Below are 288,358 nucleotides of genomic sequence, written 5' to 3'. Positions count from 1 at the left end.
TGTTTTGAAGTATTCCCTTCCATGAGCAGCGCAGGTTTGAGAGGTACCAGAAGGGCTCCTGTTGTCTCTGTTTCTTTAAGTGCCCTGGAGGTTTAGAGTGTATTAAGTGAATCTCACAGCATCTGAATTCCCCCCAAAGATTCAACTTGTCTTCACAAAAAAAACAATAATCTGTTTCTTTTTGGACTTTTCTGTGAACACTTTCCCCTTTTAACTTTCTTGACCTTTGACCTTGTGTTGTCTGTGGCTCAGACCATACACTTACACATTTTTATTATCAAAAACAAAGAGTTTTAAGGAGGCGTTCGCACATCCAACCATCTCGTGAAGTAGGTGCGTATAGGACCACAGTCTATCACTTCCCGCTCACTACTCTCTCTACTCTTTTTTCACCAAAACAAAATCACACAACATACTTGACAAAGGTTCAGAGAGACCGAAACTTTGTTGTTTCTTTCTAATATATTTGCAGAAACAAAAATGACCTTTATCACCACATGCACTCAAGCACCATTTAAGAATCAATCTGATTTTACATTTTAAAATGCAGAATTTAAAACACAACAGAAGATAATGAAAACACTGCGAGTCGCGGCTGACGCTGTTTGACTTTAAAAAGAATAATATGATATGGACAAGATGAAACAGAGAATGACACTTTCAAACGATAATAAAGGTAAATGTGGGGTCTTTTCTGCCCGGACATTAGTGTACCACGGGTGACTGAACAGTCTGTAAGCTTCTTTCCCACAGTGCTTCTGTCTCATGTCACCACTTAATGACTGTTCATCTGCCCGGCTCCCCATCCTTCAGCCCACACCTCTCCGACCTGAGCCCAGAGACAGATGGGTAGACATGGGGACAGACAGGCCAGGCGCCCCCCTAGCCAGCCAGGCAAACCAGTAAACCAACCAGCCAGTCAGTCAGTCAGTCATATGGTACTGGAAGAGAAGGCCGCCATCCTGTAGCCCACTGTATCCATTACACACGGGTTCCTAAAGCCCGCACCGTGGTATTAACTACCAGGGGATTCCTTAACACTCACATGGAGGCACAAACACACAGTCACACATGTGCACAGCGTACACTCACATCCTCCAAACACCCATGAAGCAGTGTAAGAAGTGACGGGGACACATCCACCTCTCATCACTTTAAAAGACGCCTGCACAGTGCACATATAGAGAGCTTCTATCAGAGGATAGACTGCAGCATGTGACATATGTTGAGGTGTTTTAATGACTGCAATGAAGTTTTCATTCAAGAATAATCTGCATTTAAAGGAGCTCTGCACTGATTTGTATCATGAAGTTCAGTTTAGGTGGCCACTCCGCTTGATAAAACAGTTTAACTACATCTTCAGAGGGAGGTTTAAGAGCTCTGACCTGGGATTTCCTCTCGCTGTAGCTTGGATCCTTAAAGATGGGCATTTACTTGGTAAAGAAAGTCCACCTCCTCCATACCAAAAGCCTCCTCCAGCGACACACCTCCAACCCCCCTCCAATCAAATTCAAATTGCACATAAATTGACACAGAATGAAGGTGATATAAAATGCTTACATGACATCCAAATAATCAGTGAGTATGTTCTTCTTCACTCTAGTCCTAAAACAGCTTTTATACCAAAGGGGAGGGACAAGCCGTCCCGTCCATGTTAACATGATGTAAACACAGCTCTGACAACAACACAGCCAACAGGACTCGAGCTTCTCACTCATTGTAGACAGTCATGACTCAGAGACACATTTACACAGGATAAACTTGATTTCTGCTGTATGTATGTGTCAAATATCGCACATTCTTCCTTTAAAGGGAGGGTTGGTCATTTTCGAATACCAGCATGATTTTGAAAGTAGCATTTCCTCAGTGCTGCGTTTACACCCACCCCCTCCACTCTGTGCTCCCTCAGAAGCCACGCCCCCTCACTTACATCCATGCATATGTATACGTGTATATGTTTTTTTCTCTCTCTTTCTTGTGGATTTTGTGAACTCCTGTATGTTGACATTGGTCGAAGTTTTTACATGCTTACACATGCTACAGAAATTACCAACCCTGCCTTTAAGTTCCACACAGAAGCTTTAATGTGTAGTTATTAGTATTCGTAAAATTAAAGATGTGCTCACTTTCAATTTAACCTTTGAATAAACTGTTGTTTTGCCTCCTAATATATGGCTGCAATGTGTCATATTCCAGATTTTAGTCCTTATATAGCTCATGCCATTTATTAATTCTTCATTAGATTACTGATATTAACGATGGCCAAATCTATGTATCCAATTTACCTACAACAACTAGGATTATGGTATGATATATGTACATTTCTAATCTGGTTAAATTTAAGAAATGAGAGTGGAGCAGGGTAGTAATAGACTTAAACAAATAAGGGAGTTAAATTGTTGTCAAAAGGTGTCATTAAGCTGTTTGTTCCAACTGCAGCTCTGCAGGGTGTTAGGTGCAACACTTCCAAAGACAAACACACCCTAAAAAAAAAAAGAGGAAATGCCTCCAACAAATGGTCCCAAAAGTGAAGTGGCCGCTATATAGCATGCCTCGTCACACATCACCTGTGAAGAAGCGGGCGAATAGTGGGGCGTTAAGAGCTGTTAAATCCAGTTGAGGGGGCTGTTAGAGGAGAGCGCCCCCCTGCTGGCTCTGCAACATAACATTTGACACCGCAGCCTGACATGAGAAACAAACTTTTGGCCGAGGCGTCTGTCCTAAACAAACTGAGAGCTCTGCTGGAAACAAGAGGAGGTAAAACCTTGATAAAAAAAAAAAACAGAAACAGAACACAAGTCAGGAGATATTTGTCATCATTATGGATCACTTTTGACAGGTGGTATTCCTGGACGTGGAAAGTATTTTGTGTTTGTGTGTTCTGGTGGGTCTGGGAGCAACTACTGCAAAATAAAAGCGGTTCAAAATTCCATATGCTGCTTGCAATTATGTTGTTTTCCTGCCCGCAAGTAATGTCTTTGTCGTCCAGGTATCTGTTTAGATTAGCCGTCCTGTCAGAGCACACGGATCAACAGATCTCTCCAGAAAACCAGCAGCCAAAAAAAATAAAAATCTGGGATTACTCAAAGTGGACGTCTTCACAAATAAGCAGAAAATATTCATCCCCTTCAAAATTCATATGGCTCATATAAATCCCAGCATGCACTTTATGAGATTAGGGTTAGAATATTTTAAATCAGGGAGAAGTCACATCCAAAAATCCTCTCAGAAACGAAGCATAACTTGAGGTTTTGGAGCTGCTCTTCTAGTCCTTCTTCACAAAAAATCAAGGGTTTTTTTTTTGTTTGTTAAATACAGCGCTGTAATGACTGATTCTGATTGGTTATTAAGTACATAGCAGTGATAGGAACCTGTATCCCATTAATGTTCAAGAGAGACTGTGTTCACTGGAGACAAACGACCACATGTTGTAGTTAACAGAAATTGCTTTATCTCATACATGGACGACTATAACGTGTTAAATCATATAAATCCACTCCTCTTTCTCTTTAGTTCTGAGCACTGTTGTCACTTTATCATGTTTTATCCTGTGCTGTCGTTTTGTGTGTAAAAAGAGGCCAACTCAAGCTGCAAACCAAATCTACCTATGGGTACAAATTAAGTTACCTTAAGCTGGATATTTATCATGTCTTACTTGTGTTAAACCTTTATTTATCCTACCTTTAAAATCTTATTCTGATGTTTTGCATGGAATTCAAACTTTATACTTCTACTAGTCTTACAGCATGAAAAATGAGTGAAAACAAGATTTTTCATTTTGCAATGCCTAGCAAAGTCTCTTAAAAGTTTGCATCAGAAATGTTGTGTTTGCAGAGTCCCTCTGCACCTTTAAGAAAAAGCTAAAGACCCAGCTCTTTCATGAATACCTACTAACTTAATGATGATGGTCTCCATATTATTGATGATGATGATGGTAATGACGATGGTTTTTGTTTGATAACGACGACTTATAAGATGGTTTCTATACTGATTAGAGCTCTCAAGAACTGCCCTCAATGTTGTGCTTTGCCTCTGGTCGTCGCTTTGGATAAAAGCGTCTGCTAAGTGAATTGTAGAATTGTATTTAAAGGATGGAAAGTAACATATTGTTAAATAATTCTCTGCAGATTTCAGGGGTCACAATACTAAAAAAAAAAAATGTTGGTAAGTGATTCTTTACAGCCCAGTTCATCTCATGAACTGCTTGACCGTAAGTAGTCCATGTATGTGTGTGTGTGTGTGTGTGTGTGTGTATGTGTGTGTGTGTGTGTGTGTGTGTGTGTGTGTGTGTGTGTGTGTGTGTGTGTGTGTGTGTGTGTGTGTGTGTGTGTGTGTGTGTGTGTGTGTGCCACACATGTTAAAGCAGAGTGACTGCTAAGAAGGTTTCCGGGAGGTTTCTATGTGTTTTTTTTCTAACTCTTTCACCCACTGACACACACATGACTTTTCTTTGGATCTCTTACACGAGTCGTGATATATCTGCACTTTCAGCGCAGCAGAGGAGCCCTGACAGATCTCGTGAGTCTGCTACCTGCAGTAAGGGGGTTCCCTATCGACCCACCTCCGAGCCCATGGATCGTGGCAGCAGCGGGGTGGAACAGCGGCGGGGCCTGTTTACTCAGCTGTGGGGGCTCCCTGGGTCCAGGGGAAAGAGAGGATGTGTTCAGGGCCTCATTAATCATGGCTGCTTCGGAAGAGATAAACAGGCCGGGCCCAGCAGGGATGCTGCAGCTCCTGCCACTGGTCGGGGGGGGGGGGGGGGGGAGGTGGACAGCGTGGAGGGAAAAAGAGGACATGTGCTGGGGGAGCGAGGAGAGGAGAAGGTGGACTCACACACCAGGGGATACACCATAACACTTGCTCTTTGGTTCCACATCTGCATGGCCGTGCAGGCTTGTAAATCTACATTCCTCGTCTGGCCGGATGCAAACAGATGCCCGATGCAAGTGCATGAACCCGAGTCCAGTTCTCGACACAGCGCTGCATTGTTGTGCATTTCTTTGTATGTACAGTAATGACTCTGGATCTCGGACCTCGAAATATACACGGAAAAAAAACAACAATTCTTTTAGTTTAATTTTATCAGAAACTAGACTTACAGTTTTGATTCACATGTAAGTGTACGCTCATTTTTCTTCAGATATACTCTTCACAGCAGAAATGGACAGGAAGAAGAATCACAGGACAGAGTACTCCTTCAGTGAACACATGTTAGATATTATTTTAATATTAACTTGAATGATGTTAACCTATCCTTTACTCACACAACATACAGACAAACTGCAACTTCCTGGTCTGATAGACGCCATATATGTCACGTCTGTCAAACAGTTATTGAATCAAAGCAAACTGTTCACATACTGTACATCAGGTGTTATTTAAAACATACAAAAAAAGGACCAAGAACTCAAATAGGGAAAAAAAGTTTTAAATCTGTCACACAAGTGAAATTGCTGCAGAACATTTATAATCTTTGTTTTGTATCCCAACAGTAATAACTGCAAGAGAGTGAGTTAGCTTACGTACATACATCATACACACACACACACACACACACAGATACATACATACAAGTCATTATTGTGAGGGTGCAAAACAACAAAACAGACATTTCATGAGCTGTGTAACGATCTATGGTTCCTTTTTTAACCATTTACAGACTCCTACCACACCCACAGCTGTGCTTTAAATCTCCTCTTTGTGTGTATAAAACTATTAAGGGTATAGACATACATATATAATATTAATTTAGTTTCTGGCCAACATATCCATCCAGATATATCATCTTACAGAAGCTGCATTATTGAATATGATGTTTACATTCATCTCAGTCTGCTTAGCACTAATAACTATGATATGCTGCAGGCCGAGCTTTTAGTCTGTTTTATTTAATGATGGAAAGTTCTGGACTCCAAAACTCTTAACCACAAATATCTGCCTTATTTGATACAAAATAAAATATTCTCCGATGTTAACTCGGCGCTGCTGGCTCCCGTTCCCAGCAGATCTCTCCTTCCCTCTCATACTTCTCACTTTCTCATTAAAAAGAAAAAGAAAAAGCTTGAGAGATTTGTATCCCACTGTAAGAAAACGACAGAGAGAAATAGTGTTTGTGTCAATCTGTCATGTGGACGAGACAGCCGGGTCACCGCGCTGTTATTCTACACCCACACACTCTGAGAGAGAGGGGAAAGAGGACCTTAATGAAACCTGCTCCAACTGGGGTCTGATCCAAATAAAAAATCCCACCATCACGACCTGCTTCTCCCTCTCCTCGGCCTGCAGACTTCCTCTCTCTTACAATCTGTGTGTCAGAGCAGGAAAGGTTTCACTCATCTCCTGCACCATATTTCACCAGTCTGCAGGAAAGAAAGAGTCTGCAAGCGGAGGACCAATCAGTTTGAACGAGCTGACAAATGTAATAAGGCAAAGGTTTATTTCAGTTCTCCCTCTAAATGGGTTTTAAGATATTGTATTTCTCTGTTTATGTAAGTCTATTTCTTAATTATAGTGTGTGTACGTGCACGTGGGTGTGTGTTTGTGCGCCGGTGTGCACGTGTCCTTGTGTTGTACACTAATTGGTCTTGATAGGCTCGGAAAAGTGACATCATTACCAGATTGTCTGGATTTCCCTGAGAGGTCAAACGGGAGGGCAGGACTGCGCGATGCGGTGAAGGAAACAGATATATTCCCTCCTCTGCTACTATCATAACTCCATCACTGAGTGTAAGTGAGTCGGACACTGCAGGGGGAGCACAAGGGGGCGCCGGCGGGGGGGGTGGGGCTGTATTTATGCATGTCAGTTGTTTTAATCTTGAACTTGCACAGGGCGGCGTGATGGAGGGCGAAAAATATTATCTTAAACATCTGAAGAGAAAACCATCGAGACGCTACGCAACGACTCAGCTTCTTCTCATGTGTTCCTGACCTGAACGTGAGGACATCATCTTGATGAGGATCGAATATTATGTGTCATATAAATGAATGAAAGCAGCTGAAAAAGCCGAGTGACAGAGAGCTGCAGAGATTTCAGGATCGTGGTGAAGGGCAGAGATTATTTTGTGGGACTTTCTCAAAGCAACAAAAATAAACTCATAATTTGAGATCCAAAGATGCATGAAAAGGACATCCAGGATAAGCTTCCTAAAGTGTTTTAGATAATAAAGAATAAACTCATAATGATTTCAGTGAGGAACTTTGGGACAGGGGAATTTTGGCGCCCCCTGTTGACGAAGTGGTGTGTCTCATGTATTTGCTATCATGTCTTGTAAATGAGTAAGTATTATTCTATAAGATAAGAAAAGAAAAAACCTTTATTGGGTACATTTAGTTGTTACATGAGCTCAAAAAAAGAAGGAGTAGAATCTGCAAAAATAGCAAAAAGTTCAAAACAAACTTATTTACAGTAATTAAGAAGAAAGATACGGGACACCTGGGATGAAACCCTCTGGAGGTGTTGTGGGCCTGTGTGTTTGGTTTGTGTTTCGTGCTCTCATTCATGTGAGATGTGTGCACACTGATGCTTTTTTTACACAACTGAAGTTCCTTAAGGATAAATAAAGTGTTTTCAATTTAATTGAATTTGAATTAAGAGAAACTGTAAGAGCTGATTTTCCCACTGGGATTTCTTTTCTTTTTTTTTGTTTGTGCTGTTATTGGAGAGACAGGACATTGAATAGAGTCAGAAATTAGGGAGTGAGAGAGAGTGAGGGATGACATGCAGGAAAGGAGAAGAGGATTTTCTGGCACAACTTCACCAAATACCAAGGAGCATGAAGATAGAAAGACTTGAAGAGGTCAACTTTATTAACAATTGTTCATAAAGTTTATGAAAGTTTATTACATACTACAAGCCACAGGCCGGATCCTAACCCGGGCCGCCCGCCTCATGGACTACAGCCTCTGCACTCAACCAACAGCGCCCCACAACCCTGGGATTATTCAAGTATTTCTGATACCTTTTCTGAATAATAAGAATCATCATCATATATAATAATTCCGTTGACAGACCTATTCAGAAAAAAAGTTCTGAATTAAGTGTAAATTATTCTCTTGGATTTTTGGTTGGTAACTAAAATAATGGATTCAAAATCACTTTTTAAATCAATTAAAGAAAATCTGAAATGAGCGAGTTGAGTTGAGGTCTTTGGCCTGATGAATATGACATGTTGCTAATAAAATAAAGAAGCTGACAAAATCACTCAGTAGATAATCTTCATGTGTAAATATGTGAAAAAACATTTTTATCTTTTAATGTTGATCACATCTTTTCATATAAAACATAATTTACAGATGCAGAGGGGAAACTAAAGATCAAATAATAATAATCATTATTATTATTTCAGGTTCAACGAGGACAAATTTAGAGATGTATCTTTCATTGGATACTAAAATCAGTTTTTAAAAACTAGACTCAAATTTCTTAATTATAAATAAAAGACACAATGTAAATGTAATTAACCTTTAGTGTAAAAAGTTTGTTAAAGTGTATTCATAAATAAATATGAGTACATGTATTCTCCATGAAACAGTCTGATGGCGGTTTAGAGACAGGACTTCTTTTAACGTCATCTTGTGTTCATGGTCTCACATACGTTCTCATTAAGAACAGGAGAGTGACTCCGGTTTGTGAATCTTTACACAGACTTCCTGAGTGTCAAAGAGTTGGCTTTAAAATTATATGAAGTACAGAATGTTTTAGGCCAAAGAACATTTCCGATCTGAAGAAAATGTTCTGAACTGTCGTCTCTCCTTCACTTGAAATAACAAACTGCAAGGAAGCTGCTTGAAGTCTTCTCTGAAGGTTTCAAATCAAGACTGGTGGTCACTGACGTGGGGCTTATTTAATTCATTATTTAGTGGAATAACTGATGAGCTGCAGGTTTTTTCTTCCTGTAATCTCTCCTATATGAAGATATTTGTTGTGGTTTTCATATGAACGTGTTTGCCTCTAGTGTAAAAAAATAAATAAGTCATGTGTAAATATCTTCGAGCCCCCAATTTGTCATAACCTGGCTCAAGGGCCATGACAGGTATGCGTTTGGACACCAGTTAACTGCAAATAATAAATGATTCATTGTAAGGAAGTAAATTAATAACATGAGAACTACAAACATGGAGCGTGTCTGTCAGTCAGGAAGTGTGGGATGTTGTGAAGCAAAATGTAACAAAGGCCGAAATGTGCAAATGATGATCGATGTGAGTCCATGTGGCATGAGAGAGAGAGAGAGAGAGAGAGAGAGAGAGAGACCCTGGGGTTGGGTTTTTAACAGCAACAGGCCCAGGTGTTCTAAATTGGACCAGACAAATCCTCTAGGAATAAGGAGACTGAAGTAATTAGTAAAAGCCTGTTTATAAAACCAAGGCAGTGACCGTCAAACTTTGAAGAAGCTCTTTGAATTGACTCGTCTTGTCTGATGTACGTCGCTTTGGAGAAAAGCGTCTGCTAAATGTTTTACAGAGTCTTTAGATTTATATTTACACCTGTGTTTCCTTCATTAAAATCAGTCCACACAGATCAATGATAAACACTGATTTAAAATCCATGATATTAAATATTCTAACATACCACTATATGTTTCTAATTGTTCTTAATATTTGATACATCCATTCCAGATTTGAATGTCGTGCACATCTGTAAACATCTGCAAACATCTGTAAACATCTGTGAACATCTGTGAACATCTGTGAACATCTGTGACAGTATCGGGCTGAAACTTGAGCTCATTGGGTAAAGAATTGTTTTTATTGTGAGTCAGAACAAGCAGCTGATTTTTGGTACAGCTAACTGAATATTCAGCGTGCTGCCTTGTTTTCAAGTGTATGAAACTTTATTGACATGTTTATTCATTGAACATTATTTTTCCAGGATTGCGTTTTCAGTGCAGGTTCTTCCCTATTTGTTTTTCTCTAAACTGTGACTCTTTTCTGCAACATTAAATACAATCAACACATTTATAATATTCATACTGATTTTTGAATTTCTTTTGACCTTTGTTTTACTGAAAATGACTCAAAGTCGTGCTGTAGTTTTACATTTTTACTTCTTCATGGTTTAAACGATTAGACTTTAGTCTTTCACTCACTCTGTGTCGCTCAAACTGGTGACTTTAAAGCTCACTTTATAAACACAACAGTAGGTCACTGGCGCCACCTTGTGGTCAGATACTACTATACACTCTGTTCTGCACATGCCTGGATGAAGACCTGGATATGAACGGCAAAGGCAGGAACCGACCTGTGTGTACCTGAAGCTTACTATATCTATCGATAATACATTTAGATTTCATTTAATCGTCTTCACACCAGCTCTCCAGAAATCCATGCCAGTGCTTCCTGCATCTTAATCTTTCCTAAGAACACCCAAATATATGTTTTAAATGTTGTATACTTTATTAATCTCTGAATGGAAATTCTGTGGACATGCATTAGTGGAGAGATGTCAGAGTCAGGCTGCTACTCAGGGAGTGCACCAGGGTGGTCTGGGGTTCAGTGCTTTGCTCAAGGGTCTGCATCGGGGCTTGAACTGGCAACCCTTGGGTTTGACTGAGCTACTGCGGCCTCACACATGTTCATGTGTGACGCCTTTGTGGTCGCTGCCTATCGGTGGTGAATATCTATAGATGGTTAATTAGTTACATATCACAATACAAACATGTATGAACATTAGTTCTGTTGTCAGGTTCATCTTTGAGGTCTCTTTCTTGTATTTTACGGTAACTTACCGTTACATGTCAGAAGTACATTTTGTACTTTTATTGATAACTGCTACAATGATATTTAATGTAAAACACAAGAGTTTAAATGTTTTTTCATTGCTGGGTGTGGATGGAGTTTTCAGTTCAGCTCAGATTTGTATTTATTGTCCCTGGAAGGGAAATTGGATTTACAAAAAAAACAACTAATAAAAAGACATAGGACAGTGCAATGCAATGCAACCTGATGGAAACAATCAAGAATGGCAGCAATATAAATCAAGTGCTCTAGTGCTGCTGGAAAGTGCAGCTAAGTAGTTTAGTCTCTTTTCTTGAGATTGAATATAAAAATGACAGAGTCGTAACTTGTTAAGTTTTTCTATTTTGCCACCAATCAGAGTGATTTAATTAAAAACTTGTACAGTGTGGTCCTGAGACGTTACAAAACATGTGACAGAAACTAAGACACAGATTAAAAAACAAACATGTTTAGAAACCGCTTCATGGATTTTATTTCCATGCACACATTCAGGACTTGCTGAAAATGCCTGCACGACCCAATTTTGGGGTCCCGACCCACCGGTTGAGAATCACTGATTTAGAGATCTAACATAAGGGCTTCAAAACCATCTCTCGGGACACCTGGGGCTCCATAAACTAAAACAACTTATTATAGAAACTTTAAGTCAGTTTTGCTGATAAAAAATAGAGCTGATGATTTCATGTCTTTCATTGTAACAGAGGTGAGGTTCCTTCTTTACTCACTGCAGAGAGAAAAGCAATTGAAACTGAAGCAGCTTGATGGAGAGCAGCATTGTTACCTCTCATAATTACACCTGTATTTATATAAATATAACATGTCCTCTCTTATTGTTGTGCAACCACATTAAATGAACACGCTAAACTCAGCGCCCTGTGGATGTGATGACTACAAATATGCTGTAGATAATGTAGTTCTTATCTGTCATTATGTTGTTCTTTATCCTATCTCTGGAGTTGTGATGCAGAAAACGATGTCTTCATTTCATGTCCTGATTTTGTCTGCAAACACAACTTAATGCACCAAACAGCCATACACTTTGTATCTGTGACTTACCGTCTACTGCAGCCTGAGTGACAGTTTAGATCCCCACCTATGAGAGTACATCCAGTGCTTTCAAAACCTCGTATTGAATCGAAACAAAAGTCTTTTATGTAGTAGTAATTGCTTTGCCATTTTGGATTTTTTTTTTTTTTTTACCCTTTATCTCTTGTAGAGCTACAAAAGGTTCGGGTGTTTCTCTGTACCAAACTTTTTTATTTTGAAGGACAAACATGGCATCAATATAAATGTTTCAAACCAGGACAGATTTTGTGCTCTTCCAGTAGTGACCTCAAGGTGGCGTCAGCTACTACACCATCCCCAAAGTTTCTCTGAACCCCTTTAAACCCCCCTCCCCCCTTCCTTTTAGGAGAACACAACTGGAAAAGTCAGAACACCACTGGGATTCTGAAAACATCATAAAACCTCCGCGTGCTCTTCATTCATAAACAGTGGTACTAAACATGACCGATGATGAGTCCAGTGGTTGCCACCGTACACCCTCCAAAATATTTACTCAAATCAAACACCAGCACCAGAGTTGTATCGCAGCCTCACACTGTGTTGCCCGGGGACATCACCATAAACCTGCTGGTCTGCTCTCAGCTCATCACCTCGGCCATCTGCTCTCACTTACATGAAGCAGGACCAGGAACACATTCAGGTAGACTGACAGAGTTTTATTCCCGTGATGGATATCTATTTGTTCCTTCGACACCTTCCAGGTATGTGACCTGGAAAAAAGACACAAAAAAACAAATAAAAAACTTGTCTACAGAATGTAATTTGTCAGTTTTATAATGAAATACAGGAAAATATGTCATTAAATCTGGCATAAAGGAACCAACATTAAATCATTTTATTTACCCACCTGTCAATCAGGTCAGCTACACCTTATTGAGAGGAACGCTTATCCTTCATGAAATCAAAACATTGATGAACATGAAAAAGAAATATGATTTTTTTTTTCATTTAATCCTTTTCTACTTCTTTTTTTTATTTCTGTAACAGTATGCTTAACCTGACTATTTATATGCTTGTAAAAATGAGGCACAAACTCGCTCTGGATGCTGCCTCTGTTATATGCATTGTGAATCTGCATTCTGTGAATATATTTCTATGTATTGTTTCCTTTTCACCACTGGGTGTTAAAAATATGAAAAGAAATGTTGCAAATATGTGTAAGTACAATGATCGGAAACGTTCATGTAATTGCAATAAAAGTATGAAAAGAAATCCAAACAGATGAGTCTTCAAGACACCGAGGAGTCAGCTGTTTGTTTTTTGTTGCCTAAAGGAGATTATGTCCAAGATCTGTTGAGTGCCGGCAAAAGTTTTCCCCCCAAATTAATATCAAAGTAACCATGAATTTTAATGCACCTTTGTTAATGAAGCTATAACCCTAACCCTAACACTAACGTAAACTGATGACTCATTGTCTTGCACCCTCTCATCAAAATATGATCTCTGCTGACTCCAAACAAAGGGTGCAAGGGTCAAACTCCAACGCCTGCTTAATGATTTCAACATGCACTTTCTGTTAAGTATTGAGGACGAAATAAGTAAAATAAAACTTTAAATAAAACCTTTTTCTTTATCTTTTTTTAGACTGCTTTTATAAAGGATGTTCAATCTGCTGTAAGGTTAATTTCTCTGGTTGAGTTTTGTCGAGCGTTCATTGTTTTCTGAATCAAGTCAATCAATCTTCTATCTTTATCACATAATCAATCCCCATGTGAAACTGGACTCCGGACCGGATCAATGGCTTTGACTGTCACAACAGGTCCTCCAGAGATCTTAAATAACAACTGCCTGAATGACCTATTTAGAATCGCTGGTGATTATGCAACGGTATGTGAAACAGAATAGCACAGGGAAAATGTTTTCAGACCCTCCCGTATCAGATGTGCTCTGTGTCATAATATGGAACTACGAGCTTCTGGGATGTAGCAAGGCTTTTTTTTTTCTCCACATACAGAAGTTATGCTAAAGTTTCCCAACACGGGTCACTTAACACATATTTGTAAAGTTATCTGATCAGCCACATGGCTTTGGTGTCTGGCCTTTTACACTGAAGAACAAGCTTTTGTTTTTCTTATTAAAGGCTTTATATGCGATCTTTTGATCCAGCAGATGTCGCCCTTGAGCTCCAGCATGAAACCAAAACAACTCGCGCTGCATTGTTGTGTTAGCATGCTAATGCTAGAAATCTTTATTATGCTCGTATCTTCACACTGCATGTAAATTTACCTGAAATGAGCGTGATCTAGAAACACAGTTAAGCAGTGAGTACAGTATGTTATTCTTCTTTTCTCTAGTCCCTCAATTAAACAAATTTTAAACACACGGGGAGGAGTCAGCCGGCCGTCCTGGCGATGTAAACAAACTGAAGATAGGACTCTGAAAACATCACAGACAGTGGGACTCAGGTGTTACACCCATTGTAGACAGTCGTTACTCAGAGTTATTTTCAGAGGATATACTTGATTTCTATTATATTTAAGTGTGAAAAATCGCATATAAAGCCTTTAAAGAACACCAATAATTGGTCAAATCACCCCAATGGAGCCAACATTGGGCAACAGGCCCGGGAAACCCTGGACAAATCCCCAGTCAAACAATGAGCCCACTTGGGCGTTGGTGGTCAAGTGGTTGGTCCATGCCACCATGAACGAAGCCTGGTGTCCTTGAAGGACAGGGCCTCACCTGACGTGATTTTTAGTCTTTGTCACCACTGACAAATGTAGGGTTGTCAATCATCACTTACCTGTGTGTTACCTCTCTTAAAAATCTCGTCATCTCCCATGAGAAAGCAGCACAAGAGACACACGATACACCTGCTCTCAGCAGAGGAGAAGGCTCTTGTATCATAAGTATTTGACAGGAATGTGTGGGAAGCATGCTCGTGAAGGGTTCAGCAAACAAAGCTGTAAACAATACAGCGAGCAGACGTATGGATTACATGGCAAGAGAGAAACTGATTTAAAAAACGGAAACAATGATTTACAAGCAATAAACTATTTATCAAGCATTTTTGGCTCAAAGTCAAATTTGTGAATCCATTTTTTTTTTTTTGCAGCTATGTGCGAGATCCCAGTGCATTCCTTCCCCAGTGTTGCCAGTAAGGTGATTACCAGAGTATCATTTCCTCTAGCTGTGGAAACCCATTTTCTGGGTCAGTGGACCCCACCAAAGGACTGATTGAGTCTTAAAAGAGGCTCCCTCAAGCATACGTTTGCTCCCCTTGTACCCGAGACAATGAGCCCAACGGCTACAAAGCAACGACGCCCTCGCAGCGTTACTGGAAAATTATGTTACATCGGAAGAAAAAAAAAACCCGCTAAAGTCGACAAGACAACCATCACATACAGCCTCAGTGTGATGTACAGTCTAAATGTTTGGATTGGATAATGTTTGGTTGTAAATAAAATCAAGAATTTAGGCTAAATAAACGTGTTTTTGATGGAAGTCTGCTAACTCAAGTTAGGTTGAAGAAAACGAGTGGTGTGGATATTACTTTAAGCATGCATATAAGGTTATTTGTATCATTTCTTGAATACAACTTTATCAGGAATAGACTGAATTATATTCATTTTTGCACACGACGTTTTTTAAAAAGTGCATATTCAAACCAGCTCCAATGCTCAAACCTTTGGTAAGTAGGCTAGGCTAACGTTAGCTTAGCTAAATCCTGTGTCTATGTGCAAATGTCTGTTGTCGTGAACAGAAATCTTAAAACCCTTTTCCACTTTTTTTCACCACCCATTATTATTGTCTTGGTAAAAAGCTTGTGTGGCATAAGAGCATGAGATTTGCACCAATTGCATGAGTTGTCCACTCAATTCAATTCAAAAAACTTTATTTGTCCCCAATTCAAAGGCACACAGAGCAGTAATTTAACAACAGTGCAGGTAGACGAAACATTTTAACCTAAATATAAAGTGTCAATTTAAATACAACTTAAAGCTTAAACTTAAGTTAAAAATACAAAATATAAAAGAGTAGATGTAAGTGGACAGTGATCGGACTAACAGATGTAAACAGATGTAAACAGAACTATGTGCAGTAAACAAGAAATAAATATACATATACAGAGCTATGTGCAAGTAGGCAAATACTAAATGATAAGTTATAAGGTGTAAGGTACTGTGTTCAATGTGTGGGAGTTTGCAGCCTTGTGATCACTAGCATACTATTAAAGTATGCTAGCTTGCTAAAAGCTGCCAGTAAGCCAAAAGGAGGTTGGATCTGATGTAAAAGTCTATTTTTTAAGATATTTTGATACAAATCTGTGCAAACAACAAATGGCAATTCCTTATAACCACAATTATTGGGATGCATCCGCTCTAAACCATGAATGTCTACAAACACATGCTTTGCCAATCCATCTGAATGATGTTCCAACATTTCCCTTGATGAATTAAATTTACCTTGAAGGAACAATCGATATCTGCATTTCTGTATGTCTTAGTAACCATTGGCACTTGGAAACAAAAGGGGGGTAATTTGACACACACACTCCAGCATGGTTAAGACTACTTCAAAACAATCGCTTGTCAAAGCTATTTACCGTCCGTTTTAGACTCAAATGCTTCTGATTCATCGGGGTCTCCTGGGTGTTCTGGTGAGTCAGGTTCCCCAATGAGCTGCTTTGTTTGAATACACTTATGTTTGCTGCTCATCTGGTCATCGTTTGGCCCTCGGATTTGCTCATGCATGGCGTCCGTGATGGAGGAGAGGAGTTGAGGAGTGGTGTTGAAGTAGAAGGGAAGAGGAGGAAGAGGAGGAGGAGGAGGAGGCGGAGGAAGAAGGGAGGGATCTGTTGCCCCCTTTGTAACGAGATTCCCAGCTAATCAGTGACTTTCCTCCCTTATCTCTGCCATCATGACACTCGGGAGGCCGAGTAACCCAGGACGAGCTGATGTCATGCTGAGATGGGTGAAACAGGGGGAGGAGAGAGATAGAGGGTGTGTGTGTGTGTGTGTGTGTGTGTGTGTGTGTGTGTGTGTGTGTGTGTGTGTGTGTGTGTGTTGTGTGTGTGTTGTACTATTTGTTTGTGGGCACAAGTGTTTTGTTTCATGTTTTTTTTGTGTGTTTTCAGGTGTAATGTGCCCCAGTTATGGTATATGTCATTAACTGCATGTGAGTTTCACACTATCTCTCTCTCAAACATGTGTGTGTGTGAGTGTGTGTTTGTGTGTGTGTGTGTGTGTGTGAGAGAGAGAGAGAGAGAGAGAGAGAGAAAATGGACAGAGGGAGACAAAAGCCGATTATGCATTATGTATGTCTTTGTAGTAAATACAAAGGGTAAGCTGACATGTCTGACATTATACATCAAACTGAGAAACAATAAAAGACCATCGTTTTGTTTTTTGCTCTCTTGTTGAGAAGAGATTATGGCTACTATTCTGATGTCTTTGTGTTAAATATTATGCAGGAGCATTTAGCTTAGCATAGTATAAACACAAGAAACACGATTCTTCATACCTGAACCTCTAAACTTTACAGATTATCAAGCTGTATTTCTTTTTAAAACTCACAGTGATGTAGTTTAAACCACTGCTGATGAAAGTCTATCAGATTTGAAATGAAATTATGTCTGTGAAGGATGCATGGTATTAAGGTTTTATTAATGTTACGTTCATGTTACATATTATTTAAATACCCACACAAGTAGTTTAGCTTTACGTTAACAGCCTCACTAATTGATGACTCATCTTGTGTTTCCCGTGTCTTGTTTCTAAAGGTAGGAGACTAAAGGTGTTTTCACAAATACCTGAAACTCCAGAAAGTGTCTTAAAATGATAAGGGTGAGTCGATATTTGAATATATTTGGGAAAATTCACCACGAGCGAGCAGACAGGGTTGACGACGTTTACATCATTCGATCATTGATCATTTTTTTACACATTTTTCAGGGGGGGGAAGTGTGAAACAGGATGAAATAAAACGCACCATAAAATGATAGATTTGATGTCTGAGTTTGACATTTGAAGGAAACATTTGGGATAATGTCAGCAGGGTGAAAAAACAAAAACGTCTTGTTAATTGTGGTTATTATATGTGATTATCTATTCGATTTAAATTTCCACAAGCTTAGGACCTCAGTGGAAGAGAAGACGGTAAAGAAGCGACAAAGAAAAAGGAAACCCTGATCACAGTCTCAGTTTTGGTTCATCATCTCTTTGGAATGGGAAGCATGACAGACAGTTGAGCTCACATCAGACCAGCAGGGAGGAATAAAAAGCAGACAGACAGGCAGGCAGGTCGATAGACAGGCGAGCAGGCAGACCAGCAGCATCTCCCTGATTGCCACAAGAGGTGTCCCTTACAGCGGCCCACTCTGCAGTCAATGGAAAAATGATCTCACTCCTTCAAACGCCGCTGACTTCATCCACTGATGTGAGGCAGAGAGAGGGGCTGACATCAGGGCCTGCTTTACCTGCAACGAGCGAACAACATAGCATGACATGGAGGAGGGAGTGGTCACTCGGTGCTGCCCGCAGTACGGGCCCAAGTTCTCTCAAAGGAATATTGTTTTTAATTATGTCATGCTGCACGGTGCTATACCCTCATAACATGAAGTGAGAGAGAGGAAAACAAGGTGCCATGTTACATTAAACTGCTCACACCCTGTTTGTACCTCTAGAACATCTACGCTAGGCACACTTCTTAAAGGGATAGTTACACTTTATGTCAAGTTGAGTTTTTTTGCTTTGGTCTTAGTTTTGGTCGATATTTTGGATAGGTAAGAAAAGCTCAAGTAAGATCTGGAAGACTCAACAAGATTGTAAGAGGCAAAAAACACAAGGAGGACTAAAGTGAGCAAACACATCTATGGCAAGTCAATCATGTCAAAATTCAACCAGGAAGTTCGTCTACAAAGTAAGATGAATGTTTGTACTGCCTATTGATGAATACATTTATGATTTGCTTCCCTTTTTTTTCAGAATAAGTTTGGTAAACATTTTTTTTTTGTTATTTCGACATCTCTGATTATTTGTGTTTTTTGCATTTTTAGAGTTTTTCTCAGCGATATGTTCTCAGACTCCTGCAAACAACGTTGAGTGAAAAAATGATTCCTCTTAAGTGTTGGAATAAGATGTAACCCTTCAGTTTGTATGAGATGATTAATGCTGTTTGGTTAATCACAGGTTTTTCCCACTTCAGTGTTCACATATCTGACGTTCGTCTCTACTTTCGGAGATGGTTTTTTATAAGTAGGACAAAACTGTTTAACTCCTCCTGAAGTGTGTTGAATTAAGAAAAGCCTGCAGTGCATACACAGAACTTGTTTATAGTTTAGACTGAGAGAGCACAGTTTAGACAGTTCTCACATTCAGACTGCTCAGAGATCTCCAACAGCGAGTCTGAGGGTTACTTACTGGTGTTTTTAGGGGGGGCTTCCTGCACCCTGTCTGTAAAATAAAAAAACTATTCATAGCTGTGTTATGTTCTTAGGTTAAAAACAAGCATGATGGGGAGAGCCTAAAGTACGAAATTTACATGAATAAAGTCATACATTTACAAGAATAAACTCGTTAAAAAAAAGAGATTAATGTACATTTATTAGATTAATCTCTTTTATATTTTTATTTAACATGGCCCTAATCCACGTTTTTATTTAACGAGTCAATCCTCATAAATCATACAAAAGTAAGGTTTGAAATTTTGGATTATTTCGAGTTCATGCCTGCTGATATGAGCGTTGATTGCAGACTTACAGAACGTAGCGTTATATCGCTTTTAGTCATTAAATCTTAGGAATATGATGCAGCAATACATCTTTAAACTAAATGTTAATGTAGAGATTTTCTCCAAAGTGAAATCCACACTTTTTAGACCAAGCAAATGTGATGGTACAAGACCTGAAATACATTTCCACACACAGTAGGTGCTTGTGTCAAGGTAACAGCCGCTCCTAAAAGTAACCCGCAATTACCATAAATGTAGTGCTAATATCAATGACAGGCATCCAGTTTCTGTCAGGGATACCATTCATTAGGGCCACACTGCAGAAACCCACTGGCATTTTCACTCCCCCAAGGACACAGCTCAGAAGCAGTGAGGACATGGTTTAAGGGCGATTATCATGAGGTATCAGTCCCACATACAGTGAACAGTACATGCACCTTCATCAAGGGCAGTGACACACATTCCTGCGCTGAGGAATGTCACAGGATGGCACCGGTGCCAGTCTCAAGATAAAGTTCCCACCGTTTGTTCACTTCAAAGAGAGCTCGGAGTTACCCCGCATTTCCTACATGAGGGGCATCAGCTGATCTCTGGAGGTGCAAAAAGTCCCCCTTTCATCTTTTACTTTGCTGTTATGATCGTTTGTGGGCAGATAAAGAAAAAGCTCTGACACAAAAATGTTTTCAGAAGATGTGTTTGTATTTTTTGGGATTATAGGAACATCCAGGACCTTTAAATTAATTGTCAATACACATGAATGAAATGTTCTTTATTGTTTCTAAGTGAATACAATTTATAAACTCGGATCTTCTGATAATCAATGGATCAAGATGTTTTATTGTGTGAAAAATATCAACAATTGTAATCATTTTTGACAGATATTCTTGGGGTCCAGAATATTATTTCTAGAGGTTTTGATGTTCTCTAAATGTACCTCCACCATCCATCCTCTCCCCCAGGTTGATTTCTTACTTAAAGACATGTCTTTACCTTGTTTCCCATTTTCTCCATGTTGTTGTTGTTGGAGGGTTAAAATGTCAGCTTGGCAGGAATTTTCAACAACAAAAAGACGCTTAAGAAAAGATTTTTTTCCTCATTAACAACAAGAAAGTAAGTTTCTCAAGGTGAGTTTTTTGGAACCCTTCACATCCCATTAAACTCTCGATCAGCCATGGTGGGACACATATGCGGTCAAGCTGAGTGACCTCATGTTATCAGGTCTCCTAGTACCGGATAAACCCACGCTAAACACAAACGCCCACTCGTTCAGGCCTTCCAAACAGACTTTGTGTGTGTGTTGTTTTGGTGGAAAGATCTGGAGGCATTGTTTACACCACAGAGTTTACAAGGATTGAGAGTCATTACAAGTAAGGAATCCAACAAAATTAGATCGGCTCCCTTGCGAAAACACCACAATGCTGGATTTCAAAACCATGAAACCCCAGCAGAAAATGGGGGAGCAGAGGACGGGGAGTAGGCTAAAATAACTTTAGCTATTAATCAGGCTTTTGTTTGATTTTCAACCACTGAGTGTCCCATTATGTTGAATTCATAAGAGACATCTTTATGGTGAGTATGCCAAACAGTCCTACCATGTAAAGACCCTGCCTTTGATTCAACAGAGGCCGTTTTGATGAAGGGGGCGGCTATGCCTTGGGGCCAGCCCCTCTGGTTTTCCCCCCCATGTATGGATGGATAAACCAGCTGCATCACTATAAATGACATAACGTGGGTTTTTTTTGTCCCCACAAATTAGCATGGAAATGAAGTGGAAAATGGGATATAAATGGAAATGTGGGTGAAGAGGAGGCTGGTGGCAACAATAGGAGGGTTTACACACAGCCAGCGCTATGTGGACAGCGAGGGAGTGAGCGAGACAGAGAGAGAGAGAGAGAGAGAGAGACATCAACAAGGCTTCTCTGTGTCTCCTCAAAGCCATCCTGCTCTCAGAACAAAACAATGTCTCCCACAACAACTTGTTGGTTTCCATGAGGTGCCCTTGGCCAGTAACAGAGAGCGGGGCTGGTTTCATGGAGTCAATGTGTGAAATACATGAATGTGAATACATGCACATTTTGCACGTGTCTAAAATGTTAAACGTTAATGACAACTCTGTTTGAATAAATAAATGGAGGTCATAGCAAGTGTTACAAAATGTGTAAAAAAAAACTACATCAAATTTGTAAGAAACATTTGTAGATTTACAAACTAATCTCTATCTACAATTCTACAATTCACTTAGCAGATGCTTTTATCCAAAGCGACGTACATCAGAGAGTAAGAACAACACAAGCAAGGATCTAGAAAAGAGGGAACAATGTCAGTAAGAGCAAACGATCAGCTTTGAGTCTGATTGGACACACAGGTGCTGACAGGAAGTGACCAGAGGCAAAGCACAACATTGAGGGCAGTTCTTGAGAGCTCTAATCAGTATAGAAACCATCTTATAAGTCGTCGTTATCAAACAAAAACCATCGTCATTACCATCATCATCATCAATAATATGGAGACCATCTTCATTAAGTTAGTAGGTATTCATGAAAGAGCTGGGTCTTTAGCTTTTTCTTAAAGGTGCTATCTTAATACCTTTATCTGAGTTGGGTATAAAGTGTGAAAATACCTCTTCGTCTTTGGTTTGCAGTGGTTAAATGTACTTGTTTTTGCAGCACCATGCAGGCCATCATTTGTCATATTTGTTGACCTAGACAAAGATTTTTAGTTCCAGCTTCCCCTTGGATTTCTAACTAGCGAACAAACAAAACCACACTTGAAAAATGGAATCCTAAAGATATAAGTGCAGAGGATTCTCAGGACCATGTTCCAATTTTTACAGTGTTCAGTCTTATTTATTAAAGAAATAAACACATTGTTGGTTTTTGTCTTTTCTTGGAACTGGTTGACAACATTTCAATTTATAGACAAAACCCGATGTTTGAACCTGTTAAACCTAATGTTAACTTAATTTGTTTTCCAATTTGAGTCCCATCATTAGTTTACCCTGAGCGACCCTTTAGGGAGCAGTGGTGAGATTAAACTTCCTTTAAAACAGGCAGAAACCTCGAGCAGAACCCGACTCATTGGTGACAGCCGTCTGCCCCGACTGCCTCGGCAACGACACAATTAACAAAAATTAACGATTCAAATGAATGATGAAAATCTGTCTTTTTTTGGATAAAAACTACATTTTTCAATCATGTTTGCTATGATCTCGTTCCACAGGTTTCAAACCATTAAAAACGTGTGTTTGGCTGAGTCTGTGTATCCGTGTGTGGGAGCGTTTAGACTCAGCTTTGTGTTTAATCTGGCAGCTCAGCTGTGCCGGTGCAGCTGCATGGCAGCTCCTTCTCTTCAGCGCTGCCGGTCAAAAAACAGCCCTATAAATGCTATTGTGCTCACCTGATTGATCTTTCACAGGCCAGACAGGCAGAGTTTGGAGGGCGATGGCGGGGAATGGTCGGTGAACAAACAAGCGGGCCAGTGTCTGTGGTTGGAGGAGGTTGGGCCGCAGGTGGCTAGGAGGCACGCTTGGGTTGGCGCACTAGCCCTCCGCAGATGCCAACAGTGACATTTCCTGACTATGGCTTTACACAAGCATGCATCCAAGCAACGGTGCGGCGTCCTGGGGGAATGAAGAACAGGCCCTGGGCGGATTTTACAGCACACACAGACGGAGGAGGAGGAGGAAGAGATGTATGGAAGCACAGAATACGCAAACACATGCATTAAACATGACACACACTCTCTCTTAAACACACTAATAAAGATCTCTTTCTGTCCCTGGGCCTCTTTCTTCACACACCTCCATTAAAGCTCTTCTGTTGCTCTGAGCAGGCTGAGATCAGCTGAGGGGAGTGAAGCCTGTCTGGGGTTGCTGAATGAACATCACTGCCAGGAATTCCACAGGGGTGGTGCACGGGGTGGGAAATCACTGATGTGTCTCTCTAGCGTTTAACGCCCAGCAGGCAGTGACAATCCTCTGAACCCCGCCTCAGGATCACAGAGCTCTGAAGGTGCAAACCAAAAAAAAAAAAACCTTTATCACCCAATCATGTCAACAGAAACTCCTGATAAATTAGCTTTGTAGTACAAATACAATTTCTTTTTTTATTGCTTTTTTTATAATCAAGTCAGTGCTGCAGCACTCCGACAGCAACATGATATGAAGAACTTTGACGCCCTAAAACAATGTGATGTTTCCAGGAAGGTTGCAAGTTCATATAATCTAGTTCAACCTTTTTAAGGAAGTGCCGTTTGCTTTTTTAAAATATCGTGCAACAAACATGTCAGGCTCTATTTTGTCTGGAGTTATTTTCAGGTGGGTATTGTTTTGCTGAGGAAATATTCTGTTTAAAAAAAGATCCGACTGGTTAGTTTTATTCTTTGCAGTAAGCAGGACACAGAGCAGCCCTGGGGGGGGGGGGGGGGGGTCCAGATTTGGCAGCATGGCGTGGTAAGGATGTGACATAAATCAGAGAATTTACGTAGCCTTGGTATTATTTTTGGTCACGCTAAAAGAGAAACTGGAAAATGTTTTTCTCCTGGCGCACACACACACACGCAAGACGGCTACAAGGGCATGAGGAAGAAGAAGAACAACAACATTTGAACACAATGAGTGTTTGCATTGGGGGGGCAGATTGGTCGATCTTCCTCAGAAGCAGGTACTACACCAGGAGTACATAGTGACCTCCAAATAAAGAGTATTTGTGTTTGTTTTTAAGGGTGCTGTTATGCCCAGCCAAGCCCCCAGGATGTGCGTCAGGCTTTGAGGCTAATTTGGCAAAGTGGCCAGACCGTTGTGTTACAACCTCTGTGTCTGTGTCGGGATGCATACTGTGCCAAAAAAAATACTTTTCCAAAAGCTGTTTTCACATATGCACACAAGACGTTTTCTAGAAAATTTCAGGCAGGCTGCCCCTGAAATATCTCACACATGTTCTTCACAGCGGGAGGCCCAAGACATGTAGGCTGAATTCGTCTAGTGTGCATTTGAACACCAATGATGTCACAGTGGAGCGTTGAAGGTCGTCCGATTTTGAAGGCGCCTTCAAATGCAGCTGAAAAAATGTGTCCTCCTTTCTGCAGCAGACGAAGAATCCAGCTGGTGCATCCTTTGTTACCCGACATATACTGAGATGTTTTTTTTTTTTGTTTTTTTTTACATTTTTTTTAATACTTTTTATTGTTATCATGTCTTATAACATACAGTACACATTTTATATTCAACATAAGGGTTAGGGTTGGTGCGGTGTCAAAAAGGTTGTGTCCCCCAGTGATGTGGAAATACTAAAAAAAATAACCCTTACAATACAGAAACATGTTTTACAGTTTGTTTAACTTGAAATCAAACTGAGGTGGCTTGGATCTGTGTTGCATAAATCCATGAATTTTTCCCTCCATCAAGGTTTTCCTCCCTTTCTCTACGATATTTAACATCTTAAGGAAGGGCAACCAAACAAGATAGTTATATAAAATGAAAGAACACAATTAAATTAAAAGAAAGAGTAGAAGAGGAAAAAGAGAAAGAAAAAAACACTCAAAAAAGCATACTGCGATTTATTGCACAGACAAGTTTCTGCCTTCATGTCAATGTGTGTAGATCCTGGTGGCGTGCCGGTTGAATGGGTATAAATATGATCACTCCCTCTCATTGTTGAGTTTTCCTGAATATTTCCTGTTGCGTTCACACATCGGCTCACCCTGACTTCTTACAGAAATGTTACCAGGAGGCCGGCAGGGATACGTCCAGGTGATTTCAGGTTGGAAAATTCAGCTTTTAACATCCACACACACACAGCTCAACCTGAACATGTGGAGGAACATTTTCAGGAGTTTATGTGTGTATATGTGAAATGATCTTTTCAAGCTCTTGTGAGGAACTTTAGGTTTGTGTCAGTTTTGGCGCCCCCTGTGGCCAAAGCAGCACTTTTCTTAAAATCTCTTAGCTGATCTTTTCCTGAACATCTGTAAGAAGTGGTTTCTATTGAAAAAGCTTATCCTCTTTTCATTCACCAGTCAAACACATCACTCAGAGTAAATGTTTTCCATGGAAGAAGTTTATGACGGCACTTATGGCGAGCTCCGTTAATTGCCTATAGATGGAAACTGACCCAGTAGCTATGTCTTCTCTCCTAAGTAATCATTTGTTTTGTTTTTTTTCTGCCACATCTATCATTTTGGAAGTCAATGGAGCATTGACTGTGTTCACTTTTTGTTTGCAATCTTTGCTCTTTGCTGCTGTAACACTGTAAATTTCCCCGTTGAGGGATAAATAAAGGATTATCTTATTATTAAGCTATAAAGATGTGTTGCAGAAAAACTGAAGATCCAAAATTAAATGTATTAGGACAGATCGTGTTCTGAAGAAGATCATCTGATATGACTGAAAGCCCCAGGAAGTCGTCTTAAAAAGACTTTGGGATGACCTTGTTTTGTAGACTCATGACTCTTTCTTCCCCCCTCCACTGATTTTGTCTCCATGCAGCTGAACTTTCGGTTGAATCTAGTCGAACATTTCTGAAGAGAAACTAACCAAGTGTCCAAGAAAAGGAAACTAAATGAAATGTTTTAGCCGTACTTCCAGTAAGTCCCTGTGCGATGTCCTTTGTTTCTATCAAAGATCTTCATTTGTTTATCGGTCACCATCGGCCTTATCACGAGCGTGGGAGGGAGAGGAGAGAGGAAGACGAAGCTCCAGAGAGGAGAGGTGTTGTCGACAAGCCTTCCAAACAACACCATCCCCCCACAGAGACGCCTCGGCCTCCTGCTCCCTCCCTCCGTCTTTAACTACGTCCACTTTTTTTTTGCTCTCACTCACAAGTCTCACCTTTCTTTATTATTTCCTCTTTTTTTTTTTTTTTTTCTCTCTTCAGAAATATTTCACTCTTAATAATCCCGAGCATCTACTACCTCTCCTTTCCCCACACATCTCCCTCCATCTAGAACAGCTGAGGCTTTAACAACATTTGGTCCATCCATCAGGGCACAGCCAGCTTTGATCAATAAGCACTCTGAGTCCACTCCACAGCACCGCACTGAACTTAAAATGTCTCCCGTCTGTCTCTGTCAGTACTTATCTCTGTGCTGACAAAGCCATATTAGACGCGGGGATGTGGACGACTGTTACAAGAGATTTCATGAAGCATATGTTGCTCTGTGTCGTATGTGCTGTGAATAAAAATACACTGTAGTGATATAGATATTTAAGATATTTAAAGGAGTTTTTTAAATCCCCTCTACTCTCATAACATGACGGTGTCAGTCAGAGTAAGTGGAGGTGTATCTCAAGCATGGCTGCCCCTTTTCGTTTTTCTTTTTTTTTCCAAGTTAAAGATGTCAAACGTAAATTAAAAACAGATGTGGTCTCTTAACACGTGCCGCAATTCAAAAGTCAACCCCCCCCCCCACCCCACCCCACCCTCTTTATATCCTGTCTGGAATCACATGTAACAGCTCTTACTTTAGATGTAACAAGACAGACAAATGGGTGAAAAACCACATGAGAGTATTTGTTTCATTCACTTGAAATGTGAGGCAACTTTTCAAATGTGTACAGTAAATTATTTTTATTGTACAGAGAGAGAGAGAAAGAGAAAGGGGTGATTCACAAGTAAATCGTGTCACTTTCAAAAGTGGAAATTTGGGGATTTCTTTGTGCTAACTTGTGCTTTTCTGTCACATGGATTATCGTCATGTGCTACTTTCTTTTTTTTTTTTTTTTTTTTTTTTTTAATTGTCAGGAGTTTTCCGATACTGTGCAGAAACAACACCATACTGTTGAGTCATGCTTCAAAATCAGGGACGGAAAAAACAAGAGAGAGGTTGTGGAAATAAAGTTCAAGGAAATCAAACCGTCAGCACAAACTCTTTTTCTTTCAGCTTACACAAAAAGGTGGAGTAACTGTGAGGAGCCCCAACGCTCATAGCTCAAGGACTTTTCCTTATCCGTGAAGGGTTATTATTAGTGTAGACATAAACAGTGTAAAGCTAGGCGTATACGCTAACAACAGCATGCTAACAAGCGAACAATATCTTATTAGTTTGTTGGTATGCTAATGTTTGCTAGTTGCTAAGTATGAGACAACTGATTTATAAAGCTAAATAAAATATGATCAAAAAACAATTTATGCCATTTCCCATTTCCTGTTTTATTTAAAGGCACAGTTTTTCATTTCTACCACTAGGGGTCAGTCAAAACCATAAACAGAGGCGTGGGATCATGAGAGCTGTTGCCTCCATTGTTAAACAACCATCACCTTCAAAAAATGCTAATCTTTATGAAGAGGCTAATGTATAAAGTTATGATCATGTTATGTTGAGACGTGCTTTTTTTTACTTTGTCATTTTGATCCAAGAGCTACTTTAATGTTGGCTTACGTAGCGAGTTAGCAGGTTAGCTTCCTCAGTGTCTGATGTTTCTGTTGTGTAAAGCACCGCTGCTTTAAGTCAAATCATGTATTTCTCTTGGATTGAACAATATCACAAACGTTTTCAAGACCTCGGCAGTGCTCAGGAAGTGCTCTGGCACCTCTCCAGCTACCAGACCAACTTCCATTTTATGGTCCACATCGGGACATGAACCAGCGACCCTCCAGTCCCCGACCCAAGTCCCTATGAACTGAGCTGCCAACCTGGGGTCCAGGCCCCCCCATAAGGGTGCCAAAGCGCTCAGTGTGGGCCAAAGAATCTAGCCTTTTTTTTACATAACAGCAAAGTTATGAAGCTTCATCATCATACGTTTCTGTACTTCCACATTGATTCCTCTGCGTTCTGAAACACGACATGTAAAGATAGAACAGGGGCTTCACAGACACACACACAGACACGCACACACACACTTCGTAAATTAATGTTAAAGGTAAGACACCACAGGGGGGTAAATATCACGCCCTGAACAGGCAACTGAATAGTCTCTCCTGTGTTTAGTTCGTCAAGATTTTTCCTATCCTAATGTTCACAGTTACTGGATAGTTTATTCAGAGGTGTGTAGATGAATGTGTGTTTGAATGAAATCAATGAAATCTATATGAACTTCTTTCAATAAGTGTATCACTTTTATTTACAATTGTATTAATTTATTATGTGTTTTATTATAAATAAAAAAAAGAGTTGTTCTATCCAGACGTGGATGTGTAAGTGTACACCGTGCTGCTGACTAATAAACATTATTTAATAATGGGCAATTTTTTTTTGTCCTTAGTCCGCAAGCTTTGAAGTCACATTTTGGTTGTCTGGGCAACAATGGGTTACAACATAATAATGTTTAGTCATGCTTACATTTCTGGACTAAAATGAGGAACAGAGAAGATGTAAGCATCAGCACTAAACAGTGACAGTGAGGTTGAAGTTCAGTTAGTTTTCCCTCCTAAATGATTACCTAAATGTGGATCCTGCTGCTCCTTTTATCAAATCTGAAGGATTATTTTCATTGTCAAAAAAAGGTAAGAGTATGTGACTCAAAAAACAAGAAAAAGAAAGAAAAACTATTTCTGAACTCACTTTCTTCTTTACCTTTTCTCTTCTAGATGTTGTCTTGATCTTAATGGTTTAAAATGTGTTTATAAATCGGCTTTAATTCAATAAAACGACTGCTTAACAACCCTCATGTTTCACTTTCTTTATAATCCTTGAGTCTGTCCTGCTCTGCTAAGCTGCTCACTGCTGGCTGTACAGACAGAGAGCATGGCTGATGCAATATTTACAGCCTGTTGTGTTCATCTAAATGTGCATCTAAACATCATTAAGCAGGAAACAACATGCACAGTATCACCTGTTATGGAGACAGAAAGCTGAGCAGACAGGGAGTCCACACTTAAAGTCAGGAAAAGTCAAATCCCATCAGAACTTATACATCTCTTTATTAAACAATCTTTGTGGCTTCAGTTTAGCTTCAATCCAAATAAATATTTCCCCATTCTGTTGGTCGTGTGTGTGTACAAAAGCTTCGAGGACTTTAGCCCTACATCCTGTGGTTTTCTGCTGCAGTGTGGACTTAAAACCACAAAATTGCAAGAATGCATATCCCTGCACTGATTTACATCAGGTTTTTTTTTTGGTGCTCAGTTTTATTGTAAAAGTCTCCTGCAGAGGTAGTGCCACTGTGTTTCCTGCTTGTCAAACAGAGAGGCAGAGACATGAAATGAGGTAAACAAGTTCTTGAGTTTGTCTGGGCACAGAAAGAAAAACATGTCAGGGACTTTCGTGCCAGGGCAGGTTTTTATGAATGGAAGTTTTTTTTCCCCCCCTCCAAACTTTCCCTCTCTCTCTTTTTTGTGAATGAAAAACAACTGGAAAATCCAGTATAAAAGCCCCGCAGCCTTGCCGGGACGTGATTGGCTCGTGTGGCGCGAGCTCCGCCCCACGGTTGCTAGGATCCCGACGACCGGGCCTGTGATTGGCTCGCGGAGGGAACCGAGACTTCATTCATAAGTCAGTGTATTCAACAGGACAAAAGAGGAGAAATTCGAGCCCTTGAAAGAGGAAATGCACCAATCACGAGCTCCGTCTGGCTCCAGCGAGAAAAAGCAAAGTCTCGCTTTTATCGCCAAAATCACGTCTGCTTGAGAAATGACAGCACAGCTGGGGCCCAAAAAGTCACCACATTTCAAATAAAACTCGCTCAAAAATCGCCATTAACCGCGTGTGTCGCTTATTTCTTTTTGAATATGTTTTTATTTTTTTGGGTTCTGTGACTGCACTCAAACGCAACATCTGTTTCCCGTCACAGTTTGAAGCGGCTGGAAAGTGGAGCCTTCATGGTGATCCGTGGGCAGACGTGGCAAAAAGCCCAAAAAAAAAAAAAACGGGCTACTAAATAACACTCATAACTCATACACTCTCCATGACCCTTATTGCGTGTTTTTTAAAACCAGAAAAACACGATTTAAAACGCAAAAAAAATCACTCCCACAGTCCCTCCAGCTGCAAAAATCTGCGTAAATGAAGTGCCTGAGGTGTTAAACTTGATTCACCTGAACTCCAAACACGACGAGACGAGCTGTCTGTCACACACACAAAAAAAAAGAGATTTGTAAAGGAGGGCAGCAGCCCGCTGGGTAATCACTCGCCATCACTTCCCCTCGGTATTTTTTTTTTTGTGAATGGAGCTCATTATGCATGCAGCCTCCACGCAGCTCCATTCACAAGCAGCGCTCCCCTCCTCTCCGTTTGCAAGGCTTGCGTGGATCGCACTCAACTCAAGCCTAAATGACCACAAACGGTTAACGGATGGATTATAAGATGGACGGATATTTGGACCAGCAAGTGCCTTACACTTTAGCAAATGTACGTATGGATGAACTGTGATTGTTTGTGACTTTAAACGCTCGTTCTTTTTTCTTTTTTTAGCTCTCTTTTTTTCAATGACTCCTCCGCTGCTGCTGCTGCTGCTGCTGCTACCGGGCTTTATCCGTCTCCGCGTCGCGTCTGCACGAGTTTTTGCCCCGAAAGCAACTGCATGTCTATGTAGTGCTGCGATAAGAAAAGTAACATTTCTCTCCAGGGTTTTTCCACGCAAAGTATTCACAGCGTTGTGAGTTCTGCATTTCCTAACGTTTAAAAACGAGGTTCACTCTGGTGCGCTGGGTGGAAGTGACAAAGTGTGCCAAATGGTCACTTTCTTCAGACGCAAAACAGCGCGTTTGTTTTTGCCTCCACAGCTGAGCAATGTGTTGTTTTCTAAGGTTGTTCACGTTCACAGAAAGCTGCAGTAGTCCCAACATTCGTATAGGTAACTAAAAGTGTTAGTAGAATTTGTCATGAATATCACTTCTGGGTTCATTTTTGCAAAGTGTTTTTTTTTCTGCTGTTTCTCTCTCTCCCCCCCCCCCCCCCCCCCCCTCCTCCACATGCCATATTAAAAATGCCATTAGCTCCTCTGACACTGATGTTCTACAAATGCCCTGTTGGGAGTCTGTTTTTCTCACTTCTCCTCTCTTTGCATGTTTGCGTTTTTTGCAGAAGTCGCATGGAAATGGGCCCCTAAATAGACTGTTGATGGCAGCGAAAAGGAAATACATGGACACAGAATTGCCCCCTCAGGAATCTGAAGGTAAAGTACAGTGGGAGATCTGCTCTCTTTTTTACATGACGAATGTTTACATCAGTGTCTATCAACCCCAGGCCATGGCATCCCCTGGGTCTCATTTTACTACATTTTAAATACAAAGGATGAAACCAGTATTAGTAAGTTGTAACTGTGGTCTGTCACTGTGCACTCATTACACTTTTCTTTTCATCTCCCTGATCAGACCTCTTCCAGGATTTAAGCCAACTCCAGGAGACATGGCTCACAGAAGGTGAGTCGTGCCTTAAGGCTGCTTTTTACTCCTCTTTGGTGGTGTTTCACGATTTAGAGCAATCATGAGGCTTCATGATGTGTCTGTCTGCAACCTTTGGTTTACAAAGAGTGGCACCTTAAATAAATCAAATACAGCTTGATATCTTCTTTAAATGTAAAGGAAGTATCCACATTTGCTGCTTTCAGTCTTTAAAAAAAAGCTGCATTTGTGACTATTTTTTTTTACATTTGTATCTGTATTTTTTATATTTTAAGGTTTCTGGGTAGAAATGTGAAAATGAAACCAAAAAATAAGACGAATCTCCTATTTTATTCAAATAATACAGATTTATATGTAGTATAGATGCTGCTTTCCATCTCCTGTACATATCAGAATATGAGAATAATTCAGTAAAAAGTGGACAAAATAGAAGATAAAAGACTATTTGTCTCTTTTATTTGGGTTTCTGGATATATTAGTGAGGAAGAATCATAAAAATGTAAACAAACACAGTTTATTATCTTCTGTTTTATTCAGCTTGTAAGAAGTTTGCACATATGCTTCTCTTCATGGAGGACAAGCAGCACATGTTTAGAACTCCAGAGAAGTCGAATGAAATGGAAGTTAATATTCTGTATTTGTATATTCTTATTTTGGGGGATTCCCGATGAATCTTTGGAAATACAACACACACAAGATCTTTTATCTTCTGTTGTCGTCCACTTTGAGGGAATTTGCACATGTGCTGCTTTTCATCTGCGAGTCAGGGTCGAAATCCTTAAAGGCTGAATTAAATATAAAAAATGTTTACTGTTTGTCTCATTTTTTAAAGTTTCTGGATAAATCAGTAAACAGGAAACCCTAAAAAAAAAAAAAAACAGTCTACAAACTTATTGTGCACATTTTCCTGATTTCAGTCGTCCCTGAAAATGTTTTTTTTTTAAATCCCAAATTCTCTGATTTGCACATCTGCTTTTAGGCTGCATCAGTTGACAGTGTGACTATAAAAGCTTTCAATGCACTTCTATTCAAATGCTTCAAAAAATGGAGAAAAGTTGACTCTCTAAGTCGAGCTAAGAGTCCCCAAAACTTTCTGATGCATCCCACGTAGTCATAAAACACACAGAAGAGAAAAAAAAGGGGGAGGCCATGGAGAGCACAGACGGGACATTATTAGCTTTGAGCATGTCCTATTTTGGCCATGTTGGCATGTAGCGTGCGTGCCAGCCTGCAGCCAATGCAAACAAACTGCTTATTTGGCCCATGTCACTCAAAGGCACATAGCGATGAAATGAGGCCCCAGTCAGAGGCAATTGTCAGCTAGTAGACTTTAATAAGTGCGATGATGATGTGAGCCCTAATAGAGTAATTATACTGTACGTCAGGCGAGTGGGGGAAACAACACTGTGTGAGTCACCAGTGTGTGTGTCTGTTTGTGTGCTGCTTTTTAAACCTGCAGCAGGACAGTGAGGGTCTGAGTGTGCGAGGCAGAGCGGGGAGAAGTGCAGCAAGAGGTGTGAACTCAGTTTGTGTCGCTCTGCTCTGATGTGCTTTAAAGGGAAATGCCACTCTTTTTTTTTTAGATTAATGTGATCAGTCCGGTGAGAAGTCAAACCCTCCAAACAGAAATGGTGTGCTTGTTGTCTCCTGTGCAGAATGATGATCTGTTTTAACCAGAATTCAGAGTTTTAAATGTGAATGTACAAGCAGGTTTTTGTCAGATAATCCAAAATATGAAAGGAAATTCATTTTCATGATGATTAATCCCTTTTTAAAACTTAAATGTCACTACCTTAGAGCATGTTTGCTGTAGGAGTTGTGATTGGTGGAAGTCTGCAGCCTTAATTTGAACAAACACAATCATGCAATATGTTGTATTGGTCATGACCTACAGTATGTGTATGACCTGATGTGTTCTCTTTATTGAATCAGTGAAGTCTTGGTCCAGGAGGCAGCTTAAAGACAAGTGAGGTGTAGGAAGTTAAAGTTGAACATTGACATCATTTAGCATAGGGTAGTAGTTGAGCTATATCGCATATCCAAATATTTTAGATCCTTTATGTCCAAAGAGTAAACAACTTTAAAAAACATTTTATTTTTTTACATATATTTCTATTACTCATATCTTGAGTAGGGCTGCTGAGTTAATCGTTAATCGGCCGTTATCAAGAAACGAGCATTTTGCAAAAGTCAGAATTTATCACGATAAGTAAGATAATTTAATTCAATACTTTCTCACTTAGCATGCGTTCATTTAACTTTTTGTTTGGAGGCCTGGGTGTAAGGATCTTTCTTTCACACTAGTTTGAAGCAGTCAGATGCTAGCTAGCAGCTACACTCGGATTAACTTGTGCCAGTTTGAATGTTTTGGATCTATTCTGGATTCAGGAGAGACGTGTTGAAATCACTAGTATAATGTCAAAAATGAAGAACAGCAGATAGCGAGAGAAAAGTGAGAGTTATAAACAATCTGAAATTTTGTTAATTTAGCGCCTTTCAGATATCATTATCACAAATTTTAGCAATGTTTGAAACTTTTTTTACCGAAAATGGATGCCACTTTGATTTATCAATAAGAGCTCATGAACCATATACACTGTCTCTGTTGCTTGTAGCTGATTAAAGTAAAAGTCTGTTAAGGATCCTCATGGCTGTATTCATTTAAAATCCCAATAATGTGGTGTTTCCATCAGACCCATGGACACTGGCTGAGCAACATAAACATGAAGACAACAAAAGTAGGTTTAAATATGAGATATTCCATCCATGATCTTTTACCACTTTTTCCAAACCGTTTGGGGTCACATGGGGGGCTGGAGCTGATCCCAGCTGTCATTGGTGGAGAGGCAGGGTACACCCTGGACTGGTTCAATATGGGATATTGAAAAGATTAAATGTATTTTTTAGAGTACAGAAGACTTTTTATCTAAAGGTCTGAATAGAAAAGATGAGGCATACATGTTCTCTGGTTAAGTGGTGGTAGTGCATAAGTGGTGCTCAGTTTTGTGAAATCATAAGAAGTTTCTCCTTCTAAGAATGGTTTAGTCACTGTTGTGTTGCGCTCGTCATGCAAAGAACACTTCAGGTCAGCAAACTGTGAGGAAGTGAGGACGTTACAATCAGAGACACGCCGTGGCTGTCTTTGTGTCTGGCTTGAGATTTAAATACAGCCCACTCCTGTTAATGTCAAACAATGCTGCCTCCACGTTAGCCTTCTCACCTTTTCTCATGCAGCGTCAAAGAGCCGGCAAGTTCACTTCACACCCTCGTCTCACTCACACACAGACACAGACACAGACACACACACACACACACACACACACACACACACACACACACACACACACACACACACACACACACACACACACACACACACAGACACAGACACAGACACAGACAAAGACGAGAGAGACAGAGCCAATAAAAGTGTTACAATAGGTGTTGCTTCAAAGTTTGCAGCCCATTTGTATTCACAAGATTGCACTGTTAAAGATACTCTTGAAGGTTCAAGTCCCCAAAATAAACCCAAAGTTTCTCACTTTCCTCTCGTATGATGAAGTCTAACATGGGTATGAGTGGTGAAAGTAAACATTAAGACAGAATGGATAGTTATTTTAAAGAGTAGTCATTGGAAAAAAAGGACATTGTTTCTTATTAATTATTTTTTAAAGCTGCTTAAACACATTTCTAACCTGTTGTAAAGTATTATTTTTATGGGTTTTTTGTGCCTTTGTTGGAGAGACAGGAAAATGGATAAAGTCAGAAATCAGGGAGAGAGAGTGTGGGGTCAGATTCAAACCTGGGCTGCCCACTTGGACGACTTTAGCCTCCATACACTAACCACTTCACTGTCAGCGCCCCATATAGAGTCTAAAATCCCATATTTGATCCTGGTTTTATTTACCATGCAGGCTGAGATATTAGCTTTAAAATGCAAAACAGCCTCCGCTCAAGTTGAAGAGATTTTTAGCTCGTGGTGCTCAAAGATTTTACCAAAATGCATTCAAAAGAATTTGTGAAAAACAAAGTTTAACTAATTCAGAATAATCATCATTTAAAGTGCAGTCCTGCCTTAAAACAAGCTTAAAACCAACCATGACCATTTATTCTGCTTGGGTGAGGGGACCCCCAATTTAAGAAGTTGCCCTTTAGTGAAAACAGGGTGTTGGTGTCCAATTTCAAATAAAAAATGTAAAAAATAAAAAATAAAAAAATAAATGAGAAATTAATAATTACTCAACTTTCTTTTATCAGTTTTCTCCAAGTTCTACTTTTATCAAAGACAAATGCTCCTCTGAAAAGGGAAGGGAGTATGAGACACTGATTCTTAAGAGAAAGCTTCTTGTTTTGATCTAAAAATATTTATTCTTGTTGATTTAAATTGGTATAAGAATCACAATTTATGTTCCTTTCAGCCCCATTGGTTTGAGTCTGCAGAGGAAATCATTGAGACAGAAAGCCCTAAATAAAAATAAAACCAAAACCAAAACCAAAAACTCCATGGCCAGACTCGACTGCAAATAAGTCAATCTCATTTGTGTAATTATGGTGAATCAAGCCTTTAAAAAGAGACATTAGTTCATGTACTTTGTTTAAAAATTGAGTGGCAGATTATTGTTGAGTCACAGGGAGAGAAGACGGTGTAAAAAAAGAAAAAGGAGGGGGGAGGAAGATGGAAGTGTACCTTCACTATCAAAGTGTTATTTAACCCTAAGTACTGGCTTGTTTTCAGCTTCCCCAGCTAAGACCTCTCCTTTCCTGTTGCATTAATTAAAGACCTGATCATGACTGATTGCAGTTGTGAGGGATTCACCGAGATTGCAAAAAAGCCGGGTAGCTGGAGGGAGTTTCTTTTTCATTTTTTTCCTGTCAAAGGAGAGCGGAAGCGAGTGAGAGACAGAAAGGGTGAAGCGCTGAATGGCAAGAGTTCAGGAGCTTGTCACATCTTGTCTCATTTTTTGGCCTTTAGGTTTATAGGACTGCGGCTGCTTAGCTCCGCCCAGGATCTCCCACTGAGAGAGAAAAAAAAAAAAAGTCATTCAAGGTGCCTGGAAGCATCGGGGAGAACATGCGTCTGTGCTCGAATAAACACACTTTCCTTCTTGTGCTGACTTGCATCTCAAAGCCCCTGACGACGTGTTCCTGGAAACAAATCATACACACACACACACACACACACACACACACACACACACACACACACACACACACACACACACACACACACACACACACACACACACACACACACACACAGGAAAGTGTACAGACACACACTTTGTTCGAGATGAAGTCTGATGCTCGACCGTATGTGTCTCTGCTCCTCTTTATGAGGTCCAGCATGTTCCCTTTTGGACATGTTGAAACTAGCAGAAATGATTGATCGTTGGGTCTTGCAGAACTAAATATCGGCTCCTGCTCTGTCTCAGACAGCAGCCATATTTCTCCGTCCCCCGAGGGCGAAAGGCAGAAAAGTTAAAAGGGCGTAATATTATTATGGTATAGTAGGCCACAGGATGGAGCATTATATAAGAAATCGATGTAATTTATCTGAACATGCTCTGAAACGCTGTCATCCGGTTTCCTCTGTACAGGAAGGAGGAGTGTGACGACAAGAAAGTAGATTTGGATGTCTTATTTCCTCTTTTTTGTCTCTCGAGCTCTCTGGAGTTTTGGTTTCTGTGTTGTGTGGCATTGATTTCAAAATAAAACGTTGGATGAAGGAAGAGAAAAGACAGCTGAGGTTGAATTTTGAGACAGAGTTAGATGGTTGGACGAGGTTACGCTGACACCCTTCTGATGTAAAGTTACATAAGAACATCTTCTTTTGGGGCCAAAATAGCCAAGTCAGGGGTGCCTGTAGTTTAGCGGTTAGTGTGCCCACCCTATGTACAGAGGCTTAAGTCCTCGAGAGGGGGCGGCTCGGTTCAAATCCGACCTGTGGCTCCTTTCCTGCATTTCTGCAAAAAACACAAAGCCAACATAATAAAGGTTGAAACTGAGAAATGTCATTGTAGTTGTGGAAATGATACGCTAATTTAAAATTTAGAAAAGGTTGGGACAGGGTCACATTTACCAACCATCACCTCCTCTTTGAACCACTCTAAGCATTTGGAAACTGAGGAGACCGGCTTCTTTTATTTTGAAAGTCGAATGTTCTTGTTGTATTTTACGTGTCATACTGCGCCAGACATTTATACCTAAGCATGTTACTAGCTTAATAAATTAACCTAAATAATTTAAGCATTTTATAACTTTAGCAGGCTCTTTTTTTTTTTTTGCATAAAATTCTCAATGGGAATTTATTTTTCCAAAAGCAATGACATAAATCTGTTCAACATTTCATATGTTGTCTCTGTGTTATTTTTAATTTAATGCAGAGTTTCAGTAATCCCATTTACAATCACATGTTTTTATTTACATGTTACACAACATCCGTACCCTTAAGGATAATAATTAATTTCTATTATTTATTGGGGAAAATTGGGAATGTTGGTCCTTTTATCCATTTTCAGTAAGTGCAAGGTGCTAAAGCCCTCACAGTATGGTACCAATTTATTTTGCAGCCCATTTGCCCCTGATTGAGTGCATGTTATTTAATGATGCCCATCAACTTTTCCCTACCAGTTGGCCCATACCATGACGTAAGTGTTAGTCCCAGGCAATGGAAACTCTTTAAAACCCAAAGAAACCTGTAGAGATGGACTTGTGCCAGATTGAAAGGTTGCTAGCTCTGGTTCTGCTTTTACTTTTAAGGGTCATTAAATCAAAAGGTATAGTGCCGACCAAATACCAATGACTGTTGGTGAATTTGACCTCCGAGCCGCTGTTGGCAGTCAAATGTTTTTGGCTTTTCCAAACTGTTTGTGTAACACGATGTCTAAAGCTCGGAAAGCACAATTGTGAATGGGTTTGGATTCCTAAAAAAAAAAGAGCTGCACAATGGTGTCTGTCTAGCTGAGCTGCACCTGGGCTTGGCAATGCTGACTCGGGTTTTTCTCTTCGATCCTAGAGGAGGTTCATTATGAGAGAGTGGCACTGAAATGGACACCAAAGCCGGTCATTATGTATCAGATCAAGATATCACGAGTGTACATATCATTGACTCTTTTCTCAAGTCATTGTAGGTTGGCTGTATATCGTCTCTGTGGGACTCTGAACCCGATATATAATGTATGTTGAGCTATGAAATGTTTCTTAAAAGGAAAAGTAGTGGGATTAAATCTGGTAGAGAACACTAATTCAAAGCAGATTGTCGCCACTTGACAAGAAGATCTACGTAAGTGTTTTAACCTTAACTTGCCCTCGTTTCACTCCCCCACATCTCCACTTCATTCATGTCTGCCTTCCTTGTTTTATTTCCGCTTGTATCTATCCATTCCTCATTTACGCAGCAGATGAAGTCCAGACTTCTTTAACAATGGAAGACAGAGTCCCTAACTCTTAAGGGCAGAGAGAAGTTCAATCTCTTCACAGCATTGACAGATTTCCACAGTTGTTTAGCCAGAATAGCCAGTTTCAGTCTGTCTTGATCCTTAAGATGGAACTAAAAGGAACTGACTAACGGCTGGTTGCACCCCTATGACTGTTGGTGTACAACTGTCTGAACATAAGAGGTCAAGAATGAAATCACGGGATGTATTGTATGTAGTATTATGTCAGACAAAAGATCGCCTGGGGAACAATGTAACGTACAACGTAACATACAACGTAATGTACAATGTTACGTACAACTTAATGTGTAATGTACAACACAACGTACAATGTAACGTACAATGTAACGTACAACGTAACGTACAACGTAATGTACAACGTAACGTGTAACATACAACGTAAAACGTAATGTACAATGTTACGTACAACGTAGCGTAAAACATAACGTGTAATGTACAACGTAACACATCGTAACGTAACACATCGTAACATAACACATCGTAACATAACACATCGTAACGTAACACATCGCAACGTAACCTATAACATAAAGTACAACATACAACTTGATGTACAACTTGACGTACGACGTGACGTAACACATCGTAACGTAACACATCGTAACGTAACACATCACAACGTAACCTACAACATAAAGTACAACATACAACGTGACGTACAACGTGACGTACAACGTGACGTACGACGTGACCTAACGTACGACGTGACCTAACGTACGACGTGACCTAACGTACGACGTGACGTAACGTACGACGTGACGTAACGTACGACGTGACGTGACGTAACACGACGTGACGTAACACGACATGACGTAACACGACATGACTTAACACGACATGACGTAACACGACGTGACGTAACACGACGTGACGTAACACGACGTGACGTAACACGACGTGACGTAACACGACGTGACGTAACACGACGTGACGTAACACGACGTGACGTAACACGACGTGACGTAACACGACGTGACGTAACACGACATGACTTAACACGACATGACGTAATACGACATGACGTAACACGACATGACGTAACACGACATGACGTAACACAACGCTAAGCCCAACGTAACACATTGTATCACATGACATCGTTTCGTAATCTATGACTGTAATGTATCACAGACTGTAACGGTATAATTCAGTGTGGTATCATTTTATTGAGTACAGTTTCACATCGTATATTCCATGATTTAATTTTACGGTGGAGTATCATTAAAGAACAGTACTGCATCCTATAGTATTGTATCGTATGATTTAAACTGGATTTGGATCTAAATTCTTCAGAGATCTGTAAACTGCTACAGAAACAAGCTGGCAGCTGAACATCTTTGATGCCTCTCAGGAGCTTTATGTTCTTGTGTATTGATCTCTGGGTGAACAAAGCACCGACATACTGCAAAGAAATCAGGAAGTGAAGGTCGCCTGAAAGAGGCCGAGCCTCGCTCTAATTTCAGAGAGAAGAAGGGAGGAAATGAAAGACAGAGAAAGGTCAGATTTAGTCTGAATAATAATAATACGATTTTAAAGCTGTTTTTTTCTTTTCTTTTCTTATTTCAGCTCAGGTTCCGGACAGTGATGAACAATTTGTTCCCGACTTCCACTCCGAGAACTGTGAGTACCCCACTTCCATTCACTGTATCCTTTCAATGCATGAATGTAAATGCACTGTGTGTATGTGTGTTTGTGTGCGTGTGTGTGTTTCTTTGTCTCAATGTGGTTTCCTACCAAAGGAAATCAGATTTTCTGACCATACATTGCACTGATTAGATCTTTTTCTAAATGTACATTCGATCAGGTATTCATCTACGCAGCATTCAGAGGTGTGCGTTATCATTGGCCCAAGCATGTTTCCTATTTGACGATTGGGCCTGTTCATGTAATTCCAGCTGAAGTCTGCACGTCATGAGAAAGCGAGGAAGAAACCAGCGGTTAGATTTTGTGCTGTGAGACCGCCAGGGGCTTATGTAGGGATACTCTAACCCGCTGATGTTACAGTAATCTCTTTGGCAGACAAAGCTGTGCAGAAACAGAAGGCCTAATGAGAGCCGGTCATCATGAGGTGAATTTGGGCGCAGACATTGTGTGCTGCCGTCATCCATTTGCATCCCTTTGAAAAGCTTGAATGGGTACGCCTCAGGAAACCAGTAAAAAAAATGATTCAGGGCGCAGGTACAAAGATTGGCCTTTGTGTACATCGGAAGGTGTAAAATGGAAAAAGCAAATTCCTGGGCTGCACAACTGAGCGGCTATTTGAATGCGTTTCCCTTTTCTTGTTGTGTGTCTTAACAATGGCGGTTCAGGATCTGGGTGGGTGGGGGGGGACGTGTTGCTCTACAAACACTTTTTTTTTCTGCCCCATTGAACTCGCAACGGGCTCCTCCAATCTTTTAGCCATGACTCTGAAATGGTTTTTGAACCCTAAAGAGAGCTTGAAACGCCTCCAAGAATAATCTCGAGCGCAAAGTAAAAGTGACAGCTTTCAGTTGCAGTCAAAGGCGCTTCCTTTCACTGAAGCCCCCGTGTGTGTCCTTTGTGTGTAAACATCGTGTGATTCAACCAGCTCCGCGTCACAACTGCTCGGCCGCTCGGTGACACATGCCCCCTGTGCGAGATCGTCGCTGTCTTGCCGTTCCAACAATGCGGTTGGAGGAAGCGCAGATGAACCCCGGGGCACACAGAGGTCGTGTCTACTTAACCCCACTGACCTGTCAGCCAATCAGCTGTCAGGCCTTTTGCTAACGCTTGAGCAGGGTATGATTTGCAGGGTCATGGGGGCTTCGGTTTGACGGGCAGCTCACTTATCCGCAGCAGAGACACTCCTGCTTTGACAGACAGTGTCCCCGCTGGCCTCAGTCAATAGCCGCGGAGTCCAGTAAGAGCATCTCTATTCAGCTTTGATTTATGGGAAATTGAGGCTGACAGGCGCCTATAAATATATTCATCATTGTGTCTATCAAAGGCGTACAAAGGCGTGAGTTTTCCCATGCTGAACATGAACAGAAGGCATCTGGTGTACTTTTTTAAAAAACAAGTGACTCACCTGTTTTGAAACTTTACAGCACACACAAAAAAAAAAAACACATAAAGCAAAGCTCTAATCCCAGGTGACCGGAATATAATTGAAGCTTTTATTGAAAACAGCTCCCTGGTAAAAATTAAACATTGTTGTTTACTGACTCAGGTTGTTACCTGCATGGGTGTGGTGTTGTCGGATAGAGAGAGAGAGAGAGAGAGAGAGAGAGAGAGAGAGAGAGAGAGAGAGAGGAGAGGGAGAGGAAAACAGGAAAAATAAAAAGAGTGTAACAGAGAAAGACGGGAGGCTAGAAAACAAGGGGACAAGCTGGAATGCTAGATTAGAGGAAAGAAAAGGAGGGGGCAAAAAAAAAAGGAAGGATTGTGCAATACCTGCACATCTGGTAAATCTATCTCATCTGGTCCCTCAGTTTACGGCTAACAAGCGCGCTCTGTCTGCGGGCTGCCATTGCGGGAAGGTTATGCAAACATGCAGCTTTAATGTACTCGCTGAACTTGCCCTAATAGTAATCGAGCCATTGGTGATAACATTGCACCTTTTCTTTTCTTGTTCTTCCTTTTTTTTTTTCATTGACCTTTTATGATTGGAAGAAGGATGTGATTTTTTTAATCTCGTCAAGAGAAGATGAGGATTAAAGTCGGGTGTTGACAGCACCTCAAGATTTTATCCTCGCCTGACGCTAAAGCAGTCCGACAGACTCCTTTTGTCTGTCTTTCTGCCTGCGGGGGGAAAAGAACACACGGGAGGTGTCACTCAAAATTTATGAAGCACATTTAATTAAAAATAGTTTCAACATCTTCTTTGCCTTTTTTTTTTTTTGTTTTGTGAGTTTGTCAGAAAGAAGCAGAATGTCTGAGCAGTGAGCGCTTTAGCGAGGCCCCTGCCCTGCGCTTCGAGAGCTCGTTCTTCTTTGTCCAAGTATGTTGTTTACACTTGGAGCAGCTCGAGAGATGTGACCCATTCATAAATTTTCTTCCCTGTGTGCGTAAGAGGAAGTGTGCCTCCCCCTCCCTCCCCCGCCCCCCGCTCCTTCTCTCTCTTTCAGTCCTCCGCTGCTCTCTCCTTCGCTCTTCATTCATAAAAAAGCCCTACAGTACTACAGACCCCCGCCTCTCCCTCTCTCTCCCTCTGACACCCCCTCCTCTCAGAGAGGATTCTCCAAACCCCTCCCTCCCTTCCTGTGTCTCTACAGACTAAGTCGAATTTAAAAATCTGGACTCCCCTCCCCTCCCCTTCACTCCCCTTTACCTTTTCTCTCTACCTCTCTCTTCTGCACACACAAACACACACACACATACACACACACACACACACACACACACACACACACACACACACACACACACACACACACACACTTTGAGTGTTCCAAGATGTGGACTAATCCAGCGATGTTGGAGTTGTGTGGGACGATTGTTTAGTTCTGTGCCTTACAGTAATTATATAGGAAGTTATGGCTCTATAGAACGGCGTTACAGTGCTTTCCAGAGAGTTTAGCAAAGGAGAGAAGACGAGAAAAGAGGATCAAATTAAATGTAAAAGTTTACACAAATTCTCTCAATATGGCTCCTTTTTGAAAATTAAATCTTGCTATTTTCTTCTAGATATTTACATGATATATAACTTTTTATTTCTTTGTTTTATTTGCTTTATTTGCAGCGGTTTCTCTTCTTCAAGTCTACTTCAGCATGTAGAGGCTCTGCACATTTATCTGTCATTTTATTATCTAGAACAGGACAAAACATTGTTTAATTATCCTTTCCTATAATTCCCAGGTGGTGTCTTTACATAGCTTGTTTTCTTGGGGGAAAAGAAACTAAAAGTAAAATGTATTAAGTGAATTGTTACTCAAGGCAGAGAAAAGCTGCCAGTTTTCAAAGTTTAGAGAGTAAAGGTTCATTAAAGTTTGTGTCTTTCATGCAAAAGTTGCAGAAGAGTAGAAAAAAGTTGCAGAAAAGAACCAAAGAAAAAAGGAAACGAGGAGAGACAGGAAGTCACAAAAAAAAGCAAAGGTGCAGAAACTTTGCTCTGAGAAAGTTGTCACATATGAGAGATTAGAATTTGGTCATCATTTTGAAATGTCAGGTCAGAAGTTTTACAAGAAAAAATCAAAGAAGAGGTACAAGTGACCCGGATGAACCAAAAAGCATGTGAGAAGATTGAACTTGCGTTTATTCAAATTTGTTTTTAAATGAATTACATTTCAGGTCAGGAGTTGTAGAGAAAGTCACAAAAGAAAAAAAAGGGAGGTTCCAGTAACCCAGTTGAACCAAATCCTCGCAGCAGTGCGCCTCTCTGGCTCTGTGTGTTCTGCTTTGTCATGAATTCACAGCCTTCCTCTTGTTTGGGTTGTTTTTCTCTGGATCAGAACTGGCCCAATCAGGCCCCCTTATCTGGCACATGGGACCATGGGGTGAACCCCGGCCCCTCCCTTCTCTTTCTCTTTCTCTTCTTCAACTCCCTCTCTCTCCCCCGACAGAGAAACATGCAGCTCTGTGTTCTCCACTTTCCAAAATACAGCTGCTATGCAACAAAGTGCGCAAGAAAACAGCCAGGTGCCTGCCAGATATGCATGGATACCGTCGCTCGCCCGCTCTCTCGCTCGCTCTCAGAGGGGGGGGCGGGGCTTCCTGAAAGACTGTTTGTTGCTCTGTTTTGTTTTGCTCATGGGTAAAATGCTTGATTTCTCTCTTTAAGTGAACACATGATTTCTTTTGACGGCCCCTTGTGCGCACACATAAACACACATGGCATGGTACACACACACACACACACACACACACACATACACACACACACACACACTTCAGCCATGCAGTTTTATGAATGGGCTGGTTGTGAGAGACTGGCTGAGGCAGCACATTGAGTTAAGGGGCGCAAACCTTCATTCATGACATTGGGGGGGACATAACTCAAACATTTACAACACCTAGGAGAGGTGTAGGCTTGTTTTTCTCTCATTCTTTGTCTGACTACACGTCAAGTAAGGCCTGTTTTAGTCATGCAGCTGTTGTTCGGTCGTGCAAATTTGGTTGCATTTTCCTTTTTGAGGAAATTTTGGCTTTCAAATCTTTGAATTCCCCAAAGTTTTGAGACTTCTGCTAGAATTTGGTTTTAAGGTTTGGGTTCTAAAAGAAGAATCAGCCTTAAGTTAAAGTGAGTTCACCAAGTTATTCCAGTCACCTTTAGTCCATCAGATCCACTGGAAACGGTTCGTAAAGGCTAAAACATGTGGAGTAATAGGCGTTTAACTCGCTTCCAGTGGGGAAGCAAAAAGCCGTTCTCCTGCGTGTTGATTCAGAACAGCCCTGTCAAAGCCAGGGGGGGCCGCGGGGATTTGAGCCAGGCAGCACAGCCCGAGTGTCAGCAGCATAGCTTTGTGAATGGACGGCAGTGTGTGTTTTATTACAGGAGAGCGAGGGGAGGTGTGTGTGTGTGTGTTTAGGGAAAAGAGTGAGTGTGTGTGTGTGTGTGTGTGTGTGTGTGTGTGTGTGTGTGTGTGTGATGGTCACATGTCTGCCTATGCATTACTGAGTCCGTGATGGTGAGTTTACTCCCGACAGGACAGCTCGGCTCTCTGCAGCTGGAATGTTTTCTCTGTTTCAAAGCGAGTGCAGACCAGAGAGAGAGGGGGGAACAGAGGCTGTGAAAGGGACGGGGCGAGGCCGTAAAAACAACAGTAGCATGAACTTGAAGCGACCGTTTAATAAGGACGTACTGGGGGACTGGGTAACGCGACTGCGAGAAAGTCCCAGGGAAAATCCAAGTCTAAAACATCCTGAGTCTTGTTAATATTTGCACGTACTGAAGCTGTACACAAGATGTGGATTAATGGAAATGTGGTGACTTTGGTGAAACAAAGTCAGAGGGAGAAAGAATGGTCAAAAGTGTTGTTGACAGCCTAACTTCTGGGAAATTGGTAAATGGTGCAAATCACCGCCACACCATCTTTTTCAATGATTCAAGTGGTTTTTAAATTCAATTTTATCTTTTCCCTTGTGCTATGAGGGATTTTTCGCAACATTGGGATGGGTACATTTTTGGTTTTACTTTTACATGAGTGAGCGGGGAGTAAGAGAGGGTGGCAAAAAATCTGTCTTGAGGTTTCTGCCTTGCTTTAAAGTCCTATGTTTACGTCTAAAAATCTGAACGCTTGGGAGGACTTTCCATGGAAATTAATCGCCGTTTATAAAAGCCAATAGCGTTACCCCGACCCCCCCACCATTTGATAATGTTTTCCAAAAAGTGACAAACTTGAAAGTTACCTTTAAGATAACCTTAAAACCATTTAAAAGTGAATATCAAACTTTGAGCAGCATCTGCCTCTCCCCTCAACCAAAATGTTTTTGGCTCCACAATCTTTGTGTTCAGGCCACTTTTTTGTAACTTCATAATCGAGTATTCTCCTCCAAGACAGACTCTTGTCAGGTTTACACACAGCCACTCATTTTACTTGTTATTAGTGCAACACCCCCAATGCTTTTGAGAAAAGGCAGAACATAAGCCTGCCCTGCTACCCCTTTGGAAAACAGAGAATAACTGCGCTCTCTACAGAGTCTGAGTTTTCACTCCTTTCAAAACAGCTCTGAACATTCGAGCCTTCAGATGTGGTCCGATGACACATCGTTTGAACTCGAGTGTTTCAACCCCGGCCTTGTGATCGTCTTGTGTTTCTTGCCTTCTCTGACTTTGTGGTAACAATGTCACAAATCTCCCAGATCCTGTTAGTATAGTGATTTCATAAGTGTAGCAAAAACATGAAAATCAAACTCAAGTGGCAACAAAGCAGATTTTTGCATCACTGATTTCTACTTTCACATCCCTTTTAATCCAACTCGGGCTCTTTATCGACCCACCAAATGCCAACACACGAGTGGAGGAGGTGTCTGCGGAGCGCGGCCCCGCAGTAACCTGCTGACACAGAGCGGTAGGTGTGCGAAAGCGAGCTGAGAGCCCGCGTATGACCGTATATTGATCCTCTCTGATCCGCAGGAGGAGATGGAGAGGGTTGATACATGAGTTGATAGAGATAAAGCAGAGATAAATCAGCACAGGCGGGGGAGGAGGGGGGGATGAGGGGGGGGGTCGAGATCCTGATACTGAGAGAGGGTGAAAGAATGGGGGTTGGGAGAAGATGGAGAAGGACTGAGGATGTGGCAGGTGTGCTGATAATTTCAAGGAAGGTGTCCCGACCTTTCTGTTGTTTTATCTCCTCCTGATGAATCTGATGTTGCCCTCGAAACACACATTCAGGCACGCATTGCAACAACTAGGCGAACAGATATCGAAACACTGCACACATTCAATCCCCCCCTCCACCCGCGACCCCCTGCTGAGCAGCGGGAGCTCATTATATCATTGCAGTAACAGTGTGGGGGAGGATCGATCGCCACATTAAACATTAAGAGGGGACAGCTATATTGGGGGGGCTGAGGGATCGAGAGTGAGGAGTCAATATTGTGCCAGATTAATTACATCCACCCCACGCCTGTGACGGCCCGTCCCTCTCGCTGCACATGTCCCGGGACAGGGATGTATTGTATCGGCCTCACTAAACAGCAATGGAGGGAGTGAGATTTATGGACGGTCAATGGCCATTTATATAAAAGCCGACGCGGCACAATTGAAAGTGAAGTGGACAATGGGGAAAACGGTGAGATGTCGAGATGTCGAGGCATTTAGCGATTAAAAAATTGTGATCCATTGAGGATACAAAAAACCAAGAAAATGTGACGAGTAGAGAAAACTGAGATAACCAAGTCAAACTGGCATATCAACTGGTGCAATGTTTGGATGTTAACCTGCAAGGAGGATCGGAGGCTGGGGGTACTAGCACTCCGCCACACTAGGCCAAATTACATCGTTTACCTCTGATAATTCTTAATAGATTATGCTCAATTGTGACTGTTTTCTGAGTAATTTCTTACTTCAAGAGTTGGCTGATCTCAAATCTGTGGATAGGAAATAAGTCACTAGGAACATCCCTTCCAGTGACAGTCTAAAAAGTTGCTTCAATTAGGGCCATTTTTTATATATCTCGAAGTTTGAGTAAAAAGTGTTCCTGATGATTAAAGATTTGATGACGATTACATAAAGGCATTTTAACTAATTACTGTATATCCTTGAGTGCCTGAAGACATCCCTCTCCTAAAGAATACATTAGGATTCTTTCTCTAGTACCAATGTCGAGTTCATCGAGACGATTCAATGTCCACTCAGAGAAAAAGCTGAATTCTTGTTAAGACAAGAACGTTTCCCATCCTTTCAAACACTTTGTGATCTATTTCCAGTCTACAGGAGGGAAGTGAAACTTTGATGTTTGCAAAAAAGCAAACCTTTCCCATGATGGGTGTCATTCACATCGACATCCTGTTGGCCAACCCAACATGATGAAGAACCCTCAACTGGCATTTATGAGAAGGATTACAGTTCTGTTACAGCCAATCATCTGTCTCGCTGATACAAGCGTTCTTTCCATCAATGTCGTTCGGCTTGTTTGGCAGGTATCTGACAACCATTCTTTAAATATTCAAGGAGGCTGAACCATTATCAGATGGGAGAGGACGACCTGTAAATCAGATAGAGCAGATACTAATGGACGCAACACTCCCAGCTCCCCGAGCAGACAGACAGACGGACAGATACTGAAGCTGCTCTCAGGCCAGATGAGGATGAGCCTGTCAGTTCTCTCTCTCTCTCTCTCTCTCTCTCTCTCTCTCTCTCTCTCTCTCTCTCTCTCTCTCTCTCTCTCTGTGTCTTCCTGATTGTTCAGTGACCTGAGAAGCGCACACACATGTCCAGCACATGTTTCCATGCATCAGTGGAATGACTGGATACACTGTGCAGTCAAAGCCGTCTGGATCATATTGTATCGCCCTCGCTTCCCTTTCCTTCTCTCGCCCTCTATATCACATGGTTCTGAATTTTTCCACTGAACTATAACCTATACAAAGATAAAACACAGTAAATTAACCACTGAAACTTCTTATGCCATGGAACATACAATTTAACCCTTTTTAGATCACGCCCAATAGACCCTTTTTAAAACAGTTTGAAACCGAAATACCCTTCAAACTTTGAAGTTCAGCGTCATGTGTAAATCCCAAGAATTGCCCAAAAATATTAGCAATTAGCATCCTTTCAACTGCGAAACATTTTTTATCAGGTTTGAGTTCGAGATGATTGTAAAGAATTTCTTACTATAACCACAAACAAATAATAGGAATAGCCGACGACAGCGATTCGGCTGTTTACACGGCGCGTTAGCTTTGTTTGCAGGTTATTATTGACCGCTGCGGGTGTTTGGCTTTGATTGCGGTTGGCTATTTTCCACTTTGGAGGTTCTTACGGGCCGTTAAAGATCCATTATTTGTTCAGCAACACCAGAGGCTGCTACACCTCAATGGTCTTGAGAATTTGTGTTAGCAGCAAAATTAGCCTTTAGGACTCGATTTTCTAAAAGTTCTTAGTGACTCTTAACTCATTGAGTCTCTCAAGTTTCATAACAACATTGTGGGTTTTTTTTACTATTTAAAGCCGAGGTTTCAGAGGTTTTAGGCTTTTTATTTCTCGGTGAAATTAAAAAGTTCATGCCCTCACTTTGCGGCTCAGAAAATCGGTCACTTGTGCTGTCATCTTTTTTATTTAACCTCTAAATGGTTATTGCCAATTCAAAACCAAGGCTACAGGCTTAGAAATAGCATCCACACTTGGTCTTAGAAAGCTTGACATACCACTGGGTCTAGAACTTTAAAATAACCATTAAAGTATAGGTTCTGTCCAACTCAGTGCATGTGTTGACAGTCTGATACTTTAAAATTACACTGTTGCTGTTCCCCATTATGCCTCCCTCTTACCACAATGGCGACATGTATTCAGCTGAGGAACTAATGTCATTTGCAACCCATGTGAATCAATAGTCTCCTTTTTAACCTTTAAACCCTTGTGGCATAATTGGCATTCTTGTTTTTATTGATTTGCCACCAAACAAGGGTGGAGATCCAGCAGGTGTAACTTACTGTATGGCAGCTTTCTTTGAGTGCAAAACCAACCGAGGCCTCGAGTCGCGAGAAGAACCACATGTAAAAAACATATCCATGAGACAAAAACCAGATCTTCAGAGAGATGTTTTTAAGAGTACGACTTGAATCCTATTTGTACGATTGGACCCATTAAGAGTGTATTTACATTACCGTGACATGTCCTAAGCTTTAGCGGGGAATCCAGTCACCTCATTTGACATTGGGGTTGATGTCCCATGAGTTATCGTGAGCACGTCTGTCATGTCATGTGCTGCAGACTTCCAGAGGCTTAAGACTTGGCCAAGTAACACATAAACATACAGAGTAAGACTCTCCAGATCCATGGCTGTCTCAGGGCTGGATTTCCCTACGCCAGAGCCTTTAATGGTAGGAAATACTCTGTCCAAAATAAAAGAAGATGGGAGGGGGGGAGTTTGTGGTGAGGTCTGGCCGACTGCTTAAAACAACTCATTCAAAAGTTATAACAAAAAAATTGGATTTTATAGATATTCACTGGATATGTCTCTTTAGGAGATGATTCAAAACCGTAAAGCTCTTCCTGATAACTTTTCCAATAACGAATAAAAAGCAATAATCATCAGACCGTGGATTTATTGATGTTGAGACCATATTCTGGATGCTTTTAAAAACATTTCCAACACAGTTTCAGTATGAACACTTCTCTACTTTAATGCCAATCCAAGTTAGTAAAATGTGTCTTAACTGTGAAAATGTTCCAACAAGAACAGTAATACAAAAAGTAAACCGAAACCTTCATAACACATGCACTCCTGAAAATGTTACTCACACATGCACCTCACAGCAGGAGTATTTCACCGTTGGACAGAAGGGGGGGGGGGTCTCAAGAGTCTGGACATGGCGTAAAAAGATGGCGCTAAAGTGGCAAATGAAGCAACAGAGCTGGATATTAAGACAGTTTCAGAGCTTGACTACATGCAAGATGATCCCACCGGTCACTCACTGTCATGTGAGTGACCTCCCTATACCCCGGGCACTCGCTGCCGAATTTTCCTGCATATTTGCTGCTGGTAGAAAAAAAGTCGATGTGACAAAAGTTCCTCTGCTTGTTCACACATGCAGCTTCTTTGGAAATTTTCTGATAATCCTCAGGAGTTTTGTGCATGTGTGAAAACACCTCTGTACAACAATTTTCAACAAAAATCAAGCAGCAGGCTATATGTTCAAAACTAAGAAGAATGAAGTTCATAATTATTCCTATGACTCGTCCACTTCTCAACAACTATAACCCAAATATCCACACAGTGAGCTAACCTATTCTAATTTACAATTTTAAAAAAAGCGTAAAATTCTGAACTTTCATTAAGATAAATTTAATTTCAAAACTGTATTAATGTATTACAACCATGCTTTTTAATATGCAAACCTTGTTTTCTGGATCTATAGTATCAGGGCTGGTTGTGTTTTTTTAGGAATCTCAGAGGAATCCAATAATGTTTCCTGACGTGTTCACACTACCTCCTCCGTGTGGCTCAGCTGAGGGGCCCATTGTGTAAAGTAGTGTGTGTGTATGGAGTGTGTGTGCTGGGGGTTGCCATCTCCTTCTCTTACGATTTGTTTGTGGTGGGTGTCTGTTGAATAGGACACTACCCCCCCACCCCCCCATGTAATGATCCCTCTACTTCCTAAAGCACTCAACCATGACCATCACCTTTCACCCCGCGCCCTCCCCCCTCAAAGAGCTAACATTTACATATGTAAAAGTCCATCTCCACCCTGTCTTCAGCTGAGGGTCATCTCTATACGCAGGGCTCAGAATAGGGTGTGAAAGGGCGGCGGTGAAGAATACAGCAAAATAAGGAAGGAGGAGATACGACAAGTTTGGAGTGAGGAGGAACCCTTTGACCTTATCAGTGTAGGGGGTGCTGGGAATCTGCCACGGATCACCCAACGCTGAAGGAGAAAGTGCACACATTCAACACTCACAGGCATACACACGCTTTCCTGTGCAGGCTTCTGCTCTACCTCAAAAAACGGTCTGCTTTTCCAATCCTGCATCGACTGTGTACTGTATATGTCTTTTCACTTCTAAACACCTTTCAGGTCCTTCACGCTCTGCGCTGAAGTTCACGAACCGATCACCCCCCCCCCCCCGCCCCTCGCCGTAGAGAAGACACTCTTGAAAGGGTGATGTAACATTCAACAAAGCAGTTAACAGGAGGGCCGTGTTGCCCTGAACAAAAGCAGGAAGAGAAGGGAACCTGTAGATCGTAACTCTCACTGGATCCGTTTACAAGACTGCCACCTCCGTGTAAACCAAAGCAGCAGATTTGACATCATTCAGACGGGAGGATTTACTGTAATATACCGGAGAGTTCGGAATACTTGGTGGAGAGCAGAGTTTGTTTTAGGGATCACTCTTGGAACTTGGAGATAAATTATTATCAAATTTCTGTTGTTCCCCACTCTGGCAGCCTTGCTTTTCTCCAGGCTGAACGTCGTAAAATCCTTAGTATCGATTGGGGTGAAATTTGGTACAAATATTGGTGGTCCACAGGGGATGTATTCTTATGAGTTTGGCAATTCCCTAATTTTAAAATCGTGCACCTATATCACTTAAAGATATGCAGGGAAGCATCTCAACATTCACCTGACAAATGATCTCATGAAAACTGACATACATAGTCACCAGATGAAATTGGTGACCATTTTGCTTTACTTTTGCCCCACTTAAGGGTTTATGTTTGATTCTTTTAGCAAATTACAATTAAATTTGGTTTAGTTTTTCTTGTCCCTCTTAGGATAATAACTTTGGATATCATCTGACCTTTCCCTAGAAATTCCTTTTTGCAGACTCTACTGTGCTTCATGCTAGGTGATAATTGGGGAATATTTGCACTTAACAAGCTAAACCAAGCCAATGAGCATGGTATTTATTTTATATATCTGCCTGTTCTTTACGGCATTGCAAATGTGGAAGCCTACTGACTTTAGCGCTTAGCTCAAAATGCTACTTCACCTTAGGCGCAAACACCTTACTTTTCCTGCAGTTTATCCTAACACACAAAGAAGGTTTTTTTCCTACCAAACCCCCTAAAACAGTGACTTTGTCTAAAGTACCACTTGACCAATTTGAATCTCACCTCTCAGGGATTGCATGTAGCTTACAGTTAAACTTCGACCTTGGCCCAAACAGTCTCAAACACTGTGGTTCAAACAGAGAAGTCTCCTTTTTGCTGTCCTGCGTTTGTAGTATTTTGTGCAACTTAGCAACCAACTGCAGAGCAGACAGCTTCCTGTTAACGGTGGTACAGTGGAGTGTTTCTGAAATGCTTGTTTGGAAAGGGATTACTTCATTTTAAATTGTTTAAACGGTTTTTTTTAAAACAGCCTCTGCTAGCACGACTGTAGCCTCTAAGTCTTGCCCAAATGTATTTATTCATGACAATCGAATTCAGATTTCAAGATCAAAGTCTGTGGAGTTTTGTGATTTTCTCCTTGGCTCAGTGATCAATAGCTTTTTAGATTGGCGTAGCCTTGTTTGACAAATTGTTTATCAGAGCAGCAACCATCAACTCCTAATCGGAAACGGATGCAACATATCAGATTTGCAATCGCAGGCAAATATACAAACACAAAACACTGCCTGGTGTTCATTTACCAAATTAATCTAAATTCTAGAAGGTCATACATAAATGACTGCGGCAAAGACACACACAAACCCCTCCATATGCCGTCTGACGCCGATCCCAGGCCGGACTTTTTGAAACAGAACATCCTCGTAAACCGGGAGCCACATCAAGGGCTAAATTGCTGCCAATCACATTAGTGTCTCCACTTGGCTGCACTCTGAGTGTACGCTCTCTGAGGATTGTTTGCAGTTCATGACCATGGCAGAGAAAGGGGGGAAAAGACAAACACAGTAGTATTATTGGAGCGGCGGTCATGTGCCACCCCTCTGTGTACTCGCTCGCAGACGAGCTGTCGGGAGACTCAGAGGAGGCTGGAATCCCATCGTGTCTGTCTGGGAAATCTGGGTAAATGCTCTCTAATCCTGTTTGATCTCCTCTAAAGCCAACGCTTCCTCACCTGCCTGCCTGCCATGGGAGAGTGAGCCCCGGGCCAAAAATAGGAAGGTTATGACGATGAGTGGCACGGTTTTGATTGTCGGGCTCAGTTTTGTTTTTTGGTTTTTTATATATAATCGCAATCTCAATGCAGGCGGATCCAAGAAAAGCTACTTTTTACAGCACAAATACCAGAAAAATAAACAAATTTCACAATACAAGATTCAGTGGGTGTTCATGAATGACAACCCAGTAAAGCTGTGTGAGCATAGAGACTTGCTCAATCCCATTTTGAATTCCTATTGAAGAGAATATGTGTATTTTAGAAGATACAAAAAGAGGAAGACTTAAGAAAGAAGAAGAATTTTGTTAATGCTAAAAATAGCTGAAAATGAAACCAAGAGATTAATCTTAAAAGGGTTTATTTTTTTGCTTTCTAAAGCCATTTTAGACATTTCCTAAAACAAGTTTCCTGGAAATTTCAAGAAAAATAGCTGCACTGTGAAATCTTCCTGTGTTGCACAGTGCACGGAGATCTCACTGGTGGCACACTATGGTCATGTGCTGGTCACACTAAATAAACTTCAACACCCCCCGCTTCCTTTAGTGAATTTTACCTGAATATTTCCTGCTGTGTTCTCACGTCAGCTCACCCTGACTTCATGCGGAAAATGCAGAAGGTGGCTGGCAGGAAAAAATCTGGATAAAGTCAGGGTGAAAAATTCTGCTGATGGCCCTAAAAAATTCAAGAAGTTTTCAGGAATTTTGTGTAAAGCACTACAAGATGCTGTATGCTCACATTTTCAAGGTTTATAAAACTGTCCTTATGTCGATCATTATCTTTTTGGGAATGCACCCGAACAATTCAGCATGAATAGAAACAGTTTTAAATCTGTGCTTTTTATTCAAAGACTTTTTGTACTTGGAGCTGAGTTCATCCGTCTTGATCCTGACTGTCACAGCAGATCCTCAAGGTCCTTCGTGGTTTGGTCCGCTTTATTCTTCTTCCTTCATTTTTTTTTTCACTTTCATTCTCTCGCCTCAGTAAAACAGAAGATTCCAGCTTCATTCAGTCAGACAGACATTTTTTTTACTGCTCCTTTTTTTGTGAATGGACGGCGGTATGTAATTACCTGGGCTGAGCTTTCAGTGTGGCCCGCTCCGTCAGCTCCACACCCACTGCACACACACACACACGTATGCACTTTTCAGCATATGTGCACACAGATTGCCAAGATTTCTAATACGCACACACACACACACACATGCAATCTCACACTTGTGCACACACACATAAATACAGGCCTCCCCAGCTGGAAGTGCACAGCTGCTGCTGTTTACCCTGTCGGGACCAGAAAAACATCCTGTACAGTTCTCCGGGTGAAAACCTCCCCTCACATAATAAACACAAGCCCTCGGCACAGTTTGAAGCTCCACTTTGGGTGGTTTCTGTGGCCGTCGAGGCAAAGGTCCCCTCCAGCAGTGCAACTTGATGGACAGTTTGGCGAGCTGGAGATTAAGCGGATGCCTCTGAGGGGTAAAATCAAACTGGAACATGTTGCTTAAAAAATATGAAGTTAGAAAATCAAAAATGACTCTTTTCTTCTTCCTAACTGAAAAAGCCAAAAGCAAAACTTGTGGCCAACATCTGGATACCAATAGGAAAGAATGCCAAACACAGAACTGGGGGTGTATATGCTGTTCCAACAGAGGTGTGACACTCGCTTTCATCAGTGTGCAGACATCTCTCTGGCCCGTAGACTTGTTTACCTTCAGAGCTCGACTTTGACAGAGGAAGTTTTGGCTGCTGTTGTGTCTGGAGGAGTGAAGAAAAGTGGGCGAGGACGCTTTGGGCTGCTGGAATGCAGTCGTGTGTGAGCGTGTGTGTTTCTTTTGCCGTTCTTGTTCTCGTCTAGTGGGTGTTTATACGCGTCTGTCCACTGCCCTGTGTTTTGTATAGATGACAGTCACTTAAGCATTTTGGCTGGCACATAAAAGAGATTCCTGTGCAGACAGAAGTATTTGCGTTTGGCCTCTTTCAGCCTAATGACGGTAGTATCGGGGAAGGGCTGAATGAGAAGAAGAATACACAAAAAGCTGATCTCTCTGTGTGTCCTGTGTGTCTTTACAGCGGTGGCATTTCACAGCCCGCCAGTCACCATCAAGAAGGAGCCGCAGAGCCCGGGATCCGACCCCAGCCAGTCCTGTAGCCACAAGCAGAGCTTCAGCTACCCCAGCGGAGAGCAGTGCCTTTATGCCAGGTACACCAGGTTCTTCTCAGACCCCAAACCCCTTTGAGATGTTCCACTGAACCAGAGCACCCACATTACTAATCCAAAAGAACAACATGTCTGACTTGTCTTCAGTGTTTTATAGTCTTCAATATGTTTTCTGAGATATCCATCCCCAAGATTTTGCCTCAATCCCGATATGTGAAGGTGAATGGAATATTGGTTTTGTTGCTTTAACTAAATAAAAAAATCAACCAATAAGCAAAACAAACAAACATATAGTCCTCCAGGTTTAACCTTACAAAACAGATTGTTTCCTCAGAAATGAAGACAGAGGGGCGACGGTAGCCTAGTGGTTATCGCAAGCACCCCGATGTGCAGAGCCTATAGTCCTCCAAGCGGGCGGCCCGGGTCCAAAACCGACCTGTGGCACCTTCTCAATCCGCCCGGATTTCTGACTCTTTCCACTCTCCTATCTAAATGAAATACATTTTTTTTAAAAGCAAGAAGTAAAGACAGAATATGTAAGAAATGGACGTTGCCACTTTTAGAGAAAAGTGAAGAAAGAGGTGATTCCTCTGGTGACAGAATTTTGAATAGAAGTCAATGAGAAACTGAGCCTACTTAACGCTTGATTTAAAGTAAAGTTTTTCCCAATGAGTTTCATGGTCAAGTACAGTTTAAGTGTCTACGGTACATCATGACGGTCACTTTCTAAATAACGATCCCGTTTAGAGTCAAACATATGACTCAGCAGAGTGTGATGTGATTGACAGCTTTTTGTCACAGTGTCCTCTAAACTCGGAGGGAGGCGTAGCGACTTGTATCCACCGTTTTGTCCAAATATGGTCACTCCTAGCTCCCCGAAAAAATAAAGATGGTGACCTCAGAAACAGCCAAATTCCAGGATTCAAAGTGGTAGAGTCATGACTTCTGGACGTCTATGTCCACTATGGTATCAACTTCTACTCACCAAAAATAAGGTTATTTTACAACACTTACAAACAAATCACTGCTCATCCTCTCTATGAGGAGGCAGTGACAGATCACTCACAACAAATACCATCAAAGCTATCTGCACACCTGGATATATGATCAATGTATTATTGGTATTGCATAGTGACATGGTTTTACTTATAAAGGGGGTTCATGTCACTATTTTCTCAGACCCGGGTTAGGTTCTGGTCTTTGCTCTTAGTTTTGGTTCCTAGATAAGAGCAAAGAAGAGGCTTGTCATTTCCTCTCCTCATGTCTTGCCTCTACCAGGCTTCCTTTATTTTAACATTGTTCAAATTGTATTATAGCACAGATTCATAAGCAGGATTTATTACCACTCTGGTAAAAAAAAAAAAAAAATGTCAGTAAATATGCAAAGGGTTGAGAAGAGGAAACAAAACGACTTCACCCCCCCCCCCCCCCCCCCCCCCCCCACCACATGCTATTGACCACTCAACCTCTGACCATTAGGATGTTTGTTGTATTGACTGAAAATAACTTATCAGCCCCTCCCCGGCTGACCCTGTTGTTGTTTTCATCAGTCTTCATACATGTATGCATGTCCTCTTCATGTGTTGCAGTGCCTATGAGCAGAAAAGGGCTGCAGGAGGAGCCAAGAGCTCCTGCCCGGGGACCCCCATGTCTCCCATGCAGCAGCATTACTCCCCTAAACCCGCCACGGCCGGACGGCCAGACGCCGGCTACATGAACCCCGCCGCCACCTCCCAGCCACTGCCTAGCAACAGTTACCCCGTCAACCCCAGGTGATTGACAGCTGCGTTCTCATGCAAAGACGTCCTGTGATTATCCAGGGCAGTGAGTGGTGTGTGTAAGCATGGAGAGGGACAGTACAGGCAGTAGCTAATGATAAGGATTTTACCGTACATGTGTTGTTTATATGATCACATTACCAGTTTAGTTTTTATAAAAAATTTTGAGTTTGTACAAGGAACATTTTAAAAACTGTCAAAGGTTTGGTATGACCTTTTTGTTTTATTCTAATGAAATTAATTTATGAGCTGCACTCAAACAAACAAACAAGACACAAGTATACTGGAAGTATATTAATATCACAGATAGAATGGACTATTTTATCAAAGAAGAAACTTTTTCAAAGAGGTTCTTTAAAGTAGTATTACTTCCTTTACAAACAAGCAAAAGTCCTACATAACAGAAGCTGAGGAGAGATTATTTTACCATCAATAAAATCTAATAAAAGTGTCAAGACTATCCAGTAACATGAGTGAAAATGTGGAGCCTAGACACGATGTATTTATTCTTAAAGCTGCAGATCACATATATTCAGAATGAATAGTTTGTTGTTTATGAAGGCTGTTTGTTTATTTGGATTCTGCAGGATGGTGTAATAAGCTGTTGTGTCTAACATCTCAGTTCCAGGTATCAGGGCGCCTCAGGAGAACCCATTTGCCCCCAGTTCCCTCCACCGGGGCAGGCCTTTCAGCGCATGCCATCTGCCCCTGCTGGACATGGAGGCAGTGGGTCAGGTGGAGGTGGAGGACCAGGGGGTGGAGGAGGAGGAGGAGGAGGAGGAGGTGGAGGTTATCACCGGCAGCACTCGGACCCCTGCATGCCGTACCTGCAGCAGAGCTTTAAGCAGGAGTACATGGACCCGCTGTACGAGCGGGCGGCTCACATGGCGGGACCGGGACACCGGAGCGGGCCGGGACACGGACAAGGACCTCACCCCCATCCCCACCAACACCAACACCAACACCCTCACCCCCATCCACATCCGCACTCACACCCGCTCCCACACAGGTTCCCACCAGCCCACATGATGGTGAAGCAGGAGCCGACAGACTACACCTACGAACCCGGTGAGTGGTTTAGACGATATTTAGGTTTGTCTTTTGAATGAGTTTGAAGTTCTAATTCACATGAGAGGGGGGAGTAGGGTCACTCTGGAAGCTCACCTGGTCCAACATACAAAGGCTTACACTTTGCTTTATGATAACTCCTCCCTCGCTTTACGGTACTTCCTGTTTCTTTTCAGCTTCATTAAAGGCCGTTAAAATGGTCATGGTTGGTGTAATGAGCCACTGAGAGAACAGCAGATTTTGTGTTTTATTTATTGATTATTGAGTCCATTACATGAAAGATAATATTCATCAAGGAGGCATTTCATATTCTTATGAAACTACGGCTTGGGACGTGAACTAGCAGATTTTGGTTTTGTTTTTTAAGATGTATTTTTGGGCTGTTAGTGACTTTTATTGTAGAGATCAGACAGTGGTAGAGTCTTAAATCAGGGAAAGAGAGAGAGAGGGGAATGAAATGTGGAAAAGGAGCCACAGGTAGAATTTGAAACCAGGCCATACACTTGGAGGACTAAAGCCTCAAACCGCTAGGCTACCGGCACCCCAAAGATGTTGGGGATGTTTTGACATGTGTTTGACTAGCAGATACATTTTTTTTTTGTCCGCTGAGTTAGCTGAACAAAACAACATTTTCTGTTGTCTTGAAATGTATAATCTGTTTATTTGAAGTATGGAGGGATACATAATTACCCCTGCATGTTTACTGAAGGTCTAGTACAACAAAAAAGGTCAAATCACAAGAAAATGAGTCATACAGCTAACTCTGATTTCTTTCCATGAGGTAAATTTGAGCATTTATTAGAGCGAGGTCTGAATGTGTGAATTAGAAATAGAATCTGGACAATGGTAGGATCATTGTTTAGGGTAATTTGGCTTTGAACTCTACTTCACTAAAGTCCTCTTGAAGACAAACCCTCGCCAGCGCGCTCAGCGAACTCAAGAACAAAATGTCCAAAAGGCAAACAAACTTCTTCACTGTATCTACACTCCTACTCGACTCCCTCCGTGCCTCCAAAACTCCTCCTTTCAACTCTCTGACACTTTGCAAAGCAAAGAAAAAAGTGTGGTTTTTTTTGTTGTTGCTGCAGCTACTCTCCTCCTCCCTCACCCGTCTCCCTCCCTCCCTCCCCCTGCTGCTCTCTGTGAGAGAGAGAGAGAGAGAGGCAGAGGAATTTCATTGAGAAAATGGAGGGCACTGGAAAGACTAGAGTCCCTGGTGGAGTGCTCCAGGGTTTCAGGTTGCACCAGCGGCTTCCTTTTTCTGCAGGCAGATGAACTCATAATGGAAAAATGAGCGTGGCCGCAGTAACCCGAACCTCTCACTGGCCGGGCGAGGAGAGGGTGAGGGGGGGGAGGGAATGGTGGGTGACTGGAGGGGGGGGGGGGGTTGGGGTGGGGTGGCCAGCACAGGCACTTTAAAAAACAAGCACAGAAACCAGCTCCTCTGCCTGTCAGAACACAAAACACAAGGGGGAGAAACATAAAGCTTCACATACATGTTGTCCTCGTTCACCTGCATTAAAGCTGCTACAGGAACGCTTTTAGTTGCGTCATCTACCGCTCCTATGTTTGCATGCCCTTAATTAAGAGCTGAAACCAACATACTCGACACACAATAAAAGAAAAAACAGGACATAGAACCTGATTCTTTACAAGCTATGTTTTTCAAGTCTTGCACTTGATAGAGTGAACCGTACAACCTGAAGGAAAAACATACAAAAAGTACAAAAGGATGTTTTTTCTGTGGATAACAGCAGCGAGGAGGAGGAGGAGGAGAGAGTTGCATTTGGCGGGGTTTCCTCTCAAGTGTCTCTGATATGAGTTTTGACCGGCTGCAGAAGCCGAGGGGACACAAAAGAGCAGAGTTTATCTTTATGTTGTAGACCCTTCAACAACACGCAGCACGTTTAACAAGCTACTGCAGGGACACAGATTTGATTCAGAAGAACTGATAGAGCAAAGCCTCTCATATACAACCGAGTGAGACAATGATTTAAAGAAGAGGGCATGAAGAAGATCTGCCTTAATGACTGACTTTTGGTTAGAAAAGTTAAAAAAAAAAAAATCATTTCCTGATCTTTTAGTGACAATAGTAGAGTATTTTATGGGGCTGTCATGAGATGTGGATTCTTTTGTTTAAACAGTTGTAATATTTCATGAGGACATATAAGATAATGAAGATCATGAAGGCCAGACATATAAAAAAAAACATTAAAAAAAAAAATTCTGTATATAATGATAAAAAGAAATGTTTAGCATAAAGTACAGCTTCTTTAAGTCAAAGTCTTTTTTAAGGAGATGTTCTCATGAAGTAGGAGCGTAGGACGACAAACTATCAGTTGAAAAGGAAAAAAATCCTGCACACTACTATTGCTAAGTTTCACCAATTTATCACAACAAATCACAACTAAAATATTAAATTGAAGTAACAGGAGGGTTTTTTTTTTTGCTTTTGAGAGTAAGTGGAGTAAGTTTTTTTTCTCATCGAATGACTTTGCCCAACAAACTCTTCTTAATAAACAAATTAAGCAAATAACATCTTCCTGCTCAACTGTACATATCTTTGTTTTTTATTGTTTCTATATTTAATTTGTTTTACAGTTTTTTTAATTTTGTATCTAAGTCCTGTGACTGTCGGAGTACTGCTGTTCACTCTCTACTTTTGTATCATATCTTCTTTTTTTTTGCAACAAAAACACTGAGGTAAATTCCTTGAATGTGTTCTGTTTCTGACAAAATAGAAAAATAATGAATCTCCTGTTTGAATGTTTTCTTTCCCCATGTTTGTTCTGACTGTGGGCAATTGAATCGTCTTCTTCCCAGCACTAACACTCTTCTGTATATTAGTCATTTGACTCCAGGTTGTCTTTTAAAAAAAAAAACAATTAAAAACATCCGTTTGAGCAGGAAACTTTAACCCAGCATCAATTAAAAGGAGTTATGAGTATTAAATTGATGATACATTGAATTTACTGACACAGGAAGAGAAGTTTATTGGATCATTTGTGTTCAAAGTTTCAGAATGAATGCAGCCTGCAAACAAAAAACTAATAAGGTGGAAAAGAAAGAAACACTGTTTTCAACGGTTGCTGTTTATGTTGCCGCCCATTCATGCTTTTATAATTGAGTGTAAACTCTTAAAGGTTATTGGTATGTCATGAGAAAAAAGTTAATGGAGCGCACAAAGTGTTCTGAGGTCAATAGCGTGTAAAGAAAACAACACCTGTGTTTCCTCATGTGCACAAAGTAAACAATGAAAGCCAAATGTCACGAGTATGCAAGCCTGAGAATGAAACTCTTAATGAACAAAAAAGGAATTACCAGCGCTTAATCATCGCTATTGTATCGCATGAAAGACACAAAAATGGTCATGCCACTCGGTGCACAATTTAACCCTGGCTTGCTCTCATACCTAATCTTACCCATCACTCCCTGGTGGGGAGAGAGCTGCCATTGCGGGCGGACGTATTATTTACAGTGTGATCGAGTGCTGCCGCCCTCCACAATCAGAGGGGTTTGATTTTTTTCCCCCAATGGCATCTTATCAGAGTTGCAGAGCTTCGGCTGCATTCCCCGCGAGTGAGTCACAGCCCCGGGGGCCAGAGGCAACGAGCTGCACCTTTTCAGTTTTTTTTTTTTTTTTTTTTTTTTTGTTATGCTCTCGCTCGTCTTGTTCACACAGACGGAATTAAAGCAGACAAACAAATACACAATAGTCTGCGACACGCCTGTTTTCTATGCCCTGAGAAAAAAAGATACAAAAAACATACACAAAAGGGTGAACGCAGCGGTCACAGGATGTGGAGTACAAATCTGTTAGTGACGCCCCTCCCGATTTGCAGAAGAAGTCATTATAACATAACTGTGCTTCAGAGGTGTTCCAACATGCAGAGGATTTTTGCTTGCGGGCATTTGAACCAGGGTTATACAATCTATTTTTGTGAATGCACCGACACGAGACAAGTCAGTGATGAGCCCCAGATAAAGTGCAGACACTGTATACTGTACCACTTTTCTGGTCTGCTGGAGGTGCTGTCTCATGGCCTAAAAATACCGCCCACAGACGAGAGAAGTGATATGATGAATGCACAGTTTGTCCTTGCAATGCTCGGGACAATCACACAATATATCCATATGAGACACCGCATTCTAAATGATTAGCTTAGTAAGCGGTATGTTTAGGGTTTTTTTTACTGGACCTGCCCCTGAAATCTTCTTGAGTTGCTTATTCCCATAAGTCCCCCAAAGCCTGAAGTTTTCCCTGGGGGGGGGGTTCAGGAGGAAAGATGTGATTTATAAGAGCTGCTGCAAAAATCCAAGATGGTAGACAAAGAAAGAGTCCTGACTCAGAGCCATTTTCAGACTGCTGTTTCATGCCACGATATTTACACCCATGAGACATTTTGCCTTCAATCTGAATGTCGCAGAGGCGTCATGGGGAGGGGGGACGAAGTGACCCCCCCCCCCCCCCCCCCCTCGTACCGTCTTCAGAGGTAGTAACAGAGGCGAGACAGTTTCAGCGAGGGGGGCACAGCGTCAGTGTGTGCTTTCATCCCACTACTTCAATAAATAGTTGGTTAAAGCTCCTGAGAGGAACTTTTGGGTAACGTCACTTTTGGCGCCCCCTGTGGACAAAGTGTATACTAATATTTCTCTGCTTTTTCTTTTTCTTGTCCTTGTGTTCGTAGTGTTTTATGACAAGAAAAATCGCAACGGTCTCTGTTGTAAATGTGTAACGTGCAACTCATAATGATTCTTGCTTGGAAATATCTAATAATCTCTCCGACACCTACCCCCGCTGGGATTAGTTTTAAACATTAGAAATTAACTATACAACTAATCAGTCTTCTTCCTGATGGTCTGGATTACTTTTGTAGCTAATATTGATGCATCAGTATTCATTTTAGCCTGTTTCATAACCAGACAAAAAGTCCTCACAGGAGCTTTAAAGACGCACTTTTGGCGATAAAGTTAAATTTCAAGGTGAATTGGGAAATCAGTTTTTTAGAGAACTATTTCAAGAACTGGATTGGTGTACAGTTACTGTAGCTTGAATCCAATTCTGACCTATAGCTGGTTGTGTTTCTGTTACAGATGTGCCTGGATGTCCCTCCATGTACCACCACAGCGAGGGCTACCCAAACCCCCAGCACAGCAATGAAGGTAACAAGAATCCTCCAAATCTTCTTTCCCACTTTCACTGCCAAAAATCTTTTCGAGCACCCAGTCTGTTAAAACTGTTCTTTATGTAGTAGAGATGCAAATACTGCAATTACATCTCTACTCCAGCACTTTATCTGCCCTGAGACTTTACTGGTCAGAGCTCTGTGGTCATTGGTTTAACCGGCGTAGAGTGTCCGTGTTTCTATTGGCTGAGCGGCAGTGGTTCTATGTTTCCATTGGCAGGGGCCCTCGCCTCACCCCTGCCTAAAGAATCCCTGAATAAACATAACTCCAGGGGAAAAAAGGCACTATTTCCCCTGCAAAAAAGGGAAAACAAACCTTCCATTTGCTTTCATTGTTTTATGCAACATCTTGGGTCATTCCTTTTTTCTAACCCCTCTGTTATTTGAAGCACAAGGAGGGTTTAAAATGACTGAAATTACTTTGGTGAAGGGATTTTTATACTTTTTTAAACTTCATTAAACATTATGATATACATGCTGGCTTGCAGTTTATTATTTGTACAAAAGGATTTTTGTATTTTGCTAGGATTGTATTCAAATCTCGGCACATATCCCTAATGAACAACGTAGTGGCTGTGGCTCAGTGGTAGAGTCGGTCGTCTCTCAAGTGGTCTGGGGTTCGATCCCCAGCTCCTGCAACCACATGTCCGATGTGTCCTTGGGCAAAACACTTAACCCCAAAGTTGCTCCTTCTGCTTCAGCGGCGGTGTGTGAATGTGGATGAATGGTATTAGTTATTCCTGATGGTCACTTTACTCTGCAGCCTCTACCATCAGTGCGTGAATGTGCAGGTGTGACCTGCGGTGTAAAAAGCACCTTGAGTAGTCAGAAGACGCTTTTACAATCTCAAGTTCATTTACGCTAAAGGGTCAAGGCACCGCTAAACTCTAAATACAACTCTCCATTTGTCTCGCAGGCTATCTGTTCGAAAACGACTCCCGTGTGGTTCCAGAGAAGTTCGAAGGTGAGCCACCCCACAATCCCTCCTCCTCCGCCTCCACACACACAAAAATGCAATTTCACACCACAAACCCCCTCTGGTAGAGGTGTTAGTTGTTAGACGGCGGGTATGACAGAGAAACTCTAGCCCGCAAACGTCATCTGCTCCAATCCATACAGCTGACCTCGCTCGTTGTAGTGACGTCAGGGCTGCTTGTGTAACAGGTACATGGGTCTTTATGCTCTCAGGCTTAGTTAGTGGGTTTTGTTTCTGCACACACACACGAGGTAGAGCTCCTCTGTCAAGGCGAGAGTAGTTTCCCATGGTGTCGCTGGTGTTGGTGATTGATGCTAAAGGAGATTGAGTGGAGAGCCCGAGGGTGTCAGCACTGGTTGAACCAGTGAAGTGTGCGAGCGGTAACTTAGCTGAGCTCCTCAGGTTTCCCACACTTGTGTACAACATATCCAGTAACAAGGTAAACAACCAGAACAGAACAAGAATCAGTGTCCACTTACCAGACCATGTGGCTTTAACCCAGCATCAGTAATCATGTCTTTGTTTTATTTTCTATCGCAAGAAGGCGCGCATTCCTTTTACTCCTAGATATCTAAGGACTCTTTTTGGCGCCAGAAAATGTTACTATTTCTGTCTCAACTCAACTCTGCAATTTAAGTGTTGTTAATAAGCGGTCGACGTCAGTATGCAAACATGAAACATCAAGATAAGATGACCCGACGATGCACTTGACCTACTTAATTTCAGAGACCTTCTAGCTCTTATAGTCTGATGTTCCTTGTTTGCACACGTTATATAAGAACCAGTGAGTGTGATTTAATGGTTTGATGCAGATGATTGTGTCCAACATGCATTAAATATCAAAATGTCTTTAATGACGTTACTGCAAGTTCTAATTAAAAAATAAGCATTTTGATGTTTGTGAAAATGGCACCATGACACTTCTCTTCTCGTTCCAGGGGAGGTAAAGCAGGAGGGCGGCGGCGTTTTTCGCGAGGGCACACCGTACCAGCGCCGAGGCTCTCTGCAGCTCTGGCAGTTCCTGGTGGCCCTGCTGGACGACCCGGGTAACTCTCACTTCATCGCCTGGACCGGCCGCGGCATGGAGTTCAAACTCATCGAACCCGAGGAGGTACTGCTGAACTTTAATCTTTCCTCAAGTCCAAAAAGATGCTGATTTACTTCCTTTTTTGGGAACTCTGACCCAGCAGAGGGGGTTATGGTGTTGTCTTAGAGAATGGTTTACTATTCAGGCCTTAAAGTTAAGTTAAGAAAGAACATTTGCCAGAGAAGATCCTACATTTTAAATTTGACTTCAACTAGTGCTGTGCTTGTTTGGGTGGAGCCTCAGATATCATGTTGAAACATTTCAAAATGTGGTTGTAAGTGTCCAGGATCTAGGAGAATATCTGTATTATGATTTTTCATTTGTGGTTTTCTTTTGGATCAAGCTTTGAATTACCATAACCAGGAAGAAGGAGAACCTTCGCACTCATTTTCTTGGTTTGGCAATTAATTGAGGACTATTGCTCAGAGATTAGGAGAGGAAATAGAGGGAGTGGGGAATTAACAAAATTCTGACAAGGGGGAAAATGGGGGGTTTAAGACAGAAATGGGCAAGGTTTTTATGGAAAGACATATTTTGAGCCATATTATCCAGTAGAAAAACTAGTTATGAGACTTACAGTTTAAGTGTTAAAGACCAAATTGTACATTTCGTTGATACTGTGTTACCATCTGGTATTACGTTTGACACAAAGTCCCTCGGGCTCTCTGAAATAAACGACCTGTTAACCAGTTTAAAGGAAAATCAAAGGACAGATGTACATACGTTCCTTCTTTATTATTAGAAACAGTCTACGTTCTTTAAATGTTCTGCAAGCATCATGCAGCCAAAGTGAATCTTAAGGTAATGATCAGTTAAGGTTTAGGAAGCTCTGTTTATTGCAGAAGAATGATGTTTAGAATTGTCTTGCTTGGTTAGTAGTAAAAAGTAGTGCTAGGACGAGGGCCCGACTGATATGATATTTCTGGGGCCGATACCGATATATTGGCCGATTTTCGGGATTTAAAAAAATCTGACACCGATATATTGGCCGATAACTTTCTTCGTTCTATCTTCGATCTGTAGAGAATCATAGCTATAGACACATGTAGCTCTCTGAACTCACTCAACTAGAAAATAACTTGCATCTCCGCTTGACACCCTGCATAGTAATAATGCTTGTTGTAATCCACATAGCGACCTCTGCTGGTGAAAGAGAACTGCTAGTTTAATACAATGATACTCAAATCAAAACAGACTGCTGAATAAATCTAGTAATATCGGTGCATATCTCAATAAAATGAGCCGATACCGATAGTTACTTGATATGCTAGTATCGGCTTGCTGATTTATCGGTCGGGCTCTAGTAAGGATATCTCTGACTGTAGTAAAATTATCTGATTCTGAGACATTAATTTAAAATGCTTCAGCAGTATTTTGAGTTTTACTGTATGGCCTCGTTCAGAGATAGCGGAGAAGTGTTGATAGGGATCGAGACGTTCATATAAATCTGATACGAGCAGCAACAGAGTGTTTGGGGTGCAGGGTTTAAAGGCGCTACGTAGATATAGAGCGATTAGAAGTGAGATTTGACCACTTTCTTCCCAGGTCTGTTCTCCTATCCATCGTCCATTAGTCGCCCATTCATTATTCAACACATGCAACTCTGGATTGATAAATGAAGGGCAAGCTGGCTATCAAAGAATCACCCAACACTCCCCTTTCTCGCTCACCTCCTCGCATTTCTTTAGAGACGAGACATTTTTGCAATGTTTAAGACTGAAATTTGATTGGACGCGTCAGGACGGCGTCCATTTAGGCAGATCCTGATACAGCCAGGTCTATACCGTGTTTTCCATTATCTTTTTACTGTACATTAAAAATGGATGGGGTAAAGAGTTTTACAAGAGCAATTAGGGCTGAGAGCACACTCAGAGATCAAACAGGGCTGCTGGCTTGATGGCCACTGTGGGATACAACCCGTCTCCTCCTGAGTCATGAATCTCAGCCTGGCCCCCTCCCCCCCCCAATCTTTACAGATTTTCCCCCACCATCTAACGTGTTTGTCAACAAACAAAAAAGATCATCCACTGTTGTGACATGGTTTGATTTACTTTTTGTGCCCGTGTGGGGTTGTGAAACACTAATTTCTCGATTAGAGTTAGTGGTCCCTCGTCAGCTGAGAGTTCACTTTTGGGTTGGGGGGGTGGTGAGGGGGGGTGTATTTCATGGCCTGCCTTTGACAACCAGCCATGACTCTTATTTCACTGCGAACACTGTGGGACTCTGGTTGTATTCAAGTGGTAATGGGTTACATAAAAAGGAAGTGAATCCACATGTGGGGACTCGCCCAGGTCTTGGCGTGTTTACTCTGTTTTGTTAAAGAAGCAGAGGGGACTTTGGGCTTTCCAGCGAGGACCCCTAGTGGCCGAAGTGTGGAAATGCGCACAACTGTGTCTAATTAGGATTTTGGGAATCTGAACCTTCAGGGGGGAAAAAAAATGCTGACACAAACAATTCACTGCTGTTGACGTGTCACCCGAGGAAGACTTTCTCCTCCAGATGTACAAAATCATGTAAATAACAAAAAAGACCTTAAAATGAGATTCACTGAAGCTGCCAGAAATGTAACCACAGCCATTTCCTCTCCCTCTTGTCCTCTCCTCTCAGGTCGCCCGGCTGTGGGGGATGCAGAAGAACCGTCCGGCCATGAACTACGACAAACTCAGTCGCTCTCTGCGCTATTACTACGAGAAGGGAATCATGCAGAAGGTATGGAACAGGCTCTTTTACTTAGAGATTTTATAGCCTTAAAATTGATTCTCTGTTTGTGGTGCACTCTTTGCAAACCTGTTGCATTAACTCATTAACCCCCCCACTCATATCGTTCATGGTACCACTTTACGGTTGCAGTGCAGGGATGTTTACTAACTGATGTTGAGTCTACAGCATTATTAAAATATGTATCTCATCCTGCAGGAAAAAACGTAGCGAAACTGTGTTGGAGTGGCATCGATATGAGTGAAATAAAAAACCTATTAATCCTCACAAATCGAGACAACAACTGGGTCACTGCATCCTCTCTGATTAAGTAATGAATGTCTGATGACTTATATAGAGAGGGAGGAACTGTTATTAAATCTGTTACATGAACTGATCAAAACTTTAAGAGAGCACTTAAAAACCATCTTTAAGTCGGTTTACTTTCAGTTTAAATGCATAATTTTAAATGTTTATCTTTAAAAAAAAGTTCATTAGGAACTGGACTTTAAGTATCAGATTTTACTTGACTTTAGATTTGACCTTAAAGTCAGACTTAGACGAGCTACATAGGTGTCTCTTTTAAAATCTCTTTTAAAGACTTATTCTGATCCAGAGGCGTTCTTGTAGTCTTTGTTTTATCCACTTTGATTAATTTATTTTAACTGTCTCCTTCAGTCAATCATTGTTTTGGTCGTTTCTTTTTTACGTCTTCTTGTTTTTTGCATAATTGTTGTTCTTATTCTCATGGCTTTATTGGGAGTTTATTGTTGGGTATTTTACTGTATGGTAGAGCCCATTATTATTTTTATTATCAATATTTATTGTGATTGAAGCATGAAGCAGCAGGTATTCAACTAAAACTTCTGTATAATATAAATTATATCACTTACGCTCATGTAAGAGTCTAATGTGTTTTTTTCCATCAGATAAAAAAAAAAAAACACCTGTAATATCTAAAGAAAAGCGTGAATATAATCAGTATGATCCGTCACCTTTTACTACTGTTCATTTGACTTGTTAAATGAACAACATCCTCCTTTGGGAACACGTTTACTGTATGTGGAAACAGCTGTTATCACTTTGGTGGAAATGCAGGCGTGTTTTTTAAGATAGCAGCTTCAGAGAATCCTGAACGGTACATGTGAAGAACCAGAGATAGAAAAACATGAACAGGAGAGTAAAGTCTGAAAAGTGAGCACAAATAGAAGAAACAATGATAGAGTTGAAAGTGTGACATTCCTACATGACTAAAGCCTTCCTCTCTCTCTCTCTCCCTCTCTGCAGGTGGCGGGCGAGCGCTATGTTTACAAGTTTGTGTGCGAGCCCGAGGCCCTCATCTCTCTGGCCTTCCCCGACAATCAGCGGCCCAGCCTGAAGGCCGAGTTCGAGCGCTACGTTAACGAGGAGGACACCGTGCCCCTGTCCCACCTGGACGAGGGAGTCCCCTACACCACAGAACAAGCCCCCCAAAACATGGGCCCCCAGCCCTACTCCAAAGGCTACATGTACTAAAAAGCCAGCCCCCTGCCACCCATCCTCCCTCTTTTCTCCCCACCTTCAGAGATCTTCCTGTTGTACCGACCCGTCATCATACACACCTTGAAACCCCTCCCCCCCCCCCCTCCTCCTGCACCTCTTGCACATGCCCACCCCCTCCACTTGTATATAAGGCTATGGTGTTTTTGTTTTAAATTAATCTCATTAGGGATTCTTTTTTGTTTTTGTTTTTAAGAGTTGCATTCCTCTCACATCTGAGGCCTGTTCAATCCAAGACATGACGATTGTGGTTGAAGAGATTGCTTAATAAATACCCATAATAATACGCAAACTGGAGTGCAGACTTCTTTTCTTATGAGTCACATGTGGGATTTGTCTCTTTGGTTAACCAAACCAAATCAAACACTGATCCCAACAATCACAAAACTTAACTGCTGTTCAACGGGACAGTTTGTCACTTCAAGGAACGGTTCTGCTAGCAGCTGCTTAGCAAAAAAGCTGTGAAAGGGAAAACAGCTAATGTGGCCGTTTGTACCCTTTTTTATATACGACACAAACAAGGTACAAGTGTAAATCAGCAGCTTTAAAGGTCACATATTCTTATCTTTTTCATTATGTTTAATTGAGTCTCAGAGCTCCCCAAAACATGTGTGTGAAGTTTCTTGTTCTAAATCCACAATGATCCTGTATTTGATCATGCCTATAAACCCCTCTATTTCAGCCCTGCTCAGGACAGGCTGTTTCTGTGTCTGTAACTTTAAATATGTAAATGAGCTGTGTGTGACCACGCCCCCTCCCTGGAAGGGTTTGGGTGTACTCGGTGCTTTCTCGCTCCATGTCCTATTGTTATGGTGAAAAGGCAGACTCAGAGGGTAGAACAAACACCTAGCTGTGGGAGTGTCACCCACCTGGGGGAGGGGCTACTGCCCTTTGTGATGTCATGAAGGGAAAATCTCCAAACGGCCTGTTTGAGCACACATTTTCTGTGGAGCAGGAGAAAGACGGAGAGGATGGACTTTTCTCATAATTCGGGGTTTTGTAGACAGACTAGAGACACATACTAATGTTAGAAAATCATGCTGAAGTGTATTTTAAATAATATGTGACCTTTAAATGAGTTAGGAGGATGTGAGATTTGTGTCACCCAGCTGTGTGCCTATTTTATAAATTTACGCTGAACTAAAAATATTAGAAGATGAGAGTTGAGATATATTCTTGACCCTATGGATAAAAAGCACAGAAGCACATTTGTTAAAATATTCCTTTTACCAAAACAAACTTTTGGTCCTGACATAGATGAATAATATTAAAGCAGATATCCAGGTTGCAAGCAGCAAAAAAAAAGTACAGCAAATGTTTATCAGCCGATATCAAAAACAAACGTCAAGGTTGTGATTTTAAATTCATCTGAAATCAATCAAATGTAACATATTTCATAGAAAATACAAGTAAAGCTTACAAACTTCAGGCTGACCACCTGATGATGTTAATGAACCCAAGAAGGCAAAATGAAGTTTGGAATACTGGGAAAAGTTGTTCAGTGAGATCAATAATTAAGGTCCAGAGGTTTTGATTTTCATTGACTCAATAGAAGAACCCGACGTTTTTGTTTATTTTCCAGCCATCCGCTGCCTCAGTCAGTATGCGTGTTGTTGATTTTGTCCACCTGGTGTTAGTTTAAGGCACAGCAGATCATCAGCGGCGTCTGAAGGCGCGGGAGATCCTCCAGGCGTTGGGTTCCTCGTAGCGGTTGTACAGAGGCTCCAGTTTCTGTTGCCTCTTCTGTCGGCTGAGACGCGTCGGGTCGCCGACTCTGTAGAAGGCCGGGGCGAACTCCACCAGCCAGCGAGGGTCGATGGTGGTCACCTCCCGCATGTACTCTTTGGTGGTCAGAACCAACTCATGGTACACCAGCCTGAAGGGACGGGAATACAGTTAAGGATTAAGATGACACCTATGGATTATGTTTTATTAACACTCAATCCTGAACAGAGGGAGCATTATTCATCCAACAGGAAATTCATTAGTAACTACCGTAAAAAATCTTGAATGCTTCCTTAAGATCCTGCACCTGGTTGCTAAAAGTTTTTATAGAGTCCTGACTTCACACCTGTGCCCTGTTATCAGCTTGAGGCTACACATTCTCCACCCAAAGGTTGACGCCAGGAAATGGAAAAACACTGAAAAAAGTACTCCAGGAAACAATAAAGGACCTTCTTCTTTACATCTATTCACAGATAAAACAAAGAGCTGTGGTTTTATTGGGTAATATTTTTTGAAACGATGCCACAGAAGTGAAATCTTCTTATCACAGATGAATTCTCAAACATGCTGTAACTAGTTTGCAGCTCTATAAAACAGGCAAAAGCAGTAAACGCATGAATTTAAGAAGCTGTAAATCAGTGAACATTCAGCAGTAGAGTTCATTAAATCTTTCCTAATTGACTTTTAACTAATTATTTTAGTAATCATAACTCTGATTATACAGGAAATCTATATAACGTAACAATTCCAGAGGCAGCACAGCAACAGTGGGTCCAAATAAAGTTTGTGGATATGTTAAAATATTCCCATCCTTATCACAGAGTCTACACCTCGGGTCATCCCCAGCAGTGTGAATTCAGGACTCACCACTCCGGCTGCCTGTTGAAGAGCGTGCTGGAGGGGTGGAGGTACACCACCTGCTGGTCGATCAGGGTACGGTAGCCATCGTGTGGGTGCTTCCTGGCGGCGTTCCTGAAGAAACCGCTGCAAATGGCTTTCTGGACCCGCATCGAGGATTTTCCACAACTGACCACGTCCAACTTGTGCCTGGAGAGTGTAACGAGTTGTTCAAGTTTAATGTGCTGCACTTTCAGTCAGTTAGCTTGATGCATATCATAGATTGATAACGCTTTAAATCAGGGTCAAAATATTCACCATTTCATTTACTATCTTATTAGCATGCTAATTAGTAGCATACTGGCTGCTTGTTAGTCATTATTAAGCGATTATTAGTATCTTATTGTACATATTAGCATGCTAATAATAATGGTGAATATTGTGACTTTTAAAGTGTTTTTTTCCCCTCAAAACATCAAGTTAAGATTCAATGTGATTGATGTAAAATACTGTGTGAATATTTCCTTCAATTCTGACATGAGTTGATCGAGCACATCCTCACCTGTCCATGATGCTCAGCATCTGTTTGCGGATGTCCATAGCCCTCTTCAAGGAGCGAGCCTGGATGAAGTTCTCAAAGCACCAGGGGTTGGAGAACTTGTTGTTCTTCCAGGAGTTGTAGACCGCCAGCAGTGTGAGGTGGTCTCCCTCGAGCTGGAAGAACTTTGTCTTTTTCTGATCAGCGAGGGCCTGTTTGTCCTGAAATGGAAGACATGCAATTTGTTTTTCAAAGTATTGAATCTGAAACTCATTATCTCCCAAAAATGTTTCCGCGCTGTTGCCGAAATAAGTTCTTTATTGTCAAATATCTTAAGAGAAAACTTTTTTTTTTGCCTGATCAGCAACCACAGTTAAACAATGTGCGCGTTACAGAAGCTTAATGAAGCGTTGTGACTGTTCCTGTGTGTCCTCTGTTTACCTTTGGTCTGTAAAAGATGTTCTGCACAGACAGCATGGAGACGATGGTGAGCATCTCTTCACTGCAGCCCAGATGGACGGACATGATCAGCATCTTACACAGCATGGGCTCCAGAGGAAACTCAGCCATCTGGAAGAAATGTCAACCAAAAACCAAAAAAACACAGATATATACTGCATGAATACAGAGCTTGGAAAAAACTGCTGCATCATCAGAATCATCAATGCAACTTGAAGCTTGTCCGAGCTCATTGATCTCCTTGTTGTCCTCACCCTTCTTCCGAGCCGTGTGAGTAAACCTTCATCATCCAGAGCGCCCAGAGTGTAGAGCTGCTCCATGGCCGTGATCAGAGTCTCCATGGGAGGAGCGTCCATGAAGTCGAAGGCCAGGAGGTCGTTGATGCCCATCGCCTGGTGGAGGAGAGAAAAATAACTGAGGGTAAAAATCACAGACAAATAATTGTAACGCCTGCAAGAAGATAATAATTAAAGGCAACAAAGTCATTAGTAAGGCTCAGATTGAATAGTCTCGTTACCTTCAGAGAGAGCACAGTGCTGGCCAAGTTAGTCCTCTGGATCTCGGGCACATTGGTTGTGAGCATCTCGTCTCTGTAGGCTCTCTCCGTGTAGAGTCTGTAACACTTTCCTGGACCTGTTCTGCCCGCTCGGCCTGACCTCTGCTTAGCCTGAGCCTGGAAAAACAGATCAGTGAATTTGTTCAGAAGGATTATGTAACGATGAAATGTCCGTCTCGCTCTAGCCCTTCTTTTTTTTTTTTTAGAAGTGTTATAACTAAACTCAGCCGTCATCACGTCTTTGTGCGTTCATATTGATCCCTCGATTGTGTGATATTGATGTCCCAGTCTATTTGAAGTTTGTTGAACAACAGGGAGACTTTCTGGAATGTAAGAAACGGTTAAGTATATAAAATTAAGTTAGAAAACATTCAGATTAATTCATTGAGCAGTAATCTCCCCTCTAGGATGCAGGCGATAAAACCATGCCCACTTGCTAGCAAGACGTGTTTCTCTCAACTCTTAAAAACTGCAATTTACATCCTTCAAATACCAACATCATCCAGGGCAGGTGCACTTTGGAAAAGAAGGAATAAAACTGCAGAAAGTAATGTTAAAACTAGTGGTAACTCGCAGTCGAGCTGGTGTTGAATTTTTCATGTGTTTTGTACTGAAGTTTCTACCAAACATGGCTGCATGTCAGGGAAGTAGTTTAATTCTTTTTATAAAATCAGTATCAGTGGGTGCTTTGCTTTAGTGGCACCCATCTGTTTGTCGTTTTTAAAAATATGTAAAAAAAAAAAAAAAAGAAAATCAATACATTTCTTATCAGTAGGGTTTACTTCTCGATGTTCACCTGCAATCCACAAATTGGCCACAAAACAAAAATCAACAAATTCATCTGATAGAAAAAGTTGTCCAAATGGATGACCTGTGAGATGGGAGTCACCACCAGCTGGTCGATTCCCGTCTTGGAGTTATAGACGATCTGTTTGACGAAACCAGGGTCAACCACGTAGTAGATTCCATCGATGGTCAGAGACGTCTCAGCGATGTTTGTGGCGATGATGACCTGCCGTTGAACACAAACACAAAAACACAGATTAAGAAATTAATTTAAGTTTTTACATGTGTGATTTATTCTGTGCTGAAAAGCCACCACTCGTTCAATATATTTAAAATCTAACAGAGAAGTGGGAGGATTGTTGTTGTGCATTTCTTTACCTTTCTGCTGCCGGGTGGAGCCGGGTCAAAGATCCTGGTCTGCATCTCGCTGGGCAGAGCGGAATAAACAGGCAGGATGATGAGTTCAGGGACATCAGGGCCCAGAGACTTCATCCTATCATACAGGATCTCACAGGCCGTGTCGATCTCCTCCTGACCCGTCAGAAACACCAGGACGTCACCTGGACAGAGGGCAGCAAAGTTTAGTTTGAAGCCCTGTACTCAAGATGGCATAGCAACCGTTTCTCTGACTCAACAGTACCTGGAGGCTCTGTCAGGTGGATCTGCATGACCGTGATGAGACCGGCATCCAGGTAGTCCGTCTCAGGTTCTTTGGTGTAGAGGACCTCCACCGGAAAAGTCCTCCCTGGGATGGTGAAGATGGGAGCTTCAAAGAAATACTGGGAGAACTTCACGGCGTCCAGAGTAGCTGAGGACACGATCAGCTTCATGTCTTTGCGTTTTTTTATCGTCTGAAAGAATCAGAGGGAATTATTATTACCACATGGATATATGTTATGAGCTTTATTTAACGATGATTTAAGGATGCAGATTGTGAAATACCTTTTTGAGAAGGCCAAACAGCACATCGGTGTGGATCGTCCTCTCGTGGGCCTCATCCAGCATGATGAGGGAGTACTGGCTCATGTCGGGGTCGATCAAACACTCCCTTTGCAGCATGCCGTGGGTCATGTATTTGATCACCGTCTCTGTGCAGGTGCAGTCTTCAAAACGGATGGTGTAGCCCACCTGAGAGAAAGAATTAAGGATATGTTACAGGAAACAGAAAACTCATTTGACATTTTAGGGAAAGCTCTGACTAATCAGTTCCTGTACAGATTTAGTACATCACTCACCTCTTGGCCTAGACGACAGCCGTACTCCTCAGAGACTCTCTTGGCGACCGACATGGCGGCCACACGACGAGGCTGCGTACAGCCGATCTTCCCCCTGGCGGTGTAACCGGCCTCTGCAAGGTACTGAGTGATCTGTGTGGTCTTACCGGAGCCGGTTTCTCCAACTACGATGAGGATCTGATTGTCGTTGACAGCCTGTCAGGACAAAGAGTGTGACAACAAAGCTTTAACAACAGAAACATTTAGGGTTTTCACAGTTGCAGAAATCTCCTGAAAAACTCCTGATATATTTCCAGGAGGAGCTACATGTGTGAACGCAAACAGCCGCATTTTTCTCTCAGACTTCACCCGGAGTTTCTCCTGTCAGCCTCCTAGTATTTTTTCCGCAGCAAGTCCGAGTGAGCTGATGTGAGAACACAGCAGGATATTCTCCGGAGATTTCACCTCGAGCCAATAGGAGGGGGGTAAACCCACGTCACAAGCAACATTTACTCCATGTTTCCATGCTAACAAGTACATTTCAGTAGTTTTCTCTGAATCTCTATTTTTCTCGTTATCACGGGATAATAACGCTGCTTTTTCTGTGATTCTCAAGATCTACAGAAAACAGCTGAAATGAACTCTGCAATAAATACGTTGACATCTGGAGAAAACACCCACAATGAACTCGTTCTCACAGGAAAATGGAGTTGAATAAAACATATTGCTGTGTGTCCACTTAGGGCTTCCGTACTCATTTACACTGACGACAGGAAAGTGTTTGCAGTACTGGGATGAATGGATTGTCTTCCCTGTGGTGTTTTTGCGTCAATTCCATAAATACAAAGTGCTTAAAGTTGTTTCTCCGTTGCCTGTACCTGAACGAGCTGCTCCTTAAGCTTGAAAATGGGCAGGCTCTCTCTCTGCTGCAGGATGGACATTTCTGTCTTCTTGCCGTAGGACACCTGGTTCCCTCCGAAGGCGTATTTCTTCCACGCTGGAAGATCCAGAGGCATGGCACCGATACCTCTCATGTTGGCAGCGATCTGCCTTCCTTCATCTGAACAGGAAAGGAACAAGGAGTCCCAAAAGTCAAATCCACACTCCATCTTCTCTTTAATTTAAGCAAGATGAACTGATATTTAATTTCACAACAAGCTCTTTTTGTATTTAACTGAGTCAGAGGTAGGAACCAAGGGAGGAAGGAACTTATTCAGCCTCTGCTATCCCTTAAGGCGATGGAAGAATGAGTCACAGTGGATCATGACATTATGTGTGTGTGTGTGTGTGTGTGTGTGCAAGTGTAAACTCATAGGGAAGCTGGATAACCATCTCCAGCCATGCCAGCGGAACAGAGTTACTGTGTAACAGGCCTGGTGCAGGGCGGATGGTTCAATGCTATTTCCTACATTTCAAATCTCTCCAACTGAAGATATATTCAATTTGACTTGGTTTCCGTTTGGGAGGCATGTTTGTCGATTTTTATTTGTTTTTAAAAAATGATGCTTAAAGGAGCAATATGTAACTCTGACACCTAGTGTTTAAAATGGGTACTGCAGTCCAAATTCAAAACATTGTAGAGAACTGTCTCCCCCCCTCCTCTCTAGAGTTGATGCTCACACAGGTCACCATGTGGTGGACTCTGAAGCTTCAGTGTTTATCCAGCTCTGCATGGGTCTGTAAACCTTTCTGTGTTCTAACCTCTCTCCATTTTTCAAAAGCATCTCCAATATTGATCCTAGTTTGAGCACGTTTCTGCTCGTGGAGCTTATTAGAAACATGCAGAGGCTTTTTAGGTCGGGTACAATCACTTCTATCTGAACCACTTCTCTTGATCCGCTTCCATCGCTGCAACACCTGTTGACCTGATAACTGCTCTCATATCTGACAAACCGAGGGGCGTCCAAATCAGCCGTGTGGGGTTGCCTGACAAACCGCCTACCTTCTCTGGTCAAAACAAAAACAGAGCATTCAGGAGCAGAATCTAAAGTTAGAAGGAGGACATACTGGCTGCTGCATTGTTGTCAGAGAAGCCAGCACTTCAACATAGCATGTTTCCTTAATGTCTGATCGAATAGTAAGGTCCCTTTATGATTTAATTCAAACTCACACAGTACTCTCCATCTCTAAAATGTGTTTGCCTGATTATTAAAAATGTGTAGATCGTGTCCTTACAATCAGGCATGGGGTCGATCCAGTTCTTGTGGAGACCGGTCGGGATTGAGTCCATCTCTGCTGCTCGCGCCGCCTGCTTCAGCTCTCTCCTCTCCTTAGATAAAGCGCTCTGCATCATGGCCGCCTGGGAGAGGGAGCCATCTGGATTCTAACGGACAACAAGGACAATTTAGTTTAACAGCTCAATTTTGATCTAAAAGTCACCAACAGGATTCAATTTACATGATCTGCTCGGACCGCAAACTATTTTCTGAATTCTGGATTTACATTAGTGCACCTTGACTATTTTGACTGGACTCATGTTGGTGCTCCATTTAGTCTGTCCTCTCAGAAATGGTGGTTCCTCTTCGACCAGATCAATATCCATATCTTCATCTATGGAAAGATAAATAAAGAGTTATGTTGAAGTATAACTTTGAATTTGCAGACAACTGAAAAGAACAGCCTGTTACCTTCATCATCATCTATCTTGGGAAGGATTCCCGTCTCCTCGTCAAATTCTGGGTACTCTTCTCTTGGAAGCACGTTGGCTGCAATCATCTGAACGAAGGAAATGTAGCTTTAATGAGAACTGTCAATCAAACCAGCAGTAGTGATGTAAGAACCCGTGAGGAGGAATACCTGTTTTACTTCCCACTTTTCCAGGTCAGTGATCTTGGTGAGACGTTTGCGTTCTGTTGTGTTTTCCTCTAACTCCAGCATGCTGGCTTCAACAGGGCGGTCCGGGTTCCTCATGGCCTCCTCTCCGGGTCCAGTGTCCAGGTTTCTTCTCCGGTTTGGGTTCAGGTCCTCGCCTGTCTCCTGGTCCACATCCTGATAAAAGACATCAGTGAGGAACAAATGCATGATTCCTAATCCAACACATAAATCATCCACAGTAACTACAAAACTTTTGGCCTTGGTTTGTGCATCACACTGTAAGATGTGTGCAGGTATTATGTTACTCACCTTCATGCTAAGGCTGGCTTTGGTTCCAGTAAACGAGAGCACTTTGACCTTTACTTTTTGACCTCTGCTGACCACGTCTGCCACATTTGCTATACGTCCTTCTTTGCGCAGCTCCGAGATGTGCACCAGGCCCTCCCAGCGTTTTCTAGAGACAGTGTCAGTAAAAAAAAAAAAAAACAGTACGTTAATGATCAAGATGGAAACAAAAAAACAGCAACTTCACATGCAATCTGGTGGAAAACTGTGACTTGTTAATTAAAGACGCTGAGTGGGGATTTTCAGGCACAACACCAACTAACAAGGTGCATGAAGAGTGAAAGGCTAGAAGTGGTCAGAAGTGCTGCTGGAGCTTTTTGACCACTTGTTACCTAAAGCATTTCCTGACTACTTATGTTACCATGACTGCACAAGAGGTTACATTAAAAAAAAAAAAGGTTATCAAAATGTTCTATACTTTTCAACACCACGTGTAAGGTACTGAGTGATCTGTACCTTACACAAATGATGAGATCTCATTACTTTAATGCTCCAAAGATGAAAAACTGCTGAAGCTTAAAAAACAAAATCTCAAGTTCAAATTTTAACCAAAAGTTGCTGCAAGAGAAAAAGAGAGAGAGAGAGAGAGTACTGCTTAAATTGCACTAATATGTCGGTAACATATCTGTACTGAAACGTTGCCATCGTGTTTGTGCAATTAAATCAATGGGCCGGAGTTTGCCTGCAATTTTTTGTAATTAAAAACAAAACATTTCCAAACATTGGGTGCCTAGGACTTCCATTTTTTGTTGCTGTAGTATTGAAACAGAATTCCATATCGGTGGATTTTTTTGCTAGAATCCTATTATAATTTGAAATAATATAGTGACAACCCTTATATAGAACAGAAACTGTTTTCATCATTTAAAAGCTTTTGATTGTATAAAAGGGAGAAATATTACAAACACAAATAATTAATTCCTTAAAGATTAAAATATGCTTACACTTGTATAAGTCTGTAAAGATTTATTGAAGTTGACTGACCGTAGACCCTCTAGCTGCACAAAACAGCCAAACTGCATAATACTGCTGATTTTGCCGATGTAGATGTCGCCTACAACCGGCTCCTCTGGAGGAGGTCGATCTACGAGTCTGTCACGGCATCTGTCTGAATCTTTGTCCTCCTTGTTGTTGTTGACGACGACTCTGCTTGGGCTGGGAGGATGGTCGCTCCATCGAGACACCCGTTTCCGTCTTTGTTTAGGGATTGCTTCTCCCTCACGATCTCTGGATCTGGAGCGGCTTCTCTTCCGTCCGCTTTGACCCTCCGTACCTCTGCCTCTGTCACCTTGCGACGCCCTCGCAGAGCTGAGGAGAAACAGAAGTCACATTTGTGTTGCCAATATGTAGAGGTTATTTTTTAACCCGTTTTGCCTTTATTAGATAAGACAGCTGAAGACAGTCAGGATGATGGGAGGAGAGAGAGGGGGATGACCAGCACAGGGCCGAGGAGGGATTACAAGTCTCTTTTTTATTTATATATAATTTTATTTTATTTATTTTTGCATTGTTAAGGAGAGCTTGGAACACAAAAATGTCATTGCCAGCTATGACTGCTTTGCCTGTTATGTTGTGCATTTGACTAATAAAGATAACTTGACCTTGAACTTGCAACCAGGACTATAGCCTCCGTACATGGGGTGCACGACATAACCGCTAGTCTATTCCCAGATGAGTAGTGTTTTAAAAAGATGATTCAATAAAAATGTACGACTTCCTAAAGGCAGGTCACCACTTTTTTTTTTAAATGACCTGTTATCACTGCTTGTTCCACTGAAGTTAGGCATCAGCATCTCCAGCTCCTTCATGGCTGCCGCTGCGACATGCTCGTCATCTTTATCCGGCTGGCTTGGTGGAATCTGATGGAGAGGATATATATTAAAGGGAGAACGCTCATGTACTTCTGCTCAGTCGCCTGCTGACAAAGAGGTGTATGTAACTCATACAGAGAGCAAATGAGCCTTACTATCCACACAGGATCATCTGGTTTACATAAGGCAGGATATTTCTCTATCAGCTTTCCCTTCTCTCTGTCTGGTTTGAACTCTGACTGATGAGCTGTCAATCAAAACACACACACAGACACAGAGAGATTATTAAACAGCAGAACTTTAGACATAAAAAACACACCACATGTTAAAACACAACATGCTGTGAAGGTGAGGTGTGTACCTTTACTTGTGGATGGTTGAGGCCGCATGGTGTGAATAAGTCTAAGTAAATTACCAGTAAGTGTATCCTGAGGAAATAGGAACATTGTTTTAGTGGGAAAATACAAAACAACAACAACAACAACAAACAGGGAAAATGAAAAACACTTACTGTAAAATCTGCTCCATTTTTAGACAGAACTGCTTTAAAGTCCTCAAACGTCGGGTGCTTTTCAGCAAGACTAATAATAAATTCAGCTGAAACACAAACATTAGTGGTTAGCCACTTTAGCTCATGTTGACAATAAAACCAAATAAAACTGTTCACCACATTGAAGACACAAACAGCGCTGTCATGACGCGGAACGTTACCCAAATCTTTCTCGCTTATTCCCAGATGATTCTCCAGCTCCGTGCACACTTTAGACACCAGAGATAAATATTCAAGACGTTTTATCTCGTCTGAAGCAGCCATGTCTGTTGCTTATTTAGAATTGAACTGGGAAGTCGTTCTTCTTCTTTGGTTTTGAGTCCTGACGTGTTCTGGCGCTGCTGCCCCCTAGCGGTCATACAGCAGACTACAATAATACACGTGTACATATTAACTCTTACAGTACGTGGATGCAGTTTTACGGTATTTGACTTAGGGCTGCAGGATATGGACCAAAACTCATATCTTGATATTGTTTAGCTGAATGGCGATACTCGATATATATCGATATGTATTTTTATTAACAGTGAAAACACATGGAAAAATAAACTACCTGTTTGTGAAAAGTAATATTATAAAATAAAAATGTTCCTTAAATACAATAAAAGAGAGAGAGAGGAGGAGCAGGGTTAAGAGGGACAGTCAGTCATCATCAGTGAGATGAGGAAAAGGAGACCTGGCACCTCGAGAACGTTATTTTAATGTAACATAAACTATATCCATATTAACGATATTATCTTACCCTATATCTTGTTTGAAAATATATCAATATATATATATAATAAAAACTTGATATATTTCCCAGCTCTAATTTGACATCCGTTTTAATATTCCCATTACATGCTGTTAAGGAGTAAATAAATAAGACAACAGATGTTTAATATACTATTATATTTTTGAATTGCTTCAGTCAGCAGGAAAGTTGTCAGCAGTGCTGTTTTATAGCTTCTTACTATTTTCTGCTTTAGTCCTTTCCTAATTGTTTTGTACCAAACATCAAGTCAAATTCCTCAATAACAAACTGATTCTGATCCTGAAACTTGTCAAAGTTCAGTAAATTATTATTATTTTATTAACTCCAATTATGAGTAAGTATTTAAGTATTGAAGAAAAACAATTATTCATACATAAGTCATAAAAACATAAATAAAAAGGATGCAGTTCTTTTAATTATTAGGCTACTCAAATGTGTTCATCATTTTTTTCCTGCGACTCCAGAATGCTGCTTTAAAATAAATTGATCAGTACAAACAATGCAAACAGGGGAAACCTTTTTCTACAGCATGTCGTATAACACTTAAACTCCTTTAGATTACCAATGGAACATTTTGTATGCTGGCCCCTTTCCTCTAACAGAGTAGTCTGTCATTGCTACATTTCTTCTATTACATTTAAATACAAAGGTAATATATTCTATATATAACATGTCAATGTACTGATTCAAAACAGGATCTGAACTCCTCCTCTGCTCATTAGATTTGAGTAGGGTAGAAGTTGATATGATGTTGAACATTTTTGACAAGATTTCACAGAATTGGGCTAATACTGAGAAATTCAATGCACATTTTTAACTACTTTTGTTTTGAGTTGGTATTTGCTGAGTGGACACCTTTTTTTGTCAGACTAAAGAGAATATAACCTGTTTATATATACACTAAAGGTTAATTACATTTCTGGGATGTATTTTATTTATAATACCAACATTTGAATCTAGTTTTAAAAATCGGATCTTAGTATTTTTGATGTGCCTAAATGGTATTTGTTAGTTTTATGTGTGATGTCTTGACTGTGATTGCAATTGCTGCTGTCATGGTGTCCTTTCCTGCAAAGGATTAATAAAGTACCCATCATCTATCTATCTGTATGAAGTGGCCAGTTAACTTCTTTAACAAGCCTTAAACATCGATAGATTATCAACAATTACGTATATTACATTGAAAGTCAAATCCATTATGTGCAGTTTAAAGCTGTTGTCATTTTGAAGTTGTACTCTGAAATGTCTTAGGGTCTATTATTTTAGTTTCTGTGTGGTATGGGTAACCAACATCTACAAACCAACATCTCCCAGAACAAAAACCTTCCTTTATCTTCTGCATCTTCCTTCTCCTTTAAGTTCAGATAAACCAAGCAGCTGCTTAAGAAAACTGTATTTAATAAGGACATATTTTTCATTGACAAGCTGAGCGAAGCAACAGTTTAGGATACAGAGACAAGTGAGTGAAATGCCGTCATAGTCATAGTACAAAATCTATCAAACATAAACTGTATGTGCAGATCAATCCTTACAGTCTGACAGAGGAGTATTGACTCATGAAAAGGTCCTTTTACATTTCTATCAGGTCATATTCACGTTGAGCATTAAGCTGTTCAAATTTACACAATATCAAAATAAATCCTCCACCGTTTTACAGAATCTCCTCACAGAAGATTATCCTTTAAAACAGCCGTCTTACACGACAGATGTGGACCTTTTCTTTTTGTTGCTGTATTAGTGCCATGAAAACAAAGTAGCTCTGGAGTTCTCTACACTAAAGCTGCTAAAATTCCCTCACAGACTGACGGGACGATGACGGACCTATCGGGTGGAAAATGTACAACGTGTACAAAAAAGAAAAAGAAAAAAGGAGTGAAAACAGTCTGAAGGTGAAGACACAGACATAAACCAGCAGGGTCTGATCACATTTCCCCGTGCTGTATCTGTTTATTTCATCGCTGTCAAAACACTGAAGTTCTGCATTAACAACATCAGACTCAGCGGCGTCTGAAGGCGCGAGAGATTCTCCAGGCGTTGGGCTCCTCGTAGCGGTTGTACAGAGGCTCCAGGCGCTGCTGTTTCTTCTGCTTGCTGAGGCGTGTGGGGTCGGACACTTTGAAGAAGGCGGGGGAAAACTCCACCAGCCAGCGCGGGTCGATGGTGGTCACCTCCCGCATGTACTCCTTCGTGGTCAGGACCAACTCGTGATATACGACCCTGAGGATAAGAAGCAGGACGTCACTAACTGAATTTTTAAACTCTTTTGAATACCTTAACGACAGTATTTTACCAAAGTTACAAAAATCTTAAAGACAGATGAAGTCTTACCACTCAGGTTGGCGATTAAATAGAGCGCTGGAGGGGTGGATGTAAACCACTTGCTGGTCTATAAGTGTTCTGTAGCCCTCCTGAGGATCCTTCTTGGCTGCGTTTCTGAAGAAACCACTGCAGATGGCTTTCTGGACTCTGACCGTCGCCTTCCCACAAGAAACCACATCCAGCTTATGTCTGAAGAGAAGAGAGCATGTTGGAGGTTCATGAGAAACCAGAAAGAAGTCAAAGCAATCCCAGGTTCAGTTAATGACATTTACCATGTTAGCTTTATGATTTTTACCTGTCCATGATTCCCAGCATCTGTTTGCGGATGTCCTGAGCTCTGCGCAGCGAGCGAGCCTGGATGAAGTTCTCGTAGCACCAGGGGTTGGAGAACTTGTTGTTCTTCCAGGAGTTGTACACAGCCAGCAGTGTGAGGTGGTCTCCCTCAGGCTGGTGAAACTTGGCCTTCTTCTGGTCGGCTAAGGCCTGTTTGTCCTGTAACACAAGAGGAAAATAGATCGAGGACAGATCAATGCACGGCCCTGTGTGGGAGTTTATGCTGAGAGAAACAAATGAATTTAGAAAAGTGGAGGAAAGGAAAATAGAAACTGTCTGTTCTTTTCTTCTTCACTTTTCTGCATGGAGAAAATAAAACCAGATCTCATGCCTAGAATAAACAACGAGTGGTTGAACACCACATATGTTATTTGTAGACCTTCTTATTGTTTTTTTTTTCTAGATTTACATTCAGCAAATTATCCTCTGAATTCGTTTCTATAGATTGTGACTAATGTAGTAAATCTTTTTTTTACAAAAGTATCTACACGTAAAATGTTAAAAACTGTGTCATTTCTTAAATCTGGATTTTCTAATTTGATGTAAAAACAGCCCACCTATTGAATTCTTGTATGGTATATTTGTACTCTGTTTACCGGTGATCATGTCGCAGACCCCAGGAAGAGTAGCAGGAGTCTTTTTAGACATGTGGGTGTAGTTTTGTTGGGCTTACCTTTGGCCTGTAGAAGACGTTCTGCACCGACAGCATGGAGACGATGGTGAGCATCTCTTCACTGCAGCCCAGATGGACGGACATGATCAGCATCTTACACAGCATGGGCTCCAGAGGAAACTCAGCCATCTGGAAGAAAAGGGAACAGAAAATAAAAGATACAGAATATTAGAACAATGTCAAAGAAGACGACGACATGGGCAAAAAGAAAAGAGATAAACCTCTAAATCAAAGTCTTTCTCACCCTTCTCCCGAGCCGTGTGAGTAAACCTTCATCATCCAGAGCGCCCAGAGTGTAGAGCTGCTCCATGGCCGTGATCAGAGTCTCCATGGGAGGAGCGTCCATGAAGTCAAAAGACAGGAGGTCGTTGATGCCCATCGCCTGGTGGAGGAAACATTATTGTTAAGAGAGAGATTATTAATGTATTTAGAACCACACTCTCCTGTAAAACTTCAGCTGCACGTTTGTGTAGCATGAATAATTGTCTTTAGCAGCTGTTTTCAGCGCGTTGTTTACCTTCAGAGAGAGCACAGTGCTGGCCAAGTTAGTCCTCTGGATCTCGGGCACATTGGTCGTGAGCATCTCGTCTCTGTAGGCTCTCTCTGTGTAGAGTCTGTAAGTCTTTCCTGGACCCGTTCTGCCGGCTCGACCTGCTCTCTGCTTAGCCTGAGCCTAAAATTCATAACAGATATTTTAAAAATACGGCTCAATAAGATATGAAAAATTATCTGACATTTTGACTCTTGTTGATGTTGTGTCGTACCTGTGAGATGGGAGTTACCACCAGCTGGTCAATGCCGGTCTTAGAGTTGTACACCTTCTGTTTGACAAAGCCAGGATCCACCACGTAGTAGATTCCATCGATGGTCAGAGACGTCTCTGCAATGTTGGTGGCGATGACGACCTGAGGGAAAGAAATATGAAAGGTCAACAACTGATTCAAAGGTTTAGGCAAGTACACATCAAGTCATACTTACTGACCTAACTTTATTGCCCTTAAAACACAACATGTATCTTCTATTCTATTCTTCGATAACCAGGATAACAATTCCATAATTTACTACATTGTTACCATGCAAAAGGAAGCAATTCATGACTGCTGTAATGTGCAGCTTTGCAATGCTAAATGTTAAACCTCCTCACCTTTCTGCTGCCGGGTGGAGCCGGGTCGAAGATCCTGGTCTGCATCTCGCTGGGCAGAGCGGAATAAACAGGCAGGATGATGAGTTCAGGGACATCAGGACCCAGAGACTTCATCCTCTCATACAGGATCTCACAGGCCGTGTCGATCTCCTCCTGACCCGTCAGAAACACCAGGATGTCACCTGGGAGAGACGAGAGACGAGATCGATGTTGAGATGGAGACTTGAGATGTTTGGGTCCACAGGAACATGCAACGTGCAATTTAAGATTTTAAAACCGTACCTGGAGGCTCTGTCAGATGGATCTGCATGACCGTGATGAGACTGGCATCCAGGTAGTCGGTCTCAGGTTCTTTGGTGTAGAGGACCTCCACCGGATATGTTCTTCCTGGGATGGTGAAGATGGGAGCTTCATAGAAATACTGAGAGAACTTCACGGCGTCCAGAGTAGCTGATGTGACGATTAGCTTCATGTCTGTGCGTTTCTGTACAGTCTGAGAGGAGGCAAGAACGAGAAAAGCTGAGCATGTTTGTGACAATGAGACAAAGTTTCTTTTAATTCCCCTGAGTAAGTAGAGTTCTGCTCATCTTGCTTACCTTTTTGAGCAAACCAAAGAGGACATCGGTGTGGATTGTCCTCTCGTGAGCTTCGTCCAACATGATGATGGCGTACTGGCCCAGTTCAGAGTCGATCAAACACTCCCTCAACAGCATACCGTCTGTCATGTACTTGATCACCGTCTCAGGGCTGGTGCAGTCTTCAAAACGGATCGTGTAACCCACCTAAACCAAAAAATATATATATAGTTTAGCCATGACGTGGTCAGACTTAACCATGTCAAACTAGAACATGTTCATCTAGTAAAGGATGAATCACTCACCTCTTGTCCCAGACAGCAACCGTACTCCTCAGAGACTCTCTTGGCGACCGACATGGCGGCCACACGACGAGGCTGCGTACAGCCGATCTTCCCCCTGGTGGTGTAACCGGCCTCTGCAAGGTACTGAGTGATCTGTGTGGTCTTACCGGAGCCCGTCTCTCCAATCACAATGAGGATCTGGTTGTCGTGGACAGCCTGTGAGAGATTAAAATGGAAAGCAATCATTATAAAATATTTATTTTTTGGGCTTTTTGTGCCTTTAATGGAGAGATAGGACAGAGTTGGAAATCAGGGAGCGAGAGAGTGGGGAATGACATGTGGGAAAGGAGCCACAGGTGGGATTTGAACCCGGGCCGGCCGCTTGGAGAACTACAGCCTCCATACATGGAGTACACGCACTAACCACTGCACCACCAGCGCAATCATTATAAAGTAACGATTCCAGCCTCTGCATTTAATCTCTGTTTGGATATTAGCAAAACAAGAATGCTGATAGAAGAATGACTCAAACAGCTACACTGTGAAACCTCTACTGTGTAGTTATTATATAGTAATCACTTTGTCAGCAGCATAGAAAAACTAATGACATAAACTAGGGTAATCTGGTCATTTGCATTTGGCAGATGTTCCATTCAGTGCATCTCAAAGCGTGCACATCTGCTTGTTAAAGGGGTAATCACATTTTCAGTAGAAGCCGATCAGAATCCATTATAAAGTCTCACATGAAGCATCCAGCTTCAACCTCTGAAAAGACTCCCAAAGCACAACAGACCTGAATGAGCTGCTCCTTCAGCTTGTAGATGGGCAGACTTTCCCTCTGCTCCAGGATGGAGAGCTGGGTCTTCTTTCCGTAGGACGCCTTGTTGCCTCCGAAAGCGTGCTTCTTCCACTCTGGGATGTCGTTGGGCATCATGCCAATGCCTCTCATGTTGGCTGCAATCTGCCTACCATCAGCTGCAAGACAAAGAAGAAGTGTCCTTGTAAAAAATAGGCTCTTTATAACAAAGTAATAGCTATGTCACTGCCAGATTAGCAAAGTGAGAGCAGGACGAGTCCCACTCTAAGGAACTGTCTTGTCTACCTGGAGGGGGGCATGGAGGGGATACAAGCACCCTGAAACACTGCAAGACTATTCTATCCAGAGAGATACAAACTCCAGACAAAACCAGACGAGCATCTGCAGTACTGGCACGCCTGAGGGATGCAGCCTAGTGCCATCATGCAGCAAACCTCATTTCAGATTCAGACTACGCTGTGTTTTTTTATTCAGCAAGACAAACCCTCAGTTTAATTATCATGACTTGTACTGGGATGCAATCTGAGTCCAAGACGCCAAGAAGCAAATTAAATATAATCTTAAAAAGGTGCTTATTAAAATGATCGATAATCCAAACTCAAGCATGCAAATGTAAAACTGATTGGATGAATAATACTTCAGCATCAACAGCTGTGTCTTAGAAATTACTTAATGTGCACAAATAATGGATTTCTAACCATCTGGCAGCGGGTCGACCCAGTGTTTATTGAGCCCCATGGGGATGGAGTCCATCTCCGCCTCTCGAGCCGCCTGCTTCAGCTCTCGTCTCTCCTTAGCGAGAGCGCTCTGCATCATGGCCGCCTGAGACAAGGAGCCATCTGGATTCTACGTGCGGAGGAACAACAGAGGTCAGGAGTGAGGTAAATGAGCAGTTTGTATTTGCATTCATTGAACACGTTTGTTGAATAAACCTCAAAAGTCAGAGAGATAAGCAAATTAGTTTTCCAAATGAAAAGAATCAACTGTTCTTAGTGGTTGTTCGACCATATTTTTCAACATTAACCAAAAATAATATAAATAAGTTTCAGCTCATATGTGACTGACTTGCCGTGCAGTGTCTGTGCATGAGTATGCCTCACCTTGACGATCTTCACAGGGCTCATGTCCATGCTTTGTTTGGTGTGTCCTCTCAGGAACGGAGGCTCCTCTTCAACCAGCTCGATTTCCAAATCCTCATCTGATTGACAGAGAACATGACCAATAAGCAAAGAGTCTACTCCTCATCATACTTAATATGAAAGCAGTGAAGAACACGTTACATCTCAGTTCAGTATTATGTTTTGTGTATTTGCTGTTTTTAGACTCATATTTAATTTCTTACCCTCTTCATCATCAACTTTGGGAAGGATTCCCGTCTCATCGTCAAAATCGGGAAACTCTTCTTTGGACAAAACGTTGGCAGCGATCATCTGCAGGTGGACAAACAGTATGAATATAAGCATGTAACAAAATAAAACTACAAAGGATTCACTTCAGCAATTTCCGCAACTTTCTATTAGCGCACAAATCAACGCTACCTGTACCCACCTGTTTGATCTCCCACTTCTCTGGGTCAGATATCTTGGTGAGTCTCTTGCGCTCCAGGGTGTCATCCTGTTCCAGCTCCGGGGCGTTGCCCAGGTTCATGTTGCTCGGTCGGTCGGGGTTCCTCATGGAGATCTCCTCCCCTCCGTCTGGGCCTACGTTCCTCCTCCTGTTGGGGTTCAGGTCTTCTCCTGTCTCTTGGTCCACATCCTGAGAAAGACAGAAGGAAAAATATAAGCTTGATAACAATTCAAGGGATTACAGTATCAGCTGTGAAGAGAGCACATACTGCTAAGTTTGATTGTTAAGGTTTATTTGGGTTTTTTAATGTCTTTTTTTTTTTAGAGATAGGACATTGGATAGAGTCAGAAACTGAGGAGAAAGGGAGTGAGGAACGACATGCTGGAAAGGAGCCACAGGTTGTATTTTAAATCTGTTCAAGTGGTTTTAACCCGCTCTTCTTCTTACCTTCATACTGAGGCTGGTCTTTGATCCAGTGAAGGAGAGCACCTTGATCTTCACTCTTTGGCCTTTACTGACGACATCTGCCACATTAGCCACACGACCTTCTCTACGCAGCTCGGAAATGTGAACCAGACCCTCCCATCGTTTCCTACATTCACAGGGATTGGGAATAAAAAGGACATTTCATTAGTTTGAAGTTTAATCTTCAACTTTTGCTGTTAATGGAAATTTGGTCACTGTATCCTGACCTCAACCCCTCCAGCTGAACAAAGCATCCAAACTGCATGATACTGGTGACTTTGCCGTTGTAGATGTCACCAACAGAGGGCTCTTCTGGTGGAGGGCGGTCCACATGTTTGTCCTTCCAGCGGTCAGAGTCGGCGTCTTTTTTAGGACTGGGCGAGCGCTCCGACCAGCGTGAAGATTTGTCCTTTCTTTTGCCGCGATCTCTGTCTCTGTCTCTTTCTCTGTCTCTGTGCCGTTCACGATCTCTGGAGCGAGACCTGGACCTCGACCGGGAACGAGAGCGATGCCGTCTCTTTCTGTCCCTGTCCCGATCTCTGTCACGGTCGCGGTCTCTGTGTCGGTCTCTGTCTCTGCTTCGGCTGCGACTCCGACTGTGGCGTTTGCTCTTCTCTGACCTGCAGGAGCGGTAAGAAATTGTACATGAAATGAAAACACTCAAAACGTGTATTTGCCATTGAACAAAACAAGTTGAACACAAAAATGTAACGAGTCTGAAGTTGTACCTGCTCTTGCCGTTTTTAGATTCTGTCCCGCTCACACTGGGCATAAACATCTCCAGCTCTTTCATGGCATCAGCTGCTACTTTCACATCATCTTCATCTAGTAGCTTCTGATGAGATCAAACAAAAAAAGATTTTGTAGAAAGACATCACTTTTTCTTTATAGCAACATTTCCTATGTTGTATTTAAGTCACACATACTTTTGGTGCTGGATCATTTGCTCTGCACAGTGCGGGAAACAGCTCCTTTAACTTGTCCTTTTCTGTCTTGGGCTTGTCCAGAGCCTCAGAGGCTGAAAGATGAATCAGAGTAGAAACGTATCAGAAGCCACAAATGGCATTGAACACAGAAACTAAATAAATGAAGCAGTTTAGATTCACAGTTGTGTGTGTGTCAGATGAAGAGCAGGTGTGCTAGAAACGTCACCCTGGTGAAACAATCTTTTGAAATAAGGAGTCCTGCAGGGTAAGACGCCTTCTTCGTCTTAGTGTTTTTTTTGCTCTGCACCTTTCCTATTTGGTTTGGATGTGCACGTTTTCTCGTTTGTGTGTGAACAAGAAGCAAGAAAATATTAAAGAGCTTTAGGGGAAACTGTTTTAAATTAAATGATGATTGCTTAAAATGAAGTCCACCCTAAAATGAGACAAATTGTATTAAAAAATATGGCAGAGATTATTACAGACTCTGAATATATTATTGTACAATTACTGCACAAGCATACAGGGAATGTTTACTGGAATAGCTCTGAAGTGATGTCGAGATTTACCTTTTTAGAGAGCAGCCGGTGTTTAAGTGAAATGCCCCTTGATATCTACTTAACATCAGTAGAGAAATGTTTTTGGCAGTTCGACAGTAAAATGATTTTACCTTTGCTGGTAGATGCCTTGGATGGAGGTCGCATAGTCTGAATGAGCCTGAGCAAATTACTGATGAGAGAATCCTTTAAAAAAAAAACACAAAAAAACAAGGTTTTCAGCACAGTTCACTTTTCAGTTTAGCTTCATTTACAGGTGTTATGCTGAGAATTGCATGCATTGGAAAATACTGAAGAAATCAAAATGATGCATTCATCCTTAAAGCTCCTTCACAGACACTAAAGAGGAAAACGCTGTTTGCAGCTCATATTTAACTTAGAATAGAATTACTTTATTGATCCCAAACTGGGAAACTGTGGCGTTACAGCAGCAGGTTATCAAACACACAATATGAGCAAAAAACACAATGTTATCAAATCTAAACACAATATAATATTAAATACAAAGTAAATAAGCACTAAAAATATCAAAATTAAGAATGTGAATATATACAACCAGGATTTAACTAAACATTACTAGTCTTAAATATAAAGATTAAATGTAAATGTGTAAAAACAGAGTAGTAAATGGACAGTATTGACATAAGTCAAAGTGCAGGAGTGTGTGTTATAATCATACTTGACTGATGAAGATCTTCAATCGAGTCTTAACAACAATAAGGACACTTAATGTTTATAAAGTATAATCTTCAGATAGTTATTATCCAATAAATAACATTTAAACCGTTTTAAAAGCTTTACAGCGAGGTGATTCATTTATCTGCAGGTATACAATTCTCTTCATAACACCTGTGCATTAATATCACCTGATTATTACACTTACTGTGAATTCTGCTCCATTTTTGAGCAAAAGTTCTTTAAATCCATCAAAGCTCGGTTGTTTTTCAGCAAGGTCGATGACAAACTCAGCTGAGAAGAACAGAAACGAAACATATTTATTCACCAGAAGGAATAAAAAACATGGTCAGTGAAGTAAACAGCTTAATGCTAACTCCTATTTTTTATTGTAGTTTAACAGAAAAAGGGTCAACGCGTTTATTTAAGTTATGTTGACATGTTTAAAGTAGTCCCAAAATGTAATTGAATTAACTTTATCTAATGGAAAACACGCTAAATACAGTTTGAAGAGGCTTAGCTAAGAACAGATAGTTAGCATGAGCTAGCTGGTTAGCTCGGGTTCCAGTTTAGGGGCGGAAGCTTTTTTTGCCCAAAAGTACAAACCTAAATCTTTGTCACTTATTCCCAGATGGTTGTCGAGCTCCGTGCAGACCTTGGACACCAAAGACAAATACTCAAGCTGTGAAAGCTCGTCAACTCCGACGTCTGCCATTCTCCACGAGTCTTGTTTTTGTTCAGTGAACGCAAGCGACGGCGGACATGTTGGATAGGGGCAACTTACAACGTCGAACGTCCGACTTCTACTTCCGGCTTACGTGCTCGGTCCTAGAACGTGCTTCGCTATTGGTTTACGCTAATCCGCACTTTAACAGCAAGGGGTTGCCAGCCGGTTGTTAAATAATAATAATAATAATAATAATAATAATAATAATAATAATAATAATAATAGTAATAATAATAGTAATAATAATAATAATAGTAATAATAATAATAATAATAATAATAATAATAATAATAATAATAGTAATAATAATAATAATAATAATAATAATAATAATAATAATAATAAAAATAGTAATAATAATAATAATAATAATAATAATAATAATAATAATACATTTTATTTATAAGCGCTTTTAAAAACTCAAAGATACTGTACAATAGTTAAAAACAGAAAGAACAGCACAGTAAGGACAGACTAACAGACATTGCAACATTACACACAAATCATAAAGATAACAACAATAAAGGTAAACTACAGAAAATACATCACAATCATACATTAAAAGCTTGTTTAAAGAGGTGAGTTTTGATCAGTGATTTGAAAGTAGGAGGGTCGGTGCAGTGTTGCCCCTACTTGCCACACGATGGCGCTAAAAGTCCTAACAATTGTTGTATATTATCAACCCCAGCAATGGCCCCACGTGAAGTTTTTACTGTGAAATAGCAATCTATCATTTGAGGTTTGGCAGCAGAGTTTAACAATCTGTTTCACATTAAACTGGAAATAAAATAAACCATGTATGTGGTTTATTAGTCTTACATTGTGAAATAAAGATATATAATGTAAGGCTTATATTTTTCTTCTTTTTAGGCTCCTAGTCTGTGTTTTATAAATCACATGTCACATGTAAATATTTGATTCATTTCTCAGCAGAGTTATGATTGTGTTTGACATTTCCTATTGTTGTGTTTCAAAACATTCTTTCCAAAATCATGCATAATGGTTAGTGTTTTATGAGCTGCAGCCCTACACATCCAGCTGTGGCCCTTGGGATGCATATGGGAGAGGTACATTAGGTCTAGCATTGCCTTGTTGCCTAAATAATTTGTTACACTGCATGAAGAATTTATTAACTCCTACGTGGTTGAGATATTTTGGATGGAGGAACTAGTTTTTTCTTTTTTTTTTACTTTGCTCAGATGTGACCCTTATGAACCTGAATTTTGCAGGATTTTTAACCCACCTTTAAGAGAATTTTAATCAAAAAGCTACATATGCAATGATTCTTAAGACAAAACTGTGTTTTCTAACAGTTTAGTAACTTATAGATAGGACATTTTATCCAGATCCATCGAGAGAAAACACCCAAAGAATTGTTTTTCCACCTTGAATGGGATGCACAAAACCTCAACCCCATCCAAAATGTTCCTCAATTTTTCCTGATTTATTTCTGCTTTCATTGGAGCAAATCTCTGCAGCCAGGCAACATAATATACAATGTTCAACGTGCTTTTGGCCGAAAAATTTTCTGTCAAATCATGACTTGTAGCCCAGACATAAAAAGTGTTGAGCAAAAAAACAGAAATATATATTTTCTAAACTAACCAGACAAATGAACTCTGGCTTCTATTTGCACATGAATGGCAATAAATCACTGCAGGCAATCTCAAGCACTTAAACTGAGGCTTCCAGTAAGACTCTATCTCTGTTTTTATCTCAGCCCTGTTCACAGAACGTCAGTACATACAGCGGTGATTCATAGTTTTGTACTCGCTAACAAGTTTTTCAACCATGGGAAGTAGTGCGGAGCAGTTAATCAGGCCTGCATACAGTACCACTTTGCTGTCAGAGTCATGACAGAATGTGTTATATAAAGTGTAAAGTGTTAATCTGGGAGTACAGGCTGGTATGTAGGACATGGTAGACAGGCTGCCTCCCCCTCGCCCTGGGATAACCCTGCATATACATCCCAGAACATCTCAACTCAGTGACCCAGCCTATAGACCCTCCCACACACACGCACACTCTGTCCTCTGTCTGTTTACTCTACATATTCCTCTCTGTCGCTGTCTAGCTTGCTCTTTCCTCTCAGCCCCCCCCCCCCCCCCCCCCACCACCCACCACCACCTCTAATCTCCTTATTAAATTTAATCCTCATTACCCATCTATAAACAAACCACTTTCTACAGGTTTCCTCATCAGGAACAACGCAGCACTCTGTTGATGAGTTTTTCTAAGATTCTCATGTCAAGCATCCTCTGAAGTTTTTACCATTCTCAGAGATTATGTCTGTGTATAGTCTTGATACACTTTATTCCACCGGATGAGCCTCTGTAATCTTCGGTAATTATTTTCGCCTCACTTCTCCTTTCTCACACTTCACATCAGAGCTTCTTTTAAAGGCACACGTTTTGCATTTTTAGGCCAGTAATGGATTCTCTTGCAGAAGCTCTAATATGAAGACGGGCCTCTTTCCATTAGAGCTCTTTTCCAAGTCAATGCATTTGACCCCCCCCCATGTACTGTTAAAAATATAATGTGGAATTTCTTAAGTTTTTACATTTTTTTGACTGTAACTCATAAAAGTACGTCTCAGGATAATAAACACTCCAGAAGAATGCAAACTTCCTGCAGCCAGGATTACAATAAACATACGTGTAAACGTCACACATGTCGATTGTTTATTGTTTGACTGATTGAGAGACAAGGCGTACTAAGGCGTCTCTATGGAAACACAATGTTGCCTTATATAATGGCTTACTTTGTTGGAACTGCGCTGCTCAGATTTTCTTCCATTCTAGCAATACTTATACTAACGCTATGGGCAAGCCGGCCTTGCTCACAGATCAGGTCATCCCAAAGGTTAAGGTGAAGGATCTGTGCAGGTCGGTCCCGTTCCTCCACACCAACCTGGGAACAAAATATATTTTGACCTGGCTTTGCAGGTACCTTCAACAGGATTCCCACTGACTCCTTAAGTTAAAATCCAGATAGTGGTGCTGAACCTGCACAGTGACATAAAGGCCCCCCTGCCTTCCTGAACCCCCTCATCCAGCTCTACCCCCCCCCCCCCCTCTGCTCACAACACTCTGCCAATGAAAGGTGCCTGGTCCTACTTTAACAACAGCACCCCAAGTCGCCAGCTCTTCTCTTCTTCTCTGGAGTCCCCCGCTGGTGGAATGAATGACCAAACTCCATTTGACCTGCAGAGTCCCTATTCGTGCTGCAAATGGGGGTGACGGTCGCCTAGTGGTTAGTGCGTACGCCCCGTGTACAGAGGCCATATAGTCCTCCAAGCGGGCGGCCCGGGTTTAAATCTGACCTGTTGCTTCTTTCCGGCATGTCGTTCTCCACTCTCTTGATTTCCCCATTCACTGTCCTATCTCTAAATAAAGGCATAAAAAAGCCCCCAAAACTGTGATTAAAAATAAATAAATACTGCAAATGTACGACACATAAAATAAAAATGAATCCACCTTTCCCTTTTCCACATGTTGTGATGCTTAAACTGCAAATACATTTATTTGGATAATGACTTTAAAGTCTTTATATGTGATTTTTCACTTAAATGTAGAAATCAAGAATATCCTCTGAAAATAACTCTGTGAGTCATGACTGTCTACAATGGGTGTAACACCCGACTCCCACTGTCTGTGATGTTTTCAGAGTTTTCAGAGTCCTATCTTCAGTTTGTTTACATCGCCAGGACGGCCGGCTGACTCCTCCCCTCACGTATAAAAGTTGTTTAATTGAGGGACTAGAGAAAAGAAGAATAACATACTGTACTCACTGCTTAACTGTGTTTCTAGATCACGCTCATTTCAGGTAAATTTACATGCAGTGTGAAGATACCAGCATAATAAAGATCGCTAGCATTAGCATGCTAACACAACAATGCAGCGCGACTTGTTTTGGTTTCATGCTGGAGCTCAAGGGCGACATCTGCTGGATCAAAAAATCACATATAAAGCCTTTAAAAGTCCTTAGATTTAAAGTGGGAGGGGACTATAAAATGGTTTTCAAAAAATACTTCATAATAAGGATTAAAAAAAAAGCTGAATTACTTTGTTGTTTAACCATTCATAAAGATCAGGTGCAGCCTTCAGGCTAACAAACTGCGTTTCGGATTTCCATTGTTTGATAATCAATCTATAAAAATTCCACATCAAGTCTTTATGAATTCCAGGTTCACACTGTGATGTGTGGTAACATCTGAGAGGTTTGAAAAACACACGCACGGCACGAAGAGGCCCAGCTCAAAGGATGAAAAACAACCACGGACTAAAAGGGGCCTTGCAGGATAACGTCCACATACCTGAGACCTTATGGTGTATTTGGAAGTGCACCACAAGTCCTTTTGGAATATCACTGTGTGTTAAAGCAGCATAAACATGATGTTGAAACAGGTATGGAGTTACGTGTGTGTCTTTGTTATGGAACCAAACAGGTTTGAAAAGCAAAACTTTTCCACCCTGTAATCATATAGAAACTATTTATTTTCCCTCTTTTCTTGTCCACTTGCGCACATTGCTTTGGATCCGTCCGATGTTTATAATAGCTGTTCCTTTCCTTGGCCTCCTCTGCGCGGTGTAGACTTACAGGATTACGTATGTATTTCCAATGCATATCTCTCCCGCTGCCGTCCTCACCTGACCTGATTTGAGTGCATGCAGGGAAATGTATGTGCAACAGGAAGGGGGAGGAGGGGCTGGGCTCACACTTACATAAGAGGCCTTTAATGTATACAGAACACATGGGTCATGTGCACGGCTGTCCTTGATGTTCCTGAGAGTATAGGCGGTATTTCTATGGCAAGCGGCGGTGACACGAGAGAGAGGGAGCAGACAGACGGTCGGAGATGATCCATGTAAGATTGTTTAGATGGAGAGAGTGTATAAGGAGTAAAGGAGACAAGGAGGGGGGGCATTAGTAGGCCATCCTGTCTCCCTTGGGTCCCATACTTAGTGTGCACTCCTGGTAAACACATATAATCATGTCTGCAAGGAATAGAGCACAATCACAGATGGAAATAAAGATTCTTCCTGCCACAGTACATCATGTTCTTTTCATCATTATGGTTGAGTGCATGTGTGTAGATCTGCACATGAAAAATAAAAGTCAGGAAAAGGTTGGAAGATTTTCTGCAGACAGTCTTTGAGATTTGGACCATGGACTGCAATTGACAGCACAGCTGGCCGCAATGTTCTCCCGCTGCTGAGTGGAAAATTCCTGCTATGACGGAGCATGAAGTGTGTGTATGAGAGGGAGGGCGGCAGGGTGTATGTGTGTATGACACACATGAGCGGGAGAGAGAGAGAGAGAGAGAGAGAGAGGGGGAGAGAAGGAGGGCGATCCGAGGGGGCCGGGCTATGGTCCAAACAGCGAGTGAGGGATTGGTTGGCTGAAAAGCTGCCTTTGTGAGATCACAGCCCCCACAACAGCTTCAACCCACATGGCCAACTTCATGTGAAAAGATCCCCCTTTCCTACGGCAAATTCATCAGAAGGACCCCGTGTTCCTCGTGAAGTGCAACCTTTTAAGTCGTGCACATCACCTGCTGCTCAACAAGGGACTCGATTACACACTTCTGCCGATGAGTCATGACGGACAACAGCAGCAGTCCAGAAAATAAAGATATATATATGATATAAATTATGAACATATTTTATATTGTAGAAGGAAGGAGGAAGTAGAAAGTAGGAAGGGAGGGATGGAGGAAGGAAGCAAGGAAGTAAGAAAGCAAGGAATGAAGGCAGAAAGAGGGAAAGAAAGGAGGGAAGTAGGAAGGAAATAAAGAAATATATGTGATATAAATTATGAACATATTTTATATCGTAGTCTCTTTTATTGTCTCACGTATACATTTTATTATATTTTTATTTATCAGCTTTCATGTTTTTATTTTAGTTTTTCTTATTGAATTGTGCTTTAGTGTTTTATTTTCTAATTTATTTCCACTATTTTTTTAAATTTTATTTTCCATCTTCAGTTTTAACATTTTACTCTGCTGTGTTTCCTCATTAAGAATTCATGATGGCGTTTCCTCAGTCCGTCAGTAATTGTTTTTATCTTCTTTGAATAGTTACAGTTATAATACACTTCTACTGAATCTAATTTGTCATGTTGATATTTTGTTAAATATACAGAATATTAATTTCCACCCACCTGAGCAACTGTGTCTATTACCCATGATTCCTTCAACGTGCTCTTTTAACGTATCTTTTGACCAGCAGGTGGTGATACGCTCTCAGACTGGCCGTGTCACCCTCAGGTGACCTCCTACAACCTGTCCCGTCACTCAAGACCTTTCCCCCACATCATCCTTCACAGTCTTTTTCTCTCTCCTCTTCATGGTCAGACTCCACCCTGGATCCTCTGCAAGGAACCAATAACTGAAAACTCCTGGACCATAAATCCAATTCGATATGGCACTTCTGTTTTTGCTTCTCAAGGTTTTTTGGGGGGCGAGTGGAGCAACACATTACTCCATATTTGTGCAGTATGAGTCTAAGGTTTCAAAAGGGAGCTGATGACAGGCTTTCTACATTTTGCTGAGATGCTAACCCCTAATCCAAATTGCCCCAACTTGCTGCAGAAGCATGTATCATAAACCCATGATATGATTTATAATGTCGGTGTAGCCAGCATTTTAGTACACCAGACCAGACCGGAGCTCATGGAGGGGTAATAACACACCAGGAGCAGAGATTCACTGAATTAAGCATTTTTATTTTTTTTTAGGATTAGGAATGCAAACCGATGGGAGCAGCCTCCCCATCTGTGACGACGAATCACTCTTGGTCGAAGAATTAGCAGCCGTCGACTTGTGACCAGCTGTCTCACGATGGGAAAACCTCGCAGCACTCTGAGAGACATCTGATGTGATCTGTCAATAAGTGAGACAGGATGTGCCGTCACATGTGCTGATGAACTGAGCAGTGCTGCCAGCCCAGCGCCGCTCTCTGTCCGCCCAACACGGATTTAAACACACAAACCTTGTTTACTCCTCATTTAGCCATTATCTCAGCCCACTGAGTTTACATCCTTCTGCTGCATGCAACATTGTTTTGCAATTATGAAAAAAAAAAAAAGCCAAAGGGAGCTGCAGGAATAATACTGGTGAACATAGCTGTCCTCAATCTAAGTAGGATTAAGTGCTCATGCTGGATTATGGTACACAGGGACATTTACATTCTCATCTATTATTACTGAAACCTGCGGACAGCAGAGCATGTTTGAGGGAGGTTCATGCACCGATGAAGAACTTTTTAACAATCACTTCAGAGTCACATGTTTGGATTCCAGAAATGATACACGGGCAACTTTTTTATTATCTGCCCGTGTCAGCACGTTCTTGTTCCCAAAGCTTGGTCGGGGATCCAACATGTCAGAATGTGACACTGCACCGTTTATAGACGCTGTTCTACATCTAATTGTTTTATTTAGCAATGAAGTCATGAAGTAGAAACTAAAGCGCTAAAGTCTCATGTTTAGTTCTTGTGTAAAACAAAAACATGTTTTCCTCTACAAAAGGTATTCCTCCTATAGTGTTCAGAGGCTTGTTCAGACTTTTCTGTCACAGGCACTGACTCATGCAGGGGAGGCATCAGCGGTGTATCCTCGGGCTGGCACGGAGTGACCCGGGCCAGCCTTGAAAATCCAGACTTTTTGGACTAGGGTGGCCAAAGTGGAGAACTGACCGACGCAGGTATGTAGGCACACAATCATGTCTGAACAGCATCAATTTACCATTTCGGTCTCCACTACAGACTTAAAATAAGAAGTACTCGATGTCCAAATCCACAGTTTAAAGTACCAACATAAGAAATAGGCTGCCATTGAAACGCCATAAAAGCTATAAAAGCTATAAGAAGTATGTTTCAACACAGCTCTAACAGTTACTTTGAACATAAATATCATTTTATTTTCTTATCATAATTTAGGATTTGGGGTGGCCAAACAGATTTCAGGGGGGCCATGCCGCCCCTCTGGACACACCCCTGTTTCACATACATGTCTTTACGTCAAATACATCCACTACTTTTGGAGCCCAAATCTAACAATAACTTTGAGAAGTAAAAGCGGGCGTCTTACAATGAGAGCTACATGTGAACAATTGATGCACATGAATCCACAACATAAGACAAATGTGTGAATGTTTTATTTTGAAACTTTAACTGAATGTTGCTGATTTATTTTAAAAGTCTAACCAGACATCAGAAATGTCGGCGGTGGCGCTGGTAGCCTAGTGGTTAGTGTGGGTGCCCCATGTACGGTGGCTGCAGTCCTCCAGGCAGACGACCCCAGGTTTGATTTCGACCTGCTGCTCCTTTCCCACATGTCGTTCCCCACTCTCTCTCTCTCCCCAATGTCTGACTCTATCCACTGACCTCTCTCTAAATAAAGGCAAAGGCCCCAAAACAAAATCCTTGAAAGAAGGAAATGTATTACTCTTAATTTTCTGTTTTCAAACTGGAGCTTATTACCCATATCATCACACTTTGAAGCTAAGGACCCCAAACCAAGCAGCAGCAGTATTTGAGATGTTGGGAGTGAATGAAGAACTTTGGATCAAAGAGACAATAAGGTGATAACCAGGAAACAGTTTTTTTGTGGGTTTTATTTATTAGTCCATTAATGAAAACCCTCCAGCACATGACGGAGCTGGCCGGACAACTGAGAGCCAAAAAGAGCCAGTGAGATGTCAATTTAGTCACATATTTATTACATAAATATATAGTAAAATAGACCAGCGACAATTACCATAAAAATATCTTCCTTTAAAACCCTGACCATAAACAAAGAATTTTGAAAATCACACATTGACATTTACAAACACGCTGATTGTCTGGACCTGTCATAAGCAGCCCACCACAAAAACCTGACATCACACCACCCACTGGACTCTGGCAGGGAGGAGGAGGACGAGGGGGACGGGGAGGGGGAGGTCAAAGGGCGAGGGCGTGGTGGGTAATAACGAGGAGGACAGGTCCAGGTGAGAAGGGGCTCAGTGTGATGAAGGTGTGGGTGGTGTGAGAGGAGATCACAGTAGATATTCGGAGGTTTCCTGCATGTGTGTTTTATTGAAAGACAAGTCAGAGTGTACCTTTTTTTTTTTTTTTGTAGCCCAGAGCGGCGCCTAAAGCTCGACTGTTTGTCCTTTGCATGTGTCTTATACCCCTGTGCTTCGTGGAAATGAATCCTAAATATTGTTCCTTTGCTTTTTATATACCTGTGACAGTCATCTGAGAGTTAAATAAAACTTATATATAATAAAAAAAAACAATATAATAATATTTCCAGATACTTATTGTCGTCTGGTTTTCAACCTGGGGTTTGTAGTATTACATAGTTTCCTCTGCGCTGTGACACGCAGAGTGAATAAACATTTAAATACTTTCAACTAGTATTTGTTCTACCCTGAAAATAGAAGAATATGTGGCACATCTGGATCGAGACAGAAGGAGAGAGCTCTACTCTTTGTACAGTGAATGGCCATGTGTTTCCCTGCGTACTGTGTCCTCTGTTCACTGTGGCAGTAGACCGGCCCTCCAAAGTACCTGCTGCTAACTCTGTCATACACTGCAAGCGCACTGATATATTCTTTTTTTTTAACTGCTCTGTACCATCTGGATTTGTGTTCCCTTTGGGTTCTTATGCTTTCTAGGAATCTCCCTTATGCATGTCCTGACCCAGAAACATGAAACATTAAAACAAAAACAAAAAACCTGGACATTCCAGTATTCAGCAGCTCAGAAAATATAGCGGAGGAAGAATGTTAAAAATGCAAACCTCCTGGGTTGAAAGTATCAGTTAGTGTTAGGCAGTGCAAAGTAAACATCTCCGACCAAATAAGAAGAAATCACTGATGTCTGTAAATCACTGGATGGTGGATGTTATACACAAGGCTTGAAATGTTGGCCTAGTTTGACTTTAAGTTAAAGAAATACAAATCTTTATCTGATTTTTTTCATTGCAGTACTGCCATTGGCCACTAGGACATGTTGGCAGCATGTTTAAGTGTGGACGTAGCCACCAAGTGTCAAAGACGAGGACAAACGGTGAAGAGCATAAACATGCATTCTCTCTAATCGTCAGTAGGGGGCAGACTGCTCAGGTGGCTGCATTTATAAACTTTGTACCAAAAGTGGACGAGTGAAGCGAATGTGGACGTGCCAAAGATTTGCATTCTTTTGAATTGCCAGTAAGCATCAACAGCACTGATTGCAAAAAAAGATTTACAGTCTTGTATAGAGGTCTGTGAGAAAATGACCCTCCTTCTCACTTAATTATTACCTCAGTAAAGACAATTCCAACAATTTCATGGTTTCAATTGCTAGTTTCAGGTTTCTTCCAAACAGAATGATGTATATTTTATAGATTAGTGTCTCATTCAGAGGAAAATGGACGATAAAGAAGGGTACGCTTAAAGACACGATGACGACCTCTTAGTTATGATAGGGGTGTAGCAATTTGAACCCACCCTCTTGTTCACTTCTGGTGACAAAAAGCCAAAATGACTGAGTCAAAATTACCAACTAGATGCATCACACAGCAATCCATAAAAACATGACGTCACACTGGTAATGTCCACTTCTAATTCATAGTCTGCGGTGGCATCTTGGAACCTTACAGGTGAACCCAAATATATCCATGATCAACCACTTCATGTAAAATCAATGTGACGCTGTGCTGCCAAAGATGTCCAAAACAAATAGCAATACTGTCATTTTCTTTATAAAATCAACCACTGGGGGCAGCACTGAGCTTAGAATCCACATAGTAAGTGAAGAAGAAATTCTGGGCGATCTGAAACATGGCTCATGCTGACATTCGCGACTTTTCATGGTCATGTTTTTGTTACTTTGCACTTTCCTAACACTGATGTTGTAATCTTGTCAAAAAAAAGATTTCTCGCTTGCAAAGAAGTTCAAACTGATTCTAATTTTTTATATCCTAACACGTTTTTTTTCCCCCACAAAAAGTCCAATGAGCCGCTTAGACGCTGAAATGTCCAGTTTTCAGGAAATGACATGTACAACGTTAGTCCTGGATCAGGACCGGTTACAATCTTGCTTCGATCTCTTGCACTCTGTTGTTCCCTGCTGTCTGTTTGTGGTAATAAAACCTGCCGATCGTCTTCATGGAGAGCTGACACGCTTTCAACATAACTGAGAAAACACCTCATATCCCCCGTCTTTGGCACCTTCCATCTACAAACCCTGATACTGCACGGACAGGTCGTGACCCCTGAGTGTCTGCAGAACACATCATAGATTTCCCAGCAGCCTCTGCAGTCACAGTGAAGCAGGGGGACTTCATAAGGAGTGATACAAAAGTAAGAAAAGTAGTTGTGTTAGCTGTTGTAGGGAAGGTGTTTTTTTATAGCTCATTTTGCATGGTGACTTTATTTTTGTTGTTTTGTCTGCTGGTTTGACGTCATGACGTTTTTTTTTATATTTATATATATATATATGTATATATATATATTTTTATATGTATAGAGAGTGTGTTTCCATAGTTACAAATATACTGAGCAGGCTGAACAGGTTCCTTGAGAAATCCAAGAAAATAAAAAGGAATAAAGACATCAAAACAGAGAGAAAGATTCTGAGGTTGACTTCAGCATCGGGAGAATTTGCTGAAATACATATATACTGTATACTTATGTAAAAAAAAAAAAAAAAAAAAGTTAGCAAAGAGGTGTTTTGTTTGAATTTCCAGACAGGAAACTGGCATTTCGTGTTAAATCAAGACAAAGTAAACTCCTGCACGCTGTCAATGCTCAGGTCCATTCACTCAGATGGATGGAAAGACGTCTTGACATTCACTGTTTACTTCTCTTGATTTCGCACGATGTCGATGATGCACATCCTGTTTGCTCCGAACAGGCGGCAGAGTCATTTTGAACTTCTTAAACAGGACAGTGGATTGTAGAATAGTGATTACAGACACACACACACACACACACACACACAGTTCAAAGACATTTGTACAAACAAAACCGCATCTTGAGAAAAAAAAGCCTTACATGGAAACATCGACCACCACCAACTGCTGCGTACGAGACGTACTGAAGAACTTGTTGCGTCCACCAGGTGTTTTTTTTTTTTTTTTTTTTACATTTGAAGCGAAAAACATCGATCCTGCTGTTAAAGATACCACTTTGAAGCATAGTGTTTCTGCTTTTTTTTTTTTAAAAGACATCCTATAAGCATGCTAAGCTTTTTCTGTACATGCAACACTTTTTCCCATCGTGTAGAAAAAAAAAAAGGTGGTACAGTAGAGAAGATGTTCCCAGTGGACATGTAGCCTTAAAGAGGTGGCTGTTGGTGATTTTTGCTGGTGTCATTAAAAAGTCTTGGACCTGCTACAGAGTAGAACAAATTGATCCCTTTTCTTTAAGGTCTTCTGAAAAGAGAGCCTGTCCTCTTGGTTTTGCATACAACAGTGGGCGAGAGAGCGAGAGAGAGCGAGAGAGATAGAGAGAGAGAGAGCGAGCGAGCGCTGATGGTGTGTGTTCTCTGAGGGTGTTTGACAGAACAAAGGACGTGGATCAAGAGCACAGGAGACGAGGGAAGGACGTGAGGAAAGCACCCTTTAAGGCCGTTTTTTTTTTGTTTTTTTTAATAATTTGATCAAACCTGAGCAGTTCTTTATTTTTTTCTTCAACCTGACAAACATTGCATATTTTTTTCTCCAAAGCACAAACAATCTCCTCAAACTGCAATACACCTCCTCAAAATTTTTCCGTAATCTCTGATGTATAACTCTTGATCGATAGACTTCTGATAGATGAATTCATTTTGTGTACATTCTTATCTGTCTAGGCTTTGTGATTTTCCCAACCCGCTTACAAAAATATCTCCATGACAATAAATCTCCTCGTAGATAGTCTGAGCAGCACAAAACCTTTACGAGTTCCCCGCCGCCTCACAAACCTCCTATAAGTGCTCTTAGTTTTGTCTCGGGATTTTGGTGTACTAGGCAATGGACTCACAACAGACAGTGTCCGCTCAAAGCTATTCAGAACATCTCGTGGCCAAAAAAAATAAATTGGGGGCCGCCGCCAACCAGCGTCCATCACCGTTATTTCTGCCAGTGTCTCGTCGCTCGCTCGACATTTTCATTCAGTGACAAACTTTGGTTTTCAAAGGAATGATGTGACGCTCAGCAGGGCGACGACGGTGAGTGCTGTCAGGTGGGGCCCCTCTTAGGGAGGTTTCCTAATTTGCACATTTTGAGCCAAATTTTGAAAAGGCCTCCTACTGGTCTGGGGCCCCAAGCGGTTGCCTGTTGACAAGCAGAACCTCTGGCCATCACATGAAGGAAACGGGGGAATGTCTACGTCTACGTCTATCTAGTGACACGACTCCAACACACTCCGTCCAAACAGAATGCTAACAGTCACAAGTTAAATATCAAACAGTCTTTATCTTCAACTCGTCCAAAGCAGATTGATGATGCGCCCAACAAGCAGATCCGGCGCTTTCACGTCGTTGTTAAGCTCATAAACTTCAATATTCTCAACAGATTTTTCTTGTGTTTATGTGGCTATAAAAGGGGGGTTTGGTTTGGATTTAAAATTATGTGTTGGGATAACCTTAAAAATCTCCATTGGGAGTCCTCAGCTGCTTACCATCCAGCACACTAACTCACTCTTTACCAGGGATTCAACTCCACAGCATCCATTCTCTTAAGTGCAAACCTCATAATAAAATCCTCTAGTGCCCCATGAAACACGCTGCGGAACAATACCACAAAGGAGCAGGGATACAAAAGCAATCAATAAGGCCATCATTTGGAAAAGAGAAACACAATTGCCCGGCCTCGCACTGCAGCAGCAGCAATCAGCGAGCAAAAAAAGTCTGGCTTTTTGTTTGTGGGGAATCCTTTCAGCTTCACTTTATGAAACATCACCCACTCTTGCAATTTTCATTTTCTACAACCTCACCAACCTTAGCCTGCTGAACACAAGTTACATTCTTCAGAGGGGAAAAAAAATACAAGTCTGTGACATGGACTCTGCTTGACAGACTCCCTGTCACAAACCACGGCCTGAAAAGGTGCTTTTCTGGGAGATTCAGGCAGGAGAGCGGAGCTGGTCGGTCGGATATCAGCAACACAGACAGACGTTGATAGCGGACGGCTCACATGTTTACACCAAACACTTCTCTCACATGGACATGGACGCTGACATTCACATGCACGTCGTCGTTTTATATACATGCACAGCCTTTCAGGACATCACAGAGCTTGAAGAGTAAGCGCACTGAAATAGAACAGGCCTGCGGACGGAGGAACAAAGCCAGCTTCTCTGCCCACCCCCCCCTCAAGGGTGGATGGGGGCCCGGCTTGGATGTGAGCCATGTACTACTGCCGTATATATGCACACCATTAACCAACTGGGAGAAGGAGATATTGCTGCTGGCACTTTGACCGTAGAGGCAGCAAAAATGCAAAGATGGAGACTTTTACTGAGAGAAAGAGCTGAATTTGCTGTTGTTCACTTTGGCACGTCTTTGTTAGTCAAAGTCAAAGTGTGATTTATTTCCCATCAAAGTGGACTGTTGAAATAAATAATATGCTGGCCCAAATAAACATGACTTTTTGCTATGGAAGCCCATTTCCACCAGGATGAGTCAGTCATGATGGAAATAAAAACACTCACTGAATTAGAAGACTGTAAAGAAAACCTAAATAGACTATTACAACTTATGAGTTTCTATTTCCTTTATGTTGACTAAAAAAATAATATGAAATATTTTTTCACAGTTTTTCAAAATTATGAAGACATACGTTTGTGTTTAGTTTTTGATTTTTGAAATTGTAAGATGTTAAGAATATTTTATTTTGCTTTCTTTTGTCAGAACTTTTACATAAAACGTCAGAATGTCGCCTCGAGTATCTCTTCATTTTCCTTCGGGACTAGTAATGCTGTTTCCCGTGCTGCACTCACATATTATACCATATCCCATCGTCTCTGCTTAAAGCATCTCTGAGGAACTTTTGTTTATGTCGATTTCTGGCGACCCTTATTAACAAAGCAGTAGCTCTTCTCTCCTGTCCTGAAAGTATCCTGTACACGGCACTACAACTGCACAAAAAAAGGCTTTATTTTGGCATCACTTCATCTGACACTTTCCCAGTGGAAGCAGTTTGAGGCTTTGGAAATACCAATACAGAAAAATAAAATTGTGTTGCTGATAATTTCATTATCTTTGGTGACTCAGACAATTAACTTTAACTGAAGTCTGTTTCATAACCAACTAAAAACTCCTCACAGCAGCTTAAACTCACAATGTAACTTCAGATCTCCCACCTGTTACCATTTCCTTTTTGCAATGTCTGCCTCGGTCTTATTTAAGTTAAGTTGTGATTATCCTGCTGAAAAGTTTAATTTCTTTGAGGTGTGAATGTTGGGTTGAGTTTTGAAGTCTCTCTCTTCAAGATGTTTCTCATGCTGTCTCTATGGCATCACCTGGAAGTTACTCAGCATCCTACATGACCCACATTCTCGCTAAATGTTTGCCATCCATCTGTTATTATGTCAAACTGATTGTTTGATTGGCATAAAAAATTCAAATCAACTTTGACTTCTTCTCCTGGCAGTAATGGGCTTCCATACAGAGCAGCTCCGGTCCCAATCAGACGTCACTCACAAACACACACACCAAACACAACACTCCCACCTCCACACATGCAGAGATACGTTTGTTTCAGGGTCAACACTGTAATGAGGGTATGACTGTGGGTGAGGTGGACCCAGGATCCAAATCCTTGGAACCTGGATGTCAACACCTTTTCAATCCGACACACACAGAACGGACAGAAGAAGGGACATCGTTGGTTGTGAATTGAGAAAGACAAAAATAAAAGATGAGCTAACAATGTGTTTTCATCTAAGGTTCATCATCATTTATTAGAAAATGTTCTTTTACCTGAGAGAATCCTTCAATAGCTTCCTTTACCCAGTCACAAAAAGTGGTCGGTGTTTGTGCGTGTACATGTGTGTGTGTGTGTGTGTCTGATGCTCTCACGGGTGGGCGCTTTTTGATAAGTATTCATGAGATTATTATTTCCCCACAAATGTATAAATAAAATCTGATGAGAAGAGAAATACGCCAAAAGGGTTTGTTCGCTCAATTATTGCACTTCATTAAAAAATAATTGTAAACTTTATAATTAGCCATTAAGCGTCTCCGCCTAAAGGCTGCAGGGATGTTTATTTTCTGGTTAAACTATTCTCGTAAAAACCTTAAAGAGTGGAAAAGGCGATTGGCTCGGGTGCCATTTTTTATTTTTATTCTGTTGCAGTTATTACTGCCAAAGATTCTTCCACTAATTGTGGGTTTGTTTGGGCCATTCAAAGTGCATTTTAGTTAAGTGCTAAAGTACTATGATAGTCAGCAGGTTGATGATTTATCAGTGGGGGATGTAGATACTTTAAAACCTCGCACTATGCATCGATAGTGGAGGTAATGGAGTAATAACTCGCTATTGCAATGTACATCCCGCTGATGATCAGCCACCCACAATCCTCTTGGATTTTACATTTACTTGGTCACAAAATAGAAAAAACAATTAAAGCTTCACACACCTATTTCGAAGGGGGTTCAATTTAAAAAATTTGAATTCAAGGTCTTAACGATCGACCCACCAAACGATGAGAATGTTGCATCCTGCGGACGTCCAGAGAACACAAACACATGTACACACACACCACTTTCCGAGCAGTTTACAAAAAACAGCACATTTCGTAGAATCCTTATTCTCCACAACATCCAGAGAACCCCTCCTACTTGTTCATCCCCAGACCCGGACCACAGAATGTAATTGCTGACCCGTAGGTCCAGCCAAGTCGGCTGGGCTAAAGGTCAGAGTAGTTGTGACCCTCGCCCACACACAAGGGAGCAGGGTCTTCAGGTTATGGAAAAAACCATCCGGAATTCAAGCCAGGCCGAATTTGATTTCATAAGTAAAGACTCGCTCGTAGCTGTTACAATGAGCTCGTCTTTTTGAAGGGAGCTGGAGGGAAAATTGCATAGACATCTTGCTACTTGCATGTCTTCACAAAGTCTACATTTGGCATAGAGAGGGACCAAACACAATCATAAAACCAAAAACATCACAGACAATATCCCGCCCTTGTCCAATGTGTCAACATGTGAGAATAAATCAGGATCATAACGACTATGGAGGGACGGGGAGCCCCATGAAGCCAGCCTTGAAACCCTGACTGACAGCACAAATCACTGCAGCTAGGGTTGTCTGTTGTTAACTGAAATATCTTCACTTCTAACCAGTCAGAGCTGAAAAAACAAGAACATTAAACTTTCATTATGATCTTAGACTCCATTTAAACTCCACCTCGTGTCTTGAACAGCAACAGGATCTCAAAAAAATGAGTTTAGCTATCATGCTAACCAATATTTTACTGAAACAGCTGATGGTAGTAGCAGAGCTGTTTTTTCTACCAGTAGAACCGTTCTACCTAAGCTAGCTAACCAAGAAAAGTAACTGAATTTAGGACAAAAGGTGTGACATCCAAGAATCAATTTAGAAGTACTAAAAAATGTCTAATAGCAACTAGCTTCTTGTTTATGTTCTGTGAAGAAGATATTCCCCTTGGGGACGATAGCGTCAAGGGGTTGAAAGGTGTTATTATGTCAGTTAGCTAACCAAGAAAGTGCTTCATAGTAGCGACATTTGTGGTAAAGTTAGCTGATTAGCCATTGTCACATTTTAAGACTTATAGTTTGAGTTGCTAGCGAGCTATATTAGCTTTAGCTGACTATTACCAAGCACGTGTTTTTCTTTCTCTGGTGTTTCTTAACAGCTTCTGGTACCACGCTGTTGTGCTCCTGCGGTTAGCATTTAGCAATCAGAGACCCATAATAGAGGCGTAGGGTCCATGAAAGCATCATGTGTAGAATTCTGTTGTTTGGCTGCAAGACTTTGAAAAGGGTTTACTGTAAACGGAGCCTGTTGTAAACTGGTCCAGGATTACGCCCAACTGTTTTTGAATCAAGAAAACTTTGCATGAAAGATCTTCAGGCTGGCTTCTTGGAGGCGACGGAGGAGCGCACAAATGGGGGGAAATTCATTGTTGAGTTTTCCTAACTATGTGATGTGGGTGTGTTGCAGCCACGTTAGCTGACATTCAAATAACAACTTGCTATCGTTCTATTTTTAACCCTCTCAAACCTCCCACTCAAACCCAGCAGCTCGACTCAACCTTAAGCCACTGTGGCTGCTGGCAACACTCAAATCAATAAGTTTGGAAGAACTATTCCACAGATGAAAAACACACACACACACACACAACTAAAGGTATCCATGTGTAGCGTGTCTTGAAGTTGTGAGAACATCAGGGGTACGAATCTATCTCTTTGCAAACAAGAAGAGGCACAGGGTTTTATGATTAATGTCACGGGGCACTTATGAATATGGAAACGGCATGCACATGTGAGAGAGTGCATACATACAAATGTTTGAAAACATTACACATTACGTAGCTTTTTTTCTGACAGCGGGATGGAGCGGTTAAATTTACTCTGTTGCAATAAATCTTGAGTGTTGTTTCTGTATTTACATCCTTGGTTATGGCCAAAAAAGAAAAAAACATAAAAGAAACAAAAAAATCTAAACAGAAAACATACAAAAATACATAACATAGTATTGCACCTTGCAGATGGGCAATATATATTCTCAGTTTTGTTGGTTGTTTTGTAACGTCTATGTGACACCACTATCCTTTTTCTGCTGGTGTGTGGAAGTTAGGTTGTGGGTGCCGGGCTCAGGTCCAGCCCCGTCCTGTCAGCTACATTCAATACCATAAAACACTCAGCCATTACAAAAGTCTTCATCCCTCAGTCTCTGGGCCATTCACATTTTGAGTTTACTGTCTGTAGACTTTAAGTTGGAGAAGCGCTAACATTAGCGGACGATGTCTCAGCCAAACAAATATCTCGTGTTTGACGTCGTTCTCCCAATCTTCCAAGAACCAAATCGATAAGATAGAGAGCCTCAAAGCTTGAGGGAAAAGTCCTTTTGTAACTTTTTACTGATGCGTACACACAAGCACATATTATCTTAACATATACATATTTTTTTAAATCTATATATGCATCTCTGAACTTTCACATGTGCCTGCAGAATATGACTCCTCCCAAGTTCCTTTGAGTTTTGTGTTGTGTGAGGTATGACAAGATTGTTTCTTTTTTTTTCTCTTTCTTTCTTTCTTTTTTTTTTTGTATTTTCAGTTTCTGTTGCATTATTTTTCCTGTTTAGCTTTTTTCTTTTTTCTCCAAAGTCATATTTCATAAAAAAGAAAACAAAATATAAAAAAAAGAAATTCCTGTTTTGTTGGTTTTTGTAAATTCCTCCTGATAAAAGGGGACGGACAGCTGAACAGACACACAGACAAACAGATCAGTTGGCTTATCAACACAAACTATAGATGTGAAAAAAAAGAAGTGAAATATTTTCTATGTTACACTGCACGCATGGTCAAAAAGTGACTACAGCTGTATTTTTTTTCCTTTTTTACACAGAGCAGTTTAAGCGTCAAAAAAAACAAACAGAAACAAAAAAAATAAGAAAACAATGATAAAATAAAATGAAAAAATCTCCAATCATTTTGTTTAGGAGTCTTTTTTTAAAAGTCATCTCTTTTCATTTTGTTTCATGGATTTATAATCATTTCATATATCTTTTTTTTTCTTAATCTAAATCAGACTCAGAAGGTAAAGCAGCATTATAACCCCTTCTGTCACACACACATACCCAGTCAGCTCACGGGAACAAAGGACATCAAAGTGTTTTTATTTTCTCTTTTTCAGTTCTTTTTCAAAGACGTATTGGAACTCCAAAACTGCATGTCTGGAATGTGGGATCTCTTTCTGATCCGCACCTTGCGAAAGCTGGAGGTTATCCTTTTTGGGGCGGGGAGCTGAGGGGGGGACATCTGGGGTTGTCAGCTGGCATGGGAGCAGGGGGGGGGGGGGGGGGTTGTTGTGGGAGCTGAAGAGGAGACCGTACATCCTCCTTATATCGCTGTCTCCCCTTCATCAGAGTGTTTGTAAGCATCGTCTTTACAAACGGCCACGCCACCCTCTCTCAGCCATGTCGACGATGGCGCTCGAGGGTTGGAGGCCCTCTGCTGTGTTTTTTGTATTTTCTTGTCCCATGCTTTCTTCGTCGTCTCGCGTCCTCACATTCTTGCGCACAAGTCTCTCGTTCCCATCGCTGTTGCTGCTGCTTTGCCGTTCACATTCATCCGGTGGCGCCGCTCTAAAGGAGCAAATATGGCCAGCCTTGTCTCACAAGGGAGAGGCCTGGATCCCGTTTGATGTCAATGATTTGGGGCCAAAATGGGGACAACCCACTCAAGGGTAATTAGGTATGATAGCTAGGGTGCTTAGGGAAGAGGAGAGGGGATAATGATGTTTTGGGGGGAGGGGCTCTGAATTTGAAATGTCACTCTGCTATAGGAAGGATGATGGGAAAATGGGTACTAAAGGGAGGATTTAATAAGTGCTTCACAGCCCTCCTTCCATTCCTCGCAGGGGTCTCTGCACCCCTGGTTGGGTTGGTTGAGGGTCAACTGCTGTAGGTCTAATACTGACAACGTGGGGACAGGTTGGGGACTGGGCCCACTGGGACTGCTGGCCTCTGTTCCACAGAGCAGCCACGGCTACAATTCTGTTCTGTTTTACACAGAGCAGAAGGGGGACTGACTAACAATCCAACAAGGGTTGGGGGTTAAACTTTGATTAGTTGCAGTAGTGCAAAAGCTCCCTCCAGCCTAGCTGGGTGGGGGGCCTTTAAAATGGGGTTGGGGTGCAATTTAGTCAGAGCTAGGCTCAGAGAAGGGCATTGTTATGGTTTAGAGTACGGTAGGGCAGGTGGTGGATCTCTGAAGGGGGGGGGGGGGCGATGACGCTCATGAAGGGGATTCTTCTTGGAATCACACCGGACTCCGCCATTGTGCCCCAAAGGTCATGTTCCAATCCTCCCTCCATCCAGATACACTTCAGTGAGGCTTGGCCATCTGTGACGATTACCCACGATCCCTTGCCACGCGTTCCTCTGCGCAGGTTACTCCTGAGGGCTTCAGATCACCCATCCTGTACAAGTGCCCAGTATGATCTACTGCTCGGCATTAAGTATAAAATAGATTCTCTTAGTCTCTTCTTTCTTTTGCGTTCTCTTCTCGTTGGAGTGGTAAACCCAGTTAGATTTGGCTTGGCCCCACAATAGGAATGAACAGAGTGGGCTTTTTCTGATCAAATCAACATTCTTAACTGGTCGTTTGGCTAGTACACTACGATATCTGCCACGGAGATGATTGTAATAGTGGTGAGCTTTGTTAAAGTGCATGAGACTAAAAAAGAGCTTTTTTGAGTCGCCTCTCGGAGGGGCTTCTTTTTTCGGTTTAAGAACATTCCACTTATTTGCGTCTAATGCACGATACAAGCTTATTTCCGCGAGAATATTGACCAGGATCCGATGGTCGTCATCATGAGTGTACTGTGGAAGATCGCCATGATGCAGAAGGAGACTGTCATTTCTGTGCATTCTAATTCAATGGACGTGGGCCACTACGGGGTTTTTCAGTTACTCCATGTTATCTCTCTCCCTCTCTGCTGCTTGCTTTGACGGGTGTCAGCCGGGGCTGCACAACCACGCTGTCCTTTGTCGCTTCTGTGAGTCGATTGACAGAAACAGGTAAATCCCCCCCCCACCCCAAAAAAATAAAAAATAAAAAAAAAATCTCAAAAGATGACACTTGGTCCCGCATAACAAAAAGAGATAACCCGAATGTGATGGGTACCATTCCCTGGAGCCGGTAGAAACCCTCCAGGGGGATGGCCGGCCCTCCTGTCTTCAGTGGTATTTCATTTCAACCAAGTGATAGCACTGAGGGTGTGTGTGTGTATGCAGTGAGTGTTTTCTTTTTTTTTGTCTTTCCATGACTACAAGTGTTCACCTATGCAAAAAAAGTATGCACATTTGCGTGTTAATCTACACATGCGCCAACTTGGATGGTGTATGTCTGTGTGTAGGCTGTGGGCAGCTGCCCTGTGTCCACAGAGGTGAGGTAGTGCCTGACACCACAGGGGCAGTATTGCCGCCCCAGCCTGGGGGTGTGTCCACTTTGAGGTAAATGGTAGCCTTCTTGGCATTTGCCTGCTCTCAGTGACGCCCATGGTAAAAAAAGGCAAATGTGTATGGAAGCCTGAAGGGGCCACACTGAGTGGAGTCCATGAGGAGTGGACTCTGTACAAACCCTGCAGGTTAGGGCTGTATATCGACACTGCCATGCAGTGCATACAGTAAAATGAGGCATTCACGTTACTCTGAGGTGATGTGTGTTTTCATGTTTATGTGTGTGTGTGTGTGTGTGTGTGTGTGTGAGTGAAAGAGAGATAGAGAGAGAGAGAGACAGAAAGAAAGTGTTCGTGTGTGTTTCTGTAGGCCGAGCTTTGCCGTCTAGCTGGTGGCTGCTGCTATTCAAAACCTCCTTAGAGGCTGGGTGTGGGGGATTTGCTTCTGACCCCTGGCTCTGAATCTACAATCCGCATATTAAATCTGATTTCCTCTCTTACTCTGCTCCTCACTCCTCTCTGCCTCCAACTTTCTCCCTTCCTCCTCTACACTCTTTTTCCTCTTGTTTTTTTTTTCAAAGCAGTTCCTCCTTGGAGGGAGAAGGGCTTAATTGTCATTCATAAGACAGTGTGCTGCTGGAACAAGCAGCAGGAGCAATGACAAGGCAAAGTCTGCTCACGTGTGTGTGTGTAGTGTGTGTGTGTAGTGTGTGTGTGTGTGTGTGTGTGTGTGTGTGTGTGTGTGTGTGTGTGTGTGTGTGTGTGTGTGTGCGCGCGTGCATGTCACAGGAGCCGGTCCAATGACACAAATGAAGGTAGGTATTTCATAAAACTGGAGTAGCCTTTTTTATAAATATAGCACCGGTTTTCACTGGGATCTAAGTAGAAGAAGCTGTAACGGCTCAGATTGAGTTGAGGAATATAGACAATGATGTTCTTCTGGCAGCTCAGCTTAACGACAGCCTTCACCAGAATAATGCCAAAAAAAAGCATCTGCTGAAAATTCCATGTGCAGTGTGCGCTGATTGCATGTGCCTGCATAACTGTGAGCACTAAAAATGTCCATGTTTGTTTCAATTACTGCCTTCAGAAGTAATACTGAGAGGTGCTGCCCAGCACGAGAGCTGGAACCAAGGCTTCAAAATGTGTAAATCTGTGACCGCTAAAGAGAACCAGAGGAGGGGAACGGACCCCTGCAAAGAGCGCTGCTCTGAAGAACTGAGGTGGAACTGGCTGTGATTGTGTTTGTGTGTGTGTGTGTGTGTGTGTGTGTGTGTGTGTGTGTGTGTGTGTGTGTGTGTGTGTGTGTGTGTGTGTGTGTGTGTGTGTGTGTGTGTGTGTATCTGTGTGGGTGTCTTGGCAAATGGCTACAACTTTGACTATATAAGACATCATGCTCAGACAGAAGGGCCCCCACTCGGATTTTAAAACAGGGGTAAGAAAAAGGAGGAGAAAGAGGTGGAGGGTGTTCAAAAAACAAAATCCTCTGTTAGCTTGACTCTCCTGTTGCTGGTGTGTTGTTTCTGTTATTGTTGGTTCCAGTTTTGTTTTTTTAAACCACAAACTGTAAATTGTGATGACCGGAGAAAACGCAGATTCCTGCCTCGAGGACTCTCCCTCCATCCTTCCCCTACAAAAAAACGATGGCCCTTCCCATCTCCCAAGTTTGCACCGCACTTCCTCTTCCCTTTGCCGTTGGTTGCAACCGTGTTTTCACACCTCCTGGTCCTCGAACACCTCCAGGAAGAGCGGCGGGAAGAGTTCATTGGGACACTCCACTTTCATGTGAAGGAAGCGGCTGGCGTGGCACGCCCCGATCATCCGCAGGTCCGTCACCTTCATCAGAAGCTTCGGCCAGAAGTGGGGAATGTTGTGCTTGCGGTAGTTGATGTAGTGCTCAAGCGCCAGCAGGTAGGTCTCCTGGCATTTCTCGATCTTGTCCATGGAGGTCAGGCCGGAGCGGTCTGGTGAAAGCAAGACAGAAGAGGAGGAGAGAGGGACGAAGAAATGATGAGTGACAGAAATAATGTGAGTGAAGGATCGAATGAAAGATTGAATTAGAGAGGAAAGAGGATCAACATTTTGAACGGGGAAAGAATCAGCTCAGTGAGCGCCTTCATGTGATATTATGTTTAATTTACAGCACTGGAGAATAGTCTGTGTACTGTCAAGACTGGGTTAGGGCCGAGCAGCATTTTTAAAATACCAAACAGAGTATCAAATTAACTTATCAAGCCTGTATCTTTTCAATCTCTGATAAGAAACGATTTAGCTTTCATCGTTTCTAATTATGAGCTGTAACTTCTGCTACGAATAATTCAACATGGAGATAAAAAAACTGGAGATGAAGAGATATCTAAGAACTGTTTCATGTAGGGCAGAAACACTGTTTTATTATTCATGTTTTTGGGTGAAAAAATATGACACGCTAACTCGGAAAACTAGAAACTGAGATCTGAAGAGTAAAAGAGATGTGTGACATCAGAAAGCATCACTCTGGTGGCTTAAAGACGCAGCAATCTTTTTTTTTTTAAGTTGTCAGAATATTTCTTTTTACTTCCTCTGGCATTCAGTTATTTTCATTTTTACAGTTTTACTAAAGGGGAGAAAGTTAAAGTTAGCAAACGACTGTCGTTAGCTAGCTAACTAAGAGCTAGCAAAGCCGGTTAGCTCGCTCACAGAGAGCTAAATCTTTGTTAGCAATAAAGCTACATGTTTTCTAGCTTGTTAGCTTGTTGGGGAACATAGGTTCACAGTTCATAAAGATGAAGGCACAACACAGCTAAAAAGCTAAAGTATTTGCCTCCATTTTTTTGTTTCTCTTGATGATTTGTCATCAGCTATAAACAATGCTAGTTTGTGTGTGCTAGTTCACCAGGCTAGAGGACGACAGCCTCCGCAACACCAAGCTACTAGGCTACCAACATCCCCCAGTGATCAGAATTTTTTAAATAGTGTTGTTAACAGTCCCAAAGAGCAGACAGAAAACAACTCTTTCTCAATATAAATTCATGTATTAAATGTTTAAGAGGACAAAGGAATGTTTATTTGGATTATTCAATTTTACTTCCAACTTCAAACACAAATTTGATCCTCGATTTTGTCTCACTTTTAATAACCTGGATATCATTGGATAACCTCTGTATGACCATTTTCATTTTTACTAACGGGCCAGGATTCCTCAACCCCTCTTCTCTTTTTATTTTTATCCTATTACTTCCAACTCTGAGCAGAAACGACTCGTGTCCTGAACCAGAATATGAGTTTCTATGAGTCAGAGCTTTTTAATCACATTCGGGATGAGTTTTCAGATTTCCTCCTTTAAACACTGACTGAGTTATTGGACTCTTCTCTACAGGTAATACAATCATTTGGATTCACATTAGGCTCCATATAAACTCTGTATAGCTGGAGGTAATGACTAAAAATATGGACAGTCATGTAATAATGTCTCCAAGGGTACAGAAGACTGAAAATGTAGATTTGCATTTCATTAAGCTCAAACTCTCGTCCTACCGATGTTATAAAGCACTCTCACACAGTTTTAACTTTAAGATAGGAAGCTAAGGTCATGAGTTCTTAAGTCGACAACAACCTGAGCTCATGAGCAGCACGGCCTGCAGCAGCGCCACCTCCGTGTCGTCCAGGTTGAACTGCGCCAAGCTCTTGCCGAGGTCGAAGATTGCGTCCGACACCACGCCCAGCCCGCCGTTCTTCAGCTGCTCCCGCTTCACCGCCATCTCCCCGCTCAGCGTCAGCGTCTCGCTCTCGGGGTCGTAGCGGATGGCGGCTCGAAGCGACATGATCTCCATGCAGCAGCCCTTCAGCAGGATGATCTGGTCTTCACAAGGTAGCTGGTGGAATAAAAGGATGTTGAATGTTTTGATGTTTAATGTTTAACGGAAAGCTTTTCTTATCTCAACAACAAAAGGCATACTGGAGAAAGTTATTGCATTAAAGGATTTATATGTGATTTTTTGATCCAGCAGATGTCGCCCTTGAGCACCAGCATGAAACCAAAACAACTCGCGCTGCATTGTTGTGTTAGCATGCTAATGCTAGCGATCTTTATTATGCTCGTATCGTCACACTGCATGTAAATTTACCTGAAATGAGCGTGATCTAGAAACACAGTTAAGCAGTGAGTACAGTATGTTATTCTTCTTTTCTCTAGTCCCTCAATTAAACAACTTTTATACACGAGGGGAGGAGTCAGCCGGCCGTCCTGGCGATGTAAACAAACTGAAGATAGGACTCTGAAAACTCTGAATGCATCAGAGACAGCGGGACTCGGGTGTTACACCCATTGTAGACAGTCATGACTCACAGAGTTATTTTCAGAGGATAGACTTGATTTCTATAACATTTAAGTGTGAAAAATCACATATAAAGATTATAATTATTAAAGTCGAGCCCGGCCTGCCCGCTTTGAGGACTATGGCCTCTGTAACCACTTGGCTACCAGCGCCCCTTGAACACTTTTAGATTTTTTTTATTTTGGGGCATTTCTGAGCCTTTATTGGAGAGACAGGACAGTGGATAGAGTTGGAAATCAGGGAGAAAGAGAGTAGGGAATGACATGCGGGAAAGGAGCCACAGGTCGGACAGTCAAGCTGCAGTCTACATTCACCACGGCTTCCAACAGAACTAGCACAGGAGTACGGCCAGATTGTAGATTTATTTGTGTACAGAAATCACCGAAAAAAATGCCTTCCTCTAAAAACTAAATAACAGGATTAGTAGGCCTCATTATTTCCAGGAGAGGGGATCTTCTTGTGTACTTTACGGTCCCGTATGGAGCCCAGGTGTTAGGCACGTTTATTTAGACAACACATTTCTCCAACAAGGAAATTTAAAGTGCTTCACACAAGACAGGAAACGCATCACGAGCAGTTTTAGTCATGGAGATATTCAGTGGATGATAATGGAAAGGACGAGGGGTCATGGGGATCTTTACTTCTGACCTCTTAACCACGGAAGTTCAGCTCATACTCGAGTCCAAGAGGAAGTTTGAGACATATTTTAAGTCATTCCCTCAAGGGCATTTATGAGTTATTGTGTTCATAAACATGGGACGGATGGATGGAGAGACAGATGGACAAACAACCCAGAAACATAAAGCCCACGGCCACAACAGCACTCTCATAACTCCTCCTGAGAGACAAACATTCATTCTCCTCTGTTGAAATGAAGGGGAAACAATTAGTGAAGTTAATATCATCCCAGATGATCTTTCATTCATATGTTTGGCTGTGCTTGAGATGGATGACTTGAGTAAGCTGATACTCAATCATTATGATGCGACTGGGGTAAAAACTGTATGTTTGCAGGAAATGCTTTAAATATTCTTCCTTCCCGTATCCGCTGCAGTAAGCGGCTGCCCCAGGTCACCATGTTGAAAACATAAAACACATGTTGATGCACGCTCAGCATGATCGAGACGGGAGCGCAGCAGATCCAAAATTCCCCATCAGATCGTAATTATCAGGGACAGATCATGAAATAAGAAAAACGTTCCTGGTCCTTATATATGTAACCTATCAAATAGCTTATAGAAAAGTGATCATTCAAGTTAATTCAGACATTAGTTTTATTTTATTACGTCTGTTAATTGGATTCATTGATTCCTGTTTTAATCAACTTGACTTATTCTCAGATCTTAACTCGAGTGGGAATCACGATACAACACTCTAACGGTCTGGGACCTTCTTTTTGGTTAATAGTGTGTTTGAGAACGTCGGAGACGGAACGTTAGCCATAAATCGGATTCGAACCTTGGCCGCCATCTTGGAGGACTACAGCCTCGGTACATGGAGCGAGTGCACTAACCAATGCCCCACCAGTGCCCCTTCTTCTTCTTCTTCACATATCCTGCTGTCTTCTTCTTCTATTGAACGTCTTTCCAAATAACCCTTCCTTAAGGGTCATAAGCACAACCATGAGGAGTCATGACACGATGAGCCCAATTTGAGGGAGTTAAGGGAAATCTGCTCAGAGCGCCGCTTCATTTTAAAATTAAATATCAACATTTGGCACAGAGGATTGTATCGTCTCTCTCAGGATGACGACATATTGCCATAATTATATTTTCTCCCAACTCTACTCAACAATCAACTTAACAAACGTGTGTTTTTTCTTTTGAGGAGCGGGTCAGTAAAATGATATGAGGGAGTGATTATGAGAAGTTCTGCAGGATATAAGGAGCCAGGGAGGCACAGACGTTGTGGAGAAGAAGGCACAGGAGGACGAGGAGGGGGAGATGAATAAATATATTTATTTAAGGATAAGGTTGAAGAGTGGCAGACGTTTCTTCTTTTCAAGAGATGAAAACAGATTATGACTAACACACCCTGATTTACATGCATATTAGAATCTCCGGGGTTGAAGCCCGCTTGATTAAATCTACAGACATGCCGCTGCGCTGAATTCAATCTCACCTTTTGTGTGAGCGTGTTTCACCGCTCTCGTCTGCTGAGTCGATTAATTGGCGTTCCCCCGGACTTGATTTGTCTTGTAAGATTCTTGCACGGAGGGCTCGCTTAATTTTTAGTGACTGCTTTTTGTTTCTCGTGCTTTCTTATCAGGAATTCACTGCGCTGGCATGAGCAGATCTCATTTAAGGCTAAACAGGTTCTGTGCCATCAGATTCAAAAGTTTCTTTCAGAGTATTATCCATTATGAAGTGAATCAAACCGATAACATAATACACGTGGTTGATTATCTGCTTCAGTGTGTGGAATACTAAACGCCTCTGCCCTTATCTTCTTCTCTTTACTTTCTTTAACATTAATGGATTATCCCTCAGCAGAATGAGCTTCTCATTTACATGTATTTGAATAGTAGCATCCGTCATAATAGAACAAATTATACTAAAATATGCTGATTAAAAAAGTGATGACCTCTACTTTCAGAAGTTTCTCTGATTTATGTTTCCAAATACAGAGATGAATTACAGTTACCTCACACCCCACACTCCGACGCACAGTTTTCATTCTCCTACACACACACACCAACGCACACACTCTGCAGCTGTCGCCCTAGACAATACCTCAGCTACCCTGATAATTATCCAATCACGCCCGGGCTCATTGCGAGCAGCAGGGGGAGGAAACATGATTACATGTTGCTAATTAAGGCGGGGCAGACAGGAGTGCGCCTCTGATTGTGAGCAGCGACTGGAGCTGCTTCCAGATCAGCAACGTCTACTTAGTGAGAGCTGTAGCAACATGGTAAATGATCAGCGGCACATTAACCTCTGACCTTTGTTATTACCGCCAACAAGGAGGTTGTGTTTTCTGATTGTCAGCAAGATTACTATAGAGAAAGTGCTGCAGACATTCGAAAACAGGGATCAGAGGGAGGAGTGAGGGATGATGACATATAGTTATTGATAGAAGTGAAACCTGGGGCTGCTGTTGGGCCGCCATGACAGACACGACATGTTTATCGTTTCCAAGGAAACACCTGATGTTACTTCAAAGAAAAGCTGCTGAAAGCTGAGAAGTTGTTCGTTAAAAAAACACGACTTTTACAGGATGAGATCAGCCAAATGAAAGGTACAGCTTTGTCCACAGGGGGCGCCAAAATCAACACAAAAATAAAGTTCCTCACAGTAGCTTTAATGAACAGGATATATAATGTGTTGTTATGAAACAAAAAATGATATTGCCATTCTCGAGGATACTGAAATCTTCAAACAACCTCATCATTTTATAGAAATTTTAATATCAGTGCCATAATAAAAGATTAGGAGACTTCTGTTCTGGCCCTTGAGCCAGGTTATGACAAACTAAATATGTAGACTTTGGTAACAAGCTGCTGTTTCCGTCAAAGTATTTACAGGATTGACATGATGAAAAGGTGTTTTTTCTTTTTTGAAATGAATGAGGAGTGTGTCGAATATGTTATGTTAATAAAAATAGAACAGGAGGATGGCACTTATCGCCACAATCATATCCTCACTATTTTTATAGTTATGGAAGTATATATACCTCAACAGTTGACCTTGGCAGAGGACGACGCTCTGAGTGGAAACCTTGTTTCCTAATGAACGGCAAAGATTTAAAGAACCTTTCATGTCTTAAATCTTTTTGACACTTTTTCCACAATAGATTTATCTTCCTCCACTGAGCACCGTTCAGTTGTTAAATATCACTCGTAACTTTTCAACCACATGTCCTTTTGGTCCTCCTCCAATCGAGGAAACGCCAATTCAGCTGGACACATCCAACCTCTTTAAATCACTCATTTCTTTAACACACACACACACACACACACACACACACACACACACACACACACACACACACACACACACACACACACACACACACACACACACACACACACACACACACACACACACACACACACACACACACACACACACACACACACACACACACACACACACACACACACACACACACACACACACACGAGACGCCTGGCTGTGTACGTTACACTTCTTTGTGTGCGTCGGACTCCCACACTCGCCCTCTGATCCACAGCACCATTAACCACCGCTCACCTCAGAGAACATGGGCAGTTTTTTGGCAAAGTCGACCACGCGGGTGATGGCAGGAGTGATGATCTTGGTGAACTCGCTGAAGGCCTCTAGGTCCACCTTGTCTCCGTCTGACGAGGGCTCAACCGGGGACTGGCCGATTTTGTCTGGCTGCATGGGAAGAGAGAAGAATGTGGCTGATTAGAAACCGGTCAGAACTGACATCACACCAGTTAAAAGTTATAAAAGAGGGAAAGCTTAAGTGATAAAGATGACTCAAAGATGGACCAATACCAACAACAACTGATCTTTATTATTAATATCATCTGTGGTGAGAGCGTCTAACTCTTATTCATCTGTGTTATGAGAACTAATGTTGTCCAGGAACAATTAAAAACACATCAGTGAAACACGCTGTGAAGCTGCTCTCCATCTTTCTTCATTAACATGAACACAAAGTGATGTTTATCTCAACTCAGTCCAACATACACAGTGTCCTGCTGCCATAAAAAAAAATCAAGTGTGTATTCATCCGCAGCTGAAAATAGTCCCCTACAAGTGCAACATTTAGCTTTACCTGTTTGTGAAAAACTACAATGCTCAGATAGTTGGAAGTTTAATCAGACTTAAAGGTCACATATCATGAACATACACTTTACCATGTTTCTCTAACACTAATATGTGTCTCTGGTCTGTCTTCAAAGCCCCCAATTATTAAAAGAAAGTCCATCCTCTCTGTCTTCTGCCTGCTCCACTTTTCAGAAAATGTGTGCTCAAACAGGCCGTTTGGAGATTTTCCCTTCATGACATCACAAAGGGCAGTAGCCCCTCCCCCAGGTGGGTGACACTCCCACAGCTAGGAGTTTGTTCTACCCTCTGAGTCTGCCTTCTCACCGTAAACAATAGGACATGGAGCGAGAAAGCACCGAGTACACCCAAGCCCTTCCAGAGAGGGGGCGTGGTCAGACACAGCTCATTTACATATTTAAAGGTACAGACACAGAAACAGCCTGTTCTGATCAGGGCTAAAATAGAGGGGTTTATAGGCATGATCAAATACAGGATCAGAGTGGATTTAGAACAAGACACTACACACACATGTTTTGAGGAGCTCTGAGACTTATTTACACTGAAGAAGAGGAGGAGAATATGTTGCAAACAGGGTGAGAAAGTATCAGATTAAAAAATCATGTGGCTGTTGATCTTTTTATATTAAAGTACATAAAGAGTTATGCTAGATTTACAGTTTGAAGGGAACATGAAAGTGGGTGTACCATGATTGAGTAGGAGAGTGTATTTGAGCCGGGTAGATTAAAGAACAAAGAAGAAGAAGTGAGATCTAGTGAAGAGTTCGGGGGTGTTCTCTGAATTGAACAGCACAAATGAATAGAATAAGATAATAGAAGAATCAATACAAGTGGCGTGGGGGTTTCAAATAAAGTAAAGCCGGGGAAACCACAGGCTAGAAATGCTTTTATACCCTTATTTGCTCGTTTTCTACAAAGTGCTTTCTTTCCTTGGGAGACAAATTAAAAACCAATACATCAGATAAGGAGGGCAGGCCGTGCTCTGTGAGAGGAATGGGACGTGTCAGCAGACAGATTAGCTTTACTTCCAGGAGGACTGCAGCGAGGAACTGCAGAGAGCAGGAATACATGTGTTTATGTGTTTATGTGTGGCTTGTGTGAATCCAGGATGTAACTACGAAAATAAATAAATCTAGTGTCAAGGCTAAAGTTATTCATTCAGTCTGCGCTTTGACGATAAATGGGACGAGATAGAAATGTAGGAATAATCACCTCACACCAGGAAGAATCCATCATTACCCAAGAGGGAGAGGAGTTAAGTAAATCAGTGTGAATTTAGCCAACGCTGCTGAGGAGTTATGGAAAATTCAAAATGATCATAATAATAACTTTGATGGACTGCAACTACGAGAGCCAAAACAAAGCTGGAGTTTCTCTAAAAGAGCTCTCAGGAGAGAAACGGAGGGAGCAGCTGAGGTTCAGAGCTGCTGAGTGAACGCCACAGTGTCGAGTGGAGGAGCGTGGAATCAAACCGCGAGACTAAAGCCGCCTCGGGTTCAGCTGCAGGTCAGGAGTCACAAACTGAGACACAGACGACAGCCATGGATGCCGAGTCGTTAACCCATTTCTGTCTACAGCGCGGCTTAGAGAAACACACTTTCATGCCTCGTCTACCTCCAGAAGCATCGAGCCAGAAAGATAACTTTGTTATTTTATTCGTCCAGGTTTTTAAATATCTGACATTTCTGCACCGACCTCAATGTGACAAAGAAGCTCAAAGAAGTGATAAATGTTGTTAAAAAAAAGGGCGATGTGTCTCTAAAACATGTTGAGCATACACTTCATGTTTTCGGAGGGACTATTTCTTTAAGAAGAAAAACTCCACAGTGAAGTCTGTGATTTACCCAGAATGACGACAGATGAAAAAAATAGATGATGAAGCTTTTGAAAGATAAATTGAATGGGGGTGCAGTGGTGTGTTAGTGGTCAGTGCGTGTGCCTCATGTACGGAGGCTATAGTCCTCTTAGCGGGCAGCCCAGGTTCAAATCATAGACTGTAAATATTAATGGGTGGAGCCTGAGTGATGTCAGCCATCTGTTCCTGCAGGGGGTTCCGGAGGCTAATCGGCAGCAGCCACCATGTTGGAAATCCTGTCTCAACCTAACTTTCAGTCAACCTAACGACAGGCTGAGAGCTGGAGCTGAGGCGGGTTTGACCTGTCAATCATGTCAGCTACGTGCCTGACTATGGATAACATGTATCGTTTAGAAAATCAGGATTAAACAAAATACATTTTGGGGCTTTTTATGTCTTTTTTAGTGCGACAGGACAGTGGATAGAGTCAGATATCAGAAGGAGAGAGAGAGAGAGAGAGGGGAGTGACATGCGGGAAAAGAGCGACAGGTCAGTTTCGAACCAGAACCGCCCGCTTGGAAGACTTCAGCGTCCGTACATTGGCCACGCACTAACCATTACGCTACAGGCACACCCAGGACTTTGCATGCTTTTTGTCAGAAGGGCTGAATTCTGCCCAAACTCTGCTTGATTAAGTTTAAGTGTGTACTCCATATTAAGAGAGACAATCGATGAAATGTTTACCCTCAAGTAAAAACACAACATGTTTCAAAGTTTTGCAAACTGATCTTTATGCTACAGCTGCACCTAAATGTACTTATTCTAATGAAAAGAGTTCTCCACCCTCCGTCTTATATGTAAGCAGCTCCATCTCAATACTTGAAGTGTTCCTGGAGCTCTGAACGCTCCTCCTCCTCCTCCTCCTCCGACACTGACTAATGTGGTTCATTATGCTAAGCACAGGTTGATATTTGCGTTTCTTGAACATTCTCTGGGGCGTGTTGGGGCCTGTTATGGACTCATGTAATTTCCCCTGTAATTGCTACTGTTTGTTTATGAACTACAGTAGATGGCCATGAGGGTGGCATACGAGGGAAAACACTTAGCTACAGAGCACCCGCAGTGCTGGAGATGAGTTATAGCTCTGCTGCTGCTGCTGCTGCTGCACAGGCTGGGCGGTCAGGAGGCGTAAACATTCAGGGGGATGTATGTAAAGCCCAAAACACTCTTTTCTGTCATGTGGAGCAAAAATAGGAAAGTTAGGATCTGTTCCAAAAGAAGCAGCAGACATTTGGACTTTGCCATAAAGACTCTGGGACTTGGCACCAGCTCGGCCTGAAGGAGTAAAAAAAAAAAAGGAAGAAAAACGTCTCTTCTACTGCAGTCCCATCAGTTATGTGGAGAGCTTCAACTCTTGACCTTTTATCAGATGGATTAGAGCTGGAAAGTTTGTTCCAGTGGAGCGGGAGAAAAGAGAAATGAGGTCCTAAAGTTGCTGACCCAAATGGATGCTTTCAGTCATGAGCTATGAACTCTACACTTAGTTCATGCTTTGTTGGATTATGAGACAGATTAAATTCATTGTATTATGTTTTTTTGTTTTTTTTGTCAGTCATAATGAAACTGCCTCTTGCTCCTTGGTGAGTTTATAAAGAAGTGATATCCTCTAAAGCCTGGCTCAGACTGCAGGATGATCGAGACGATTTGAGGTCCGATTCTTTCTTCCCGACAAACCGACTCGAGGCTGCTCGGAACCGATCATCTGCCCAGATTATCTTGTAGTGTGAGTTGTACAAAGACCCAATCTTAACCTCTGCTGTGTTTGATATTTAGAATTTAAAATCTTGACAATTACATCATGAAAGTGTCTGGAGGAAGTTAGCCATTTCTCCACCCAAAACCCAAAACTTTTCCTCTCTGCACAAAGCATTATAATGGCAAATTTAGCTGCTAGCTCCGTTGTTTAAGTGAGGTCACATGAGGTGGTGCGTTCCTCCATCCGGCATGATAATCTTAATGAAATCATGTAGTCTTTGATGTACCAAGATTTTCACATCTTGTAGTGTGAGCATGTTTATGGGAGGAGAATATCTGTTAGGATTCTCCTGGTGTGTGTGATGCTAACTGAATTCAGAATCAGGAAGGATTTTAAAAACTCCTGCAGCGAGATCCAGACTTTACACAAAGCAGTACAGACTGTAAAGTAATTTATCAGGAGATGTTGATCCATACTCAGAGCTCAAGGTGCTGAAATATCTGGATGTAAAACGTTCCTTTCGTGCAAACATTCAGGACACTTCATTACCAGTGAAATAAAGAAATCTGATCCTCAGTTGTTTTTTTTTGAAGCTTTGATATAAATAATCTGGTCACGATATACTCAAATACATTTCACAGTACAGTTCATGAGAAGGTGATAAGATCACTTCTTGACCGCGGCTCGACGAGTATGTAATTGAAAGATGTTTTTCAACGTCTCTGACTCTGAATGTCTGCATGCAACCCAAACCGCACTGAAGGACTGTGGGAGATTCTGTTATCAGTAAAACTGTATCCATCGTCGTTTAGAATCTGAATACCTGAGAAGAGCAGCTCAGGCCGGCCGGCAGAAATGTTTGTCTGAGACTAACAGCGAGTGAGTCGCAGACAAAGTAAATGAGTTCACAGCCTATTGAGAGGAGAAGAGCGATGTGAGCTGAAAGGCGGGCAGCGGGGTTTGTGCTTCACTCGGCCTGGAGACGAAATAAAAAGGCCCGCAGCGGGAAATGTAGACTGACCTTTATAGGACGGATGGATAGTGAGAACTAATGGACACTCACATATCATCCTTTACATATCAGAGAATTAACAACGTCACATTTTGTACTTTACGTCTGACAGAAAGAGGCTGATACTGATGAGAGTTATAGAAAGGAATATTCACACATGACTTTGACGGCAGAAGATTCAAATTTCAGATTTTAATTTATGTTAGATTTGCTCTGAGCTGCTGAGCAAAAAAGATGATGCCTGACCACAGACAGTGAGAGAGAGAGAGAGAGACAGAGAGAGAGAGACAGAGAGAGACAGAGAGAGAAAGAGAGACAGAGAAAGAGAGGAGAGAGAGAAAGAGGAGAGAAAGAGAGAGGAGAGAGAGAGAAAAAGAGAGACAGAAAGAGAGCGAGAGAGAGAAAGAGAGAGAAAGAGAGACAGAGAGAAAGAGAGACAGAGAGAGAGAGCGAGACAAAGAGAGAGAGAGAAAGAGAGAGAAAGAGGAGAGAGAGACAGAGAGAGAAAGAGAGAGATAGAAAGATAGGGAGAGAGAGACAGATAGAGAGAGAGAGAGAAAGAGAGAGAAAGAGGAGAGAGAGACAGAGAGAGAAAGAGAGAGATAGAAAGAGAGGAGAGAGAGAAAGAGGAGAGAAAGAGAGACAGAGAGAGAGAGCGAGACAGAGAGAGAAAGAGAGACAGAGAAAGAGAGGAGAGAGAGAAAGAGGAGAGAAAGAGAGACAGAGAGAGAGAGCGAGACAGAGAGAGAAAGAGAGAGATAGAAAGAGAGGAGAGAGAGAAAGAGAGAGAGAGAGTGTAACTGTATCTCAGACCTGTGTGTGAGCCTGCAGATCTCGAGACTCGAGTCGCGTTCAGCCAAGTAATAATTTGGGCAGGACACGCGAGGTTCAAATGTTGTGTTGTGTTGTGTTCAGTTCAAGAAGCTGGGAAACTGAAAATAAACCTCTAGGTGCACTAGGTCATGGTCAGCTTGCAGCTTAAATCTGATACTGACTGAATATGTATCAAGTCATAACACCAAAAATAAACCTCGAAGAGTTTCCAGGAACTTGACCGCGACCTGACTCGGCTGTCCTGCCAACATCTCAACAAGTCCTCCAGAGGGTATCAGGTGTTATCACAGCAGATATCTGATTGAATTAGGAGCATTAATAGAATACTGTAGATGTCAACATATTCATTATGTCATTTTTTAAATGAAGAAATTTAAGACGTCGTCGATTTCCTTTCTACTCAAAATGTAAATAATCAATATCAGCTGTGAATTTCTTCCAAGTGGATGATACAATATGACACGACACAGTTTGTTTTCTGTCCCAGAATCCTTCACTCATCAATGCACAGTTTGCTTCTGGTTTTTATTTTACCATGTTTTCAAGCCAGCTGCTCATTGGCTGCTCAACAGATTGAATTGAACACATTCAGGGCCGTCTGCCTCGAACCAAACAAGAGTGCAAGTCTTTCCACAGCTTACTGTAATCAGTGCATCATTCAACAAAGTCACCCTCCAGTGGGAAGTCATTTGTGAGTTCGGGGGGGGGGGGGAGGCAGCGTGAGGAGCCATGTCACCGCTGCCGTCCCCACAGGACTGAAAGGGCTCATCCCGGTCGGCTTAGCATGAAAATTTAGATATTCAGGGTTCAGCAGCTTCAGCCTCCAGAGCCCTGTTAGTGTGGTGAAGCCTGTGTGAAATAGAACTGTTTATCCTTTTAGATGAAGCCAGCTCAGGGCTGAGATACGCTTTTATTTCACTGCAACACGGTAACTATGCTAATGAGTCTCTGGATCCTGGTTTTATAGACACTTCTTTAGGTAAATAAAAATACAATTCTCTACCATTTCTTTCCTTAAACTAACCTCCTAAATGTAAGACTTGATTTACCTGCACATTAAAGAACATGACCACAATTTAGCATCTAATGTGTGTTATTTATTTATTTTTTGACAAGAGTACATTTTGAAACTTCCTCTTCTCTTCTTTGAAGCTCCACACACCTCCTCATCCACCTCATCCTCACATGTCCCTCTTCCAATCACAACCGGCCACATCCTTTCTGTTGCCTGGCAACTGGCCACCACAACACTTGCCACTCTACACCACAAGTGCTTTCAAGCCCCTTTCCAGATGAACCCCCCCCCTGTGTTTCTCACATCTAACGCCCACCTAAACCTGGCAGATCCCCCGCATTCATCCTTTTTTTTTCTTTTGGCCATTAGCTCTGGTTCAGTGTGCTGCAGGAAAACTGTTAACAAGTGCTCAAAACTTGTACATAATGTTGTGGCAGAGCACGAGGTCAGTGTGTCTGTCAGGGGGGGTGTGAGGGGGTGTGGGGGGGTGTGTGTGTGTGTGTGTGTGTGTGGGGGGGGGGGGGGTGTGTGGGGTGAGAGGATGATACCAGGCAGGGACACCCTGACAGGCCCGTCCAGGATAAATCTGAGAACGAGCTCAGCAGGAAGACAGTTTGAGAGAGACAAACTGAGTGCCAGCATCCCTGCCAACTTTCAGATGAGCGTGCACATGACGGAGGATTTGCGCTGGCTGAGATAAGGGTGGTGGGGTGGAGGCTCACTGAAAACAGACGGGGGAGAGCAGAGAGGAAACGTAAAGGGAGGCACGAGGGACAGTGAGAGAGGAAACAGAGAAATGAAGACGGGAAAGAGATTAAAGCGAAAAGAGAGAGAAAGGAGGTGTGAATGAAAACTACGACGGGAATTAGGTCTGGTTAAGAGCCCAGAAGGATTAGGATGAATCCCCCCCCCCCACCCCGCTAAAGAGAACTGAGGAATAAAGACACAGGAAGAGGGAGACGCAGAAACAGAAACAGACAGCGGGGGAGCGCGGAGCGATAAAGTCATACAGAGCGTCTTTGACAGGAAAAAGCCTCAGCTCCCCCAGATAAAATGAACCCCTATCATTTATGACATTTCAGAGTGAGTGTGAGTGTGAAAACATAATCCGAGACGTCCCGCTGTGAGGTTGTGACAGGGTTAAAAGAAGGGAAATGGAAGCACAAACACTACAGTAATTACCCCTGTGGCTGTTTGTTTGTTTGTCAAGTGTTTTTTTTAAGACTTTAAAAGGCTTCATGATACTCTGATGTTCTCAAAGTCAAGACGTCCTCGCTGCTTTATTATAGATCACTTCAAGCTCTGTGCATTTATGTCCTCCTCTGATCTCTCTTTTGTTGTTTTACCGCTTCTTTGTTGTACGTCAAGAAAAACCAAAAAGGATCTTCTTATTTTCATGTTGTTGGCCAATGTTCCCGTCACACATCATCACTTTGTTCTCATCGTGTAATAAGTGAGATCTTATCTCTGAAACACTTCAGACACAGGAGGAAACTTGGGAGATGTGAAAAATCAGACCCAAGGTAAACAAACGTTATCAAGGCAGACAAAACCTGCCAAACACCACATCACATGATGACATTTATCACTTTGTCTACTCTCTGATTTCTGCATCTAACCTTCTTTAAAGTCTTTATTTGTGATTTTTCACACTTAAATGTAGCAGAAATCAAGTATATCCTCTGAAAATAACTGTGTGAGTCATGACTGTCTACAATGGGTGTAACACCCGAGTCCCACTGTCTGTGATGCTTTCAGAGTTTTCAGAGTCCTATCTTCAGTTTGTTCACATCGCCCGGACGGCCGGCTGACTCCTCCCCTCGTGTATAAAAGTTGTTTAATTGAAGGACTAGAGAAAAGAAGAATAACATCCTGTACTCACTGCTTAACTGTGTTTCTAGATCACGCTCATTTCAGGTAAATTTACATGCAGTGTGAAGATATGAGCATAATAAAGATCGCTAGCGTTAGCATGCTAACACAACAATGCAGCACGAGTTGTTTTGGTTTCATGCTGGTGCTCAAGGGCGACATCTGCTGGATCAAAAAAATCACATATAAAGCCTTTAACTTGACCTTTCAGTATTAACTTTACATATAAACCAAATGTCATTTTGGAACAATCTGCCACTTGAATTTCCTCCAGGATTATTAAAGGAGATCTATGAAACTCACATTCACCATTATTGATGTCAGTCTGGGACACCTATTGAGTAGCGCTGCGAGATGAGCGGCTCAAAAACCTCTTTAATTATCTCATACTGGCGTTAGTAAAATCCCTCATTTCAACCTCTGCCTGAAACGGTTCATTTCAGCTGCTGTCTCTTTAAGGCCCGCCCTCCCCACATGCCCACTTTCCTCCAGCTCTGATTGCAGGCGCAGGTAAATTTGAGCAAGTTACCGGGGTGGGCATGTCCTACAGCTTTGCTCTGATAAGTCAGACGTATAACAGGCATCATCATTTTGTTACTAAAAACATTTTAGTGTATACAGTCATACAATGTTAACGCTTATATCCTTCTGAGGATCTAAACGCAGGTTTCCCCCGGTGTTCTTACCAGGAATTTGCGTTTCTGTTTCCACTGGGAGCCCTGAGCGTTGGTGTGTCGGTGGGCCTCGGTCACATGGCGGATCACCTCCCACTCCGACGTGGTGGGCTCTGGACGGTTCTGGAGAGTTTTCACTATTTCCTCCTTCTTTCGTCGCTCCCTGTTCTCCTCAATGAGCCGCCGTTTAGCAACCCGCTTTGAGTCGTCCAGGACCACTGAGAGAAGGAGGAGGAGGAGGAGGAGGAGGAGGAGGAGAAGGAAGACGATGAGAAGGAGGAGCAGGAAGAGGAGGAGGAGGAGAAAGAAAGAGGAGAGGGAGAAGGAGGAGGAGGAGGAGGAGGAGGAGGACGAAGAGAATAATGAGCCAGAGCACACTACGTCATAAGTTGCATTGATGTCATTTGTCTTTTGTGTTGGCTTGTTTTCCTGTGTGTGTGTGTGTGTGTGTGTGTGTGTAATTGTGTGGCTGCAGCACTCACAGTCCATGGCCATGCCCACTGCGATGCACTTCTTGAAGCGGCAGAGCTGACACTGGTTGCGGGTGATCTTGTCGATGATGCAGCAGCCATCGTACTTACAGGAGTAGGCCGGGTGGAGGTTCTTTTGGATGGTCCTACGGAAGAAACCCTGAAGAAAGATGAGACGGAGAAGATGGAGAGAGAGACTCATGAGTACATGAAGTGAAAGCAGACTGAAGATAAGCTTCAGGCTAACTCGTTCTTTTTAACGTTTGTTACAAGGGGACAATTATTTGACCACTGCTGCTTCTTTAGAAGGAAACTAATGCAGAGATAAAATCCTTCATTTAAAATGTGATCTACTTTTCTCTGTACCTCACTTTTTATTCTTTAATTTTACCAAGTCCGGGGCAGTCTGTGTAAATATTAACACCAAGGAATAGGTAATAAGTCATTGCTGGAAGGCAGCGGTGTAGGAGTGAGCTAAACAAACCCCGGATATGAATCTATATGCATACATGAATCCTTAAATTTCAGAGCTGTACTATGAGACTCTGGAAACAGTAAAAAAATGTTTATATGATACAAAGTGGAAAAAGTCTAATAAATCAGCTGAGTGAAAATATACAACAAACAGCTTTTCCTTCTGTCTGATCTTCTCTCAACACTGGAGAGGCGTCGCAGATAACCGTTTCATTTCCACCTGCCTTCTATGATTGACATCTGAGTCTCCGAGCAGCACACAGGCTTTTATTAATTGTTCAAGCAGAGTTGCGAAACATTTGCTGGTTTCAGCTTCTTAAATGTGAGGATGTGCCGCTTGCCTTTAGCGAAATGTCTACATCAGTTTGATTAAAGAAGAGTATTTAAGAAGTCACTTTGGGCTTTCAGACATCATAATAATCATTTTTCAGATATTTGAATGATTAAAGTCAGGCCACCTAGCGTTTTTTTCCGGGTAGAAAAGTGCTGGCTGTGCGCTCAGGACTGTCTGCATGAAGTGTTTGTGCTCTGAGAAGAAAAGCGCTGCAAGTCCATCCTGTCTCTATGACAACAGATTGTTGACAACAGCCGCTGTATGACCAACACTGCTCTGTTACTTTTAACTGAATGTTTAATATTTGAGATCGTTTTTAACCTCAGCAGAGCAAAGAGGATGTGGGTAGAAGATACGATTCGTAGGAGGCTATAATAAGGGGATTATCATACAATTTGAAAAGACCGCTCTATTGTGAGCGGTGACGTAAACAGTGCATTTCCGAAAAGTTGAACGTTTTTCAACTTGAGCATCTGGAGCGGCCGCACAAAAACGGCAGAGCGCTTTTTAAAAAACGAAGCTGGGCGCTGTGCTTTTTTCTCCAGACGGCTGCTTTCTGCTGCATATGCTCTCTACTCATTGAACTTTGACCCCATCTGTCACATAACTGTATTTATCTTTTTATTATCATGTTACTTCAGCATCTTTTGCACTATTCACCACTGCACTGTTTCTTATTTAGTCTTGTAATATTAGTCTTTGCTTATTATGTTTATTGTTGATATTTAATGTTGTACCTGTACACAAGAGAGCACACTTCATCAAAGTTCAATTCCTTGTGTGTGTGTGTGTGTGTGTGTGTGTGTGTGTGTGTGTGTGTGTGTAAGCATACCTGGCCAATAAAAGTGATTCTGATTCTGAAAACAACTGAAAAAGATGCTGGTGCTCAGAAAAAACTGCTAGGTGGACACAGGGCTTTATTGTTACTTGCAGCCCTAGAGTAAATATATTTCTGCATTTCTAGCCACTGCTCTGTGGAAACATTGTGTTATTTGAATGACACTTAGGTATTTCATTTTCGAGCCAATCAATCATAAGATCAATGCATCAACGTAAACCAGTCTGTGTGACAGTCCTGTCACTGGTGCCTCAGATATCACACGTTATTGATGAGCAAACACGAGCAGAAGAAACAAAAGCTCACCGATCATAAAAGTGTCTCACAGCGAGGGGGATAATGGATATGAGACAAGAGAGCTGACGTGTTGGACTGACAGGTTTTTACACAAACATGTCATCCATCTTTATCTGTGTGTGTGTGTGTGTGTGTGTGTATGTGATCGTGTGTGTTTGAAGTAAGCGGCTGTTTCACAGCGTGTGTGAACGGGTGTCAGAAATGTAGCTGTATGTGCAGAAGCGGCTGATCTCAGAGGCTTCCCATCAGCTTTACCTGACAGATATTATGTGTGTTATGGGGCCTGTGTGTGTGTGTGTGTGTGTGTGTGTGTGTGTGTGTGTGTGTGTGTGTGTGTGTGTGTGTGTGTACCTTGCAGCCCTCGCAGGTAATGCAGCGGTAGTGGTAACCTGTGGCCTTGTCGCCACACACCACACATGGCTCATCCTTTTCGAGGTAGCTGGGGATGTACCCTGCAGAGAGGAGGAGAAATAAGAGACAAGGTTAGACAGAATTATGGGATTTTGGTTTCACACAGGCGTCCAGGGGGGCCAACACTGATATCCCATTACTCTCACAAAGAAACAAGCTTTAGAGCGTCCTCCTCTCCTTTGAGTCACATTACCGCTCAGATCCACTCTCCCTGCATCCCTACACATTATTTGTGTTCATCACCTCTGCAGCACGCTCTGAGACTGCACCATTTCTGCTGAACAGAGGAAACATCAACAACAAGTTAAGACTTTATATACTTATTTACTTTTCACATGATACTACTATTTTATTACAAAAAGCATATCATTATTTATTATTATTATTATTATCTGAATAACATACTTAAACTAGTTAAAATAAAAAGAAATATTTATATGTTTACTCAAAAGTAGAGCCTGACCGATTAATCAGATTTTTTTTTCCCCCCAATATCGGCATCAGCCTGATAAAATCCCATATCAGTCGGGCCCTTCTCAAAAGAACAAAAGTGCTTTTAAACAGACATTTCTTATTTCAAATAGTTAATCCTTTTAATCTTTTCAGATATTTATAAAAGAGAAAGATCAAATGAAATTCACTGTGTCGTAGTCAGTCCTTGATCACAGCACAGAGCTGATGTATTTCTACAGATGCACAGAACACAAACAGAACATACATCCTTCATAAATGGGAAACATTTTAAGCCTTTTTTAAAGTTCTGTTACAGCCCGAACGATGATTATAATTTTTTATTTTTTTTTAAGCCTGTCAGTTCTGTCTTTTAGTCTCATTTTTAGTTTTACAAGAAAAATACGATAAGATACATTTTTATTGATCCCCCATTGGTGGAAATGTATTTGTTGTTACCACAGCTTAAAAAATAGTAACAGAATCAGCTATAAAAAGCAAAAAGTAACCAAAAATAAAGGAAAAACAAAGAAAAGGTGGTTGGAGCTGCCACCCACGGGGTGCCAGATGTTACGATGGGTAACCATCAAACACTCTAATACTGTAAGCTTCCAAACGGATAAATCAGAACACCCTCTGGTCTTCTTCAGATGTCCTCACTGATTGTATTTACTATCTTTGCCAAGGAGAGCCTTCCACATAACACATAATATCTGACTCTTCTGAAGTAAGACAGCATATGCATGTTTATTAGGCTTGATAGGAACAATGTCTGGGGCAGTGCTCTTCACGTCTGCTTATGGTTAAGACGACGCCTGAACATGATCTTGACATTTACATACATAAGTCGGAGTCAGTTCTCTCGGTGCAACAGCGCCTGACCCGCAGGACTACACAATCAGTACATATCTGAAAAGGTTAAACAAGTCCCAGGGAGTCTTTGACCCAAACGAGCTCTGTGGAAAAATATGTTTTTACAAAGGGGGTGCTGTTATAAGGAACTGAATGACGTGATACACATGCCTCATACACGTCAAAACGTTCACCTGATTGACAGTTGGGTGTGTCGCGAATTGAAGCAATGCACCAGCAAAGGCAGGAAAGAAAAATACTATTACTGTTTATATTATCAGAAAACCTTGATGTGAACAACGTGCCACTTACATCCCCCCCCCCCCCCCCCCCCCCAAAAAAAAGAGAGTTGGCATCATGAGTGTTTTCCGAGGAGGAAAATGTAATCAACATGTTTTTCTCCGTTCTCAAGGACACACAACAAATGAGCTCTGAATGTATACATGTTTTTTTTCCTAATAGGAAAACTCTTCTGGGCATTTTGAGGGTCTATAGCTTTCATCTTGGACAACAACAGACCAGGAAAATACCAGACGTATTAAGTAAACTCTTCCGCACCCACACTATGGGCGCTGGTCCATACCATCATTACCAATGAAACTACCTCACTCCTTTCATGAGTTTTTAAAAGCAGAATCAAAACGGCAAATTTATGCATTTGGCCTCCAAGTCAGATTATTCCTTGTGACCAGCAGGAGGTGACTAGCTGTATAAAGAAGTGTCTTTTAAGTTGTCCTCAAATTAGCATGAATGCTAATGGAAATTATCGTCCAATTTATGTTTAGAAAACACAAAAAATCGGAGTTTTCTTTAGCGTGTTGCTAATAAGAAAATGGACACATTGCGAGCACAGTCGCATTAAAATTGTTTGGTTATAGAAAATGTTTTTGATGAGTACATTTGGGTTCAAAAAGAGGAAACTGAAGTGTGCAAATCCAGGCAAAATGCATACAGGTGCAGGACTGATGTGTACTAGCTAAGAACTGTTAGAATAAAACGGACCATTGGGAGTGGAACAGTCTGCCGACCTTTTGGTTTTAAGTCTGTTTCTCTGCTAGTCAAAATTAGCATCCAAATTAGCCTCTCACTAGCTAACTAAGCTAACAAAGCTAACTAAGCTAATGTTAACTTGTAACCTCATGCTTCTATAGCTCTAAAATGTCTTCCAAAATCAGTCCCTTCTGCTTTCATCAAATCAAGTTTGTGAATTATTGAAACAGTGGACCACATGCCAACAGGTGACATCATGGTGACTGTATTAGGGTTGTCACGATTGTCCCCATTTCAATGCATTATTAGTAAAAGTCAGATAATATTGATACCTATTTTGATACCATGACAACCAAAAATATAAGTCCTCAACACCCAATGTTGGGCAATGTCTTGTTTTTAATAACCAAAGATTTGAGCAGACTCCTTTTGCACGAGTACATCAGTAACGTGATTGTGAGACGCCAAATGTTCCTGGGAAACATCAGGACATGAAGACCTGCAAAATTTGAATTGACCCCTGCTGCTCTTTGTCTCATTCTGGGCAGCTTTTGGTTCCAAAAATTATACTACCGGTTATTTATAAAACTAGATTTTACTGTTTTGAAACACGTAGTTTTGTTGGTTTCTTCTTCTATAAAGTCCCTGACTCAAGCTTAAGTAAGGCTTTTAGATTTTTTAGGAAAAAGTATTTTTCTCAGTATAAACTCCTCGACCATAATCACGTATATATATACACATAACTTAATCAATGCAGCCGCAGCATCACTGTTTAGACGTGCAATGTGATTATAATTGGATTTTAACCACAGAGATTTGATTCAATCATCGTACGTTATTATATAGGTTACATAAACTTCCCATGATCTACATTTCCCTATTTGGACTCTCTCTGTAATCTTCTGTCTCTGCCTGCAGCCTTTTTGTTCTGCTTTAAACACGAGGACAGAACAGTTTGTTCTTTTCCAAACTGCCTGCAAGACCGGCCAGGCTGAGGGAGGGAGCAAGGAGACACAGGAAATAGCAGATTTCCAGCCATTTCAGATGATCTATAGCTCCCAAACAGGGAGGGGGAGGAGATGGTACACTGCAAGTCACAAATAAACACACACACACACACACACACACACACACACACACACACACACACACACACACACACACACACACACACACACACACACACACACACACACACACACACACACACACACACACACACACACACACACACACACACACACACACACACACACACACACACACACACACACACACACACACACACACACACACACACACACACAGAGCCCTGGCACAGACTCCTCATATGTGGGTGACGTTTTGAATGACATACCGGCATATGCTTGTTTGTGTGTGTGTGTGTGTGTGTGTGTGTGTGTGTGTGTGTGTGTATATACCAAGGCCTGGTGATAGTTGTGACTGGCAGTGTCAGTCGGGCTCTGCCTTTGGCTTTGTTACAGATGTGAGGAGGAGGAGGAGGAGGAGAGGAAGGAGGAGGAGAAGAAGGTGAGGAGGAAGGGAAGGAGAGGGAGGAGAAGGAGGAGGAGGAGGTGAGGAGGGAGGAGAAGGAGGAGGAGGAGGTGAGGAGGAAGGGAAGGAGGAGGAGGAAGAGGAGGAGAGGAAGGAGGAGGTGGAGGTGGAGGAGGAGGAGAAGGAGGAGATGGATGAGGAGGAGGGGTAAGAGGAGGAGGGAGAGCAAAAAGAAGATGGTGGAAAAGAGAAGGAAAAAGAGGAGAAGAAGCGACAAGAGCACAAGTGCCAAGAGGGCACGAGTGACATTTTGACCCAATCGATTTTTTCCATGTACTTTTGAAAAGCTCTGGTGTTTTTCTATTAATGGAAAAAAAACCTCCTTTGGGATGAAAACTGAATTGATATGAAGAGAAAACAGAGAACTTAAGGGGAAATCTGGAGGAGAAAGCTCACATGTGCATTTACTAATCAGAATCAGGGGAAAAAAGAACGAAATGAATCCTGCAGAGAGGGGAAAAGGAAAACAAGGAAATAACACAGAACTAATTTGAGGTTGCAGGAGGAGAAGAGGAAGAGGCCAAAGGGAAACATAATGAGTACATGAGAGAACGATCATATAGGACAAATGTCAGCTCCATGTGTTGGCAGTGCGAGCGAGCAGCAGGATCTCTGAGCCAGGCTTCTGTCGCTGTGTTTGGAAGCTGAGCCCAAAATCAATACTGCTGCAGCTCTCTGCCTCACCCTCCCAAGACGGGGCCTGCAATACTTCCACCAACGAAAAACCCCAGGAAAGGGAAGGAGGTTTTTCTAGTGCGGCTGAGGCAGGATAAATATTTTGTCTTTGCAGGATTTTTTCCCGACATAACATCTGCCATTTGGTTTCATCAAAATGTGTAAATCAGGAAGAGAATGAAAGGGGTCTCTGAACAGGCGTTTGGATTGTTTCTCGATGGTCCCTACATGACAACAGCACAGCGAGGTGACATTTGACACTGAAAACATTGACGACATTGGGAGGCAACACACCAGTGTCGGAGATGAAGCCACAGCTGAGCCCACAGCTCCTGTGTTTACTGTTCACATCCTGACCGAGACTCAAAAGAGTTCAAATATAGTTAAATAAGAATACGGCTGAAAATGGACAAGGCCTCATTATTATACTTCTTTATGATCAATTCATTAGATTTGTTAATTATTGATTATTTAGTGTCTCAGTGTCTGAGCAATGGAGCCACAGTTATTCACTTTATACTCATCAGACACTGTTTCAGAGTTTTAAAGCAGAAACAAACATGTAGTTGTCAATGCTAATTAACAAATTAACCAACCATTCTAAGAAATGTAATATCATATTAACCGATTGTTAAAGCAGCTTAAAACGATTATCAACCACTAGGTGGCAGCAGAGCAGGCTGAAAGTAGATCATTGACATATTATTACCTTGAAACTGGCTTTAGTCAACTTGTCAGAAAGCAGTAACGTTTTTGCATTCAATTACAGAAATATCATCGGCTACCTGACAAATGTACGTCTACTATTTAATCTCTTTCAGCTCAGTTTAGAGTTTCCTACTCCTTTTGTAAAATATCTTCTAAGCTGCTATGTGCGTCTCTATGTTAACATCCTAGCTGAAAATTTGAGTCAATTAGCAGAATGTTGTTGTAAAGGTTGCAGAGGGACATTTATTTGAGCTTTTTGTTTTTTTTGGGGTTTCTTGATTGATTCAAACCTCAAGAGAAAAGTGAGACTGAAAGACAAAAAAAACAAGGTTGTGAACTCTTAAACCAAAACAATGAGCTTAAAGGTGCTAAAGTGCTCACAGAGCTGTCAGGATACTCAGCGTCAGGTGACAGTTTTTATGGGTTTGTCTCTACAAGTTAGCCTTTTCTCACTGGCTCATCATCAATCGACTTTTGATTCAAAGAACTATGGATAAGAGGAGCTTTAATATTATCTGATTCATAAATGCATTCATTATATTTATGCTTTTATATTAATTCATCAAATTGAATATGTAGCTGAAGTGTTTTAATTGGGTCTACTGAGCATTAAGTCATTCCTTTAGGACTTGATTCAAAACATAATATTATTATCTTTTACATTTAAGTCTTTGTCAGGCGTATGATTGCGTATGAATGCACTACTTTAACGACACAGTCTCCACATCTGGCTGTGTGTGTTCTTCCCACCAGGTTGAAACTCTGGATGATTTCAACACAGATGTTGAAACAGGACTCTTTGGTGTCCTGGCATCCAAAGGCGGCTTAAGAGGTCCAGACTCCCAGAGGAAAAAAACACTGACATCATTAAAGTGTGTGTGATCCGATCTCAGACATCCGTGCCCTTCATTCAGACATACTGTCAGATTTTCCCAGTTCAAATGGACGCTGGCAGGTAGGATATGCTACAAGCTCCCAGCTGTGATGCAGAGCGGCAAGGCAACACGCCGGCTAGGAGGGCGAAAACATGTGAAGAGGACTCTCTTCATAAATATATAAATACCATTCACCGTTCTGTAGACTCCAGATTTGTATGTTGCCGTTACTCCCACCCAATCTTTTTCAATATATCTCTCTCTCTCCTCTCTGTTTGTTTTTCTTGCTTCTTTCAGCTCAGGGGATTTGGAGCTGTCACTCAGACGAGGCACGGCGTCCGACAAGAAAGCAGACGGCGCAGAAGGCTTTTCGTTTATTGATGACAGACGCCGAGATGTTTTTTTTTTTTTTCCTCTTTGGAGGTGACAAATAGAAAGAGCAATGTATACAAGGCGGCGATGAATCAAGTAGCATCAGCTTCTGTGCAGTCACTCAGCCGCCTGTACTCACCGCCAAGTGACTGACAGCTACCATCTTCCTTTTCTTTAAAACACATAGAGAAATGTATCAAACACAGCGCAGCAGGACGCCGGGAGAAGCCCCTTTCAAAATGACTCGTTGGCTTTTTTTTTGCTGCTTCTTGTGAAGAGACTTTAAAATTCAGAGTTCATTCACACTTGAGGTGTAAGAGGTGGAGGTTTTGTTTCAAAGCTGCCACTTTAGAGCTGCTTCCTCTCTCTGCATCTCAACACCTCCAATCAGGTACTCACCAGTCATACTCTTCACCGAACATTGGCTGTTCTTCCTCTTCCTTTTCGGGCCATTGAGCCACCTGAGAGAGAGAGAGAGAGAAACAGAAAGAGAGGAGAAAAATCAGTAAAGGAACAAGGGAATATTCAACACGTCTGTATATACAGTAGAGCTTAATACAGATATTTAAAAAAAGCAAAATTGAAAGGCAGACAAAACACAGTGTAATCCGAACTGGATCTGCCACATCACATCTGGAATTTGTCCTGTAGTATCGTCAAACCTCAGCCAGGTGTAAAAGACAAAGAGAAGAATTTACTCAGGGTGTTTAGAGGTATAATTCCAGCAAAGCTTCCCTTGGAGGAGATGAGCCAAAAGTGATCAGACATCAGTCATCCAAACAAACACCAGGTCCTGCATCTTCCTTTTTTTTCCAGTTTTTGAAGCCCAGCACATTTTTGACTGATGGCTGTTAGCCTCTTAGTTTGCCCGAGATTTCTGATTCTGTAACTTTGCTAAATGTTGCTTTTTTCAGAAAAAGAACAAGATATCACTGTTCAGCTGAAAAATATCATGATTCATCGCCCGGGCCTACAACTGACTCATCAAATGATAGTTAAAGCCGCATGCATTGATAGATTTCCTTTCCACAGGATAGTACTAATTATAGGTGTAAATGAGCATATCCCAGAGCAACATTAGCGTTCATTTTGTTGCATGTTTTCAGCACCACATGACATCTTAAAGTCTAATGTTTACTCTCCTTGTAGCTCTGACTTTGGTCTCCACCGGCCCTCAAAGAAAAAATCTGCAAATTTGAGCTGCTAAATGCTCCTCCGTTTATTCACTTTGTTTGTTAGCAGATGAATATGTCTGTCTGCCAGTTGGCTACACAGTTGTTTTAATCAGAGCCCGCTGGAAACAACTACTGATGACAGCAGCGAGGCTTAATCAAAGCAGCTCAGTAACAGGCTGTGAAACCACAACAAGATGCAGGGAACATTTGCGGGCGACAAATGGTCGTATTTGTCAGAAAAACAGCTCCGGTCTTGAGTGTGCTCCCAAACTTAATCCAAACTGCAAGGAGGGGGGAAGAAAAACAACGTTTGTGGTGAGCACAATTAATCCCCCAAAATGAGTCCAATTATCATGGTTTACATCGGAAAGACTAACAATAACAGACGAGTCCAGAAAAAAGAAAAGCAGCAAGTGGAACATTCATGGAGCTAACACAGAGCAACACACACTCTCCACTACAGCACACCTGCAAGCGCAGCGACACATGTGAACGGCATGTGAAGGGACTTAAGTAGATGGAATAAAGAGAAAAAACTAATTTCTGAAAAGAGAGTAGTACATGAGCGAGTCAGTGAGTGCTCGCTGTCAGAGCTGGATGTGTTTAGAATCCCCAGCGTCGGGGCTCTCTGCACTCAGCTCCGCCGCAGCTCTCCGCCTACACCGGCCACCTTTCATAGCGGCTCCAGGAGAGGGAGCAGGACTCCATTAGCGGCGCGGAGTGAAACAGGGTCCCACTCTGTTTTAAGATGCAACACACGGGACTGTAGGTCACATTAGCTCTGAGGGGAAGTGCTATGGTATCATGTTCTCTATTATCAGGAGGAATGATCTCTCCTTTTGCTCGTCTTTACGACGCTCTATCTTTTTTTCTTTTTGGTTTCTGAATCAAAGGTCAGAGGGATGAAGACACTATATTATGTACAGACTATAAAAACCCTCAGAGGACAACTTGTAGTCTGTGCTGTCGGGCTATTAATTAATAATGAAAATGAAAAAAGTGTGTCCTAACTGTACGATCTATAAAAAGCATAACTGTACTGATAACACACTTTCTTTATTATAAATATAACGTTGTCTGACTTTCTGAATCAATCCCAAACTCAGGTGGTCAAAATAACCGATATTGTTTTGATACCACGTGTTTTAAAATGAAAAAAAGCTAAAAAAAGCTAAAAAAAACAACAACAACAAACATTTTTATCGTAAGACAGGAGAGGAATAAATCCATCACAAACTGCAGTAAGAGGGGATCAAAATGAAACTACAAATGAATTGAAGTTATTTGTTGTTTTAGAAAGAGAAGAAGAAAAATAGCCGATCAGTGGTGGTATTTTGTTTTTAGTTTTTTAAATATTTATTTTTGGATTTTTTATGCCTTTATTGGAGAGACAACACAGTGGATAGAGTTTATTAAATCCAAAGCCTCACAAACTGATGGAGTCCATCTTTACAAGTTCCTGAATTTCAGAGACGTCTGTTTTAAAATAGGATACCGATGTTGGGACCACAGAAACTGAGAAAAACATTTACCTTCATTATTGCGTCATTGTTTGAATAATCTGCAGAGTCATCAAAAAAAACAAAACAGTGATGTCTAAAAAGTCAGAGAGCGCTGCTTCACAAAAGGGACCAAGAGGCTGAAAGAGATTGAGATCCGTCCCTCCAGTAGAGATTGTGAACGGCCCAACTCGGACATTTTTAGAACCAAACCTCACAGAAGACTGTTATCGTTGCTTATTTATTTCATTTCAGTCCATCTAGACCCCACTTCACATCACAGACATTATATATCTACTTAAGCAACATAACAGGCAGGGACAGGACAGGAACAGTGAGAGAGAGAGAGAGAGAGAGAGAGAGAGAGAGAGAGAGAGAGAGAGAGAGAGAGAGAGAGAGAGAGAGAGAGAGAGAGAGAGAGAGAGAGAGAGAGAGAGAGTGGAGAAAGACATGCAGGAAGAAGCCACAGGTTGGACTTGAACCTGGGCCGTCCGCTTGGAAGACCAAAGCCTCCACACATGGGGCGCGTGCACCAACTACTGTGCCACCAGCGCCCTATCAGTGGGGGTCTTGATGTAAAATACTGAATCCGCCCAGTCTGACACCGAGACGAGAACCAGTAAAAATGCTTAAGATTCCAAGACTGAGACCTCCAAAAAGTGGTCTCGAGACCGGTCTTGAGACCAGGAGTGATTTCGAGTGACACAACACTACTCACTGATATCTCTACTTGTTTACTGTAGTTTTCACTTTGGGATTTGAAGTCCAGAGCTGACATGCAGGGTCGGACTCACATCTGTAAAGCTTATTGTTTTGATTCCTGACATTAAAAATAGATACTCAGCAGAGTGTTTCTGTGTGTTTATTGTTTTCATACATCAGAACACCTTTCAGTCTGTTATTAGCTCTCATGCAAAGACACTAGCTGACAAAGTGCTGAACGAGAATCTGGACTCTGAAGGCATGAAAACAATTCTGTAGAGACACATTCTGAAGAGTGTTCTCTCTTCTCATACACAACGTTTCTTATTCTGTGTCACTGCTCCTAAGTGACAGGAAACATTCCCCCCGCTTCTCTTAAAAAGGAAGCACGATTTATATTCTACACAAGCAAACGATGAGTGCCCTTTAAAGCTCGATCACATAATTGCCTATTAAGTGAGTTTGAGAGTTTCTGTAATTGAGCCTAAATGGCAAAACTTAAACTGACCTTCAGGGTTTACGTCAGCACCGTCTCGTTTCTCGGCTACAGTTTGCCCTTTTCTGAGTACATCAAACGGCTATCAGGGCAACAAATGAGGCTCTTAATAGCCTACTGACCTGAAGTTTGATTTATGATAATTGTTGTGACTGCAGCATCTAATTGGGAAAACTCATCATCCAACTATGAGGACACAATGTTCCTGTCATGATGAGGGGAAAACAGGAAGAGTCTAGAGGTTTACCTGGGAAGAGGCCACACCTCCTACATACATCCCAAAGGTTGCAGAGTTTGTATGACTCAATGTAAAGTAGGGAGGGGGGGAACTCTTTAAACAAATGATTCAGTGACTCTGCAGGCAAAGTTTGGTGTCATTACTCTCTGACAGAAAAACTATTAAAGCTGTGACAGAAGCAGAAACACAAGGTGGGGTTTTCACTTGCTGGCCACTCAGAGGTAAGTCTCTCTCTCTCTTTTTGCTGTTTGGCCTCCACGTAAATCCGTACAGCTGCTGCAGGCGACAACCATCAAACTGTCAGCGGTGTGACAGCTCACTCTTCCTGCGTGACGGCATCTTAAACACAGTCAAACTGGATGCAAACAGATGTTCACCTCTCTGTAAAACAACTACACCTCCCTGAGATCCTGCATCCCAAAAACAAGTCCTGCATCCATCCATCCTGACACATATGAGCCTTGCTTTTCCCCCTCGGCCGAATCCTGCAGCCGCCTGTTTTCAAACCCACACTTGGTCTTTTAATGGCACAACACCAGGAGAAGTAGCACAGCACTGACACACGGTAATGAAATGATAATAAAGCTCCAGCTCGAAAAACCCTCCATTAAGATCTCATCAATCCCGAAATAGCAGCAATGAAAATATTAGCGCCCTTGCAGCTAAAAAAAGAGCTTAGCGCGTGCACTCGGCGGAGCCTCAGAAGTGCTTTTCACTGCTCTCACAGCTCGGAGAGGAACGAGAGAGAGAGAGAGAGAGAGAGAGAGAAACGGTGTCAAGTGGCTCTAAGAAGTATATGACAAAACAAAAACACAATATGTTCACACAGGGCTCGCTGTGAGAGTTTAGATGAACTGCAGGGGGCGGCATCTCAAAACAAGCACTTACATCTTGTAACTTTTGAAGCAACTGCTCCAAAACAAACAGCCAAACAAACAAACAAACAAACAAAAATGGAAATTGGATTTCCAAAATAAAGGACCTGTCAGCCTGACAGGATTTCAAATTGTGCCACACACTTTGTACAATAACAAGTGTGCCTGTTCAGGGATGAAAACATGCTGCCTGATTGAATATTTTTTGATGGAATGTGAGGTTTTTTTTGCAGGTCGGGGCACGATGCCGTGTGCCGGCGCAGGAACACCACAGAGCCATTTTCAATTTCCAACTCTTAAGCTGTGATGGGATTGCAACACATCTTAAAATATGCAAAGTCCCCTCATGATGTGCCTCTCGGCAACCTGAGCCAACCCAACACAGACACGCACATACTGTACTCTCCCTACAGCACACACACACACACACACACACACACACACACACACACACACACACACACACACACACACACACACACACACACACTGTATAGAACTTGACGTTTAAGAGCCACCACTTGATTGATTCCTATCCCATACCCTGAAAGCTGTGTGGAACATGTACACATGTTGCACAACTCAGTGCACACACACACGCACACGCACACGCACACGCACACGCACACGCACACGCACACGCACACGCACACGCACACGCACACGCACACGCACACGCACACACACACACACACACACACACACACACACACACACACACAGCAGAACAAACACAGAGCAGGAGAAGCAGCAACAACTCAAGCCAAAGAGATGACAGGAAAGAGACTTACAGTGCTGACCCGATGACGCAGCGGGACTGTAAAATATGCATGGTGGAGGAGAACTTAGGAGCTGCAGATGTAGCTGACAGGCTGCTACACGGCCCTCGTGCCTCGACTCTGCCTCAGTGTCTATCTGTGTTTCTCACTCCCTGCACACGCTGATGTCTCTGCCAGAGCTGCTATCTTTAGCCCGCTGACCCACTCAGATACATTCTGCCTCTCCCTCCCCTCTGTCCTCGTCCTCCAATCTGTGGGACGTTTTCTTTTTACTCGCTCTGCTGGTAGTACCACCCAGTCTTCCCTGATTGGAGGAGGGCCAGCTTGTCTCCACCTGTGACTCTTGACAGCCGCTCTGGAATGCGTGTAACAGGTAATTGTCGGGCTGTCAGGTATTTGAGCACTCTCATGAGACGTGACTATTAAAGAAGTCAGAGCGGGGTTTTCATTAAAGCTAAAGGGAGCACGCGTGACTGCGGGAGACATACAAGAACATAGCAACGTGGTAATCAACACCAGCCGCAGAGAACTACATGTCCTTACGGATAATTGCCTTTAAGTCGGCGCAATTAAGGGATAAGTCTGTCATCATTGTGTATGTTTTTTTTCTCTGTCAACAAATCCCGTAAAAGGATCAAAACCAGCAATTTGTAAAACTATCTCTAAATACCTCTTCTGTGCTACCTAGTCTGTGGTCCCTAAATAATTCAATCCTGCTGGAGAATTTGAAAACAGTTTTATTTTACAAATAAATAAAAAAAACTCTGGGAGATGTAGTTTTTTTTTGCAAACATCATCCAAACATCAGAAAGCTTTGTGTATGGGAGTGTTTACGGCAGCATGAAGGCTGATTTGGGATTGGGTCAAAATAAACTGCAGTATTCATGTTTGTGGTAATAAAGAGAGACGTCATGCGGTGCAGCAGAGAGGCTCACTGATGTGCTTTTAATAGTTTGGACTACAATAGAGCTCTGGTACACAGGATATATAATGATATACACCAGGCTTTGAAACAGATAAGACATTTTTAGAAGTATCTATTTATTCGTTTGTTTGTTGTCAATAAGAGTTCTCGGATGTTTCTGACCACGACCTGTCAAATAGAAGTTAACTGAAATTTAAAAGTGATACAAACTGAAACAGAGAACTTCCGTCTATTGTTGTGTAACCGTGCACATAGTTTTGGTTTGATGTATGAATGTAAAAACCTTGCCAACTGTGGTTCTTTGATTTCTTCCTGGTTGGTTATGTCATTAAAGGATGGACTCATAATGAGTGGCTCATGAATTCATCTGATCCTGTGTAACAGGAAAATGTTTCATGATTTCATGATGTCAGCACCTAAAAGAAAACTCAGTCACCTCCTTTTGTATCGGGGGGGGGGGGGGGGGGGGGGGGAGGAGGGGAGGGGAGGAGTCAGCCGGCCGTTCCGGCGATGTAAACAAAGTGAAGATAGGACTCTGAAAACATCACAGACAGTGGGACTCGGGTGTTACACCCATTGTAGACAGTCATGACTCACAGAGTTATTTTCAGAGGATAGACTTGATTTATATTATATTTAAGTGTGAAAAATCGCAACGGGAACTACATTATTTTGTACCCTTAAAAAACCTTAAAAAAACCTTTAAATAGAGAAAGAAATACAGCCTTTAAATGCGTCATGATGAAAAACTGATTCCTGATATGTAGCTAGCATTGACAAATGCTGGCCTCTATGCTAACTAGCTAGCATCACTGTTAGCTCCAATCATCTGATATTTTCCCCTGAAGCAGTACTTGCTTGTGACTGACTTTATATAGGTTTTTTTTTTCTGTTTTGGAGAAGAACAAAGAAGTCAATTTTTCTCTTCTTCTGTGGCACACTGAAAATAACTTGCACCATTATTTTAAACTTAGACATGATACTTGCAAAAACTAAAAGAGGTGGACACCTATTTTGATTCAATAGCAACAAAAATACTAGTCAAAGGCCCCCAATGTTAGGCTATTTCTCGTTTTTAGTTAGCAAACAATGGAGTCTAAATTACACAAAAACATTTGCAACTTTTCCGCACCATATTTTTGGTTAAAAGAAGGACTTAAGATCTGAAAGATTTTTACAGCTTCGGTTACTTTTGATACCATCAATCTTTAAAATAACGGAGATTTTACTGTTTTAAAACATGATCCTTAAAAATGCATCAGAAGTATCAAAATTAAACATGTTTTGACAAATGTTGGGCTGATAAAAAATGCTTTGGATCGGTGCACTGACCTGAAACTGCATTTTAGGCTGTATTGAAAGCATTCCTATTTTATTTCATTTTACTCCTGACATTTTTTAAAACCTGAATGAAAAAGTAAATAAATTAAAATCTACCTGTCTGCCCGGATAACAACAGGTAAGTAAGAGAACATGTTTATTGTTATTGAGTCAGGGATGGAAGCTTTGAAGCTCCAGCTCCTCAAACAGACTGAACAACACAAAGACACTGAGAATAGTACGGAGAATTATATCCATAACAGCGTCTGAATGGGTCCCCCTGTCCTATGTTTAGAGGGCCACAGTAGCCTATTGTTGAGCATGCATGCTACAGGCCTACAGCTGGGTCCGTCCCGTCCTATACATCCAGCGCTAATGGACACTTTGTTCCCTTATGTGTCCCGCCACTGTCTAAATTACAGGCTGAGCTAGAAGGGGATATAGCATGCCACTGAGTGAAAGCAAGACCACTCCCTCTGTTTAAATACACAAGTGTACAGCAACCCACACACACAGCCAATAATAAACACGGAGCTCCATCCTCAAATATATACAGCCCAATACATCCTGTACTATGGTATACCAAAAGAGAGACTTTACACAGTCTGTGGCCACGTTTAGCCTGCGTTTAGCTGCCTTTATTTCACAAGCAGAGTGGGAATTTTGAGCGCTCTCATGAGATGATAATCAAACCACATGCATGCTGTTGGCTGAATATTTCATTAGAACAAAATCTCCATAACTGGACAAACATTGAATCATTTACAAATCGCTCTAAAGATGTAGAAAAACGAGAAGTGGATACATCTTCATCTTGGAGGACTTTGATTTATGTATTCATTATCATTCATTCATTCATTATCTGAATAAAATGTCTTTTTTTGGTGGCAATGGAAACGACAGCAATCGTTCATGACAAACAAATATATTACATTTTTGACGTTTCAATATAATTTTGATGTTATCTAAATGATACACAATCCAGCTGGGATGCCTCGCCTTTTAAATCCACACTGCCAGCTCAGCCGTGTAGAGTGTGTTCATCAAATATCTGCAGCAGAGGGATCTACATCTATCGCAGCTGATTTGCATAATTTCTAGGTGTTTGCACATCTTGTAATCCTATTGTACACATCAGCAGTTCAACCAGAACTTGATAAACAGATCATGCTGCACTGATGAACTATGACATCATGTCCCTGTTGTCTTGTTACAGAACAGGTTTACCCATAGCTGCTTTACCTGTTTGAATGACATAAAAAAACAAACACATACGAAAATAAAAGTTATTTAAAGTCTTTATATGTGATTTTTCACACTTAAATGTAGAAATCAAGTCTATCCTCTGAAAATAACTAAATAATAATCATGACTGTCTACAATGGGTGTAACACCCGAGTCCCACTGTCTGTGATGTTTTCAGAGTTTTCAGAGTCCTATCTTCAGTTTGTTTACATCGCCGGGACGGCCGGCTGACTCCTCCCCTCGAGTATAAAAGTTGTTTAATTGAGGGACTAGAGAAAAGAAGAATAACATACTGTACTCACTGCTTAACTGTGTTTCTAGATCACGCTCATTTCAGGTAAATTTACATGCAGTGTGAAGATACCAGCATAATAAAGATCACTAGCATTAGCATGCTAACACAACAATGCAGCGCGACTTGTTTTGGTTTCAAGCTGGTGCTCAAGGGCGACATCTGCTGGATCAAAAAATCGCATATAAAGTCTTTAATGTATTACTTGATAATATTAGGATGCTCACTGTCTCCTTCTTCAACAGGCTAACATACAGGGTGCTACCACCAGAATCCTGAACTCTAATTGGCTCTTTTCCTTGTCAGATGCAGGACGAATGTGTGCATCAGCTGATTGGGCAACAAGCCTCCTCTGCATTTCAGTGTGTCACATTGCCTTCTGTTTGAACTTTGAATTGTGACAGACATCTTCCTAAAAAAATTATATATTATTATAACATCTGTTTGATACATTTTAATGTAAAGAACATATGAACCGTGGAGGAGGAGATGGTATATAAATTATATTCATTGGTGTGTGTGTGTGTGTGTGCACTTCCCATTTCGGGCCACTCCTGCAGAAGACATGCATGGGCCCGTTTCGCAACCCCCCTCTCCCCAGGGTCTCAAGCACAGTAATTTATTTTAACATGAAAACTGTTTTCTATATCCACTGTCACAGCTGGTAAAAGTGCAGTAAAGGTTTCTGTTTGTTTTTTTTTTTTTTGCAGAGGAACGCTCTCTTGGAACAATAACTGTCGGAGGAAATTGACAGCGTTTCAGCCAATTACACTTGTTAGCAGAGATGTGCACTGACACACACACACACACACACACACACACACACACACACACACACACACACACACACACACACACACACACACACACACACACACACACACACACACACACACACACACACACACACACACTCCTGGGATTAAACGGCTGCTTCGTTCTCTTGCAGAGTAAAATTGCTGGTTACATTTTGTGTTTGAACACTTTCCACAGAGAATCAAAACATAAACAAAATAATGCGTTTATCGTTTGAAGGTAGCGGCTTAATCTCCCAAAACATTCAGCTATTGGATGATGGGAACGCCTATCAACAAATCGGACACAATCTAAAGTCTATCTTTAGTGCATAAGAAGGCAGATGATTGCATGACACAGTAGGTATTCATGTTGTTTTTTCCACCCTGTACATACTGTTCTATAATGTATGGACACACCCATTTACTTCATGAAGAACAAACTGTGAATTAAGCAAACAAAAGCTGACATTTAAATACCAGTATACTTATAGAAACTCTGACTCTACAGAGCTGAAGTTACAGAGCCTGATGTAGAGTTCAAATCCCAGAGGGACAAAGAATGAGTGACATTACAAGTCGTAGCAATTAAGAGTGAGCCTAACCCGGGCATGACAGGACGTCCGCGATCCCAGGGGAGGGAGGAGCTCAAGTGTGATACTTCATTGTACTGTACTCTATAGAGGATCAACACAGACACACTCAGGGGCCGAGGCAGACATTAAAGGCAGAGAAGAAGAAAAGAAAAAACATGGACGCCTGACTGTAATGTCACAGGAGGTGGAACAAACTGCTCATACATCTTACAAACGCGTGGGGATCGGAAACGGGATCAAATTGTCTCCAAGTGTGTCAAGATGCAAATGTTTTCTATTTATAGCCGACGGCTCTGTCCTGTGTTCTCTCTACACGTGTGAATGTGTGTGTTTGAAGTTTCTCCCTCTGGTTGCACAGAGGTAAGCGTGTTCTCTGACACGTTGAACGCAGCAGTTTATTATCACCCATCTCATGCTATTTACACCTCGATGAAACGGCTCATAGTTGGGAATGAGAAAGTCTGACGAGCCCTGACACCCCCCGAGTTTAACAAGAACAGAGATGCAGGAAAGGAAAAGAAACATTTTGTACAGATACTTCATCTGTCCATCTTTGCAACAACTCATTAAATCCCTTTTTTTAAACCATGGTCTGGGGGAATACTCGATTCTGATTGGCTGCAGGGTGTTCATCAATTCCAGACGATGGATAGTTCAGAACTATCACCGTATCAGCCTATATCTAAATATTTAACCATAAGAGGAAATCTTCTGAACAGCACAGGATGGTGACTGTAAAAGACAAAACATGATAAATACACTGCCAACCTGAGCTTAGAGATATTCTATCACATAAGAAGTCATCTCACATGCTATTACCGAGTCTACTAAATAGAGAAAATAGCTTTTGAGATCGATTTTTTAAAATCACCAGGCTGTTAACGTTTTAATTCTGCTGTAAAAATGTGCAATTAAAAATGGGAGCAAATGGGGATTCCTTGGTTCTTGCAGACAGCCTCCAGTGGACACTAGAGGAACTGCAGTTTCTTTCACTTTTGCATATGCTTTATTTTTCAAAACTGGAGGATGCTGGAGGTGTCACAGTTCAATTAGTTGAGCGGACTATAGAGCTCCATCTAATGAGAAGTGTTGCCATAGATCCTTTCCAATTATTAAAATGGTGACACACTTTTTTATCACAAAAGAGCCTTCAGGTTTTTAAACCTTGAGTTATTTATGGCTTGTGAAAACTTGATATTTGGGTGTAAAAAATGTATAAAAAATATGTTTTTTTATACCCTTATTCTATTATTCTTTTAAGATTTATTTTTGGGCTTTTTGTGCCTTTAATGGAGAGATAGGACAGTGGATAGAGTCGGAAACCAGGGAGAGGGAGTGGAGAGCGGGAGGGAGGCCACAGGCGGGATGCGAGCCCGGGCCGCCCTCTTGAGACGACAGCCTCAATACATGGGGCGCCTAACCATTGCGCCACCAGCGCGCCCCTCCCTTATTTTTTATTCTTTGGCAAGTCACCATGGTATGAGCAGGATATTACAAAACAAAGTCCTAGACGCTGATCGATTAATCGGCCAGCCGATAATATCAGGCGATATTAGAATGTCCAGTGACTATCGTTGTCAGCTTCTTTATCGCAGATGTTACGAGATTTATTCACTGCAGTCAAACAGCATTTCATTTGAGTATTGCTAAATTACACTAACGTTTGTCTTTCTGGCTGTCACCAGCAGAGGGCGCTTTATGGATTACAACAAGCATTATCACTCTCCATAGTGTCAAACTGTGATGAACGTACATGATCAGTTACTGTCCAGTTGAGAGAACATCTTGTCTTCATTATATTTTTTTTCAACAAGTGTTTGTTAACGGCATTAAAGGAATCAACACAATAAATGTGTGTATCCATTTCTACAGATTGAACATACATCTAAGTAAGATATCAGCATTCAATTTTTTCCCCATCCCAAATATCTATATCGCCACCAACAATTCCATATCGGTCGGGTCCTACAAAGTGCTCATAATTAGGAATAAATGGAAAGATTAGAGGCCAGAACTCCTCACAGAATCACTTATTGTGTTAGTTTATCTTCATAGCAGCAATAAGTCCGGCACCCCAGAAAGACTTAACCCACTATTTACTGACTCCTCTGATCTGGTCTCTCACTAAACTTCTGCCTCTCCGATAAAGTGCAGTGGATAAAAAAAACAGGCCTCTCGAGGCGCATCAACAACAAAGATTCCTGAATACACACAGAGAAGCAGCACACACATCCCTGTGGCACAAGCCTTCGCCATGGTTACTGCAACACAGTGCAAGCGTCCTTACATCAGCTGCAATCGCATGTTCAGAGACGTGATGCAAGCTGCAAAATACAGGATCTGTGTTTGAACTAAATCAGCGTGACACAACAAGTTGTGCATTTTAATGAGCTATACAGCAGATGTATGAGTGCATTATAAAAGTAATCAAAGAAAGCTGTCTAGTTTTAGCTTTGAAGTACCATCATGGAGAGAGCGATCCACAATTTTTAAATAATAGCAAGACTGTGTTCTTTTCTTCCCTCACATTTCCGTACAAAAGGGAGCTGACATGTGTTGAGTGCATGTCAGGTATAGGTGTTGTTTTCTCCGTCTGCATGCTGGTGGTTACCATAGCATCACTTCAAAGAGCCGGCGCTGTTCAAAACAACAGGCTGACAACATAGACAAAGGGAGGGGAGGAGATTTCATAAAAGCCACTGTCATGCCGAACACACCACTGATATCTTCTCGGCTCTGAAGCCCCGGGAGCTTAACTCTTTGTGCCTTTTTAATTATCTGCGAGGTGCAAAGCGCTGCACTCGGTACAGGTGTTGCAACACGAGCAGGGACGCACACATGAGGGATTCCTACAGCACCAACATGTCAACCGAAACGGAAAGGTCCGGTGCGAGGGGCTCCCCCGTACACGACCGCACCAACTGTCCCCCGTCCCCCGGCGGCGGAGCTGTTAATCTCCTGACAGGTGTCCATGTTAGCCGAGGAATCCATCCGGGCTCCGGCGGATTGACTTTCTCAACACGAGCTTGTAATACGGGGCATGGAGACGCAGCGGAGGGGAATCTGATGCGGCATCCTGTGCAGCCGGGCTAATCCCTCCACATGGTCATAATAACAAACTCTGATTGTTGCTATTACATTAATTTAGACTTAATAGAGACAGAACAGATTTTAGGCCGATAAAGTTCAGGAGTCAGATTCAAACATGACAGCTCCCTGTATCATCTTACCTCATATAGTGCTTTCACACTTACAGAAAACTCCTAAATAACTCTTTTATTTCCCGGAGGAGCTGTATGTGTGACAGAAACGCAAATAATTCTACACTCAGACTTCACCCAGAGTTTCTCCTGCCAGCCTCCTACTATATTTTCCGCAGCAAGTCCGAGTGAGCTGATGTGAGAACACAGCAGGATATTCTCAGGAGAATTCCCCTCAAGCCAATAGGAGGTGGGGAGTGATGTTTATATACTGTGACTGGAGTCAGTGCATTGACTGTCTGCACAAGACCGCGTATCATAGATATGAAGATAAATATTCTCTTTATAGTGCACCAGGAACAATATACCACTGTTTGCTTTAAATGCACCATTATGACCTCATGACGGAGAAAAAGATGTTATAAAAGCCGTGCTGCCAGCCTGGTCTGCGTAGCTATGTGTCTCATTTTCAATCCCGTCAGGTCGCCTGCAGCGTGTGATGCAGTGTGTGATGGTTGCGGCTGCACTCATGGTAAAGACCGGGCGTGTTCTGGTATGTTGGTCACACTGGTGTTTAAGACGCAGCGCACTTTTTAGATGAAAAAATAAAAAAGGTATTAAAAGTGCATCTTATACACCAGAATTTACTGCAAGTGATTCTGGAGAAAGGTTAACTTCTAAGGTTTGTCTAAATGTCTGATACTTCGTTAACCATGTTCTTTAAAACGATACAGTCTCAGTTAATTTAATGATCGATAGCATCAGTAAAGTATCGAAGCTACAGCCGTTCATTCATATGTTTAACCCAGAGAGTGAAAGAGAAAGAGAGCACCGTCTACACTGCAGACATCAGCAACGTTTCCGTATTTAGTGCAAAAAAAGTTTTCCTTAAGATGTAACCGAGCTTGAGGCAGAATGTTTCCTGAAGTGTTTACTTCCTCAACAACACACTCGCATGATGGATAAAAGTTAAACAAACTGAGAGCATGATTTGGATAAACAGAAGCTTCTGTGATGTTCCTGAACCTTTCACCTGTAGACACGCACCTGACACACAAACCTTCAAACATGATTAAAGCGACAGTTTTCCCAGTCAAAGAAGACTGATTTAATAATTCATCTTTTTAATTTAGCTTTACTATTATCCTACTATTTGTGCATTAGTCGACCTCAGAGCCGATAACTTCCTTTATTCAGAGGTTTCTTCCACACAGGGCCCCTCCGTCTACAAGCAGCAGTGCGAGAGGCTCCAGTCCACCAATATTATGTTTTCATTAATGAGAAGAGGGCTTTAAACAGTGCTGTGTTTGTTTGTGTTCGGGGCCCGTCTGACTGCCTCTGCTTCTCAAGATTTGCAGGAGCCAAGGGGTGGAGTGTCGGGTCAGATGTAGCTGAGGGCCTAGCTCTCTGAAAACAATTCAGACCAGAGGAAAAGAGTGGCGGGAAGGGGTGGAAAAAAACTGAGGCTGCTACCTTGTTTAGCTTGTCTGGAAAACATGGTCTTGAGACGTCAAAACACTCAGGGCCATGAGAAAGATTTAGACGATAAAATGAGGGACTGAGAAACAAAGATTCCCTTTAGGATGTCCTCAGAAAACCTGCTCCATACATAACAGCATTACACGATAACAGACGGCAATGCCTGCTTCATTCCAGGGGTTTGTTAACGCAGGACAGTACAGCAGGGAGGGGATTGAAAAGGCAGAAAGTCCTTAAGGTAAAAGGTCCGGTGTCATTTACATTTCTAACAATGACAGCCGGGTCACTCAGAATAAAAAAAGCTCCGACTCACTGTTTCTCTTCTCCCTCCGATTGGTTAGGGTCCTGCTCCTTGGGAACGTGTTCCATTCACCTTAATTCCATCCAGCAGCCAATCATGAGAGACTGAGGCAAGCCCCACCCTCGGATGCACACTTGTCATTCGCCGGGCGGGAGGGGTCAGTCAGTGGAACATGACGGGGTCCCGTCCCTGGGTTGTTTTTTTGTTGTTGTTTTTTTTTTTTAGGGAGGAGGGGGAGGGAGGGAGGGGAGGGGGGGTCCTCAGATGGAGCGGAGCAGCTTTTGAGGTTAGTGCGGCGTCACTTGAGTGTCAAACGACAGAATCTGGATGAAGCTGGAGGTCCAGTCGAGGTAAATGTGCGGGGCCCTGGGGGCCGGAGCTGCAGGTGGATGTGAGGTCTCAGGGATGCAGAGGGCGGAGTGAGATGCAATCTGGAAGAAAGAGGAAAATAAACTGTGAGATTACTCTCTGTCTCTCTAAAAGTGTCGGACAGTTTATTAAATCCAAAGCCTCACAAACTGATGGAGTCCATCTTTACAAGTTCCTGAATTTCAGAGACGTCTGTTTTAAAATAGGATACCGATGTTGGGACCACAGAAACTGAGAAAAACATTTATTTTCATTATTGCGTCATTGTTTGAATAATCTGCAGAGTCATCAAAAAAACCAAAACAGTGATGTCTAAAAAGTCAGAGAGCGCTGCTTCACACAAGGGACCAAGAGGCTGAAAGAGATTGAGATCCGTCCCTCCAGTAGAGATTGTGAACGGCCCAACTCGGACATTTTTAGAACCAAACCTCACAGAAGACTGTTATCGTTGCTTATTTATTTCATTTCAGTCCATTAGCGCTACTCCATCTAGACCCCACTTCACATCACGGACATTATATATCTACTTAAGCAACATAACAGGCAGGGACAGGACTGGAACAGTGAGAGAGAGAGAGAGAGAGAGAGAGAGAGAGAGAGAGAGAGAGAGAGAGAGAGAGAGAGAGAGAGAGAGAAAAAAACATTGTGCACTCTGGTTTCCTCTGAGTCTCACATCAAGTTCAGAGTAATCAGAACGGGGTCCCAGAGGTCAGGCGAGAAACTCCGTCACCTTCGACTGTTGCTGCTGCTGCAGCGGGAATGTTCTTAGAAAATTGTTTACCAAAAGTCACCTCTTGCGTGGGGGTTAAGTAGCTTTAAGAAGAGTAGCAACAAAATGTGTGTGTGTGTGCATGCAGACTCAGAGGGTCCTGATCCATTAGCCCCTGCCTGCCTCCTCAGTTGTCCAAGGAGGGCTTTATTCTTTCCTCCGCTAATCCCAGGCTCAATGCTTCTTTAATCCGGAACAGTGGGATACGGGGGCATGAGAATGTCCTCATAGACACGACTGATATTATTGTTGCTCTTACTGCTAATAGAGAGAGATTATCCTTTACATTCAAAACAACCTTTCTCTGCAAGCAATGGAGGATTTCATCACCTACACTCCTTATTCTGGAGTCACGTTACAGCAGAGGATTAACATCTCCAAACCTTCTCTGTGTTGCTGATGGCATCCGAGTAGAGAATGTGAATTTAAATATCTTTAAAAAGCATGTTGTGAAGATTTTAAAATAGTTGTTAAGTCTTCAGAGGGCCACTGAAACATTCACTCAATTATCGAAATGATGGTTCAACAGAGATTTGATTGACACCGGGTTTTGATCATTTGTTCTTTTTCAAGAAAACCTAAAAGGATTTAATCTGAGGATTTGCATGTTTTCTTTGTTTTATACATAAGCTGTGTATAAAAATGGACAACGTGTCTCCATGTCCTTCAGTGAAGTACAAAACTGATGCCTGACATACTGCGATAGTGTTTCATTTGAAGCTAAAACATGCGCAGGAAGAGATCTGAAAGAGACCCGGCAAAGATCCCTGAGGTGGGAACAGTTTGAAGCAGACACTCACAGTCATGGAGAGCATTTATGAATTCATGAATGAATGTGAATAAGAGTAAAAATGTGCCCACTTTAAGTACACTCTGGTGTTGTAAGGTTTATGAAGTGCAACCATGGAGCATAAAAGCTTTAAGCAGGCATATAAAGAGCAGAAGGCTTAAATTAATGAGTAGACTGAGATAAGATGAGGCTGATTCTCCTGTGGTGTGAGGTGCGGTAAGAGCGATTATACCCTCAACAATTTGCTCGGAAGACGATCGGGGCAATCATTGGGAAATTCAGAAATTGTGAAACAATAGCCAATCAGGAAGCAAGCTGAAAAAAAAGAAAAAAAACACAGCCATGGCGACGGCAGCAAACGTGAAGCATAAAGTTAAATGGAAGTAATAAATGGAGGACAGATGGAGGTTGATTTGTGGCAACAACACGAGTGTTTCTACAACGAGTCCATAAACCACCAGAATAGGAGTTTTAAAAGTTCTGAATCTGGCTGTTGATGAATGAATCTGTTAGTGAGTGGTGTGCTGAGTTAATCATCTCTTTGCACACCGCACACTAAAAGAACAAAATCTGTCGTTATTCGTCGTCATGTGGGCTCTCTTACATTTTCTAAATCATTTAAAACTTCTATTTCTGCAACTTCCCTCTTACACCCGTTAATCATGATTCTACTGAACAGAACCATGATCACAAACTTTATCTAGCTCGAACAACCCTTTCTCTCAAGTGTGCACTTTAACTCGCTCCCACATTCAGTACTCTCCAAATAGGTGAACTACTCTGACGCTACATTCTTTCTGATGATAAAAAAATCTGTGTCCGACCTGTTCGAGCAGGAACAACTCTAGTGTTCTGTAAAAAGAGGGCTGCAGTGATGATATAAAGCCCAACACTAATGGAGTGTGCTTTATCAAAGGCCCGCTCTCTATCACATCCACTGTTTCTACAAGTGGCACTATCCTCACTGCTGCTGTTTGTGTTGTAGTAGCACAAACAAGCTAGTTGTTTACCACACAGGGCACAGAGGACGGAGGAGAAGAACGAGGCTCATTGTGTGTATAGCTGCTGAAATTAATTCTAAGTATCAGCAAATGAATGAAGGAACGGCCAACCTCATTTGAAGACACGTTACTATTAGAGGAAAACATCTTTTTAGCCCCCGAGGGTTTAAATGTCCCTCTTTATTTTTGTCCCTGCAGCAGGAATAGCCTGGGCTCAGTGGTCACGAACGGCTGCAGGTAGACCAAAACTTTTAATTAAAGTCACACAGGGCATTGGACGGGACGGCTGACTCCTCCCCTTGTGTTTAAAGCTGTTTTAGTCGAGGGCTAGAGAGAAGAAGAAGAAGGACACTCACTGATTATTTGGATGTCACATGAGTGTTTTTTGATCACGACCATTCTGTGTCAATTTACATGCAATGTGAAGCTACGCGCTAACTAAAGAGCGCTAACATTAGCATGCTAACACAACAATGCAGGACACAGGTGATTGCAGCTCGAGCAAAGGACAAGTTTGTATGTCTCTTGTCCTAAATTATGGTTTGATACCGCCTATGTGTGAACGGGAGTGGAGAGGGGTTGGAGGTGTGTCGCTGGAGGATTCAATAGGACGGAGGTTCGGCCAAACAGCAGTTTGTTTTGGTTTCATGCTGGTGCTCAAGGGCGACATCTACTGGATCACATTCTTCCTAAAATGGCAAATAACCAGACTTTCAAAAAAACTTAAGAAAACATGAGAAACTCGTTTAACAAATGCTCCAGCATCAAGATTTGTCCAGATAAAGAACAAAAGAAGTCAAAGAAACATTTGTATGAAATCTCTTCGCCGCCTTGCAGGCCATGAAGTAACCGAATCAACTCCTGTGTCCTTGTATGTACTCATTCACCCTCCATCCCTCCCAGGGAAGTAATGTTTATACTTCTATCCCCTTATATTAAAGGTCAGGGCAATGGAAATACAGTACGTCAAGTGGTCTGGGGCAATAAAAGAGAACATAGAGAGCATACTTGTGCTGAGAAAAAGCAGAAGAGGATAAGGAGGGAAAGTGAGAGAGAAAGAAAAGTCTGAAAGAAACGGAGATAACGTGTGATAATATGTACAGTTCTTTGTGGGGGGGAGGGGGGGGGTGTAAGGAGGTAAAGGTGATGAAAGGTAAAAAAGAAAAAAGACACGATTTAGGGCAGTGTTGGAATGAAGACAAAATAAGCCCTGTTATCGGAGCTGAAAGATGAATAACAGGAAGAGAACAGGGCGTGTGAGGAGGCAGATTTAGGGCGTCGAGCTGCTTTTGGAGCATAAATGTACATATATAGATAAATGTCTGGGACTACACGGTATCTGGATTTATTATTATACAACCATTTATGGTCACATTAAGGAGCGATTAAACAAGTTCATCCATCCTGTGGAGCGAACCACGCTTTAAGGAAACACAACACACAAAGCAATTCTTGAAATCTGACTTGTAAACGTTGGACTTTAGCGCTTAGTGTTCTAAGCTAACCTTTGATTGGCAGACACTTCGTTCAAAGCCAGTGTTTATTTTAAGATTAGTCCTGAGACATTTTTACAATAATAGGATAAAAAAAAGTGTTTGAAAAGCAGACAGAAAAGGATGACATTGATCAAAGGACCCGGGTCTGGATTCAATGGAAGCATTGTCACGGCAGATTTTTCAACTTGTCAAAGCAGGAAAAGCACAGATGTAATAACACAAACGACGGCCGCATTCCAGTTAGCTTAGTCAGCTATGAGAATGTGTTTCTTTTGCATGCTCACTCACTGACATGGCTCACAAGGACAAATAATAGAGGAGACACATAAATGTTATTATATTCACACCTGTACTTTTCCTGCTTTGACAAGACAAAACGTCTGTACTGTACATCCAAGGACAGCCCAGCAGGCGGTCTTAAACCAGGCTACATGAACTCTTCTTTTTGGGGAACCAAACGGCATAGATTAGACTCAGCTCGGCTTCGTTCTGTACCAGGTTTTACAGACCAACACCAACTACAGGCCTTCTATTTAAAACCCTTCCATCTGACTTCAGAGAGTTTTATTGGACCTATAGCGCGCCAAACGTCAGCTTCAACCGGGTGTAACACAGCTGTGTGAACCCAAAATAAACAAATTAAGCCGTGATTTCAACATGTCCAATTTGTGAATGCATGCTGAAAGACTTACATCATGTTGCAGATTGGATTATGTTAATGGTTATGCTTTCCTCAGGACTGTTTGAAAGACTTTTGAAATGGAGATCTGATTGACCAAATCTGGGACCTCAGGCCGCCAAGAGAATCTCAATGGAGATTACTTTTTCTTTACACAGTTCAAGCTAATTTCATGCTTAAGTTGAATATATTCTAGCATTGCAATGGACACAAATTTGCATCATTGCATTTACTTTGTATGTTAATGTGCTGAACCAAAAATGAGCTTTGCTTTTGGATCTGAAACACCATGAAAGGTTTTTAAGTTTCCTTCTCGGCAGAAAACAGCAGCTGTGGTCAACAACCTAAAAAAGAGGGTACCCTGTTTGTTGGTATTAAGGTCAATCATGAACTACAACACCAATGGTTTTATCTTTCTTGAGGGAGAACGACATTCCCAAACTCTTTCCCCCATTATTCACTGTCATCTCCAAACAGCTGCCCACCTAACAACCAAATACATATCCTTTAAATACATGATTTTCAATCAGTAGAGAAAGAGGCTGCCTGGAGAAAAAGTGCAGTGCCCAGCATCTTTTCTCTGAGGGCTCTGCCTTGTTTTTGTGTGGCCGCTCCGAGCGCTCAATTTAAAATTCTTTCAACTATTCAGAAAGACACTGTTGACACCACTGGTGCACTTTTTTTTGCCGCCTACAGATCATGTGTAAACGGGAAATAAATGATCTCAAATATAAAACTTACAGCAAAAAGTAGCAGAGCCGTGTCGGTCATACAGCAGCCGATGTCAACAGACTGTTGTCATAGAAACTGTTGTCATAGAGACACCGTTATTGCCCATATTTGTCAATTAGGAGATTTTGGTGAATGCAGGCTCCAATATGCGATTCATTATCGCTTCAGATTATAGAAACTAATGACTTAAAATGAAAGTTTTTGAGATAACACAATCCAAAGTTCTCTGATTATTTTTGATATCTCCTTTGTAGAGCGTACAGACAGACACATACACATACACACACTCCTGCTCACACGGCTCTGACACATGCACCTTGATTCTTTCCCCTTCCCAAGACAACCTCCAAATTTTAATTGGGCCTACAAAAAACTGGCATTTTCCCTCCAGCGGGGTTCACCTTTAATTGCACGCTCTGAAATACAGCCTTTAAAATGCTTCAAAAGAATAACTAGTGAATGCATGTTGATGCCTGGAGAAGTTCAGAATTAATTAAACATGACCTGCGCTCTCTCTGCTCGGTTCCAGGCCAAAGAGATCGATGTCCCTGTGTTCTTTAGAAAGACAGGAGGAAAAAAGAGGCGCATGAATTGTTTAAAATAAGGCGAGGAGAGTGTGCAATGCAGAGCTACACCTGGAAGGAATCATTAAGTTCAAGGACGTTTGAGGGGTGTTTTGATAGAGAGAAATCAATTGAAGGCATTATTACAAAACACAGTGCTGTGGAAAAACATCATGGACTCCTCTACTAAAGGGTTCATTAGAGCTAAGGTTCTAAACCAGCAGAAAACGTGTAAAGAAAAGAGTACCAATAGAGGACGTGATTACACTGCTTTTGCACAGTTGCAACATTAAAACAAGTTATTGTGTTTATAAAAAATGGCCTGTTTGAAGGATGTGACACAGTTGGCATATTTGCAGCCTTGGCTGCTCACTGCATAATTGATCCAAGGTTTGGAGGAACTGCTGTGTTTGAAAAACCGCCCTGCAATAATGACTTCCCACTTCAAACCCACTTCTGGCACTATTTGGGCCAAGTACACACACGAAATAAGTCATTACCCCCCAGTACACACAAACACACATCCATCAAATAAACACATAAAAATGCATCACTATGGCCTGCACACAACTCATCAAGTTAGTGGAATCATAAATTGTGTTTTTATGATATCAGTACATTTTGAGAGGCTGCATTAGTTGACCGCAAGGTTGTTGTTCGATCCCCAGAGCAGCAGCATAAATCTGGCCGGGGAAACAGCACGGGCCCCTCCCTTATTACCACAACTGAGGTGCCCTTGATGGAGGCCCTTAAACCCCGACTGCTCGGTTGGAGCTGCTCAGCAGCCTAAAGAAAACACATCTTTACCGGGCAGCTTCTAAGTGTGAATGTTGTCACCTTACTGTCACATTGAAGTACAGTTATTGCTAGTTTCTGACTTTGTTATAGTTTTGGGTCGACATCTTAAGATGAATTACGACTGAGATACTTTGATTTGTTTGCATCTTCAGACTTACTGGGAGCGCTTAAAGACTTGCCCCAAAAACATAAACATCTTTTAAGAGTTATCACACTCAGCAGATGTGTTGTTGATGGAGTGATGACCATAAAGCCTGTAGTGTGTGGCCCCATGAAGGTATGCATTAAGAGATGTCAGATTGAGTGGGCTGCACACAGACAAGCACCTTGGGCAGTTGAAGTCTGGTGCCTTGCTCAAGGCAAAGGAACCGGTGCCTCTCCAACAGCCAGTTTAAATTTCCATACTTAGCATGAACTGGGACTTGATCATGTGACCCTCCTGTTTCCAAACAAAGTCCCGAGAGAATGAGCTATCACATTCCTCAAGTTGTTAGAAAACACAGTTTCTTGAGTATCCTGCAAGCAGACTTAGCATGGTTCTCTACAATGCTACAAGAAGACTTCAGAGGGGCCAAACAATCAACGCTCTAAGAACGGGAAGCATCAGTAACCGCCCTGCGCTCCAAATGGACGCTCCTCTCAATTAGCCAATTCCCAAAAAAGCAAGCATTTCCAATGGTTCCATACAGCCAAGCAACCAGTTGACACTGACCCAGTGTTGTCAATGCAGAGTATTCGATCGACCATCGACCTCTTTTGAATATCATGAATTCCTGTGATGTTCACACAGGAACCTTTCAAGTATCTGTACATTTAATGTCACCTGGACGTTGGGTCTCAGTCCTGTTTGGTTTTGCATGCACGCTCAATCCTGCACTTTCTCAGCTTTAGAATCAAATCATAAAAGACTTGCAAATTGATTCTGCACAGTGAAACAGTGGATTGTAACCACTTTGGAGACGTCTGGCTTTTTGGCGTTTTCTCCCTCAGCAAGATTCTGTGCAAACTCCATTCAATGTAAATGTCACAGTCGTACCAATTTGGAGAAAAAAGGAAGTCTTACGCTTTAAGTGAAGAAGCTTTTTACAACAGACTACAACTTGAGGAGGGCAGCCCAATAAATGAGACACCTCTTAATGGTACTATATGCTACTGGCATGTTCTGGCATCAAGCAGATCCCATGTCGGCTCAGAAGTGTTCAATTTTAATGAAACTTCACAAAGATGTCATTTTAAAATGTTCACCCCGTTTCATCTAATGTGCACAGCAAGAATTCCCCCCTGAAATGACCAGATAACCATTTCAAATTTAAAAAAAACAGGATCATTACAGGAAACAATTTCCCTCAAATAAATGCATAAAGGTTTAGATCACAGCGGGTTGACCTCATAGATGTCTGTGCACACATGCTCAGCTCTATGGTGAACAGAGTTCAGCCCTAAAGCCCCCAGAGGAGTACTCTTGTTAAAATTCACACCATGGCATCAGACGTGGGGTCAGTGCTCCCGACTCCCAAGGGTGGCCGAGGCAATTAGTGGTGGAGAAAAAAGGGGAGCGGGGTTGGGCCATGTTGTTGATGTTGTGCATGCGGTCTGATCACGGAAGAAACAGAGGTGGAAAAGGAGGGGGTGGGGAGTTGGAACCCCCTGAGGGATGCAGGCAGTCAAAGGCAAAGAGATCATGTTTCATGCGACGTCTCCGCTCGCTCTCTCGCCGAGCTAATTACTGTCAGGGGGATTATTTATAGGTGCTAATGGGTCACAGCAAAGTGACTAAATGCTATCTGTATGGCCAATCTTGAGAAATGTGACCTTGTGGCCTTTGAGCATGCACAACCACAGACGTCTGCGCACACCAAGAAATGTTCAAGTTTAACTCGCACGTTAACACACCTGTTTGGATTTGAGGTTTCATGCTTGTCAGGTGAAGTACAAACATGTAGAATACATCCATTTATTTATCATGGTGGGAGCAGTTACACCTGACTCAGCACACAGGAAACTGCTCAGAAAAGCCATGAGAAAGCATGGATCTCCGCTTTTAAACTGGTTGAACTTTTACCTAGTTTCACACTGACATGTTCCTCTGTGATCAGCAGCACTCAGACATCTCGTGTCTGTCAGATTTAGATGTCGAACAAGCAAACAATAGTGCCTTTAAACTTGTTCTGCTGCTCTGTAAGTAAGAGCAAGCTGCTTGTTACTATATAACTTTCTTCTTTTCAAAGAGCCCTCTAAAAACTGTGCATCTAAAGCCTTTATATAGTACACACTCTAAATCCTTTAGAGTTGTCGGACTGGAAATGGGAACACGGTGTCCTACCCTGACTTGGCTGGTAACAGTACGTTTCTTATTCTGTTTGTATGTACAGTATGTGTGTTTGGGTGTGCCTATAGATACCAGCCAAGGACACATGGGACATGCCGGTCAGACGGGGCCATATGGAAAGATACTGCTGTTTTTTTGCAAGAGTGCAAAAAGTGATCTGATCTTCTTCTGCAATAAAAGTTGCAAGTGTAGAAATAGTCTGACTCATTAGCAATGTTGCATTCAGAACTGTTTGTAAGGTAAAGTACTCGTTTTGCTTAATGGCCCATTCCAGGATAACATATTAATTAAATGACTTAAATGTTGTTTCTGTTCAATTTGGAGTTATTTTTAACAGATGGGTGTAAGGTGTCGCTACCTTCCTCCCAAGGGACCAATACAGTCTCATCTTGATGGTTAATGACACGAGGGATTTGTGCGACTACTGACTAAGGGACTTAAAGGATGTCACCCTCTGTATTCTGCATCAGAATTACTAGTTGGTTAAACTAATTATATTTATATTATTATATTATGTTCTAGCTCAATGCTGGTCAAATTTCTGTGCTCAAACTGTAGTTACCCGCCACTAGCCGGGCTCGTCATACACTGGCTGTAGATCAGGTTAATGGCTCTGCTCTCCCTGCTCTACTACCCGGATGTAAACAAGCACAGTGACTGAATAGCATCTTGTAGAAGCATTGTGTATATAATGAATGAGGGGTGTGTCATGTTAAACTGGAGAAACTATAGCCAGATTTAGCACAGATGTGTGGATGTTAAACTACAAGGAGGACCAAAGTCTGGCGGTTTTATGCTAGCATGGCTAACATTAGCCACACTCTGCAAACATTTTCCATGGTAAAGATTCCTGAGTGAAATCTTTGACTGTTTAAAGACAGCAGGATGATATTAATCAGCAAAGAGATGAGAGGTAAGACTTAGTCCACAGGGGAACTGAATGTAGCTTGTTTTTGTCACCGTAGCCTTTTTCTCTTAACTTTCAACAAAAAGTCTCTGTGCCTAATCTTTCCCTTTCAACAGTTTTCTTCCTGTTTTTTTTTTTTCTAAACCTGTTTTTACTCTTTTTCTCCGTTACATCAGCACTTATTTGGCTGTCCTCACCTCACTGTTTGGCTCTTGTTATCGTCAAAACTAATGATGATAAAGACAGAGATAAGGCTTGTAAAACAAAACCCCTGGGAAAGCTGAACCTCTGTGACCATTTGTTACTTTTGCTCTCAGATTCACGTCATGCCAAAAATGACTTGTTCTACATAAACATCAAACTATATATGGATTCCTGGACTGGCCTTACAAGGAAAGAGTCTCAGAAGTTAAGGCAAGTTTTTTTCTTCCTGGAAAAATATCAAACAAATACAAAAAGACACTAAACTAAAACCTACAAAGGGGCCACAATGCTACAAAAAGAAGCAAAGCCACTGCTGATGGATGCAAAATGACTTCAAATAAAATGACGACAACAACAGGATTTTCTCAAATTGAGTGTCTTACTCCCATGCAGGAGGGTTTGGGGGCTCTTCTGCATGTCTGTGCCTCAGGGCTCATCATTGTATAATCAATCCATCAACGATTGTGACAAAACTCCAGAGGCAGATGAAGTGTTGAAAGAAGTGGGCAAGATCAGAACCGCCTGCAGAAAGCCAGTTTGATGAATACATAAAACAAGTTGGCCTGAGTCACACACAAAAAAAAAAACAGCCTCACTGAAGGTCTTTGTTTACCTAAACAAAGTGACAGTCACACCTAGTGTTTGTTCACTTTTTCACCACCTGCCATCAAGCACAAGCACAACCTCAGTCAGGGCTCAGCTGCCTTGCTGAGTGGCATCACCGGCAGTTGTTTAAGGAGAAGGTCAGTGGTACAGGCAGAGGCAGAGCGGGCTGGAGCCTGGCACTGGGAACTGATGAGCCGTCAGAGTAATAAATCAACACATCTGCATTCTCGCAGGGCACGGCTATTGATGCTGCCAGCCTCCCCCGTCTTCCGCTCGGCATTACAGAGTCGCTCATTCTCTTCGCTTAACGGTCCCATCACAGCACGCAACATACATGTTTACAATGACATCATGAAGAGGCTCATATATATATATAACAGATGTTTTAGTGTTTGCCATGTGGGCGTGTCTTTCTGCTTTGGTTTTCTTCCTATGACGTGCATCCCTTCAGGTTGAGCTTGAACTCAAAGCTCAATAACTCTCACATCACGATTACTGTCAGTTCTTTCTTCAGCTAAAATAGAGCCTGATCGATTCATTGGCGCGCCGATAATTTGCTTTTTGAGTGACTATCGGTATCGGCTACTTATATCAGAGATATGCCCCCTAAATTACTAGATTTATTCACCAGTCAAATATAATTTAATTTGAGTTTCATTTTATTACACTAGCAGTTCTCTTTCAACATCAGAGGGCGTTACATGGAATGAAACGAGCATCATCACTCTCCAGAGTATCAAGCGTTGATGCGCGTACATGCATGTTTACTTTCCAGTTGAGTTTTCATTCAATATCTTTTCCACAAGTGTTTGATAACTGCATTTGAGGGATAAACGCAATAAATGTGTGTATATCTATATCTACCTTTACAGATTGAACAAGGAAAGATATCGGTATCTGATTTTTTTCTATTCCTCATATCGATATTGGCCCCAAAAAAAACGCATATTGGTCGGGCTCCAGCCTCAAATCAACATCAACTAAACCAACGATCAACCTGTTGATAAACATGCAAACCAAAGACACTAACCATTAACTAGTATATAGCTCTGTTGTGTCATGCTAATGCTAACTTCAAAACAGAGTGTAATCCCTCCAGCCTCAGAATGAGCTGCGCTGATTCCACCCTTTTCCGATTCAGAATGCAGAGTTGTATTTGAACATGTTTTTTGAACATGCATTTTTTTAAAACGACACCATTGGCCACTCCCTTATTACAATCTGGGACTAAACATACACTTCCACCACCGAACTATTTCCCCCCCAACACCTCCACCTCTCCTTGGCTCCACGCCATTTAATTATAAGTACAGTATGTGTTGCACAGATTCTCTACAGCAAGTAATAGCATGCAAACCTTGCAGTTTCTTCCATACTTTTCTATTTGTTGTAGAAGAAAGAAGCACAGATTACCCTAAATGTTGTTTTAAAATGCATCTGAAGTTTGCTATTTTAAAGCTCAAACTCAGACCTTTGCTGGAGAAAAGTGTGCTTCATTGATCTTTTAGGACGTATATGAGCAGGACACACTGGGTTCGAGTTAGTGAGAGAACAACCTGGTACATTCTGTGACTTGTTTGTTTGATTGTAACGACTAAAGCGTACATCTTGTCTGCAGGGGCTAAATGAGGCAATGTACACTTTAACATGAGCCACGTAGTGTGCATGGTGGGAGATAATAAATAAAACACACGTGTCTGCTTACAGGCGGCCAAGGCCAAAGATTGAAGTACATCTACAGATAATGTTAACATATTAACTTTTAATGTACCGAGCGAGCAAAAAAAAAACTGCTCTCTCTCTCTCTCTCTCTCTCCCACTTTCTCCTCTCTCTCTCCACCTTCTCTCATCCCTCCTCTTCCCACCCTCCTTTGGCAAGGACAAGCGAAGGTGCTGCCAAGAATGTGACTGCGTTTGGAAAACAAACCCAGCTCCTTTTCTTTACGTCTTCCCCCCCCACCCCTCACTTAAGGTGGGCCTGTGAATGCAGCAGGGGCTACAACTCCTCCAAAGGGCTGACGTTTAAGACGGATGATTCTATCCGTAGATCAGCGCCTTTTTGTTCGGGCTCAATGTATGTTTTTTCGACCTCAGCTAACCCTGAACTCTTTCCACTCCAAGGCCCCTTCCCACACACACACATACACACACGCTCAGCTGTTTCTCCTGTTTCATTTCCTCATCGGCCCACCTTAAGAAAAACTGCACTCTGTGTCAAACTGTTGGACTCGAAATGTATGTATGCATGTGTTTGTGTGTGTGTGTGTGTGTGTGTGTGTGTGTGTGTGTGTGTGTGTGTGTGTGTGTGTGTGTGTGTGTGTGTGTGTGTCAGTGTGCTCGCAATTGTTTTTCCCGGAGATGTCCGCTTCCCCTCAGCGGTTCATTTCCTCACAGCTAATGGAAGTTTAGCTGGTGATTGTAGCAGGACAGCTCAGGGATGACGAGAGATTTAAAGAGCTGCTGATTGCTTTGGAAGAGAAAGAAGTAAAAAAAGTTACAGTGCTTTTAGAGGAGGAGGGGTTTGTACAGTTTCACTATGTAGACAGCTACTGTCTGCGTGTGTGTGTCATTACATTATATCAACGTCTTCAGCTGCCTAATGGTAACACAAGCAGGATGTAATGGTGATCTAACTGAAGATTTAACAGGTGAGAGACGAGTTGCAAAGAATTCTAATGATGTTATTCTGCTGATTGAATCCCAGCTGGATCAGAAATGTTAAGAGCACCAGAGTCAAACATAAGACCAAGATTCATACCCCTCAGCCGGCCTCATTTAGTAATACAGGAGGGGTACAAACTTTATTCACATATTTTGGATCTTTTAATTCATGTGGGGGCAGCAGTAGGTCAGTTTGGGGACTAGGGTTGGGAGTCGGAGGGTCGCTGTTACAGACCAAGAATCTAAATCGGTCTGGTTGCTAGGCATAAGAGTAAAAATCGAGATTCTTATCTTATGAGATTTTAAATTGATTATTAACTTCCAAAAATCTATTTTTTGAGAGGGGGGGGGGGGGGGAATCAGTCACTCCCTGCTAAGTGCTAATGCTATCTCTTTAACTCAATAGAATAGAACAACAAGAAATTCAGCCAGTCTCACAGATAGTAGAGTATCCTGAAGTAATAATTAAAAAATAGACTTTGAATCCATGAATCCAGAATCGTTTTGAATCGAAAATATATTCTCAATCCAATCATGACCCCATGAATTGAACTTGAATCAAATCTTAAGACACCCAAAGATTCCCAGCACTACGGGGCAGTGCTGTGGTGCCCTCGAGCAAGTCAGCAAGCCTACTGTTCGGGCGCTTACATGTGCCGCCCCCTCACTCTGACATCTCTCCATTAGTGCATGTTTCTTGGGATCCTATCGGTGCATGCGTGTGCAACTCGTGGCCTATGTATGTGTAGCATGTAAAAAAAGAATAACGAGTGTTATAATTGAATTTCCCCCCTTGGGGATTAATAAAGGAAGTCTTCTTCTTCTTTGGAAAATTCAATTAACAAAAAAAGTTTCATTTTACTTGTTCTGAATTATTGCTTTTCTCTCTCTTGCTTTTTAAAAAATTAACACTTTGTACATTCATGAGCCAAAATGCTATTTCTTATCGATTGGTTCAACCCTTCTATCACATGATTTACGCTCCTTTAAAGACTAAAAAAGTCTGTATGCCTATTCAAGCAAAAAAAAAGAATCCACTCCTGGTTAATGTCATGTGAACAAATCGTGCACACAGGACATGTTGTCTGAAGCTGCAGGGTTAGAGGGAGCGGGCCTGCCAGATTTCACTGGGAGAAACAGGAAATGTGTGTGTATGTGTGTATGTCAGTGTGTGCAGGTGGTATAATTAGATGGGCTTGCAGAATAGGGAATTCCACTTTAAGCGTGTGGGTGTATTTTTGTATAACTCTATTAAAGTGTGTTAGTGTGTGCCTGTGTGCGATTACAACTTTAGGCAGATTGAGCTGGCATGGAGGACGGTTGCGTGCATGTTTGTGTGTGTCTTTGGGCCGTGAGCCTAACCTGCAGCAGCCTTGTCTGTGCATGTGCTTGCACACGCACACACACACGCGCGCACACAGGCTGTGGCTGCATGGGTAACTTTGTCCAACTGTGCCAGCAATCTGGGCAGTCGCTGTGCTCTGCATCGCTCCCCGTCGCCCGCCTGCCTGCTCCATCTCCCTGCAAGCTGCACCCACACAGGTGCTGTTGCCAAGCCAACGGCCTGTAGAGAGGACGGAGCAGCAGGGAAATCCCCAAAAGGCCGCAGCAAGGACAGGTTTGTGAAAAGAAACCGGAAAATATTAACATATGTTGGAGAGCAAAATAAGATGTTTATGGGACCGAACGTGAACTCGCTGTGCTCTGAAATGAAAAAAACAAATAAACACAGCTATAGTGGGAGAAGTAGCAGTCAAGAAACCTTCGCGATAAAAGGGAAGTTTGGCTTCAGCAATACAATAATATACTTATATTTATAGCATCCCATTAATCCAGCCATCCATATATACCTAATAATTCACTTTTTTTAGTCTACATCTGTAAATTTTGTAACTACTGTACATAGCACAGACTCTTGCACTTTCTGCTTATTTGCACTTCTGGTGAGATGCCAAACCTCATTTCGTTACTCTATACTTGTATATGTGTAATGACAATAAAGTTGAATCTCATCTCATCTCACAATATGTGCACATTAGGAAGCTCCCTAATGTCCTGATTCAGCATCTTTTGCTTAATTCACCTTATTATGAACATATTCTGCTGCTTTCATCTGACTTTTTATTCTTTATATTTCCTTTTATACATTTCCTTTTTGCTTATCTTTTGTCTATTTTGCACTTTACTCCGAAAAAAAAATCAATAATTACAGCAACTTACAAGCTTTTGTGATGCATCAGTACACACAAGGATCGATTTGAAATGGGGTGAAAGTTGTTTCACATAAAAACAACATTTGGAAAACCGATCCCCCCGTCTCCCACAGCGCTTGTGAAACAAGAGCAATTGTTTGCATGTGCGCGCGTGAGACGTGCACGGACCGCTGCACTCTGCTTAGCCTTGCAGTGAGTGTTGTGTGTATATGTGTGTGTAACAGAGTGTGTGTTTTATGCTCTCAAACAGGGCTGTGATCCAGGCACCAACCTCAGCTCAAATAAAACAAACCAGATTGCGTCAGGCGCATAAACGAAAAACAAAATAAAATGATAAAAATAAATATGTGTGAATTTATGGGGCTGCAGAGCAGATAAAAGTCTCAACATTTAGAATGAGTTGGTGTTTTTTAAGTGGGTAGAAAATGAAAGCATTAAGATGCAGCCCACGTCATGTCTGTGCTTCTGTTTATAAAGTCTTTTTTTAGCTAACGATTGAACACTTCAGAGGAGGAGGTCTATCAGAATGTGGCTTCAGCAGGCCTCAAGGTGAGGAAAATCAGATTATTCAACCTGCTTTTTTTTTGACGTGCAGGGACATCTATAACCCCTGGCAGGAGGAAAAAAACCAACGAGTGATTCTCTGAACTTTAAGCTGACCTTTCCCTATTGCTGTTAGCTTGTGCTCAGTATGGGGCGAACATTCTCTGCTGTCTGGATGCAGCAGGTCCGCCGCGCTCAGCAGGACGCTACACGTGCGCTGGTAGTAGAAACTGAGTGAGCTGGCTGGCCTCCCGTCGCCTCGGTATTTGATGACACCAAGCGTCAATGCTGAGGCCATTGTGACCGTGTTTGAGATCTCAGGAGCAGCATGGTAGCTGCTGGAGCGAGCGGTGTCAGGCTGCAATCAAGGTCATGGGCTTCTTCTTTGAGTTAAAGAGGACAGATGTTCAGATGTAAAGACAGGCGAGATTTCATCAGGTTGTTTACTGACGATCCAGCAGAGAGCCTGGTGTGACCCCGGGGGCTCAGTATAGAAATAGTGGGTGACTCAAACAGAGGCAGACAGAAAATATTCTGCAGCACAGATGGTCAGCAGTTTGTCCCAAATTAAACAGTTAACCTAAACCTTGAAGTTTAGCATTCATTAGCATTAGCATATATTTCTATATCATCCTAAAAGCATGAGTAGATCTGTATTATTATTATTATTATTGTAAATGATATGCAGAGAGAGCCTGAAAACAGCAACCTGAAAGCTTCTAATGTGTGTATCAAGTTCTGCATGTCCGAGTTTTGGATTATTAAACAAAAGAGGAAATCATTCCACTGTTGACAGAACAGAATGACACACATGAGCATGTTTTATGATATGTAGCTCTCAAAAGCCCCTGTATCTGTTATGAATTATAAGTTAACATGCACAGATTGTATTTTCTTACAGAAGGCACATTTCGGCTTAGAGAAAGGCTTGTCCTATTTTTTAGGTTTTCTAGTAAATATAATTGCAAATCCCTCTTTTGTGATGGAGTGTAAAAAAGCATGTTTTATTCATTGTTCCTGGTGCAGTATCTCCAGATTCATGCTAATACACAGCTCTGTGCACCAGCTTACATGTTAATTCATCTTAGTTTAAAAAAACAACGTATTCCACTGCTGCAGCATGCGATGAAGCATCAAACCCTGAGGTCATTGTTTGCTCACTGTGCACATTTTAGCATCGTGTGTTTTAGGGTAAATTTGACAATCAAGTTCAAAGCTAATTTCTTGAAAATAATAAAGAAAATCAGACTTTTCAGACAGAAACGTCTGGTGATTGAGAGTCATGCTTCTCACACACATGCACCATACAGGACCTGTGGACATGCGAGAGATGTCAGAGTGAGGCTGCTACAAAGGAAGAGCGGCACAGCTGTTGAGAGTTGAGTGCCTAACTCAGCAGTACCTGGGAAGTGACCTAAACCTCTCCAGATACCAGACCAACTTCTATACTCTGGTCCGCACCGGGACCGTCTGCTTCCCTACTTCCCAAAGTCCCTACAGACGGAGCTCTGGCCGCCCCACATAATACTAATAATTACTAGATAACAGAAAATGAAGTAGGGTAGTCACAATGCTGAATTTTTAAACGTCAATATGACAGAAGCACAAATGATATCACACCGGTTTTGATACCAGAGCAACTGAAGTACAATAGGAGTCTAATATTCTGTAATTAAAAAAAATCAAATTCCAGATATTGCCTCCACACTCACACTATCTAAAGTGTACAAAGACAGTGGAAACATGTTGGAACTGAAACATTGCCAAATACTTTGTGCAGATTTAGCCATTTCTTTTTGCTTTTTTCAAAATCTTCTGTACGTTTTGATTCTTTAGATCATTAAAACATAACTTTGTATCGTTTTAAAACACTCGGTAATAAAAAAACATCTCAGTATGGAAAACAAAGTGACCCATTCTGTACTTGTCTGCAGTCTGAGAGCCATGTTTAAGACACGTATGTGCACAATGCCACACAGTCTCTCCCCGTGTCACCTCTTCCCCCCCCCCCCCCCCCCCCCCCCCGCTCCCATTCATCTCCACTCCTCCACCACCTCTGTAATGAGCCATAAAACACATACTGTAAAGAGAACACAGACACACACACACAAAAGACCAACATGGTCATTTCTAACATGCCCCCCCCCCCTCCAGAACCCCACACCAGGGGGTGTAATGAAGTCTACAAGGCCTGGTGAGGCCCCTGAGTGCCCCGAGGCCCTAACTGCACCCTCGAGCCCCTCACTGTAATCTCCATCTCTTTTTTCCTGACTGGAGACAAGAGAATCTATGAAAGCGGAGAAAGGTGGTAAAGGAGGCGGGGCTCCAGAAGGCGGAGCCAACAGGCCGGAAGGTGATTTTATTTGGCAGAGAGTCACAACTGAGGGGTCCTGGGCCCCGATTCCCACCGGCCCTCGCTCCAGTTCCTGTGTGGTCCTGGATCTGATTAGCGCCAAAGCCTCGTCATACACAACACACACACACACACACACACACACACACACACACACACACACACACACACACACACACACACACACACACACACACACACACACACACACACACACACACACACACACACACACACACACACACACACACACACACACACACACACACACACACACACACACGAGGTACAGCTGCCCACATGTGAACTGTAACACAGGCTTGCATTTACTCCTCTCACACACACACACACACACACACACTGTACATGTGCTGTACACATGCAGGAAGAACAAAAAGTGCAAACACCCCCCTCCCCCTCCCCCTCCCTGTTCAGATTCACTGGTTATCTCAACTGTGCCAGAATAGATCAAGATGACAGTTTACAGTTATTCGACTCGGGAACGATAGAAGATGATAAGAAACAGAACAAAAGTCTGCAAGAGGCCAAGAGTGAGCGCAAAGTTTGGATTCCCGCTGAAAACGCAGCCCTGAGGAATCAAATGAAACCAGTTACTCAATCATTTCATAATTTCCATGCGTTCTCCTTATTTTCACAGCATAGTTCCCACACACACACACACACACACACACACACACACACAAACACACACACACACACACACACACACACACACACACACACACACACACACACACACACACACACACACACACACACACACACACACACACACACACACACACACACACACACACACACACACACACACACACACACACACACACACACACACACACACACACAGACACAGTTTCAGTCCTAAGGCAATAGACACAGCACTGTATGCTCATGACAGAGAGTTGTTTTTCTGTCGAGCGTATGAGTTCATCCGGAGTTTGCCGCCAGTGCGTATCTGCCCAAAGAAAGTTGAAGGAAATTGTGTCCATGTGGCAGCGAACGCATCACATGTCCAGGTTGTTTGTGAGCATGTGTGTTAGTGATTAAAATAGAGAAGAATGAAAGCGCTTTGAAAAGTGTTGTTTATGTCGGATGTCAGGATGAATTTGCTGCTACCTAAACATGTCTTTGTATAGCAGTAAGTTAGGAGTAATAGTGGGGGGGGGGTGACAGAGTGGAGGGAGCAGCGTGTTCTGGTTTAGGACGTGTGTTCAGACAGGCTCCACCTGTCCTGCAAAACGCCTCCGGAGCGCCTCTTTGTGTGGCTCCACAGCATGTGTGCAAGAGATTTATTATCTGTCATCTCAGTGTTTATTTCCCTTTGACTAAAACCCACCACTTCCCAATGTGCTCATTCATTAATCTAAAGCCTTAAAGGGTCAATCTGATATTTTTTAAACGGCTTTTCCTTCATATTTAGGGGTATAAATATTTATTAGATACAGTTTTTGGAAGTCTGCAAGTTTTGGGAATTGCAGGTTGTCAAAACCAGAGAAACAGGCTGTAACGGCTGCAATGTGATCCATGAGGCCCACTGCAATACGTCTACTTGAAGTGCTTCTTAAGCCACTGACAGGCTCAGACTGTGGTTTGAATTTCTGCCAACACTTCTGTAAATAATCCAAATAGTTAGAAACTTTGACTTAGAGAGAATTATGTTTTTTTTTGAGTCATTGCATCTCTCTTTTGAATGCCACCAAACTCCATTGACAAAAGCTCTAATTTTACTCCTATAACACTCCTTCATGCAAGTCTACCACGGACATAATTAGACACTTACTCTGGGCTTTTTTTTGTGAAGAATAACGTGTTCAAACTGAGCTGGCCATTAAAAAAACGTAGGTCACAGAACAATAAAAACCAACCAGTAGAGACTGGAGGCTGCATGGTTAAATCTGTCTGGTGCCCCTGATGAAAATCATTTTACAGCAGTTTCTGGTTAAAAACTTAGGTTCCTTCTTTGACAAAAAGGGGTCCAGCTTCATAGTGATCCTTTTAGTGAGGCTGTCAGATACTTAGAAAAAGAAATTGCAAACCCGTTTTTGGCAAAAACAAGCCGTTTTTAGTGGAGGTACTTAGATTGAGTACATTTCCCTGCGGGGATTGAGTAGCAGCCATTATAGCCTCTCTTTGTGGTCTGTGGGTTCAAGTCTTTAACTGGAGCAGTTCCAAAAGCTGCTGCACCCATTGCCCATTCAATGTACAAAATAAATAAAAAAAAAAAAAAACAGGGCCAGACTTGAAAGTACAAGAATAACCGCTTATTAAGCATTTTACTGAGTACGAGTAAAAGTGAAATGTCTACAATCCAGGATTCACTTCTGCTTCTGTTTTTACACTCTCAACTAAACATGACAGCATTTAAATACAATTAATCCTGCATGTTACACGTATTGTTTCCTAATCGAGCATGCAGCATCACGCCTCCTGTGACAAAATGAAATACATGTGGCAAAACGCTGAGGAGGGCTGCGTCTTCATGCGTGGGGGGGGGGGGCTGTCAGCAGCCCGTCAGAGCCACCTCCGCTTTGTGTTTCTGCCTTGGTGAGCTGGAATCTGGGTAATGATGGGGTAGACTCTATAAAATAAGTGTTGGGGCTATACAGCAGGCTATCTGTGGTGGTTACTGTGTATGAGTGATCGCCGTGCAACTGCATCACATCCACTGCATCCACATGAACCTGTATTTAGATATATACGGTGTCACATTTTGTTTAACATCCCCTGCAGACATGTGTCTCCTCCTTAGATGAAAAGTCCATTTCTAAATGTTTGTGAGTTCTGGTTTAAGGTGAGCATGGTGACATTTTCCCTCCTGCAGCAGATGGATGTGGAAACAGCACTCAGCTTCAGGTGACACATACTTCATTCTGCATTCTGCAGAGCGAAGGTCAAACATCCCAGCCAAGCAACAATGAGCACATTTCTGAGTGGAGGGGAGACGTGTGTGTGTGTGTGTGCATATGACTTTTCAGCGCTAACATGAATATGTCTGTGCTTAAATTGAGGCAGACAAACACTTGAGTCTGTCCAGGTGTAACATCACAATACAACGCTCCACCAAGGACTCTTTCCTCTTTTTGTGTTTGCAATATTTAAAAAATCCAAGAACCTTTAATGGAAATCTAAAGAAGACTTTCTATCTTTTTAATTCTTTGCTCCATCAGACTGCAAAAATGAAAAATGAAATGGACTCAAAGAGACGATGATGGTTTGAGAATGATAAAACTTCTCTTTCCCTCGGCTGTCTGTAGCTTTTCAGTTTTAAAAGGTTCTTGTATCAAATACATATTGATGTATTTCCATTAATATGACAAATATATGCACTTTACAATATATTAAAGATCAAAAATCTAAACAATGACCTGCATGGAATGTGACCAATACTTCACATGCAAAACAAAATGTTCACCACCTTCTTAGCTGGAGAGCTTAGAGGAAAACTTCAACATATGAAGAGTGTGTAACTTCGGCAAAACAAAAAAATATATATCATCAAAATTAAAAGTTAAATCCATTAGCAATGCAAAGGCAGATTCAGAGGGCAGAACAAACACCTAGCTGTGGGAGTGTCACCCACCTGGGGGAGGGGCTACTGCCCTTTGTGATGTCATGAAGGGAAAATCTCCAAACGGCCTGTTTTGAGCACACATTTTCTGAAAAGTGGAGCAGGCAGAAGACGGAGAGGATGGACTTTTCTCATCATTGAGGGGTTTGTAGACAGACTAGAGACACATGTTAGAGTTAGAGAAACATGGTGAGGTGTGTTTCACATAATATGTGACCTTTAATCAAACTTCAGCTGAGGGACATAATTGAAAATTTGACCCAAAAGTAAGCTAAAGTAATTAGATTTGAGTTATCATGAAACAGAAATATTCAATAATGTAAATGACTAACGCTGTCAAAAGATAAAAACTGGTTTGAGAAAAGTGCATATGGTGAAAATGTAAGGTTTTTTGCTTTAATTAACCTGTGTGTAGGATGAAAAGCCTCTCAAATGGAACATTACGTGCACTTTGTTAGTTCTTGTCTGAGCAGTTTTTTGCCCTTGGGGGCGTTGGAAGCCGGCTCTGCATATGTGCAGCTGAGAATGAACCGTAGCGGGATGGTCCTGTCCGACCACATCCAGAGCAGCCGTTACAGATGGCGGCAAGGCTCCTTCACACTCCATCAAACCTGTGCTCAAAGGAGCATGCCACACACAGACGCCCCGCACACGCACGAGACATGTATGCAGAAAACACGCCCATTTCTGAACACATGAACAGGTTCAGTGCGCTTAAGTTCACCGCTCCACTGCAGGCTGCTTAAGGCCACGGAAGAATCACATGCAGCCTACGCACAATGTCTCTTTCTCCCGTATAGAAAAATCTCTATTATTTGTGTTAATTTGGCCTGCTGACCCCGGCATGTCCTCACCCACAGGCTCCTAGCTCCGCATCACAGACGAGGACGAGTCAACGGGGGGGGGGCTAAGTAAGGAGAAGGAGAAGGAAGGATGCCGGAGGAGACAAACAAAGGAGACAGAGATAGAATGTCTGCTGCATGGTCGACTTCACACCACGATGTGTATATGTTTGATTTACATTATGTGTGGGTGCATGCAGGCGTACACACACACACACACACACACACACACACACACACACACACACACATGTACACAATAGGGGAAGGAATGCCGTCTGTCCCAACAGTCCTGATACACAACCTGTCTGCATTAGCACATGCTCGTTTAAAGATTTATTTTGGGGGGTTTTTTGTGCCTTGATTTGAGAGATGAAGTGGATAGAGTTGGAAATCAGGGAGAGAGACATGCAGGAAAGGAGCCACAGGTCGGACTCGAACCCGGGCCGCCCGCTTGGAGGACCACAGCCTCCACACAACCACTGCCCCACCAGAAGGCCGCCGTGGGTCTCAGACTGTTGCGGTCAAAATATGATTTACTCAGTCAGCCTTCTGCTGAACAAAATTTGCCGAAAAACAGTTTACTCGTCATCTTCTTTTGTCACGCTGCCAATTCAAAGATGAGATCCTGCAATAATATGCTTTATTAATCTCAGTCTCAATTAATCTCAATAGGAAATGAGCGCAGCCTGAGTTACACGAAGACATGATCTGTCAGTGGATCACCTCCTTTCACAGACATGCCTGTGTGTTTCCTTGTAGTGGTATAGCTTCTTTTCTGAGCTCCAAAAAATAAGCTTTTATATTCAACTGGGGGAAAGACTCATGTTTAATTTAGAAAGATGTTCAAGGTCTTTTTCATTCTCAGCCTCAGAGATAGGGTAAGGATCTTGAATCTTGAGAGGAGAGCTGCTGCTTCTTCACATCCACATCCGCAGGAGCCAGGTGAGGTGGTTCAGGCATCTGATTACGATGCCTCCTGGGGGGGCCTTCCTTTGGAGATTTTCCAGGCACGTCCAACCCGGTAGGAGACCCTGGGATATACCCTGCATACGCTGAAGGGATTCAAAATTTATCTGGCATGGGAACGGCAAGAAATCCCCCCAGGAGGAGTTGGAAAAGTTCCCTGGGAGAGAGGGACTTCTCGGCTAAGTCATTACTGCAGCAGCTGATTCCAACCCCTGTGATACCACGTTATCCCCCCTTTCTCAGCTTCAGCTTTCCCTATTGAATAAAGATAATGCTACTAAAATCTTCAACAAGATGGATGTGTTTTTTCCTGAGATTTTGCTCACCATTATATTTGAAGCCTATCAAGTGAGGGATCATTCAATGGCTGCTGTTGTATCAACTGAAAGAAGCTTTCAAGCAGACAAAACCAGTTTTAATGTGCATGCAGGTATCGTTTAAAAATTGACTGTGGTGTGTATTTCACCACAACCCAAATCATCAGTTAGACGTCATCATCATGTTACACAAACCAACACAGAACAAATACTCACAGAAGAAAAGGGCGAGTGGGGGTAAAGGAGGGAAAAGCGTCTGAACGTATCAAAAGCATACCACGCATTACAAACATGCCAAAAGCAGATTCCCAAGCCTTTCACCCAAATATAGCCGTGCGTTACGTAAAGCGCAGGGGGCGAGTGGAATTTTGTCGTTACAGAGAAGATATGCTGTTGTTTTGTTAAAATGATTCCTTCATTAGGTAATTCAACTGAACTAAGACATCTAAGGTTAAAGCTGCTGTCACTCACAGACAATCAGTAACCATTGTAACTAGTTATTCTCGACCACATGGTGTGTAAAGGCAGATGGAATATCTAGTGCACAGCCTGCAGCCGCCATTAGTCAAATAGGACGCCGCCGCTGACATAAACACTTAAAAACCTGAGATCAAGCGTTGGCCTTTATTGTTTCAAAGAAAAACGGTTAACTCATATCTGTGGGAATATAAAAGTTCACTGAAGGGCTATTCTTCTTCTCTGTGTTACAGGAGAACCCCGGTGACATAAATAGTGGATAAGCTCTGCCCTAGCCCCATTAAGCTCAGCGCTGGAACACAGGGCTACTGGGATCTGTTGGTCTACGTCTGACCGTGCCGTTTGCCCTGCATCGTAGACGGAGATATAACAGGGAGATGATGATACGTTGCCATGGGACACAAAGCTGGAGCAGCGTGTGGAGGATTTGTTCTACTTAAGCTGAGCAAAAGGCTCGTGTTGGATGGAAGATTTTTTTTTACTGGCATGATCTCTGAAATCTGCTGCTGACGGACAAACACTTAAAGCACATTTAACTGTTTGTGTCATTAGGGTTTCTATTGCAGTTATGACATCATCCTATTCTAAGCAATAAATTAAACAGTGTTTAAAAGATGGACCTAGTCTCAGTGATGTCACCGTTGGTTTCTGAGCCAGAATTCTGAAGCCGAAACCATGGCGGTCACCATAATGGAAATGCTCTCTCAAACTAACTTTCGGTCAACCTAGAAACAGAAAGAGCTGGAGCTGAGGTGGGCCTTAGGCCTCCTGGTAAACCGCTACAACACGCCCACTTGTCAGTCAAATCAGTCACACCCCTTATTATGCTTAACATTCAGCCTGATAATAAACAAAAAAGACAAGTTTTTTAAATAAAGGTCCACGGTAAGGTGTGTCCCAATAAAGCCACCAGCTGGTTGGACCAGATTTGTTTTTTGTACCATTCTGTAAACATGTTCTTGACCGATTTAAAAATGGGGATTTTAATATGGGTGTTAATTAAACTTAGGTTTTTGAAGCCAGTTTTCAAGTGGACACTTGTTGAACTGCAGTTGTTTAAATACTTTTGAACAGGCTTCATTTTCAAACAGCGGAGGTTACTGCTTGCAATGAACAAGTTCAACCAGCTCTGCATGTGTCAAGATGTGACCTACACTGTGAAAAAGGAGTTTCACTGGAGGTGACGGTGTATATTTTGCCAAAAGTCAAACTAAACATTTAGCAGAGCAGAACAGGATGTTTAAGATAACAAATTCCTCACAGTTGGGAAGACCTATTCAGTTGGCGTCCAGAGGGCAAAATCTGGACCTTAACCTACTTAAATCCTGCACTTTTAAAAAAATATTTACACCTACTGTGAGGATGTAAAACAAGATAAGACAAATAGGAAGAATATTTACTTTTCTTCCTTTTATTTACTTTTATACAGCATGTCATGGTTGCCATAAGCTTTGTGTCCAATGAGCTGATTATTAGCGCCCAGATTTTGTTTAAAATTATACAAGGCACACATGTACAGGACAGGATTAGTGATTTTGTCCTGAGGGGTCACTAATATAGACACTGAAAGTTCCTCTGAGGAGCTTTAAAACAAAAAGAAGGTCTTCTCTGTAGGAGACATTACCCTCAGGCTTTAGATGTAGCTTTGCAGAGCTAACAAAGTCCCAAATAAAAATGAGAGATAACGGCATTACCTTACAAACAACCACAAGTGTTTGCATGTCAGTAAATGGTGCCCCAGATTCAAAAAGCTAAAGTGCCCATTATGCTGCGGTTCCCTTTTACAGCTGCACCCAAAAACAAACGGTCTGTTTCAGCAGCCTTATCACCGGCGGCAGGCCTGCAGCAGCTGCCTGGAGCTCATGTGACCTGTCATTACGCTAATGGGTCGTCGATTAATGTTAACATGCCAGCAGAGCTCGTATCGGGGAGATCTACAGGTCGCTGCGGAGCCATCAGTAATATAATTTAGCAGCTTGCTCTTCCTGCTGGGGGCCTTCTACATTCATCTGTGGTCTCTTCTTGATCACACGATGATCTGTCTTCCTTTTCCTTTGTCACAAGTCTGCCACCCTTACACTTCATGGATGTAACAAGACAATCCAGGGTGGGAACCAAGAGTTGTCTTCTTTTCTTTACCATGACTTCTTAAATTTCTGTTTTTGTTTCGTGATGTTATGTCACCGCTCCCTGATGCTTGGAAATGGAAACATGATATACTGTACAAAAAAAAGGTTGCTGGAGGACAAATCAGATATAGAACATAATCTATAACACACCCTCTATTTAGTCCATATGAATTGATCCTGTGAGGCCTACATCATGTTACCAAGGATGCATTCGCACGCTTTTTTCTTTGGCCAGTATCAGATTCCATCGTGAACTGGTCCCCGTCCTGAGCTGACCCACATGTGCAAAAGAACCACAACAGAGGACGTCCCAAACATTACATTAGGAGTACTGCAGGAAACTTGGAGGTCACTAAGGTAATGCTCAATGAGAGCCTGTGTGTGCAGGAGAAGAGAATAGCAAGGACAAGGATGAGGAGAAAGATGTTTTAAATCAGGCTTTTTGTGAAGGTGTGTGGTTGTAGACCTGCAGCCAGGATTGAATGTATCGTTAGTTACTTGAAAAGATAAACAGAAAAAGGTTTTTCAACCAGAATTTCAAGATTTCATGGGCAGAGTTTTACAATACGTTTGGTTACTGAAATTTGTTGGCTGCTAGTTGACTGGTTTGCTAGCTCAGCCATTGGATGGTCTGAGAGACACAATGCATTGTGGGACGCTTTAGTAGAACCAGTGTGCTCCCGAATCATAGAGGTATTTCTCACATACACAAAATTACAAACTATTCAGTAATTACTAATTTCTAACTAATTTCAGAACCTACTACATACTCAATGTGACGTCATATTTAGTATACTAGAAACCTTTCTGTTTCAGACACAGCTCATGTGTGTCCTAAAAAATACAACTACTGCTGAACAGTCGAATGTTTCTCCTAACCAGTCACGTTTACAACAGACAGTTTTTTCCCCCACAATAAGACACCAGACTGAGATATATTTCTACAGTGGAAATATATGAGAGAATACAAAACTCAACAGCATCAGTAGGCCTCCATCAAGCAGGAAATGTTGCACCATATTCATTTACAAGTGGTGCAAAATAAAAGAGAGCCTTTCCCTCTGTGTGTTACCATGGAGAGCATGGGATTGTCAGTAGACCCTACTCATGACAGTGGAACCAAAAGGTACTGGAGGGTTAAGGCAGGGCGACACTGTCTGCTAATTAGATGATAGCATCATTCAGATGGTAAAATATATATAATTAACCGTATGCAATCAAATTTCCTCCAGGCCTAGCTGAGATAGCAGCATCACTAGAACGGGACGGACATGAGGTCACAGTGCTCTTCGACCACCACAAGTGTAATTAGTTTATCCTCATGGCATAATGGATTTTCGCACTAAATTTAAAGATCCTTCCTTTAGTTTGTTCCTGAGACATGTAATAAAGAAGAAGGAGAAGGGAAAACAGCCATTAAAGTGTTCAGTTTAATGAGGTGACTGGTAGCCTTTTTGGTAAAAAAACATCAACCGGTCCTCATTGGGTTGACAAAAGCTTTTGGACTCAATCTGAGAGGTTCCTTATAGAATACAGTCTAGTAAATTTTACATAATTCATGATTATCTACTTCTATACACCTTTGTGAAATTCCTCTTTTGTGATAAGCATGACATGAGAAGAACTAGCATCTTTCTCATCAGCCTACTCAACAACTTTAGTCATGCCAACTCACTCTAACCAGTCCGGGCCATATAATCACATCAGCATGTCTCAGGTCTACCCAAATTGGGCGTGCCTGGAAAACATCCGTCGGGAGGTTTCCAAGAGGAGGCTCCCTAATCAGATCATCCACCACATCTGACAGTGCCAGGGAGTGACGATCTACTTTGAATGATTCAGCTGCTCACCCAATCCTAAAGAGCGGACTAATCCAGACACCTATCAGAGCTGCTTGTATCTGTGACCTTATTCTCTGGCCAATACCCAAGCCTCAACACCGTTGGTGAGGTGTAGGTGTTAATGATCTGTTAGGGCTTCCCCAAAGCTGAACACATTGAACATCTCTGTCACCTGTTGTAGAGATTCTTCTGCAATGGTAGAAGAGCTACCTTCTTTGGGGATACCAACGCTTAGAAGGTTTGGGAATAAAATACCACAGCTGAAGGGTCCTTTACTGGTTGAATGTCTACATATGGACAGAGGTGTGGTGGTATTGGGAGCCCTAGCTGGGAGGTGTTAAAAGCACCTTTTGATGGCGGTGACCTGTCAACTATCACAGAGGTGTAAGAGTGTATATTCACCCTTTCATTCAAATGTGTTCACTTCAAGTTCCTAAAGAACAAAGATGGATACGACCAAGATTACAAACTCAAGAATTTAAAAAGTGTAATCTAAGAACCAATGGGTGACGTTACAGTTGCTAAATCTGTCTAATATACAGTCTTTGTGTGTTATAATGGACAATGTAGACATTATGGGCTTGACTTGAAAATGTGATGGTCTGATCTGGATTCACAATAATATCAGATATGTTTTTTAAAAGTATTTGAGCATCAGCTTTGAGATGTAATCCTTGACAAGAAGTATCAGTTTGAATAAGATGAAGATGTGTGTTGGGTGAGATTATGACTGATGGTGCAAGATATCTAGAAGTCTGTTTAAAAAACCATGACCACGTTTGACTTGTTTTGTCTTTCAGAGAATGCAAATAACTTTCTCACGACTACGATCTGTATCATGGGTCAGTGTGTAAACACAGCGGGTATTACATGAGTTATTTTAAAGCAGGGGCAAGTCAACATTTAATCTCAAAGAATCACACGAGGCAAGTTTGTTTCATTTGCTAAATTTGGGGAATTCTGAAAGGGCACATTTTATTATCAGTAAAAACATGGCAGCAAGCAGTGTTCAACATCATTGTCTCTTCCCTCCTGTCTAAAAAGAAACAACATGTCCCTGCTTAAGTCATGATGACAGGGACATTAATCATCTGGTGTCCTGTTTGAACCAATGCAGCCAATGCGCTCCTACATCTTAAACAACCTTTCTTTTCTTTCATTTATGAAGACATGAAACTTAAACTTTAACAAGACTAGGAATAAGCTTCATTTCAAAAGTGATGATTTGTATCCATCAGCGGCCATCTTCAAGCATCTAGTACAAAGTCAGACAGTCACTCCTGACATCCTGAGCTGTGGTGAGATGGCAAACTAATAAGAACACAAAAATAAGTGTTAGAGGTGGGAATCACCAGAGGCCCCACGATACGATATTATTGCGATTTTAAACATTTTGCTATATGCTAAGAATCGTGATACAATATGTTGCGATTTAACTTTTTTAACTGTCCACAAAAATTGAACTAAATCAAGAACTGTTTTGTCACATAAGAAAAAAATTTCAGTCTATTCATCTCACTTCAGTCTTTTTATTTCTACACAACGGAAGATGGAGCACACAGACTGACCAACACTGTGATAAAAGTAAAACCATGTAAAAGGCTGCATGCTGGAATTTCAGTCAAATCCAACTTGAACATGAATTTTTTTCCCTAAAATAGCCATACTTGGCGGCCATGAGAAGATATGATATCGGCACACAAAATATTTCATACTATGCTGTATTGATTTTTTTCCCCCTGTGGAGCTTGACGATTGGCAGAAGCTTGAACAATCATCACACGAGAGGGGGAAGGAGATGAAAGTTGGCGTTGGAGTTTGCCTTTTCATTGCCTAAAGTAAACATGTATAAGTAAGGATTGTTTGAGTAAGTAAATGAGGAAGCCCTTTGTGGAACAGAACCTTTTTTTTTTTCCTCAAACATTCTCTTTTATGTATTCACACAATGCCTAATATTCCAATCCTGGTGCAGGAGTGGAATATTAAAGTCTCCATGGATGAGCAGCGATAGAGTGAATGCATGATTTGGAAAGAAGAGTGTTTAATAATTATTAATGAATTGCCAACAGCAGCATGACATATTTAGCTTATTTGACTTTCAGATTCAAACCCCACTACCTGCTACGACAGCCAGTGCTGAAAAAGTTTAGCAATCCATCAACGTCACATCGACAGCCTCAATTATAAATAAACACAACCATCGGTAGGCTGTGGCTTGTTTACAGCGGAAACTTTCTATTGCAGAGTTTTTATCTTTGCTGTGTAATTGGGCTATAAAGCAAACGTGTGTGCTTTGATGTCATTGAAGTCTGAGCCAGCGCTTTGAATGCTGCACCCCCATTGGGATGTTATTTACAGAGCGTTTGAAAACCTATGCATTATTTGTGAAGTTGATATATAATGATGGCAGTAGCGGCGAACCATAACCTATTACCAGCATTAATCCAGGAAAGAAGTCAGCAAACTATGACTTTATGGGTCAAAAGAAAAGAAAAAACTGCTCCACATCTGAATGTGATCATCTAAAAATATATGTATGAAGCAGATTTCCTGTATACAGTGTAATCCTCTCAAATATTTAGGGCATTGGAGGATGTAAGTCAAATCCACATTCAATGCATGCTACAAGGTTGCTACGTTATGCATGCATGCAAACCCTCTGGCAAAATGTAAATAATTCCGCGGAAACATGTTGAAATTCGACCAGTTGCAAGGTTGTGTTAAATCCCGCAGATGACTGTTGCTTTGAATTATAACACAAGGAGTTAGGATTATTTATCCAAGCACCGGAAAGAAGAGGTTACGAGGAGAGGAGTGCGGTGACTCATAATCACGTCCCCCAGAGGCTCTCTGCCACTAAACAAGGAGTCTAAATAGATAACCTACATAGCACAGCGCGTTCCCTCAAGTGTCACACACAAACACACACACACACACACACACACACACACACACACACACACACACACACACGTAGACGATCACGCGAGGTAACACAGGAGACAGAGAGGCTACTCCGGCTTCTCCGCGCCGCATCGCTTACAGAGCTGGACATGCATGGCCGCTGTCAGATGGGAAACATTAAAATAACATGGGACCTTAGGGTAAGGGATGGGACGGGGGGACGGGGGGACGGGGGGCTGCTGCTTCTCTCAACTAACGGTCCCTGTGTGTGTGTGTGTGTGTGTGTCCTCACTGACCTCTGTACGGTACAGCTAATCACATTGTATGTGGCGATATAATTACCTTGCTCATTAGTCAAAAGCCCCGGGGTCATCTTTATTAACTGTCATGGGTGGCGTTTGGAGAATGGGCACATGTCATTGTTGTGTCTATGTTTAATTAATAGTGCTTGAATGGGTGCCATGCAAGGCCGTTTAAAAGCTCGTGAACACCGTAGTCTGTCACCTAATCACCGTGGAGGATTATTAATACGAGGTCGTTCGCGGTATCCAATGTTGTTTTTTTTCTTCATTAGACGAGTAAATCATTAGAGGAGTAAATCATTAGAGGAGTAAATCATTGTGTTATCACAGTGCAGGGATGCGTTCACTGTTTGCATGTTTACATGACCCTTAACATGATGTTCAACGACAAACATGGAACGTTAGATCACATGTAAAGCATATGAATGTTTAATTTGTACATGTCTGTGTACACATGATTGCATGTGTGTGAGTGTGTGCAGGCTGCAGTAGCAATTGTTTGTGAGGTCCTATTTATGGATCATGAGCGTAGGCGTGCATGGAGAAAAAGGAACACTAGCTAACTCTACTATCATACAGTGGACTGAGATGGTTTTGTCTGTGTGGATTGCTGCATCTGATATTGAACAAATCTGACCATGCACTGAATCAGTTTGGCTGTTAATATCGGTTGTGAAAAAACACTTTCACGCCTTCATCAGGGACATGACCCTGATCTTCATACTACAAGTATTGCTGGAGCTTTTTGACCTCTTCAATCCTTTCACTAGTTGGTGAAGTTGTGCCAGAAAATCCCACTCTCCATCTTGTGAAAAAAAACAAAAAACGAACTTCTATCTTATTCTATAATCATTCTGAGTTGTGCAGGTCCCTGTGTGAGCTGCACAATAACCAAAGAAGAAACTTGATGTTCTTCTGGCTTTGAAGAGAATTATAAGCCCAGTATGCAAAAATGTCGACCAAATGTGGGCGTTTAAATGTGTTTTTTTACTCCTACTGTTTTATTATGAGCTGAATACCTTTGAGTATTAGACTGATGGACTTGCCCCCGCCTACCTCTCAGAACTTCTGTTCCCCATATCAGCCGGTGAGAGATCTTAGGTCATCAACACAAAACCTTCTGTCACTGCCTAGATCCAGGACATGGTGCAATGGGGATCTGGCTTTTTTTCTATTGCAGGAGCAAAACTGTGGAACTCTTTGCCCCCAGACATCCGTCTCTCTCACACTATTAGTGTTTTTAAAACTCGCCTTAAGACATAATTACACTCAATTGCCTTTAATGTTCAGTAACCCATCAAGCACAAAAACCCATAGCTCTGTTAGTCTTGTGTTACACTGGAATTAACTGTCACTTCTTCTTTTCTTTTTTTATTGTTGTTGTTCTTGTCTGTTACTTTCTAATGCTTTGTTTCTGCAATGTTCAGCACTTTGGATCAACTGTGTTGTGTTTAAAGTGCTATATAAATAAAGTTGAGTTGAGTTGAGAAGTAAACCGTAGTTATAGTAACAAATTGCAATGCCCAGAATAAGGTTGTCAAAATGTTCACTAGTTTGAAACTTTCTGGGTACATTTTTCGATTTCTGAAGCTTTCAAAAAACTGCTGATCTTCAGATGTGTTTTTTGCATCCCAAAGCAGCCGCCAGAAAAATTAAGGTGGAAGACAGTCACTGTAGGAACTGTGCAGGACGTTTACTTTTTAAGAATTAATTACCAAGTCTTCATTGCCTAGGACTCCTATTTGTGATGCTGTGGTATCAAAACAGGTATCAATTTGATTGGTATCAAAGTCTAAAATCATCATCTGCTGCCCTCTTGTCTCACTCCAAGACATCACAAACATCCCCGTCCCTCTCCAGAACCACAGACATTGGTGAAGACGAATCTCAGCCTTTGACGGTATCTGTTTGACCCCCTGACCTCAGGAAGGCGCTACAGGTCGCTAAAGATAGGGAGTACCAGACGCTGGAATAGTTTCCCCCCCTGACCCATTCAGCAGGCCATGTCTTAATCAACATAGAAAATAAACATCTGAATAACTCTGACAAAAAGCCTGCTACTTATGACTGCTCAGTAATGTTGAGACTGACTGGGCTGTGATATCTAACCACCAATCAGGAGCAGCACTCTTTATCTCGCTTTCAGAGATCTGGTGTGGTGACAACCCTAACTCTGTCTTCTTTTGACATTTTATGAACCACAAAGTAATAATAAAACATAGAAATAATCATCAGATACACTAATAACAGCCTTACATATGTCAACACCCAGACGTCTCTGTGTTCTGGTCGCTCTGGTATTTTATTTTGAAAGGTGCTTTGTCCTTGCAAGGCCCCTGACCTGAGCCGACGATTTTGCCTCCCACCTGTCATGTATCTCCATCGAGCGCTGAAAGAGGCTCTCATAAAAGTGAGCGCTCTCGTACACATTCCTCACATGCTGTAGATAGTAGATACACACCCTCTCTCTATAGGTCCTAATATATATACAGCACAAGTTCCAACTTAAACACATGCTGGGTGTGTCAGGATGATCTGTTCCGTCCCGGCTGTTTATCTTACTTATCATAAACCTGTACACTCTGAGATTTCTCGATCTTGTGTGTGTGTGTGTGTGACCTCTGACCCTCTATGCTTCCTGAAGGGATTTTAAATTTTCATGACAACAGTAACAGATCTAACCCAGCACTGAAACACAGACAAGATGTTATTTATGACCTCTTCAACTTTCTGTTTGTTGTTTTTGGGTTGGTGGTTCTTTATTAGCTTTTTTTCTCTTTTTTTTTATGCATGAGGAGTTTTTTTATGCGAAGCCAAAGTACCCTTAAGTTACATTATTTATGATCCATTGCTTTAGAGCTTGACACCGGGACTGAAATCTTAAGTATCCCCTGTGTGCTCGATTTATTATTCGATTATTGCAATAAGCAAACACAGGTAAAGTTCAGGGGAAAGGCAGCATTAGTCATGATTATTTACTTCCTTATAAGAGGCTGTGAGGTAGCCTCATGATCGGACTTCATCAGTAGTGCTGGAGAGGTGAGAAAATATCTACACAACTGTGATTTAAACGTTGCAGAGTCAATCACAGACCCAAACCAAAAAACACTGAAAACCCTCATTTGGAAATAAAAACTGTTTTCAGGAGGTATTTCAGTGTTCCAATTGGTTTGATGACATCACTTGAAAACTAACCGTCAGGTCCTTTAATGCCTGAACACGGCCTCCATAACTGTGCATAATTGGTTGGTTCACATTTATTTTTGTTTTTGTCTTAAAATAAGCTTTTACGGCTTTCCATGTACGGAGACTTTACTCCAAGCGGGAGGCCCAGGTTCAAATCTGACCTGTGGCTCCTTTCCCCGATGTCATTCACCACTCTCTCTCTCTTTTCTTCTGACTCTGTCCACTGTCCTATATCTAAATAAAGGCATGAAAAGCAAAAAAAAAGCATTTAAATTAAAAACTATGCTACAAAAATCTATTTTGACATCGTAAAGGAAGCCTGTAAATTGGATCTTTAAAAGTCACCATGCAATCTTTTTAGCCACTCATGTGCCAACTTTGTTTGACCTCCATTTTCCTCCTTACTGGGACCAAAACGTTAGCATGCTTGTTTTTCATGGCTTGAATAAATTGCTGAAACTGAGACGAGTCTTCTTCACCCTGAAGTTCTGTGTGTGTACTACCATTTATTTTTTAGTGTTCAGTGAAATGATAGTGTAAAACTCTGGTTTAGAACCACAGTCAGATACAGTGAAGGCTGATCCTTGCCAGCTCGTGATATAACTCTGAGACTCTTCCTGCTGCTACAGGTTTGTTTTTCTCATCTACATCTGAAGAATTCCCCCTTTTTACTTTTCAAGAGCGACACTTTTTTTTTTTTTAAATTGAGGATTTTCCCAGAGGCATCTGATCAGAGGCGCATCGACCCTTAACAAGCAAGTGTAGGGTAAAGATGGGAACTAGTGCTGACCCCCCTCGGGACTGAAAACAAACCAATTGTATTAACCTTTGTGAGCCTGCTATAAGACCTGAACATTTATGAAAACTGCTCAAGCATCACTGACCTCTGCATCACGTGCTACCATCTTGGACGTCTGAACTAAAGCAGTTTAGAAGTGCCGATGGTGAGCAGAGACACGGGTTGTGTTTGTGTGCACCAGCTCCAGTTAATTGAACGCCCCGCTGGGCCTCAGGCTGTACATATTGGTTTACCGCTCCTATTGATCTCAGGTCTGTCTCTCTATTAAACCAAACACCTATACCTGCTGTACTGTCTCCTACAGGCAGCTACACATACCTGTACACACCAGTATTGACGCGGGAGCTGCAAGGAAATGAAAGACTAAAAGTGCGAGCAGGCAAGAGACAAAACAAGCACAAAAAGAGAGAGCGAGAGCGAGCGAGAGAGAACAAGAGTATCCACACTGGATGGAAGCCCTTTTAGCCATTAAACCAAAGCCATTAAATCAATTTCCTCTAATCTGGACAGGGCCATCCCAGAGCAGGAAATGCCAGCCAGAAAGCTTCTCCAGGGAAAAGCAGCTATTGTGGCCGCACAGAGAGCATAAACTGGAGATCTGATTTAATAAAACGCCTTTTTTTCTTCTCTGCTGGGGAAGGTGCCTGATCTCCTCCATCATCCTTTTGTAAACTAATTCTATTCAGCTCTTCTTTTTTTTTCCTCCTCTTTACCCACACGTCTCAGTACATGACTCTACAGCGCATCACAAACCTCATCAGCAGGAATAAGGTGTAGCTGATTAAAAGCGTAACCGAATGAATACAACACAGACGAGTGTGACAGGTAGGGGAATTGGCAGCGTGATGATCGCTGCTCATACTAATGTTTGAGCTAATGCGAGTTGAGCTTCAAGGTGAAATGAGCAGAAGTGTTCTGATGCTAACTTGTTAGCTCCGGCTCTGCAAAAACAAAAGGTTGTCATGATAGTCTGAAAGAGTTTCTTCACAGCCAAAGAGATGCACAAGCTTTTAAAGGTCGCTTGTTTTTTACTGTTTACTGTGCACACTAAGAATCTGTAATCATTTCACCGCTCAGATAATAAATAGTCAAACTGTATGAAGTTTTAGGCTGAGGGTGTATTTCAACTTAAGATAAGATACGTTTTTCTTTTTTTGTTGCTCGCTCATTTACCGAGGCTGTAGTCCTCGCCGCAACGGCCATCGGTTTGAATACGACCTCCGCCCTTTGCTGCATGTCATCCCCCACTCTCTCTCTCCAAATATCTCAAATAGTATTTCATTTGAGTTTTATTGTATTACACTAGCAGTTCTCTGTCACCAGCAGAGGGCGCTATATGGATTACAACAAGCATCATAACTCTCCAGAGTGTCAAGAGGTAATGAACGTACATGCACAGTTATTTTCCAGTTGAGTGACCGTCTTGTCTTTATTATAAATCTTTTCCACAAGGGTTTGATAACTGCATTTAAGGGATCAAAACAATACATATGTACATTTATATCTATCTATCTAAGATATGGGGCGATAAATGGGTATCAGATTTTTTTTCTCCCCAATATCGATATCGTTATTGGCCCCAATAAATCCCATATCAAAAGTAAAAGTATAAATAAGGTCTTAATCTGTCACAATATGGCAGGGGAACACTTTGAATTCATCCAGCCTGATTTAGTTTATGTTTTCCCTCGGAGGGCGCGGTGTGAATGTCAGCGGTGTGTGTTTCTCCCAGAGGCAGAGGGAACACTCAGTTTCTCTGAATTTCACCTGCGTACCCCCCCTGCGTACCCCCCCTCCCTCCTCCCCCCTCCTGAGGATGTCAAGGTTACTCTGCCCATCCTGTTGTTCTGCGATGCTTTTGTTATGCTTGTTACTTGCATCATTGTGCATCACCTGCAGTAAAAGTGTGACGCTATTAAAGCTCAATGATAATGGTTTATGTCATTCAGTCTGCTCTCAGGTGAACTGAGTACGCAGGGCGGCTTGTGATGGCGCGTGTGTGTGTGTGTGTGTGTGTGTGTATAAGGGATGTGCCGGTCCATTAGCTCACAATGATAGAGGTTTGGGAGGATGTTGGCAGAGAGACGCTTGTTTAGTTTTAGACAAAGCTCTGCTGTGAAAGGTGACACTATATTTCTCACCACTGGCCCACACAGGTAAGTTTCTGTTTTGACTTTTTCCTTTTTATCTTTCACGCTGTAACGCCTGAAGTCTCTAACCATTAATGGTTGATTCATTAGCATTTCCTTACTTTCATAGCAGGAAACATTTGCAGTTTCCTGCTTCTTACATGTGAGGATTTGTTGCTTTTGCTTTCAGACGATGTCACTTCTTTATCCAGTAAACCTTTGAGGACTGATTTAAAAACACTTTTCAAACAGAAATGTAAAAAAAAAATCACTCTTGTTGACATTTATGACGATTGTCTTTTTGTTTTTAGGCTGTGTGATGAACATAAAGAATCCACTTAAAGATGTCATTTTGTCTTTTTTCTTTTTTTTTTAGATTCATTGATTCTGAAAATGATCACTGTGGTCGCGTCCATGTACACGTCTCTGTGACTTACACAAGAGTCTGAATATTTGATTGTATTTTGTGAATTAAAGAAAAGCCTCTGCTGAGCTGCAGAGGTTGCACTCTGCCGCCGCCGCTGCCGCTGCCGCCGCCGCTGCTCAGCTCTTTATTCGCTTCTCTTCCCAGGCTGTTAGCCTTCTCTGCTCCCTTGTTGCCGCAGCAACACGTGTTCAAAACCACAACTTCCTGTTGAGGCTGCGAGTTGATTGGCTGACAGCAGTACATACCCCCGACACACCCACTCTGAAATGCTCGCTGAGGTTTCCTGGCACTAGTTTCTGGCCTTTCTGCCTGGGCACTTAAAGGTTTGTATCTGTGCTATGCGACTGTGCACTCGCCCGCCCACACACACACAAATACACATGTGCAAACATCACCCCATTGGACGTTTTGAGAAAACACACACACACACACACACACACACACTGGTAGTAGAGTCAGCGCATTAGCAAGCGTCAGACCTGGGCTGTGCTGCAGAGGACAGCTGCCAAGAGTGACTGGCTGTGTCAAAACACGCTGCTCACACCTACTCACTGTGGTTTAATTTCACTGCTGTTCCATTGATAGGCTCTCGCTGAAATACTTCAGGGTACGAGGTGCTAAATGTAGGAAAACCTCAGAGAAGGGACAGACGCTGTGATGCAAAAATAAAGCAAGAAACGATGTCCAAAAAAAAAAAAAGAAGCAGAGCAGGAAATTAAAACTCCAGCGTCCAGTCCAACGGGTCAAAGAGGTTTTTTATAAGTCCTGAAATTCGCTGTGTTTTCATACTTACTGTGGCTTTTCCGATCGCCCGCCCTTTAAACCTCACACTTAGCTCATAGAGGGAACTTTATCGTGGACCACCTGTAAGAGCTCTGGGGGATTTTAAGATTGAATGGCGAGGCAGAAAAAGGGGGTAGAGAAATATTTCCAAACGATCCACTAAAATTAGAAGTGTGGTTTGGATGCGAGATCCAGTTCGTTCTGCTCAGCTGTCTTTTATAGACGCTGAAATTAAATATAGGAAATGTAAAACCTAGGTTTTATATGATGAGTAAACACAAGGCTGCGGAAGCAAAAAGCAGCAGCGCCTGGGGGGGATTCCAGCTTCCTGATGTCTACCCTTATGAACCACAAAACATCAATCTTATATAAAACAAAGGAACAGAGTGACAGAGGTTATGAAAAGGTACGTCTCTGCATCGAGAGGCTTTAGCTGCAGAACTCCCACTCCAGCTTCATTCTCTTCGCTGCGTCTTACAGTTAATTGATATAGGTTAAAGTTTGAGGCTGTAATGCACAGAACAAGCCCGTGGCCCCTCTTCCAGGTAATGACCTTAATCTTTCCGAGCAGGCCGCGGCTCCAGGAGGTGGTTCTGCGTTTCCTCCCCCTGAGTCCGGGGGGTGAGGGGAGGTGAGCATATGGGTTAAAGTGTGGCAGTATGGGTAACAACAGCAGCGCAGGGCCATCATTGATTACGGTAATTAAAAAAGAGAGGAAACGTGCCTCGGTGTGTCGGCGGTGATGGTAAAGGAGAAATGAAGGAGAGAGTGAGGCCAGGAGAGAAGGAGGTAGGGGAGTGGGGGCGGGGGGGCAGATGTGACGGGAAAACATAAAAAGATAATTGAGAAGAGAGGATACACGAGAGATGGTTGTTAAAAAAGATGGATGGATGGATGGGAGGGAGGGACATGGAGCTACAGAGGAGGCAGAGGATTACATCTTTTCACCTCAGATTCAGGAGAAATTGCAAGAACTTTTTAAATCTTTTTGAAATCATGCAGGTTCATAGTCAGGCTAGCTGCTCTGTGATGCTGCTATCAGCCACAGAAACATGCTCAACATGCGAACAAAGATGCTAATGTACCGGCCTTAAACAGTGAGATAGTTAATGTTATTGTTTACAGTTTTGCTTTGTCATGATGGTATCTGTGTGTACTCGTAAGAGAAACTCCTTGGCTAGAAAAGTGAGAAGTTTGAAGGCGTCTGGTCATCAGTCAAGGTTTAGTCCATATGTCAGTGAGTGGTTTGTGACTTAGAGGTGATGCGATCCTTAGACGGTTCATCCACTGGAGAAAACGATTATGTGCACAAAATGAAAAAGCAATTCATCCATTATAGATGTTATGTTATGATATTAGATGTTAAGATCTTTACATCCAGTCAAGAGTGTTGGACTGACCCACCAATAAACTGTTGCTAACCTGAAAGCCGGGGCTCTATCAAAGCCTAAATGCTTAAGGATTCGTGAAAACAACGTTCAAAGTTAGCCAATTCCTCCTGTATTAATAACATAAGAGAGGGAGAGAAGCGTTGGTCGAGCGAGCTGGGAAAGTGAGTGAAGAGTGGGAGCAGTGAGAAATAAAGACCTGATGCTCTGACGCTTTGTGTGGAAGTTACATTCTGCAGGATCGAATAAACACACCCACACCTGCACACACAAGGTGCTGGATCTCTGCTGAACACCACACTTCTTCATCATGTCCTGCTGTGTGTGTGTGTGTGTGTGTGTGTGTGTGTGTGTGTGTGTGTGTGTGTGTCCTCTCTGAAGTGACCTCTGCTTTGTTAACAGCCAGAGGCAACACATCAGCTGCTAGAAATGTCCTGAAAATGACATGATAAGAAAACAGAGGCATCGGGCTACGTCTGAGAAAGACGCCTACATATTTAAACAATGTCACGAAAAAAGATTTTTCTAAATGTTTTTGTTCGGAAAATGGTACACATGATGTCTGTAAGCCCAGTTTTACTGCAGTGTTTGTGCCTTCCCACCCTCATAATGATACACATCATGCAGTGAGCGCTGTGCCTGCCATCCTACAGACCGCCATGTTGCAGACTGATATAAATTTAACAAGTCTCAGGGCCACTTATCCAATTTTTTTCTTCTTCTCAGTTTCCAGACCTTGTTTAATTTTCAATAACTCAGAAGCTGCCAAGGCTGCTCCGAGGCCAGGAGTAAAGAGGAGAGGAGAAACAGAAGAATAGGGTGGGGGGGGGGGGGAGCCAAAGCCCAGCGGCTTGCTGCGTTAAACCAGTCTCTGGGGTAATGCGTGCTCAGAGTGTGTTCAGTGTTTGTGTGTGTGTGTGTGTGTGTGTAATGGTGGTAATTAGCTGATCAAACAGATAGACAGTGGACCATACTTATGCTGTGGGTGGGCTCTAATAATCCAGATCATTAGGTATGAGGGTATTTGGTTTAAGCGTGTGTGTGTGTGTATGTGTGTGAAAGAGAGAGAGAGAGAGAGAGAGAGTTATAAATCTGCCGTGTGGCTTTAATAACTCTGCTGGATACCGCAGCACTAATCAGCATCTGACAATTAATTTCTTTTTTTAATTTGTCTTTTCTAATAAGAATCTCATCAATATGTAAAATAGATGGAAATCCAAGACTTTGAGTGGGAAAATGATCCCACTCATACACATGCATACGTTGCCGCAGAAGCTTGGGGAGCAACTTGGGGTTAAGTGTCTTACCCGAGGACACATCGGACATGTGGCTGCAGGAGCTGGGGATCAAACCCCCGGCCTTCCAGTTAAGAGACGACCGACTCTGCCTTGGCCTCAAATGTTGATATTATAAATAGTGTGCACAATCACCTGCCTGAAATATTGACCTGGATGGATAGCTGCACAACGTTCAAGTTATTTAAAAAAAATGATGACTATGACTTAGTTTTGATATTTTTAGTGATTATTTACTTTGTATTTAATATTATATTGTCTTTTTTACTCATATTGTGTGTTTGGATAACATGCTGCTGTAACGCCACAATTTCACAGTTTGGGATCAATAAAGTCATTCTATTCTATTCTAAATAATGACTTCTGGATTTAAATGTGGATAGTGAAACTTTACTGTGCAGAAAATCGAGACAAAGCGCTAAGTGTTCACACTTTGGATAAACTCGTCATGTGGGAGCTGACCAGACGCGAGCCTGCAAACCAAATCAGGCCCCAACTGCTAGTTAAAGAAAACCAGGCTCTAACTTATATAACCGGCCCGCAGAGGAGGGCGGATAAAAGTCTCTCTCAACATGTTTCATCTGCCACGTCCCACATCCTCCTATAATGACATTTACGAGCTGATTGATGGGACGATGGCCAGGCTGCTGCCGCTTGTGTTCCTGAGAGGTTGTTTGATCAGCAGAAAGGATCCAGTCTGTGATGTCATCAAAGATGGCCGAGGCCAGAATAAATACTGTGTATGCAAAGGGGAAGGGGAAAAAAAACGTGTCTTCACTCTGCGCTCTAATAGAAGGAGAAGAGGTGCGACGTGATTTGGCAGCTACACAACGACTTCTCTATGCGGTTACACCAAATGTTTTTAGACGCACAATATTTGTTCAAGACGATACAGCGTCGCTTCTGGATGACATACAGCGTGTGAGTGTTTACATCCCGTCATACCTACGGGGTTGTACATTTTAGAAGATGACACACACACACACACACAGACACACACACACAGACACACACACACACACACACACACACACACACACACACACACACACACACACACACACACACACACACACACACACACACACACACACACACACACACACACACACACACACACACACACACACACACACACACACACACACACACACACACACACACTTTCTGGGTCATCGATAATTCTGCTGCCCCTGATAAGCAGACGCTCCTGCTGAGCACCAGTGTGTCTCCGTTTGTGATGTGAGATGATGACGAGCGGGCAGATAAGGGAGGGAAGGATGCAGACGAGTCATTACGCTTGACACTGCCACAGCAGGGGGGAGAGAGAGAGAGAGAGAGAGAGAGAGAGAGAGAGATGGTGGAGGGGGGTTAGAGGCTTACTTGTTCCAGTTCATTATCTGATGCGATCGCGCTCACAGAGTGGACTTTGTGAAAATGGTCCTCTGACCTCGAAGGGATTTTGAAAGGAAATGCAAAAACAAACAATATTTCCTGCACCATTAATGATCAGTGATTGAGAGACTGGTGGTGTGCATCCTATTCAGACATGCTGAGCTGCGATGCAACTGTGTGACATACACTCTGAATACTCCCTCTATAGAAAACACAACCTTTACACAGTACACAGATTATAAGGGCTTAACCTGTGATTATTGTCATGATAGATTCATCTGTATATTATTTTCTTGATGAAACGACTGTCTTCTTTTCTGAAAGTCAATTCAAAGTCAAAGACCAGATGATGTCCTCAAACCAAAAACAAATCTGTTAAAGAAGAGCAAAGAAAGTAGAAAATGCATCTATCAACTTTGACCCCTTGGCTTACAAAATATTAAACTTAAAATTAATCCACAATTCAAGGAAGAATGTGAGAGATGTCGCCCTTGAGCACCAGCATGAAACCAAAACAAACTGCTGTTTGGTGACACCTCCAACCCCTCTCCACTCGCGTTCACATGAAGGAGTTATCAATTAGAACGCACCAAAATTAAGCACCATTAAGAGCAAGCGATGGAAAATTGCCTGTTTCTTGTACAAGGCCGTCCCATCCATGTAAACACAGCTCCAACAACAACACAGCCAGCGGGACTCGAGCTTCTCACTCATTGTCGACAGTCTTGACATTTACAGAAGATATACTTGAGTTCTGCTGTATTGATGTGTAAAATGTTGCACATTCTTCCTTTATATGGATATTGACTGATCAAAAAGCCTTATTAAATGATCTATATGTTTTCCATTGTCAGAACTAAACACTGAAATATATCGACCGTCCTACAATGATCTTCTTCTGCTGTTCTTAAAGCGCCATTGTTCTCCAATAAAGATTAAAATACATCAGTAAGACACACTACTACACTGGGTGCCATGTTCCTCCATGACCACACACACACACACACACACACACACACACACACACACACACACACACACACACACACACACACACACTAGTTTATTTTGAGATAATCCTAAATATAAAGACCTGCTGCTCTACATGCAGCACCATGTGTGGATTAATCCCCAGCTGAAAATAGTCCCAAACAAAAGCACTACTTACACCTGTTTGAGGGACGTTTGCTCAGTTTATTTGAACGGCAAACACTATAAACTTGATGTAAAACTAGATATATTATAAGAAATGTAAGTCCTCAGTAGAAGCCAATGAGGGCTGAGTGCCAGCTTACAGGTAAGACACATTAGAAAGTAATGAGAGGCCTGATTCCATTATTGTATTTGGCCTTTGCATGAGATTTGTTGTCTATGAGAAATATCTAATAATGCCAGCGTTATCCTTAAATTCTCAGCCTTAAGTGTAAAAGTCAAACCTGATGTTGTTCACGTCCAGATTTCTTTCCCAAACCACGCAGCGGTACAGTTAATACTTCTGGGAGCGCAGTATTAAATGAGCAACCTTGAGCCTGCTTATATTTATATACACATGTTAACACGATGCCAGAGAGAGCAGCGATGCGGCCAAAGCACCACTGTTAGCGGCTAACATAACAGCTCATTAATGCTGACCGGCTCTGGGAATAGAAGGCAGAAAAAAACACCTAAAAAAAAAAAAAAAAAAGCATCAGAAAGTCGGAGGCCGGGGGGGGGGAGCTGACATCCACAAATACAAATCAAAATGCCACAGAAGAAATGAATGAGTCTGCTCTTCAACCACCATTAAATAGGGCCTTACTTGTGTATGACAGCTGCAAATAACCACAGTGGCTCAGAAACACCGGCAGCAGCAGTGGAGCATGGTGGTCAGCTGCATGGGGGCGGCTCTGTGTACTTTCTGTGCTAATGTATTCCATCTCTCGTTAAGCTGAGCAGACGCCTGTCAGAGGCCGGCCACACAGAACAAACTCTCTGCTGCTGCTCTGTTTGCCAGGAAACCCTCAGTCCCCTCTGAGCTGAAGGCGAACAGCCCTGAGCGGAGGGGGGAGCGGCTGATCAATGATCTGAGGAACACGGGGGGGGGAGCAGACAGCTAGCTAGATGGGCTGATGATGCTCTGACAGAGAGCAGAAAGGACACTTTCTGTCAGAGTTTCCCCTGCCTGTGTGTGCATGTCTCTCTGAGGTTGTGGTTCTCTGACAGTTCAAACACTAAACGCTACACAGTGCTCTGCTGCTGATACTGGCAACAAGCCAGCACTAATTCCTAACTAGTGTTATCTCGAGAGACGCTTTACAAAAGAGCTTTATAGGATAATATGCAGGAAGGATTTCTCCTTTGTATTCCTCGCGTTCCTGTTGTCCACACTTCCTCGCCGCTGAGGTGGAGGTCGGAGCAGGCCGTGTTTGCAGCGGCATGCTACATGTCATCTCCCACTCTCTCCACTTTTTTAGATAAAAAGGCCTAAAAAATAATTTAATAAAAACAAACAAGAACAAAAAAAAACTTAAATACGATATGATCCACTAGGATCCAATATGATATATAATACATTACAACTTGATATGTTGGGATACAATGCTATACAATCAGAAGGTATAGGATGGTAAACAACAGGATACAATGGTATATGATATGATAGGATTTTTTCAGGGGCCTTGAGATAACATTTAGGAATTGGCGCTTATAATAACTGAAAAGCTTTGCAGCTCCCTCTCCAGCTGGTCATACTTCACCTCACACACTGAATATCTTTAATTACACCACAAATGAATGACTTGTGAAAATATGTTCGTATAAGCCCTAATGTATTTAACCACAATAAGACTCTCCTGTTTATTTTGACAGTAATAAACTTTTATCACTTCCTTATTATAAATAAAACAATATCTAACCTCGGTCACAGAGGCCTCTTTATAACTGAATTAGGAAATATCAACTTGTAGTCATCATGTGAATGATGGTGGGTGTAGCGGAGGAGTCAGTGTCTTGTGTGTGTTCTGCAGAGTCAGAGGAGAGCGGCGTGCTGTCCTCTCAAAACTCCTGGTGTGAGTGAGAGTTGACGAGGACATGGAGCCTGAGCCCATGACCTACTTACCGTGCTGTGACATTACCTCAAGAGAAATCAATAATAGTTAAAAAAAAATTAAACATCGAGAGTGGAATCTGCAGAAATAAAGGCAGCATCGTGTTTGGAAAAGTCCTCCTTGTGGAGTGAATAAACCAGCTGTCAGAGGGGAGCTGCATGAGCTAAATTGGAAGGATGCCTCAGGTGGATATATTTTACCTTGAATGGAAATTACCTGTCATGGTTTCCCTTGAACCTGGCCCCTCTGGTCATTAAAGTCAGCTCTGTTTGTGTGTGTGTGTGTGTTAGCGTGTGAGCATGTGTGCTGAGTGGGCACATCAGTCATCATTAATTATCTCGGATTAAAAAGACGGAACAGGTGCGCGGAGCAGCCATTTAAAGAGAACAGGTTCGTTATTTTGCTTTTCTGCACATGCCCAGACATCTTTGACTCTAAATCCCCCCTGCTGAGGCCTTCATGTAAAAACACTGTAATCATCACAAGCACTGACACACACAGAGAACACACGAGCTCAGGAGAGTCTGCAGCATATATACACACACATACATATTTAGACAGTTTATGCACACGTGTGGAGCTGCGCACACTCGATAGAAGAAGAGTACACAAGGTTATGGAATACATATAATGGGCTCTGGCTACCCTGCATTCCTTCCTATAGTAGTTCACAGAGTGTGCACATTCTCAGCAGATAGAACAAACCAAGTGCCCTAACGTCACACAGCAGTAATGGCTGTCTTATGACTGCAGTTATAGCAGCCATTCGTTTCACTTTCAGACGGATTATTTGGGTCATTTGCTTCACTGTTAGTGAAAAGTATGATTGGGGGATTTTTAACTGAGAGGAAAATAAAGAAAATGCAGAAGTGATTAAGTGAAATATCCCACTAAAGAGGGAATAATATTTGTGTTGCTAAAGCAGGAAATGTTTTGTTTTTCCCGCCGTGTAGTGTGCCTTAGCTGTGTTTACACAGGCTAACACAATCCAAACAGGTCACTTAACAATGTATGTGCCTGCTATGGAGGTCATGAGAGGTCATTCAGATATCCATTTTGTAAGTCCGGTGTGAGTTGATTTAAATAAAATGGGGAAAGGATCTTGTTTTTTTTAAAGATGTATGTTTGGGCTTTTTATGCATTATTGGACAGACAGGACAGTGGATAGAGTCAGAAACATGCGAGAAGGGAGCTACAGGCCGGATTTGAACCCTGTGCACCAGCTTCGAGGACTACAGCCTCTCTACATGGGGCACGCCCATAACCACTCAGAACAACAGCGCCCTTTCTTGGATCATTTTCCGCCTTCTCTAGTTCATATTCAAGGAGATTTTGGCAGCTGAAAATAAAATCTTGGGCTTTTGCCAAAAAGAGGAAGTTTAAAAACAAGTGAACTGACAGGTTAAATATTATTTATTTTAGCTTTTTAAATCTGGCTCATTTCAGTAAGGGTTTGTTGTCAATAACTTCAGCCTCTAGTGGCCAGAAAAGATACTGCAACAACTACGAATAAAAAGTCACCTGTTTTTGAGGAGCCCCCAATAAAAATAGTATTATTGAATTGTCCGGCAGATTTTTTTCACTCCCACTTTTCCACAAATGAACAAAGACGAAGAAGAAAACAAGAATTAGAAAATTGATCAGCTGTTTTTTTTTCTTCCCCTCACTTTGTCTCTGTGGAGCTTCCATAGCCACCGTATGAATATGTGAATTGTTTAATTGAACCTACAAACAAATTTAATTTAAAGTGATTATAACCAGAAGACAAACTGGAAATAAAAACATAATGAAGCTAGAGAAGCCCCCCCCCCCCCCCCCCCCCCCCCCCCCGCATTGTTTTCCGACCACTACAGCACGATGTAATGAGTTAACTATTAACAGAGACACACATCCAGAAACAGCCTGAAAAGATAACCACAGTTTTTGAGGAGTATTATGCTTTGACTGTGAACTGAGTTGTGGTGACTGATTGACACCAAAAGGAACAAAAAGAACCGAATCAGTGAGCACTGGTACTGGATCGTGATAGAAATCCAGACAAATCAGAAGAGGGATTAGTCTTACTTGAATCACTGTGCTGCAGGAATAACTCAAACTGTTGGATTCAGAGCATCTACTCTACTTTCTCCCTCGAATGTCTGAAGAGTCGACGCCGGGTGAAACGTGATGCAGACAGACTGTACATCACTTTATTTTTTCCCAATTTCACCGCTGCTGTTGACAAGTCTGCCTCTCCAGCTCTTACTTTACTGCGTGTGTGCAATAAAACATACTATATATACACACATGGCTGCATACAACATGCACCCACTAAAGAATGTGCATGCGCCACACTTCGGTACACTTGTGTATGAGGTGTGTGTCTGCATGTGTGCCTGTGTGCATGTGTCCACTGCAGAGGCTATGTCAGCAGCGCTCCTGTAGCACCAGGTGAGATTTATGAGGTGTTAAGAATGCTATAGCCTCTAGCCCAGTGATGGGAGACTGATCCCTGCTCCTCGCCTGCCGTTGCCCCCCGCCTAACACGCCCTGGCCTGGCTCCTACTTAAAGACACAGGCAAGAGCTAACAGACATTCAGATGAATGCACAGCTGCATATAGCACCCCCCTGAACACACACACACACACACACACACACACACACACACACACACACACACACACACAGATGCACACGCACACACAACCCCTGAACCTGAAAGTGTGAGGCTAAGTCTGCACCGCCCCCATCCAGGCTCTGAAAGACCCACTTCCTGGGGCAAAAAAAAAGCCTAGAAAGCGCCCCCTAAACCAGTTACAAAACCTCAGACTGTTCCTCCCCCTGTTGATGAACTCTCATGTTCCTCTGTGGAGAACGCGGTCATATTTTGACATTCTTCTTGAAGAGTCTACATATCCTGCCCAGTAAGGACTGCTCAGACAGGCTTGGAAATGGTTGCAAAAGGTCAGGGCTCGAGTCAGTGACGGGGCACGTTTCACAGCTTTTACAAGCCTCATCAATCAAAGAGTCACCTCACTTTGATGGGCTGATATCGAAGACACTGTCTTCCCTCACAGATAGAACATGTACAGATACACTGTACTGTCTCGTATAACATGATCTGGTACAGTAGCTGAATACTCTTTAGCTTCTAAACACCTACTTACTTTGCGTATTTTGGACACAGGATTAGTAACCAGAGACGTCCATTGGAAGTCCTTAAATTTGATATGACAGCTGCTTGGATATTCAGTCTACGGTCCTTTCACAGTTACAGTAAAAACGAAGCTCAATGCCTCTTTGGCTCGTTACAAATGTACTTGGATCAGCCCCAAATCCAATTATTTGGGTTGGCACAGGATCTCTTAATTTGGTGGCCCAATTTACATTCAGGTAAAATACAGAGACGGCAATTCAGAGCCACATAACGCAGCCTTCAGCGACTCCAACTTCCTGTCCAACTTCATTAAAGACCAGACATTAACAGAATGGAAATATAGTTTTATGATCCACAGATGTACGCATTACCTCTTACACTGAAGGGATGTTTAGGGATTCAATATTTGGTGGCTAAAGATTAACTTTTTGGAGGCAAACTCCCTTGAGTCGTGGTTAAAATCCAACAAGGCTTCTTTGCCCATGATTCTTTAGAAGATCAGAAAAACACTGGTATGAATTTATAAGAAATCTTAAGTGAAAAATCAGAATCCCTTCAAACAGCCATCCAATCTTTTTTTTCTAGGTAATACCACAGAACACTGATTCTGTGAATGAATTGATCATCACAATGACATAATGATGCATTAACTGGAGGTTATAAAAGGTTAAGTGCAGGATTCATGTATTTTTTCACTGCAAATTGTTGTCAGCATCACCTCTTGTCATGCTTCATCCTTGAACGCATCTTCACCGCTGACAAACATCAACTCGCTGTCGTCTACCTTTTTTTATCCCGCTGTAAACTTCTTATTGAGCCATTTAACTTCCATTCACATCAGTCCTATCAGCACCAATGTGAGACAGACATCGTGAGACAAACTGGCAGGGAAATCTGTTTTTTCTTGTAATTAAAATATGGACATTTGGCACGAGTCAGGATGGCATTATGGATATATGTATAGCATACATTCAAGGCAGTGATGTTGTTTTCCTAACACTTATCATGGTCCTTTACTTTCAATGTAATATGGTTGTTTTTCTTCTTCTATTCTTAGAAGGTAAGGAGCTGCTGTTCTCAGGATGTTATAGTGAACAACCTTTATCTTCTTCTTCTTCTTTGACTTGCTACTCGAGTGAATGTTGTGCAGAACAATGAGGTGACATAACAGTGGAACAATCCCACTATGAACAGGCTGTGTTAGAGTGGATACACATCCAACACATCTGTGGATAAAAGCAACTACATCATAGTCCATTATGGAATAGCCAAGGTTAACTCCAGGCAAGCTTTACTCCGGGTCAGCTGAGGTCACTGACCTTCCTACTGAAGAGGGGTCAGGTGTTAACTCGAGTATTTACAGCTGCATCATAACCGATGATGTCCCAGCCGTATACATAATATAAACATAGTCCCTCCTTTAAACATCTTCCTCCACTGCAGGAGAACTCACTGGCCTCTTTAGGATGTATTAAATCATTCCAGGATACAGCGATCACTTTAAATGTTTATGTGCAGTTTTCATTCAATTATCACCAACTTGAATAACGACTTAGTTTACTTGTGTTTGGTTGGTTGAAGTGGCACTTGAATTTGACACCAGCCCCCCTTTGGACCAGTATGAGATCTTGCCATTAAAGCCTCCAAACATCTGTCCAAACAAATGAGCGGGATGTTCCAGTCTCACTCCGCTGTGCATTATCTCCCTCTGCTGCAAGCCCTAATGCAGCAGGGACTTAAAGCAGGATTAGTCCACAATTATGAGCTTCCTCCCGTTCTCCCCCAGCTGTGCACAGAGCAGAGGTAACGGGACCTCGGTTGGCCCATCATTGCAGAGGAGGTTTCATGCAGTCACAGAAAAAAAAAAAAAAAAAAAAAAAACGGAAGTTAAACAAAAGTTTAATTCTTTGAATCCAAGATCAGCATATGGTGCTCTCTGACCCCGGCCCTTCACATGCTTATTTCAATTTCCTGTGCTGCACAGTTCCCCTGGGAAAAGCCTCTTACTTATCACCAGTTTAGTCATTAATGACCTTAAAAAACATTACGAGACACTATGGAAAAATAGATGTAGGTATGAAGCAGCAATGTCAAGTATTCATCACCTGAACCAGATGAATGAAGAGTTATTCATCTAGAACACTGAAACCCAAATGGATGAAAGTCTATTAAGCTTACAAAACCTAAATGACCAGCATGCAATTTGTTTTAAAGTCAAACAAATGAAGTAATAATATCTGCATTAGTGTTGCAATCACTGCATTTGGAGGACTTAGTCTGAGCTCAGGATTCAATAAAATCTCAGACCACAAAAGACATAAAATGATCCGAAAAGCAGCCAAAGACTTAAAAACTGAATTTTAGTTATTCCATATCATCCTAACCTTAGGAGTACTTTAGCATGCTAGCAAAGCTACGATCAAAGCTAAATCGTCTGATGCTGAGGAAGGACTAAGGACTAGATAATGAAGTTTCTTGCCGGGGTAACAGGAGGGATTTTTCAAGGTGTGCATGCATCTTTGTAGTACAATCAAATAATGATAAAACTACACTTCCTCACCCATGAACTGTCAGCGTGTTGTCTGCACTGTTACTCTCAGGCTTGATGTTGCTTTAACATGACTTCCTGCTCTGTGACTGAGGATGTTCCTACCTTTAGGTTTTGTCATTTTTTTATACTGTTTGTTGTACTCCTGTGCCTTTGTTTGTCAGGACACTCTGACAATGAGGTTTAGAGCATAGTCTGGTCAGAATCAATATGATGTGAACAGTTTGATTTACCAATCGATGGACGGCTAAACAACGAGCTGAACCTGGACAAAACGCTCTGAAAGAACCTGCAGCTTTACATGATTATACTCCGTAGGTTCAACACAACAAGTGAAACCCCTTTCACATCGTCACATGCTTCACTGTCACTAAACACTTTGTTATTAAAGAAATATCGGTCATGGCCGCCCTGAGGCGCTCACGTCTGAGTCCGGGGAACATCATTCTCCTCTGATTTCTTGTTATCTCTCCCCTGTCATATCGCAAATAAAGCTGTTAAATGAAGCTATTAATATGAACCTGTATGAAGCCTGACAGGTAATACACAGTGTCAGATAATCATGACAGCATTTATCACTGCTCCAAAAAGCTTAAGTCTCCCTGTGAGCGGGTGCTGTGACAACTCAAGGTGACCTAGATGAGCGAGTTCTATGAACCGGAGCTTCCCTCATTTAAGTTGCAACAGCTGGACTCTGGCTGACCCTGTTTTAAAGGGGTTTAAGGAGAGGAAACCTTACATTTTTCAAAAAAGGATTATGGGCAGGGAAGGGATGATGCTGCCCACGTATCCGGCAGATATTACGTCCTCATAATACCTGTAGAAACTCATCAGTGAGGTACAACTGAGGATCCTGGTTTAAGCTACAAAACTGTGAATGACTTTGCTCGATTAGAAAATGACCATAGTGGAAGAAGTAAAGATGATTAATCAGTAGATAAACATTGTTGACTCCGGCCGCTTGCTGGGTCAGTTATGTGTACATGCACACATACACACATGTGTAATAAACATACATGTTCTGAATGGGCTGAACATAACCTACCAGTCATGTTGCATGTGTCTGTGTGCCGTTAATGATTTCCCAAGGCCTCCTGCGTTGTGTGGTCCGCCTCGTCTCCGCCCTGGAAGAAATAAAAAGCGGATTGTTAGGGTGGATGAGCAGCTGAGAAAGGAGGCGGCGGGGGGAGAGGGAGGAGAAAGGGAGGGGATATAGCATATAGAAAACAAACAAGGCCGAACAGTACAAAGGCCAGCAAGAACCCCCCACCCCCCACCCCCCCCCCCCCCCCATCCCTGAAATCCCCCTTTTTTCCCTGTGTCCTCATTCCTCGTGCTCACTTCTCAAGCTGTTTCTCTGACTCGCTCTCCTCTGTAATGTCTTCTTTCCCTTCATCTTTCCTTGCCCCTATTTCTTCTTCATTTGAGGACCCTGTTTTTTGGCTTCCTCTTTGTGTTCCAATTTCCCTTCCTTTTTCCTCCTCCTCTTCCTTCATCTCCACCTTCTTCTTCCCCCTCATTCCCTTTTCGAAACTTTCTCCTCTGGTAAAACCTAACTCTGGCCTCAGAAGCCTCAGAAGCCTGTTTACCTCACAGACGGACATGAAAGGCAAACATTTCTCTACGGGCCTGGGTCACAGTCATGCTATAACGCGTGCAGAAACATCCTCCTACAGCTAGCTGTGCGAGCTTCAACATCAGAACTGGAGACCTTGACAGACATCATGCAAAGGTTGTTATGCATGCTACAGACTTAATGACTTTGATGTTTGATAACACATCAACTTATATAGACACAGGGGCTGCACTGTTGTGCTAAGCTAACTCAATTTAGTTAAACAATGATTACAGAAGTAGGAAAGTCTTCTTGTTCTCCTTCCTCAAAAGAATAAAGTGCGGAAATGATTTCAATATTGTGTTGAGTAAAGTATGAAACAGTTAGCCTAGCTTAGCATAAGGACAGAAAGCAGGAGAAAAACAGTAAACTTGTCTCTTTCTTAGAGAGGCGTTTTCTAACCACAGGAACTTTTTCATAGTTCTAGGAACCTTAAGAACCCTCCTCCTTTTTTATTCTCTCCGCACCGCAGGAACTACGAAATATTTCAGCTCCTAGAATTCCAGTTCCTAGAATTGTTCTGCATCTATACACCTTTCAACTTAAGATCCTGTCTTTGACTTTTTATTCATCACAAAATGAAAAGCTTATCAGGCTTATACTCACTCTATATTCCTAGTCTATAATTTGACAATGTTTATTTCAATAATTACAACTTCATATAATAAGATGACACTGTAATGACAAACTTAATGTGAGCTTTTATAGGCAATTTATCCCCGCTGCTATTCATTACGGGTCGTGTCTCAATGAATATTCCCCATGAGCCATTATAACCAGACCAGACAGCGACTTGCCACATAAAGAGGGCAGGGAGACTTAATGAGAAACAGATGATTAGAGGAAAAGACATCAGGATAAGGAAAATATCAAGAAACTGTCCAACAAATCTGTGAAAGAAAAGAGACAGAAGAGAAGCAAATGGTCTAAACTCAAAAATACTTTGACTCAGGAAGGGAAAGAGGAAGCTGTGAATGTCTTTACGCTCCCATTGGACTGAAAGTGCTAAAAGCAATGCAATCATGCACATATAGGAGTGTGTGTGTGTGTGTGTGTGTGTCAGTGTGTCAGACTTTCTATATGAGGATGTGTTTGTCTTGTGAAATGAGGAAGTGTCTGTGTCTCGTGTTGCAACCCCATGCATGGTTAATACAGATTATCTATGTAGCATTTTTCAGTTTAATTGTGGGTACAATAGAGGTGGGAAACAAATTTGATTTGTTAAAATCTTGATTCTTATCTTCTGAGATTTATCAGTGTATAACATTTTCTGAGCATTTCAATGGTCTGACACCATCAGGTCAAGATCGAAAGCTAGTTAAAAAGCACGCAAATGGACCTCATTGTGTTCGTTTTTATGTCACATAATTATCAAAACAATCTCAAATTAGGGGGAAAAAGGGGGGATCTTGACATAAGTCAAGCCCTTCAGCTAAAAGAATACCCACTGTGCTCGGGGAAAACCACAGGAAAATAAACTCCAACTTCCCAGGTTTTCTGTTCTCATGATTTGTCTAAAAAAACATTTCCTCTCAGCTTATATTATCCAAAGTTAGCTCTTCAACTAAAACCTAAAACCTTTACTAAAAGGTCATTTTGTTATCTGAACTTTCTACTTTTGACAACCGCTGCTTCCATGCTCAAGAAGAATAAACTTTCCCTGTTAACTTCTCATTTATAAAGAAATCCAGATTAATGTGCCATATCCCTGCATACATCCCTGCAATGATTTAAACTTTCAACCACTGTGACATATAATTACCCACACAGCTCACTTTTAGAATGCACTTGGTGGTATGTGTGGAAAACGGGATGAAAAACGTCACGGGTGGGTTGCATTTCACATACCACATGGAGGGAATTCCCCCTCCATCAGAACATAAAGAATCAATTTTCCTGCAGAAAAACTGTGGAGTGGGTGGGGGTGGGTGGGGGGGGGGGTGATGGAGGAGCAGGCGGTATGGATAATCTGATGAAGGAAGTGGAGAAACCTCCAAACATGACTTATTTTACCAAACGATAAGCTGAGGGTCAGTCAATGATGACCTGTGACCTGTAAGGGAAATGGATGCAGCCTCTTGATTTCCTGGTAAAGCCAAAGTGCCTTAACCCTGCATTTCTCCTAATGGCCAGCAGGGAGTTTCTACACTGGTTGCATAAATGTATGAGAACATATGAGAAGATAAGGCCTACTTCTCATTGACTCATTACCTCAGTAAAGATTTTCCCAATGAGTTTAATGTCTATAGTTCTAGAATCAAGCCTTCCCTAATGAAATATGATACTCATGTCGTTATTTATGCTCCCTTCTTTGGCGTGGTTACCTGCGATTGACATTTTGCTACAAGAGGGACCTGTCAACTACAAACGAGAGATATCAGGGGGAATCCAACCACACAACTTTAAAGAATGGATTAATGTAGCCCAACAGATGACACATGTTTAAATGGATATAACCACTGTGTCAGTGAGCCAAATAAGGAAGGAAAGAGCCATTATACAGAACAAAGTGTGAAATCAGAGAAGTAAAACTTGTTTTCTGATTGTTACAGTTGCAGATAAACTCCCACAACTCTACAAAATCCAACAGGAAGGTGTTGTTGCAGCCAGTCATTCAGTTACTTTTTGGCACATATGTGCAGGACGTTGACTGGGGCTTCTTAATTTAGTCATAGTATCTATACAATGGTGGTACAGTATCAAAAGTTTAATATTCTGGTAATAAGACAACCCTATGTAGTACCCTAACAGTAGTCCACAAACCAATACATGGCTACGTCCACTTCTTATGGAGCTTCTATGAGACAGACTGTGGACAGGCTTTGTGGAAGTGATTGTCAGTGCAGTACATAACAGTTTGAAATGAAAAGTGCATCAAAGGAATATGGGTCAGAAATGTCACAGAGACAGCACATCAACTCACTGAAGACAACATGTAAAGATAGGAGGTCAACTATTTAGCCCCTGTGCTGACGGTCTGTGACAGGGGGCCAAGCCCGATCTAACCCTTCCACTCCGCAGAGCAACAGAACATGATAGATGGCAAAAGAAGGAACAGAGAGCCGGGTTGTGGAGGGGCCTGAAGACTTGAGCAGCTTTGCGTCGAGAGCTCGAGTATCTTTAGAAGAGGACGAGCTTTAAAGTGAAGTCTCTTCATTTTGCTTAACTCCTCGGAGCAATGCTATCGCTGCTGCCAGTGCGGCCTTTTTACCATCCCGCCGACATGAATAGCTTCCTTTGTTAAAGTGAAATTCCACTGGCAAGTCTCTAATTAGCTGGAGGGCTCTTCTCTTGCAGACCTGCATGGGTAAAAAAGATGAGGCACAAGGAGAGAGGTAGCTCGCTGCGAGTGGAAACTGGGCAGACAATAAGGAGCCTGAATGGAGGAGTGGTCATATGATGCCCTCCTGCTGGAGACAAGACTAACCAATACTATAATTTGAGTGTTTGGAAATGAGAGGGGGAAGGAGAGTGTTCGTGAGGGAATGAAACTCTCAGTCCCCACAGTGTTGGTTTTCACAGCAGGAATCTGACAGGTGGTTAACCGGCACTGGGTTGTCAAAAAACCATTATGAATCATCAAGATGGTATTAACATCCAACTGTTGGGCGAAAAGCTGACGGACAAAAATGTGGCAACTATTCCACCGGTCACCAGCTGCTGATAGGCTTAATGTCTTGTTCATTTCAAGTAGTATTGTCTCACATTTTTAAATTTCAAAGGCCACAGTTTTCACACAGAAAGATCAGCTTATTCATGGAAGAGAGTTTAAATTCAAGCTGTGAAAACATTTATATTCTGTAGCTATGGAGAGGGGGAAAATAAAGGACCCTGATGAAGTCACTGTGATGTCATCAGAGTTGGAGTTAGACTTCAAATATGTAGCTGGAAATGTGCATGGATCACCAGGGCAGGAAGTCTTAATCATTAGGGCATTTAAAAAGCAAAGAGCTCTAACAAAAGACGCTTCTGAGTTGCATCATGGGAGTTTTAGGATCAAGTGTTTTTAAAGCCGGCTCATCCTAAAGCGAGGATGTTCCAGCCTGTCTGTCCTTTTAACAATCTATTTATGTCACTCTGCACACATTATGGAAGTCAATCACTGCATTGCAAGAGGTCCCATTTAGGTAGGGCGATTTGAATAATGCTTCTCACACATTATTTTTTATTGGAAGATCTGGAGATATCTCCTGAACCAATGACAGCTTAGCCTTGCAGAGTACAGAGTTCTCTCTCGTGTGAATGTTATATACATAGCAGTGTCCCATGTCAAGTTAGATTTAAGAAGCGTCAGTTTGGCATGAGATCACATACAGGTGCTATATTTGCACCGACCGGATAGATATCTTATATAGTGTATCAAAGCCTATATCGGTACAATGTCACATGTTCCACAGTATTTGATAAACAAGTTGTATGGTGGATGTGGCCTTCTAACATGTTTTTATCTTTAAATTGAACAGGAAGTTTTATGATTCAAGCAACTCTAAATCCTATAACAATATCGGCGAAGTAAACCTGTGTCAGTGTGTTACCTCAAAAAAGATACAACCTGATAATTGGCATGTAAGGAAGATTTGGTAGGCAGCAACTTCAAATGCCTCAGCAATAGAGTCAAGGCAAGGCACATTGTAAATGAGTGACTTCCTATTGCCTGTCCAGAAAGAGACCACATGAGCTATCAGTAAACAACACAAGCTTGTGGGATTGAACAGTCTTCTTCTTCAAAAAAAAAAGTTTATCAATTTTAAAAAGCAAAGTACAAGACTGATTTGGAGGTGCTGTAGGTGACAAATCTGAAAGCCAAGGTACCATGCTTAAGATCGATTAGGACAGAAAAAACACCACGCTTTACTCGATGAAATGTACTGCTGGTCGTAACCACAAAGACATTGATCTAGCCCATCCACATAACAAACAAAAAGGATATCCATTATGTATATATGTATACATATGGATGGATATTTTTATGGATTGATCGATTGAAGGAATCCATGAGATAGTGAAGTAATTTATGAATGATGGAAGGATTGATGAATGGATGGATGAATATGGAGGGAAATGTATTGAAAGATGGCTGGATAGATGGTTTTTCTGGACAAGTTTAGGCATAAAGGCAAATGGATTTATGGATGGATGATGATGTCTATGGACGGATGGAATCCAAGTATTCCCACAAACAAGGATAAAAATATGGATGGACTGATGGATTTATAGATGGATCAATGGGAGGAATCTGATGATGGGCACATTTTTGAATGGATGAAGAATGGATGGATGGTTTGATTTACAGATGACTCAATTGGATTGTTTTTTTGATACATTCATTTTTGATCAAGGGGGGAACCATAACTATAGGGGCTCCGTTCATTTCAAGTTTTCATCCATCCCACAGACACCACTAAACAGGATTATCTAATTATCTTATACTGTAACCCATAATGAGGCTGGAGGTGTTCCAGGAAAGACTAGGAGCGAGGCTTTGAAAAAAGCCTGATTAAAGGCTGAGTTTCGTGCTCACCATGACTGATTGTCTGATGTCTATCTAACCAAGCCTGCTCCCCAAGTCCCAATATCACTACCACATCTTTACATTTTCAAAGAAGACTGTAAATCTTGCCTTTCAACATTTTATGATGGTCTAACAATCTGACCGCAAGCTCTTGTTGAAGAGAGTTATGAGAAGTCAAGTGAGTATCGTAAGAGCCCAGAAAAGAGCATTTTTCTATCCAGCTATGAAGTCATTTATTAGTTGGTTAAAAAGTTTTTTGACACTAAAGAAAAAGCATGGCAGTCAACATTCTCAAACTTCTCAGACTATGCTGCAAGAAAGGGATGTTTTGTGGTCTTTTTGCTCTCTTTCAGTGTCTAAAACTGGCAAATCTAAAGCACCAATAATACCATCTCACCAGATAAAATACCCACAGAGGCTTCAAGGAAGTCTGAAACAGAGAAAGAAAAGTCTTCCCACTTCAGAGGGCATTCAACTGAAAACATCTTGAGGGTAAATTCTGGCAGTGGGCCCCAAGTTCACCGATACACCCCCTCTCTGGTGGAAAACGTAAAGCTTTGAACTACAAACTGGGAGGGGGTGTGGGGAATTCACTTGGCTGTCAGAGCAATGAGTGATGGTGGATGAAAATTAGATCCTTTCCTTGCTGCCTTTTTCTGCCTTCAGGGATATGTGTGTTCTGACGATGCCGACCAAACCGTGCAATACTAAACATGGTAGGTCATAAAGGGGCTTTAGCTCTGGGGGTTCAAAGTGTCATGGTATCATACAAAGGCCCAAATTACACCTTCAATTTCAGCAAGATACATCACAATTAACTGTAGGATTGGTCTTAGACGTTTTTGTTGCCTCTGGAAATACTTGCAGAGAAGATTTATGTGATAGTTGGTTTTGATCGACTGGTTATGTAGTTTGAATGAAGAGAACTCATGTTATCTCAGTAAAGATGCCAGCCAAAACTCCACTCGTCTTGCTTCAGCACATTGCATCATGGATATTCATGCTGCTTGTTTGTGGGTAAGAGTTCATTACCAATCTGTCGTGGTTTGATCCTCTGCCAATGGCTTTGCAGAGTGCTCAGGAGAACAGTGCTCCTTAGTGGAACTTAATGTTTTAATCCAGCTTGTAGCCACCTGCACACGGACACCTCCTGCACTTAACCCAGGACCACCTCCCTGAGTCCAAATAAGTACTAAATTAGATATAACAGCAAAAGCCCCTTTTGATCTTCTTTTGGAAGAAGAAAGAACACCAACAAACCCTCGAGAACCAATGACACGATGAGAAAATACTTTGAAACAATTGCAGCAATTTATGAGCGCCAGTGCCAGCATGCCTGAGGGAACACAAACTCGTCTGGCAAGAGAACAGTGTGTGAGAGAGTCTACTGTATTACAGTGATTTCTGTTGGCTTGAGAAGAGTGGTGTCCAATCTGTGTCTTCTTTTTGCCATTTTGTGTAAAAAATGTTTTGGAATTTATACTATTAGCTTTGAAATACAAATGCAGAAACTGCCTTACTGTTATGTTTAATCCCTTTACAATATTTGCCAAAATATGCATTTCAAGTATAATCTCAGCTAAATCAAGCTAGAAGTGTGAGGGTTTTATGTATTTAGAAAACACACATCTGCCAGAGTGTGCCAGAGTTCCAAAATTGGTAAATGGACGGCACTTAAAAAACACTTTTCTAGTCTTCCAACCACTCTAAGCACTTTTTCATACATTGATGGCATAGGCTGCTATGAAAAGTGCCAATCGGCCAATCAGGGTCTTACTAACCACTTTTACGCACACACACATCTGTGGCCATTGAGAGCAATTTGGCGTTTAGTGTCTTGCCCAAGGACACTTCAACTTGTAGCTGCAGTAACTGGGGATCAAACCGCCAACCTTCAAAATGAGAGACAAATTACTTCATCTACTGGTTTAAAAATGTTTTTTAAAATGTTCCCATTTTTTTAAGAATTGTCACTAACGAACCCCGGTGTACTTCAAATGATTGAAGTTATATAGAATACCTTTCAATATTAGCTGGTGCCTTTTTCTGACACTTATTTCTAGGATTTGTATCCCTCTTTTTAACCTGTCAACCTATCTGAGTTTGGTATATAGTGTGGGAAAAACATCTGCATTTGCTGCAGATGTTTTGTGTGCCTCTTGGGAGCACCTTTGTGCTGCTATGAAATCATTACGCCGACTGACATTTATCACCCAAACCAATCGAATATCCTCATAAAACAAGGAAAAAAACAGGTTAAGTAACGACTTTTTTTTAGTATGACTCATATCTCTATTCAACTAATTAGAAAGTAAAGTTGATTAAGCGTATTAAAACATGCAAAATCATATTTCAAAGGATCCAAGAACCTCTCAGTTTTCCAGAAGTCAGTCAGATTGGAGCACTCCACCAAAGCAAGACACACTAATAATACTCTATCAAAATAATAATACTTTATTTGTTAAGCACTTTTTAATACAGCTAACTAAGTGCTTAACAGCAGATACTATAAACAAACAAGCAATCAAAGCAGACAAGCATTAAAAGTCATCAGACAAAAATTCTGCTCCAGATTTTGGGGGCTCTGGCAGCAAAAACCCGGACCACTTTAGTTCTCAGCCCGAACCTTGGCACAACCATCAGAGCTCTACCAGAGGATCCCAGACTCTGGCTCTAAGGGGGGATAAAAGCTCAGACATATAGGGAGAGGGTCAGCCCATTTTGTGCCCTAAATGTAAATAAAACAATCTTTAAATGAATCCTAAAATCAACAGGCAGCCAGTGTAGAGATGCTATAAGTGGGGCAATCTTCAGGTATAAACTCTTCGACATGAAAGTAAACTGCTGCCTTCAGTAACAAACTTGTACTGTATACCCCAAATTTGTGGTCTTCAATGCCAGTCAGTAAAGGCATCATCATTGAAGAACCACAACATGACGGGAATTGCATGACAAAAAAACACACATGTAAGCACTTTTTTTTGGGGGGGAGGGGGGGAATCATGTTTTCCCATATGGAAGTGATGTAAATAAGGGGGAAGTAAATTGTTCCTTCATACTGCTTTAACAAAGTTCAAAAACAGAATGTTCTGGGTTTGAATGCATGCTTTTGCTCTGCATGCAAAGCTTGGGATGTAAGGTTCAAACATCAGGAGATCATTCTATAGTCATGGGCACCGGGTGTGATACTGGATTAAGGAATTTATTCACACAAAACATGGATCTGTGTTTCAAAACTTGCACGCATATACTTCAGGCCAAGGAAGGGAAGAGAGGAAGGAAGGGTGGGAGTGGGCAACCCGCATGTTCAGTGTGTCACTACCAAGGGCGGTCGTTTGGTCCTGGTGAATGACTGGACCCACTATAGAGCCAGTCGTAAACCGCACAGCGCTCAGGAAGAAGATGACTGAAGAGGAATGAGGACGAGGAGGAGGAGGACGGCCATAAGGAGAGAGATGACGAAGATAGAGAGGCTGCTGAGACTGAAAAGAGTTAGGGACACAAGGCCTCGTTGATGAAAGGCCACACAGCTGGATGGTTCAAGGAGACGGCGGGGGGTGCTGGTGGGGGGTGAGAAGGCCATGGAAAACAGGCAGAAGACAATGTGATGGGGCTTGTCAAAATGAAAATTTAGTGTTGGTCAAGCCGTAAATAGCTTTGCTCCGTGCCCTCGGCTATGTGAGTGCATAAAGTATAGAAAATATGTGGTGACAAAGGAGTAAAAAGGACACTGAGGGGTAAGGGAAGAGGAAGGAATCTGAAGCTATAGAAATCCTTATCTGTAAACAGGATGTATGTGAGATTGAGGCTGGTGATAAAAACATACTTTACCCTGAATGTTGCACCCATGAAATGTTTTTTAGAAAAGGGAATGGAGCCATAACATTTCGATTCTGAAGCCAAAGCGGAAATTCATTAAAATGTGCATTCTTTTAATGGCCAGTAGAGGGCGACTCCACTGGATGCAAAGACAGATTGGTCAGAAGTCTATGAGAAAAATGATCAAAAATATCACAATGTTTTGTCAGCTCAGTGAACCTGTTAATCATGACAGCGATGCATAATGACCCTCTTTAAAAAAATATGGTCAACTCAGGATTCAAATCCTCAAGTTGCAAAACTTGTGGCCCAAAATCACAATACCAGATTTTTAAACTTCGATATGATACAAGTAAACAAACGAGCAAACTAAAGGGAGCTACCATTAGCCTGCTAGCACAACAATGTAGCTCAAGTTTGTTTTGGTTCCATGCTGGTGCTCAAGGGCGACATCTACTAGATCAAAAAGTTGCATATTTCTTCCTTCAAAATAATGAAGATTGAAGAAGTATTGAAGTATCAGAAACTTATAATAAGTGCTCATGTTTCATTGTGTGTTCTTCGCGCATCAACTGGAGCAATTCAGGTCCTCAGAGATCCTAGAAATACATTCAAATATTTTGATCCCAGAGCTATGGCTATGGCGTTAATATGAACTGCACCATAGGTCAACAGTTTTCAAAACTGTCATCACAGCTTTTGCAGCCATAACGATTCTGTAACATCTGCATCGATACATGTATTTGAAAGAAGCACATGAAGATATAGTACCGTATTTTTTATTTTATTTTTTTAATCACAGCCCTGATGTATGTGCGTCTGAAGATGTGCTGTTAAAGATGTTTCCAAAGTTCTCACATGTTTCTGTTTTCTTGAAGCAAAAGATATTTGGACAGGTTTAAAGTGTATGTCAAGTCATCACCATGGTAACGAATTGCTTATCTGGGCTGCACCAGGGACCAGAAGTGTCTCACGACATGTCAACTATAACTTCATGCAAGTCTCATCCAACACAAGCAGGACTCATAGGACGTGACAGTTTGATCTATGACAGACATACAATACTTAGATCCTACCGATTAGAAGGAGTAGACTTTGCATGTTGATTTATCTGATGATATATTAACAACCTTTCATGTTTCAACACTCTAAAGTACACAGATGATGAGGAACCTGTTCCTGAGAGAGCTTCACGTGTTACCTGCAACATTTTGAAATGTGGTTGTGTATGAAATTTGCTATGCAAATACCGCGCCGCGCCTATAGGTTCTACAAACTCTGCTTCTACATGTCACACACTGCCCGGAGGGATTCTAATTTGCCTTTTCAGACATGCTGTTAACATTAGCAGCACGGAATAAAGTAGGGAACAGAGTATTTCTTCATCCCCCCATCATTATAACTCAGACCAGTTGTTTGTTCAATTACAGCTGTCCTCTAACTCTTCACTAACTCTAACTCTCTGTGTGTTTACTATTAAGAGATTTTTAAGCGTACTCTTTTTGTGATCCAGCAGCAGAAAACGGCTGGTGGAAATTAAACGACTTGCAGAAAAAAATAAAGAGGCAAAAAGAGGAGCATAAAAATCTGAAGGAGACATTCAAAAATGTAAAAGAGAGTTTAGCGAAGCAGATGATATTGAAAGAATAAATCTAATTTACTGTAAATCTGCTGTAAACAAAAGAAGACTTTATTCATCCCAGAGGGAAACTCAGCTCCACAGTCCACCCAGAACATGCATCCATTTAAATAAAAAGACCAAAAGAAGGGGGGCCCCCTGGTCCACTCATGATACAATAAAAGAGTATTTAGCCCTGATTAACTGTCAGTTTGAGCAGATCTCAGGTATTCTAGTTTAAGTTTCACAGGTGAGGAGCATAGAAATGTAATCAACAAGGATCAACATTTTCACAACAACTAGTGTTTCAGGCTGCATCGAAGGCACCAATACGGGTTTCAGAAAAAACCTCTTCTACCCTTACAGTATGTTCAGAGCGTTGGCTGATATCTCAGTAATGAGCTCATCAAGTTACAGGAACTACTGAGTCCTGAAAGGATTTCCACCACCCAGGCAAGAAATTTGAGCCGTTTGAGAGGTGTCAATGATCGGTGTCAATGATCAGTCAAATATATGAAAAAATGTTTCTGATCCCACGCAGAGCTTTCCTCCACTGAATCCAGGAAGGAAAAAGGAAGCAGGAAGCTCAACAGGTGCATGACAACAGCTGGGCCTTACCGAGGCATTAAATCACCGGGGCCTCAGACCCAACGCCCGGGGCCCAGAAACAGAAGCTATCATCGTGGAGCCTAGATGCGATTAGTGTCCGGCGGTAATCTACGACCTATTCATTCCTGTTTAGAGCAGGTGACACATTTGATTCAGAGGATTAGTCCACCTCTCCTCGTCGTGCGGGGGAGGGGAAATCAAAGAGGCCCCAAATGAGAGGGGGTGAAGAGCGTTCAAATAAGGAAGGAACTGCAAGGAAGAAGAGGAAGGGATATCAAAGAAAGGAGAAAAGGGGAGCCATGAGCCATGAGGCCGACACTCTGCCATAATTAAAGCAGACAGATCCTTTGTGCAGCCATGTCATTAACATAACCCAGCACACTGCAGGGGCCGCAGCCGCACCAACTTCTTTAGTCAGTGCATTCAGAACATACGTGATGAGAGGCCGCGGGACATGAAGAGCCGTCTGATGCTGCACATTTCACCACACGACGAGTTTCACATTCAAACTTTTTAACGGCTGTCATTTCACGAGTCTAATTAACCTTTGAGAAGTAACTTGGCCCGCAGCACACACCGATTCAAAATAGATGAGTTATGATCCTCGTGCAATCACATGCATTTCCATAAAGAAGCTGTATGCAATCTTAGTACGTATTTGCACAACACAAACACTGCCACTGTTGAGGATTTAAGCTCCACATTCAGATTTGGGGAGTTTTATGACACACTAAGACACATTTAGAGGTTAGTGGTTTAGATCATTTTATGCAGCCTGCCACACAAAACACTGAGACACCATGTGACTCACCGTACAATGTCACATGTGGCGACAGATATGTTATCTGTGATTCCGTTCCCTGGCTCATCTGCGACAAACTTTTCCTGCCTGATCTCGTCTTTAGTTTCATATGAAACCATTCTCCTTTTACGCTGCACATGTGAACAGCAGAGAGGCGTACATGCAAACTCAGAGGATTTGATGTTGAGATCTGTAACATAACTCTGACACTGAGTCATGTTGCAACACTTGTTTTTTAAACATCACAGTCTAAGCGTCTTGGGAAATGTGGAGACCAGTTTCTGCACTTTCAAAAGTCAAATGCTTTCCCATTCTTGCTTGGTGTAGGATTTCAGCAGTGCAGCCCGTTGCAGGGTCACCTTTGTCTTATTTTTCTCTTAATGGGTGACAAGTCAGGACTGCAGGGAGGGCCGGTTTATCATCCGGACTCTTTTACTTTGGAGCCATGCTGTTGAAATACCTGCAGAATGCGGATTTGGCATTGTCTTGCTAAAATAAGTTATCTATTGTTAGCAGATGTTGCTTCAAAACCTGTCGATATGATTCAGCAATAAAGGAGGCTTCACAAATGTGCAGGTTCCCCATACCATGTGCACTAATGCATCCCCCCCATACCATCACAGATTGAGCGCTGATAACAAGCCGGATGATTCCTCTTGCCCGGAGAACAGGGCATGTGTTTGTTTTTTAAGTATTTCACAACTTTTCCATTCTTCTGTTGAACCTGTACTGATGTTTTTGAAAAGGTGTTGCTGACATAAAATTCTAAATGGGAATACCATTTTCCAAAAACAATGAAATTTCTTCATTTCAACATTTGACATGTTGTCTTAGCGCTTTAATCAATCAACGTTTTGCAACTCTTCACATTCTGTTTTTAATGACATTTGACACAATGTCCAAACTTTTCTGAATTTGGGGATGTGCAGTATGTTGCAACAACATACAGCATTGGGTACACACTATCTAGGAGCCTGGCTACATCCTGTGAATAAGTAGAGGAAGGCGATGCACAGACTCAGCCTGCAAAGCTCCAGTTTGCTGTGTGCTCTGTTGAGAAGCTGAACTACATCAAATAGATTTTTCTTGTACATTCTTCATTGAAAAATAACACATTTGTAATTTTTTGGGGGGTTATCTAGCAGACCCTTGGTGGCAGAATATGTCCTGTAATATGATCATTGTACATTCTTATATGGGGACGTAAAAAGCAGAGGTTATATTACTGTGTCTCCACCCGCAAGACTAGAAACACAAAGGAATAATGGGCTGGTAATCACACTTGTCATAACACGATCTAATATCTTGCACGTGATGTTATCACAACACACTGATATTCTGCAGGACAGTTTTCTCCAGTGTGTGTGCTGCTGAAGATACCATAATAAACACCCCTTCAAATGTCACATTAACTATGAAAGACAGAACAAGTCACGATTTGCTGCTTTAATAAAGATCATAACAAAGTGTGAGGTGTTGAACTGAGACTCAGAGATAGCAAACATTCAAACTGTAACTCCACACACACAGAGTAATATCAGCTCATCTGTGCCGTCATTTAAATGTCAGGCGGTGATGACATGACGGAGTGTTTATCTGCACAGGTGGAGCAGTTAAGGGTTTGAAAAAAACGGCTAGCCACGTCGCGCTGCGTCGCTCTTTGGGACATATTAAAAAGGGGCAATGCCGAAATCCAAGTGAACGTTATTCTGTGCCAAAGACTCATGATAAAGGAAATGACATGCAGTATGTTTTTGCAATAAAAAATTTGAATATATTTGAATATCAAAATGATAAAGCATACAAATTCTAATGGTATTATCTGCAGCCTTAATATGGACCAAACTAATAATCAACTTCTCATAGAAATGGTTTCTTTAATGTCCTTTGGTCCTGCAGGTAAACTGTCTCAAAGTGAAAAACCAGCAGAGAGAGTGTGAGGGACTGAGAGCAGTCAGCAGCTCCTCACTCGTTCCACCTCAAGACTCTTGCCTAACACTCATAGATGTTGAAAGCCTACGTCAGGTTTCACAGATAACATCTTCCACAGTTCCCCCCCGCTGTGTGTTGGTCTAACTCTGCTTCATGATAACACTTTTCATTCCACATGTCCTGTGATTAAAAAAAAGCTGAATTCTGCAGCAGGTCTCAGAGCTGACACACCCTTTATGTTTGTGTAAGCCTGGATACAGCTTGTCATGCTGCTGCCCTGCTGTTCACAGTATAGCGCGCGCGTGCGTGCGTGCGTGTGTGTGTGTGTACCGTACAGGACATTATGTACTTAACCATGGCGTTGCACTCTGTGCTGTGGACCCAGACTCAGTAATCCTGTCTGTGTGTCAGACTGAGGACACAGATAAGGAAGGTGTCTACCTCGCTTGCCTGGTCGTCTGTGAACTCTGATGTGAGAGTGCATTGTCCCCACTGGAGAGGCGACACCAGTGGGTCTGCACCACCAACGCAGGGGGAGATCTTCATCAGGTACACGTCTGTGTGTGTGTCAGATGCTCTTACAGAGAGCTGTGTGCATTATGGTGGGCCTTAACTTTATACGATAAAAGGAGGATCAAAGTAACAGAATCACATTTCCTGCTGTCATGAAATCAGCAATAGGAGCTCTTTGTGCACATCATGATGAAAAGAGGGAAGTCTTTTCTCTCACTGAAGGGTTCCAAGGGAGCAACACGAGTAAAATGTCATCCTGACTCACCTGAGACACTTACTGTAAAGGAGCAGTACTACATTTTGGGGGTTCACAGATCGATCCAGATGTCTGAGCTGGAGTCTGGAGGTGTTTTGATGTCCTTTCAATGGACTGAAGGGATCATGTTGACATTTAAAAAGACGACTCTGAGGATGAGGCAGCGCCATGTTGACAATATGCATCCTACATGTTCTGGTAATAGATTTTAAAGACGATTAAAAAAAGGGACATGGTTCTGTTTTATTCCATCAAAGATAAAAAATCAGACTTCTGCAGCTCAGTCTTCTGTCTCTAAGAAATGACTTTGCAGAGTTTTAAGGGTTAAAGCCACAGCCTTCAAAGTGAAAGTTTAAGTTAGTTAATGAAAAGAGGAAGAGCTGTGTGGCCTCATTGAGATCATATTGTGCAGCGTCACAACTTCAACCGCCGTGTTTGAATCTGTGTTAAAAGACCCTGCAAAAACAAACACGAGTACAGTAAATAAACTGTGGAGTAAATTCTCAGCCCTATTTGTTTCCACTTTCCCCAGTCACTGTGGCTGCTTCAGAGACATTTCGGGAGCTTAGTCGCAGCTGATCAGGACTCGCTTTGACTTTGTCATGAGTTCAGGCCAACTCCCGCCTCCTTCCTCCTCCTCACTGCTGCCAGATACTCACAACAACAGTGGAGTAGAGGTTTGGCGGGGGAACAGACGAGGGCGCCTGAAAAAGAGTCGCTACAGGCAAACTCACACTACGACTGATTGCTGCCAAACTTTCTCTGGCTGTTTACATGTGACGCTATCACTTTTAAAAGCACAGCGACAGCTACGACCGATACAGTACTGTGTCATCAGTATGAGAAGCAGTGCTCACTACTGCACATCGGCCTTTATTAAACCTGGAGGAGCAAAAGCAGCTATTTCCTGAGTTCATACTTTCAACTTGTGTCCTAAAGAAAAGCTTAAATTGGTGGAAGTATAGCATGAAGGGTCCCTTTTGATTTGGAGTCCTTGGTAACAGTGCAGCACAGTCGATGACTCATAACAATTAACAAACCAGCAGATCTCATGACACACTGTATAGAACAAAATGTGCTGCCGGCCAATGCAACACCACTCATCCACTGTATTTAATCTACAGATTCATTTGGTGCCCTGTTAGAGCCAACATGAAGCATAAAAGAGCGTGTTTTTTTTTTTTTACCATTGACGCTGTACATAATTAATGGCTTAACACATGAGCTGCAGTGTTCTGGCTGTATTAGGTGTCTCCAGGAGGTCGACACTCTTTGTAGCGTAACTGTACGCTATAGCCTTTTGTGCTTACAGAACTGAAGATGTGACAGCTATAAGATCTAAGATCAAATCTCTGATCGACTCAAATAATGCATTCATGATCATGACCGTACACGATGTATTACGGCAGGCCGATGTCTGATAAAAGTTTCTCAGAAATTGCCCTAAAAATAGATTTAGAAGTGGATCTATTGTGAGTTCATTGTTGAATATTAAAAAGCTACTAAAGTTGCAGGAGGACCGATGTAAAAGCGATTCAGTCTTGTGATGTCGTCGAGAGAATTTGAGCTGTTTAAACACAGCGTGCTATTCAAAGACACAAAGTCAACAACCACAACAGGCCCGGAGGACATTCTGCGGTACTTGGCGTGAATACATCAGTGCCTTAAATGTTAAGTCGCAGAACATCTAGAGGGCTTCAAACTGTCTGATGCAACAGCTTCAACTGCGATGTAAGAGGCATCACTGAAGCCATGCCGTTCTGTTTTTAAAAAACTTCATCAATCTGACTTTTTTTTCCACTTCCTGTTTGAAAATGGGGTTATTGTTTGGTTATCCTCCACATTAAATAATATTAGTGGTCAAAATTGCGAGCAAGTTTTTCGGTATGTCCTGGCACTAGAATCACACCGGAAATATTTCTTATTTCATATATTTTATGCAGCCTGACACATCAAAAAAACACTTTCTTCAAAGTAGCGGAGTCATTTTGGGTTTATTCAGCTGCAAAGTTAGCGCTGAAAAAGTGAATGCTAAAAGAAGCTAAGGTTATCAGGATGAAAGGAATATTAGATCAGCAGTTTTAAGAGTTGTTAGTTCAGTTTTTAATTCATGGTCACTATTTGTTTGGTGTCGCTGGGCAGCTACATTTTGCTAGCTACATCTAGCAGAAGGTTAAAATCCATATTATTGATTTAGTGTGGAAAGTTTTGAATATGACAAACATGCTAGCACAGAGGGGTATTTTTGTTTGTTTTTGCCTTGCAGAGAGCTTTAAATTAGCATGGGGTGGTGGTTGCAAAGCATGCTAACACTTTTCATGATAAATAAGAGTGAGAGATATTGAGAGCTGTTATTTCTACCTTCATGTTATGGCCACCAGTTGCCCTGGATGTAGCTAGCAAGCTTTGTACAGTAGGAAGTTGTTGTCCACATTCTCCGTCCCGCCCGCAACGCTTTGAATTTGTCAATTGTTTCACCAACTGGGGGAAGCGTCAATGAGCACAACACCAGACCTCTTTGAAAAGCTGAATAAATTGGGGATGCGGGCGGTGATTCAGAGCTCAGAAAACAGACTTTCTTTGTGCGCAAAGCCAACAAACAAACAAACACACTTCTATAAGCAGCGGCTGTATAGGGCCGAGAGACAGGAGATCAAATGGGACAACTTCTAATGCCATAATGACGGGGGAAAATGTGATTCCTAAACAAGTTAGAAAGGGGATTGTTACTCATGTTTGGCTTCCAACGTAGACCCCGCTGGGCTTGGACTGGATAAACACATTGCCGTTTACATTCACTGTAAATTGATTGGGAACAGAGGGGGCTGATGGGTGGATTAGGACAGCTTTAGACGTTGAAAACAGAAACCAGGATCACTTCACTGTAACAAAGGATGTGCTTCGAAAGAAGACTTGTGATGTCCAAAGCTCTTCCAACCATACAAACTCAGTTTTTCAATCCCCTGGAGCCTAAATATGTTTGAAGCTATTGTGAAACGCTAAATTAATGCACAGCCATATAGAGCCACGTGTATTAACAGGATTGGGACCCCATTGAAATTATGGTAATTATAATCTCCATGCTTTTTTGTCTTTTTGTTGTCCTCCATTTTGATGCCTGGGGATTATTTATGATGTTTTTTTTTTTTTTTTTATGAATGCAGATGATAAAAGTTGTCATCAAACTGCACTTTAAGTGCTTACAGGTGCAATTCTGCAGTGACGCGATGCACAAGAAGCAGGGAAAGTATCAGGATCCTGTTTTCAACATGACAAGTGAGAGCTAGTCCCTGCTGTGAATATGCAAGGCACACATCGGCACTGCACATGTGTTCAGAGGAGCCACCAAACTGAGAATCCAAAACAGACCAAAACTACAATGGACGACCAGAGATACAGAGGGAAGAACAACTCAAGGGAGGAGGGGGTTGAGGTCGGCGCCGCGGCCAAACTCACTATATCACCGGGGTAATGTGCAGCAGGCCTGTCATCCGAGCATCTCACACATGCATTAAAAACAGCTCCATACACGCTAGCTTTATGTATATGAATCCACATAAAAGCAGATCTGTAAGAGCGACAGTGTGTTGACAGAGCTCTGCAGATCTGAGCATTGCAGCGCACCAGTGCAGTGAATCAATTAAAGGCAGTTTGTCAATCAGTACGGATGTGATGCATTGGAGAGAAAAGCAGAGACTGAGTCGATGGGAAAATGAGAAAACAGGGTCACACAGAGGTAGAGGGAATAGCAGACGAGTCACAGGGGGAAAGCAATACTCTATTCGACTGCATGCCTTGGGCTCCAGGAGACAACATCTGTAGAGCAAATTTCTTTCCATGCCCCTGTGTGTGTGTTTTTTTTTTTTTTTGCACCAAAAAGAAGAAAGGCAAAGCAAGGAGGACCCGGTTAAGAGGGAGTCCTGCCACATGCATAGAGATATGCACGATAAGATTCATGTACAAGCTCTTTCTGAGGGCTCTATGATCTCTGAATTTTAGAAAATGTTTTCTTTCCTTAAAAGCAAAACATTGTAAAACCTCTAAATAGTAACTCTGTGGAATCTCCTTGTGGCCTTGCTTTAAAAAAGGATGCATTTCAGAATACGCTTTGTAGTTTTTGGGAAATGTAGCACACTTTCTACAATGTGCTGCTTGTAAAAAACCCGGGGAAGCACTTACTTCCTTCGCACTGTGAATATATGGGGGGTATCTGAGATTGCAAAGGGATTTAGATGATGCTGAGATTACATTTATTCGGAGGGGAAATTAATCCAATTACTTTTCAGCTACACTGTGATGCAATTTCATAATTTGTTGAACTTGAAAGTTTTGGATTCTTGAACAATACAAGGTTCTGAGAGAAAAAGAGATTTTTCAGGGGGTTGAGGGAAGGTTTAAAAAAATGTACAGTTATGGGGTTTGAAAGGTTTAGTTATATGAAAACTAGAGGGGAGTTGAAATGTCAGGCATAAGACACATACCTAACAAAAAAACGTACCTCTCTGATGGACTAGTTTCTTCTGCCTGGCAACTGAAGTGAACGTTTGATTTAAATATATATATTTAGCCTTTGTTTTGGTAAATGTTAAATGGTCTTGAGCTTGTAAAACACTTTTCTAGTCTTCTGACAACTCAAAACACTTTTTACATCCAGTCACACCTACCTGTTCCCACACATTCACAAACTGATCGTAGAAGCTTCCATGCAAAGTGTCCATCAGAAGTAATTTATCACATTCACACATTTACACACCGCTGACACAGCAGGTGCATCACTACTTTGTACTCTTTAATACTTTAATTAGGACACTGAAACTTTCCTGGAAACTTTGGCTGAATTCTGGATACTTCAACTTTATTCTGGACCATTTGACTTTGTCTACATTTAGGCTTTTCTCACAGCATTTGAAAGTTAGAAAACGACAGACATGGACAAGGAGCAGTCTATCTCAACAGTGAGCATATGTACTCTGGACAGGTCCCCCTTCCCTGGGGTCAACATGTGGGGTGACAGACGCGGAGCGAGGGGGCCCAGGGTGCTGCAGCAGCCTGTAGTTCATTTAGAATTTTTGAACTGGAGCCAAAATTCCTGAAGGAACACAGTAAGAGGGGGGGGGGGGGGGGGGGCTATAAAAACCAGTTCAGGCTTGGGGTATTAAAAAAAAGTCTGAGAGAGAAAAAAAAAGGGTATGTGGTGAATATAAAATAGCTGGGTGTGTGTGTGTGTGTGTGTGTGTGTGTGTGTGTGTGTGTGTGTATGTGTGTGTGTGCAGACATGCTGGTGTTGCTATGGTGAAACTGGATTCTGAGAATGGAGGGGAACGGCAGAATTCCAAAAGGGAACGCTGGGGGTGCAGTGTGTGTATGGAGCCAAACCATTGCTCTACACATGCACGTGTGTGTGTGTGTGTGTGTGTGTGTGTGTGTGTGTGTGTGTGTGTGTGTGTGTGTGTGTGTGTGTGTGTGTGTGTGTGTGTGTGTGTGTGTGTGTGTGTGTGTACCTCTGTGTGTTGTACCGGAGTTATAAAGGACATTTGAAGGAGTTTTATGGAGGAACAACACAAGACAAAATAACGGTGCAGACAGAAGATCGGGGTCAAGGATGAGTGCGAGAGGAAAGGAGGTGAACTGAGGGAACAGAAGAGACAAAGAATGGAGGAAAAACAAGGTCATAAAGCAGGTTACTGTGCTGTTTAAAGAGGGCTGGATGTCAGCTGAGGATTTCGCCTCTTCAAAGCAGTGAAAGAAATGGACACGGGGGGAAAGGGGGCATGCAGGATGCCTTACCATGCTGGATGGACCTGTCTTTGGGTTAATGCCATTAACTGTTACAGATTGGATGTAACCTCCTGGTTTCACCCTAGAGCACTTAAAACCTAAATCCACCATTCTTAGGAACCAGATGAAATAATTAACCCATTTCCCAGTTGATTTTTTTTTTTAACCTTACTAGACATTTTACTTATTAATTTCCCAGTCTTTATTCAATCAGAATGGTGTATTCCCATTTTGAGTGAACTAAACTGTTCTGTAAGGCACTGTACTGCATGCATTAGGGCATGGCTTCCTGTGTTCACTAACTTGCCAACCAGAAAAAAAAAAAGGTGAAGCAATGCATACCCAACATGTGGTCCAAATTTAGACACTCTGGCTCAAATAAAACAAGATGGCGGTGGCCAAAATACCAAAGTTAAGGCTTCATTGGGCTGACAAAACCAATGGGTGATGTTATGAAGGCTACGTTCAAACATTTGATACATTCTTTGGTGGATGTACATGAATAAAATGCTAAACATGGAGTTATTTCATATTACATTCTCTACATCAGATTTCTTGGAAAAGGCTGATGAAGGAACCAGCACTACCCTCGCTTCATTCATGTTTAACGTGTGGTGCAACCTCGGGGCTGAATGTCTTTTGAAGAATAGATTTTTGAATTTTAAAAAGCCAGCTTCACTTTTTGACATTCTGTAATGAAGGCCTCAGATGTTGCATTGCTTTTTTCATGCGTCGATGTAAAGTGAGAGGTTGCAGCAGGTCTACCAGTGAAGGAGTTACAGTTCTCCTCAACTGTCCTTATGGATTTCACCTGTGAGGCTAAGCAAACACTGCTCCCCTGCCTCCATCCATCCATCCATGTAATCTCCCATTATGATCTACTGGATCGGAGGGCAAACAATTTGTTTGAGAACCTACAAAACTCCCCTTCCTTTGAATGATTCACCCCACCACTGGGTTAAGACCACTCTCAGCTCTCTTGTTCAGCCGTCAGACTTTGCAAAGTCTCCGACCTCTCTGCCGCAGTTTAGGCTGTAACTTTAAAAACATTTATCTGCTCCCTTATGTATTTCTACAACTGTATACAAAGAATGAAAACTATCACATGCAGGATAAGACATGTACTGATGATATCTTAAACCCTGCTGCTACATTATAACGAGCCACAGTGCTAATGCTAACTTTATGTGTTCTGTCTCTTTAAATCTGTTGAGAATCACATTAAAAATGTCGGTCACAGTTACCATCTTGACGATAAGAGTTCAAAATCTTGTATGAAGAAACTCTCTGACAGCTTCGATTTCAAATGCTTTGACATGAGCTCTGATATTTTTTGGGGAAATTTGGGAGGCCATGGACGTTCGTTCCTCACTATGTAAGTATAAGTACATTTATTTTAATTTAAGTTGCATGCAGCTGTTCCCTTTTTACTTTTTAAAATCCACCAATGAAAACGCTGATGCTCAAATGTCTTCATCTGTATTATTTATCATTTTGCTTTCGCATTGCTTACGTTCTGTTAAATATGGCCGCTCACTGGTGAGTCTGTTGGCGTCCATGTTACTTGTAGTCATGTTCTCCCGACTTGACCACCTGACCTCTTAGCGTGCAGTGGCCTGACCTCCCCATGTTGGAAGAAGAGCTAATGAGCACCACTTGAGGGCAGCTCTTTTCAAACTGGGTCTGACTGTCCTTGATCAGTCCATCATGCATGCATACTGGATTTGGGCGTTTCCGAGGGTCGGTTTTGGATTGGGTCCAAACCCCAATCCTTCAAAAGTCACCTGAATTCTGAATGAAACTAACCTTGAAAGCGTATCATTTAACAAGTTTGAACACTAATGGGTTTAACACAAACCCATTTGTTGTTTTAGACACACTGATAAACATTAGTTATATTAGTAGTCACACAAATCTGCGGTGGACCTCCCTGATGGTGTCAGATGTGGTTTAAGTCAGAGACACTTTACATATTTCACCGTACGCTGCACCCCTGATGAAATCATAAATACATCACGCCTTGAAACCCAAACCGTGACCCAAATACAAACACATAAATCTAGAGTGAATCTGAGAATACTGCTCCTTTTAATTCAGGTCTTGGTTGGACACTCTTGTGCACCTGAGTGTTGGTTTCTTTAGCTCAGTCTGGACTTGCACTCACTCTGACTGAGTGTTCAAACAGGAGCCGGCTTGGTGAGTCTGTTTTGCTCCAAGCCCCCCTTTTTTTCTTCCTCTTTATCAGCACCTTCTATTTATAGCACCTTTACTGCAGCGGCTCAGCTCAGTACAGTATGTTCCACAAAACACAGGCCTCGGCTGACCACATCCCCAGGCATGCCTCTGCAGTCGTCTCTCACTGCTGCATGCATGAGCGTATGGAGAGCGTAGGAATTATCCTGACAAGAGGAGGCGCACACACACACACACTTAGATGCATGCATAAATGGACTCACACAGCCTACACACACACATTAACAGAGAACACACAGACACTAATAAAAACACAAGGATGCTCTCAGAGACGCCACACAAGGACACACAAACCCATTCAGAGAAACAAACAGACAAGGATACACACATATAGAGCTAAATATATCAAGCATTGTAAACATGGTCACACAGACAGATGAAGAGGCAGCATTTAATGGCAGAGAAGCACAACTTAGAAGCAACAAATTACACAAGCTTTGAAAGCATGCTTCTATCTGTTCTCACAGATTTGTATCTTGGCTTTTAGTAAGTGAGAAGTAATGCTTTTTACTTGTTGGAGCAGGCGGCCTTTGCTTGTTATTCTCAGTAATAACTTAAAGGCAGAGGCAAAGAATCCCAGAGGAAAGGGGGAGTACGAGTCTCTGATTGAGCAGGAAGTTTGCCAAGAGGAAATCCTGGACCGACTCTCGAGCCATGGGTGAGAGCGCTGTTTGGCCTTTGCCATTGTAGAAAGGACGGGAAACTGGAATAACATGCACTAAACGGGCGCATGTAGAGTCGAACCTGTGACCTGTGTGTTTCAGGATTTGCCTCTGAAGGTACCTGGTTTGCTGATGGAGCCAAACCAGCAACCTGTGTGTTGTTTAAAGCCAGTGAGCATAAACTTTACTTCACATATCTTTAAATCTATAACTGAGAAAAAAATCACTGATTCCAGTTTCTTGGAGGGGACTGGAAGATTTTGTTACCAAATATCTTTCTTATTTAACTGTTACTCAACTAATCTTGCAGTTATGGAATATTTTGGATATTTTTACAGACTAAATATTTATTCGCCTAATCCAGTCTGTAATAAGCAGATTTTGTAATAATTAAAATGTTTGTTGGTTGCAGCCGATGCATTGCACAAAGTATTGAACAAAGAAAGCTTTCTCTCTTTAACCCCACATGCACAACAAGAGCCGAAGTCATGCTCTGAAAGCTGAGCTTCTGACTCCCGAGGCGCGATTCATTTGATACATTACAAATCATTTTTATTTCAGCCCGGAGTTCACTGCACCACAGGTGCAAAGGTGCACTCGCTGCTAAATAGAGAAACATCTGGATTTGTGTCTAAATAATATCAACCTTCTTCTCTTCTTGTTACGCTCAATGACAAATGATTAACACTAAGGAGCTGCCAGAGACAGGGTAAGACTGAGGCCATGTATAAAGAGTGCAAAGGTTTTCTGTGATTATTGCGGCACTCTTTATCTCTCCTTTGACTTCATGCAACACACAGATAAAGCAAAACAACACAAGTCCACGTGTAAATAATTGTAATCAGGTTGTTTAACTGGAGTGTGTGAGGTGAAATGATACCAAAGAGCATGAAAGTATTCAAAAAAGAAACAAGAGGGTTTTTTTTTTTCCAACTTGCAGGCCTCTCTGACAATCGGCCAAATGCTGTAGAGAGTTTCTAACAGCACGCACGCACACGCACGCGCGCACGCACACACACACGCACACACGCACGGGCAGGTGTGTGAAACCACACTGGCACTGCTTCAGCTAAGCTAACCTTGACAGACTTGGCAGAGGTTCCACACACCAGGTGCTTTGCCAAAAGGCACGGGGCAATTTATGTAATAGAGATAACACCTCAGCTGGCAGCGTAGAACGAGATCAAACAAACACAAAGGGAAAGGAAACAACAGAGTAAACAACGTACCCAGTGTTTGCACAGAGTTTAAAAATAAAGTAGGATACTAATATGTTTTTAAGCTCCCTCCGCCTCCATCATCACAGTTACACCCTCACCCCCCTATACTTTTCTATTCCAGGTGTTTTCAAACTAAATACTCTCCGTTAGTTGAATGATCCATTGCATTGGAAAAGTCTCAAAGCTTTAAAGAACCTTCTTTTCTTTTTTTAAGGTTATTTTTTGGGCTTTTTGCCTTTAATTGGATAGGGCAGTTGTAGAGTGGCAGGACATGTTGGATGATTGTCATGACAACGAGGACATGCACCAAACAGTGTCAGGGTCAGGAGTCAAACCTGCAACCTGCGTCTGCTCCAGCAACTTAAGCATCTCTAGTAATCTCCAAATAATTCAGGCATTTTCCAAACATTAGAAAATCATCAGTTAAATAGATACTGCAAGCGTTTTGGACAGTGTACAAAAAAGGGCAAAGATGAGTATTCAAATATATTGATGGCACAAAGTGAGGCTCTTCCAGCCAGTTGGGACTAATGCGTTTTGATTAGATGAGTCATACTTGTGCTCTCAGTCCAGGCTTCTGTATCTGTTATCATTAATAATCACACTCAGTTAATGTTCAGCCAACTGTCAGGTTCAATGAAACAAGAGGTGAGAATGTGATCAAACTTGATAATCAGTCTGTAAAACTCTACTAGACTTGTGGCCACAGTGTCAGAGGGGAATTATCCTGATATAGCTCGAGCTCAACATGGCATGTTGAAACCGGCCCGACAGCTTACAGAAATGCATCTTTAATGAGAAGGTGCAGAGCATGGTTCACTGATCTGGAATTCATCCTCATACAGTACAAAAGGTAGACTGGAGCTCTCTCTCTCTCTGTCTCTCTCTCTGTCTCTCTCCATTTTGGATAACATTCATTTAAGTATTCTGTGCATGTTTGTGCATGCGGGGAAGTGGTCTCATAAATCCACTTTATTAAATGGCTTGATTCTTTCCTTGTCCTGTCTTTAATAGTGTGCACAAAGTGTGCCTTGAAAACTCTCGCACACAGTTGCGTGAAACTCAAACCAGACTGAGCTAAGTGTCGTAGTAGAGCTTGCAGTCTGGACCACGTGGAGAGCCACAAGAGTGACCAGTGTATGAAGCCAGCCAGCGATTCTGACCCCAGGCGTTAAATACTCTTCCCCGTCTTTGGAGTCCTCCAAAGTTCACTTTATTTCTGTGGCAGAGGAGTAGGAGCGAGCCGGGAGGACTGAAATATTTGCGGCCTGACAACAAAAGAGATGGAATGCCTACCCTAAACTGGTTAACGCTGCCCACCACCACCACTCAGAAGCCATTTCTGTTCTTTTTTTCCCCCTCAAGTGTCAAATTTCTTCTCTTCTTTGTGTTTTTTCCCCCTACATCTCTTTATGTCTTTGCCCCCTCCAGGAATAGAAGTCTGGTCTTCATTATGGATAAATTCACTGTATCCAGAGCTTTTCTAACCATGTTTATAGCAATTTGGGCGTAGTAAACATGCCAACTACAGTTACAGAGGCTTTTGCTTTTAGACTCAGAGAGGTGGCCACAAAGAGAGACTTCCTCAGGCAGAAGAGAGGTTGAACATTTTTCCCACAGAAGACATTTTCTTCTCTGACAACACTCGAAAGACTTTGAAAGCTCAAATGGTGAAAAATCTTACAAGGACATTTGGCCATCAAATTTAAACTACAGATTTTATTTCTCACAAGACCATTGAAACCATTTTACTTGAATTCTAAGCCACAAGTGTTGTAAGAAAGCTAACAGTAACATCAACCGTTATAGTTAGCTCGATTTGGTGAAAGTAAACTTTAAGTGTTTTAGATGGTGTGACTTAGCATTCAGCCAATTCCTAGCTTGAATCAACTAATAAATGCCAACATAACTGTAAGCTAATTAGCATTACCCTAATAACACTACCCTATTAAATGGTAGCGTTAGCCATAAAGTGGCTGAATGCTAACGCTAGCTCTTGTTACTTTGCTGTTTGGAGCTAATGGGCTAGCAAGTCCTGTGGACATATCTCACAGTTTCTTATTGGTTCACTTATTAAGTACCAATGTTAGCATCTTTCCTAACTTACATTATTGTTAGCTGATCTGTCAAATGATCATTAGTAGTTGACAGTACTATAAGCTAGGAATCTGAGCCTTGCCTATTGTATCATGCAACACTGATGTTAAAAGTGGAAGTGACTGAATGGTACTGTTAGCTGTTTGTTTTTAATACATCTTATTGGTTCACTCATTAGGTACCAAAAGCTAAGTCACAATAGCTAATATTAGCAATAGCTATGATGATGATATTAGGCAGGATTCTGGGACTTTCTTGTTGTACTGTGCAACACTGTGCAATAGTAGTGTTATACAGGAAATGGCTGAATGCTTATGTTTGCAGTAAGTAGCTAATGGTTGAACAAATCCTGTGGGACAAAGGGCCATATGTTAAGCTAAAACAACACGTTTGTTAACTCTTTAGCAAACAGCATAGAAGTCGTATTACATACAATATGTTTCTATTCAATTTCTGTTTAATTTATTTCTAACTAGCATTGCTGTTTGCTAGCAAACAAACATGTACAAATGTACACTTTGACAATCATATTAACGTCATTGAACCCTGTTAGCTAGGAAGAGGTTGAATGCTAACATTAGCTGTTGTCTGACTGAAGTTAGTGAGATTTCACTTATGTTGTTTGAACCTGAAAACGGCTCCATGTCCCTTCTGATTTCAGAATTATGTCTTTCAAATTGCAGTTCATGAAGCAGGGAAATGATTGTAATTTGTGTTTAAGTGAATTACAAATCTGAACTATAGAATTACAACATCACAGCAGCTTTCTAAATGTACACATGGGTTTTGACGTTGGAGGGAAACTGCTCAGTCATCCCCTTTAAGTAGGATGACTGAGCAGTAACTCATCAAGCCCTCGACTCTGGTTGAGTTTTCCTGAGAGTGCACTATCAGATCCACAGATACATACACACCACTATATAAAGCCATAAAGTGAACTCCCCCCAGTATAGAACTATATGAGCCAGCATGTTCTTACATGTCCTCCTCCTGAGCGTGAGCGGCACAACGACCCACTTTCTCTGCAACTAAGACGTACTGTACAGTCCCACTTATCCACCCTGATGTGTTGCTCATTAAACTTGTAAACCAGCAGCATTTTTCTGTCCTCAGCCCGGGGTAAAAGACACTGTGAGGTCTTGGTCTGTGCCATACATGCTGACTTTATCTATAATCCTATGCAGCTGAACTCGGGCCGGGAGAGCAAACACAGCAAGGGCAGTGTTAAACAAGAAAAAAGGCGTCTGGTGGGTCGAGTACTTTGAACCTGTTCTCTCTTTTTTTCCACGTGAAAGGCGGTGCAGCGGCAGCCTGGCCTGTACATTACATACAGCATATTATGTGGCGGGGGGTCAACTGTTAGAGCAGCGACTTGTGTTCATATCACTCCTGGCTGCACCTGTTCTGCGCCTCAACTGACACTGCCTCGGGGGAAAATTAAGGAAGGGAGGAGGGGGAGACACGCAAGGAGAGGAAGAGGCAGAGAGAGCGATGAAGAATTCTGGTAGAACTTATATCTAACATAAACACAGCTGTGGTACACAACAGCTTTAGATCCTTCTTTATTAGCAGCAGACAAGTGACTCAGACATGTGGCCAGGTTGTTTAGCATCAAATCTTACAGAGAAGGATAAACAAGGGTTCATCGGGCTCTGGTCACATGATCAAGCACATCAAAAAACACACTGAATCTGATACTGACAAAGTTTGGATACAAGTATAAATGCTGGAAAATCCTAAGTTGAATGCAGCGTTTAAATTTTAAAATCTGTTTATGCATTCGTTTTTATCTGTGAATGAATGTTTAATCGTCCATTTCCGAGGACGTGTCGGAAATAATGCATCAGAATGATTTTGGTGACTTTCTGATGAAAGGGCCGTGCCTACTTCCTATGCCTATAGTCGATGATATTTGCTCTCACAACAAAGGGAATCCGTCCTCACCTGAAAGTTTGTTTCAACACTTCAAAGCGGCGCGGCATCGACAGCAGAGCCAGTTATTCAAATCCATTACCAACAGTCAACTCCGGTGTAATTTAGCCGCCATGATCACAGAGTTTTTCAAAAATGAGGTTTCTATTTGAAGGCATCAAACTGTTTGAATGTTTCAATCTCATTCCTTAACAACGAATATCTGTTCTTTTATTTCATAGACCTTGTCCCCCTAAGATTTGTTTCAATTTGAGCAAAATTAGAAGATCATTCTAGAGCCTGACCGATTAATCTGCCAGCCGATAATATTGGCCGATTTTGGGTCAACATATCGGGCTCATAGTACACATTTGTGTAAATGGAATAAACAAATGACCTTGATCTGTGCTGGTATTTTCCCACAATCCATAACTGCACATCAGAGGACGCTGGTATGAATGTTTTTTTTGTCACAGTCATCAGTCAGGGTGTCAGATAGTGACAGATATATGGGTTGCTTTGAAGTTCAGTGAAAACGGGAAGAACTTGTTGAACTAAGATGCCAGTGACGACACTTACAAATAATAGACCAGGACAGAAAAGCCAACTAGCGATGACACGTCTTTATGTCAAATCCCTTACTGACATTTGGCTAAATTGAAACATATGTTTGATTTGTCACTTTATTTCCTCGGTTGATGGATCAGTAATTGTAAACATAAGGTCTGGATGATATTCAATGTTGTGTTCAATTACAATTCTGGCTTTCTATCACTTAAGAAATGACAGACAGAACTAAAATATGGTCAAATTTTGTTCTGCATGATGATGATGATGATGATGTGCATCAGCAAACACATCACCACTGATTCAGGGAGACAGCAGAGAACAACCAACCCTAAACATCACAGGGAGATGACTCTTTGTCAAATTAGAATCTATTTAGCAGAATCAAACATTGAAAATCCCCTTTCAGACACTGTCTTATCTGTTATTGGTCAAAAGTTCAGTCCAAAGGAATTTGTTTCTACTTTGAGAAGCTTGACATTTTTTTATGTCTTGCATGTTTTCTGGAAAATTGCAGGACTTGAACACTGAATCCATTTATGAAAATTTTCATGTAGTAGTTTCAATCATCTGGTCATCGTCAGTGCTCTGTATACACACACAGTCAGAACACAGAGAGCCTTTACAACAGATACAAACACATGAATGGATTGTGACACAAGTTATCAAACAGTCAGCCGTGATGAGGTCACAGCATCTATGTATCATTTACTTCCACATTAGATGTCCGAGCACACCCTGTAATTAAAAAAAAAGAAAAAGCTAAATGAAATAATCCCTGTACAGCTCACTAACATGTAACTGCCAACTAAAGTTCAAAGCACAGCAGCAGAGTGATAACTGCTGACTCCAGGTAGCGGTTAAACATCTCTGTGGCTTTAATTATCTTGATGACAATCTATGCAAACATCCTGCCATCTCACGTCAAGCTGTAGGGCCGTAGGTAAACACAAGATATGAATCATATCATGCACACACAGAACTGCGAAGCTGCAGGGCTTCAGAAACGGCCGGTCTATTATGTAAACACGGTAAAATGTCAGAGCATCAAGAGAGTGTCAGACAAACAGTCACTGCAGGGGAAACGGGATCGCCCAGACAAACTTGTGAACTCAGAACATTGTGTCCAGTCTGGGTTGCAGAAAGAAGTCATTCTTTGTGAGTTTGAAACTGTATCACACTCGATACAATCATATCTGTTTCACACCGTGATATCCAGTTGGCGGTCTGACAGGAGCTCCCTCAGTAGCTGCATGATAAGGAATTCATTGATAGAACTGAAGCACAGATGTAACTTCAGTAAACATTGATCACAGGTAACAAACAAGTGTCAAAGGCGGAGACTTTCATTTCTAGTGCATGCATCCGAGCTGTCTTCTAACCACAAGTAATGAGTTTACTACTCCGGTCTCCAACAACTTCCTTTCTGACATGTTCTGAAATATACATTTGCATAGAAGTGATGACACAAACTTCTCCCACAGAAGTTGAAAATGATACTTTAAAAAGACATCTGCAGACAAGCAATACAGCTGTGTAGCCTCTCCCATTAGCTGCTGAAGATTTCAAATAAATAGGTCAGGGTTGAAGGAACGTGCAGCTTCTTTATTTTGGTTGTGAACTGAGAGTCCTGGAAGGATTTCTGATTCTTGTATGAAGCTTCAACAAATCACTTAAACAGACTTTAAGGTCTGGTGGAAGTTTTTGCCCAAGACTGCTTCATCTTCATGGCAGATTTCATGAGCCTACATCAGATGTATCAGAAACGGTGAGTCATTTAGTCCGATAACTGACACCAAGAGGAAAGGATGTGGGATATCTCACCGCAGACAGAATAATAGTATGTTTAAAGTAGTTTAGAGGTAGTGTTGCTGCCTATACATGGTCAATCAAGCAATCATTTTTATTCATATAAAGTGCCCGATCAACGTGTTTCAGTTGAATTTCAAGCAAAAAATTTAAAAATTAACCTCAAATGCTGCATTACACATGCTACCATTGTTAAAGACCAACTGCATTATATAAACTGATTCATGCTAATTGTATTTAAAAGAATGCTGACAACACAAAATCTAAACAGTTGAAAACAGATCACCTTTGGAAACTCAAAACGTCATTAAAGGAAATCTTTTATACTCACTTTCACCGATAATTATGATACCTATTGAGTCATGTTGTGAGATGTGTAGCTCAAAAACATCCTTCTTTATCTGATACTGGCGTCAGGAAAAGACATGATTTCATCCTCTGACTGAAACGGTTCATATTAGCTACTGTCTCTTTAAGGCGCCTCGTCCGCACGTGCCCACTTTCCTACGATTGGCCAGCTAATTTGAGTGAGCTTATGGGGGTGTGTGTGTGTGTGTGTGTGTGTGTGTGTGTGTGTGTGTGTGTGTGTGTGTGTGTGTGTGTGTGTGTGTGTGTGTGTGTGTGTGTGTGTGTGTGTGTGTGTGTTGGCAGAACCTAACATCAGGTTCTGGACAAGTCTCGAGAACTGCTCATAAAGTCTCGTTCAGAGCAGCAGGAAACATTGTTCGGGGATGACGCCAACAACTGTGTATCTTGTGTTTTAAAAAAACTATGCAGAGGTTGAGTATGGACATCCAACATCATAACATTATATTTACAAATGGATCACTTTGGAGTATCTCCTTTAAGCTTCATCATAACACACTGAAGCACCAACCAACGGCAGTTCATCACAAACACAACCTCGAGGAGCTATAAGCATCATAATCAGGAACCTGACATCACACCACAAACACTTTCTACTCTCTGCCAACTGTGGTTTTTGAGTTCTCCGTCTGACCCCAGACAGGGGGCGTCTTCAGTGCCCGAGCTGCTCATCTGATGTGATTGCATGAGAGTGAATGAAATAACAGAGTATCAACAAAAAAAAAGAGGAACAGGTTTAGTGTTTTGCTGAGAGGATGCTAAAACCACTTCCGTTCAGTGAATGAGAGAGCTGTCCAAGAAACCACACAGTTTCATAAAATACCACCCACTCGTTTTCTGTGATGCTGCAACCTAACATTACAGCTGGATCTTGTTTATCCTGCACTGCTATCAAATCATACAGTGGAAAGCAGAGATTGATATCCCATCACAACAAACGGGCTGGAAAGGCAGGTAAAGTAAAGAGGCAAACTGGTGCCAATGTGGAAGTGCATAAAACTGCAGTTCCTCTTGAGGCAAAAAAACCCCAAATAATCCTCATTAGGTCGCATATTAAAATGCCAGTTTTTACAGCAGAAATAAACATGTTTACATTTCCATCAATATAGTATCAATAGCTCGTTTCTTTATTGGGAAAACAGAATGGGGTGACATATCCATACTGATGATATTTACGCCCAAGTGGGGAGAGGTGAACATGTTGTAGCTGTTTGCCCAGAGGCTTAAAGACCACCTCAGCATCTCCTGCCTCGATTGATCAAAAGTTAGGCTGAGATAACATTTCCAATATGGCGACTGCCATCGTTTGGCTTCATAACGCCTCTTCAGAAACCAATGGGTGACATCACTTAGACCACGTCCATGTTTTCTGCAGCCTGTGGGGTAAAGCAACTCATTGCAGTATTAAGAGAAAGTAGGCCGACCACCAGATGACAAACTAATTATGCAGGAATTAGCCAGTGTCACAATTCCGTTATGTTTCCTCACTTCCTGGAAAGGTCACTTAGCTGCATGCCAATTAATCCCGGGCTTCTTTTGCAAAGTGAAGCTAATATTGCTGATACTCCATTCAGTCTAGACACGAGGCAGGTTATTAAGTTTGTTTATTGATTACCCAGAAGACTGCTTACTCAAATGTCACAAACGGAGAAGGAGACAGCATTAATGCATCTACATCTTTCTGACTGTAATGGTTTCATTTGAAATGTCACCGTGTCTCCCTCAGCAGCGCATTAACGCTCATAAAGCTTAGAGCTCTTCCGGTTAGTGCCGGGCAGAGCTTGAATGGCCATATGAGAACTTCAATTCATTCAGATTGAAATTGAGGTTTAGTTCGGGGGGGCGAGGGGGGGAGCTGTCCAAAAGCGTGCGCTGGGATTACCCAGGGCCAGGTGGTGAGTCAAACTGTCGGAGAATAAAAGTGAATCAACGTCTGGCTCCCTGCCCACTCACAGTTTGTCCGACCTGCTCTGGATGGCCGCAGCGCTCCCTGTTTGGAGATAAATGTCAGCAGAGCTCAGAGATAATCTTAGTATGAATTTAAATGTGTGTGAGCGTGTGTGTCGGCACGCATGTGGATGTTTGTACATGTTTGTCCATTTGATTATGTGTGTCTGGTTGGTTTTTGTGTCCAGGTGGGGGGGAGGGGGGGTTGTGTTTGTGAGTATGCGTGCTGGAGCGGTTCTCCTGATGGGCATGACAGCTGTGCAGGGAGACACTCGGCTCGTTCTATTTCCCATCTGAGAAGCACGAGGGCGGGATGTTTGCGTCCCTGCAGCCCTGCTCACCTCTCATCCTTGTGACAGCAGCTACTTGGTTTTGATCCATGTACTAGCATGTTTATAAGGGAGGAGGATGACTGCTAATGCTAATATTTTCTGCACACAACGGGTTTGAGGCCCTTTTCACTTTTTTGGGATCTTCTTGTTCTTACATCAGCAAAGACTCATCAAACAGAAACACACACAGCAGCAGACAGCTGGCACTAACAGCCACTTCCTCTGGTTAAACTTACAAATGACAGCAGATATGATCAGCTGTGGCGGATAAATGTCAAATGATGTGAGGCTGCAAATATAGATCTGCACAGATACATGAAGCTGTGACTGCACAGAGGAGGGTGTAAAACCTTGAAACACCAAACACAACATCAAAAGAAGTTAGCAGTGATGACGGCCTCAGGACAGATAGTTTAATCAAGTCCTTAGAATGAAGAAAAGGTTTTATGAATAAGGATGTAACGCTGCCTTTAATTCGATTAAAGGACAATTAAAGAATATTCTCTGCCTCCTCATGTGGGGCTCGTTATTGGTGACTTAGCAAATAGTGCAAAAGAACATCTGCACAAAGCGACAGCATTTGAAAGCTCACATTTCACATGAGACGTCACAACTCAATCAATGCATTTATAGGAGTGACATGCCAGCGGATGTCTCTCTGATCACCTGCAGAGCCATGTCAGACGCTACTCACAACAAACTCAAGGGGAGCGAGGGCTGGTGACAGTCAGACGATCTCAGATGGCACATTTATGCAGAAACAATGAAAGCAGGTTGCAAGTATAACTCTGTAGTCCTGTTTTGTTTGTAGAAGATGAATGGATTAGCCATTTCCTTCCCCCCCCTTTTTTTGTTGCACTGATTTGCTTCGCTTAACAGCCAATCAGAGTGATTCATGTGATCAAAGAGCCATCGCTGCTTCAAAATGCTAACTTCACTAAAAGAGCACAGACTAGGGCTAATAGGAAACTCAACACAACATCCAAAGTGGCTGATGGAACTGACATATCAAGACCTTTATGTGTAGTCGCTGGTTGCAGGCTCACACCAATGTTCTGGTTGGGACTCCCCGCAGAAAGCCATGTTAACGGTATAAAAAAAGCCTGATGATTGTCTAGAGACAACACCTCTGAGGGTTGGAGGATGTGCAGCCCAGAGAAACATGTTCCTGGTTTGAGAAAACCTGCCGGAGGGTGAAAATGAAACTTGGCTGTGTGCAGGCAGGTGAGCTGTGCCAAGGAGAGTTGGCTACAGTACCAAACGTCTAATATTAGAATTCTTCTGCAGTGCATGTTCAACAAGTCCAACCCAGTGGTGAAGTCTCCTATGATAAAACAATGAATGTCGACGATTGAGGGCGTGTCGTACAAAACTATTTAGATCTTATCACTCGTTGGTTTTCTTCAGATTTGAGACTCGATGTGGAAAAAGATCCTCATCGAAATAATAACCAAAAGCAAGAAAGAAACACCTGTTAGTGAATCATATCTACAGCTGTTTCTACAGCAATGATTCTTTTACATACTTTATATCATAGATGCTTTTCCTCCCCTTTCCAGGTTGTAAATAAAGCTTCTGATATGTCAGACTGCCTATAAAAACTGCCTCTGCCTTCTCGAACAGCAAATCTTCTATTTACTCTGAAATATTTGTTGTTTGAGGACTATTTTGGATTCAGTGATAAGGTTGTCAAAATTCTCGATTCATCCATACTTTTTTTATACCACCCTTTTTTAACGGATACAATCTCTGTTATTTTAAATTGCAAAAAAAAAAAAAAAAACATCCACAAACCATTGGTAACATTTCAGTAGCGAGACATTGCCAATGTTGTTGTACAATTTAAACATTGATTTTTGGGCTTTCTGTGCCTTTAATGGAGAGATAGGTCAGTGGATAGAGTCGGAAATCATGGAGAGAGAGAGTATAGGGAATGACATGCGGGATGTGGGATTTGAACCTGGGCCGCCCGCTTGGAGGACCACAGCCTAGATACATGGGATGAGCGCAAAAACCACTGCGCCACCAACGTCCCCATTGTTGTTGTACAATTTAGACAGGTTGCAGGGACTTCCCCTGTAGTCTATGGTACTTAAGAACAAGAAATTATCCAATCTTGGGGGGCCTAGGACTTCTGTTTTTGTTGCCATGGTATCAAAACAGGTATCATATCTTCTGATTTTCATCAGTATTATATCTAAGCTTACAATTCAGGTAATTAGATAACCCTATTCATTAAAACATCACTGTCAGAACTAAACCCTGACTGAATCTGCTCTATCCTGCTTCACATGTGTTCATGCCCAGTGCAGAGCTAGACCTGGAGAATCCATATAAAGCCTGGAAAAAAAAACAATATGTGAAGAGAACTGCTGAGAAGCCAAAAGGTGTGAGCTGTCAGTAAGGCACAGCATGTAAGCCCGGCGGGTTAGCGTCGATGAAGAAGGGGAAAGTGCAAGTTAAACACTGAACAAGATAGAGCTCTCGGGGAAAGCGTTTCTTTGTTTTCTTTTGATTTCTCCGTCCTACACTGGAGAACAAGGAAGTGGACGAGTTTATCTCTGCTGCTCAGAGCTGAGGGAGGATATATCATGATGGATCCTTAAACACATTATCTCACAGATTTTTCTAAAAAGAAGAGGCTATGTGATGATGTGAATATGCAAAGTTTCCCGACATGCAATTTGATTAGTAAATGAGTGCTGGTACATCACCTAAACCTGTTGTCTATTTATGTCACACTTCGGGGGGGGGGGGGAAGCTGCAGCTTGTGACATTTGGATATTGCAGTATTCCATATTGCATTTTTGATCATTTTCCAAATGACGCAGCCATCATGCCGGGCCGATAGGGAGCTGCACATATGTGCTGTATAGCTCAGATGTACTATGCTGTACATACAGGATCTACTGCTGACACCACATTTGATATCTGCACCTGTGGAAATTAGACACTGTGTTCCAGCGTGGAAAAATAAAACCAACCCCACACCACCCAGACATTCTATAGACTGCGTGACACTATGGAGGTATCACTGTAACTATACACCCATTGATGTAGGTTCACAGTTAATCAATGTGTGCAGAAACAGCAACATTGAGTGACTTAACGGCAGAACTGTCAACCTGCTAGAGGTGAGCACAAACACGTCTTACCTTAGGAGTCACTTTGGTTATCTTCACCTCAGAGGTTCTTTACATTTGATGCAGGCGTTCACCTCGGTGTAGATCTCACAGAAATCTGAAAGAAGAGAAGACAATCTGTGAATCCTTCACATCTTTGACAAAACAAAAAAAGAATCCCAGCAGGCCAAACACTCCACAGGCGTACAAAATGATCCCGCGAGACAGGGGTTAGCCAAAATCCAAAGATAGACGCAGCCCTGCAAGAGGGAAATCCACATGGCCACTGATGCATGAGAGCACTGCAAAGTCAGGGATGACATGGGAGGAGTCTCAAGGTTCAAGGAAAATAGAAATCCCTGGAGGAGGTGCAAGGTTTTTTCTTGTCAATGCAAACTGATGTTAGATTTTCATGTGACCAGCTTACCACTAAAAGGCTTAGTAGTCTAATCCTTTAGCCAAATGAAGTGTCTAACTTAAGGCTTAGGCTGGCAACGGGAATCAAAGGGAGTTTATAGTATGAACCTTTGCTAGACTTTCAAAAGGCCAGGACTACACTCTGCATCAGTTCAGGAATGCAGTGATGGCGAGGTGGAAAGGTATTTCTCTTTCTGGATACTTTTACTCTGCAATGCAACAAGAGCTATTGCTAACAGCAGAGGTGCTACGATAAAGGAAAAGTTCAAGGCCGGTTAAAGACAGCGTGGCCTATTATTTAGACTCATCTGTCAAATCAGGATGTCACAATCCTGGAAGTCAAAGTGGATAATTAGCAGTCACACCTCATCAAATGCCATCAAGGTGAGGGTGACAAATGCATTTGTGAATTTGTGAATTGGTTTTAAATGTCATGTAGATCGTTGCAGAGGAGGAGCATGCATGTGTGACAAGCTGGCAAAGTAACCTTCACTGAAACAAAAGTAAACCTTCACTGAGCCATCAGTTGAGATCAAAATGGGGCGCTGGTGGTGCAATGTGTGCGCCCCATGTATGGACGGCCCAGGTTCAAAACCCAGCCTGTGGCTCAGATCAAAATAATCCACAACTATTCGATTTGTCATAATGCCAGAATCACCGATTTAATACTGTCAGCGCCACGCTCAGGGTCCGAAATTAACACCCGCCAAGCGCCAAATACGGGTAGATTTTCCGTTTGGCGAGTACTTTTCAGAGGGCTATCCGCCACAGGGCGGGTAAATGTTTGATCAAAAAGTCATAAAAAACTATGCTATAAGTATTCATCGTGTTTGATGTAGCCTAGCTGCAGCTTCTTTTCCCTGCTCCTCTCTCTGCTGTCATGACTGTCTGTGAGCATCGCGGGGCACGCTGAGACACACCAACATACACTGCAGCGCAAAAGCACGCACACACACACCGGAGCGCCAGCCACCACGCGCACCTGTTTACTTCTAGTGGTGAAGCACTGGAGAACACTCGGGAACACACGTGATCCGGTCGACAAACCGGGGTTTGGAACTACTGCCTACAAATAATATATTAAGAAAAAAATAAAGGCAAGCAAATATTTTTTTTTTTCAATTTCTCAATTTCCTGATCAGATGACATCGAATCGATCAAGTCTGTGACTTAAATGTATTATTGATTAAAGAAAACATAATGCCTTCTCAATTAAATGTGCTGTAATGTGTGTAGGACACAAAAACAAAATTTGATATTTTGGCCGGTAAAAAAATATGTTTGGCCGGTGAATTTTTTCATCTACCTGCCACCTTGGCCGGTGAGTCAAAAAGTTAATTTCGGACCCTGGCCACGCTCTAATGGTGCCGTTTGCCGCCACTCTAATCAATTCTCCTGAGTCTCCGGAGCGTTCCACCAGAGCCACAACGCTCTTAAGAGCTCGCTGCAAGCATGCATGAAGCTGGACAGAAAAGGTCAAGCCAAATAAAGGCTTCACCATTATTCTACTATCATTAAGTAATCTATCAAATCATCAATCCAATCACATCAACTTGAATTTCTCATCTGTGTACTCTTTAATCTCTGGGACTTAGTTGTAATGTTTCTGTGTTTGTTTCTGTGCATGACATAATTGATTATTTGTCTGTCGTTCATGAAATTGTTTTCACTCCAGCCGTGGACCAAAATAGCACACGCTATCATTAGGTTAGTGTACCGGATCATTCTCCCAGGTTGTTGTATCATCATCTGATGACACTCAGCCAAGTAGCACCATGACACTGTCACCTTTCCAGCAGACTTGGCAGGCGGTGAACATCAAGCCCCACCCACCTCACGTCGAGGAGATAATTAATTGATTCCTCTTGGATGCACACACGGCACCTGAGTCAGCATTGTGCACAGTGCTCATAGAGGTGTCTGGTTTTACTTGTTCTTTTCTGATTCAGTGAAAATGTGACTCTTTCCTACTTGTAGAAGTATTGAGACTGGACATCAGTTTATTAAACCCAGCTGGTTGGTGTTATCATTTCAATGTTCTGCTCCAGGAGTTTACAGTTTACTGGTTCTTGCACAATTTCAAGAAATATTAAGCACCAACCAAAAATGTTTTCTTCTCTTAGTGCAGGAACATTTACATTGTGAGAGAAAATTGCCTTAAAAGGCAACCCCTCAGATCCATATTAAGACTTTGAAAAGCTTCAAGCAATATTATTTTTTTAGTAATACAGACAACTTAAATTTAATCATATTGATATCAGATTCTGGCGTTGACAACTTTATAACACTGCTGAACAAATAAGCAGTTTGAACCCTGCTGATCCAGTCCAATGATCTGGTTGTGATCTCCTCCTCAACATTCTAGTTGTGTTTTATTTAGAGTCTTTAAGTGTTTTACACTCGTTATGGTTTATACATTAATGTGTACATTTCAGAACATCATTGATTTGTAGTGTTGTAGTCAAGACCACACTAGCCGAAACCGAGACATACCCCAGACCAGAGTGCTCCGAGGCCGAGACAAGACCAAGACATTTAGGGGTTGAGACCAAGACAAGACCATAAATTTCAGTGAAAAATCCTCATCTTGTGTGAAGAGGGCGTGTCACTCACTCAGAATGTAACACCAAGGTTGGGCCGTAACCAGGGGATAAAAATCTAATTATGAATGAACTGAAGTTATTTGTTCTTTTAGAAAGGGCTCGTTTTCCTTCTAATCACAGTGAGGACTTAGGAAAATAGCCTTTCAGTGGTGGTCTTGATTAAAAAACCCGGAGTCCATCCAGTTTGAGTGTCGAGACCAAGACTGACTTCCAGTACTGCAACACTATTTATTTCTATATTGTGTTGGAAGTCAGATGAACAGATAAAAGTAGTTAGAGGATAAAACACATGCAATGGGATACATTGCATAGAGATATTTCATTTAAAATCAAATCCACCAGGAGGAGGGTTAATGAAGGTTATATTTGAGCATTATAAACCTCAAGAGAAAGGAACATATCTGCACACATCAGGTCTAAGGTGAAGTACTCAGCTAAATGTGTCTTTGATCAATACCAGCACTGGTTTGTTTCCATCACTGGCTCTGGTGATTCAGTGTGGCCATGCATCTGATTCCCGGGCTAATCCATATGCTAAGCCTGCTCTCAGCCACTCGGGGAGGGATAAATATGCATCGACACAGGCGGGACAGATAAGAGGGCCAGCTGCTTGAGGGCAGGGTCAACCCTGACAGCACTCATCTACAGTATATGTTCTGTGTTTTTAATTTAAAAAGACTAGAGAGCGGAACAGGTTAGCGTTGCAAGTAGGGAAACATGCATTAAGGATTCAGTGCTGCTGTGAGGCAACATCTGAAAAGCCTCTTACTCAGTGCCGGGGCGGAGTATCGTAACCTAAATACTTTTGTGGTAAAGGAGCGAAATGTATCCCAAACAAAAGCTGTTGGGGTTATAAAAGTCTGTGGCCGGATTCCTAATCTTCTTTTCTTTTACTTTGATCAAATAGGTCCTGATTTGAACAAAAAAAAAGTGTGTTATAGAAGTGAAGCTTGTGTATTTCCACAACAGTTATCACCAAATATAAGGGCTCTAAGAAAACCAAAAACAGCACACTTCCACGTTCTATTACTCACATATTCTACCAGCACTCTGGAAGAAATGTAATAAAACTCAGCCCTATTCTGCACCCCATCTAGAATCATTGCAGTATACATTTATGCACTCGCACCACATTTGTCTTGGTGACGCTGATATGGGTGTCTGTGTGTTTCTACAGCCTTCAAACAATCACTTAAGTAAAGCTCATTACTTCAGTCATTTGTCTAAGCAAATGTAAGATAAGCGGGGAAAATGAGATCACATGAGATAGCTCAGGGAGATGCTCAGTTTATCAAAATTACCACAGACCGCCACAGAGACAAGTTAGTGCTCGCAGAAAACAAATGAGAAAATAAACACACTTATCAGCCGCTCAGAAAGAAAGATGGAGGAGCAGGAAACCTTAAACGCTGCTCTCCCTTCGAGCCCTGACGAGAGAGAGCGAGAGACTGAATGATTTTGTTTTTCAATGTAACGATCTACACATGAGAACCCGTCTTGTGACTTGCTTTAGTGCACAACAACACACTGCAGCAACATTAGGTCAAAGCGTGATTTTAAGGTTAAACAGATGGTTTATACAGATTAAGGTATAGGGACCACGCTAAGGTTTTAAAAGAAATGAAAGGAAATTAGATGTTCAGTGAAGCCCAGTTTCAACTCTCTGACCACTGACCACATGGACCACAGGAAGGGAAAAACATCTCTCACCGGGCAGGTGACGGAGTACTCTATTAGCCTGATGATCTTTTACAGAAGTTTGAATATTACAAGTACTCTCAATAAAATATCTAAATTATTTAAAAAAGGACTAAACCAACTTTATGTTGAGTTCTTACATCACCATAAATATTTCCAACAGTCATCCATGCCAGAGAAATTCTTAACTCCATAGTTGTAACGGGACGTGTCTTGTAGTGGCGGCCACCATGATATAGCCGCCATGACAGACACAAAATATTTACAGTTGCCGTGGAAACACAGCAGGAAATGCCACTGAAAGCTGCCGTATTGTTGCTGTGTTGTGTAAATTATACTCGGACACATCGTCGGTAAACATATTCTCTTCCTCAGGTCGGTTTTGGCTGTTCGTCTTCACTAAGGTCTAGTGGAGTTCCTTTTCATCGAGGGGGGGGGGGGGGGGGGGGGGCTTTATGTCATCCTCATTGTTATGCTTTTATTGAGTCTAATTATCACAAACAAGAAACATTGTTTAATCCATTGGTGTGATATTTATTTTTTCCCTCCCTGTGTTATTTACGCTAAGCTAGGCTATCTACGTCCTGACTCCAGTCCCAAAAGAAAGCACATTTCAATTGAGATAAATTGCTAAGTGTTGATACTATTCTCTGGAAGAGGCTTTGAATAATGGGCTTTAAATAGCCACTGTGCAACCCCGTGATTGGAATGACAAATACGTGAACCTTGAACCTTTATGTAGCTAAGCTAGCAAGCTCCTGTAATCTGTCTGAAGACACATAATGTGCTTTTCTGCCACCGTGTAGTGTGACTGAGTTCAAAGCATCTGAAGCCCTTTTTACCCACAGATACTCACAGAGGACACAATCATCTGTCAAACAGCTAACATTTAACAGGGTCACAAAATGTCATGTTTTAAGACGGCAAGCCCTGAAGGACAATCATAAGAATCCAACAGTCAGAGAATATTTTCTTATCAGACGGGACACGGAGGATGTGAGTGAGAATTAATGGACAGGATGAAGGAATGTCTGTTACTGGCAGCGTTCTTGGTGAGATTGATGCTTCATTGGACGCAGCCATCTGTTGAACTTTTACGAGAGAAAAGAGTTCACGTTCAAGGGCTAACAGCTGAATCCACAGCCAATGTTGACTCACTCTAAAACGCTCATAGTCAAAATAAAAGCCCACTAGACTGTTAGAGTTTTATACATACAAGAAAGTTTTTCTTAGGGCTGTCAAACAATCAAAACTTTTATTCACGATGAATCACTTTTTTGGAAGTCCATTTATTTACATTTCAGAATAAAAATTGTTGGGCTTTTATTTTGAAATGTCTTAAACTGAGAGTACTTTACTCGCTGTTTAAGTTCAACCCTGCTTTTATTTTGAAATAAAGTAAGAACCTTCTGGTAGTTCATTAACTTAAAAAGGAACTTGTTTCAGATCAAAAACTAAATATGAACAGCTCAAAGGAACGATAACAAAGAGAAATGTGTGATGTCATAAGGTGGATATAACTTTGGACTTGTCAGCTGAGCAGTCTGAGAGTTTATTAATGTCAAAGGTGCAGCAGGGTCTGCAGGGAGACACTGTGGATGACTATCTATGGTGCCCATAAAGGGTCAAAATAGCATGCAAACTAGTTTTTAAATGTATTTACAATGTGGCCCCTGAACATCTCTCCAGATATGTTCAAAGACAGGAGAGTGACAGGGTGGATCAAAGAAAGATATTGGTAACAGATGTTTTTCTTTCCCTAACATTGATATCGGTATTGGCCTCAAATGCCTCATCGGTCAGGCCATATTGTAACATCATAACATTGTTTAAAAAAATTCAAATACTGTATTGTTGATATATGACTACTAATATCCTCTTCATTGTAAACTTTAAACAACAAGTACCAGTGTGCTAATTCAATCCAAACAAGAGAACGTTTCATTTTTTGTCTTTTCTAATGTAAATCTGTTTTAAATGAAGTATTGTCTCCGTCTTTCCCCCGAGTGTGACAGAGTACGTCTAACAAATTACGATGCCCATCCTGCAGACTTAATCTTTACGGCTGACTTCAAGTAATAATCTCCACAATATAAAATAAATCATTCTTGTAAGACGACAGCGACGGCTACCATTGTTAATCTTTTTAGACAAATGTGACGTTTGGGATGGAACCGTCGTATCAAAAGCAACGTCAAGCTTTTGAAATGGAACTGGACCAAAATAACGATAGCTGTCTTAAAGCGAAAGTATGATTAGCTTAGCATGCATTTTCAACCTTTTTTTCTTCAATTGCTGCAAGAAAAACATGTTTGAAAATATGTTTTAACACTTACAAATCATATTCGTCTTCACTGATAAAAGGGTTTTCTGTTATCCTAAGACTGCATGGCTTTTATCTGAACATCTTCTGGTTGGTGGGCTAGCTTACCTTTAGTTCAGTTATACTGTTAAAACATTTTCCAGATTGTTCTCTCTTTGAGATGCAAGGAAAACAGAATTGGCAACTTTTTTTATGCCACTGTCAGATCTTTTGAGTCATTTAAAAGCGAGAAATATCAAAAAGATAAATATTAGTGTAAGCTTCTGAAATGTTAGCGTTTCCTGTTTTTCTCAGCCTTGTACTTTTCTAAATCAAATATCTACATTTTCGACGATCGCTCTCAGAAAATAAGACATTTGAGCGTGTCCCCTTGGGCTGACGTAAACTACAACAGGCATTTTCACTATTCTGCCATTTCATATCAGCCCTAACCTTTTTTACAAGCAAAAGAAAGAACAAACCGACGTGTTTCTCTTTCTGCCCGTCACTAAATAATATTCTTGCTGCAGGGGGCATGCACTGCTGAAGGATTTCTTAGCGGAGCCGGGCTGCAGTGTGTTTCAGACGGCTGCTGTCATTGCCAGCAAAGCAGGCCTTTCTAATAGAAGTGGGCTAAGTGCTCTTGATGCCAGAGAAAGGCCTCAAACAGGAAATGTTACAGGCTGGCTGACACTGTGCCAAACCGCCCGCTGAATCACATCCATCTGTTTGCATATTATGCAAATCACCCTGAGTTATTTAAGTGTAAATCAGAGTACATGTGTGTTTGCCAGAGAGAGAGAGAGAGAGAGAGAGAGAGAGAGAGAGAGAGAGAGAGAGAGAGAGAGAGAGAGAGAGAGAGAGAGAGAGAGAGAGAGAGAGAGAGAGCTACTTTCCAAATCAGCTTACAATCTACCATGACACATTAGCATCGCTCTCGTCCAACGTGCCACCTGTACGACTCCCTTTTTTTTCCAGGTAAAGTGACGCTGCAGACTTGGAAATCCAACTGATTTCCTTTGTGTTGACTTTGTTACAGATGAGTTCAGCATGTATTTCATTAAGGCTCATTCTAGCTCTAATCCAATTCATTCATCTACACGGCCCTGTGTTTAAAAATAAGTCATTTCCACACAGGATTAAGCCACTGTGCCTTACTTTTCAGAGCAATCTGCTGGTTTGCATAGTTTAAAAGCTTAGCTGTTACATGTGGTCTGAAACACACACACATACACACACTCTCACCAACACACACACACACACACACACACACACACACACACACACTCTCTCACCAACACATACACACACCGCTGTAACCGAGCCAATGTTGAGATTGATCAACTGGGCGACGTCCAAATTAAAGCCCGTCCTCTGCAGACATGCCAGGCATAATAACTCTCCCTTCTCTTTGCACTTTTTCTTGGCCGAGTTAAGTTGGGAAAAGGGGAGGGGGGAATAAAAAGCAGGAGAGAAAAAGAAAGCAAGAAAAAAAGAAGAAGAAGAAAAAGAAGAAGAGGTGCGATTGGATAGTCTCGACACCCTTTGCAGAAAAAAAAAAAAAAAGGGATGCCTGGCTCTCAGATGTCTGACCCATTTTCTGCTCACACTCTCTCTCTCTCCTAATTTCCTTCCTTCCTCTAATCTACAGTAAAAAAAAAAAAAGCGCTATGACTCAGATTTTTTGGAGCTGCAGCAAAATGTGTATCAAACCTCAAACCTACAAACTGAAACACACACACAAACAGCACCAATGTACAGTATGGCAGAGGAAGAACTGACACAAGAAATCAGAGCATGCCGTGCTTGATCTGACAACATTTCAAATTCACAGTGTGGGCTCGTTTAATTAGGATTTTTTTTTTTGTGTGTGTGGGTGTGTGTTTGTGTGTGTGTACAGCAGTCACATGTGCTGTATATGTTCTACAGTATGCATAATAAGAGGCCTGTGTTCCAACAGAGATGGTTCAATAATCAATTATTCACTTGCTGGAAATACACGGATGCTCGTTCCTAATAATAAAATCATTTGGCACTACATTCAAATGCAACATTAGAATCGTACATACAGTATGAAGCCTTTCTGGAGGCTCACACTGAGTCGCGTTAAGCAGGAATGATCAGTCACACGCAATAATAAGAGGAAATTTCCCCTGGTGGCACGGGTGCGTATTAGCATTTTCACAAAGTGTTCTGTGTCCTTCTATATTTAACCACGTGTGGTTACAGCATGTACCTGCATTTTTTTAACTACATCTCATCAGTAAATGAGATGTAGGCAGGTTATCTTTAAGGAGCCTCTGCAAGGGAGTCTTAAAGGGACAGGCGCCCAGACGTTTCTTTTAGGAACAGAAGTGGCTTTCATATTTTCAAATATTTCTCCAAGGCTTTGAGTATCATTACCTGTACTTCAATCCATAGTTTTATGGTTAAGGCAAGGCTGATGAAATTGCAAATCTTAAAGTCTGAGCATAAAAACAACCAAGTTTTCTTTGTATTTCTGCAAAAAACACCCCCATAGCACGCTGATACTGAAATCAATGTCAATGTGTGCTGGGTGAACCTGAGGAAGCTACAGGCGAAACGCGTTGTTCACTTACAGTAAAATACCGTAAAGTTATTTTTTTTTTAAGTGTGCCACAAGGTTTTGATGTATTTTTCATGGCATGTTCCTGCAACCGTGCGCATCTGAGAATGTGTTTAGGCTTTGCACAGGGTACCCTGTTGGCCATTTATATCAGCAATGTGACTTTATTTGAATGACTGGCATATCTAAAAAATGTCTGCAGGGTCTTATCTTTCAGTTTCTCTTTTTTTGTTTTTCTGGCACTTTACGATGTTTCCATCCTGCATGACTTTGTGACAGACAGCATAGTTAGAGTGGGAGCACAAAGTGTAGCTCTTGTGATTCTGATGCTGTAGATGCTTCAAATATCATAGCTATGATGTTTTCTATTGTCAAATACAGTGTGACAAATAAAAACAAGGACACAAGAACAGAAAATAAAGGTGACTATTACACTAGGTATTATGTTTAAATTGTATGCATACTACACGCAAATTGTAAACCTTGTAAGTCCAACAACAGTCTGAACTGTAGTAAAAAGAATGAGTATGGGATTTTTAAACACAGGGTGTCAACTCTTATAAAGAAACTCCCCCTCATGTTCCCCCAGTCAAACTCTTTCTAAACGAAGCAGCAGCAGCAGGAAATGTTGATCTAGCATGAGCAGTAACTTAAGCCATCTGCAGGAGAGTCAACAGCAACACTGAGGCTGATATCAATGACATTAAATCATTAAAATAAATAGATTACACCCTGCATCATCTCCTTTGAAATATGAATCCTGCACAGGTATGATGAACTCTGCAGCTGACAATAATACTAAAATAAATAAACAGATAAAGGAGACTTTAAAAGAGTCAATCATGGCGAGAGAACATGAAAATCACCATGATAAAACAACACTAACTGTAACTGATTGTTATATCTTTCTGGAATATAAATTAAAGCTCCAGTGAAGACCTTAAGGTTCGTCAATTTTTGGCGCCTCCTGTGGACAAAGCTGTACTTTATATCTCTTAGCTGGTATTGCTGTGCACATGTGTGAAACAAAATCTCATCCTGCTTTCCTTTAACACTCAACAAAGATGTTTCACTCACTGTGAATCTTTGCATCAGAACATATGAGTATGAATCGCCTCGTCTGTCACCTACCCCCCCCCCCCCCCGGCAGCATTTACAGACATCAGACATAAATGGCTTTTGTAAGTCATAGGAAAAGCATCAGTTTTCATTTCCATGTGTTTCAGTACCAGCCAACACCCCCTCACAGGAGCTTTAAAGAAGACACTTTTCAGCCCTAAAGTTTGTCAATGAATCATTCTCACAGTTCATGTAATAGTAAAGAGGAATGACTAACAAGAATGGTAAGAAGGAAGAACCTGCTTTTAATGAGTAAGCCATGAAAAGCAGAGCGTGTGTGTTCCGTGAGGTTAATGTACAGCGTCTGTACAGTCTGGTGTTACAGTAGCACAGCAGACGGCTTAAGTGACAATCTGTGGAAAAACAAGTGGAAGGGCTACAGCAGGCAGGGGTCAGAGGAGAGCGGGGTCGCCTTCGGTCAGCTAATCCCCCCGGTGAAGGGTCTACCGACAGACGTACTTAGCCCAGTAACACACACACACACACACGTATACAGGAATAACCAGGGGGAGCAGTGGACTGTAAACGATGTACTTTCACGTGATACCCAACACAAATAAGCACCCGCAGAATACATCAACCCTCAGTCCAACACGAGATCCGCATACAATTTCTGCATTTATGCTAGCTGCTCATGCTAATTTTATCTGGAGATACGTAGCTCTCCCTCTTCTCCGCTCCACACACACACACACAGACATAAACAAACAAGGTCGGCATGGTCAGCGCCGCCTGCCTTGGCACAGAGGAGGACTACAGATGTGAAAGTAGGGAGAGCTCACGCCGGGGACCAGCTGGAGCCCATCCAACCTGGACAAGGGTCAGGGACACGACTGAGAGAACACAAGCAGCTTTTGGATCTCTTCTCAGAGAGCCGGCGGCGGCGGCGACGGGTCACCCTGGGTGTCCGTCCAGCCAAATCTATAACAGTTGTTTCTCACACCTTTTGGGAAATGTAACATCTGGGAAAAGTGTGTATTTTTTTTATCCAGAGCGTAGCACTGTTGTATTTGTCAAAGATACAGACTAAATTCTTCACACTGGATCTTTTCACTGATTTTCCCCTGAGATATTTCATATTACAGATACAATTGGACTGGACTGGAGGAATGTTTACATGTTTGCTGTATCAAATAGAAGCCAAAGTGTTAAATTGCATTCATGCATTTGCAGCAGATTGGTCTACAAATCTGTGAAAAATCTGTGAAAAAAATAAAATGCTCCCTTTGCATTTGCAATTCCTGCATCATATCCTAAAACCATCCAAGTCTCTATCACACGGCCCGACCGATATGGGATTTTTTGGGGCAGATATCGATATATCGACCGATATCTTTCATAGATCTATCCTCGATCTTTAGAGATCGGTTGATATAGATATAAACACATTTATAGCTATGATCCCTCAGATGAAGTTATCAAACACTTGTGAAAAAAATATTTTAAGACAGGATTTTTTTACAGTTGAAAAAAAGCCTTTATGGGCCAGAATAACAACAGTGCAAAAATAAAAACTATGAAAAAGAAATAAAAAACGGAAAATTGAATACACGTAGTTATATGGACACATATTGGAGAGAAAATGAGCCAATACCAATAATCACATGGTAAATTGGCTGATATTATCGGCCGGCTGATTAATCGGTCGAGCTCTACTTCTAATAAACTCTCTCTCATGCAGATTCAGTTATCCAAACCGCAAACTGTAAAGTGTATGAATCTGATATTCTAAGGATTATATTACAGAGACCTTGTGTGGCCAATACAGTTACAAACACCAGAAACAGATCCGCTCTTCCAGCATCTGTGCCAAAAAAAAAAACTCTCCAAGAAAGAAGTCCCTTTTGGTGTGGCTATAATACACAAAGTCCACATATTAATCTGAAACTTACTGAAACATGTTTTATGTAAATCAATGACAAACAAGACAAGGGGGAAGTTGTTCCAAAGTTAAGAGACTGTTGCTCCACTCGTCATCTTGCATGAAACAAGTCCTGCACAAACACTCATCTGAGACAGTTTACACAGACTTGTACAAACAGGGAACTTGTCATGAGAAAAATGTGCTGCTTTGTGTATATCCTCATTTATGTTATTGTGCAAAGTGTCAAATGCAACATGTGTTCTCCACAGAGTATGATCTGTCAAAGCCTGAGTGATTACATCTTAACTAAGAATAGCAGCCTGTGCTATGTATGTGCTGAGAACATGTGTGTGTGCGGTTATCAGATGTGCCTCTCCTGGTGTTAAAGTACATGCATGCATAGAACTTGTTTGAGAAGCTGCATGCAAACCCTCTGAACTTTCTGTGTGTGGTGTTGACAGGGCCTCAGCTCCTGCAGGGGGGGGTGGGGGGTGGGGGGTGGGGGGTGGGTGGGGGGGTTGCTGTACACTAATCACAGGGTGATTGTCTCACACTTTGCCTATTGAGTTTCCTGCTGTCCACGGCTCAGCTATGCCGAAGGGAACACGAGCCCGTCCTCTACGGCGACCACATGGAGACGCCGCAAAAAAGACCCAGCAGCCTCGCACACACAAACACGCATAGTAAGCGTTTAAATACAACACGGCTTTTTCCACATGCCAACACACGCAGGCAGAGGAGGTCCTTTCATTATCAGTGAGAAACTGAATCGACTTAGTGTCTACTGTATGCCAGATTTCTTTTTCTTTTTTTTTGTTTGACTGGCTGCGGTTGAGATAGCTCAGATAAGGAATGCTGCAGAGCTGCCAAATCAGAAAGTCTCCCAATGCCTTTTCAAAGACAAACGCATGCACACACACACACATGCACACACACAAACACAGCCTGAGGGCGTTTGGCATTAGGTTGTCATTCTAGACCTCCCAGCGTGGCACTCTCCATCCCTGCACTTGGCTGGCAACACTAACAGGTACGGATGAAACACTCTTCCTGGATCAGGTAAAATAACCCGAGCCAGGGAATAAAGACCAGAAAGAATGCTGCAAAACAAATAAAAACTTTGGATCACAATATCTAGGTTATGTGTAGGATGGAGGAGGAGTCAGTATTGGTTTGTGTTACAATGATGATTGTTGTACAGAATAGATTTTAAAAGCCTCATTCCCGAGTATTTATAAAAACACAACATGCACTTGTGTCTGCCCTCAAAGTGAAACGATAAATGAATTTGTATCCAGAAGGCTCCTGCACACGAGCAGCTACCTTTCTGATTATTTGCCAGTTTCACACCGAGAGCAGAACAAATGTCCCTTTCATCAATCCAGTAATCACCTTTCACACAAATCGGAAGCTGAACAAATTTATAAAATCATTCCAAAACATGAATTCAAATAATTATTACCACAAATGTGATGCGTGCAAAGAAAATCTTACCTTTTCATGCATCCTGTTTTAATTATTCTTCATAGAACAGAGTGAACTAGGAACATGAACAAACACAAGCGCTATAATCAATTAACCATTTAACAGCCCCCCTCCCCCTCCTATGCAAGTTTCATTTCAGCCCTGCAAAAGGTTGATTACTTTCTTGATAAATTCTTGACTTAATCAATTTGCTTATGCAGAGTTTGGCTGACATTGATCATTTTCGAAATGCTAATTAGTCTAGAACCTCCATATTCGTTTTCAATTTCCAAGTAGCATTACAAAGTCCTACTCCATATTATCGATTGCACTGAACTGTGATTGGTCGGCCTGCACAATGTCTACTGGAAGTAAGTATGAGCAGTGTGACGAGGAGACTCTGCCAGAGAAAATACAACATGAGCTGCCTTGCAACTTTGTGCGCTTCTCAGGGCTGGCTCAATGTCAGAAAATATTCCAAGATTGTCCGTTTTAATCTCAAACCGCCATACTTAAAAACTGCAATATTTAGAGTCCAAATGGAAATGAAATATTTGAGGCAATGTAAGTAATTATTTCAGTGTAAAAAGTCCATAAGCAGGATAAGGAGATCTTTGACATGTGGCTCTGAGCTGTGCTGCACAGCAGGAGTTTGTAATCACAGGTTTTAAAGGTTAGATCCATAAGTACCGCGAGCATCAGAATGATAAGCCTTCAGAGTTGCTCTGGAATTTTTTTTTTTTAAAAGGTCACTATGCCCCCTTCTTAGCTAAGTACATGTTGCAGGTGAATCATGCCTCTAATGTGCTGCTGTTGGTAAAGATGCTGCTGCTTCATCTGACAGATTCTGTCCATGAGGATAGAGCGATATGGACAAAGAAAAACGCCTTTTTATTACAGTACATGGATTTTTTTTGCCTTCTCAAGGTTAAATGACACGTGAACAATGTTTGAATCAAGACAATGACACGAAGTGGGGATGCATCCCAAGCAGCTTTGGAGAAACAGCCTTTAAAAGACTGTTGAAATTGTGTAGAGCTGCAAAAAATACAATCTGATTTATGCAATAATAAATTGTAAGAAAATGTTTTTCATATATTTCACAATAATTCATCATTTGGCAATTTTTTCAACCAAAAAATGATCAAAGTTCTTTTGGTTCCAGCAACTCAAAGTATTATAAATAAGCTAACTGTACTGTATGTGGGTCTGTTATTTATTATGTGACTATTATGTCCAATCAGTTTGTAAAATTGTCTGTGAGTTCTTTTGTATGATGTTCTGTTGACTGTCCTGTCCATGTTTTTCTAAATGTTTTTTTTTTTTTTAGTACCTGCCTCAGGACTGAAGATGAAATGTAGCTTTTGCATATTTACATAAATATGCTATTTGCTGATATGCTGTATAATGTGCACTCACTGTCCATGTGCGTTTCCTCAAACAGAAAAGCGCTGAGTGTGCAGAAACAGAGAGGCCCAGATGAGAGCGGGTCACTGTCAGTCACACTTCAAAGAAGCCCATCTAACTGCTACAGATGACAGATTTTCTTCGTTCCTTTTTCACAGCACAATTTCTGTCACGACCTAAAGACAATTTCAACCCAAATCTTAAAAAGTGTATCTAGAGGAAATTACCAACCCTGCCTTTAAATGGTTTTTAATTAAGCTTTTTTTTTTTGGGCTTAAGAAATTAAAGTATGAAGTGATTCAAAAAGCTCAAGTCACAAATTAATGGTGAAAAACAGCCAATTGGACGAATAGTTTACTGGAGCTCAACGCCATGATGGGTCAATCTGATAAGGCAATTTAGGCAGAAAGGTTTCAATTTGTTTAAATTAATTGACCCCGTTGAAAACCAAACTTCTTCTCTGAAGACCAACCGCAAAACCACAGGGCTTTATTTTGGACTGTGATTATGCAACCATTACATAGCAAAAGTAACTGTAGGTGTCTGGCTCGTGTGATGACTGTCCAATGTCAATAATAAAAAAAAAATCAAGAGGTGGAGTTTTGTCGCAGCTTGCCAGACCATCAGGAGTTGGATCGAGTCCATGTGAATTTCCTCATCCATGACAGATTACAAAACAGGGATCAATAAACTCGAGTCGTTCTTTTTTTGGTAGCCGACCATTTATCCAGCAGCTAATCCAGAGGTATTGAAGAGGCAGAGAGGTTCATATCAACATTGGGTCATATCTCCCACTTATTAAGTTTTATTTGCAACAGCAGCAAGGAAATAGCATTAAACCCGCTCTGATGGGTTATCAAAAAAAAAGTCCAATGATTGTGCACTCGTGACTTCTTTCCGACATTAATGAAATGCTGACCTATATACCGAGCATGTTGGAGCAGAGGAGAGTGGCCATAGTGGAACTTGGGCTTCAGCCAGATTTTTTAATTGTAGGGTTTTATAAGCATCTCTTTACAGTTATTCATTACCTCAGCAGATAATCTGTTAAAGCATGGAACATTTCCAAGTGGAAGTGGTAGAACAGATTTCTGTTTCTTTTGCAGTTTAACCGCCATCGTCTTAACCACTGAACACATGGAGCACTCTACACTGTCCGCTCAGGAGGTCAAACGATTTGTGTAAATACAGTACGGCAAATAAATCTATTAAACAGGATGTATCAAAGCTGAAACCATTACCATTTAAGTTTTTTGTTTCCTTTTAAAACACAGTATGTACATTCCACCGCCACGGGGCTTGCAATCAAAACAATAACATAAAATGACGTCGAGGCTGGCGGGGAATCACGGGAGTGGTTCTCTCGGCTACCCTCCTCCCCAACCCTGGATTTAAAAAACGAACTCCGAGTTGACCGTAGAGAATACGATCGGGGGAAGCCCACCTGAGAAAGAGAATATGTTTACAGACGATGTTCCCAAGTAATATTTACAGCACATACAGCAACAGTACGGCAGCTGTCAGTAGCAGTTCCCACTTCCTAAAGCAGCGGCCTTTGACGTAACATCCGCTGTTTCCATGGCAACTATAAACGTGTCATGTCTGTCATGGCGCCGCGACAAGACACACGTTACAACTATAAAAAGAAGGATTTCTCTGGCTTCAGTAACTGTTTTTTTATTTGAGGTAATGTAAGTAATGATTTAATGTATGATTTCATTGAGAGTAAAAATTCTACATATTACACCTTTAAATGAAAGTCTAAATGATTTGGTTACACTTTGTCAAATATGAAGATTTTTGACTCTATGTTTTGACAAAACAACCAGTTTGAAGAAGTTGGCTGAAGGAGTTTTCTGGCATTTCAATGACTAAATGAAATGCAATTAATCAAGTTAGTTGGAAATGAAGGTATTCACAAATGATCCCACACACAGCATAATAAAACTAAATTCAATCATTTTGATCTCTTTTATTAATAAACTCTCTTGTCTCTACGGCCTACAACCAAACTGACTCACACTCACACGTTCATTCCTCTCGGGAACTGATTATAAACTGATTATCTGCTGCCCCAGAGGCACAGATACTGAAATCATTATTACCAGTTTAATTTCAAATCCACAAGAAGGGAATCCCTCTGTACGCCACAACGCCTCAGTGTTTACGACACAGTCAAATAAAAAAAATTGTAGCTACTTTATTGTCTTGGGAACTGGTTGTTTAATACGTCTGCAAACTGTGTAGTGACTTCATTTGTCTCCCACTGCATAAACGGTGACTGCTCTCAAAGAGAGCGAGCGGTAACAGCTGAGTGCCAGTGAATGTGGGATGGACTCGTCCTCGTAAAGTGCTCCGCTTCGCCCTGGCAAAAATAAACCTCACGGGTCTGGGTGCCAAGTATTCCCGTTGATGAAAAGCCAGTTGTGAGTGGCCCCAGTTGTACCGGTCAGAGCCAAGCTGACTGGAGTTATTATGAAAGAAGTGCGGCTGTGTAAAACGGCCTTCTCTCTCTCTCTTTCCCACTGCCCAACAGACCTGTAGTATTGCTTAATATGTAAATTATGTAACCTGAAACGTGTTTTATCTCTCCTCTCTCTCTTCTCTCCTCTCTCTCTTCTCTCTCTCTTCTCTCTCTCTCTCCCTCTCCCTCTCCTCGTCTCTCTCTCTCTCTCTCTCTGGCCATTTTCACAAATTGTTGTTATTTTTCCTGGTGAGAGGGCCAAAGACAGAAAGAGCAGCAAATGGTAACAGCATAAATGCTCACATTTGGTAATTAATTCCTCGAACCAGCTCCGTCTTTGCTAAAATTACTCTTTATGTTTTCGCACCTTCATCCTGGTTTTTAACAATTAAGTCACTATTAGAGCTTTCACACCTGCAGAAAACTCCTGAAAAACTCCTGATATTTCCAGGAACACAAAGAGCCAAATTTTTTGCTCGGCCTTCACCAAGTATTTTTTCCGCAGCAAGTCAGAGTGGGCTTATGGGAGAACACAGCAGGATATTGTCTGGAGAATTCACCTTGCACCAATGGGAAGGGGGGAGTGATGGTTTATATCCTGTGACTGCTGTACGGTGCATTCACTGTCCGCATGCGACCGATATGATCACCATGCATGTAATTAAATGGCTGCATTACATTTTCTGTCAGTATGTTGTTCTCCGATCTGTTGTTGAAAGTGTGACTCCTTTGAACTTCACGTAGCATCAGTACTTTTTGATACGATCAATCTTTCAAAATAAAAGTTTGTGTGTTGCTTTAAAACATTAGCTATCAGAAAGCATCAACTTACTGAAAAAGTTGAAAACCTTAATCCCTTCTACAAGAGATTTTGTAAGGCAATGGGCGAATTCAAAGCAAAATGAAGGTTATGATATAAAAAATGAGAATTTAAAACAGTTGGTTAAAAACGAGGTGGGGGAGGGCTCTTCTGGTAACCCTCTGCATGGAAACCACAGCTCAACAGACACAACTGAAAAACACAAAGACAGAAACGAAACCTCATGTACAATGAGGAGATAAAAGGGAGGGGCAAAAAAGAAACACAACACTGAGAAAGAGCCAGAACCTAGGAGCAAGTGGACTGATATGTCATGTGTGTGAAGTACGTTGTGTGATTGGGAGGGGGGATGGGGGAGGGGACGGGGTGTGGAGACTGGTGTTGATAATCTCTTGTCGTGTTCACCATGACAGTATGCTTATCAGTGGTGCAGCTCCGTGGGCCCCCTGAACGCAACACAAACCGGCTCCAGCATCACGCTGAAAGGTTGGCCTCATTCTTCTCCGCTAATGAGGGTTGTATTGCCAGTCGAGGACACCACTCATTACTCTGAGCGCCACATTTTACAGCAGGAAACGGCATGGAATTTCCTCCACGGGAAGAGAGGATGCAGGATGCACATTACTTTTTATTATTACTCGTGTATGAATAGGTATCAGCTGACTTGGCCTACTTTTTTAATAACTCAGTAGATTCCATGTGATTGAACGTGGTCAGGCCTCGGTTTGAATGAAAGCCTAAATGATGTGTAGGTTCATCATTTAATGATGTTTTTTAATACCTGTGGCTGCATGAAATAAACTGGATGTAGATGTCACCTTCAGCTCCGGGAATCTGTTCTTGGTATTTTTCCTCTATTTTCTAACATTAATCGATCAATAATGAAACTAAACACACGTTAGCTACATTAGCTGCTATTGATTCTCCAACATGACTTCAAACACTGGGAGCATTGTTCAGTTGGGATATATGACCTCTGACTTGTTTTTGTAACCTCATTAAAATGTCACATGCCGCACTTGTTAGCTAAATAATCATCCGGACAAAGCAAGGATTATGACTCAATATAACTATTAATAGAGTTTATTTTTATGTGTGACAGATTATCTAGGCCGTCTATGCATTACAGATTTGATTATCATGTATGGCAAATCAGGACTCATCCTGACCCCTCTGAATGGATTAATTGTGCAACAAGCATCGTGTGACTGTTGTGTTCCCTGAATATCGATATCAGTCCCAAAAAAAAAATCGCATATCGGTCGGGCCCTACATAATTATATCTTTACTACCAAAGTTTCTTTTGTCATATTTTTTACCTAAATCTGCTGTGAGAGCGAGCAGAACGGTCCATTCAAATTCAGAGATCAGCAAATACAGACGTTTCTCAAATCCTTCAGTCCAGTGGCTCTCAACAAGTCTAGCCTCACGACCCACCACCAACTCCTTAATGACAAATCACGACCCAAATTTCTGATATTTTTCAACCAATGTGATTAGTTTAATGAAAACAATGGTGCAGTTTGGACCCCGGACGGTACAAAACATGACAGACCAAACACAAAACTAACTTTTTAAATGATAAAAAAAGTGCTTCAAAGACTGTTTGGCTTTTTTATTTCCATGCACACATTCCCGACCCTTGAAAACGGCTATGAGACCCTCTTTTGGGTCCCGACCCACCAGTTGAGAACCACTGCTTAAGTCGTCTCATGAAAATGCTGAAGCCATGTTTGTTTTTCTTACAAAGAGAGAAGACGCTGTCTACAAAGCACAAATAAAAACCAAAACGTCGCCAACGTATTTGTGTGATTTAGACAACGCTGAGTTTGTTGCCTTGGTAACGAAAAAGAGATTGATATCGTTTGATTCCTACATGAATGCATCAAAGTTTGAAAACCTGGTTGAAGTTGTTCAGCCTATACAGATATACATTTAGGAGGTAAAATCATTTCACATAATACCTGCCAATACATGAACAAGTAAGCAATACCGTACAGCTGGGAGATAAATCCATTTTAAAGTTCAAACTGAGGAAAACGTCTGTCACTTGTAATTGTGTAATGATTGTACAGAAATGCCTCCGCTTCCTACACAACTCATTTCTTCCAGCATCACAAACGGAGGCATGCAGCCAAGTGGGAGAAGTGTGAGCATTGTGAGACTGTGGCAGTCCAAAAAACACCTGCTCAGAAGCATTAGCAGCAGCGAAGTGACTGAAAGTGTATATACAGAGGCTCCAGTCCCGGTCGCACTGGTCGCAGGTTTCCACTCCCAAACTGACGCTGTTAGGTGTGTGCCACCCCCGACTCGCTCGCCCCTCATTTCCTCTCTCTTTCTTGCTTTGCTATCCCAATAATGTCAAGAGTTGTCGTCAACTGTTGCAGTCCAGTTGGCAGATATTTTTACTCATTACAAGCAATGCAGGCCGTATTTTTAGCTTTTCATATCTTGAAATTAGATGTTTCTCTGGACCTGTCAGGTGAATGTGGCTTATAATACACAAATACACTTGCTTAGATTTGAGTTTCTGCAGTGTGACGAGAAGCTGCTAGTTAAGGTGCTGGTTGGATATATAATAAGCACTGCAAGCTGTCCCTGCAACAAACTGCACATGCCTTATTTTCCCATCAGAACTGGATTGTGAGAAACAAGAGGATGTTTTGTGTGAACAGGACGGCTTGATTTTATTTGGACTATTAAGGAGTGTAAAAAAATAATTAGGTATATGCAGAAGGACAAAGAGCAACCTCATGTACATAAAAAGGGCTGATTTTCTCACTTAGTAAAAACATTCTAAATCAAAAGTTTCCATACAAAAGCTCTTTGATAAAGACGGCTTTGTTGTGATGATGCATCTAAATACAATATGTTCACAAACACAAGCTATACTGTACACGCAGCCACAAAATCTATTAGTCCAGTTCCAGTGCAGAAACCCGTGATGATCAGATGACATTTTGTGGTTGGCTGCATTCACCCAGGCTGAATGGATCCTATGAAGCAACCTACAAGTCTATAGCATATGGGTGCTGATCTAATTAGTCACAGGGAAAAACACAGACGACGTGCTGAAGCGCCTTGGGGCCCTGCTCCTATAGCATGAGCAACAGTCAACTCAGGTCAAGCAGAACGTAAGGGCAGGAGAGACACAGGCATGTCTTTCTTTTTTCTAGTTTATTGTGTATTTATGGAGGAAATATGTGTGATGCTAACCTCTGCTAATCAGCTGCAAATGTGTCACCTCTCTGACCCGAGCGATGCAGGAAAAATCTAAATCAGGGGGAAATGTCTTGAGGTATTTAGCTCGACATTCATGCAAACGATGTAGCTCCTCCCACAGAGTTATTACAGCCATACAGACACAAGGACATTTTTTCGCACTGAGATGCATTCTGGGAACATGTTTCAAACATTTTAACCAGCTGGTGTCTCCACCTCTTTCTGTTCAAAAAAAAAGAAGGAGGAAATGGGAGGCAAATCCTAGGATCACCTCTCTCACTGCGCTCCGCTCAGGGAGAGCTCCTGACATATTGGCCTACCCAGCAGGCCCCTCTGCCTCTCTAGACAGCTCTGACATCATTTTACAGCAGATACAGACCCAGGACATCAGCTGCACAGCCGAGGTTATATAAGTGATCGCTGCATGTTTCCAGGCATTAAGCGCTGCTGCCCCACCATCGGGAATAAAAAGGGATCGTAGGAGAAATAGGGGAGGGAATCGAGAAGGGGGGGAGGAGGCTGGGAAGAAAGACGGGCAGAAAACAGGGTCACAAAAAGAGAGGCCCACTGGGGTGCTCGCTGCTGGGAGAGACCGGAGAAGGTCACCTCTGGCCCCCTAAAGGAGCCCCAGCCGAGAGGAAGACGAGAGAATGGGAGGGGAGGAGAAGGGGAAAAGAGGAGCAGAGAAACGGAGAGGGGAGAGGGGAGAAAATGTGAGGAAAGGAAAGAGGAGAAAAAGGTTGCAGAGGAAGGAGAAGAAGAGAAGACAGGAGAGGAGAGGAGAGGGAAAAAGGGACGGGGAGTAAGAGAGGCGAGGAGAGAAGACGAGACTATATAGACCAGGTCACATCAGGCTACACCCATACATCGCCTGTGTTCTCTCACATACACGACACCGTTACATCACATAGGAGCGTAGCCGCTGCTTCCACAGTTTCTGCTCTTATGCATGGGAAAACCATTTCAAGTGAAGGGAAAAAGTCAAGTGTATGCATGAACAAACATCCACTATAAAGTTTTTCCTGTAGGTTTATTTAATTACTTCCAAACTTGATACTTTTTTAACTCCATCTTTTCCCCTCTTCACAGCCTACTCTTCTCTTATCCCTGGAGAAAACGTTAATACGTGAATGGCGGATTTGTCCGTGGCTAATAATCAACCCGGGGAGAGAACACTGCAATTTAAACGCGTGGTTAATGATTAATGAACGGTGGGCATCTGGGGCCCGACCAGCTGATCCGACATAAATTAGTCCTATATTTAAGCCTGTTTTTGTGCAAATCCAAAAAACTCTACAGGGGGTTTAGCTTTACATATATTTACATTATAGCAACATTATTAACCCTTAATGGTTAATTAAAATGCATATGAAGGATGCATGGTTACTAAAAGTGCACACATGACTTCCTGTTCTGTCTTCTTTCTTTAAATTAAGACTGCAACCTCTGGGAAGTTTGCAAAGACATTCAGACGTCAACAAGTCCAGATGCTTTGAATCTGCAACGCTGTCGATGGAAAATCCATACACTCTGCCTTTTTTTTTTTTTTTAAGTAAGCCTCGGCGTGCCAGAGGGAACGTTTCTGTTTGCCAGCTTGATGGATTCAACTGCGAAAAGCATCCAGCTCTCAGACTGTCACTTTCTATCAGCTGCAGCGCGAGGCTGCTGTGAGAATGAACGCGACTCAAGACGCTGGAGAAGGGCGATGAGCAACAACAAAAAAAAGGGCGGTTACATTTTGAGTGATTTAATTACTACAGCGCTGTAATGTGGGGGATGAAGACCCTCGCACACAAACAGCTGCACACGCACTCACTGTCACCATTATGTTCATGTTGTGGTGGTCAATCATGCACCGAGATTATGTTCGTCGAGGATTTTCACAAGGTCTGAGTGAATGATGTGTCAAAAGAGCCTGTCAGCAGCCTGTACATGCACTGGGATTGACAAGGGAAGTTTGTCTTGGCAACTTTAAGCATTTTTAAGTTCTATTATTACAAGAGCGGGAACAGATGTGGGATTCTAGCAACTGATACCGACACTAATTTCAGAGCGGGAAAATTGCCTGATTGCCAAATATGGATGCTGAAAAATGTCATTTCCAGGCAGTAATGACATTTTCTACATAGATATGTTACCAATTTTAAGCAGCAAAATGAGAATGCAAAGGTAGCCAGCAGGATGCTTAAAGAGTATTTAACTCATAGTTGATTATCAGAGCAGACAGTCTCAGTTGTGCATGTGCTGAAGACAGTGCTCGGAGTCCATGCTGTCTCTGTGTGCTGGGAAAAACAATGTCATGAAATCATCTAAATCAGAGGTTCTCATCTGAATATCCTCAGGACCCACCACCACCAACTCTTACCTCCACCCAAATGTCTGTTTATTTCTCAACCAATCAGATTTATTTTATTTTTTAAAAACTTGTGACGAAGCAACAGAACAAAACATGTTTATGTGCTTCACAGACTTTTTTTTAACACCATTTCTTCCCCCCAGTCACACTTCTTCTGAATATGAATGAGTGGCCCACCTTTGGGTCTCGACCCACAAGTTGATAAACCACTGATTGAAATCACTCCGAGCATTGCTTTCTGCATTGTATGTTCTGTAGCATGTGTTTAAAACAAACCTACGATACAAACATACTGGTTGCAGACCCCTCACCCATATCTGCTAGATAATACTGCCCAGTTGATATATCAATCAGTCTCTTATTGTCAACAATGCATTAATGTTATGCCATTTGTAAAGTAAGTTCTTTCAGTGTTGTCATCCAGCAAGAACTGCAAACATTTTCACTGAGTTGCCCTCTACTTTTTGGTGATGTTCCTCCAAAATAAACCTTTTCTTTTCCCTATACAACAAGTCCCAGCGTATGTGGTAATTTAAACCCCCACCGACACTCACTGTTTTGATGCAATGCACATTAAGCCTCCTCACTAGGACAGTCTGTTCTGGAAACCCCGGCAAATTCTGATCAACACGAACGCAAGCAAGATCAGACAGTGTCATCATGGGCTGCATGACACAGTGATAATTAACAGGAAGCAAAAATAGACTCATTAACTCTAAATGCCAATCTGTGCACATCACAAGGGCTAAGCTGCACAGTTACATTACCACAGAGATGCATGGATTGTGTGAATGTTAATGACCCAATTTCCCCATGGCAGAGAAAAATGAGCACATACAAGCTTGACTGGAGGTGGGTTTCCCCTTCCTGTACTGCAATAGTACTATTATAATGCTAATCCAATGAAAATGAGGGGGTCAGTATGCATTGAAAACACACTATAGGACAGCAAATTGCGGTCAAGTAACCGAGTTGAAACACTGCCTATAGGAGGAGTATTACGGCTGAGTTATAGCTTAAGATCCTTATCGATTACCTTTTTCTGAGTGTGTGTGTGTGAATGCGTGAGTGCAGCAGCAGGCAGGCATAAATCCAAGTTCAGGCCTGTGTGAGTGTGTGTGTGAGTATGTGTGTGTGTGTGTGTGTGTGTGTGTGTGTGTGTGTGTGTGTGTGTGTGTGTGTGTGTGTGTGTGTGTAAGCAGCACATGATAGTTCAGGCACAACACAGTGCAAGAGAGCAAAAAAAAAAAAGGGGCAGCATTACCGTTATGCAGTAATATCCGGTAATGTTACACTGACAGCGACCTCTCAGCAGAGGGAAAACGTCAACAATAGTGGAGTAATGGCTGCAGATAAACGAGGTTAAGAGCCTGAATGCAGCACCAGGACACGGTGTGTATCTTGGCTGATCTGTCAAACGAGCAGCAGCACCAGCAGCAGCAGCAGCAATGCCCGGGCTACTCAAGCTAGCACCGCCACACTACTGCACGGCGGAGCCTCAGAGATAACGACACTTACCGGCGGTTCACCCCCCCACGCAGCGTGGACAACCAGCCCCGGGTTTTTCGGTTATGAGGGCGGTAATGAAGCGGGAGAAAGTCAGCGGGGCTCCTCCGGGTTTCTGCACGAGTGAAGCGGCGCTGAGTGGTTCCACGTTCCCCCCCCTCTCACACTCACTCCGAGCCGGGCTCCTCCGCTAACGCTGCTCCGCCTCGCACTGTCAAAATTATCTCCCTCCTCCTCTGCCTTCTCTCGCAGCTCCTCGTCCTCCTTCTTGCAAAGCTCAAACGTGGGAATAATAGTTTGCGTCCCCTTCTTCTTTTTTCCTTGCTGCCTTTCCTTTAGCCTACAGGAGCGTTTGGACGGGCTGCAGCGACAGGAGGGAAAGAACCGAAAAAGAAATACTACACGCTCGCTCCTCCCTCCCTCCGCTTTATGTACAGTACAGTCAGACTGTGTGAGCACTTATTAAAACTATCTACCGCTCTCTACAGGAGTACCACTGTAAAGCACACACTGTACACACACAGACACATGTCTTCATCCCCCCTTTCCTTTCCTCTGCTGAGCTTATTTATTGACTTCATTACCAGTGTGCTCATGCCCCATCCCCTCCTCCTCCTGCCTCCTCCCCTCTGTGCAAAGGTGAGATCAGTCCACCTTGTGTGAGGTAAATGACACGTTACTGATGAGGTAATGTGACTGGGGAGTTGAAAGCTGACAAATATTATCAACGAACGATGTGTAAATGTAAGCTAAGTAAGCAAAATATGCTCTTTTTTTTTAAATAAAGCTAAAACAGCAATATCAGTCTACATTTTTGATAAGATTCAGAGGCGGGAAAGTAGGTCAATTAACCAATTAGTCAACAGACAGGTTGTTGACAACAATTATGAATATTTTTTTATTAGAGCTTCTCAAACAAATGAGGATTTTGTGCTTTTCTCCAATGTCATTGCAGTAAATAGTTTATTTATAGCCCCAAAAGCTATTTGCATTATTTCCATCTATCAAGTTCAACTGGAGCGACTACAACCTGAGGGATTTTATCCTATTAGCTTGTTTTAAATAAACTAAAAATCACATAATGAAAAGCATCAAATACTCTCAGTCTTAGTATATTGGTTCAACCTTTAGCTATATGAAAAATAATTTCTCCAACTGATTGATCAACTAATCATTTAAATCCCTATAGATTCTGACACACAATTTAAAAAGTGCTCAAATAATTGAATAAGTGAATTGTAGAATTGTAGAAATAATTACTCAAGTAGTTTATGGGTCAATCATAAATAATCATTTTGAGATAGGGGAGTGAATAGAGTCAGAAACAGGGGAGAGAGAGAGAGGGTGGGGAATGACATGTGGGAAAGGAGTCACAGATTGGATCCACCAAGAGGACTACGGCCTCCGTACATGGGGAGCACGCACTAACCACTGGACTACCGGCACCACCTACCAGAATGCTTTAAATTACAAAAATGGTATCCCTCAAAATGTGCTTTCATATTTTTGATTTGTATTTACCAACAGGCCAAAAACACAAAGATGTTCCATTAACAATGGGAAAAACAAAACACAGCAGGTAACCAGTAAATGTTCAGCAACAACCAGCAAATGTTTGGTGGTTTTACTGGAAAAAATGCCTTCAAGAAGCTAATCTATAAACAAAATAACTGATAGTTGGATAAATTGTTGCAGCACCTTTGCATAGGTGTAAATTAGTGGACACAATAGTTAAAAATAAAAAGACAAATTACTTATTAAAATGTATTTTCAGCCATAATCTTGATGCTTTTCCAACAGTAAGACAAGACTCAATCCAGGCACACCATTTTATGGACAGTAAGACCATTATTATTTTTTTAAATTACACTGACAAAGCAATACAGTTCACTCTTTTTGATGACAGCACTGTGACAGTATATGATATTGATTTTTGTCTGCAGTTGCAAAGGCTGCTGTGCATCATTCAACACATTCAATGGCACCTAAAAAAAAAAAAAATCAATAACTGTATGGACAGATCAAAGGAAAGATTGAAGTGGATATTATTCACCTTTGTCATCATATCTTCATCCAATTTAAACCTCGAGGGATAATATGATCCACTTATTTTGATCGGAATCAATAAGATGAAAAACAGCTGTAAAAACGGAGCATCCCCTCCCTCTACAAAATGACCATAAAAGCTCAAATAGGCCGAAACCGTTGAGGATCCAGAATTCAACGAAGCCAAGGAATCCCTCAAACATATGGCAAAGTGATCGCTCTTTATATTCATATATAAAGAGTGAATTCCAATCGACTGCAGGCATTGCTTACTGTATGAAATAATGTTGTGATTCAAAAGATTTCTGCCTCCTCTGCACACACTCAGAAGAAATTTGGTGCCGAGCAGGGAAAAAAAAAGTGTGATGGTTGGAGCCTCAAAAAGAGATTTTTCTGTCACGAATCAAGCAGATAAATACTCAGGAAATCACCAGCTTTGAGTGGGACACAATCTTCCAGCTCCGGATGCCCAGAAGTGTGACATTTTACATTTGATGGTTTTCAATTTGAAGAGATGGAGGGGGGAGTTGGAAGAGAATAAAGGTTCATTTTAAGTGCAAATGCTGCAACACACATGAAAGATCCCATTCAACCATCATCAGTGTCAGTGCGTCTATGTGTGTGTGTGTGTGTGTGAGAATGCCTGCACTAAAAGTAGACATTTCTCTGTATGGGATGGTATAGACTGCAGGAAGATGCTATTTGATCACACGCACGGTTTAATCACCGCTTCGATTTTCCAGGAAGAGTCTCCTCCAAAGAACAAAGCAGATCCACCAAGTTAGAAAAAGAAGAAGACACATTGAGGACTCTTACATGCTAATGAGTTAACTCTGCTTTTGATCGTGTACCTCTCCCGATAGCTCGCTGCATTCATGCATACATGACACACAGTGATGAAGCCTCTAACTGTAGAGAGAGATTGGGCTTTATGCCAAAGTACTGCAACACATTTTACAACATATAAGCTACCAACAGCTAAGTCACTTTTAGCTAACATGGTGTTTAACTAATTCCTTTCTGGAGACGTTTTCACATATGCACACACCTGAAAATATCTAGATTATTTCAGGAGGTCTGCTCTGGAGAGTCTCCTGACCTGGCTGTTCACATATGAGACTATCCCTGTCAGACAGGAGGGGGGGGGGGGGGGGGGGGATCTCCTGAGGTAAGATGCGGATGTAGCGTACAGAACAACAGAGTCCAACGTCAACAAAAGAGCGGATAACAACATACTGACAAACAGACAACATAATGCAGCTGTTTAATTACATGCACGGAGATCGTAGCAGTTGTAGGCAGTCAATGCACTGACTCCAGTCACGGACTCGGACTTGCTGCGGAAAAAATACTAGGAGGCTGACAGGAGAAACTCTGGGTGAAGTCTGAGCGAAAAATGTGTCTGTTAGCATTCACACATACAGCTCCTCCTGGAAATATCAGGAGTTCTTCCGGAGTTTTCTGCAACTGTGAAAGCCCTATAACATTACCCTTAGCTTGTTAACATTGCCACGTACTAGACATGTATGCCTTCCTATCATAATACAACACCATCACACATTAAGGCTAGCAAGGAAGTGATTTAATGCTACTGTTAACTCTTGAGTAGCATGTTGTTCTTTACCTTGAAACACTGCCTGATGTCCAAATCCAGTGTCTCATAACAAAGAGTAAGGTCTTTTACCTGCTCTTTTATAGAGTCTTGAGATAACATTTGTTAAGAACTGACACCAAACAAATAAAGATTGATTGATTTAACTTGACTATGAATCGAGAAGTGGTTGAATGATAACCATTTGTCCGATTTTTAATGTTTATATGGTTTGGACAACTAAATATGCGCTTTTGAGCTTCCCACCATGATCACAAATATGACCACGATGTTTACGCCCATCTGGTGCATATAGGAGTTTTTAATAAACTCCAGATCACCATCAAGATTTATATTTTGATGTTCACTTCCTATATTTTCTTTTCTACATTTTGTGCACAAGGATAATAAAGTATGTTAAAGGTTAAATGCAGATTAAGATCATGGTCATGGTTTTTGGACGAAGTTACAGTTAGTTGCTGTTAAGTATACTGAAAGAGAAATGGTGTGCAGGAATATATAGTTCTTCTAATGACCTTGAAGCAAATCCTTCCAATGTAGGCCACGTTAATAGTCCTTTGTTTTTTAAAAAGAAAATGCTTCTTTGAATTTATCTGTCCCTAATATTTGGCCATTCCAGTCTGAGTTAGCAAAGTCTGGTGTCTTTGTGTTTCCACTGACAGTGTTTTTCCTTACAGCGTTAAGGTACATGTCCTCATTCAGCAGTTGCATGTAGAGACCACATCCTATCCAAGCATATGATCTAATACTGTCTGTTGTTTACATGCACTTAGATGAATTCAAAACAGCTGTGTGACATGCACCAACATAATGAAAACATTATGCATTCATCTACCTCAAGGACTTCCTGTCAGCACCAACATATGATATGGAATGAGTTTGATTAACTTCCTCATGGATGTTTATGGTTTTTATTTTATTTAAGTATTTATTGTTAGTGGGTTGCTCTTTACAATGAAACAGCTAAATAACAATGTAATGTTTGTCAAATGCATTTATGTTGGACAAATAGTATGTGCAGTGAGAACTGAGACATAGAATAACAAATAGGATAACAAAGGACAAATATTTAATCAAATTTCTTATTTAATGAAAAGGTTTGAAGTAGCCCTTTCCATTGATCGTAAGTCACTTTTGGCCAGTTAATTCAAAGTGACAAACTCCAGTGTTGAGAAATGAAGCCTATGCAGAAGTGTAAATCCCTACAGTTCATCGAGTGTCCACTTGAGGCTGGCTGCAGAAGTCGCAGAAAAGCACTGACAGACACGGCTCCATTACTTTTTACTGGATGTTTTATATTTGAGATACAGGGAGTCAAACATTTGGAAAAGAGCGTCGGTGACGTCAACAGCGCCTTTCTCAGCAGTTAAAAGATTTTAATCTTGGGCAGCTGGTGGCGCAGTGGAAAGTGTGCGCGCCCTATGTATGGAGGCTTTGGTCCTCAAAGCGGGCGGCCCAGGTTCAAATCCCACCTGTGGCTTCTTTCCCGTCATTCCCTGATTTCCAACTCCGAATCCGCTGTCCTATCTCTCCATTAAAGGCACAAAAAGCCCAAAAATAAATCTTAAATAAAAAAAAATAATAATAATTTCATCTTGAGCGCTCGAACGGCCGCACAAAAAAGCTCAGAGAGCTCGGAAGTAAAGACGCTGGGTGCTGAGCTTTTTCTCCGGATGGCTGCTTTCTGCTGAAAATGCTCTCTTCTTGAAAACAATTTAAGAAACGATGCTGGACACGGGGCCTCAGGGTCACATGTTTGTACCAAATTCCATGTCAAATCTAAAACCATATGAATAAAAGATAAGACACTTCTCTCTCTCTAAAACTGTCTATGATACAGTGTCTGACTTACTTTAATTTGCAAAGGTGTTAGTAGTAGTCTTGGTCTTAATGAAAGTGATTGTATAACTTGAAAACATTGCCATTTTAAGAGCCTCTCTGTGATTAAACCTTAAAAGTTTTTAAGAATACAATCATCTTTATTGTTATTGCACATAACATAAAATAGCCAACACTAATGCAGCTAACCTCCAACCCTCCGGTGTCCAATCAAGTTCATTAATTAACCGCCCATCCTCCAGCGCAGCCTTACTTCTGGCAGCGTATTATAAATGTCACTCTAGTTCCAACATTGGCACGGAGGGTTGGCACTGGACGCGAGTCATAAAGCGCAGTATGGTCCAAGTGAACGTTATTCCTGGAGAGAGATTGGACTGTAAAGGAGCTAGAGGACGTTGCCATGGAAAGGACATCTGGCCTCAAGAAGGGAAGATACGTGAGCGAGTTCAGGGAATAGACAGATGGATAATAGCTCCTATATATGGATCTAGTCCCACCACAGACAGCAGGAAAATATGGACGCATCATCTGGAAAGTCATTTGGGTTTACCATTCTCCACCATTACTGAAGCATCAGTATTTAAATGAAGTCAAAGTGGGAATATTAACACAGCTAAATTGTCCTCCAGGCCACTACAGGCATGGTGATTTTTTCATTTGGTTTGGTGCTGTTTAAAAATGTATCGCCTGCGAGCTAATATTGGCACAATAAACTGTACATGAAGGCAAACAAAGGAGAAAAAATCTTGTAATGCAGAAAAGTAGACTGCAATAAAAAAGATAATGTACTTTCAATGATCTATGTGATATTGTTGTGGTGCATATAGTTGCATTAATTAGTTTTAATTGTTTTTGGGGTGTGGTAAATTGCATGTGTGTACACTTTTAATGATTTTTTTTTCTTCTCTTTGAAGCTCAATGTTCAACTGAATTTAAAACAAAAAAACAAAGCACACACATGCTTTAAGCCTTTAACATCCTACAACAATCACACTGAAATCTACTTTTAGTACTTAGTTTTGTATACTTGACGGTAAACATGGTATTAAGAGCTTTAACCCTTCATAAATTGAGTAGACACAAAGAAGAGATTTGCTTCTGTTTGGTTGCATGATGTAAAATTGGATTAAACACAATGAAAACACAATCTCTGTGTGATGAACTGGATTAACCCTTACAGTATATTTCCTGTACCTCTCACCCTACTGTAGCACTGCATTGACCTGTATATAGATCACAATGCTCACACTGTTGGTGTGTAATCCCTGCATAATCTCCTTTATGTTCAGTCACAGCAGTGGTTCAGAGTAGATGACACTTTAGAGATTATATATTTTGGATTACTTGGGACCGGTACAGGTAAGTATGTATACTTACAGACCACAGCAAAGCTAAATATCCTTTTTAAAATGTTATTTGTCATTTATAGAACAGAAATTATCAATCCGTTGTACAACAAGAAAATATACAATGATCTTCTTTGCATCACACATATTTAAAGGTCACATATTCTCCTCCTTTTCAACCAGTTTAAATAAGTCTCAGACCTCCAAAACATGTGTGTGAAGTTTCTTGCTCTAAATCCACTCTGATCCACTCTGTATTTGATCATGCCTATAAACCCCTCTATTTCAGCCTTGCTCAGAACAGGCTGTTTCTGTGTCTGTACCTTTAAATATGTAAATGTAATTCCAGCTTGTTTATGTTTCATTCACAGGCTCAGAGGTCTGCTGATATGGTTTAATTTGTCTTTAATCAAGAAATAAAATTCAGTTAAAGTTTTACATTTTGTCATCCAGCTTGACCTTCTTCCAACACTGACTATCACTAGTCTGGTGAAGCTAAACATACTGTATGTTATCATTCTGCTTGGTCAGTAAGGTCTCCATTTATTTGATCATTCAAAAGTTGATCTGCTAATAATTACGCATAGAGAAGAGTAATTACTGATAATTAGAAGAAGAATCTATCATTTTGATTAAATGTATTATGTTTGTCAGATTCTTGATTTTTAGAAACGGCTAGCACTTGCACATTTGCATACTAAACCTATGTTTCAAAATATTCGATTTTCTGATTGGAGTGCTCTCCTTGTGATGATATTTCCATTTTATGATTGTCAGCTCAGCTTCATTATCATTTGTAACAAATCCAGGATAGATAACCTCCAAAAGCAACAACTGAACGCAGGATGCATGTTTTGTTTTTGGCCTGAAATTGCCACAGAAAGTGGTTAAAAGTTGTCTTTTAAAAAGGTCATACCTCTCCTCTTACTTTCCTTTAATGTCCTTCTTGTTTGCGTTTGTATTCTTGACCCTTTCACTGATTGTGTTCCTATGTTGTTGGTAAAACAACAAAAGGTAAAACCTGACTTTAATGGCAGACTGCACCTGTGACATTTTCCAGCAGATCCTCCTCCAGAAAAACTACGACTACCAATGAGCTGTCTAAGCCTTTCTGAATATGAATGTGGCGCCTCTAAAGGAGCTTTCGATCGCGAAGCTACACTTTCCAATTAGCCCCATACGTTTTTTTTCATCATACCTCCTTTGTCCAAATGCAAACAAGTGAGAGTTAATCAAACAAATGACTGTCAGGGCCTGATACTGGAGAGGCTCTGCTCTGAATAATGGATCAGTCCATCTGCAGCTTAAAGGCACCAGAACCTCCTCCAGCACACGATGGAGTCCTCTGCAGATTGAAGTTAACATGTCGTTAACGCACACACCACTGCTTTAAAGGTTATGTGGCGATTCATATTAATCGACAGTGACTGAGAGAAATGTTGTTTTCCAAGATGTAAAGGCAGACCTTCATTCATTCTCACGGTGATAGAGGCCGTAAAGAGGATTGTTAGGTACCATTTTCTTAATTGTACTTTATGGAGACATGGATGCTGTAAATGTCTAAAGCCTGGTAATTTACACTGAGAGAGGCATATTTTATTTAAATCATTGAGAGAACAGGTTTGAAGGGGCGCTGGAAGGCCTAGTGGTTATGTCACATGCCACATATACAGAGGCTATAGTCCCGATTGCAGCGGCCGTTGGTTTGAATCAGACCTCTGCCCTTTGTTGATGTTACTTTTTGTATACAGTTCAGCGGTTTGAGCTAGCTTGTTGCTAGCTTATCCAACGTAGCTCGGATCGGAAATACCGCCGGGAGGACGAGCATTGGTATGGTGTAAATGATGTACTAAACATCTGGTTAGTATGCAGTGTACTGGTTGAGTATGTAGTAGGCAGTTTAAGTATGAGCTTTCAGACACAGCCTTTGTTAAACTGGTTTGCAGAGGGGGACTAACAACAATCTTGGGTCCTCTTTTCAGGTTAACTTCCAGAAGTCTGTGCTGGTTACACATCGCTCCGTTTTATATGCCAGTTAAACTTGATGCAGCCTGCATACAACTCTATCTCCATTTTATTGATAAAAACACTAGCAAACACTGCCGTCGGTCCGTCGGTGAGCAGTCGTCGCCCTAGTTTTTGTGGTGTGTCCAGCTCTGTCGTTACTCGTCGGCCCCAGTTGGCCCCTTTTTTTGGCCGATTCCACATGTTGAATCGCCGTGAGTTGTCGCGGTTGGGGGTAGGAATCTCTCTGATTGGCTGCTCAGGCTAAGCGAAACAATACAGAAGCGCCTCTTCTATTTTTGTTCCGCTAATAAAAGACCAAGGGCTGACAACGCCAGCGCCATTTTCAACTTTTTATCAGACATTATTCTCCGTTAGAAGTACCTATATTACGAGTGTTGAGCGACAGCGATGAGGAAATTGTCTTCTCAGGATGTCCATCTCATTGATAAAATCAGTTACAACTCCTGTGCCCTTCCTTTATTATTCTTGTATTTGTTGGTGTGAAGAAGAATCTGAACACATTTTTTTTCTCCTCATGTAGCTGCCCCTAAACAATTAGACTGAGAGTTTCCAAGAGAAAGTGTGGTGTTGTAAAGGAGAGGAGGCTAAATGATTTAACCCAGAACAACTCTTTTAAACCCTCCTGCAGGCTCCAGGCAGTGTTTCCTCACACTGTGTTCTGCTCATACTCCTACCTCACAGCTCACAACACTTCATTCTCACAAACTTGTTGCTACAGGCTAGTGGTTTTTTAACACTTACACGGTCTATATAATTCAATTGACGTAGTCAAAAATTACAATCTCCAACTATGAGGAGCAATTTTAACAGCCAGGTCAGGAGAATCTCCGGAGGAATCCCCCTGAAAATTTTCAGGAGTGTTAATGAGAAAACGTCTTAAGATGCGATTGCATTTACATCGTCCTTTTTCCAGCAACTCCCACTGCACAGTTTCCTTCAAACTGTTTAGTTTAACAATGAAAGTGGTTGCGCGCTGGTGGCGCAGTGGCAGGGCGCGCGTCCCATGTGTTGAGACTCTCGTCTCGAGCGGTAGGCCCAGGTTCGCTTCCACCCGTGGCTCTTTTCCGCACGTCATTCCCCGCTCTCTCTCCCTCGTTTCCGAGTCTATCCACTGTCCTCAAAGGCACAAAAAAGCCCAAAATAAATCTTTAAAAAAAACAAAAAAACAATTAAAGTGTTCAAATGTCATTCAAAGTGTGAGGACAGAATGCCCCATTACTCATGCAGTTTGTGTAATCTTTCATCCTGTTTGTAAAACTTTTGGAATATGAGTGTGTGTGCAGGTAAATGAACCGTGCAGGAAAAGCCATTAAGTAACACAACAGTAGATGTTCATTGGTATCATAAGGAAGCTGGTGCACACTGGTGGTGAGATAAAAACATAGAAACTCTTCTTACATGATTTAAAGAAGCTGCAGTGCGTGGTTGGGTTGGTAATCGATGGGAGGAGAGCTCAGGGATCAGCAGCAGGACCACCTGGGGTCAGATTTATAAGAAACATATGCCTACATAAACCGTGCATGCAGCATTTCCCACACATGAACCGGTTTTGAAGATACCACAATGTGTGGGGAGATGGTGGTGAGAGTCACAGGCTCTAAATATCAAAACACATGTTTCAAAGCCTTTTAGGAGGATATATGACGGAGATGAACAGTAAAGAAATGGGAGGTTTCTGAAAAAATAAACAGAACTTTGTCAGACAATTTCAGTAACTGGGTTTTTAACAGCAGTTGACAATTTAAAAAGAAAAACATCTTCTATCAGTGTATTCATTGTCCCCTTGTGCTAATAATCTTGTAACTTCATCTATTATTTGTTAGCAATACACAAAGTCTGTTTTGATTACAGTGCCATTAATAAATCATTGATTACCTGTCTGACATTTAATCATGAAGATGATATCATCAGCCACACTGGTACGGCTGAAGGCCCCCTAGTGGCTGTTTTGGACCGCAAACCAACAGGTGTTGCAGCGATGGAAGCGGGTGAGAGAAGTGGTTCAGATAGAAGTGATTGTACCCGACCTGAAAAGCCTCTGCATGTTTCTAAGAGGAGGTTGCGGAGACAGCTCTGTCCTATGTTTTGAATTTAGACTGCAGTACCCATTTTAAACACTAGGGGGTCAGATTTACATATTGCTCCGTCCTAACCAAAAATCCTATAACCAGGATTCTATTGTGTGCAACTCCACTTTAGTAAAAATACAAGATATACTTTATTAATCCCTTCGAGGGGACATTTTATTTACACTCTGTTATTGAGACACGCTACACACACACTCAGGACTTGAGCCAGCGACCATCTTGGTTCCCAACCCAAGTCCCTACAGACAGAGGTTAGTTTATGTATTTAATGTATTTTTCAAGCAGACAGGGTTTGCCCAAACACAAAGGACACAGAGACATTCAATAGAAGCTGCATTATGTGTCCAAACATCCAATGAGTCTCTAATAAGGTCCATGAACCACTGCTCGTCATGTAAATCACAGCATGTATTGTGCTCACTAAATTACTGCCCCTTTGAACGTCCAATGATTCCACAATATGACTGAATGATAGTCTTCATGTACTGTAACCATGGCAGCAGAGCTGAGGGTTCAGCTCCAGTCATCGTTATGAGACCATGCGGTGTTAACCTAAGTTTGTCTCTGAACCCTGTGATCCTGCT

General features: G+C 41.8%; 4 protein-coding genes across 7 annotated transcripts; 1 reads left to right on the top strand and 3 right to left on the bottom strand.

The window, feature by feature from the left end:
• The first annotated feature begins 30,523 nt into the window (after window positions 1-30,523).
• etv4 (ETS variant transcription factor 4) lies at window positions 30,524-71,151 on the top strand. 3 transcript variants are annotated; one of them, XM_065949329.1, is made up of 13 exons: window positions 30,524-30,753; window positions 31,429-31,519; window positions 31,719-31,766; window positions 34,442-34,486; window positions 40,772-40,825; window positions 56,447-56,576; window positions 58,124-58,306; window positions 58,935-59,380; window positions 64,475-64,543; window positions 65,483-65,530; window positions 66,481-66,653; window positions 69,237-69,338; window positions 70,614-71,151. In XM_065949329.1, exons 1-13 carry the CDS (start codon window positions 30,697-30,699, stop codon window positions 70,839-70,841), a joined length of 1,674 nt encoding a protein of 557 aa, XP_065805401.1. In that variant the 5' UTR covers window positions 30,524-30,696; the 3' UTR covers window positions 70,842-71,151. The 3 variants fall into 3 exon arrangements, with proteins under 3 accessions (XP_065805401.1, XP_020500631.2, XP_065805402.1); XM_065949330.1 differs by lacking the exon at window positions 30,524-30,753 and adding an exon at window positions 30,773-31,198; XM_020644975.3 differs by lacking the exon at window positions 34,442-34,486 and having other exon boundaries at window positions 30,529-30,753.
• Window positions 71,152-72,073: 922 nt separating this feature from the next.
• On the bottom strand, window positions 72,074-82,799 carry LOC109992399 (ATP-dependent RNA helicase DHX8). Its single transcript, XM_020644974.3, has 23 exons — window positions 82,662-82,799; window positions 82,462-82,547; window positions 82,312-82,378; window positions 82,106-82,197; window positions 81,892-81,998; window positions 81,124-81,447; window positions 80,104-80,248; window positions 79,777-79,968; window positions 79,608-79,695; window positions 79,433-79,530; window positions 79,156-79,303; window positions 77,859-78,040; window positions 77,002-77,196; window positions 76,709-76,894; window positions 76,407-76,617; window positions 76,145-76,326; window positions 75,852-75,992; window positions 74,942-75,097; window positions 74,679-74,816; window positions 74,407-74,535; window positions 73,990-74,186; window positions 73,458-73,637; window positions 72,074-72,741 (listed from the first exon to the last, which is right to left on the bottom strand). Exons 1-23 carry the CDS (start codon window positions 82,762-82,764, stop codon window positions 72,522-72,524), a joined length of 3,567 nt encoding a protein of 1,188 aa, XP_020500630.2. The 5' UTR covers window positions 82,765-82,799; the 3' UTR covers window positions 72,074-72,521.
• A 1,836-nt stretch (window positions 82,800-84,635) lies between these two features.
• On the bottom strand, window positions 84,636-94,372 carry LOC109992398 (ATP-dependent RNA helicase DHX8). The gene is made up of 23 exons (XM_020644972.3): window positions 94,192-94,372; window positions 93,794-93,879; window positions 93,024-93,096; window positions 92,357-92,448; window positions 92,159-92,265; window positions 91,658-92,050; window positions 91,413-91,557; window positions 90,948-91,154; window positions 90,742-90,829; window positions 90,500-90,597; window positions 90,098-90,245; window positions 89,376-89,557; window positions 88,604-88,798; window positions 88,320-88,505; window positions 88,006-88,216; window positions 87,724-87,905; window positions 87,344-87,484; window positions 87,097-87,252; window positions 86,824-86,961; window positions 86,580-86,708; window positions 85,869-86,065; window positions 85,583-85,762; window positions 84,636-85,471 (listed from the first exon to the last, which is right to left on the bottom strand). The coding sequence occupies exons 1-23, from the start codon at window positions 94,298-94,300 to the stop codon at window positions 85,252-85,254; spliced, it is 3,663 nt and encodes a 1,220-aa protein (XP_020500628.1). The 5' UTR covers window positions 94,301-94,372; the 3' UTR covers window positions 84,636-85,251.
• An 8,541-nt stretch (window positions 94,373-102,913) lies between these two features.
• Window positions 102,914-277,323, bottom strand: thrab (thyroid hormone receptor alpha b). Of its 2 annotated transcripts, XM_065949342.1 has the most exons (11): window positions 276,829-277,323; window positions 251,021-251,105; window positions 213,293-213,371; window positions 159,704-160,122; window positions 144,175-144,236; window positions 137,240-137,340; window positions 134,958-135,105; window positions 134,488-134,693; window positions 124,955-125,101; window positions 120,020-120,278; window positions 102,914-118,388 (listed from the first exon to the last, which is right to left on the bottom strand). In XM_065949342.1, the coding sequence occupies exons 4-11, from the start codon at window positions 159,757-159,759 to the stop codon at window positions 118,138-118,140; spliced, it is 1,230 nt and encodes a 409-aa protein (XP_065805414.1). In that variant the 5' UTR covers window positions 159,760-160,122; window positions 213,293-213,371; window positions 251,021-251,105; window positions 276,829-277,323; the 3' UTR covers window positions 102,914-118,137. The 2 variants fall into 2 exon arrangements, with proteins under 2 accessions (XP_065805414.1, XP_065805415.1); XM_065949343.1 differs by lacking the exons at window positions 159,704-160,122; window positions 213,293-213,371; window positions 251,021-251,105; window positions 276,829-277,323 and adding an exon at window positions 149,552-150,862.
• Between the last annotated feature and the right edge of the window lie 11,035 nt (window positions 277,324-288,358).

The sequence above is a fragment of the Labrus bergylta genome, chromosome 21 (assembly GCF_963930695.1).
Source record: "Labrus bergylta chromosome 21, fLabBer1.1, whole genome shotgun sequence".
Classification (NCBI taxonomy): domain Eukaryota; kingdom Metazoa; phylum Chordata; class Actinopteri; order Labriformes; family Labridae; genus Labrus; species Labrus bergylta.
This window is presented reverse-complemented; position numbering and strand designations above follow the sequence as displayed.

What these genes read in the sequence shown, in the direction of transcription:
- etv4 (XM_065949329.1), top strand. Translation starts at nt 30,697, where the DNA reads ATGGATTATAAGATGGACGGATATTTGGACCAGCAAGTGCCTTACACT. An exon ending in AACTCATCGAACCCGAGGAG is followed by an intron (nt 66,654 to 69,236) that starts GTACTGCTGAAC and finishes CTCTCCTCTCAG; the next exon opens with GTCGCCCGGCTGTGGGGGAT. An exon ending in AGAAGGGAATCATGCAGAAG is followed by an intron (nt 69,339 to 70,613) that starts GTATGGAACAGG and finishes CCCTCTCTGCAG; the next exon opens with GTGGCGGGCGAGCGCTATGT.
- LOC109992399 (XM_020644974.3), bottom strand. Translation starts at nt 82,764, where the DNA reads ATGGCTGCTTCAGACGAGATAAAACGTCTTGAATATTTATCTCTGGTG. An exon ending in AAAATGGAGCAGATTTTACA is followed by an intron (nt 82,379 to 82,461) that starts GTAAGTGTTTTT and finishes CTATTTCCTCAG; the next exon opens with GATACACTTACTGGTAATTT. An exon ending in ACATCTTTTACAGACCAAAG is followed by an intron (nt 74,187 to 74,406) that starts GTAAACAGAGGA and finishes CTTCCATTTCAG; the next exon opens with GACAAACAGGCCCTCGCTGA.
- LOC109992398 (XM_020644972.3), bottom strand. Translation starts at nt 94,300, where the DNA reads ATGGCAGACGTCGGAGTTGACGAGCTTTCACAGCTTGAGTATTTGTCT. An exon ending in AATAAGTGACAAAGATTTAG is followed by an intron (nt 93,880 to 94,191) that starts GTTTGTACTTTT and finishes TGTTCTTCTCAG; the next exon opens with CTGAGTTTGTCATCGACCTT. An exon ending in CTCCACCCGGCAGCAGAAAG is followed by an intron (nt 87,485 to 87,723) that starts GTGAGGAGGTTT and finishes TCTTTCCCTCAG; the next exon opens with GTCGTCATCGCCACCAACAT.
- thrab (XM_065949342.1), bottom strand. Translation starts at nt 159,759, where the DNA reads ATGGAACACGTTCCCAAGGAGCAGGACCCTAACCAATCGGAGGGAGAA. An exon ending in AACAGAAACGCAAATTCCTG is followed by an intron (nt 125,102 to 134,487) that starts GTAAGAACACCG and finishes CTTCCCATGCAG; the next exon opens with CCAGACAAAATCGGCCAGTC. An exon ending in CGTGCTGCTCATGAGCTCAG is followed by an intron (nt 118,389 to 120,019) that starts GTTGTTGTCGAC and finishes TGCTTTCACCAG; the next exon opens with ACCGCTCCGGCCTGACCTCC.